General features: G+C 38.6%; 1 protein-coding gene and 3 long non-coding RNA genes across 13 annotated transcripts; 3 read left to right on the top strand and 1 right to left on the bottom strand.

Moving 5' to 3' along the window:
• Window positions 1–1,947: 1,947 nt before the first annotated feature.
• LOC148127414 (uncharacterized) lies at window positions 1,948–150,643 on the top strand. The gene is made up of 3 exons (XR_015742371.1): window positions 1,948–2,132; window positions 146,715–146,798; window positions 149,731–150,643. It is a non-coding gene; the product is annotated as an uncharacterized LOC148127414 (long non-coding RNA).
• Window positions 23,334–33,861, top strand: LOC148127416 (uncharacterized). Its single transcript, XR_015742370.1, has 2 exons — window positions 23,334–23,692; window positions 33,039–33,861. It is a non-coding gene; the product is annotated as an uncharacterized LOC148127416 (long non-coding RNA).
• LOC148127415 (uncharacterized) lies at window positions 30,794–68,073 on the bottom strand. Of its 4 annotated transcripts, XR_015742367.1 has the most exons (5): window positions 67,923–68,073; window positions 32,965–33,174; window positions 32,117–32,195; window positions 31,902–32,014; window positions 30,794–31,045 (listed from the first exon to the last, which is right to left on the bottom strand). It is a non-coding gene; the product is annotated as an uncharacterized LOC148127415 (long non-coding RNA). The 4 variants fall into 4 exon arrangements; XR_015742368.1 differs by having other exon boundaries at window positions 30,794–32,014; window positions 67,911–68,073; XR_015742366.1 differs by having other exon boundaries at window positions 30,794–32,014.
• Window positions 150,644–182,312: 31,669 nt separating the features above from the next.
• FST (follistatin) lies at window positions 182,313–202,311 on the top strand. Of its 7 annotated transcripts, none has more exons than XM_026716484.2 (6): window positions 182,313–182,757; window positions 184,817–185,008; window positions 187,428–187,646; window positions 189,079–189,303; window positions 196,813–197,043; window positions 197,819–198,975. In XM_026716484.2, exons 1-6 carry the CDS (start codon window positions 182,676–182,678, stop codon window positions 197,899–197,901), a joined length of 1,032 nt encoding a protein of 343 aa, XP_026572269.1. In that variant the 5' UTR covers window positions 182,313–182,675; the 3' UTR covers window positions 197,902–198,975. The 7 variants fall into 7 exon arrangements, with proteins under 7 accessions (XP_026572269.1, XP_087783431.1, XP_087783432.1 ...); XM_087927305.1 differs by lacking the exon at window positions 197,819–198,975 and adding an exon at window positions 201,159–202,311 and having other exon boundaries at window positions 182,467–182,757; XM_087927306.1 differs by having other exon boundaries at window positions 182,467–182,757; window positions 197,521–198,975.
• The last annotated feature ends 16,753 nt before the right edge of the window (window positions 202,312–219,064 follow it).

Below are 219,064 nucleotides of genomic sequence, written 5' to 3'. Positions count from 1 at the left end.
GTCTACAAATTAATAAAAATTTATATTGCTTATAGAATTATACTTTGCCTAAGTTCTCAGTGTGAAGAAGAATTCACTGGAACATTTTGTGGTCAGTAATGGTTTAACAAGCCAGGTATGGAGATGTTTTTCCCACACAATATGCCTACTGGCTGTCCTCAGCATTGAAAAGCAATACAAATCTCCATTTCAAGCAAGAACTTTTTCTGGAAAAGAGTTCTTTTTATTGGCTCCAGCTTCTGACTTATTCTCTGGGTTCTAACGTCCAACCCAACCCCAATCCTGCTTGGCACACCTCCTCCTGGTTTCAATGAATGCCTACAATTCAACTCTAATGCTGGTTAATGAAGAATGGAAGGCCATAATTCCCATCTGGTTGCAAGAATGTTCAACATTTGCAAGGCACAGGAAGAGTGGAAATTAATCCTTTCTTTTCACATTGTTCACATTAACAGAAAGCTAGTTGTTGTCTGACTATCTTGTCTATTTTGACATTAGATGGAAAAATGAGAAAACATTGACTGTAGAAATATGTCATTTGGGATCAATTGCTTTCTTTTACATATTGCATTCTAAGTTCTTTTCCCAGTGCCTTTTCTCAGAAAGGTGATACAGAAATCTAATTTATGGATTTATGCCTTTATATCTAAGAAAATATTCTTGCTCTTTTGTTTAAAATCTCCAAAGAAAGAGACTGATCATCCTCAACAGATTATTTTATATGTGAGTCTGTTTCAATTTTGAACTGAGCATATTGAATTGAAGTGTCAATACTCATTGGAGAAAATATAGAAAATACATCCAACATGATTTAACATGTACTAAACTCAAATCATTTCCAAATCCAAAAACCAGAGCAGTGATTGACCCGACTTAGCCATTTGAAGCAGATTCAAATGGCTAAGTCAGATCAATCACTGCTCTGGTTTTGGGATTTGGAAATGATCTGAGTTTAGTACATGATAAATCATGTTGGATGTATTTTCTATATTTTCTCCAATGAGTATTGACTCTGAAATCCTCTTTCATAATCTTGTGGTGTTGTCAGATTACTTGTATGATTTCCCAGATAAATTAACATTCTGTTCACTGTGATAAAAATGTTAAGTAAAACCATAGGAAATACTTTAAACTATTGCCATGTCTTTAAAAAATGGCTGGATGACAGAAGTTATTAAAATGATGTTAATTCTAAAAGAATAATAAAATAAATATTGGGAGTTATAGAAAATTCCTCAAAAGTTATAAAATAAGTTTTTTTTCAATACCCAAGAAAAGATATGTTTTTTAAAAAATATCCAGTGTAGACAGTTTTACTCATGGAAGAAGAAGGAATCGTATTTTGCACTGTTCTCATCAAAAGATTAAGTTGCCACTAACTACAGTGAAAACCTTAGACGAAATAGGATGTTCAGTTCTTTCTTTGAAATTCAGAACTTCACCTTAGCAATTGCCTTGCAGAGTGGAATTAGGTAAGTAGCCCAGATGATCTGCTGTATTCATTACTGGCCTGTGGTAAAAGCAACACTTTGCAGAATGTCTAAAAGGAAGCCTAGTATTAAATATGTACTTTGGCCATATTCTATGATTTTGTCTTTTCTGTGCCCAGTGCCAGCTATTTGCTTGTGCCGTTCAATGTATGTGGTTTCTGCCTGCATCTTATGCCTTGAAGTATGTGTTGGATTGTTTCTGATGTCTCTTTTGCATAGTCTGCACCTTGGGTCCAGTCTAATGTGGTTGAATCCTACTTCTGTGGATCTGGTGTTTAGGGCCTGTTCTTGTGCTCAGTGCCTCATTAATGTGTTTTAGCCCAACCTTTTCTCGCCATTGTTATGATTTCTCCATTGTCTGCCACCTCAGTTGGCAAGGTCTTATCTTGCCACCACATTTCCTTTGCTTCAACTTCCTCCCATGTCTGCTGCTACTTCAGGCATTCTCTCAGCAATTCATCTTTAGCAGCTTCCATGTTCTCCTTTGGCCAGCTCACTCTACTGGTAGGAATTCTGATGAAAGGCAAGGCTTACATGTGGATGTTACGGATGTTATTCTTCCTATTGAGCTGGCTGATACGTGGATGTTGCTGTCTTCTTTACCTTCTCATTGTGGTTCCCATATGACTGAAGGATACCAAGGTACTTGTAACTGATCTGTGTATCTACTGTGTAACCCATTGGTAGATTCACCGCATCAGTCTTAATTACCTTCCCTATCTTGACTACCATCTGGCCACACTTCTCCAGTCTGAATGACTTCCCAATGTCCTCACTGCAGGTCAATATTTCATAGGCTCTTAGCATATAACTTAATGTCATCCACGAAGAGAAGTTGGCCCATGATAGTTCTACTCTTGAATCTGTATCCATATCCAGTCCTTGTGATTATCTGGCTGAGGAGATTAAAGCCTATGCAGAAACTTCTATGCAAGAAGTTGATGCCTAGTGCATCAACTTTGTGCATGATGGTCACTTGTGTGGAATGTCTTGAACTGACTTCTGGTGTCCTGCTGAGTTCTTGAGGAAAGTTTGGTATCCTTTTGACTTTGTATAATTACGTATGTATCCTTACGATTTATATTGACTGTTTCCTAGTATGATTTGATTGTTGATTGTGCCCTATGACTATCATTAGGTGTTGTACATTATGATTCTTGATTCTTAACGAATGTATCTTTTCTTTATGTATACTGAGAGTATTTACACCAAGACAAATTCCTTGTGTGGCCAATCACACTTGGCCAATAAAGTATTCTATTCTATTCTAATGCCAGGCATTTTTAGATCCATATTGAGCATAGCATTGAGTTGTAGGCTTTCCTTTACAATCCAGGGTATGCTCAGATTGGTCTGTCTAGCTCTTGCATCTTGGCTAACTGCTTTCTCTCTCTGAGCAAATGACATTTTGAGCTTCTATTGTTGTTCCCAATGTCTTGCTAAACTGTGCTCATGTACTGGCCATAAGATGTGTGAAGAAACTATGGATGGACGATAAGTAGCTAGTGAGGGAGAGAGAGAGAAAGAGGAAAGAGGAAAGAGGGAGACAGAGACAGAGACATACACACTTTGTATATATTCTTTTTCATTCTGAACAATTTCTTTGGAGGCACACCCTATTTTCATATGTCATCTATCTATCTATCTATCTATCTATCTATCTATCTATCTATCTATCATCTAATTATGTTTTGGAGAACCTATGGCACATATGCCAGAAGTGGCACGCGGAGCCATTTTTGCCGGCACGTGAGCCATTGCCCCAGATCAGGTCCACTGCACATGTGTGCACATCTCCCACCAGCCAGCTGATTGTCGGATATCTGCTGTGCATGCGTGGGGGATGGGGCATGCATGGGAGACACACGCATGCACAGAGACATGGGGCACCTGTGGGGGATAGTGCATGCATGTGCAGGGGGCAGGGTTGCGCACACATTGCATTATAGGTGCAGGCATGTGTGTGCACACTCATGCACTTTCACATGCGATGATGAAAAGGTAAGCCATCACTGATCTAATTAAAATGTCAATCTTTCATTTTCATATTGGGATGTTCATCATTTAATATAAGAACATACAAAATTTGATTTCCATTCTAATTCACTAAGCATCTTTCTTTACTCAAAGGAGTAAAGAAAGTTATTTCTGAAAATATTTAATAGTAATACAATAATAATTTTATCACAGTTTTGGCACTGCTGCCTTCCTGAACTATCATATTGTTCTATATTTGTGTTTGTACATAATGTGTTTTTTAATATTGGCCCATAATTGTCTGCTTCTTATCAAGGGTCATGGCATTTGGTATTATTAGATGCATAAGATTAACAACAACAATACTTATAAGCTGACGCTCAAGTAATTCCAAGCATTCTAGTATTGTGATCTTGCAAGCATTTGCAAGCTACAAACTCAAAAATTTGATGCTACTATTTGGTTGAATTCTTGGTTTCTCTAGTGGAAATTTCTCAAAGAGAAAATTGATTTGAGTGAATGGTGGGTCAATTCAGATTCTGCAATGACATATAACTAAGTTTTCAAATTCTAAGCCTGGATTCTCTTGACAAAAACTTCTTCAAGGAAATCAGCCTCAGATCTTGCAAATCTGAGGCTCTCAAAATCTCCCAGACACATAAATCTGACTTGCCTTTAATTTGGAAATAGAAAATCAGCCTATTACTTGTGAAAATGTGCTAGTGGATATAAATTATACTCCTGTGCAGTATTTACTGTGGCTGTTGTAATGTTGTACTGTGACATTAAGTGAAGGGGCACAGCTCAAATGCAGAACACAGTTTTTTGATGCCGAAAACCCCTGTTTAATTCCTGTAATCTCAAGGGAAGATGAAAGGTTTAGAGAAGTTACTAGTTACTAGAATAGCCAATACTTAGAGAGTTGGATGGATGGCCTTTCCTGGTATAAGTTTCCTATGTTCTCTTTAAAACAAAATTGTTGTGTGAGACAGCAGTAAATTTTGGCTCTCTGGAAAATTTATACCCTTATCAGGAATTGGTTTATTAGGCAGAAGGTTCAAGGAAGGTGCAAGATTTATCTCTTTATTGCAGGCAAGAATGAAGGCAGGTATACATTGTGGTAGACAGAGTCTGGGCTCAAGGGTTAAATTTTAGGAAAATTGATTTCTTTTCTCCTCTTTCTGAATCAAGGGATTTTTGACCATCCTTTTGATGGCTTTGGAAGGGTCCTGGTCTATGTTGACATATTGCTTCTCTCTAGCATGAAAACTGTCCATTCTTGCACTGCTAGACAAATTTTGATCCATGGGTCAAGAAAATTGGTTAGAAATGTACATTCCCTAATCAGATTACAAACATGAATATAAATATGGAAGACAGCCCATATTTATATAAATATGGAAAGCTGTTTCATCTATTAATTATCCAGTGAGAAATACAATTTTCTTGGTGTGCCATTCAGGAGAGTCAATTGACATCATTCAAGCTAGATGAATCAAAAGTACTTTCCTGTGTTTCTATGTGTGTGTGTAACAAGATTATAACAAAAATATCAGGTCTACTACTTCAGCACTGTACAGGATGCCAATATTAATACTATGCTGGACTTAAATTCTCATAATCTTCAGTATACTTTGGTTTCATGAGATGCATTACTGGAATGGATTGTATCTTATTTTAACAGACATGGATTGTTGGGCTTGAAACCCAACAATGGAAGACAGCAGTCCAAGAAGGTTCAGCTGACAAACAGAATAAGTAAGCAAGTGATATTTTCAATAAGAACTTTCTGCAGATATAAATGATGGCTATTGTTGAGACTATTTAGGATCAGTTTTGTAGTCCAACAGCAAACAACACCATCACCAGCTATCACTAGGAAGCTATCCTTGATCGCATTCATAAGGAATTGAGGTCTTGAACCTGAAATCATTTTTACAATCATGTCACTTTGCATGGGTAGAAATCTATTGACAAAAATCATGGTCAAGAGAATAGCTCTATTCAAAGAAACAAAACACAATATCTTATTTGTACAGTTCACATCTAGGCAATGTCTTCCTCTGAACCACTTATAGTTTCTGTTATTTATGGGAAGCCCAAGGAACATTGTTTATTTTTTATGTCAACCATTACCAGCAAGGAAATGGAAATCTTGCCTGCATATGGCCTACTTAAGCTGGGCAATATTAAAGCTTCATTCCCCATAAAAGAGACAGGAAGCTATACTCTCAATTCTTTACGTGATAATTAAAAGAAAATGATAATTAATAATTAATTAAAAGAAAATGATAATTACGTGATAATTAAAAGAAAATGGTTATATGTTTATAGATTTGTTCAGCCAGATTTACAGCTCATTTTGATTGCCTGCTCTTGTGCTAGATGTACAAAAGGCATTCATAACATTGTTTTTGTTTCTGATTAGTAGTAATAATAGTAGTCATAGTAAACAAACAACAGTTATAACAATCAGGCTTCCCAATAGTGTTACAAGGTTGGCATAAGGTACAAGCAAAGGAGCTCCCTACATTTAGAGATAATTCTCCCCAATGCCAGGATCAATTTAAGCTGTCCTTGATAAACGACTCTTTTTTTTTTTCAACCTGCCAGAGATTATTAACTTGGTTGCCTTTATTTTCCAAGACTTTGTTTGTTTTTCAGATGCAATGCTTTTAACCTTGTAATGGAATAACTTGTATCCCAAATGGGGTTGTTGTGAATAAATGTTCCCAGAATTTCAACACAGCTCATGAAAATGACGTCTTTACTGGTGTTTGTTTTCTTCTTCCCACCTCAAATACCTTGTTTAGAAGCACTTTGCAGAACAGTAATCAATTTGTTAGTTTTTCTATTAACAGAACAAGCTGGACAAACAAGCACTATATTTCAGTGTCTCGTTAGATATTTTCTGTTCCTTTCTTTAAAGATACAAATATAGGGAAATAGCTCCTGTTTGGTTTGTTCATTTTCCATTTAGTAATACCTAAAATGATGAAGCCACTACTTAGACATACCTTCTCTCCTTCTATTACCCTCTTCATTGCTTTGGACATCCCGTGGTTGCAATTTTTAACATAAAAACTATATGTTAGATATTGTAATATAATCTGGATCTTAGAATATGTTAGTGTAATGGAAATGGAATGATGTTGCGAGACAGGATGGAAAGCAGCAACTAGGCAAAAGAGATTGATGAGCCTGCAGAAGGAACATAGCAAACATCTGAGAAGGATCCTCCCTAGTTTCTTAAACTATGAAGGTGACAGGGGAGAAATTAGCACTTCGGCAAAATCTTATCTTCAGAATCTTAATGGTCAATATTTTGTCTGGAAAACAACTAGTAACTCATGGGGTTTTTTAAAGGTTGAAGATTATCTACTTTCACAATGGTTATGGAAGGGAAGTTTATTTAGCAGCCAACTTTTATTCAAAGAAATTGTCAGATCCATGTATCTGTTATTTCTTCAGTGGAAGAAGAAAAGGGGGGGGGGGTGCTGATAAAGAAATCCTTTCTTGATGTAAGCTGAATATATTTAATCTTATATTGAATTTGTATAACCCACACATGATACGATGGAAGGAAAAAAGCCAGATGGCCAGAACTATCACCTCTGAGAGGCACAACCAGGAGATGAGAAGGTCATAAAAATTCCACAGTGAGATTGTACTTCGGGAATCTCTTGAATAGTTCGTTCTAACAAGAGGGGCGGGGAGGAATTAACATATTGGCTTTTGTTTCACTAAATACTCATCGAGATAAGGGAAGTGGTTCTAAACTCCCTTATGTATCCCTGTATGCCTGAGAGACCTCAGACAATGCTTTGAACTCCTACAGGAATTGTCTCATCTCAATAAAGAATTCCTTTGTGATACGTTTGGATACATTTTCAGAAGTTCATTCTAGATGAGTGAATGGGAAAAGTTCTGTAGCCTGACAGAAACCTGAAAATGGAGCGCTAGCTTAAATATAGCATAAGAGGCAAATTAAATATATTTAATTCTATATTTTTCAAAAGAAGAAACAGAAGAGCTGGAGTTACAATATGAATCATGTTCATTATTTTTGTTACATGATTTGGATAGTTTTTCTGCAATAAAGTAATAAAACTATTGGATATATCTGACTATTTGATACTGTGGTTACTACCAAAGTCATTCTTTGTTCAAAAAATGAAATGCAAATTTGAGTTGACCAGAGTTTTCTTAAACAGACCTAATTTTATAACAAAACAGACTGTAATACTATCAGAGAACATTTCTCATTTTTGAGAACCGCAGATGGTTGGGAGAAGTCTGATTTCATGCTGTTTGGATTCCTCTAACAACAATTAATATCCATGATAAAATCAAATTGGCCAAAGAGAAAACAACAATGGAATTTTGGTACTGGATATTCACTTGCTTGCATTCCTCAAAGATCTCAAGAAAATATTATGTTTGCATTAATAAACCATATGGTTTCCTTCTGTTAAAAGGGAACATTAAAGAAACATTGAATATGTTTCTCTGATCAAAATTTCTTACCTTTATTCCATTTATATGGAAAGTCCAGATTAGTGTAGTTACTAACGTCTTTGGAAGCATGTCAAGTAAATCCAGCTTCCCCCATTGACTTTGTTTGTTGGAAGCTCTCTGGGAAGGTTGCAAATGGAAGACACATGATCCAGGGATGCGCCAACTACAATAAATTCACACCGGTTGCCAAGTATCTAAATTTTAATCTTGAGATTGTGAGGATGCTATAAGTGTTGTAAGTATGAGGATCAGTTGTAAGTCACTTTTCTCAACGCCATTGTAACTTCAAATGCTCACTAAATGAATGGTTGTAAGTTGAGGATGACTGTACAGATATATTTAAGTACATAGCTTTGTATACCAATATGTAACACTATAATCATTATATGTGCATGAATGCTTGCTTTTCCAGGAGAGAAATGGCTACCAAGGCATTGACTTTATCCATTTTTGCTGCTTTACTAAACTGGTCAAATTGCACAAGCAGAAGGAAAACCAAATTTGGTTCCTCAATTCCAGCCAGTCTGACTTTTTCTTTATATGGGTCTTAGTTTTCTTTCATTCCTAGCAGCAGCTATGCTTAGACTCACTCTCTAGATTACTTTTGTAGTGTGCTTCTACTATCAAAACTGACAGGGATAAAACTACGTCCTTACTCTCAGGTGCAAATTAGAGATGTTCTCTCTGGGTAAGCCCTAAACTGGGATAGATGATTACTCATCTGACCTTGGTGGACAGCTTTTAAGATGCCCTAACCCAATTAAAAATCTTTGTGACAATATATATTTTTATTCATTGTTCCAGCACTATGCTCAAGTGAAAATGTCATAGCAATTGCATCTAAAAGAGGAAAGATTTTAAAATTTTGGGTACATTGATCCTATCACAGAAGGAAGGGATTTTGACTACCATCTAGACCAGGAGTCCCCAAACTTGGCAATTTTAAGTCTTAAAGTTGCCAAATTTGGAGACCTAGACCAACAGAGGCAACTACTACTTCAACATCCCTGCCAAATGGCCATTTAATGTAGGGAAGATGTGTCCATCACTTCCCAGGCAGCCTATTTCATTGTTGAACATCTTTTATTATTCAGTTTTTTCCCCAATGTTCTCTTGAAATCTTAGTTTAAACCAATTTCCTGATATCTATGGTCATTCTCAGTCATCCAAGTCATTGTTGTCCCAAAGGCATTTTTTCAAGAGGCAACTGGATGTCTTCATAGAAAAATCAAAAGTCCAGTTGCCTCTTGAAAAAACACCTTTGGGGCACCTATTTCCTCATGTTCTCTTGAAATCTTAGTTTAAATTCAAACCAAAGATTGCTTGGGAGACAACAAGATCCCCATTGATAGAATATCTGGCTGATGGAGGAATATCAAGATCTCCTCCTATTTCTTTGTAATTTCTGTGCAACCATAAACTTATTCTACCTTTCTTTAAAGCAAAGTTTCTCAATTTTGGAAATTTTAAGATGAGTGACCTAGAATTCCCTAGGCAGTATGCCAGACTGCCAGGGGAGAGAGACATTTTTTGAGACATTTGGGTGAAGGACTACCTGGCTATGGGTAAAAGTAATTCCTGCTTTGTGAAGCATAATCATCTTGTTTATTTAATGTTTTATTTTTTTAAGTAGCTGATTTTATTCTGCTGTGATGCCAGTTTGAAACAAAGTCTTCAAATGGCCCCAAGTTCCCAATTTCCCATCACTGTGTATGTTAAAATAGACAAATATTTGTTTGCACCAACATGGACTTCAAACTTGCACTGAAATTTATTTGCTTTTTTTAAAAATCGATTGTTTTAGGAACATTGTCCTCTGGGATTTTTACCACACAATACAGACTTTTGGCATAGCATTTAGCATGAATCCAAACTGTAGTTTAATAATCACGGCTTGTGGTTTAGTATATTCTCCATTGTGGCTTGTCTGATAAACCATTGATAATACCAACCATATTTTAATATGTTATGGTCTTAAAATATATATATATAAGAGGTTTCGGTATCAGAATACAGAATAATAGAGTTGGAAGGGAACTTGGATGTCTTCTAGTCTGACTCAAGGAGGAAGCCCTATATCATTCTGAACAAATTGCTGTGCAATCTCTTCTTTAAAACGTCCAGTGATAGAGGCCTTACAACTTCTGGAGGCAAGCACTTTTATGGTTAATTGACAGGAAAATTCTCCCTAGTTCCAGGTTGGATTCTCATTGATAAGTTTCCATCTTCTTGTCCTCCACTAAGGTGTTGTGGGGAATGGGTTGATCCCTCTCTCCTCTGTGACAACCCCTCAAATATTGGGAGTCTGCTATCATGTCACCCCTAGTCCTTCCCTTAATTAGACTAGACATAACCAGGTCTTGAAAACATTCATCATTTATCCTCCAGCGCCCTAATTTTCTTTGTTGTTCTTCTCTGCATGCTGTTTCAACATCTTTTTTGTCTCATGGCAACCAAAACTGTCCAAGTGTGATCTTACTAAAGCAGGATAAAGTGATACTAACACTTCACATGACCTTGATACTATCTGTCTGTTGATGCAGCCTAGGACTGCTTTGACTTTTTTTTTTTGCAATTGCAGCACACTTGCTGGTTCATATTTAGGTGGTTATCCACTGGGAATCCTAGATCCCTCTCACAGCTGTTGAGTTCTATATTCTATACCTTTGATTTTACTTGCCTAAGTGTAAAGCTTTACTTTTATCACCACTGAATTACATTTTGTTGGATAGGTCCCAGGGTTCAAGTCCTTCTGGATCTTGAGCCTATCTTCTATCAGTAAAATGTTGGCTATTCCCCCTGTTTGGTGTCATCTGCAAATTTCACAAGTTGCTCTTCTATTCCTCATGACTATTATTAAGTGTTGTACCTTATGATTCTTGACCCTTGACAAATGTATCTTTTCTTTTATGTACACTGAGCATTTGCACCAAGACACATTTGTTGTGTGTCCAATCACACTTGGCCAATAAAAAATTCTAATTCTAATTTAAATCAGGGATGAGTAATTAATTTCCCCAAGGGCCACCTTGGAAGGACAGATGTAAAGGGCCACTGCTGCCCCCCAGGGCCACCAACCCTGCCACCACTGCTGTTGCCATGGGCTGGAGGAAGATAGTCAAAGGGCTGGATGTGGCCTACAGGCTCAAAAATGTCCAGGTCTGATACAAACTGTTTATGAAGATATTGAAGAGTAGTAGGCCTAAAACAGAAAGTTCAGGTACCTCACTGCATGCTTCCCTCCATGTAATTCCATTGAAGACTACACATTGAGTGTGATTAGTCAGCCAGTTACAAATACAGACATGATGCTGTCTGTCCCACCTTTTTCTACCTTAATAAGAAGTGTACTGTGGTCTACTATGTCAAATGCCTTATTGATGTCCAGGTATACTATGTCAACATCATTTCCCTGGTCCAGTAATTTAGTCACTTAATATTAATGTTAATAATTTAGTCAATAAAGTATTTCTGGCATGATCTGTTTTTGACAAAGCCCCATGGGCCTTTAGTAACAGCTTTGCTTGTGTTTAACTGTTACAAAACACCTTGATAATCTTTTCCAGGATCGATGTCAGGTTGATCAATTTGTAGTTTCCTCATGTTCCCCCCCCCCTTTTTTTTTTTTGAAGAAGGGAACCTCTTCACCTCTCTTCCAAGTACTCCAGAAACTGTGGAATATATGGTTCAATGGTTCCAAGATTATGCTGACAGCTCCTTCAGAACTCCAGGATGTAATCCACCTGGTCCTGGGGATTTGGATTCATTTAGTTTGGATAGGTGTTTTCTTTTCTTAGGTGTCTTCTTCTTTTTCTTGCCTATTTTCACTTCTAATCTGTCATTTATGGTACTACTTTTGATAGGTAGGGCTGTATTCTCCTTTTGTGTTTAAGGGATAGACATATTATATTACTGATAAAATACATTCTCACTGTTAAGTTTGGGAAAAGAGAGGCTGAACCAGAGCATGAGTGCAACAATATTTTATTATAACAATAAAGGGCTGACCGTGCTTGCCACGCCTGGAACTGGCTCGCAGCGATCAGCAACTGGTCGGACCCCGCAGCCTGCTTTTATAGCTGGCTGCTGGGGAGAACCAACCAATGGGTAAAGGGGAGAACGCCCCCGCAAAGTGAATGGACCTGAGTGAGAACTCCTAGAGTCCTCAGGACATAACACCCCTTCCCCCAGATGCGAACACGCATAGTCTTTGAGGTAGGCAGGAGGTTTATGTTGGCGCCCGGAACGGCGCAGCTCTGGAACGCTGACTGTCCGCTCAGAGTCTGTCTGGGAAGGCAGAGCCGGGTGAGTGTCACCAACATGCCCCTCGGTTCGGGCTGGCCCGGGACTCATAGGGTTGGTCACTGGGGACGTGCTCCTGTAGACTGGATCAGGCTGGTCCACCGTCTGGGCGCCGCTGTCCGTGCTCGGGTTTTCTGGACTGTGTACTGGTCGCCGGGAAGGATGTGGATGTGGGGTTGATGCTGAGACCTCCCGTCGCTTTGTGATTCTGGGTCCCTGTTAGTGTGGGTGCTGAGGCACCTACGCAGCTGGTCCAGGTGCCTTCTCCAGACCCGGCCGTCCTCCAGTCTGACCCGATACGACCTTGGTCCGGTGATGGCCACGATCTCGCCCGGGATCCACAGGGGGTCACCAGCGAAGTTCCTCGCGAATACTGGCTCCTGTAAGATAAAATGTCTAACCCCTGATGTGGAAGCGAGGGGAGAGTCAGGGCAGTATTGTGGATGAAGTCTGTCCAATACAGTCCTCAGACGCCTGCCCATCAGGAGCTCAGCTGGGGACTTGTTGGTGACTGAACAAGGAGTTGAATGCTGGCTCATCAGGAAACGCGAGAGTTTGTGGTGCCAGTCATCCTTACTGAACCTAGCCAGGGCTTCTTTAGTGGTTCTGACAGCCCTTTCAGCCAATCCGTTACTGGCAGGATGAAATGGGGCTGTGAAAATGTGGCGGATACCCAGGTTGGCAGCGAAACGGCTGAACTCGGTTGATGCGAACTGCGGGCCATTGTCGGAGACAATGGAGTCGGGTAGCCCGTGTGTAACAAACAGGCGTGTTAATACGTTGGTGATTGCTTGTGTGGTGGTCGTGGATAGCTGTGCAACATCAATCCATTTAGAATAGGCGTCCACGACCACTAGGAACATCTTCCCATGCAAGGGGCCGGCCAGGTCGATGTGAATTCTGGACCACGGAGCGCTGGCGCTCTCCCATTTAGTAGGGGTGGCAATAGGAGGAGCAGGACGGGATTCCTGGCAAATGTTGCAGGAACTTACCCATCTGACAACGTCCTCGTCGAGGCCTGGCCACCATACGTAGCTGCGTGCTAATGCCTTCATTCTGACGATGCCAGGGTGTCCCTCGTGCAGCGCCTCTAGGACTTGGGTACGCAGTAAGGTAAGGATGACCACTCGAGTGCCCCACAGTAGACAACCCTGCAAACTGGACAGTTCCTGCATGCGGGTCTTGAAAGGTGAGAATTTGTTTTCAACATTGCCACCCGGCCACCCCTCCTCACCCAGTCGAGCACCTGGGCGAGCGTTTTGTCTGCCTTGGTTTTAGCAGCAATGTCAAGGGCAGTGATGGGGAGGTCCAATTGTGTTACCTCGAAAATAGCGTGGACAGGAGCAGGGTCTTCTGCCGGGCCGGCAAGGGACAGCGGCTGAGAGCGTCAGCGTGGGACAATGTTTTACCTGGCGGTGTATGAGTCTGTAGGAGTAGGCTGCTAGGAAGAGGGTCCATCTCGTCATCCTAGGGGAAAGGACTTGAGGGGTCTGTTTGTCCCCAGCTAGTAGACCCAGGAGGGGCTTGTGGTCAGTGACCAGCTCGAAAAAATGGCCAAAAAGAAATTCGTGAAATTTTTTCACTGCTGCAACAGCTGCTAGAGCTTCCTTATCGATCTGGCTGTAATTACGCTCTGTTGCGGAGAGCGTTCTGGAGAAAAAGGCAATGGGAGCCTCGGCGCCATTGGGAAGCCTGTGGCTTAATACTGCCCCAATTCCAAAAGGGGATGCGTCTGCTGCCAACACTAAAGGAAGGTTGGGGTCGAATTGAATAAGTACCGCCTCTGACGTGAGTAGTGATTTCACAGCGTGAAAAGCATGGTCATCTTTGTGCCCCCAGTGCCAAGGTGACTTTTTATCCAGTAATCTGTGTAGGGGTTCAGCTACTGATGCTTTATGGGGCAAGAAAGATGCGTAAAAGTTTAATAGCCCCAAGAAAGCCTGTAGTTCAGTTTTGGAGGTTGGAGTGGGTGCCTCGTGAATTGCCTTAACCTTGGACTCCAGGGGGTGAATGCCTGAGGCGTCAATTTTATAACCCAGAAAGTCCACCTGTCTAGTGGCAATGGCGCATTTTTCTTTTTTCAATTTGAGGCCATGCTGTCTGAACCTCTCTAACACTGCTCGAACTCTCTGGAAGAGTTGGGGTCTGTCCCTGGCCGAGACCAAGATGTCGTCGAAGTAGGGTACTACTCCAGGGAGGCCCTGTAAAATCCGCTCCATGAGGGATTGAAAGATACCTGGGGCAACACTTACGCCAAATTGGAGACGCTTGCATCTGAAAGCACCCCTGTGAGTGACAATGGTCTGGAGTTCCGCTGTTTGGTTGTCAACAGGGAACTGTTGATACGCTTGAGACATGTCCAATTTGGCAAAAATGCTGCCAGGTTCAAAAGTGTGTAATAAATGCTGAATGACGGGCACTGGGTAAGCGCTAACTTGTAGAAACTTATTGATTGTGGTCTTGTAGTCCGAGCAAATTCTCAGGCTACCGTCTTTTTTGAGGAGTGTGACAATGGGCGTCTCCCATTTGGCGAAATCTGTTGGCTCAATGACCCCTTGTTTTAATAGTTTATCCAATTCAGCATCTAGTTTTGGCCGAATAGCGAATGGGACCCTACGCGGTTTTAGCCTGATTGGGACTGCCTGGGGGTCGACTGAGAACGATATTGGGGTACCGTTATAACACCCCAGCTCATCGCTGAATACATCTGAGTAATCAGCGAATAAGGAGTCAGTGTCTGAGGTTGAGACAGCATGGACTCCTGTTAGCCCTAGGCCGAGATGGGGAAACCAATCGAGCCCCAATAAGGTAGGGAGATTGCCGTTAACTACCACTAGAGGTAGGTGACCTTTAAAAGTTTTAAAACTGACAAGGAACTTGCCTCTGCCAATTACAGGAATGGTCCTCCCCTGGTAGTCCTTCAGGCTAAACTGGCACTTCTGGAGCCGGCTAGTTGATAGGCTGGGCTGGAGCCTCTTGAGGGTGTTCCACGAGATAATTGAGAGCACTGACCCTGTGTCAACCTCCATGCGGCACGGTTTACCTTTTAAGTAAACGGAGAGAGAGATTTTACTAACAGTGTGGCAAGTGTGTTTGGCACGGTGATGTGTGCGACAGTTCAATACTTGCCTCTGCGGCCCCGAGTGTGAGACGGGGGTGCCTTTGTGTTGAGCTTTGAGGGGCTTGGCAGACTCTCGCGATGTGCCCCTTTTATGGCAGTTATTGCAGGTGGCTCCTTTAAACTTGCAGGTGGCCCTCAGATGAGATCCACCACAGGCTAGGCACAGGGTGATGTGCTTGGGTGGACCGATGTTTTCTTGTTTGGCTCCTACCTGCGGCCGTCTGTCGCTGGAGAGGCGGTGGACGCGTTTTCATCACTCAGGGCTTCCTCTGCTACCACCTCCTCGGAGTGGACTGGGATTGATGTCAGCTTGGCAGTCGGGCCATGGATTTCGGTGGCTGAGTGCGCTGCCAATTCTGCTGCTAAGGCCTCCTCGACTGCTTGTGCGAGATTGAGGTCTTTTTCACGAGGAGACGCCTTTGAAGGTGTAGGTCCTTGACCCCACAGACTAGTTGATCGAGGAGCATGTCCTCCAGGTAGGTTCCAAACCCACAATGCAATGCTGCTGTTCTGAGAGCGGCCATATACTGATTAATGGTTTCCTTGTCCGCTTGCTTCCTCATACGGAAGGTGAATCTCCTGGCAATCTGTGAGGGCCTGGGAGAATAGTGGTTAGTGAGGATTTCAAGTAGCTCTGACCAAGGAACGTTTTTCAACTCACGTGGAGCCACGAGGGCTGTGGCAGTATAGAAGACGATGGCTCCACAGTAGATCAGGAAATACGATTTTTTCCGATGTTCTCCAGCATCAGCGAGCCCAATTGCATCGATATAATGGTTAAAACGGTTCTTGTATGATTCCCACTTCTCCTCATCCGGTTTGAACGCTGGGAAGACTGGATTGGAGTTCATGGTGATGGGGCCGGTAGAACAACCTGTGGAAAAAATCTCTCTGGGCAGCAGAAAAATGTTCTAGTGCCTGTGGCAGGCAAGTGATTTCAGCTCTGGAGAGGCTTTTCGCAATCCTCTCTCTCTCTGGGTTAGCCACGCTTGGCCGTCAGCCGTTGGTGGCGTTTAAATTGACGCCTGTGTGGGCGCCAGTGACTTGACTATAGCACCGTGCTGTGCCTTTTAGGTTTGAAATTCAAATGACAGCCGCTTGAATTTCGCGCCTAACAATGAGCTGCCGCGCTCGCAGCGCTTCACTTTCCCTGTAGCTGGGCTAACAAGCGGCTACAGACGCTTCTAACTTTTCGTTCTGACCGCTCTCTCTGGCTGCGGATCAGTGTTCGCTTCTATTGCTTGCTGGCTGCTTTCTCTGTCAGCGGACCAGCGATTGCTCTTTTTGTTTGCTCTTTTTGCTCGCTGACCGCTCTCTCTGGCTGCGGATCAGCGTTGCTCTTTTCGCCGCCAATCGCTCTCTCTGGCTGCGGATCGGCGGCTAGTGACTCAGCGGTTGCATGGTGCTTCTGGTAGCCATCCCACCCTCGTCGCCAGTGTTAAGTTTGGGAAAAGAGAGGCTGAACCAGAGCATGAGTGCAACAATACTTTATTATAACAATAAAGGGCTGACCGTGCTTGCCACGCCTGGAACTGGCTCGCAGCGATCAGCAACTGGTCGGACCCCGCAGCCTGCTTTTATAGCTGGCTGCTGGGGAGAACCAACCAATGGGTAAAGGGGAGAACGCCCCTGCAAAGTGAATGGACCTGAGTGAGAACTCCTAGAGTCCTCAGGACATAACACTCACAATCCAAAATTTTCATCAAAATTTTAAAAATTACCATTACACAATCTTACCATTAACTTCACCCCTTTTACTGTGTTTTGAATATTTGGTCAGTGGAATGATATGCCTGTCTTTATACAGTGTTGAAAAAGGCCAAGAAACTAGATGGATGTTAATAAGATTTGAATCTCTTAACTCAGCTGTTAAAAGAAGGAAAACCTTCCATAAATTAGAGAAATTAACATTTGGTATAATCTGCCTACAAGAAGTACATATTAAAAAAGAATATGTTGATACAGCCAAAATTAGGGGAAATCTTCACTTTGACACAATGCAAGAGGAGTGCTGTTATACATTAAAGCGAAATTGATCTATACTGACGACGATGGAAGATTACTAATGGTGGAAATAATGAACAATAATATGAAAACACTCCTGATTGCAATCTATGCCCTGAATGACAATCAAGAAGAATTTTATAGAAAACTATATATGAAAATAATCGAACTGGACTATGCTAATATAGTTATGATGGGAGATTTTAATGGAATTGTAGACAATAAATTGGACTATACAGCACAGAACACAACAAAGCAAAACAGAAAGAATCTCCCTAAATCTTTTTTCACAATGATAGATGAAATAAATTTAAAAGATACATGGAGAGAAAGAAATGCTAAGACTAAACAATGCACCTTCTATTCAAACAGACATTTATCATGGTCCAGAATAGATACAATTTGGATGTCAACAGAATTGTTAGCTAATATCCAAGAAATAAATATTGAAACAAGTACTTGGGCAGATCACAATCCAATGACAATTAAATGGAAAAGACAAAGAAGAAGATCTAGATGGATGTTAAATAATACTATATTAAAGGAAAAAGACTTCATACAGAGGATGGAGAAAGAACTGGCCTCTTTCTTTAGAGAAAATAAAAAAGAAGACACATCAATGCAGAATGTATGGGATACATGAAGGCATATGCCAGAGGCTTGATAACAGACTATACAAGGAAAAGAAAAACCACAAAAAGACTAGCCTCAAAAAAAATTAGAGGATGAGTATAAAGGATTTGAAAAAGAGCTACAGACAATGCCAGAGAAAAAGGATTTTAAGTTAAAAATGGATATAATTAAACATAAAATGGGACTAATGGAAAAAGAAGAACTAGCACAGAAAATCAGAGGTGCGAAACAGAACTATTTTGAAGATGCAAATAAACCAGGTAGATGGTTAGCATATAAATTGAGAAAGGAGAAAGAATCAAGGAAAATATTGCAATTAACAGATGATCAAGGCCAAGTTTGCTATGGAAGTAAAGAGAAGGAAATTATATGAGACTATTATGGGAAACTATACACACAAGAGAATATTGATGAGGAAAGAGTTAGACAGTACTTACAGAATGCTCATCTACCCCAGATACCCAAAGAGATTGAAACAAAGTTAGAAAGCAATATAATGCTGATGGAGTTAACTGAAGCACTTAAGAAGCAAAACAATGGAAAGGCACCAGGTCCAGATGGACTTCTGGCAGAATTTTACAAAACGCTACAAGAATCGTCGAACCTTCCATTGCTAGAAGTTATGAATGAAGTTATGTTAAGGAAGAAGATACCTAAATCATGGTTAGAAGCTTATATTACACTTATCCCAAAAGAAGAGGCCATTACAAATCAAGAACTATAGACCTATTTCCTTACTAAACGCAGATTATAAAATTTTTGCTTCAGTGTTGGCAGAAAGACTTAAAAAATACCTAAATAATTTTATCCACCCTGATCAAAATGGATTTCTGCCAAGAGACAAATAAAAGACAATATGAGAGTAATCTTGGACACTTTGGAATATTACAAGGCACACCCTGAAAAACAAATGGCTTTGATATTTTTAGATGCACAGAAGGCATTTGATAATGTGAATTGGTGATTCATGTTACTACAGTTGGAACAAATGGGCTTTGGTAAAAAAAAATTATTCAAGCAATAGAAGCTATATATCTTAACCAAATGGCAAAGGTAATGATAGAGGGAGAACTGACAGACTCTATTGATATAAGAAAAGGAACAAGACAAGGGTGCCCACTATCACCTCTGTTGTTTGTGTTAACCTTGGAAGTGTTAAACAGAAATATTAGAGAAGAAAAGGATATAAAAGGGATGAAAATTAAAAAGTAAGAATTTAAGTCGCAAGCATTCGCAGATGATCTGGTTTTCATTTTAGAAGACCCACTAGAAACAGCATCAAAATTGATAGAAAAGATAGAGGTATATGGAAAGGTGGCTGATTTGAAAATAAATAAAGACAAAACAAAGATTTTGACAAAGAATATGCTATCAAGACAAAAGGAAGAACTGGGAGATGTACTGAAAATCCAGGTCATGAATAAGACCAAGTACTTGGGGATACATTTGACAGCAAGATGTAGTACAGTAAAAGAGAATAACTATATTAAACTTAAGCAGCAGATAGTGCTAGATTTGGTGAAATGGGAAAATTTACAACTGTCATTAATAGAGAGAATATCAACAATCAAGATGAATATATTTCCCAGAATTTTATATTTGTTCCAAACAATTCCAGTTAGGTTTGGAAAAGATTATTTTGAAGATTTAAATAAAATTGTGTTGAAATATATATGGCAAGGTAAGAAAGCGAGAATAAAGTTAAAACTTTTGCAAGATGCCAGAATAAGAGGAGGATTTGGCTTGCCTAATTGGGAGTTGTATTACCAAGCTACAAATTTGATGTGGGTTAAGGAATGGGTAACATTAAGAAATACTAGATTGTTGACATTGGAAGGCATGATCTGTTGTTGGGGTGGCATGCTTTTTTATGGTACAAAGGAACTAAAACACAGGGGTATTTTAGAAGACATTATATATGGGAGTCTCTGTGGTTAAACTGGGAGAAGACTAAAAGGCAATGTTACTTGAAAATTCCAGTCTGGTTATTGACTACTGAAGCATTTTCCTATCCCATAATATATAAAAAGGAACAAACAGTTAGATATGGTGAAATATTGAATGAAAAGGGTGAACTTAAATCTATGCAAAAATTAGACGAACAAGGTATAAAGATGAATTGGTTTTCATATGCGCAAATATATTCAAGGTATGATAAAGATTCTAAAACAGAAGGTTTCTATGATAAACTGATTGACTTAGATAAGATTTTGACAGGTACTGATGAAAAATTGTATGGATATTTATTAGAAATTAAACTAGAAGAAGAACAAATTAAAGAAACTATGATTGCTTGGGGGAAGAGTTTTGGATATGGGATTGATCCAGAGAAATGGCAAAAATTGTGGTCTCAAAATTATAAAATGACAATGTCAGCAGCATATAAAGAAAATTTGTATAAGATGTTTTACAGGTGGCATTTTCCCCCAACAAGAATAGCAAGAATGTTCAAGAACAAATCTGAAAAATGGTGGAAATGTCATCAGATACCTTGCTCATATTACCATATGTGGTAGACTTGTGCGGATGCCAAAAAATATTGGACTAAAATCCACACGTGGTTGGAAAAAATGACAAAAAAGCATATAGACTTGAAACCAGAGATAGTTTTATTGGGAATTTTACCTGAAATATATAGTAAAGAATTGAAATATCTGATTGTAAATGTATTTACAGTGGCTAGGATTGTATTTGCCAAAAACTGGAAAAATGAGAAAATACCATCACAGGAGGAAATTATTAAGAAAATATTAGAATGTGCTGAAATGAGTAGATTGACATTTGAAATCAGAGAACAAGATGATAAACAATTTTAGAGATATAAAATATCATTTTGTAGATATAATAAGAAAAAAAAATACAAAAAAGATGTATTTTTTTTCTTATTATATCTACAAAATGATTGTAGGATAGATTTGAGATGATAATATGAACTGCCACAAAACAAATTAAGTAAAATATGGATTATCTCATAAAACATGAATGAATAATAGTATAGTCAAATGATTGATTAACAATGATATTAATGTATTTAATGTTTGATTGACAATATGAGAAACATATATAATGTAATTGTAATTGAAGACTACAAAATGGAAGCACAGAAAAATTTGTAAACCAACTGACATACTGTATGTATATATATGGAAGATGGCTTGATGTTTTTATGTTTTGTTTGTCTACGTTTGTCTTAAAAAACAATAAAATTTAGATAAAAAAAAAAGATTTGAATCTCTGGTTTTGTAAAAAGTTGACTAAATAGTTCTAATTCATTTCTTAAGAATAGAAATATTGTTTCATTTGAAAAGAAACAGACTGGTAAAAAGCTTAACAAACTGTTTCATAATTTGCCAAATAGATTCCATCTGTGTAAGCTAATATAACCCAAATGATGGCTTGTTTTATTCTGTAGAGTTTGACATATTAACATGTGTCATAATGTAACTGTTCTTCAGATCTTCCCATGCAGGGTATTGGTAAGGATATAGGTTTACATACGGTATGGATATTTATTAACATATGCCTGTATTATGCATTAGTGCCTTCCTTGTAGTGCATGCCTTAACTCCAAGATCTGTATGTTAATATTAAATGGAATCTTGAACAAAGCAGCATCTGTTTTCTCGATTAAAGATATTACATTGCTATTAATTTTGGAGCATTCAGTTCCTTATATAAAAGAGAACATGATTATTTGCCATCACACAGTATCATTAATTCTAAGATCAAAACTTAAATTTAAGGGTAGGAAGGGCTTCCAAATCCACATTACCAAACTGTTCCAGTGTGGAAGTATGTCCAAACATCCTGGGGATATATCGTCCCTCCTATCCCCTATTAAATTTCTCCTCTTTCAAATTTCTGGGAGTCTACCTTAGCCAAGATCTCACCTGGAAAAATAATACATTCCAGGTGGTCAGGAAGGCTCAACAGAGACTCCATTTCCTTAGGGCCTTGCAGAAATATCAGATAGAACAATGACTGATGACTTCCCTTTACCTGTGTATTCAGGGGTGGGATTCTACCAGTTTGCGCCTATTTGCTAGAACTGGTTGTTAACATTCTAAGCAGTTCGGAGAACTGGTTGTTAGAAGAAATTACTGGGCTAATCCTGTAAGGAAGGCAGGAAGGAAACATTCTGGTGTTACAGAAACTGCCTCTCTATTAACGCTTATTACATTCTTGGCAGGACTAGACTTCCTGTCTCAGGAACATTTCTGGAGTTTATATCTCTTCCTTTGCTGGTACTTTGCTTGTGTGGCGTGACCATTGAAAAAAGTGACTTATGACCATTTTTCACACTTTCGACTATTGCAGCATCTCCACAGTCATGAGAGGCCAGGTGAGGATGTGCGTGCCTCAATGTGAGTGATGTTGAGTTGGCCACGCCCAGCCAGTAACATGACCACCAAGCAATGTCCACCCAGTCACATGACCACCAAGCCACACCCACTACCTAAGCCACTCCCACAGAACCAGTTGTTAAAAAGTTTGAATCCCACCTCTGTGTGTACTATAGAAAGCGTCCTTATATATTGTGTTACGATATGGTATGCTGGCTTGACAGCCACAGACAAAAAGGCATTGCAGTGGGTGATAAGCACAACACAAAAATATATGGGCTGTCCCCTGATATCACTTGCCAGGACCCGCTGCCTCAGCAGAGTGAGGAAAATCCTCAGAGATGATTCACACCCTGGTCAGCACTTCTTTACTCTCCTACCATTGGGCAGGAGATATAGAAGCATAGCCAGCCAAACGAATAGGCTGAAAAATAGCTTTTATCCATGGGTTGTCAGACTTCTGAATGCAACATAAATGGCACAATTAAGTTTAATATGATAGACTTGCAGGGCCAGCACCAAGGGAGGCCCATTTCAATGTCATTGTGCACATGTTGTGCATTGACAGTAAACGTTTGATTTGATTTGATTTGATTTGGTTATCATACACAGGGGAGAAGCCTGTACAGCCTTCCAAATCCCCAACACTGTTCTATTAAGCAGCACACAACAATCAAACCCTGCAGTTGGTACCAGCAGAATTTTCACTTGCTTGTTTTCTACATCTTTGTGTGTAAAAAGGAACAAAATGACTTAGAAGAGAAGCTTTTAGCCTTACTTTGGGTATCTGGTTTTAATCAGGGCTGACCTCGTGCACAAGACCCAATTTGGTATAGTGGCTGAGACACCAGGTTGAAAATAGGGAGACTCTTCTATTTCAGGCATAAAACTGGGTGACCTTTGGCCAGTCCCTCTCTCTCAGCCATAGGAAGCAGGCAATAGCAAACCATTTCTGAAATCCTCCCAAGAAAATTGCAGGGATTTTCCTGGTACAAAGGCACAAAAACACACACAGACCAGTCATGCACAGTTAATTTTTTTTTTTTTTAAAGGAGACTAGAAAAGCAGCTCGATGACATTGATTTCATCTTTCTGTAGAAGATATTCCATAGAAGATATTGGGTTTCACCTGTCTTGTCCATAGCTGGACAAAAAAAACCCCTGCATTACCTATTGTTTTGATATATTCTTTGGCAGAATAACGAGATGGCACAGTGCAGTACTGCAAGCTTCTTCTGCTGACTGCAGTTTGGCAGTTGAGTCTCACCAGGCTCAAGGTTGACTCAGCTTTCCATCCTTCCAAGGTCGGTAAAATGAGAACCCAGATTGTTGGGGACAATATGCTGACTCTGTAAAGTGCTTAAAGAGGGCTGTGAAGCACTGTGAAGCGGTGTATAAGCCTAAGTGCTATTGCTATTATGTTGACAGTATGGACGAGGCTGGGGAAATGGCCACATAGATAAATTTAAAGGAATAGCTGGTCCTCTGATCAGCTGTTTGGGGCAACAAAGCACAACCAGTGCTAGTGAGATTGGAGGCTTTCAGCAATACGTTTTTCAGGACAGTGGTAGTGGTCACAGAAAATTTAATACTTAAAAAAAAATGCTAGCAAATTACACAAGACTGCTTGGTGCACTTTATGTTGATAACATGTACCTGGTAACATCCATATGAAGAAGGATTAGAGTTTGGTGAAATCAATGCAACAATAAATATAAAGAATATGCTGCGATTGTCTGTAAATAAAAATCTTAAACCTGAAATGGGTCAATATCCTTATTCTGAAAATACAGAGAGTTGTGGACAAGTGTTCTGGTCCTACAGAACATTTAATTGAGCAAATGTTCACTATACAAAAAGAAACAAAAGTGCCACCACACTTATGCGATATTGTTATTAAGGAAATCTGTTGATAGCTGGGTCCTAACAGACAAATATTAAAAAATGAAACATGCATGTTCTGAGTTCAAGAAATATTTTGGCTATAACTTTTAATTTTTCATGTTTACTGTTGCCTGAGTATTGTATATCCTGAAGCTCAAAGTGGCATACAAAGATCAGTTTCATTCTATTTCCTCATCCACACACCCCTGAGAATAGATCTATTACCAATAGATGAGAGAAATAAACTTCTGTAGCTGAACATGGAACAGAATGTAGTCAAATACCTTAACTACTAACTCCATCCTGAATTTAAGCTGACTTGGAAGAATTTTAAATTGATTTGAAGGCCATCTTGGTTCTTTTCACATGACCACCTCTGCTTGGGCTGAAGGCAGAAACATTATATTCAGACGTTATTATGTAAATAATCTTCAACTCTAGATTATGTAGTAATAATAATATGCAGATTATTGTATTTCATTTCCTATCTACCAAACATAACATTCTTCATCATCCTGACAACTTAAAATGACCTTGAGTGCTTCCTGGATCGAAATTATTTGTTGAACAACTTGTAGTCAGTAAAACAATATTGCAACATTCTTGTTTGCTGTCTCATGTGAGTTCATTTACATAGTGTTTCAGAATATTTGTCTACAACCCTGGACCACGAGGTGAACGCATCATGGATATTTCAAGTTCAAGACGCTTGCTGCAGCATTAGCAATAATTACATGTTTTATTATATGAGAAGGGCTAAGTTTATGTATTGCAGCATTAAGATTATGGTAGTGAAGGATGGAATATTACAGCTAATGGATTCAGGGCTTGATTTATTTCTCACATGGTTAGAATGCTGGATTGATGATTTTCAAGCCCACATTAGAAGCCAGCTGACCTAGCAGTTTGAAAGCATGCAAGTATGAGTAGATAAATAGGTACCACTTTAGTGGGCTTATTAACAGGGACATGAAAGGAACCCCCAACTAGGCATCCCCTGGGCAACAGTAATGTCACCAAACATCTATAGAGATTCTCCGTCATCCAGGTGCTTTTTCAGGAGGCAACTGGACTTTCTTGTTTTTTCTTTTGAAGATGTTTTGCTTCTCATCCAAGAAACTTGTTCAGCTCTGACAGGATAGTGGGGAATGGAAGGATTTATATTCCTTTCAGACAGCTGGTCATTTGCATCCTTTTAGAGGGTCGTTGAAGCACTTGGAGGCTTCAACGGGCCCTCAGGGTCACCTGAGTGATGTCACCAGTTAATCCTTTCACCACAAAAGTGCTTTGGTGCATCTCACACGTAAGTATAGTAGAGTATGAGGATGAAAATGTGTTTTTTCACTGGCTTTTGTTGAGAGTTTCTGTTGTAACTTTTGTTGCTGTTGTAGCAGATACCAAGGACTGGCCTCTCCTTGATCTTCTCCACTGCCCCTGAGAATTTATTTATTTATTTGTATGCAGCCTTTATTATTTTTATAAATAACTCAAAGTGGCAAACATTTCCAATATACCTTCTTCATCTTCTTTTCCCCACAACAACAATCTTGTGAGTTGGGTTAGGGCTGACGAAGACTGACTGGCCCCAAATCATCCAGCTGATGGGGCTTGAACTCACAATCTCCTGCTTTGCATCCGGGTGCCTTAATTAATAGACCAATCTGGCTCACTTGGTGGTAACAACTAGTAACATTGAGATCCCTGAAACTAGAAACACAATTTTTTGATGGTCTGTGAAGGTTTGAAAAAAATACATTAATATCCATTGACACACGGGTGGGATCCTACCAGTTCAATCTGGTTCTAGAGAACTGGTAGCTCCAAAGAGCAGTTGACACCAAACCAGTTCACTGGGATGAGGTTTTGGTTTGTTGTTTGGCCCACCCACCTGCCTGGCTCTAGGGTGTCCTTTAGTGGATGCATTTTCCTCCTCAGGTGCTTTGCATAGCACAGCTGAGTCCCACTTGTCAGCTGGAGAAGGTAAATGCTTGCCGGAGCTGGTAGTACACACGCATGCAGCATGCGATTGATGCGCATGTGCACGGTCCCCAAAGCAGTTGTTATGCTGGTCGGATCCCACCCCTGCATTGACATACTGGACCAGATGTTCCAAGATCCAAGTCTGCTGAAGTTGTTGCACTTGTGGAGGCATATTTTTGTCCAGGGTAAACAGTTACCAAACACAAGTTGAATACTTTTAAGAAAGGCCCCAAAGAATCCAGAAGAGATTATTAGGATCAACCCTGGCACTATGCTATATTCTGTGACGTGAGAATGGGCCTGCTTTGTGGTTGTTTTATTTGTGAATTAAAGAAGAAGCAGTCCATCACAGCTTCTTTCTTGAATCAGATCTGATCCTCACTGTAGCATAGGGAAAAGTTTTGGCAACAGAAGCTGTACCACAACATGTGAAAGAAATCTGTCATGCAGATTTTTCCATTGTGCTCATGCTTCAAGATGAGCAGGAATCAGAGGGTTTTTTTCATCCAGCTCACAGAAGCCAAATTATTCGTGGGCCTGTTAGGGTTATGGTGAATAACATAACCACAACAAGTGACCATTCAGGAATGCAGAATGTTACGCTTGCAAAAAAAAAGGGGGGGGGCATATTTGTTGAAGACTTACTATTTCCAGTTTAGCTTGCATCCAGCACACTTCTGGCCAGTCCCAGCAGCCAGATGCAGCAAGCACACAAACCTTTCAGTTCAGCTAGCAAAACTACAGATTGCTAACTTCAACATCTGTTAGCTTTCAGATGTGCATGGTCAAGGAAGCTAGCAGTCTTTCTCATCTCAATGGAAACCCATCCTGTCTGCCATTAGATGCGGGAATGACCAGTATTTTGAATAGATTTCTGGATGAGAAGAAAGGCTACTACCTCCAACCTACCTTTTGCTTCTCAATCTTAACTGCTGGGGTATGCTCAGAAATAGTCTTTTGCCCACCCCTCCAACTCTGGATGAGACTAGAGTGAAACCTCTAGTCATAAACATTTCTGTTCGTGACCAAATTGGGTGACAACCCAAAATTTCAGAAAATTTTAGCATCTGGTTGCAAACAGATACTTGGGTCGCGATCTAACATGGCCGGGGCCATTTTCCCCTTTCTGCACCATTTTGACAGCTCATTTGACAGCCAAATTTCCTGTTTCCACGTTTGCAGTAATTTTGCAATTAAACATGGCCTCTAATCCATTGAAGAATGGTATGACTGTTGGTGAGAAGAAGGTGTTAAGGAAAATAGAAATAGAAGTGAAGAACAAATCATTGACAAGTATGAGCATGCTGTGCATGTTACTGATCTTTCTGCAGAGTACAAGAAGCCAAAGTCTACAATCTCAACTATTTTGAACCAGAAAGAGGCTATTAAAGCAGCTAGTGTTGCAAGGGGAATGACAAAGCTAACCAAGCAGAGGCCTCAAGTACTGGAAGAGGTGGAAAATCTGCTCTTAGTATGGTTGAACAAGAAGTAACTTTCAGGTGACATTGTAAGTGAGGCAATCATATGTGAGAAAGCTAGGAAGATACATGGCAATTTGTGGCAATTTCCAATGTGGAAATGAGTTTCGGGTCACGACCAAATTGGGTTGCGACCAAAGTTAGGGAACGAATTGTGGTTGTGACAATTCCACTGTATTTTCCACAGATTCTGTGTATTTTCAAGGCAGGTGGTGGTATAAAATAAAGCTATCTTAACTTCTATAATTACTACAGTAAACCTTTAATTAATGTTCTGAGGAAAGTGTCCCAGTACTATTTTACAGTACTCTCAATTGGGCAAGTCTATGTGGTGTAACAGGAGAGAAAGAGATATATTAATCTTTCAGTCTTCCAGGAAATCAATATGATACTCCTTGACTTATGACCATTTGTTTAATAACTGTTCAAAGTTACAATGGTTGCTGAAAAAAAGTGATTTATGACTGATCCATGTACTTATAACCATCACAGTCTCCTGGAAGTCACATGATTATTCCTCACTCATAAGCAGTTCCCTCAGCATAATTTCTGTGCAGGCTGAGCTGAATGCTGGTTCCAACAAAGAGGATGAGCTAGTTCAGGACCATCAGAAAGGGGTGACAAGGGGCATCAAGAGGTTTTGGAAACCTCAGTGCTGAAAGGGATGCACTCCAGGGAACTTCGGGAAGTGGGGAGAGTGTTCAACTAAATGAGGATCCACCTGTGCAAGCAGAAGATGGAGGTGACCAGTTGCCGCTGGTCAGTTTGGAACAGTAATCCCTGACAAGACTAGCTGATGAGGCACAGCAGCAATTGGTTGACTCTGTTGAAGAATAGTTCTCACCCCGCACCTCCGATCCATGGACAAGAAGAGCTGAACACCGAGAAGCACAGCAGAGGTCAATGAGGCTACTCGCAAGGAAGCAGCCTCGCTCTCTCCTAATGAGAAACACCAGTTGGGGTGGATTTAGGCAGGCAAGGAAGGCAAGTGGTTGTCACAGACCGTCAACCATCTTTTTTTTTTTTATGTGACACTTTCGGCTTCTTGCCTCGCTCTTGTGCTTCATCTCGGTGCCTTGTTCCTGTGTTGTGGGCTTAATTTGAGGAAGATGTTGTTGCTTTGACCGTATTTCTGGGACTCCTGTTTCAACTTGGACTTTCTTGGAGAGAACTGTTCTTTTCTTCATTGTCCTTCAGAAACATTGAAGCCAAACTACTGGCATCCTTTCAGGTTTGCTTGCTGCTATTTCATGCTTCACTTCTTTGTGGCCAGCCAACAGCCTCCTTGTTGCTGGTGCCTCAGGTGTTGCACTGTCTCTGTTAGCCACACTCCTTTGGTGAACCCCTGTTGCCTTGGTTAGTAGACATCTGGTCACCAGACGTCTGGACTACTTTCCAGCTCCTACCAATTGTGGGAATTGACTTCAGTTTGGGGGAATGCTATATAGGAGTTTGTTGTGAAATAAACACACTGAATCTCTCTTGAGTGCTACTTGTGAGGATTGGGACAGGATAATTATCTGGCATTCTCACCTAAAAAGTTCTCCATTGTATTTCTGAATCTACTGATATATTCTTTGTATGGATGAGCACATACAGTAGAGTCTTGTATTTAAATCTTGTTAACAACAGCCTGCTAAAATGTTGAATTTTATTTCAGTATCTGATGATGACAGGAAAGCTGAGTCATGAATCAATAAGAAACTCTTACAAGAAGAACCATTTCAGGCTAAAAATGACAAATTCGGGAATTTCTGTTTGTTGTCTTCTGTTTCTTTTTAAAATAGAACCAAAACTGTTCTTTTTATGAAAATAGTTTTGAAGTCCTTACTTTTCCAATGGTGCCATTGGGCACTGGAAAATATTTGTTCATTTATTTAATATCTGTTCAACAGTGTAGTTTAAAAAGTAGTCAATCCTTTTCATAGATATCATTGTCATGAAACCAGTCCTGTGTGGCTTATGCTACAATGCAACTCATGGTTATGATAAGGACAAGAAAGTCAATTTAGAGCAAGAATACTAGACAGACAAAATAAATAATCTTCATTATGGCCAAGGACTGTAATAAACAGAACAACATCACTGTAATTAGGTCTATACAGAAGCCAATCAGTGTGTGAACTAAATGATGTAAAAACTTTGACCCACAAAGAAGTATGAGGTCAAGGTGAAATTCAGAGAGGCTTAATGCATTTTTTGCCTTCTGTTAACCTTATTTAACTCATATGGGACCACATGCTTAGATACAATTTATGATTATCTCTTGTCTTTAAAATAGTAATTTTATTTTAATTAATTTAATGTACACTTCCCAGAGTCAAAAAGTTTTTGTGAGGTGTCCATATGCATAAATAAATCAATACATCTTTCTCAAGTCTTAGATTGGGCCTAATATTTTAAGTATCTATTCCACTGGAAATGCCTTGATTGATTTTGACCTGGGCCACTTACAATTTTAATAAAGCCTGTAAACCAGGGGTGTCCAACCTTTCACCTTCCCTGGGCCACATTAGAAGATGAAAATTTGGTTTGGGCCGCACATAAAATAAAATAACAGTAACGATACCTGATCATCCAAAAAAACCGTAGAAAACATAGTTAACATATTAAATTTATTTGGAAATGAAGTTAGTGAGATGTTTTTATTATTTATTATTTATTAAAAATTATTTATTTTTTATCACGGTTTTTTTTATCACGGTTTATTTTCTGGCCAAATTTTGCGGGGGGGGGGGAGAAAGCTTGCCCACCTTGCGCCTACCTCTCCTCTTGCAAATGGCCCGGCTGGATGAGGCAGGACTGGAAGGCAGAAGCAGCACCGGCGGCGGGGGCAGAAGCAGCAGCAGCGCCGGGGGCAGAAGTGGCGGCAGCAACAGCAGGAGGTGGCGCTCTGATGGCGCCCGCCTTTTCTGTTGCTGCTTGGCCTGGCGCTCGCCTCGCCCCACCTCGCGCCTGCCTCTCCTCCTCCTCCTCACTGGCTCTGGCACGAAGGTTGGGGTGGGCACTGGGCCGCATTACGAGGTGACCTGGGCCGCAGGTTGGACAAGCCTGCTGTAAACCAAGAAGTAATGTCTTTTTATATGTATGTCAAGATTGAAATGCTAATATCTTTTGTAATTTTTTTTAAAAAAATTAGTTTTCCTTTATTGAGAAATACGTTTCATCCAAAAATTTTGGGGAAGAAATAGTGAAGTGGAAAAATGGTTCCACTTTTACAAGTGCAGCGTGTACACTGAAATAATTCCTATCTGGACAAAGAGGGAATTTGAGATTGCCTATAAGTTTTCCATCCAGTTGCTTCTCACGAGGAAACTGCAGTGTACAAAGGAAAAAAATCCAGAAATAATTAATATAAAAGCACAAAAATGGCAAGCAGATCTAAAAACTTCTATAAGTCACTCATTAGGTGAGATGAGCAACTTTCTTTCCAGTGGCAGCAACTTAGTGAGTAGAACTAAGAGAAGAATACAAATGTTCAAGGAAAAACAAATGGCTTGAACGTCGTAGGGATCCACAAGGTAGGGTTTGCAAACCCTCTTCCCAAAACTAGGCTAGTTGGAAATAACCATCTTGTCTGGAGTAGACCATACATCTGAAAATTTCTTTTCAAATGAATTGGCTTTTTCTGAAAACTTTTGACCTTCAACTGTAGAAATCACCATTACAGCATTAATGCACCTGAGAACCAGTTTGGTATACTGGTTAAGGCAATGGTGATGACTGGGGAGATCTAAATACTGCCAACTTTGAGAAACATTGTATTAAGAGAACAATAGAAACCAAGAGACTATGAGTTCTAGTCCTTTTTTAAGGTATAGAAGCCAGCTGACTGACTATGGGCCATCATTGTCCTTCAGCCCAATCCACTTATTGCAGGGAAAATAATAGGAGGGTTCATTATGTTCACTGCCTTCAGTGATAAAAAATACAGGTAGCTTGTACATTTCAATAAACATTTTGTGGGCTGCCCAACAAGATTTTGGATCAGGTTAACATATGCATAATCAGGACCAGGGAGCATCTGCTTCATTTCTGAGGTTAAATCCTGCTTGGTACTTCATTTTGCTCTTCCTTTTTAAGACTATTCATACAACAAGCACATAATTGATAATTTAGCAATTATTTTTTAAGCTCAAATTGAATATAAATATCTACTTAAAGCCTCAACCTGTCTGGAAGAACTGAATTGCTTCCTTAATTTCCTTTCTCTTGGATGCGTGACCTTTTCAGTCTGCAACTCATAGAATTGGGCCTGCCTCCTGCTTTTAACTGGTATGAAATCTAAAAGGAAAAACAGGAGAAAAATACAGTGAACAAATAAAATAACTTGTTGATGATTAGGGAACACAAAATTGTGGATCCTTTTCCCCAGTTAGAAAGTACTTTTGTCCTGTTCTCCCGAAGACCATGTGGTGGCAGTCCATGTCAGCCCACAGTGTTCACTGGAGGGATGTTCCTTTTCCTAAAAAAAAAAAAAAACACCAAACTTGGCATTCTTCATGACAAACACATCTGTTTCAAGTGCCAAATCATTGCTAAGCTTCTCAAGATTGTTCTGAGAAGGTCACAGTAGACCTCTTCTAAATCTAATGTAGTATAATAAATGTAATCTAAGGGAACACAAGCTTCAAAATAATAAATTGTTTCTGAATATGCTCACATGTGCTGCTGGTATTTTTTTATTTCCAAAAGGCAGCAGATCATACAGTGTTGATTTCTTCTGATTCTAATCCATTGAGATTAAACATATTCTTCCAAATATCAGAGCTATCCTCCTGGAATATCACTTTTGTTTCTAAATTATCTTATTTGAGGGTCTATTTCACTGTCGATATATCCTAAATCTAAAAAGATTTTTTTCCACTAGGTTAAACAAATTTAAGAATTTTCTTTTAATAAGCAGCAAAATAGTGATTAAAATTATAATTTTAGAAAGTTACAAATGCAGATCAATTTGAAATAAAATTTGGAAAATAAGAATCCTTCCCATGGGAAAATTTAGTTCTGAATTGGACAGTAGAAATTCGTGTAGTCAAGATTAAAAACAAGTTGTAGCAATTGTTAATATAGAAATAATTATTGTCGGATTTCCCTCAGTATCTGATTTAGTAGTTTTCTCTTGTTAATTTTCTTTTTATATTGTCTTTTGTGTCATTTTTTCCTGTTTTATTTTATTTTTTCTTCTTGTCATATTAATGCATGATTATAATAATCCTCCAGGGAGGCACTACCTTGATATGGTTGTGGGTTTTGTATGCTCTGAGGAAGGTGATAACTATATTAGAGGTTCAATCCTACTTTGCAGGTCTCATCAGAGGAACAAGATGAAGAGCGTCTCTCTGATAAACAACATGGTGAGATGTGCTTTGCAGAAACCCATAGTGGATCCATTGTTGCCCAGGTCAACAAGGACCACATTAGGTGTTGGAGTTCCTGGACACCTGGTGACAAATGGAATACAGGAATCAGAATTGTTGATTGAACCCCTAGGATCAACAACTGTAGGACTGCTGGAAGAAAAGGTGTTTACCCATTGCAAATATAAAAAGATTAAAACCAAATAAATAACAGTCCATTATTACAAACCAAGTCCAACAAGAAGAAGATATTTGAAAATAATGCATCAGTTCTGGAAAGAACATCCAGAATAAGAAATAACAGAAAAAAAAGGCTAGCAGAGCAACTTCAATTTATAAGACAAAATGTATTCACAGAAGCAGAACTGGAAGAACTGCAAAGGTCTACTCAAGGCAAATATATATGATCTATCATTTCCTCTCGGCTGACTCCCTCTAGTTTGTCCCTACAGTCTGAGCTATTTTCTGGCAATTCTTTGATTTCTTTGTCTTGAGTAGACCTTTGCAGTTCTTCCAATTCTGCTTCTGTGAATTATTTTGTCTTATAAATTGATGTTGTTCCACTAGCCTCTATTCTCTCTTTCTCTCTGTATGTGTATGAGAGAGAGGGGGGGGGACGGACCAAAAGTTCCAAAAAGCTCTGTTTTCAATTGCTTTTCTCCCAACGTTTACAGTGTAAAGTAGATTAAACTATTAAAACCAAATTTAGAAGGGAGAAAAGGAGTCAGTTGTAAAGTTTTGAGGATCTTCTTTTTAAAATCTTGGTTAATCTTTGTGTTTTGATTCAGCTAATTTTTCATTTGATTGTTTGTTTGCACTGAGCTGCTTTTTGAAATGGTTTACTGACCTATGGTACATTCTGGCTATGGACAAATACCATCTGCATCAAGGTAAACATATATAGGTGTGTTTGTGTATAAGTTTGTGCGTGTGTGTGTGTGTGTATTTGGGTATGCACACGAATTTGTATGTGCATGCTACTACAAAGGAAAAATGGGGAGGGAAAGATAATAAAGTGAAGAAGTAATTCCACAAAGAAAAGAAAGAAAGTTAGGAGACTTTGCTTAAAGACAAAAAGGCTTTTAATAAATTAATGGATTATATTAAATCGAAAGTTTAAACTGAATACTAACAACAACAACCAAAAACCCTGTGGAATGTCCTTATAGAAAGAAGCCAATAAGAAAGGAACCATTCCTTTGGCCTAATCTTAAATTACCACTGGATAGTAAATTCGATTGGCTGTCATGTGAAAATCAGATGAACTCGTCACATTTTATGTTTCCATGTCTGATTGAAATATATGGATTGGAAAAATTCCACAAGAAGAATCATATTTAGAAGAAAGATGCTCTCCAGAGGAATTGCATTGAGTAAAAGATCTGAAACAAGGCAAAGCAACTAACAATCTGTCCTATTTGGGATATTCTCAATTGTGCTCATACAGCATATATGCCACCCAGAGACAATTTTTAGGAACCATATAGATATAGTTTATCCTCGATGATCTGACTCTAATCTGATCTTTCAGATCTTCCAAAAGTACATCCACTATAACAAACTCCATCCATCCTGCTGCTGATTGTCCTCTGTTTATATTGCCTTCCACCTTTCCCAGCATTAAAGAACTTTATCCTTGCATAATGTATCTGAGATAGGATAAATTGAGAGGTCATTTGCGCCTTAAGTGAGAAGTTTGGGTTGATGTGTTTGATGATCCATTGTTTTGTTTCCTTGGCTATCCACAGTATTTTCAGGAGTCTTTTTCAATACCAAACTTCAAAAACACCAATACTACTCCTATCCTACTTCTTCAAAGTCTAACTTTTATTCCCATAGATTATATCAGTGAATACCGTTACTTGCATCATTCTGTTCCTCAATTGCCAGCACTATTTCGATCATGAAAGGTATAGACCAGGGGTGTCAAACTCAATTTCATCGAGGGCTGCATCAGGGTTGTGTTTGACCTCGGGGGGATGGGGTGGGAATGGTCAGCTCGATGTCACTCGTGTCAGGGATGCCTATGGGTACCTGAGCTTGGGAGGTCTGCTTTCACTGGCAGAGGCACCATGGCCCAGTCCTTCACTGTTTCCAGGGCATCCCCATTGGCCAGAATGAAGTACCCCACAGGCCGGATCTGGGCCTTGAGTTTGACATCCCTGGTATAGAAACATCGCAGCATTTTAAATAATATTTTCCCTTGTGAATATAGAAGCTAAATAGTGTAGGAGAAGTGGGATTTCTACTTATGGAAATGTTTAATTATTTAAAACATTTATTTGAGAAACTTTTGAAACAGAATATGCTTAAGTAGTATAGCTACAAGTTCTCCTCCCCAACATTATCATTATTGGGTTAGATCTAAACTTGCTCATTATACAGTAGACTAAACCTACTCAAAATCAGCATCACTTCTATATATAACTGATTGCACAATGATAGAGATAGACATACAGACTAGATTTGGAAACTCATGCACAAATTCAAAGAGTGAAATTCAGCTGAAAAAAGTGACTGTGGAAACACATTCATTCCTGCACGTAATGGTTTATTCTGATACTTCTGTGTGAGTGATCTACTTAAGAAGATTGAATTCTAAACACTGTTTTAGCAAAATCCTCCAATTAATATTTTGAAATGTAAATGTTACATTTTAGTCAACATAGCAAAGAAGGAAATAAAGATATTCTGAGTATATAGAATGACACTATCATACCACAAGCTAATTGTTGGGGTAGATTTGGATTACTGTTTCTCTTAAATGTGTATCAAATACTACAATCCTAAGGCCAAATAAAACCCACAAAAATCCAACAATCGAACTCTCACAAGAAGGCAGTTGCAAACTTCAAATGTATTATTGCCAAGAAAACTATACATGTGGGTCAATAAAGGTCATCTGCATTTGACCTTGTCTTAAAAGAAGATTTATTTTTTATCATACTAGGAACTTTGAAACTGACTAGGGGGAAATTATTTTTCTGTCAGGTCCTTATGTACCTGAGAACTGGAAAGGAAACACTTTTTTACAATATTCATTCATACTGATAAAGAAACTATTTATTCATTCAATGGTCAAATTCCTTGTATGTCCAATCACACTTGGCCAATAAAGAATTCTATATTTTTAGTCCATCAGTCTGAGACAAGGTGTCCCACTTTGGCAACTTTAAGACTTGTGGACTTCAACTCCCAAAAGTCCCCAGCCAGCATGTGTGGCTGGGAAATTCTGGGAATTGAAGTCCATAACTCTTAAAGTTGCCAAGATTAGAAACCTAAGCCTATCTAAGACATCAAATACTGAACCACTTGAAAATTCTAATTATATTTATAAGCAGCTTGAAGCAAGAATAGCATTCCTTCTAAATCTATGGTCTGTATTACATTCAATATTCAGTGAATATTTCTTAAACTAAGCCAGGGGTAGGGAAACTTGGCTCTTTTATCATTTATGGACTTCAACTCCCAGAATTCCTGAGTGAGCCATAAAAGGTTGTCCATCCCTGGCCTACTGGTTTTTCAGTTGTGGGGGAAATCAATTTTGACTTGAATGGGACTGTTTAATATACAAATGTAGGACATATGTCCTACATTTGTATATTAAACAGTCCCATTCAAGTCCTAGGTTTGTATATTAAACAGCCCCATTCAAGTAAAAAACTGATTTCCCCCACAACTGAAAAACCAGTAGGCCAGGGATGGGGAACCTTTTATAGCTCACTCAGGAATTCTGAACAAAGCAATTGCCAGAATGTGATAATATCTGTGTTTGTGGCATCCTCTGAGGACCAATCTATAGCGTAGCTAGTAGCAGTAGGTTGGTTTCCAGCCTTGCTCAAGTTGACTTGAGCTTCATTGAACGGTTTATATATTGGTTTGAAGCTGTGTGCTCTCTTTTTCTTGTTCCCTTTTTATTTCATAGCCTTGAGGTGTTAGCCAGGGGATAATTTTAAACTGCAGGTTTCAAATCTATTTCAAGGTGTTCATGTGCTACAGAGACAAGGAAGACTATCTACAAAAACCATTTATCTTCACAGAAAAGCAGGGGGATCTAAATAGACTCAACTCCTTTCACTTACCTACTTCACATTGTAACACAGGGACAGATCATAATTTTGCAGATAGAAGTTTCATTCTGTATTTTTTCTCCCAACTTTAAAGATTGCAGGGATTGTGGCTGATGATTTAATGATTTCGTTGAAATGGGTGGTGTTGAAATGTTCAGCATGTTTTATGATAGTTAGGGAATTTATAGGACAATTAAATGTAGAATGTTCTCAGAGGCCTAACATATCCATTCTGTCCCTTATTTTTAAGAGAGAAAAAAAAGATAAAAATCAGGTTTTGTTTGTTTTTTGCTATTTCAGTGGTGCAAATCTTTAAGTCAAGTCATAAAAATTGACCAGAGGTTGAATATAGACTGTAGCCCATGGATAGCTGCCTCTTATTGAAGAACATGGATAGAAATGTCCATCACACAGCAAAGCTGTGATGTAACTTTATGATGCTAAAAATAAGGGAATAGTGGTTCTTTTTCTTGGTGTATGTTTATCAGTTGTTTGGAATACAGATTCTATCAGCTCCATTGTCATAGCTGAGAGCAGTTTTAGTCCAAAATTTTTGGTTCACATAACAAGAGAGAAGCCTATTCTGGTTTAATACTTGGTTTCTTATAGGTCACCTGAACTCAATAATTCAGCAGAATACTTATTTGAACTTGCAATACCAAAACAGAATTCCTGTCTATAAGAATCGGTCCCTCCCCACCAATTCAACTTTGGCCTTGAGAGTGGCGAGGCAGTGGGTCGGGGCAAGGAATAAGGCTAGAAAGGAAACAGAAGGGACAGGTCAGGTGCACTGTGGGAAGGAGAGAATGTTGAGAACAGGGGTGGGTTATACATATTTTTACTACTGGTTCTGTGGGTGTGGCTAGGTGGGAGTGGCTAGGTGGATATGGCCATGTGACTGGGTGGGGGTGGCTTCTTTCTTTTGCACACACACCCCCACTCTATTTTTTGCCTCCTGGGCTTCAGGGAAGCCTCCTGGGTGAAGCAGTAAGACAGCAAGGGGGATCACGGCACAGCTGATTGTTGAAATAGCTGATCGTTGGGAGGAGAGAAAAAAAGAAATACTGGTTCGGTTGAACCAGGTGCTGTTTTTTTTACTACCAATTCGGTTGAATGATAGCATTTTTTACCCCCAATTCGTCCGAACCAGGCCGAACTGGTAGAATACCACCACTGGTTGAGAGGAACAGAAAGTGAGAGGTCAGGAAAGACAATATAGAGAAAAGGTTAGGATTTCCATTCCTTGCTCAGTTTCTTTCTCTATGATAAAGTCTCCTTCAAGTTGTTTTACTCCAGGTGATTTCATGGCTATGTCAAAATGGTTTGCCATTTTTGTTCCTAGCTTATATTTTCATTATTATGGTTGGTTGCCCAGTCAACCAGATCTTTAGACTGAATTTGACATTTTTGACCATCCATCGAGACCATCCCAAGCTCTTGGGATAAAGCACATCATAGGATGTAAGCTGTTCCATGTAAAGCTGCTTTTTGCAACTGACAGTCAAGCTATTTTCTAAAGCACCCGAAGGCCAGACAAGGAATAATGGATGAAAATTGAACAAGGAGAGATTTAACCTGGAAATAAGGAGAAACTTTCTGACAGTGAGAACAATCAACCAATGGAAGAGCTTGCCTTTAGAAGTTGTGGGAGCATCATCACTTGAGACTTTCAAGAAGAGATTGGACTGCCATTTGTCAGAAATGGTGTAGGGTCTCCCGCTTGGAAAGGGTTGGATTAAATGACCTACATGGTCTCTTCCAATTCTGATTATCTGTTATCTGTTATTTTATCAATGCCAATGGTGTTCAAGTGCTACTCCAAATGTTTTGGAATTGCACCGAAGATGTACCCTGTTACTATTAATATTACCTTTGATGCTTTCTCTTTTTTGACATAGTTTTTCTACTTCTATTGTCAGGTTGTTTGTGATTTTCTCTAGTTCTTTCTATTAATAAATTAATTATTAGTTAATCTATTTCTCTGTTCACAACAGGGGTGTCAAACTGGTGGCCCACGGGCTGAATGAATCATGCACAGGCCACACCCACCCCAGCTCTGTGAATGGGAAAAATGTCATGAAACATCACGTGACGGTAACGTGATGCCGCGAGTTTGACACCCATGGTTCACAACAATACAAGGTTCCAGCTGCCAGTCCTTTAGCTGGTGTTGGCCTTCATATGTATCAAATTCTTTCCAAGAACCTGAAATGTCATAATATATTGGCATAGTATATGTGTGGTTCCAAGCAGTGCCGCCTTTTGTAATTGACAAATGGAAATTTTGTCAATGTGCAGATTTTCTAAGTATCATCCAAGGCTTTTTGTTTTAGGGTTATCTCGGTTTTGACTTCAATTTTAAGATCTTGAGATCTACAAATATTGATGAAGATGGTGATGATGATGATTTTTCAATTTTTTTCAATTCAGAATAGAGCTTGAAGGAATCCTGGAGGTCTTCCATTCCAACCCCTTGCTCAAGCAGGAGACCCTACCCCATTTCAGACAAGTGGCTGCCCAGTCTCTTCTTAAAAACCTCTAGTGATGAAGCATCCACAACTCCTGAAGGCAAACTGTTCCACTGGTTAATTGTTCTCAGTGTTCAGAAGTTTCTCTTTAATTCCAGGTTGCTTCTCTCCTTGATGAGTTTCCATCCATTGTTTCTTGTCCTGCCCTCTGGTACTTTGAAAAATAAGTCGACCCCCTCTTCTTTGTGGCAGACCCTCAAATACTAGAATACTGCTATCATGCCACCCCTATTCCTTCTTTTCTCTTGACTAGTCATGCCCAATTCCTGTAGCCATTTTTCATAAGTTTTAGTCTCCAGGTCTTTAATCATCTTAGTTGCTCTTCTCTGCACTTTTTGTCTCAACATTCTTTTTGTAATGTGGTAACCAAAACTGGATGCAGAATTCCAGATATGATCCAATGCTGATGGTTTTTTTGGTTAAGCTACAATCCTGACATTTCCTACATTTTTCAAATCCAAGAAGTGGCCATGATGCTTATTTGTTGAACTCAGCCAAGGATATTCCAAAATTGCCACTCAGCTGCGCACCTCCCTCAAAACTCTTCCCTAAGCTTGTTTGCAAGTGGTAGAGCTGGTCAATACTTGTTAAAATGAACACAAGGACATGAACAGGTGCCTTTTTTCCAGTTGCAAAAAGTGGCAGTTCTCATGAAGAAATACATTCACAAGAGGGAATGAGAACCCCCCACCCCAAAATTCTGATTTTGGCTCATACAGCTTGTGATCCAACAAGCCAAACATAACTCACCAGCCATGTATTTATGGTGGCTGCCCGCCAGGGGCTTCACACGTGCACACCCATACATTAGCACATTTGTACTTTCAGGCAGCCAGCAAAATGAAGAAGTTTATTAAGCCTCTGACAAGCCACTCTGCATGACAGATGGCCAGTATTCAATGTGACAGACCTCAACATTGCACATTGCATAGGCAATGCAGTATTTGATTTACCAGTTCTGTTTAGAAAGCAGAGGAAAGGAAAGAAAGAAAGATAGGAAAAGGGTAAATTGCTGGCAAGTTCAACAAGTAGTGTGGGTATTTATCTTTTGGTATCCTGGTTTCACTCTATCATCCTTATGTCACAACTGGAGCTGAGCACAATATTTACTTCAGAACTCCAAACTCTTCTGAACTGAGATTTCATTCCAAGGTTCACTCAGTTTATGAACATCTGCCAGAACTCTTGAAAGTTTGGCAAACAGGAACCGAGGTTATTCATTTAACTTGAAAGGAGGCAAGCCTACTGCCCTAGATAGCCTCACAAAACCTACTTCCATTTCCACCCATTTTAAATCTCAGCTCATCCACCACTCCCCAACACCAGCCAATCAGAACCTAAGGCAAGAGATTCCAGAGGAAGACAACAAAGTATGATAGAATGACACAACTTTAGTGTATAACTTAATTCTAATGGTGAGGAAAGACATCATTGCCTGTAGCTATGAACTATTGGTATATGGCTGCCAGCTTTGAAATTAAGGTTACTGAGGAAGGATGGAAGGAAGGAAAGAGGAAAAATAAGTAGCAGTTTAGATAATGCTGGCTGGGTGACATGGATTTTAGGTAATATTATGAGCAGTTCTGTAGTTGTCTTGGTCCAACATATTGAACAATAACCTGGTTCAACCCATTGAACTATAACTTGGGTAGCCACAAGGACTTTTCTACCATAATGTGAAAATTTATCCAGATGATTGGTTTATGGTTTAGGTAAACCATATGGGGGGAGATTGTCATGCAAACTATATTTTGATGCTTGGGAAAAGTACTTTTTATCTTCCAGAGACTTATATCAACAATAAGTGAATGCTGAGGGGCCAGTGCTTCAGTGGTATAAATTTGAGTTTGAGTTATGTCAACTTGAATCAGAGATAGAAGGCCTGCATGTAATGTGGGAATGACCTTGGGAGACAGGGAGAAGAGATTCAGCCAAGAGTACAGTCTGATAAGAGGCATCTTAGCCCACAGTAGGAAGGGCAAGTGGCTCAGGAGGGACTCTCTCTAACTGCATAAGGAGAAATGTATTTTCAGACTTGCAAGATACTGTTAATGAAATCTCACAATAGACTAGTATTAGCTCATCTACCCTTGTTTCCTATTTGATCTAACTCATAAGACTGACACTGTAGCATTTCAAATATTGCTGAATTAGAAGTCCCAGCAGGCCAGTCAACATGACCAATGTGAGGGATGCTGGAAGCCATACTCACCTCAGAAATTCCTTGCTTTGTGCCTGGTATCTCATGGTCAGCAAGTTCTTTCCAAGACTCTGACAAGATACTTGAATCCACAAAGATTTGGATTGGAGTTTATGTGTTTACATGTGTACCAAATTTACTGTATTTTATTTTACATATGGAACCAGGGGGAAGGAAAAGAACTGGGTAAACCAGTCTTGCAAGTAGTGCCCAGGATGAAGAAATGAAGCTATAGACTTAATCTGAAAACACTCTCAAATCAAGAGTGAGCACTCTTCAGAGCAAGACCCCAAAATGTATAGTCCTCCAGAGAATCTCACCATTTTCTCCAACTTTCAGAATGTTAAATTTCCCTGGGAACTAACTGCCTATGATTACACAACACACTGAATCATAAACCACCTAATTTTAGCCTAATTAGTTATGCAATACTAGACTATATGGTTGATGGAGATTCGATCATCTCTTTAAATCAACGAGCCTTGCAACAATTAGGGCAAATGGCCAGGATTAGATTAGGAGAAGGGTATTCACACACTGCCTCTTGTGTCTGTTTCTCACCTGGCCAAATGTTAGTCACTGTGTGTAGGAGACAAACCAAACAGTTTTTCTCTGCCCTTCACGTTAATTTCCTTTCTTCAAGATGCCGTTTAAAGAAAAATAGGGCTTTTGTATCCTCATGTCTTTTCTAATAAATCTAGCTTTTATTTCAAAAGATGAATGTATGTTAGCATTAATTGTTAGCCCCTACTCTGCATCCAGGACAACAGTATTATGACCATTGTCCTTTTACAAGAGGACAGTGTACTACTTTAGAAATATATTTTCCAGAAGTCCAATTATTCAGCAGTATATTCTCTAGCAAGGGCTGTTCCTTCACTTTTAGTCAGCATGATCTCTAGACATAATACTGTAAAGTGTCCTCAGAAAAAGAGTAGAGCCATAGTAGACAGCAATTCTAATATTTAGAATGACAACTTGTCCAAATGCCTTATTCTGAATTGCAAGGCAATTTGACTAAGGTAACCATAAAAAGGTTGTTTGGCATTAGCACAGGGAATTTTTGTGGCAGTGCCGATCACAAACACTGGAAGGATTTGTTTGCTCCAGGAAAGAGGGTAGAAGTTATAAAGGAAATAGTGAGCCCAAGTGATGAATTTTTCTGAAAGCTTGACTTCTTGAACTATTGCTGGACATCATCCTTGGTATGATACTTGGTGCAATTCTTAATTCCATGTCTGTTTCTTTTATTTTCCTGTGCCTTTTTTTTTCTTCTGTTTTTGGAGAATACAATCTTTTGCCTCATCTTTTATTACTTTTTCCTTGTTGGTTCAATAAGTTCACCTTAGGGGATGCTGGAACTACAACATACCTCTTTGTTTCTTACTGATGAAGAAATTAAACTAATTTGAAAAACATGGCAAGCCATGTTGCACTTCTCTGTTTGCATCTGGTATACTTTTGTATGTAATTGCTTCACAGTTTTCTTCCCCGCCCCTATATTAACAGAAAACAGAATGTTTTTAAAAGATCTCCACTGAAGGAATAAACATCTACCAAAAATTTGAAGTGTGTTTTGTTTTATCTTTGTTTTGTTTTGCATCTTTTGGAACAAGTAAGAGATTTTCTTCACATAAGTTTAGAAATGCATCCAGATTTCACAAAACTATATCAAATGATTGGGCCTCTGAATGGGAAAAACTCAGCTACTGCAACCTTCCCCAAGACTTTAAGTTTTCCAGATGTGTTGCACTGGAGTTCTTGGAAAAGTGAGGAAGGCTGGGAGACTTTGACTTTCAAGAAACACAGAAAAAAGAAAACAAAATTATAATTTAAAAGGAAACCCTGTGTTTTCTTACACAATGTATTGGAATACAACACCACTTCAATTCAGTATTCCAGACCATGCGCAGCAAACTGCTACCCAAGAGTATAACAAATGAAGCAATGTCAGTTGAAAGCTGAACCCAATTTTTTGGAGGGGGGGAAATAATAACAAGACAGAATAGCACTGTAACACTTCCAAGAAAAAGATGGATAACTGTTACTTTAAAACACAGTATATTCCAGCTGTTTAAAGTTTAAAGATAAGTTCCTCCAAGTAAGCAGTGACTACAAGATAAAAAACATTGTATGGTGGCTTTCCCCTGTGCTGTAGGATTTAGGCTTTTAAACCTGGGTTGTAAAAAATCTCTACAACCATTAGATGGCAGCAAAGAAATTGAAGAACCTTTCTTTGCTGATATCTAGTGGCTATCCTGTGATCTGCAACTCAAGTCTAGTAATTCTATTTTAACTGCTTGCTGCTTCCCCTTCAAATGTTCATTAACTTGTTTCGGGGGACATAGGGCTACATGGGCATCATATTCCTGTTACTCAGTTCAGTTATCCATCCAACATTACAGAGATAAATTTTAGGTGTATAGGATACTCATCCACAAAAAAAGTGATCCACAATCACATTTTAATGTTTAATGTGCAGCCTATCTGGGATTCAGTGTTTCATGCATATCCACTGGATTTAATTGAGAAAATGTTAGTAATGTAACCATGGAAAAGCTTCTTGGTTCTGGAATGTGGTCCTTTAACCTTTAATACTGCCAGCTTTAGTGATTCTAATCAGTGGGGAAATTTTTGAGTTACTGAATAAATCCATACAATTTCTTCATTGGAAAATTGAAAAAGCTCCTGGCCCTATGTTACATTCATGGCTAGGGAAGAGGGAACTTTTAACTGTTTCTTCTTTCTCTGACTGATATATTTTTAATATGGGTCATCTGGCTTTTTTCATTAGCTTGTGATTTACATTCCAGGGACTGCTACAATTTATGCCAAGGTACATACAAACTTTGTCCATGTCCCAATTGAAGTGCGTTGGACTGAAGCTGGAAAACAATTCACTTATTCTTTTCTAATTAAAAACATCTTCCTTTTCTATTTTTTTTAAAAAAAGGTGAAGTAGGGAAGGAGAATTAGCCATTTAGCAATCTGGGCAGAATCACTTTCTTAGAAAAAATAAAATGAAAGTATAAAATGCATCTTTCTGTATTAGGGAATTCAGGAATTAGGAACAGGTTGCTGATTATAATAGTATTCCATTACTATTCCATTTATGCACTAAGAAAGAGGCCATTGAATCGTTATCAAAAGGATAGGCTATCTGTTTCCTCCAGGGATATGGATGCCTTTAGTCCCTAGACACTAATCATGCTGCCTTAAGTTGATGGGCATTGAAGGAGAAGGAGAAGCTGGAAGGAGAAGGTCCTCAATTTATCTTAATAATATACTCAGGTAATGAAATACTTAGACATAACTTGCCCATCTCTCTCCGTATATGAACATTCCTCAGTTTTTATGCAGTACTGTCAGATCTGAAAGCATATTGCATAACTTACTCCACCTCTATTTTCTGGCTTATTTATATTGTAATGTCCACAACAAGTCCAGATTTTCATATTTGTCAAAGAAAAATGAAAATAAATAATTCTGTCCAAGAGGCCCTTTTCCCACTTGTACCTAACCATAACACAAACATAATCCAGCAATCTCTTTTCTCTGCCATGACATTGTCTAGCTCATTCTCAACTTGTATTTGAGGCTATTTAAACTTATCTTTACTACAGCTGGTATTAAAATAGCATTTTCCTCTTTAAGAAGTTAGTTTTGCTGTAAGTGGAGTCCAATCATAATCCTAAAACTTAAAGCTCACATACATAGACCCCATCCAATCCCTGGCATTGTCTTCCAAGGACATTCAACTTAGGGCAGTAGAAGCAACAAAGATGATTAGGGGACTGAAAGCTAAAATGTATGATTGCAGGAACTGGGCATCTAGTCTAATGAAAAGAAGGACTACAGGGGACATGACAGTAGTGTTCTAATAACTAAGGGTTACCATAAAGAAGTTGGACTCAAGCTATTTGCCAAATCACCCAAAGGCAAACAAGAAGCAATGGATGAAAACTAATCATGGAAAGAAGCAACCTAGAACTAAGGAGAAATTTTCTGACAATTACAATAATTAATCAGTGAAACGACTTGCCTCCAAAGGTTTTGGGTGGAATTTTTAAGAAGAGATTGGACAACCTTTGATTGAAATGGTATAGAGTTTTCTGATTGAGCAGGAGGTTGGAAGGTCCCTTCCAACTCTGTTATTCTGTTAAGAGTCTGGCTTCGCCATGTGCCACCACTGTCACCAGTCCTGGTTTCCAAGCTAATCCACAGTTCAGAGATCTGGATCAGTCTGAACAGCCACTAGCCAAACTTGGGAAGGACATGAGATAAACTGGGAGAAAGCCAGCTTTTTTTGGGGGGGGGGCACTTCAGGGCACATCTTCCAAGACACCCATCCGCTGTTTTTCAACATGGTTCTACTCTACTTTCAGTAGAGTACCAAACTTCTGTTTAAAAATAGTTACCATATTTTGGCAGAGGTGGGATTCTGCAGGAGCAGCAGGGTGAAATGGGAGGGAGATATCCCATTGAACCAAACAATCCCACCCCTGCCCCGATTGTCCTGCTGTTGTATGAGCTACATTTAAACATGATTTCACCACTCTTCTGAAGGAATGCTTAAATCTATCTTTAAAAACATGGGTAGGGAGTTGAAGATGTGAGGTAGCCTTTGCCCCTCTGCTACCACAGGGGCTTTACTGGAAGATCTCCATCACACTGTGAAGGCTGCCTAGAGAAGAACCAATGGAGTCTCATAAAAAGAATGGTTTAGTTTGGTTTGGTTTGTTGAGTTTTTTAATTAGTCCAGTGCAGGTTCTTCAGAGCCTTCTATGGTCAAGAACTGTTCCATAGGTCCTCCTATGTCTCTTCTGAAGAGAAATTTCTGGAACTGGGATCAGAGCACAGTTCAACCCCAAAGTGAAGCAATTATGTTATTTTGTTTTGCAAAAAGCAAAGGATCAACTTTTCATCATCTCTATTCATGCAACCCAATTTTTGAGATCCACAACACCATACACCAACCACATGAACTGAAGTTGGACAAGGCTACAGTCAATTGTGAACACAGCCAATGAGTATAAACAATGAAGCCTGAAAATTGTAACTATATTTTTAGGGTGCACAACAGAAAACTCCAATATGGATTTTTCCTCTGTTTTTTATTCAGGTTCTGAATTTTTTAAGGAACCCACTTAATTTATAATTAAACTAACCCATTAATAACTGGTTTTAACATTAATAGGGTCTATTATTAGGTTTATCTATCTTTTTTTAGTTATCTGCTTAGTTGTTCTCCCATTTTTTATTAATTTTCACATTTCTGCCTCAACTGAAACTTTATTAAGCAAAAGTTAAGTGTTATTGATTTCAGTGGAAATGTGTCAAATTAAGTACATTTAGTATAACTGTATTTTCTTCTTTCTGGGATAAACCCCTTTTTAAAACTCTGACCTCATGAGATTAAACTTCTTAAACACATCTTCAGTCTTCATAGATTTTTCCAAATTGAGAAACGTTTGTCAACATTGTTCTTGAATTTCTGAATTTAAGACTATAGTACAGCTAAATAAGTCTCATTACATCATGAAGTTAACAAGGAAAGAATCTCAGGGGAAGAACGGAAGAGTTAAACAAAATGACTCTTTTCACTCTAAATTAGAAATGAATTTGAAGGATTAGTCAATTTTTGGAAACTTCTCTTGCCCTCAATGAACAGCCAAAAATAGGATTTATACTTTATCATATGTATAAAACACTTTTCAAATCACTGCTAAACATGCAGCTTAAAGGGTCATGTCCTGTGAATGCTTTGGCAGGCTGATGGTGGCTACAATGAGTACTTATTAAACTCTTGATGAGGTTCATTTAATTTTTAGACACTAGCCATAAATCACAGTAGTTTAGATGATCATGTAGTGGAATTTCTAGTACAGCAGTTTTCCTTTATATGGATTGATACTGCATCCTCCTAATTTATCATAGGGATTTCATGGAAATACCCAGACCAACAATATGAAACCTGTCCCATAAATTGTACTTTTTCACATTCTTGTAATTAAATAAAAGCTGGCATGTTACAAATGAAACCAAATAAATAAAACAAATTACCATTCTTTCTAATCACAAGTTTGCCTCTAGGCCCAAACTGTTTTGTTTGGAAATATACACCTATCCAGAAATACTACCTTTAAATCAGCCTTGGCTGCTGAAAACTGCGTAGAAAAGTCTGTTTTCTTGGCAACATTTTTGGAAGTGGTTTTCCATTGCTTCCTTCATAGGGCTGACATGGAATGACTAGCCCAAGTTATCCAGATGGCTTCAAGCCTAAAACAGGATTAGAACTCAGAGTCTCCAGCTTTCTAGACCAGTATCTTCAACAATCCTGTACTGCAAGAGAGGTTGGCAGATAGCAATTTACTAAGTTTGTCTTCAGGAAAGTTGTGTTTTGCTACTGGCCACCCTCAAGTGACAGGCTTTGTGTGTGCAGACTTCTTTCCCATGGCTGACATTTTGTAAGAAATATAACATGCTCTCAAAATTTCAAATCTGCCCACTGGCCTTTAAACTTGCTTCACTGTGCCTGGTGAGGTGCCTCTTTTTTGCCTATAATTAGGGCTATTAAGACAAATCCCACAATTCCCAGAAGGGAAGATGGATGTTTAAATACATCTGATGGCCATTTATAGTGAGCATAAGAAATGCTTGTTCTAATTATTCACATGGATTTCCTCTTTGAAAGTTAAAAAAAGGTGTTATGGCACACCCTTATAAATTCAGTCTTTACGCTTGTATAAATTCAGTAGTAAAAAGAGCTTAAATCTAGACATATCCTGCAAGCTGTTACTTGTACTGGCAGATTGCATATTTCAGACATGGTTCTATTCTGAAGTATACACTAAGCAGACACTGGCTTATGTCTTTTGGGTGGGATAACATTACATTAGGTTAAAGCTGCAGCATATTTTTGCACTGTTATAGAATCATGATGGAAATACAGAATACATATTAGTATTCCCCGTAGCCATATTTTATAAAGTACTTATTCTTAAGCCTGTTGATGGATGCCATCTGTATTAGCCAGCTTTTTGCAATACCTACTTTCTCACTGTCCAACAAACCACAGACCTGTACCTATTGTTAATGTTGGAATGTGTGGAATCAGAATTCCAGAATAGGAGCAGTTGGCAATCCAACGAATTGGCATTAGGCCCAGTGAGTCTGGGAGGATGTAGCAAGATTTTGGCCTGCCTTGCATCTCTTAAATTAGAGTACTGCATTCAGGATCAATGGAGCGTCTTGTCTCATAGTCTGAGTTGAAGAAGAATTTAATTACAGTCAGTGTCCAGTCTGTTTGGGTACATTGATGGAGAAGGCATTATTTTGTTTACAGCCTAAAACAGCAACATGTCTTTGACCAGATCAGATCCTAAAAGACATTCAAACAATTTGCCTACACATTACGCCAGGCCACCATTTGTCCTGTGATTGACCTACATTTTTCAATTAACACCTGAAGGAGAGGCTGCTTAGACAAGCCAGCTCTTATTTATTTTTGCAAGGTGTGAGATAACAAACTTTTGCTCTAACCCTAATTACACACTTATTTTCCTCTTTTGTGTAGAAGGTATCCAATACCTACCAGACACTTAACCCTCATTAATATGTAACTTTTCCTTGCTGATGCTAAACTAAACAATTTGGAGGTAGAGGGCAAGAGAGAGTTGGGCTATAACATTTGCCTAACAAAATTTGCCTTAATGAAAAATTCCAGAGAACATCTATGCCACTTGGGCTCAGCCCAGCAGATTAGGGAGGATCCTTGGTAAGCAATTGTAAGTAATAATAGGACAATTTTAATAAAGATGATCTTGTTTATTTCACTCCTGGCAGCCCCTTTAACTCCTTCCTGGTTTGGTATCTGTCCTACAATTTCTAAATTAGCCAGCAGCACAAGAATTTCAGAAAATGCCATTATGTTCAGGTACTCACCTGCTAACTGCTGCCTATGTTTAAGATACACACTGTTGTTTCCTCTAAAAGAAAATGGAAAAAAGAGCAAAGAACCTCTTTCATATTGAAATGCTGAAACACAAATCTCATCTTTTGTCTTGTAATACAGGAAGTTTTTGTAAGCATCTACCCTCCAAATATGCTGTGCAAATGGCATGTGACTATTTTTAGTTCTTTCAACAACTTGAAGAATAGAAGTGTCCAGATGGGAAGGAAGGTGGAAAGGATTTTAGCTTCAGAGAGTATTAAGCAATGCCTTTCTCTTTCCCAGGTTAATTTCATATTTGCTCTAAAGAAGTAGGCAAGGTCAGCATAGCTACTAAAATGTAATCGCAAAGTCCTCGACTCACATAGTGCAACCTGGGAGTCATTTTACCAGTGAATAACAGCTATGAAAATCTACCTCTATGACGTAGAGCTTTAAACTTGTGTTACTTTGCAAATGTGATTTTTTTGCACACATGTTTACCAAAGGAATGTGGAATGCCATTCTTGGATAGCTTGATACTATTAAAACTATGTAATAATTCTGGGAAGGACAGGCTGAACAAGAAGAAAAGAATTGGGAGAACAGAGCAGAGAGCATGGACCTGTTTGAAGAGCCAGGTGATACAGCTGAAAATACATTCAAATCTTTTTTTGTGTCTGTGGAATGGATATCATTCCTTACAATATCTAACCCTGCCAAAGCTTATCTAACACAAAGATCTTGATCTTCCCTCAGACAGTCAGACTGATTACATTTTTAGCTCTTTTTTTGGTTAGCATTTAAGCAAATGGATAGTCAGTTAAACAGTGGGATTTCTGTTTCGCTTTTGGTAGAGACATGATCCTGTCAGAGGTTCAGTGAAGAGACTTAAAGAAATGTCTTCTTGAGAAACTCTCACAAAGAAGATTGGGATATGATGAAGTATATTGCATGAGACGCTGCCCTGTGAAAAGAGTGAACCACCAGAGATATCTGGGATTCATCAGCAGGAGGCTGTCATGCTAAGAGGTTTCTGGTACAGACATGTTTTAGTATTCTGGCTGGATTTAGAGCATTGAAATAATCAATCCAAGATGATACAAGAATTAGATAGGGCTGAGGAGATCCAGATATATATTGCCTCTCATCTATGTTTCTGGGTGATCTCAGGACAATCAATATTTCTTGCCTGAATCTGCTTAACAGGTTGAGTAGAGTGAAATGGGCAGGGTGACCTACTCGGAATATCTTGACCTCCTTAAAAAAAAGATTTTCTAAAGGCAATGGAAGATTACAAAATTCAAAGAGGACTCATTATTTTATTTTTAGAATAGAACTAAGATTCATTATTTTATTTTTAGAATAGAATAGAATTCTTTATTAAACTTTGTGCAGTCTCCTGACTGCAGACCTTTAATTCATGAAATGGTTATGTGTGTTACCATTCTTTTGTTGTTGTTTTTGGCAAGTTTTTGTTTTTAAAAAGCAATTGCTCTCTTGGATTCAGATAGCACTAAGATAGCATCTTGACTGTGGAAACTGCTAAGATCTAACTTGGCTATAAGAAAAACTCAGCCCAAAAGAAGAAACATAATTTGCATTAAAGTCTGCATGCTAATTGATAGGCATAATGCCAATTTAGAAATCATGACTATAATTTGCATAGACTACACTGAAGAAAAAAGGATGTGAACTATCAGACATGCTTGTGCCTCTACAACCCACTATTTTTTTTAAAGAGACCTGCCGTGCCAGCAGCTTCCAATTAGCGATGCAGATAACTGGGATTTTGAATGGTCAAGTTCAGGGGAATGACTAGAGATATAAAAAGGGGTAAAACTATAGCAAATTTAAAGCAAAATTTAATTTAAACTACATGAATGATATACATATATCAGACTTTAGAACTAGGAGATAGAAACCAGGAAATCTATCTAACATAAGTACATAAATAGGATAGAAAAGAGGAATGAGAAAAAGGGAACGAAATGAGAAAACAATATTATTCATTTATAACATTATAACATAATCTTTATTGCTATCATATTTTTATAAAATCCGATTTAAAATGAAGTATGTGTTTAATTGAACCTGTAATATTACATTGGTGATAGCAATCAAGAGATTTACCTGCCAATTAAATTTGCTGGTCAAGCATTTACAGTTATATGGACAATCACAAGGATTCTATTTCTAATCTTTTTGTAGTTCTGTAGTTCTGTTTCTTTAACATACTTTGTCTTAAGAAAGGTTTAAAGAAGAATATATGGGTCACTGTCTTGTAATTTTCAAAAAATAAATCTATTGATATTTCACCTCCAAGGAGCTTGGGCAATTTGCAACCCTAGGAATTATCTAAATTTAATTCTACATGCCAAAAATAGAGCTTTCAGAGAAGGAGTGCATTTTTGCATTTTTAAAAGGAAGATTGTTCATTTCTGGACATTTCCGAGGCTGTAATTATTTAATTATAATTATAATATGCTTCAATTTTTTTATTTCCATTTTCTTTCTTTTGATGAAATAAAGGCTGTTTAATTCATACCGGTCTTTTGCTGTGTTAATCAAATATACTAGAATAAAGACAGATATTGTAAAATAAGTTGGACCTGGTTTGAACACACATTCTCCACATTCCAAGGGATTGTCTTCAGGACTGGAGTGTGTGCACAACAAACCAATCTGAAGCAACCTTAGAAACTGGGCATGTCTTTATCCACAATAAATATTAACATTGCATTCTATACTGTACCATTATTCTAGCCAAATATAGGCACACAAATTGTACTGTTACTGATCAGCAAACAATCAGATTTGCTATTCTTATATTACAGTGGATTACTGGCATTGTTTTATGGCTGGAATTCTATCCAACTGCTGCAGGAATGTTGAGCTCTCCACACCCAAATCAGACCTAATAAATTACTTCCTGACACAAAAATACAGCTGTGACAACACCTAATTATAACATGTTGGAAACAAAACATTTGGATTTGATCTGTCTGAGCACCATTATCAATTCATTTCCCTAGAACAGGGGTGTCAAACTCAATTTCATTGAGGGCTGCATCAGAGTTGTGTTTGATCTCAGGGGGCTGGGGGGGCTATGGCCAGGGTGGGTGTGGCCAGCTCAATGTCACTCATGTTGGGGGTGCCTGTGGTGGCCTGAGCACTCTGCTAGTGAAAACAGATCTCCCGACCTCAATTTTTGGCTGCAATGGCATCCTGCAACCCTCTGCCAGCTCCATTTTCACTGGCAGAGCCACCACAGGCTCTGCTGTTTCCAGGGTGGCCCAATGGGCTAGATCTAAGTACCTCATGGGCCAGATCCCCCCACTCCGGCCTTGGTTTGACACCCCTGCCCTAGAAGATAGCATGGAGGCAATTTGCTGCCTGTGGTAAATTAATCTGCTTATGGACTTCATCAAGTGTTCAGTTTTATTCCCTTTTACCTGGAAATGTCTGACCCAAACATTTTCAGTGGGAATGAAAATGTCCTAAAGGTGTGGAGTCACCTGTGTGGAACCTTGAAGGATTTGTAAATGGGATGATCCATGCCTTTTAGAAGTCGTTCAAGGGCATTCCTTTCTAGTATGGGACAGATTGCCCCACAGGAATGCCAGAGGGAATTTGGTCCCAATTTTAAAAATGAACAGTATCCAGTGACTGAAGTCAGACAAGCTATGGCATGAACTGGAAGCAATATCTTTAAAAAAAATTATTTTAAATAAAGCTACTTCTTAAAAGTCAAAATAAAAAAGCAGATTTTTTTTTACCACCACATCTTTAAAGGTAAATTCTATCCCTCACCAAAAGATTCTTTCATTTATGCACAACCCACTTAAAGTTAATATCTCACCCACTCGAACGATTTTTAAGTAGATAGATAGACCCGTCAAAGTGAGTGTGTGTTTGAAAGAGTGATGTGTGCATAGAAATTTCTTTGTGGGAATGCTGAAAGCAAATATTTTAAACCAATAAATATATTTTAAAAAGTAAATGAGAGTATTTAGATTAGAACCAGAGCTTAAACAGGTATAGGTTATAGTACTGATCTTTTAAAAAACATCCCTGCTGTGTATTTGTTCATTCTGATGAAGGACTTATGTCAACAGCCAGTCATGTAAAATTCTCAATTTTCTTTGTGGATGTTAATGCACTTTTCTTAATAAAATTCCCTCTTGATTTTTTTTTTCAAGCTGCTTAACTTGACTTCTTGGTGTCAGATTATATGTAGGGCAGCCCAACTCTCACTTTTCATAAGAATTGTGCAGTAATTACTTTATCAATACTTATTGTATATGTTTATAGCATTCTCTTATTAAAATACTATAGGTTTGATTTTCCTATTAATGGTTTTCAAAGCAGCAAATATTTTTTACATTAAAATAAAGAAAACCTCTGTGCTGAAATTATATCAACAACTTAGCCAAAAGAATCTTAGAAATAATTGGATTTTAGACTTGCTCCTTTTTGCTGAGATAAATGCAAAGCTTTGTCAGGTGTCAAGAGTGACTTGAAGGCACAAATTTATTTTCTTCCATAAGATGAAGCTATGAGGGTCTGAAGTAATTGAAGGCAATCAAATATTTGCTATCTCTTTTCAGACTTCCTGAAAATGTAAAAAAAGTATAAAACATGGATTTGTTTTAATAACTGTGCTATTTATTTAATAAGTTAATAACTTAGTGCAACGATTCATTTAACACCTGTAGCAAGCAAGGTCATAAAATGGGGTAAAACTCACTTAACAACTACCTCAATTAACAATAGAAATTTTAGGCTCAACTGTGGTTATAAGTCAAGGACTATCTGTATAATAGACTTGATGGATGAAATGTGGTTTGTGTGGGTGTTTGTAGCAATCAAATTTGATGTTTCTATTATCTAGAAAACACTGACTTATTTGGATTATTATATTTTATTACATGTCCTGGCTCTTAAAACCAAAAACATACATTTATGACAGCTAAGGACAGTTTCCAAATATTCACTAAAACTAAAACATATAAAGGAGGGATGGTAATAGGAATGGTAGGAGTGAATAAATGAAATGAATTTGTTGATAGGTTCAAATTGGCAAGGCAAGTTTACCCAATGGATAGATACAAATATTTTCATGATCATGCTGACATTTTTCTTTCAGAGAACTTACTTTCCTCATTTTCCAGAATAGATTAGAGAAAATAGAACAGCCATGTTAGCAGAAGTGAGAAGTAAATGATGTGATATACTAACAACTCCACAGACTTCCTTTGGGGCCTGCTTGGCTCCCCGCCTTACCTATCCTTATTTTTATCTACTTTTAAAAAAAAAATAAAAGTATTAAATAGTATACTGACAGGCAAGATAGCAACCTCATTTAGCTATAGCCCAGGCTCTGCAGGGAAGAATCATGTCATATCCAAAGCCTACAACATCTCTTGAGGCTCAAACAAGCTTGACAATGAATAAAAGGACTCTTAGTCAGGCCGAGTCTCTAAACAATGCTTTTTTCCTTGACAAATGGGGGTCTGATGCCTTATCCTAACTCTCCCACCAAGTAATCTACATAGGTCAAGATTGCTGCACGAATGTCATCCATTATTGCTATCAAATTATTTATATGACTATCCAATAAATGATACAGGTTATCTTTGACTTGCAACCCTCCATTTAGTGTCTATTCCAAATTACAGCAACATTGAAAAAAGTGATTTACAACTGGTCCTCACGGTCATATGATCAAGGTTCAGGCACTTGGTAACTGGCATGTATTTTTACAACAGTTGCAGCATCCAGGAGTCATGTAATCTTCATTGCAACCTTCCCAGCCGGCTTCCCACAAGCAAAATCAGTGGGAGAAGTCAGATTCACTTAATAACCATAGGATTTACTTAACAATTGCAGTGATTCACTTAATAACCATGGCAAAAAAGTCATAAAGGTACAATTCATTTCACAACTGCCTTGCTTAGCAATGGAAATTCTGGCCCCAATTGTGGTTGTTAAGTTGAGTACTATTTATAAAACTCATTTTTCAATCCTGATATGTCTAATATCAAGATCATTAACTGCATTGATAGCTCCAAAGCCCAAGGACTATAATTTCAAACTACACCTATTTAAGCTTAAGTGACAGGTGTTTAGTTACCTTGTTGGGATTCAGTACTATTTTTGCTCTGGTTAACTTAACTGCTAACTCTTGTATAAGCAATGTTGTTCAGCATTCACTGAAAGGATTTCAACAATTGCAAGGTTACTTGAGTCAAAGGAGATGCCGTGGAGAACATTTTAAACAAAATGTGCGGAGTGGCAAGAATCTGCCTGTCTGAAAACCTTTACATTTCTGCTTGATGAATAAATTGAAGTTTATATAAACAAAAGCCTGTGATCTAATGTTTGAGTTTTCATGGGCAAATGCAGAACAACCTTTATAGAGGATTTTACGCAGCATTCACAGACACCCACATAGCAAAAATGTATAGAAAAGCTGAAATAATCTAAATGTCATATACATGTTTTTCACCCATATAATCCTGTCTGGCAAAGGATATTTCCATCTTTCCACTAAGTCAGACTATGAAGGCAATTATCTTTCATCATAAGATGAATCAAGCCTGAAAACCTCTGTGTTTCTCAAAAGCTTGACAAAGTTAATTGAAATCTGGGCAGCAAAGTTTGCCCTTCCTGAGATAAGGTGTGTTTACAGAGGAAGTTTATTTCTGAATTGGCCCAAGTTCACAATCCTAAAGTCTCTTGTTAAAGGATTTGTGTTATTCCTGTGGGTGGATCATAGTCTCATCCAATTATGATTGCAGTAAAAGCCAAAAATTGTGTCATATGCTGTACTAGTTCATACTGGTTTGTGCATTCCTATCACTTCACAACACGCATGTAAATGCATGCACAAACACACACACATTTTAAGAGACAAATAGGAGAATCTATTCTAGATTAAAGAACAACTTAGTAAAGATATTTGGAAGTTGGGATAACCATTTTCCCAAATATCAAATATGTACTATATCCAAACCCACTCAAGGTTAAAGCAGATCCTTTGAAGCCAATTCTTTAAGGCTCATTGATTTCATTGGATCTACTGTGAACACAGTTAAGAGGGATGCTAAGCCACCGCCACTTCCAAGTCAGTCTTCTTCCAGGTGATACAGGAATGGCATTTTGAGTGGCAGCATTCTGATGCATGGTTGCTATACAGAAGACAAATTTTACATCAGAGATCAGCCAGAAAGCAGCCAAGCAAACCCATTGCCTACTGTAGTACCATCATGCATATCATGAAAAGGATACCCTTGATTTGTGATTCAGTTCCAAGTAAAGCAGTGCTTAAAGCAGTGGCGTCAAACTCGATTTCATTGAGGGCCATATCAGGGTTGTTTGACCTCAGGCGATCAGGGTGGGCATGGCCAATTTGATATCACTCATGCCAGGGGCGCCTCTGGTGGCCCGAGTGCTCTGCAAGTGAAAATGGGATCCCAAGCTCAATTTTCAGCTGCCTCAGCCTCCTGCAACCCTCTGCCAGTGAAAATGGAGCTCAGGAGGGCCCTCCCAAGCTCTGTTTCTGCTGGCAGAGGGTTGCAGGAGCCTGTGGCAGCCGAAAATGGAGCTCAGGAGTCCATTTTTGCTGGAAGAAGCATCACAGGCTGGTCCTTTGCTGTTTCCAGGGTGGTCCCACAGGCCAGATCTAAGTACCTCATGGGCTGGATCTGGTCCCCGGGCCTTGAGTTTGACACCCCTGTATTAAAAGCAAACCTCCCATGCCAAACAGTCTCTAGCTTCTAAACAGTGATAAGCAGTATCACCATTTTTTCAAGGTGCAAAGACTGGTCCAAAATGTACTTTTTCATCATGATGATAACGGTTATCGGTTGCTGTATCAGACCTTATTTCTCAAATCATGCATGCTATATAGCTAGGAGAAATGCACTTGCAATATTTGTCTGGTCCCTAAGACAGTTTTTTTTAAAAAATGGCAATTTTAAGATGTGTGGACTTCATCTCCCAGAATTCCCCAGCCAGAATGCTGAAGGTCCACACATCTTAAAGTTGCCAAGTCTTAAAATGGCCAAATTTGGAAAACACTGCTCTAAAATACAATGCATTTTGCCTGTCTTTGATTTTGTATCTTAGATGAACCCAACCATGGCAGGCTATAAATCATTGTTTTTGTCCTAACATGCGGTTATTCTAGCCTATTTTACAACCATGTCTAAGCAAGGATAATGTGTGAACTCAGGCCTGCTGTACAATTCTGAGTCACACTACTCATATTGAGCTGTTCAGACATTTGGAGCATTTATCATATAAATATTCAGCTAAGCTCCTGCCTTCCAGCTGACAAAAATTATGCCAGTTCCTGCAGGCACTTGCTCAGCATTCAGAAAGTTTTTCAGGAGCAAAGTTTTTGCAAATATGCCAGTGCACATTTTAGCTCCTGAATAAGAGAGTTCTATTGTTATTAGTATGTTTGTTTACATGGAGGCTAATACAGCTTCTCTCTTGCAAGCACATATGTTGACTATCTGACTTATTACAAGAGCAAGAATTTGATTTGAGCCTGAGGATTGCACTGGGCTTATCTTCAAAGGGTACTGCACAACTGGAGAAATGGAGAGAACAGCAACCAAGTAACCATGACTTGGGTATCTTCCCTATGATGGGGCATTACTGTACAATGCTGGGGTTTTTCTACTTTAAAAGGTATATGAATGATTGAGATATATAGTATAATGGACAGCATGGAGAATGTGGGTAGGGAGAGGTTTTTAAATAAATAAATTCTTATAGTATCAGAACCTTTGATCATCCAGGGAAGATGAATGGGCAAACAAAAGAAAGCATTCGTTCGTACAGCTCATATTTAAACTATGGAATTTGCCAACAGAAAATGTAGTGGCAGCTGCCAACTTGGATGGCTTTAAAAGGGGGATTAGACAAATTCAGAGCGGATAAGGTTATAAATCACTCCTAGTTGAGATGGTTATATATTACCTCCTGTATGGGAAGCAGCTTGTCTCTCGATTCCAGCTTCTAAGGAAAACAAACCAAGGGTACTATTGTACTCCTGTCCTGAGCCCATAATCTTCATTGGCTATTTTAGGTAGTGAATATGAACTTCAGTCTGGAGCAGCAGGATACCTCTTCTTTTTCTTCTTGTAATTGATTCATCACATCACAGAAGGAGACATACACCTATTTTTATTCCTTCTTAACACCACACTTTTAGATTCCTCACAGAAAATCTTGCACCTCCTTCAAGAAGTAAATTATTTTCCAAAACAGTCTCAAACCTCTTCCTTTCCTTCCCATTATCCCTACCTTCAATTTCCCCCCCATTTCTTCTACTAAATATATGATGCTGTATATATTCATCTCTGTCATTTAGCTGATCTTCTCCAATTCATTTTTTAAGAACAAAAGATATAATTTGGCATCTCACTTGTCCTGTCTCAGATGGAGAAAATTGCTAGACTGAAACAACTTTGTTAGATTAACTTTTTTCAAGAAGTGATATTAATGGAAGATTAATGAACAAAATTTGGCAGAATCTTGCTAATTTCCTGCAGGGAACAAAAAATCCTCAACATTAAGCTTGGAAAGAGTCAGAGAAATTAAGTTTGGGAAGAGTGAGAGAAATTAAGTTTGGGAAGGGTGAGAAGAATTAAATGCTATGAAACAAAATACAGGCTTGGGAAAAGTTAAATTGTCAGAATCCAGTTGCTGTAGAATATATCATTGCTTAAATGTGTGTAAGACCATAAACAGCTGATCCTGAATCCTTGATTGATTGATTGATTTGATTTATATGCCACCCAACTCCCAACAACTCTGAGCAGCTAACTTGAGGTGTCATTCGCCTGAAGTATCAGAGCAGGGTGCTACTCCAAAGTAATATCTGGGAATGTAATTCTTCAGAGCATGTCTCTTTCTCCCGTAACACCCCCATACACAATGCTTTACTTCTTTTGGTTTTCAGAACAATATATGTAGATGGAAGAGAGGCTGGTCCCTGGGATGGGGGTAAAAAATATGGCGGGGCACCTTTGTGATTTCTGGTAAATCAGATATGTGTATTCATAGATCTCAAATTCTTATGTGGGCCTGAATATTATGAATGAAACTCTTAAGAGTTCCTCCAAAAACTTCTACTCAAATGCAATTTTTAATCTAGTTCTAAATATCCATCTATGCCCTCCTTGATTTTATACACTCTAATTCTTTCCCCAGGGCAGCCATTTTTCGTGGGAGCCCACATACCCACAAAATATCCAAATGCCACCACCAACCTGAACAAATTCTATACTTCTCCTGGAGTCACTTTAGCTGCCACTGGTCAGAAGATCATAAGGAGTGATTTCAAAGGATTAGGTTATATCTGAAGCAGTGGTGGGACTCATTTTTTTTTACTACCAGTTCTATGGGCATGGCTTGGTGGGCATGACAGGGGAAGGATGCTGTAAAATGTCCATTCCCTCCCCACTCCACCAACCTGATTTCCAGCTCCATTCTCCTGTGCAAAGCAACAAAAGAAGACCCAGCCCAATCAGCTGGGACCTGGGAGGCAGAGAATAGATGGGGGCAGGGCCAGTCAGAGGTGGTATTCAGAAGTAATCAAAATATCTGCTACCGGTTCTCCAAACTACTCAAAATTTCCACTACCGGTTCTCCAGAACTAGTCAGTACCTGCTTAATAGTACCTCTGGTCTGAAGTTGTCTATAAAGAGTGCTGTGTTTGCAAGGTAGCCATAGTATTTCATGTATTGTTGTGGCATTATCTCCTGTTGGGACTATTTCTTTCTGTGAAAATTCAATTTTGCTAAGTGTTTTCAATTTTAGTGGTTCAGTGTCAAAAAGGTTATAATTGATGAAGAATGATGAAACATGGAAGATTTTAACAGGAAGATTTATTATTATGTGGAGCTATTCCCATAGAGAAATTATGGAAACTGATTTAGCAGAATTTTTAAAACCAGACAGGCTCTGGAAAGCAAGTATCCATTGACAAAAGACATGGACTGCATGATCTAATATATTTTTCCATCTCTCATTTCTATTATTCTATAATTGGTGGTGGAATACAGTCAAAAATGCTGGTAGTTCAGTTCCTATTGCAGCTACTGAAGAAGAAGAAACCCTTATCTAAACTTTTCCAAACTTAATCTGGATTTGGGCCAAAATTCTTAAAGAAATCCTGGAATCATTAAATATAAAACATATTTTCTATTTGGGGTTATCTGTCACTTCAGTTTTTGCTCCGTTTCTTATTTTGCTAACTGCAAGCTCTTTTTAGTCTGTTTCTATATTAGTTTATGCATTATGTATAAAACAAAATTTCCATAATGAGATCTGAGCTCATCATGGCTTAAATGTGAAAAATTGTGTGTCTAGTTTTTGAACTGCAAATTGTGATGCACAATTCTTAAAAAGCTGGATTTCAGCATTTGTATGTATTCCATGCTCTTTTACAAGTTTAGAATATAGAAATAGTATAGCTATCTAAAATATGGATGTAATAATTTCTTCTTACTTTCCTAATTTTTAGTATATATTTGTTTGTACACTCAATGGAAAAATACACAGGCCATGGTCAAAAGAATTCCCCAAATTCCACAAAGAAGGCATACCTCTCAGACCCACAGTCAGCTCCGAGGAGCTAGGTTTTGTAGTGACAAAACCTAGCCAAATACCTAGCAAAGCAGCTAAAGCCCCATGCTGAAGCAGCAGCTTCACATGTACAAAACTCACACCAACTCTTGGAAATGATCAAAGATCTACACATGGAACAAAAAGATCTGCTTGTAAGTTTTGATGTGGTTTCACTATTCACTCAAGTCCCAATAAAAGAAACCCTAGAAATCATCACAAATAAATACCAACCAGCTAAACACCCTATGGAACTAGCAGAACACTGCTTAATCAACACATATTTCATATACAAAGAACAAAGATACAAGCAAATTGAAGGAGCCCCTATGGGATCACCACTGTCACCCATCATTGCAAATCTGTTCATGGAAGAATTTGAATCTAGAGCCCTAGCCAATGCCACCCACAAACCCAAACTATGGCTAAGATACATTGATGACACATTTGTTATTTGGCCCCATGGAAAAGAAAACCTAAACAATTTCCTAACACACCTAAACAGCACACACCCCAAAATCAAGTTCACCATGGAAACGGAAACAAACAAACAACTACCATTCCTAGATGTACTAATCTACAAAAAAACAGATGGCACACTAGGACACATCATATACCAGAAGAAAACACACAGCAACCGCTACCTCAACACCCAATCCCACCACCACCCAGCACAGATAAACTCTGTGGCCAAAACACTAATTGCCAGAACCAAACGCCTGGCAGACAAGCACACATAAAGATTGAACTATGCACCCTGACTAAAGTACTGACAGCCAATGGCTTCCACAAAAGTAAAATCACAGTCCTGATCCACAAAAACACACTGAGACATAATGGAGACCTAGAAGATGAACAGCCCTATGGAACAGCTGTCCTGCCCTACATAAGAGGTACTACAGACAAAATCAGTAAGATACTACACAGGCATCACATCAAGACTGCCTTCAAAACAGACAGAAAAATAGCAGCCATCCTTAGAAACCCCAAAAGATAAAATTGACCTGGAAAACCAAGGCATATATGAAGTCCCCTGCGCATCATGCCCTGCCACATACATCGGACAGACCAATAGAAGAATAAGTACCCACATGGATGAACACAAAAATGCAGTAAAAAATCTGGGACACACTTCCTCACTAGTCCAACACATGAAAGCCACAGGTCATAGCATCGACTTCAATGGCACCAAAACCCTAGCCACTATAGAAAACCCCAGCTACAGAATTATCAGAAAAGCCATAGAGATTGAAAATTGACCTGAAAGTATGAATAGAAGACTACACCAGACTTTCAATTATCTGGAAGCCTGCACTTACAAACAAAAGAAATCTCCACACCACAAGCCAAGCAAACACCTGGGCACAAACAGACTCCCCCCTGATACCTCCAGCTCAAACACACCCCAACCAGGCACCCAGATGAAACCTAGCTTCCTAATAAATGATAGCCGTCTGTTTACTCAAAGTCAAGCTGCACTAAAAGCCTCCAATACAAGAAACACAATGTTGCCAGCTAATCGAGACAAAAAAAAATGCTACAAAACAGACAGAAGATATTAGAAACACCAATCAAGCAGAATACAGCAAACTCCAAGACCAATAAACACAGACCAAGACCCCCAGCCAATAAGAATGAAGAAAAAACCATTCTAACACAGCAGTAGGCTAGCACCAAATTTAAAACAGAAATGGCTGTGAAAGTCTGACTCACAGACAAACACAATACAGGAGCCTGATGAAGGCAGATGAGATTCTGCCGAAATGTTGCTACAACTTTAAAAGCACAACTGTAATGATGTAGGAAAATACCTGAACAAAGCTGAATACCATACATGTAAGTACCCATGAAAACTTAAGAAAACAAATACATACATACATAAGAAAACAAATACATACATACATACATACATATATATATATATATATATATAATATAACTATAATATAATATAATATAATATATCGCCAAAACCGAACACTTCAACAGCAGAATAATCAGAGAAGCCATAGAGATAGAAAAACGCCCACACAGCATGAACAAACGAGATGACACCTCCCGCCTTCCAGCCATTTGGAAACCCGCCCTCATGAACAGACGAGTACCTAACATGAAGAAGGACACCAGACCCACACCCATGAGAGCCACACAAGATGCCACCACCACACTTCCATATAGAAAACAGACTCCCACCCATTCAGAAAATGAGACACGACCATGGACCAGAAGCTGCACTGCAGCTGCATCACTACCCACTTCAAACCCCTCTGAGCCATACATGAAGCAAACCGACACCCACTATGAAGATGCAGCAGGACCACGTACTAGAAGCCAAACAGCAAGATCACAACTCACCAGCTCAAATCCCCCAGCAACTAAGACTAACCTGAGCACAACCAAGCCCCACCTGAACAGAACACGCCTCCAACCAATCAGAACACGGCTAACCCCCAACCAATCAGAACACAGCCAAACCCCTACCAATGAGAACACACCCCCACCCAATCAGAACACAGCCAAGCCCCCACCCAATCAAGTCTCACCCCACTGGCAGTTAAAAGGAGGAAGCAGCTGCAATCTCACATTACTCTGAGAAGCACAGAGCCGGAGACAGAAGCCTGAAGATGATGAATGAGACTTCATCGAAACGTTGCTAGATACTTTGAATCTTACGCGGAGAAAACCCGAACAACCAAAGATCCACATACAAATACCCAGAGAACCTCAGAAAACAAATATATATATATATATATATATATATATATATATATATATATATATATATATATATATATATATATATATATATATCTTATATATATAAAGCCAACTTCATTTGCTGGTTTTTCTGATCCATGTTTTTTCCCTATTCATTTGTTGGCTTAAATAGTCTGTTTCATCCAAACTTTCTATTGTTTCTACCAGTTCATGGGCAGTTTGGTCTTTATTCGTTGTTCTTTGCAGAACCTTTTCAATTTTCTGGTCTATATCATCTATTGATATTTTAATACTTTGAAACAACAAAGTCATCTTATTAAAAAGTCCTCTCATTTCCACAGCTGTTCCTTCAAGTCCAGTCATGATAGTGATATAAGTATGTTAAACAGTAAAAGTCTCAATCTATTTCAAGAAGAATTCAAAATTATAAGTTTCCAATCATTATTAATGGCACCTTCCTCTCAGATTTCCATGTTGCCTTTTTTTTCCCAGCAGATGTTTAATTTCAGTCAAAAGCCATTTATTACAAAGCATAATCATTATTTAAACAGGCCAATTCCAAAATTTACGCCATATTCTAATAGTCCAAGCTATTTTCCAAATTCTTTGAGTCTGCTCTGTAATTTTGGTCTTTTATTCTGGTTTTCCAGTGGGTTTTTTTTTTATAAAATGCCTTTCTTATTTCCACCCCCGATAAGTGTAAGAGTTAATAAACAGTTAAAGGTTACAGCCTTCCACCAGATGGCAAATATTCCTTTCCTCTTCTGTAAATTTCCAGGAGTCTAGGAGTCATTTTTCCTTTCCTCAATAGATGGCACTCTCAACTTACTTTTCAACATAGATCTCACAAGTGCTTATTTTCACAGCTTAAACAATTTTTTTTACTCTCTTATCACTGATTTTTTTATTTTCCTTGGGGTTAATTTTTAAGTAGAAGAAGAATCATCTCACCCAGAAACAATCCTTGTTTATTCTCTTTGCTCCTGCACTTTCTTAGGTGCTTCTGTTGTCCCCAGCTTCATGGTAGCCATGTTGACTGCCACTGCTCTTCGTCTTCAGATGTGGGGGATTTTCCAAGTTAGGAAGGAGAGATGCAGCTCTCCTCAACCTTAAAGGCACCCCCATTTACTTCACCACCTCTAGAGCGTGGCTATGGCTTCTTTTAGAGCCCTACAAAGGGGAGAGTTCAGAGCAGGGCCACAGAGCTTGCAGTCCTCACCTCCAATGTCACCGGAAGCACAGTCAGAAGTCCCCTAATCTATTGTTTTAATAAACAAACTTAGACCAAAAAAACCAATATAGATAGAATAAACCAAAAACATTATAAGCTCCCAAAACAAACAAATCAAAAAGGGAAGCAAATAAAACTGGCAATCATACAACTAGCCCTTGAATATCCTGACATTTCATAACATTGTGGTTTTCCCTTTCAGAATATTATTATTCTATTCAGTGTTAAAACATTTAACACCAGCTATGAAGCAAGCACAAGGTTAATTTCCCTTCCATGAACTGAACATATAAAGGTGTGAACTACATTTAAACAACTGCTGTTAAGGGAAGTATGAAGACTAAATACTTGTGCAATTTTATTATCATGGAGTGAGAGAAATAAGTTTGACTTGCACAGGCACACTGATCTTTAATATATCATATGTATGGATAAGCCTTGAACAAAAATGGAGCTCTATAGATATTAGGCTAACTTTATGATATTTAAAGAGGTTTATTTTCCAATTAACATTTAACTGCACACCATAATTAAATATTGAGTCTTCCTATCTAGACTGAAGCCACAAGATCAGACAATGACCTCACTAGACATCTTAAATGATAAAGGGTGAGGCTAATTGACTCCCTGCATGAAAGCTCTCCAAGAAAAACTCCAGAATCAGAAAGAGTATTCGCTAATTCTGTAGGTGGTGCTCTTCTTTTCTAAGTGAATGTTGCTGAACCAATCTTTGATTTAATTGGGATGGGTGGGTGGAATAGAGGGGCAGGAAAAATCCATAGGTCTTCCAATATTTTTTTTTAATTTGTGAGCCAAATTTCAAAATTCAGTTTAATCTATGTTGGTGTAGTGAACATTCGTATACACAAATTTAATTTGAATTCCAAAGTGCAGAATTTGAGGATGCAGTTGTAAGTTTTCCAACTCTCTCAAGAATAGAAAAGCTTTTCTTTTCTTTTCTTTTCTTTTCTTTTCTTTTCTTTTCTTTTCTTTTCTTTTCCTTTCTTTTCCTTTCCTTTCCTCTCCACTCCATTCCATTTGTAGGACTTACAAAACCAAGATCATAAAGAAAAATCCAGGAGCATCTGAAGTTCATTAATTAACTCAATTGCAGGCTTTAGGCAAATTACTTAGGTCTGTATGTCTCTTCAATTATAGTCAACTCTAAGCAGCAAAATGTAAAAACACAGTTAAAGTTAAGGAAAAGTATAAATATTTGATATAGTTAATCTAATTGAGAAAACCTCACAATCATTCATAAAGCTCTGCTTTATGGGATTTTACGCCCATGTGTTGCAATTTTGGAAACAATTAACCTCCTGTTTCACAAGGAAAAGATCATGACAAGACAATGATACGCAGCAATAAATCTTGTTATAATTCAAATAAGGGGAAAATGTCTGAGTCAGGCCTTTATAATAGGAGGGTACAGAAACTACCCAATGCTTCACAACCTATCCAGAGCTTGGTAAAGCAGAGTCCAAAGTAGTCCAGATGTAATCCAGTCTGAGTTTATATTTACACAGACTTATTGTATATATGTGTATATGATGTATAAAGCATCAAAATGCATACACACAACATGCATACACAAACATACACATTAAAGTAATAATAACCCTTTAAATTTTCTTCACTCTACACTGCTGCACTAATTGTGTACAGAATAAAGAAGATTACTTTGATGGAGATGTTGAAGAAACTTGCCTAGGCAAAAGGACCTGAAGATTTTTTTAAACCAAAACAGCAAAACCACAGAGCAGGGACCAAGAAGAAATCTCCTGATTTGCTGGAGAATAAGAAGGAGGAAGAAATACCGCAAAATCAGATGTGAAGCTGATGTCATCTCTAAATCAATTCTGCAGAAAGGTTAAAACTACTTGATTGAGATTGACTATAATAAAGAATTTTGCAAGTATGCTGTATGTTCTCTTCTTTCTTAGTTCAGTAAATTGGGGAGATATTTTCTTGAGTCACTTGAAACAGGCTGAACAGTCATTTGTCAGAAGTGCTCTAAAGCATCTCACAATGAGTAAAGAAATCTTGAACTGGATAATCACTAAGGTTGGTTCCAACTTCATGATTCTGTGAGAAAAAAGGAAACAAGAGAAATAGCTGCACTAGGATGGCAAAAGAATGGAAATCCAAATTAGATTAAGATGAAAAGAGAAGTGTTAACTACAGAAAAGAGGAAAGAGAAGAGAAAGAAAAGCTTTATTTTGTATTGCAAAAACAGATTTAAACAGATTTATCAGGGAAGGAGTTTCTTGCAAGCAACAGCTATTCTTTCAATCTGTTTTTACTTCTCACTAATTATTTTGTTTGAGATTTTTCTTCTATTCATGCCAGTAAATGTTAGATACAACCCAGCCTCAACACAAATACCAATCCACAGGTAATTATTTGGGAGGAAAAAAACTTGCTTTCCAATCAGAACAAGGAATGTTAAAAAGCATTCTATCTTTTGCCTTTCCCCTTTTTCCTGAAGTGAACATACCCAAATTAATACCTGGTTTTTCCTCTTCCGTTCCTCTATCTCTAACTTCAATACTCTTCTCAATCCTTCCTTCTGTTCCCAAGCATGTCATTAATGTTTAAATAACTAACTGTTAAAAACTGAAGCTGAGCTTCTTAACTACATGGTAGAGCTACAGCTCCACAATTATTATTGAATTGAAGAGAAGGTGTGTTTGAGAATCTTCTCCTCCCTTGAATAAATGAGAAACCCCCTACAATGGTGCCCTTGTGTGTCAGTAATTTTGAAACTCATAAGGCAGGGCTTCTCTGGGGGGAATCAGAGGTGGTATTCAGTAGGTTCTGACCAGTTCTGGAGAACCAGTAGCAGAAATTTTGAGTAGTTCGGAGAACTGGCAAATACCACCTCTGACTGGAGATTTTACAGTATCCTTCCCCGGCCACACCCACTAAACCACGTCCACAGAACTGGTAGTAAAAAAAATTGAATGCCACCACTGGGGGGAATGGGACAACTTGCCACAGCCAACTTGCTACAGCCAACTCATTGCAGCCAACTTGCCATGGCCAACTCACCATGACCAACCTGCAGCAGGCCAACTCACCACGGCCAACTCATTGCAAGACAACTGATTTGCAGGACAATTTAATAATTCTATTTAATTATTTAAAATATTTTTTTAAAAAAATTTCCATTCACATTTCATTCTGTTACTCCTTTTGAATCCTTTCTTTAATGATTCTATTCCACCATTTCTTTGATATTAATGCAACACTTGTCCTGCTGCAAGTTGGGTATGGTGAGTTGGCTGTAGCGAATTGTCAAGAGATACTGGGAAGAAATTCAAGAAGGTGGTTAAAGAGAACTCAGCTGCTATCTTGACTTTTGTGACACTCCCTTCTCCACAGGTGAAATGATTTCAGGCATCCCAAACAAAACAAAAAAAACTTCCTAGGACAGTTATCTACTAGACTGACAGAGGAAAGACAATCAAAAGCCATCAGAGGAACACAGCCCCAGACCTCCTGCTGCTTCATTGACTTTCACTTTTTAACAGGCAGAAAGTTCATATATGAAGAAAACAAAATGAAAGACTGGTTCTTGGCCTTTGGAAGTGGTTGAAATATACAAAATAATAATTTGTTAAATGTGTCAAAAGCCAGCTGTCAGGTTTCTACTCTCTATATGCAAACTGATGTTAAATTTGCCCAACCCTTTTGAAACAAAGGAAGCTTTCTTTTTTTTCCATTAATGTTTGCGTTCAATGTGGTTTTTTAGAACAAAATGTACCCCAGAATTGAATTTCAGATTAAGTGAGACAAATTATTCTAAAGTTATGTTATTGTTGAGAGACGACTGCTATAAAATCTTAATTCTATTAGCTAGTACAACCCGGGCGGGGGGTGGGGGGGAATATTTATTCTGAGAAAGGACTATTGGTATGGGAAATGCTTGTCTCATTTGTGTCATCCTTGATTATTATTTACCTTTCCCCCCTTTCCCAGCTGAAGTAGCACCATTAGTTCCCTACAGGGCAAAGAAGAATGTCAGTACCAAAATAGATATGGTGTCTATTTTGCATCATCGCTTATTGCAGGAACCTGAAAATAAGATTATGGGTCAAGGTCCCATGGAAAAATTCACTGTAGCTCAAGGGTGTCAAACTCAAGGCCCACAGGCCGGGTTTATTTAGATCTGGCCCATGGGGCCACCCTCGAAACAACAAAGGACCATGACTCTGCCAGTGAAAAGGGAGCTTGGGAGGGCCCTGTGTAGCCCTCCTGGGCTCTATTTTCAGCCATGACAGTCTCTTGCAGCCTCTGCGAGCAAAAATGGAGCTCGGGAGGCCCCTGACATGAATAACATCAAGGTGCCCCCAACACGAGTGACATTGAGCTGACCACACCTATTCTGGCCACGCCTACCCTGGCCACACTTACCCTGACCATAAAGTGGGTGAGAATTGAACTGCCAAACTGCTGACAGCCAGCAATCAGTAGAAGTAGCCTGCAGCACTGTGGCACCAGGGCTGATATATTCCTTAAGATGATCCAAATTATTGTGCCATTACTGTTGCTTTAGATGCTGGTAGTGAAATACTTCATATGCCCCCATGCAGCAATTGACCATTCCTGGTGCAGATAGATACTACATTCATGTCACAGCACATTCTGAAACATCTTTTGGGAATAAGATCTCAAGTATTACATAGCTCTAGTTTTTAATTTCATTTCACTCTAGATTATGAAGCACATTTTCTGTCATTCAGAAGACCCACTGAGTTGCAAACACACAATATTTACAGAACCTTTCACATTAAGTAGGTTCAGTGTCTTAGATCTGATAGTGAATCTCCAGCCCATCTCTTACTTTATTGTCCCCTTGTCACACACCCCTCTTAACTCGTGCAATTTGATTTTTGTACTTGCTCACTCTTCACCTGATATCTCCAAGAATGTAACAAAGTTTTACTTGATCACAATTTTACCAGGTTTTGGCCTTGTAATATTGGTTGTACGTTGATGTTTTTTTTTGTCGAGAATATTAGTATTAATTTCTTGCCATAAATTGTTTCTTTGCTGTGTGCATAATTTGGGATCCCTTGCCATAAATTAATAAAATGTATTACATTTACAAACCCACTGAGTGAAAAAAGGAAGGTATCAATTGTTGCTGCTGCTACTGTTGATGGTGATATGAGATCAATAAGGATAACCATTGTCAACTCAAAAACACTACCTGGTATAAAAATTTTATTATGAAGGAATTTTTACTGAGAATTGTTTCTTGTAACCAGGAGTTTAATTTGTGAGAACAAAAGGCATTTTAAACCAGGCCTCTTGCCAGACAAGCTTAAGAAACGGCATTTTCTTCCAAATAAACAAAGCATACTTCATGTCAACTATCAAACACAGACTCTGTGCAGCCTTTGATAAACAGAACTTTTCCCCAAGTGAGGCAGATTGCTGTAAAAAGGTGACTTGTAATGCAGGAGCGTTGTGTTTGCTTGTATGCGTTGTCAGGATTAAGCCATACATGACACATTTTAAAATAGGGAAGACTTCAATGCAGAAATTTCAGGTCCTGGATTTTCATTTTTAAGAAAACCATTGAAATGGACCTCTGTTAGAGAACTATTCTATGCATTCCTTGAGCAAAGTCCACTGTAACCCCCTTCCAAAGGGTCACTGAGTCTAAAAAAAAATATTAAAGGCCAAATGTGATTTAGGAAAAGGTCAAAATGTTACAAGGTTGACAAATTTTGCAGCAGTTTGCCATTTTCACCTAAGGCTTTGTGGTGAGCTGCTAATTGTGTATATATGGTGAAGGGGTGTGCCTGGGCCCTCAGACAAAATCTCTTAATGGCTTGAAAAAACTGCCAACTGCAACTGTCTTCTGTGCTGGGCCAAAGCTCTGAATGAAACCATGAATGAAAGACTCTCAGAGTTATCGTGCCATCCATTGCTTTTCTATTGCTAGAAGAAGGGATCGCATAGGGGTCATTGTGTGAAACATTGGCAGGCTCCACATTTAAAAAAAAACTTGTATCTGAAGTAATTTAAGAGCAAGTTTCAAGAATGAATGCTTGGCATGAAATAAATAAACAAGTCACAAAAGAGTTAAATAATCTTACGAGTAACTGGAAAGATTTGAAATCTGCTATATTTACATAATATATACTATTATATTATAATATTATATCAGGGACGTGGTGGGTCAGTGACTAAGCTGCTGAGTTTGTCGATCAGTTCGATGGTTGGAATCCCTAGCACCACGTAACTGAGTGAGCTCCTGTTACTTGTCCCAGCTTCTGCCAACCTACAGTTCGAAAGCACGTAAACATGCAAATAGAAAAATAGGGACCACTTTGGTGGAAAGGCAACAGTGTTCCATGCACTGTTTAGTCATGCTGGCCACATGAGCACAGAAACGTCTTCAGACAGTGCTGGCTCTTCAGCTTTGTAACGGAGATGAGCACTGCCCCCTAGAGCCAGAAACAACTAGCATGTATGTACGAGGGGAATCTTTACCTGAATACCAGAAGTGGTATTCAGCAGGTTCTGACCAGTTCTGGAGAACTGGTAGTGGAAATTTTAAGTAGTTCGGAGAACTGGCAAATACCATCTCTGACTGGAGACTTTACAGTATCCTTCCCCTGCCACGCCCACAGAACCAATAGTAAAAAAAAAATTGAATCCCACCACTGACTTATACTTACATATATGAATGTTATTAGGTGTTCTACTGTACTTCTCAGAGTTAGCATTGAATGAGAAGGATAAGGCAACCCATAATGCTCCTGATATGGTTAGGTTGTCCATCCACATTTATCCAGCCCTATCAAGTGACTTTCAGTTGAGAAGTCATGTACTCAGATTAACATTGTATTAATATGGGTGATTTAAAATATTATGAACATAATACTGCGAATATTTGCACATGAAGGTAAGCATGCTTCATTCATTTCTTTTGTGCTTGCTTGCTTGCTTGTTAAAGTGCTTTTGAAAACCACCCATGAGCAAAGTATTCTCCAAGTAATATTCAGTACCCCTTTTATAGCATTTTTTTTAAAAAAAGGCGAAGCAAAGTATAAAAGCAAGTTATCTCAGTTTCGTCATAAAAAACAAAACAAAGAGTAATATGTGCAGTTGTAATCTTTCAAACCACTGCAATATCTTAAACATGGAAAAGCAGAAAATACAGAAAATCTTTCATGGGGAAGGAGGGGTCAAAAAGTCAAGATCCATTACAATTCCCTCAAAGTCTCATCTTTTTCATATGAGTATTGCAACTTGGCTGTTTTGATATGTCCAGGGTGGGATTCTACCAGTTCACACCTATTCTCTAGAATCAGTTTTTAACATTCTAAGCAGTTCGAAGAACTGGTTGTTAGAAGAAATTACTGGCCTAATCCTGTAAGGAAGGCAGGAAGGAAACATTCGGGTGTTGCTTACAGAAACTGCCTCTCCATTAACCCTTATTACATTCTTGGCAGGACTAGACTTCCTGTCTCAGGAATTTCTCTGGAGTTTTTTTTCTTTCCTTTGCTGGTACTTTGTTTGTGTGGAGTGATCATTCAAAGTTACAATGACACTGAAAAAAGTGTCTTATGACCATTTTTCACACTTACAACTGTTACAGCATCCCCACAGTCATGAGAGGCCAGGCGAGGAGATGTGTGCCTCGATGTAAGTGATATTGAATTGGCCATGCCCAGCCAATAACATGACCACCAAGCCACGCCCACCAACTAAGCCACGCCCACAGAACTGGTTGTTTAAAATTTTGAATCCCACTCCTGGATATGTCCTGCCACACCTTTGAAATTTTCTCAGGTGCCAGCTAGCTTTCTTGGTGAGCAGACTTCATGCCCTTGGCAGGTTCCCCCTTTCATTTATTAACCAAGAGTTTCCAAAAATTATTTTAGCATTCTCCCAAGTACACCTGAGAAAGGTAGCACTTAAGTTAACTTGACCCAAGCAACCAACTACAAGAAAAATGCTAAAACTACTCAGAATTTTGAGAATTGTGTGGATTCGTTTGAGTAATTTTCACACATTTTTGGGGGGGAAAGACCAAGGTTTGACTAAAAGCACAGACTTATAATGAGTAAAATGGAGAAATAATATTGATCTAATTCTGCATCCATGTCTAGGTTTGCTAGAACTGACGTAGATTTAAGCCACCAGCACTGTTGCTAGCCCTTTGAGATAGTCCAGACAAAAAGCATAAGCCAAAGCACTAACTCTATCTTTATTGTGAAGTTACTTTAACAAAATCTTGCAAGGCTGAAAGTTATTTTCCCTTACTTTCTTTTTACTCTCCAGAAAATTTGTCCAATCTGCAGCTCTTCCCTCTATCTCCCAAGATCAATTTAACATACTATTGCAGCATGAATGAACAGGGTAAAGGGGTACAAGATGCTGCTTCCTGTAATAAGTATTCCACTGGAATAGCACTGAATAACCCATTTGAACAAGAGTTGATCTGGATTACTAGAGCCACACCAGAATATAACAGATTAATAGAGTTGGAAATAATTTTGGAGATCTTCTAGTCCAACTCCTGCTCAAGCAGGACAACCTACAACATTCCAGGCAAATGGCTTTCCGGTCTCTTTTTAAAAGCTCAAATGACAGAGCACCCACACCTTCTTAAGGAAAGATGTTCTACTGGTTAATTGTTCTCACTGTTAGGAAATTTCTTCTTAGTTCTAGGTTGATTCTCCTCTCAATTAGTTTCCATCTCTTGCTTCTTGTTCTGCCTTCTGGTGCTTTGGAAAATAGGTTGACTCTGTCTTCTCTGTGGCACCTCCTCAAGTATTAGAACACTGCTATTATATCGTCCCCAGTCCTTCTTTTTAATAGACTAGATATACCCAATCCCTGCAACTGTTCTTCATATGTTATATATGTTCATATATATATTCAGCTATACACCAGGGGTGAATGCAGTATGATAAAAGCTCCATTTTTATGTATGAAGGACTTAAAATAAAGATAGAGCTGTGACAACACTATTATGACTGCCATTTTGACTTTTTCACCATAACTTGTAGATATTCTGATGTGCACCATTTTATTATTTATTTATTTATTTGCCAGAGAAACAAACTGCCACAATAAATATGGTTGCTGCCAGATCCTCCAGTAAGTCGTAACAGGTGTAAATAGGAGAAGCGTGCCACATTTTCAACTCCTACTCTAGGTGGCAGTAGTAAACCTCCTTCACGGTTCAACAAGGTCTGAGATCCTTTCATTTTCCACAACAGAGATCAGGGATCCAGAACAGCCAGTTACTAGAAGAGAAGTTAACCCATTGCAGAACACTTGACATATCCATTGAGCCAATTATAAAGCCTTTCTTCTCCATTTCCCCATCTGTTATTTATATTTCACAATTTTGAACTGCTCATGTCCTCCAAGGGGGAATCTGGGTGATGTATAATAAGACATTATAGCTGAAAGATATAATCCTTAATTATAGACAATATAATTTTCCAATTATCTTAATACAACCATAAATGGCAGTATCTTCCTATTCACATCATCAGACCTCAGCTCTATTATTTTCAGGTTCAGCACAAAGCCTGGAAAGTTGTAGGTTTGACTGTCTCCATTGGGATCCCCAGGCCCTCTAACAAAATCATGCCTTCAGGACCTGTTGAAAAACCAACAAGGCAGGACCTGCTCATACCTCAGGGAGTGGGGAGCAGAGGTAGTAGGTCCTGACCAGTTTTAGAGAACCGGTAGTGGAAATTTTGAGCAGTTTGGAGAACCAGCAAATACCACCTCTGACTGGAGATTTTGCAGTATCCTTCCTCAGCCATACCCACCAAGCCACACCCACAGAACTGATAGTAAAAAAAAATTTGAATCCCACCACTGGCGGGGAGGGGGGGATGACATTATAGAGAATGGTTCTGACCATTCTCCAAAATTGTTCCACAATTGCTGGATCAACTGTCTAAACTGAATTCTTCTAAAATGTAAAGGAAAGAGAGAAAGACAGAGAGCACACTAAGAGACAGAAACTGGTGGACGGGAGTCAGATCCACAAGAGAAAAGTGGGGCAGAATGCATATTGGTGGGATGACAGCTCCAATTAATAGCAATAGCAATAGCACTTAGACTTATTGTATTTTCCCCAAAATAAGTGCTTGTCTGATTTTTAGGCATGCACCTAATATAAGCCCTACACCAAAAATAAGCCCTAGTGAAGGGTATGAGTGTGGCCAGCACTGGAGGCAGTGAGCGTACGTGTGGGCCAAGGGTGTCCTGCAGCAGCTGCAGCCCACATAACACAGATAAGTTGATTATCTGTCCAAGAAGCAGGCAGAGCCAGAGGCAGGGTGATCTGGATGTGCCATGTGGGCTGCAGGAAAGCTGAGAGTCAGTAGGCCGGAGCAGGTAAGTGGTTGCAGGAGGCTTGTCTTGGTTAAGGTTAAACCAGGATTCCTTGAGGACCTTGAGATCAAGGGATACATGTGGTCCCCAAGGATGCTGAGATCATCAGGCCTGCCTGTGGCCTCAAGATCCTCAAAAATTTCAGGGCCACATGATGACCTTAAAGTAGGGGTCCCCAACCCCCAGTCTGTGGACTGGCACCGGGCCATAGCATGTCAGAAACCGGACCGTGCAAACAAGCAAAGCCCCATCCATGGGATGCAGGCAGTATATGAAATCACACCACCTTCAGTCTGTGATAAAAAAACTTCTCTTCATGGAACTGGTCCCTGATGTCGAAATGTTTCGGGGCAACTGCCCTAATGCTATTGCATTTAGCTTTTAAGAGGAACAGGAAATAATTAACTACATAAGAAATAACATGCAGTGCAACTCTCAGAGTTGAGAACAGCCAAATGGCAGAGAAACTCAATTGAATAAATAAAGTTAAATGCAATTAATATATGCTCCAAGCCTGCCAACTCAGATGTAGGAACAGCTTTATGGCAAAAACAAAGATTCTTGAGGGTACACAAGAACAAAATAGAATAAAAAGATAGAGGAAAGAGATCATCGAACAAGGAATGACATTAAAGGAGGATATGGCTGAAGGATCTGGCCTCCTTTATACTACTTAGAGGATCCTGAATAGGTTGAGAGTTGGAGTCCCTAAATGTAAAACCAATATGCTTAAGTGGAGGCTCTTAGCTGATAACAACATGCTATGTGAATGTGCAGAGATACACAGAGCCCAGTCCATCTGCTGATATGCCAGCTACTACCAGACACATGTACCGATAATGACTTATTTTTGGCCAACAACAAAACCAAGAAGCTTTGTTGGCTTCACTCCGTCAGTTTACAATTTGATCTAGACACGGAAGAAGAAGAATGTGATTAATTAAAATGCTATTTTAATTTGATTTATATGTAAATAACATCCAATTCAACTGTTGTTCTGCCCTACCCACTTCTTTTTATTATTATAATTATAATAATAATTATTATTATTTTATTTGCGTACTTTTTAGAATGCCATTTCTGGCATGCCATCAAAAGCAAAGTGCAATCCCCAGCTTGGTAAAAAAAAAAAAACATTATACATGCCTGAAATAATAAATTTTTAATAGGAAGACTCATGGAGGTTCCATTTTTCTTGCCTCCTTTCAGCTTCCATGCCAGGTCTGGTGCCTCATACTGCATTTTGCAGCTATTTAATATACCTGTAGAATGCTTAGTCTGTGCATTTTTGTCCTATTCTTTAAGATTCTGATAGAGGCATGCTTTTATTTGATGATCAGATCTCTATTCTGTCCAGTTTGATGGACAAGGTTTACTTGAGATTGGTGGCAAGAACATAAAAAATGGTCTCCAAAAGCCAAGGAGAAGTGATAACCTTGATGGTGCTATGCATTGTGTATATTCCCTGGCAATGAAATTGATAAACCTAATGTAACATTCCATGGCAGTGAGACACATGCAGTTGTTCTTGGCAGAGAAGATTATGAAGAAGACCTTAACTCAGAGGTCTCCAAACTTGGTAACTTCAAAACTTGTGGACTTCAATTCCCAGAATTCTTCAGCCAGCTGGCTGAGGAAGTCTGGGAGTTGAAGTCCACAAATCTTAAAGTTGCCAAGTTTGGAGATCTCTGCCTTAACTTATAGCCTAGTGGTGCTTGTGATAATTGTAGCTGATCCAGAAGAGTAGCACCAGAATCCCCAAGAGGTCAGCCAATACTTTATTCAACACTTCATCTCTCAGACGTTACCCAAAAGAACAATGCATTTCTTTATGTGGAATAGCAAGGCAAAAAGTGCTAAACAATTCAGAAGCAGCCAGGCTGCCAAGATTGCAGAGGACACAGGAATTACAAAATATTTTGTGGTGTCAAAAGCCATAGGGCAGGATACGTGGGTGGCATTCATTGCACAAACTGAATTTTGGACACTGTTCCACAGTGCACTTTTGATGACTTTCCTCTTCATATGGTTATTGTGAATCATTCTTTCAATTGCTCTAATTCAAATGTATCTACCAAAATGAAGAAGAAATGAGGGGCACCTCATTGAAATCCTCTCAATTATTCCCACTGCTTTGCAGGAGGCATTACATCTGTTCAAGAACTTTGCTTGCAGTGTCTCTCCTTCCTAAAACAAAACCAGCAAAGTATGATTGTGCTCCTCTCATACATGCGACAATATCTGGTTCTCCATCCATGACCTGCTACTGGAATATTTTGCATTTTAAACTAAACTATCTTTGTCTTGCGGGCAACACTGTTGGAATGACAGGAGGATGATGATGCAGGAGTTATTCCAAACATGAGAGGCCTCCATATCAGTGAGCTGAATTAGGGACTGTGTATTACAGGACAAGAAGGTCCTCTCCTTTTTGGATTAGTTTTACCTACTGAATTTGTCTGGTGAAGATCGATGTAAATTGTGTTCTGCACATTATTGAATAAGAAATTTACAATCCTGGCAAATTCATTAATAAAAGTAAAAATCATATGAGATGTTTAGCATTCTAATCAGACGTGGTTTCAGCAGGTTCTGACCAGTTCTGTAGAACCGGTAGCAGAAATTTTGAGTAGTTTGGAGAACTAGTAGGGGAAATTTTGAGTAGTTTGGAGAACTAGTAGGGGAAATTTTGAGTGGTTCAGAATACCACCTCTGACTGGTCCCACCACCATCTATTCTCTGCTTTCCGAGTCCCAGCTGATCGGCTGGTCTTCTTTTGCTGCCCTGCACAAGAGAATGGAGCAGGAAAGCAGGTTAGTGGGATAGGGAGAAAATGGGGATTTTACAATATCCTTCCCCTGCCACACCCACCAAGCCAATCATGCCCACCAAGCCACACCTACAGAACCGGTAGTAAACAATTTTGAATCCCACCACTGATTCTAATGTGTTATATATTCAGAATACCCAGCAATCTATGCAAATTTCAAACTGCATTTCTCATCTTGTAAAATGATTATTTATTAAAACATCTGGAAGTACTTGATAGAAAATTAATGCTATAAAACCAAATGAAGGGTGCCCATTTATTCATGAAGCTGTCTTCTGTTTGACAACTCTCCCTGGTGCTTGTAAAGACAACTTTGCTATGTTTGCTGAATCTTATTTCTTTGCTCATTTCTTTTTTATACTAATGACTCCCAAGGAAGCTATTGAGGGATCTTGTAAGTTTTCTTTTCGGAGGATGAAGAAGCAGATGACAGCCAATGTGAGCAACTGAAATAATGAAAGAGCTCAGGTGGAAATGAAAATAGGATTAAAATATTGAAATAGATTAGAAAAACACATCATTGACCATCTGATCTAAACAGCATGCATGGTCATTTTTTAAAAGTCCATCTAGTATAGTAGAGCAAAAAGGGTTTTATGAAAAGTCAGTAGGATTGGAACTTTGGTATGTGGCCAATAAAATTCTATTTTTATTGCATCATAGATGTTCAAATATATCAGTCTCTGAAATGCAAATAGCAGTATGTGCATACTTCAGATATGAGGTCCAAGCTGTAAAGACAACTGCTATTGTCTGCAAATGAGTAACAAATATTAACAGATTAGTATTGACAAGTTTGCATTTGACCCAAATAACTCTGTATCCCATCATCTCCAGCCAGCATGATTAAAGATTGTGGATGATAGGTTCTATAGTCCAGCAATAACTAAGGAGACACTGATTTATTTCCTTGCTCATGGTCTTTTATTTGACCAATAAAAAAAGATATAAATAAAGGAGAATATTTGTAGCTCATGGTTGAAATGAAGGGACCTTGTGCCCCCTGAGCTTGGTTGTTCCCTTGCAGATGTTTCATTAGTACTACTAGCACTGATTATGTTACGTAGTTTGGGTAATGAAATGTCTACAAGAAAACAATCAAGCTCAGAGAGCATCAAGAACCCCTCAAAAAGGATGTTGGAAGGTAATCAAGCTATTCTCCAAAACTAATAGAGATAGAGCTCAGGAACAAAAGGATTTCCTATCTTGATAGCAAGAAAAGTATTATCAGTGGCAGTTATAGCACTCTCTAGATCAGGGATGTCAAACTCGATTTCATTGAGGGTTGCATCAGAGTAGAGTTTGACTTTGGGGGACCATGATGGACGTGGCCATGGTGAGTATGGCCAGCTCAACGTCAGTCGTGTTGGGGGTGCCTTTGGTGGCCTGAGAACTCTGCCAGTAAAAATAGGCTGCTGAGCTCCATTTTCAGCTGCAACGGCTTCCTGCAACCCTCTTCCAGGAAAAACGGTGCTCAAGAGGACCACCCGCAACCCTCCCAAGCTCCATTTTTGTTTGCAGAGGCACCACTGGCTGGTCCTTTGCTGTTTCCAGGGCAGCTCCATGGAGCAGATCTAAGCACCCTGTGGGCCAGTTTCAGCTCCTGGGTCTTGAGTTTGATACCTCTGCCTTAGATGCAGATGCATGGATTTCAAGTCCCAAAAGTTTTAGCAGTGGACACATCTGGGGAAGCAGCCAGATTAGGCAGAGATAGGTTTTTTTTTAATGAATGTATTCCTTATCCACTGTGAATGTATTTTTTACCATGGGAGTTTAATGTTAAATTATTCATTGGCCCATTTTGCTTGACATGATGAAAAAGGATGGTTGAAATGGCTCCAGACCAATTGTAATATCAATGCAATCCCCTTTGGAAAAAAATAAGTTTCCTTTTCAGTTCAGGACTTTCCAAATTTCTTATCATAGAGGATTAAGAAGCCCCAAAAACTTTAACCTTAGACTGTCTACTATTGACCTCACCCCTTTCCTAAGAGATCTGTAGGGGGCATGCACCAACGTGCCTACCGTCCCTGTCCTATTGTTTCTTTTATTTTTTAGTTTTTTATATGTATCCATGTATTCATAACTACCATATACACTTGAGTATAAGTCGACCCGAATATAAGCCGAAGCACCTAATTTTACCACAAAAAACTGGGAAAACTTACTGACTCGAGTATAAGCCTAGGGTGGGAAATGCAGCAGCTACTGGTAAATTTCAAAAATAAAAATAGATACCAATAAAATTACATTAATTGAGGCATCAGTAAGCTAAATGTTTTTGAATATTTATTTCAAAGAAAAACAGTAAACTAGCTCTGTAAGTAGAAAAGAGAGTCAACAAAACCAATATGGTATCAACAATAACTTTAAAAGTACAAAAACCTTAGCTCAATCCACAACCAAGCTAAAACACAAGAGTTACAATCCTTTAAAACTGGATTCCTCATCATCATCTGTATGACCACGCATCAGCATATTCCCAGCATGGCATGATCTGTTCACTCGAGTATAAGCCGAGAGGGGCTTTTTTAGCACAAAAAGTGTGCTGAAAAACTCGGCTTATACTCGAGTATATACGGTATGTTTTTACTTATAAATTGACAAAAATAAGCAATTGACAAAAATCAATCAATAAAAATAAAATAAAAATAAAAACATGTTAAACAATACAAATTATATAATCCAACAATCTGACATAACTTTTGACTAGTCTCTCTGTGGCCTGCAGAAACCCTGTGAATTCCACTGTCTTTTTCTAACTGCCTGCCAATCCACTATTAGAAGGCTAGAAGAATGGGATTGCGGCTATTACCTGCAAAGAAACAGTGATCTAGACATCATGGAATCTCCTCAATCTTTACCTCAGGCAAAGCAGGTAGGACTTTTGTCTGCTGTTGCTGCAAGGAGAAGCAACTACTAATTTTCAGTGTATAATTAGATGGAAAGGCTACTAAAAAATCTACCTCATCTGGATAGAGTCCTCCTAGAGCATCGTTCTGCTGTTGGGCATAGTATGTTGCATGGTGTTTGTATATATAAGTATATTTTAAAAATCAAGATGGTGGTCAAATTGTGTGGTTAAAGCCCCATCCCATTTTTCTGAGACTTGGTTAGCAGGCCCTTGCAATTTTATTTTATTTATTTTTTTATTTCATTTTTTATTTGTCAATTGCTTACAAGATAATAGGTATAAGTAAAAACATAGTTATGAATACATCGATACATATAAGAAAAATAAAAAATATATAAAAGAAATAATAGGACAGGGATGGTAGGCACTTTGGTGCGCTTATGCACACCGCCTACAAACCTCTTAGGAAAGGGGTGAGGTCAATAGTAAACAGTCTAAGGTTAAAGTTTTTGGGGTTTGGGGAAGAAACCACAGAGTCAGGTAGAGTATTCCAGACATTGACCTCTCTGTTGCTGACATTGTATTTCCTGAAAGCAAGTTTGGTGCGATTAACCTTGAGTTTGTATCTATTGTTTGCTCTTGTGTTGTTATGGTTGAAGCTGAAGTATTCACTGACTGGTAGGACATTGCAATATATGATTTTATATACTATACTTAGATCGGACCGAAGGTGGCGTAGTTCTAGGTTTTCTAGGTCTAGAATTTCAAGTCTGGTGGCATAAGGTATTCTACAATGAGTAGAAGAGTGGAGAACTCTTCTTGTGAAATATTTCTGGACTTCTCAACTGTGTTAATATCAGATATGTAATGTGGATTCCAGACTGATGAGTTGTATTTGAGTATTGGTCTAGCAAATGTGTTGTATGCTCTAGTTATTAGTGTAATAGTACCAGAGAAAAAGCTATGTAAGATTAGGTTAACAACTCTTAATGCCTTTTTGGCTATGTAGTTACAGTGGGCTCTAGCACTTTGGGATGAGTACTCCAAGATTCTTGACAGAGTTTGGATCATTAACAAGGTCTTGACTATTCAGCCTGTATTTTATTTTCTGATTTTTATGGCCAATATGTAGGACAGAGCATTTATTTGTTGAGATTTGAAGTTGCCATTTGATTGACCATTCTGATACATAGTCAAGGTCTTTTTGGAGGGTACTAGTATTGTCTGTGGTGTTGAATAGCTTTACATCATCAGCGAAGAGAATGCAGTTGCTCTTAATATGATCACAGAGATCATTTATGCAGAGTATGAAGAGAGTTGGTCCTAAAACACTGCCTTGGGGGACACCACTGTTGAAAGGTACAGAATTTAATAGGACACTCCTAATTTTGACCATTTGTTGTATGTTTGACAGGAATGCTTCTATCCAGTTATGCAGGTATCCAGAGATACTGTAAGATTTTAGTTTTAGGAGTAGTTTGTTGTGTACCACTGAATCAAAGGCGTTACAGAAGTCTATGTAGATTGCGTCTATTGCTTTGCCCTAATCGAGTTGTGTAGTCCATATGATTTTGCAGTGTAAGAGTTGCAGATTACATGATAGTTTTTTCCTAAAACCAAATTGTTTATTAGAGAGTAGGTTGTTTGTTTCTAAATGGAGGATGATGGATTGGTTAATAATTGATTAATAATGTTAACCATGTCTGCCTCTGTGATAACAATAGAATATGTAAAAATTTAAGCAGCATGCTAAATTCTTTCACCAGAATGTAGCCTTCTATAGCACACTGGAGATGAGTACTGTATTGTGTGCACTTCCCACAACTCTTTTGTGGCTGCTGGAGGTCTTAAGTTCATGCTGTCAATTTTTGGCAGGAAACTACTGAATCACAGCAGTGCAATTTAACACTGATTTTCAAAAGGTGAAGAAATATAAGCATATTAAACATCTGTATTGACACACATATAAAATTATAAAATCCCCTCTGAGTCCCTCAAAATGTACCCTCAAGGCCCACCATAGCCCCAATCTTTTCTACCACTATTATCTAAAATACAGTTTTTACCATCTGAGGAAAAATGCTAGAACACATTCTTCTATGTATGCTGTAGTAATCCCAACAATAGAAAATCAGTAAGATTTACAATGCAGTAAAATTCAAGACTTAGTTGGCAACTACATCTGTTAAATGCATATTGGAGAACAGAAATATTGAATTCTTAAAATTAAAACTTTGTCACGCACAGGGATTGTTAGTATAGAAAGAGGAGGATTGCATCCAGACAGCACAGAAGAGAAACAGAATATTTTTTGTATACCAAGACATACAAAATCCAATGGCTCCCTAGGACACACCGTCTACCAGAAGAAAACACATACAAACCGCTATCTACATGCACTCTCACACCACCACCCAGCACAGATCAATTCCGTAGCCGAGACACTCATCTCCAGGACAAAATGCTTAGCCGACGAACAACACCTAGAGACTGAACTACACACTCTCACCGGCATGCTGACAGCCAATGGATTCCAAAGAAAGAAGATTACCCACCTAATCCAAAAAGAAACCCCAACCAAAATCCAAGACAGAGAACAAGACAATGGCAAAGCCCTCCTCCCATATATAAAAGGCACTACAGACAAAATCAGCAAGATCCTCCAAAAACACAACATTAAGACAGCATTCTGCACAAACAGAAAGATATCCACCATCCTAAGAAACCCTAAGGACAAAATCGAATTAGAAAACCAAGGAGTATATGAAATCCCTTGCACTGCCTGCCCCACCACATACATTGGACAAACTAACAGAAGAATAAGTGCACGCATTGAAGAACATAAGAACTCAATCAAAAAAGAAGAACCGACCTCTTCCCTGGTCCAACACCTCAAAGCCACAGGACATGAGATTGACTTTAAAAATACCAGAACTATCGCCAAAACTGAACACTCCAGCAGCAGAATAATCAGAGAAGCCATAGAGATAGAAAAACGCCCACACAGCATGAATAGACGAGATGACACCTCCCGTCTACCAGCCATTTGGAAACCCACCCTCATGAACAGACGAGTACCTAACACGAAGAATGACACCAGACCCACACCCATGAGAGCCACACAAGATGCCACCACCACACCTCCATGTAGAAAACAGACTCACACCCACACAGAAGATAAGACAGGACCATGGACCAGAAGCCGCACTGCAGCTGCATCACTACCCACTTCAAACCCCACCGAGCCATACATGAAGCAAACCGACACCCACCATGAAGATGCAGCACGACCACGAACTCGAAGCCAAACAGCAGGATCACAGCTCACCAGCTCAAATCCCCCAGCAACTAAGACTAACCTGAGCACAACCAAGCCCCCACCTGAACAGAACACGCCTCCAGCCAATCAGAACACGGCTAGCCCCCCAACCAATCAGAACACAGCCAAACCCCCTACCAATGAGAACACACCCCCACCCAATCAGAACACAGCCAAGCCCCCACCCAATCAAGTCACACCCCCACTAGCAGTTAAAAGGAAGAAGCAGCTGCAAGCTCACATCACTCTGAGAAGCACAGAGCCGAAGACACAAGCCTGAAGATGATGAATGAGACTTCATCGAAACGTTGCCTAGATACTTCGAATTTTACGCGGGAGAAAACCCGAACAACCAAAGATCCATATATATATATATATATACATACATACATACATACATACATACATATTCTTAAGTTTTCGCGGGTACTTACATGTATCGTATTCAGCTTTGTTCGGATATTTTCCCACATCATTGTAGTTGTGGTTTTAAAGTTGTAGCAACGTTTCGGCAGAATCTCATCTGTCATCATCAGGCTTCTGTATTGTACTCCAATACAGTATACTGTACTCCAATACAGAAGCCTGATGATACTGTACTCCAATACAATACTCCAATACTGTACTCCAATACAGAAGCCTGATGATGGCAGATGAGATTCTGCCGAAATGTTGCTACAACTTTAAAAGCACAACTACAATGACGTGGGAAAATACCCGAACAAAGCTGAATAACATATATATATGGCATGAGGCCGAAAGCACCGGCCTGAGGATGGCGAGTAGGACCTCGGCGAAACATCACCAAGATACTCTTAATCTTACATGGGAAAAGACCCAAACACACCTAGACCTACATACCTGTACTCGTGAAAATCTATGAAAATAGATAGATAGATAGATAGATAGATAGATAGATAGATAGATAGATAGATAGATAGATAGATAGATAGATAGATAAATAGATGTAGGGGTTTTACTTTTATCTCAAATGTCTGGGCTTCACAATTTTCCATTCCACTGCTAGTTTTGTAAATATCCAGCCACTTTTTTTTTTGTTCTTTGTCTGTTAACTTTTTGAATACAGGCGAGATCTTTTTAAAAATTTCCAAGCTGAATGGTTTAGCTTGAAATAAAAAAAGGAGTTCTAAACATTACACATGAAACATAATAAATGAACTAGAAACTGGGCTGACAGTGGACTCAAAAACATCTCGGTTGAAGGTATAAATTCATATTTTTTGTTCAGTCCAGTGCAATATCTTTTGGAGAAATGTTGACGTGGACCAAAGTAAGTCTGTGGAGCTACTGATACCATAAAAGTTTACATTTTTTGGAACTAAGCTGTCCCTTGGTGACTACATGGAGGATTTTTATAGATTTCTTGGTAGCAATATAGAAGTGGGTTAACTGTTGCCTTCTGCCAAGATATTTTTTTAAACTTAGTCTAACCTACACACCTGGAATTCTCTAGAAGTGTCTAATCAAGGTATGAATCTGCTTGGACCCTGCTTAGCTTTTATTATCTAAATCATAAAATTATCTGGGGCAGCTACCTGAGCAATAATGAAGAGGGATCTTATTGATATTATTACTGCTCCAACCAGACTCACATCCCATTCACCTGTGCAATACTGGATGCTAAAGTCTTCCAGAGAAATAATTGAAAGAGTTGCCTTTTGGAAAAACCAAAAAAAGAAAAGAAAAAAACACACCAAAAGACAATAGAAAGAGAAAATGAAGGTCAAAGTGAACTGGACAATGAGATAGTCACTCTGAACATTTACAGTAAGATGTAATTTCATGTGCATTTAAAACCATGGCTTCTCATTTAAACTTGATTAGGATACATGCAAATTAGCCTTTTAAGTCCTTTTTCTTAAACACTCACTCACTCACTATCTATTGCCCAACTTGCAATGCTAACAATCCCGTTCTCTTTTATTATCTGGGATTTCTAATACTTTTAAGGGACTCTTTATTCTTTTCTCTTTTTTAAAAACAAATTTTATTCAGTTTTTCACATTAAAAACAAAAATTTCTTTTTAGTGGGCAACATATTTCTGGGTCATCACCTTTACATACAAATATGACAGCAATTATACAATCATATATGCATACTTGATTCTATTATTACCTTTTCCATTCCAAATTTTCAGTAAGGAGAGAAACAAACACATTAATTCTAGCCTCTTTCATTAATCTCAATCGAAACATCTTTTTGTTTCATTTCAATTATTTCAAATATAATCCTTTAATATTTATTTTAAAAATAAACAATATGTGTTTGCATAATAATAATAATAATAATAATAATAATAAGTTACCAATGTCTCTCCTTGCTTTTATTAGTCTATATTAACTTATTAATTTAGTTGGTTCTTTAGTCTGTCATATTCCCTTTCCATTACACATTCTTTTTATAAATTCTAGATTAATACAAATTTTAACACTAAAAAAAAACAAGTATAGGTTTCCCCCCTTTTACTGTTTTGAGTGTGACACCTCAATGATTAAAATATACCTTTATTCCCTCATCTTGATTCCCAATAAACCATTATTTTTAAGAAGTTACAATAATAACCATTACATCTTTTCATTTGGATTCTGCAGCATATTTCCCCCCCTTGATTTTTAGTAAGAGTTATCAGTATCTATATTACCCTATTTTCTAAATATTTTTAATTGCAGAAATATTCTTATTACCCCCTTTCACCCAGCAGAATCCCCTTTTTAATTCATCAACCATTATCTCTGAAAAAACAATTTCTTATCAACATTTTACTATTTCTGTATTGCTTTATTTCATGCACCTGTTTCTTACTGCTTCTCCTCCCCCTCTTTTACCCATATCTTTTCTTATTCCAGTTTATATCCCTCTCTTTCTTAATATCTTCCTTTCCCCTTTTCTGCTGGGTCTTTCTGTCTTTCCCAACTCCACAGGTATTCCCCCTTTTGATTGCCTTCTTAAATCTCAACTTTTTAACCTTCCTTCTATCCCCACTTCTTTGTAGTGTTCTTTGTGTTAATTGTCTATTTAAAATGTCTTCTCCTTGAATCGACTCCTCCTCCTCTGAAGCTCTTTCTTCTTGTTCTTCAATCGCCATTTCCATTGTTCTAACACAGAGCAAAGTGATTTGCCTCTTTCTTGTAGTAATTCTCTCATATTTTTAAGTTCCATTTTTAATTCCCGAAGAGATATCATCATTACAAACTCTTATATTTTATGATCATTAAAGTCCACCAAAAAAAAAAAAAACAACCCTTTTACTTTCCTTCTTTCTTCTTTCAATTTTCTAAAGTTCTCAGTTATTCCAGCCGAGGGTCTATACCAAAAACATCAATCAATCCCACAGTCAGTCTTTCCTTGCTTTTTTCTTTATTCTGGTTCTGCTTTCACTTTCTAAGGTTCTTACTTTGTTTCAATATTTCTTTAATGTCATAACCACACAAGTTCATTCAGAAACAGGATGCTTTCCCTTTTGTTTGAGCTCAAGTTTTTGACAAAAGGTGGTACTCTCCATTGTACAAAGTCTTCACCTTTTCCCCCTATTTTTTTATTTAGGGTTTTTCGAACTTCAATATTCCAGCACAGTCCAGTCTCCAATTTGTAAACTTTATTATTATTATTTTTTGACAATCTTAAGTCCAGCTTTATTTTATGCCTGTTTATTCCCAAAATATTTTAGTCCAATTTAGTTAAATCTTTAGTTCCAGCTTCTTCCTTTCCCGGTTCGAAGGCCTGCTTACCTGTCAATAATATTTTCTCTTTTTTTTCCCTGTCCCTTTGTAATTTCACCGCTCACTTTTCTTTTCTTAAAAATTCCATGTTACCTTAATCCCAGGGTACTTTTGTTTAGTTGTATTGCCCAGTTGTCCCGATTCAGATGTTATCCACCTCTTTCTTCCCTCCTACACAAATCTTAATCCAGCTGAGTCCTCCTCTTCGGGGTGGCTATTTTAAACCACCGCTGCAGTCGTCTTTGGGGGGAAAAGACCAAGCCCAGTGGGGGGAGATGCGGCTCCCCTCAACCTGGCTTGTGGCTTCCCCTTACTCTTCTGCCCCTCCAAGGCAGCTTCAGCCCCTTATTGTAATAATCGGGGCTCTCCAACAAAAGAGCATGGACCATAGCCGCAGAGAGTCACGATCTATGGTCCATCAGCAAGGAGGCTCAGCCTTCTTCCCCTAAGGGGCTCTTTATTCTGTACACATTGATCTTGAAGAGGTTCTTTCCCAGATAATCAGTTCTATAACAGAATTGGCATTACTGATTACTGGAGAGAGGGTTTCACAAGAGTTCTAAGGCTAGAAGATCATTGATTCAAACAATGCTTAGAAATGAGCATTCTTTTCAAATGTTTCCCATCAACCAGAAATGATACTTTGTGATTCCAGAAAGTGAATCTGAAAGAAGTGCAATAAAATGCAATTTAAGAGATTAAAACTCAAGGTTTGAGTTTTTCTTTTACAACACCTTGATAGATGATACAGATATGTCTGTATATCTACTATGTCTGTATATCTATATTATAGACAGTAACCTCTGCCAATATCTTTGATAACAAACTCATATTTTCTGTGACCCAAATTTATACAGTAGAGTTTATTTGCTTGTTTTAAACTGCCTTTCTTACCATATCTGAGCCAAATTGCAAAAAAAAAACAGTTGAGAACTAACTAGATGGCAGCAACGATACCAAAACCCCTCATTCTTTGCTATCCTCCAAGGGTCATCTGGATATCTGCAGCCCAAATATGGCAGGCGTAACTTTCTGGTCTCCACCTGTATCAGATTTTAAGTCACATTTTGCTTTGCCAATGATGGGAATGTAAATCAAATGCTGTCAAATGTTTGGGTAGACTGCTAAGCAACTGCTTCACACTGGATAAATTATCTTCTCTCTTCCTGGATTAATTCCCAAGCTAACAAAATCTGTGTCTACAGAGAACCTGAAGGCACTATGCAAAATCATTGGAAAGCAAACTCAATTTTAAAGACTAAATAAAATAAACAAGCTTTCAGTTTGGGTATTTAGAGGTGATGATTGGTCAGATTCAATGATCTCCTTCCTAGAGTCTTGTAAGACTACAAAATGTCTATGTATTAAATCTTGCATAATGCGCTCTGCATGCATGCCACTAAACAAGGTTCTTGCATCATTGCATGTCAATCCAAGATCATTTATCAGTGTTAAAATATATTCATATAATTATATGAAAAATCAAACACTTCATGTGAAAGAAACTATTTTTCTCTTTCTTTAGACTCCAGACCTCCAGTTCTCCCCTAGATGGCATCAGATGGAATTCAAAATTTATATAGCTCTTTGCTGACATCTAGTGGTTTTCTAAATTTTTGCATGGTGTCATTCAGGACAATTGCATTTCAATATAAAAGCTGCATTATCATATAGAAATATGTCTTCTGCTTAGAAAAAAATCCTCCGTTTTTCTTGTGGTTAGTTTATAGTAGTCCACTTTGTAGACCAAGAGTTGTGTGACTGTCTTACAGCTCAGGAAACTTTTGATTCAAATCACATTACTAAACCCTATTTTTTACATCAATTTAAGGTTGAATTAATAGGATACATATTTCATAACTCAGTTCAGCACCATTAAAATCATGGTAAATTATAACACTTGCTTTGAATTCTCAGAAAATATAGAAGTATAACATGAAGGCTCCCTTAATACATCAGCAATGTTGAACATCCAAATTAGCATGTTACATCTTGGAAAGAATAATCTCATTGCATAAAACTAGCCAAGAGTCTCTCCTTCTTCCAGATTAATTAAGCCATTTCCTCAGGGCACCCTGAATGCCAGGTGCTGAATTTATCAATTCATCAAGATAAAAGGAAAAGGATGCCAGGATCTCATGAATTTAGTATGAATTTAGTTATATAGCACAGCATGAAGCCAAAAGGTCATGTCCTTCAAAATGGTACCTCTCTTTTTAAATATGAGTGACACAAATGTCTAGAATTTATTACATGATGTGGATCATCAGTTCCTGTAGGAAAATATGGGGAAAATTCATAATAATACTATTTTATTGGATGCATTTCCCCCAGAATTTTGGACTGTAGTTCAACACCTATGGAAAGGAGCCAATTGGGAAAATATCCTGTAATTAACTATGGCCTTGTAGTCTTACTCTCCAATCATCTCAGCTTTTCATTAGCATGTTGAGTACATAAACAAATCAGGACTTGTACATGGAAGGCACTGTTGGTATGCTATAATTATGAAAGCTTATTTTACAGTATTACAAAAATACAAAATGTTACTCAACATTGCAATGATTTACAGGGAAAACATCACGTATGTATAGATCTATGAAATGTATATATTTTTTCTATTTAACAATCCTAAAAGATAAAATTCAATCCTAATTTTAAAATAGTTAAAATATACTATAAGAATCAGTAATAAAATAATACATGTACATTCTATTTAGTTATGAAACTCTCTGGAAGGATCTACGTTATCTTGCAATTTGTTTCATTAATTCAAATCCAAAGCTATTTCTGATTGCCCTTCTGGATTCAACTGAGTTTTGATCTGATTTTAGCAAAATCAGATGTTATGATGATGCAGCTGGTTATTGTGGTTGTAAAAATGACCTAAATAGTGGAAATGAGGGTATAATATTAAAATGCTAATCCAGAGATTAGCAACAAAATATTATTGGATTATAAAACACCATTAGCTCCAAATTATGCCCCTAATTTAATTTTTAATTACTAAGAGGCTGAAACATACAAAATTTTAAAATCTCATGCAATTTCAGTGATCTAAAAAAAGATTAGATGAGATGATCAAAATCTTCACAAATGTTGTGATAAATCTTGACAATTTATAAGATTTATAAGATCTCAGGCAAATGCACCCAGAGCCTAAGTTGATTGCCATGATTGTTATGCTATACTGATCAATATTCCTAAAAATATAGAACTGTCATCAGATATTCTTTTCAAATACACTGAAATTCAATTTCTGTAATCCTCAAATATGGCTAAAGATTAGAAGATTATGGCAGGTGAGGTCCAGTGTAACTAGAAGATATCAGCTTGATGAAAACTGTTGTGATCATATTATGATCACAGGAGCCTTATTAAATGGTATGAAACTTTCTCCTAAGTAAAAATGTACAGCAGTCGATAAGATTTAACATCTCTGGGCAATTAATTGATCATACTAATTGATTACTAAGTAACAGGGCTAGTAACATGGTCTAGAGCCAAACTGGTAGTTAAGGCACCAGGCTAGAAAGTGAAGACAGCAAGTTCTAATCCTGCCATAGCCATGAAGGCCAACAACAGGGTTGTTGTGGGGAAAATAGGAGGAGGAAGGTGTGCTGGATTAAGTTTTCTACCTTGAGCTATTTGTAAGAATAATAAAGGCAGGATACAAATAAAAAAACAAATAATTTCTTAAATGATGGTGACCAAGTTATTTCTTTAAGCTTTCAATTAATCTATAGTCTTTGAAAATCAAATCAAAGTTTTAGAGTACTGTATTTAAGTTAACTGGAGAAGGAGAGTGTGGTGAGATTATAAACTATGGACAGAGGTTATTTTGTATTTTAATTTGCACTCAACATACTAGCTACTTCTTCAGTTAACCAAACAATGCAATATTATTTTGCTCTTTTAAAGAGAAGCCAATTTAATAGCACAGTTATGCAATAACTTTGTTTATGGGCTTAGGAGCCTCAATTCCCAGCAGCGTTCCCATCATGACTTTCTTTCAGGTCCTCAAATTCTGCATCATATCTCTAGGCAGCAGGAAATGTGCACACTGACCATTCTGACTTGAATGTCACACAGTTCCCATTAAAAATTGTTTTCCTAAAATTCAGCTTGATTTTGTCTTTTATTCAAGTGAATTTTGCTCAATTTCATCTTGGCAAAAATACCTTCTGTTCTTCCTCCAGCTACAGTTGTCTGGCACAGCTCATCTCAACCTTTCTCCAATGTCAACATATAAAATGTCATGCTAGCGTTGAATTTGTTTCTTGTGTCCAGTCACGCACCCATTTCCCCCCCAAAAATCTTAATAATTCAGAGCTTTTCAGCTTGCGTACCATTTGATCCTATGGCTCGTGCTTTTTTTAAATTGACGGCAATTTAAATTAAATTTAAATCCTATTTTCTCATGTGATATATTCCCATAAAATAATTTTGGATGGACTCTGCAGAAAGTGTTACAGATGGAAATGTCATCTAAGATATTATCTATGTCATCTAATTTTGTCTCATTTGCAAAATTGATCAAAATTTCCCCCACCAGACCATCTAACTGATTAGTAAAAATGTTGAAAACTGTTGGGGTTTAGAAACTTGTGGCTTCTACTCAACACTTGCTTTTAGTTTGACAATAGCCTTTATTCAACAACTGCCTGTAACTCATTAAGGAACCATTGATGAACAGTTGATATATAATTTTCATGCTGGAGATCTATGAAATCATCAAAGTATCCAAACCAGGATTATACTTTCCTCCCCTCTTTTGAATCAGGCTTTGTCTCAGAATCATAACTATTATAAAATTCCCTCTTATGCTTCTAGCCCTCCATATTTATTGTTTTACCTACAAGCACATGGAGAACGTTCTAACTCTTTGCTGCTATCTGGAATTAGATTTTTGCAGCCCAGATACGATAGCTGTATCCTTTGTATTAATTTTCTTTATATATCAGAATTCCAAGTCCACCAGTACTCAGATACTTGCCAAATCGTCATAACATTTCTCACAGGGAAATTTCAATGGCAAATTCTTTGCAAAGCATTGTTAATTTCTGAGTTATCAGATCTTGTTTTGTTCTCCATGCAGTATTGTGAGGATTAAAAGTTTCCCTCTTTTTTCTATTAATGAATACAGTTGAGCAGTGCATGTCCTCTGGTGTAGTAGGCAGGCATTTTATATGTATTCCAGCAAGATCATATTAAAATGTTTACTATTGTGTTGAGGATTGAAGTTCAATGTTACAGTTCACCCCATTGTTGCTTAGATTTCAAAATCTGCTTTAAAGATTATTGACTTTGTTCTTTTCTATAAATTCTCTCTTAAAATATATCACATGCCCAATACTCAATTTTCTCTCCATGGACTTTTAAAAGTTTTTTTTCTCTGTGACAAGGGAAATGGTATATTAAGATAATAAGCTTATCGCGTTTCAGGTATCTCATCATCTATCTTCCTTTTTTTCAATCACAAATTTCCATACCTCTCCCCATATATTTTCTATTTTTCCTTGCTAAATCAGGAATGGACCTCTCTTTTGAGCTTTGGGACATCCTGAAGGCAGCATCAAAAATGGAGGTCTGGCAAGAATGTCCAGGGGAAAAAAGAGAGGAATAGAAATTACTATTGAATCCATTGAAATACCAATTTAAATATATGCTTTACTTTCTGTTACAGATTTCAGGAATTGAAGAATAAGGCTTTAGCAAACAGAACTGCTCATTTTGTTACTACAGCTTAACACAGATAAGTATTGTAACTAGATGTTTTTAATTGATTAAGGTATTGCATCCCATCAAGTTGGCATTCAGTCTTACCAACTATGCAGATAAATATTCTCCAGGATGATCTGCCTGTCTGGTGCTTCAGGACTCCCAATGGTGTATCCAGCATCACTGCAATTAAATCCACCCACCTTGCTATTGGTCATCCTTTCTTTCCTCCCACCTTATCCAGGTTTATAGAATTCTGAAAAGAAGATAGATGTTACAGCTATATGATGTAAAGGCAAAAATCACTAAAGAAGTTCCTGTTACTTAAAAAACTGGCTACAGTTGAAAAACAGGCTGAAGGGTTGAAAGATATTATTATTGACAACAGAAGCATGGATTTATAAAATTTAGAGCAGTGGTTCCCAAAGTGGGTAGTACTGCCCCCTGGGGGCAGTGGGATGTCTCAGGGGGGTGCTAAGAAGCAAGGGGGCTGGCAGGGGGGTGATAACAGGTGGCAGGGGGCGCTGGAGGTGGGCCCCTCGCAGGGCACTATTAAAGGGTGGGTTCTACCAGTTCTCTGTCTCTCTTTCCTTCTCTCAGGCTCACCCTATTGACTTGGTGCACCGCTCTGCTCGGACTTGCTTGGACAGGTCCCTCCGATGCATCAGGCTCAATGGGGTGGACCTGTGGGGCCGGAGCCTCGAACATGGCAGTGGCAGCGTGTTTGAAAAGTAGAGCAAAGCCAGACGTTCGAGGCGTTGGCCTCGCAGGTTCACCCCATTGACTGTTGCACTGGAACAGTGCAAGGGGCTCAATGGGGTGAGCCTGCAGGGCCAGTGCCTCGAACGCGGTGGCAGCACATTGGGAAAGTAAAAAGAAAAAGGGACAGACAAAGAAAGAGGGGGGAGGGAGGGAGAGGGGGAGGGAGGGGGGACCTAATGCATCAGATTGAAATGAGGCCTAGTTTAGAGGTCCTTTTCCACATTGAAACATCTTTGCCAGCACATTGAAACAGCTTTGGCTTCTATTAAAGATTTTGTGGATGAAACATGGCCAAGACTGTCAGGAAGCTCTCACATTTTGTTGAGGCTTTAAACAGGATCCATTGGACCAGATCTCCACCCTAAAAAATTACTTTTCCCCAATGTGTTACAGTGCCAATTCTGAAGAAGGCAAAACCAAAATGTTTTGGTAAATTACAAGGAGAACACACACAAACACATACACTCCCTTCTAACCCTGCTGGAGCAGGTGATTGGACTAGAATAGATATCTCATTATCTTTCTCCTCCCTCCCTCCTTCCTTCTTTATTTCTTTTTCTTTCTGTCCCTTCTTTCCATCCTCCCCCTCTTTCTTTATCTGTCCCTTTTTCTTTCTTTCCCTTTTCTCTTTCTTTTCTTCCTTCTCTCTTTGTCTCTCTCTTTTCTCTCTCTCTCTTTTCCCTCTCTTGGGCTCAGCCCATTGACTTGGTGCACAGCTCCGCTTGGACTTGCTTGGGCAGGTCCCTCCGGTGCAGGGGTTCAATGGGGTGGACCTGCGGGGCTGGGACCTAGAATGCGGCAGTGGCAGCATGTTTGAAAAGTAGAGCAAAGCCAGAGGTCTGTAATTTTTGCTGCAAAGAATCACAAAAGCTTCTGGGCTGTGCACAAGAAGGGGCACACATGTCAATGCAATTCAGCAACATAAAATAAAGAAATACAAATAAAACAAATCAACAAGAATCGGAAAAGCATCTCTGATTAGATTCTATTCACTACTAGAATCTAATCAGAGATGCTTTGCCGATTCTAGTCCAATGAACTGCTCCAGCAGGGTTAGAAGGTTGTGTGTGTATTTGTGTGTGCATGGCTGTCAAAACTCCAAAAACAGGTCACGTAGCTCTGGGGAGGCCAGTCATAAATTAGAACACTTGCTAAGCAACTGGCCATTAAGTGAAGACCACTTGTATTTGGTTTGCCAGTCACCTGGTCACATCCACCCCGTCACATGACCACCAAACCACACCTACCCGGTCATGTGACCACCAAGCCATGTCCAGCCAGCAAGCCACGCCCACCCAGTCACATGACCAGCAAGCCACGCCCAGCTAGTTATGTGACCAGCGAGCCACATCCACCCAGTCACATGACCAGCAAGCTACACCCTCAAATTAGGCCACACCCATAGAAATTTGAATCCCACCCCTGGGTGGGGGGCACCAAGGATGACTTTGTAGCACCAAGGGGGTAGTGTACTGAAAAAGTTTGGGAATCACTGATTTAGAGGAACAATAATGTCAGGTCAAGAAAGGTTGGAAGTGATTAAATGACTGAAGAGATTATCTAATGTTAAATAGTTACAGACATTAAGAAGTAACTTGCAGTGAGAATATTGCCTATTTACATGCAATCAAACAGATATACTTCAATCCCGTCTAAAATCTCATATATTAAGAAAACCAACCACTGATTTTCATCTACAAGTGAAGGCTTTTCCTCTTGTATGGCACATTAACAAGTTATTTCTCCAAGAGATCAATGAGAAAATTTCTGCATCATTAATGAATTTGAAAATCAAACATTTTTTTGTGTGTAAAAATTGTAATGCTTTAATCAGTAGAAATTGTAACAGGAAAGGAAAGCCTTGGCTTGACATAAGGCACATCTTATTGACTTCAAGAATCTTTAATGATTTTTTTAAAAAATCTCTTGCTTAAAACTTCCAGACCCCTTAAGTTTTTCCAAATGTCCTGTTTCAAAAAATAAAATCTGCTTCTTGTTTTACTTAATCTTTTTAATCCCAAAAATGAGTTTGGAGAATAGAATATCAGATTCTTTTTTTTTTTGCCTAATTCGCATTTGTTCTCAAATTTAGACTAAGTTAATAAATTATTTTTCATTAATTGCCACTAAGCATTCTGATTTTACAGTGAAACTGGGTGTTTGTAGATGCATTATATTTTATAATTTGGTTAGGAGTATATTTTGAGAAAAACACATAAGGTGCCATCCATTGCCAAGGAATAAAAAAGAATGCAATAAGTAGCATTAAAAAAAAGTTCTGCCCCTGGAATACTTTGAAATACCAATTTGTTTACTTTCTCATTTTATCAATCACAGATCCCATTTTCTTTTCAGAATAAATTTTGAATCTGAGTAATGTCAGTACATATGCCAAAACATGACTGACAGGATAGATAATGATCACATACAAATATTTCTTTGTTGAGTGTTTCATTTTTTAAACGCATGCATTAGGATATGATTAGGCATCTTTATGAGTCATTTAAAATTGACTTTCACCAGATCCTGAGAAAAAAGCTGGACAGATCTCTCTCTCTCTCTCTCTCTCTCTCTCTCTCTCCCCCTCTCCCTCTCCCTCTCCCTCTCCCTCTCCCTCTCTCTTTCTCTCTCTGACCTGTTAAGGTGATGTTCAAAACAAGGGCAAGTGAAGAGAACCAGCAGTAGTGATCTTATCAGGAGGAATTTTCTCTTGTGGAGAGCGAGTTCTCTATTCTTCATTTCAATTGATGTATAAAGTTAACCCTTTATTTGCAGAGATGGGCCAAGAGCTTATCTAGCTTATACATCAGATAAAAACTGTATAATCTCTGACTTTATCTGCTGAAGATGTTACCTAGCCTGGTAATGAAAAGTTTGGAAACCAACCCACAAGCTTGGAGAACGAACCTTCAATCTCACTCTCAATCTCTGAGTAGTTTACAATGACAGCATATTGCCCATAACAATCTGGGTCCTCATTTTACATTTTACAGTCCTTTCTAAGTGGTTTAAAGAGTCAGCATATTGCACCCAACAATCTGGGTCTTCATTTTACCAACCTCCAAAGAATGGAAAGCTGAATCAGTTTTAGGCCCTGTCAGGATCAAACCCCAGGCTGTGAGCATAGTTTGCCTGTATTCTAGATCACTGCACCACCAGGGTTAAAATGTGTTAGAAATATGTGTCTTTATTAGATCATTGTATTTAATAAACTTTATTATAAAATAATATAGGGTAACTCTGGGCAGCTTAGTTACTTATAGTTACAGTTCTATTCCTTTTGAATGTATATTTCTTGACATACAGACCTATATAGTTTGGTATTGTGTTTCCCTGAAAATAAGACCAGTTCTTATATTAATTTTTCTCCAAAAGATGCATTAGGGCTTATTTTATGGTTAGATTTTATTTTGGGTACTAAGTGCATCCATCTGACTGATGATTTTAACTGAGGATTATTTTGGGGTAGGGCTTATATTGTGGGGCAGGGCTTATATTGTGAGGATCCTGAAAAAATCATGCTAGGGCTTATTTTCTAGTTGGGTCTTATTTTGGGGAAACACAGTAATTCTAATAATGTCCCCAAGTCGGGAATAAAATGTCATATATCAATGACACACTAAAAAAGATAGGCCTGTGTAAAATTTTCTAGTATCAGGAAAAACATTTTAAACTTTCATTACTGTACATTTACAATTGTTCATTAATCCCTGCAACTCAACTTACTACTCAAAACCAACATTCTCATCATTTTTAATAAAGCTGTACCTCTTTTATCTTCTCCGGAAACTAAGATTTCTCCAATTTTTTTGTTCCACTTAAGCAGATGTATTTGCTCCTGACATGTTTTGGCAGTGAGTTTGCCCGACCATTATGTGTGAAAAGATGAATTTCCCCACAATTACACCACTTTTTGCAGTTCTGGTTCGATTCCAGAAATGAAAGGTGATCCCTTAGTTGATCTTGACTGCCAAAAAATTTTCAGTATAAAAGCTAAAAGATACACAATGTTGGAAATCCTTGTTTACCTTCATTAAGTGACCTCTCGGGAATTTACTGGCAATAAATTGAACAAATTATTTTTCTTTCCATTTCATCCTCCAAGAAATGTCAACTTTTCAAACTCGAGTCCAAAACTGTTGTTTCTGTGAAGCCTCACTGCATGGTTTTGAGTAAAATGTTTGTTTGTATACAATTTCAAATGACTGTAAAAAGTAAGACCAGATGAGCAACATGAGCACCACAATATCAGTTATTATTCTGAAGCAAAGATAAATTCTAAGCCTCTCATAAACTTTGGTTTCCATCCATTTGTACCACTGCTATGTTTTGCAGTGTCTTTGCACATACAACACATGTTCACTTTATTTAGAGATAATTTTGCTGAGTCTTATCTTCAGTTTTTCTGATTTCAAAACCCATGTTACAGCCATGAAACCATCTCTTCAGGTTAAACATTAAACCAACAAAAGATCATTTTTCTTAAACCATGACTAAAAGAAAATGCTTCCAGCAGACCAAAGAAGACATGATATTTTGTGAAGTATAATATAATGGTATAATGATATTTGTACCTTTATTAAAAAGACAAAATAAGAAAAAAATGTTGACGGTTCTATGTGAACTAATACCAATACCAAATGAAGTGTTGGAAGTAGTAGAAATTCTGGCATAAGATTAGCTGCAATTCAGAATTTTGACATAGGCTCTTCTAACTGAACGCCTATTATTTTAACTTTATTTGGAAAAATAAAATATTTGACAGACACAATATTGTGGAGACAACAAAACTTTTACTTTGCCTTTGAGGCTGGAGGGCCTAATATTATTCAACAAGTACCCTCTTGGTCAGCCTACTCTTTAACATGTAATTAAAGACATTTGAGCAAACTTGGTGGTAATAACGGTGGTAATAATACTAAATCTCTTAAGGGTATTAAAGGAGTCTACCTTGTTCAATTTGGAACAGGAGGGATGTTACACTATATAATGAAATTTCCTTGCAAAGTTTTAATTACATCTGAAGTAGATTCCAACTTGGATCAAAGTGAGGTTTCTATTCACCTTTATCTCTAGGTTATTTCTTTACCGCAATCCCAATAATTCCTGGTAGGAAATTGTTTTCTTGAGTTTTTGAAGATAAGGAGAAGCCTTGTGCTTCCTTTCTAAATATGTACACCTTTTCTGCCCGCTTACTGTACCAGATGAGACTTGTTTCTGTCTTTTTCTTCTTTGGGTAAAAAAAAAACCCACATGCATCCAGCATGAGTTTCAAGATTTTTTCAAAACATTTGGGGAAAGCAGTAAGGGAACATGATAATTTATCATTACAATAAATAATATAATTATAATATAAAGTATAATTTATCATGATTGATGGCTAAATATGTGAGGTAAAATTGAGGAAGAATAGGAATTCTTCCTTTTTTTATCCCATTCTCAGCATGTCTTTATTATGTATTAAATTTTGTTAAACTATTTCGCAAAAGACAAAAGAAGGGGTACATATAAGAAGACTAACAAAATTAACATAACTTCAAAAATGATAGTCATGATTATCATTGTCAATGGAAAAGTGCCTTGAAAATTATGTTAACCCACAAGACAAGTTCAAAAAATATGGCTGGAACTATATTATTAGAAAACCTTCCTTCCTTCCTTTCTTCCCTAATTCAATTGTTGACAAACACATATATCATTCATTACAGAAAATCAAGTGTGGATTTCTTCTTCCAATGTATGATCATGCTTTTAACTTGTGCCTGAAAAATGAAACAATCTCAGTGTTTTGATAGTTTCTAATACTGGTATAAGGTCAAGAAGAATACATGATTTTTTAGTACATGGTGATCAATTGATCTCAGTTTCTTCTCATTGATGAGTGTTTAAGTTATCTTCCTTGGAATTCTGCTTCAAAGATGAGCTGGGGACCATTTCTTGAACTGGTTGAAAGTGAAGTGATTTGAAACATAAGGTACAATCTCTTAAAGCAGAACTAATAATCCTAGAAGATGATGCTTTGTTTTCCTTAGTATTTTTTAGTTTGGTCAATCTCTATGGCTTAAGTATTCTCAAGTTGAGTCATTTTGTTTCGGAGGAATATCGGAGGATGCTGGAAAAATATTGATGATTGGATTTAGCATTTGTAATAATTTCCTACTAGTTAGGCCAAAGCTGGTATTGAAATACAATTAAGCCTCCTGTGATCTGTAGCTCCCTGGCTTCAGTTAATGATTATCCTACAGACAACAAATTAAATGAACATAAGCAAAAAAGGGGTGTTGTTGAAATGCGCTATACATACTAAAATTTTGCAAATGTCATCCTGGGCTAGTGAGTTTGAACAAGTACCAAAATAAATCAAGGGATGAAACTGCCAACATAAAAAGCATTGCCTTTTGTGGTGGTTGTTTAAAAGCAAGCTCAGCAAACCTTGAACCAAAAAGGTCAAGGCAAGCAGGGTCTATAAATTTTTTAAAAAAACACTGAAAGCTGAGAATGAGTGTCACCGAATAGAACAATTTGTTAGTATGTGTGCTTTTGTAAACTGAGTTCATTCTATCGTATTCTGGCAAGTGTCAGACTAGTAATTCTGGGTCATACTGAGGAACAGTTATTTGTTTACTTCCAGCAGAAACTTTAATGAGATGTATTGTGATCAGGCAAAAACATATTGCAACTGTGCAGCTCTCATTTTTAGGATTTAACCCTATAATACAAATTTCTGAGTACATTTTTATTTCATTTTGTTTTACTTCATTTAACCATGCAACATAACTTATATCATTTGGTTAAATAACTTATCTTCATAATGAAAAATTCTCCCAACTTTTAAAGTTTAAAAAAAATCCAACATTAATGCAGATTCCTGGTTTGATGAGTTGTTTCAGCTGGATATTGGCCTTTTTTTAGCCTAATGTACTCCAGGTTTGGCATCTTAGTAACCAACTGGATCTTCCTTTTCCTCTGATGCTCTCCAAGTGTATCACAAACGAATATACAATAAATATTTTAGATAAACTAGATAAAAGTACAATTGTGAACCAATTCTTAATTTTTTTTCTGAGACTTCTTTAATAATTATTGTTAAACACTGAGATTTTTATTATTCACAGATGTACCAATCCTCTGAACCAGCAGCTATATTTACATGTTTGCTTGTATCACTGACAGCAGTTTAAGGAGACTTAAAAATCTCTTAATGAATTCCTCCATTCCTAAATCTTAAATCAAGTTCTGTACTAAAGAGTTGGCATCTCTACAGTCAGTTCCTCATTGCCAGTGCTACCATAGGATCCAGCCCTTTTGTCAAAAGGCAAAAACATTGCTGTACAGTCATGCTATAGTTTAATTAATATATGACAACATAATTTATGTATAAATGGGGAGAAATTGTGGCACAATGGTTTGATGATTATGCTTTTAACATGTGTCACCCCTTGGCCCCCCTTCAAACTCCTTTGACCACCTAATGCTTATCTTCTTCTTCTTCCTAGTATATTCCCGCAGGGGCAGGGTCCGCTTTTTGGATCATTGAGAGCTACTTTGCATGGTCAGCTGCATCTCCAGGGCATAGGCCCACAGCTTGCATATCTTTGTTAATGGTGTCTTGCCATCTCTGTTTTGGATGTCCGTGAGGTCTCCAGCCATTGACTTCTAGTTGATAGACAGTCTTGGTCATGGTGGAAGGTGCTGCTCTCTAGACATGTCCATACTAGCAAAGTTGGCCTTCTCTCGTCTTCTCTGTAATTGATGCCATACCAAGATGTTATCAAATGGTGTCATGTGTGATGTGCTCAAGAAGGGAGATGCCCGATATCCAATGGAACATATGCATTTCCATGGAATGGAGATAGCTTTTGGTCCCTGTTGTTGCTGCCCAGGATTCAGTGCCATACAGTGCAACAGGGCAGATGGTTGTCTTGTAAATCTTAGACTTAAGATGGGTTGACATTCATCTGTTACATAATGTTTAACAGAAGCCACATAATATACCACATGTAAAAGCTGCTTATCCCCTTTCAGTGAGTGGGAACTATGCTACTAAGACAGGCTGGTAGAATCCAAAGGGGAAAAAAACCTGCTAAAATATTTTTGAACCATGCTAACCTAACCATTTTTTTCTCTTCTTGGCTATACTTTGAGAGGGCTGATGCTGATGCTATGAACCAAAGTAGATATGTATGCTGCCATATATAAATGCTGTGTATGTGTTTATGTCTGTCTGTATGTATACATGTATGTGTGGTACATACTGTAAACTATCCAGAAGAACCAGACCTTGGACAAAAGAGTCTGACAGTTGCTCAAAGACAGCCAAGATGCTACAAAGCATAAAGAGGGGAAATGTCTGTGAAATTTCTCAATCTTAAAGGTGTTGGGTTATTGTTGTTTTGTTTTATTTTAAAGACAACTAGATTATTTTTTGAGGAAGAAGAAAATGTTTCGCTTCCCATCCAGGAAGCTTCATCAGTTATACTCTCACACCATTCAAACAATCTTAATCAAAAAGTGTATGGCAAAATGTCTATGAAAATTCTCGGTCATCCAATCTTCACAGACATTTAGCTATAAGTTTGGGATGAACTGATAAAGCTTCCTGGATGAGAAGCAAAATGTCTTTTTCTTCTTCCTTAAATCAGTCCAGTTGCCTTTTCAAAAAAACAAAATAAAAGAAAATTAAAAAACCACCTTTGAGACATAAAAAAGGAAGCATGGCATTGGGCAACCTGCTATATACCCAGGAGCAACCCTTAAAAGTTCTGTAAGACTGAGTCGACCATAGGACCAAAACAGATCCTGTAACAGATCCTAGATATAGCAGAGCTGGTTTCATTCAAGCAGTTCTGAATTAATAATCAGGCTAATAGGTTTAGTGGAATCAACTACAATTTCAGATTAGTCCCCATGAGTTGGCAGGACTTTCAAAGTGGCAAAATATCCAAAACTTTGCTTCCATTGTCCTGGCTCCTGCAATTGAGATAACCAGGCCTTACCTCTCCTATCTTCCCCTGTATTTTGCAAACTAATGGGGAAAAATTATAAGACAAAAATGCATTATATAGAACAATCTATATAAGCACATATTGATTGGGTAAGGAAACCAGACATAAGAGTAAGATTTTGTTTTGTGAAGAAAAGAAAACTGGCAACTCCAGTAGAAAGTGTAAAGAAAATGAATTGCCTTCAACAGTCATTCTCCAACAATTTGTTTTCATGGGAAGAAATGAATCTCCCTCCCTCCCCCATTTTTTAACAACCTTTGTTACCAGTTGAAAAAAAAACTCAGGGCCTTGTTTTTAGTGTATCCAATGTTCTATGAATTTATAAGGGTGTTCTCCAATAAATTGCTCCTTCAAGATTTAATAAATCTGATGGGGAGGTTATTTAGCTCTTCTATACAGGTTACTAAGAGTCATAAAGAGAAGGTAACTGTAATAAATAAAACTAATAAAACTATTCATTTCCTGGAATACTGGAAAAGATGTCTAACCTCAATGTTACAAGCAAGCAATGTTCGCTGTTGCAAAATTCATGTTCTCTCAAAGGGTACTTTATCTTTTCAAAATAACACTTAGTTTAGGTGGGTTCCTGTCTGCTAAGAAGTTATCTCAAACTATTAACCCATTTCAGATAAATAACTCTTCTGCCCTATAATCAAGCATGCAGCTGAAAGACTTCACCTTCAGGAAACCATCTTGCATTCAGTGCTACCATGTTCCCTTCTTTTTTCAGTGGTGTCATTAGCACTGGTTTGTCTGCTTTATATTCATACCAACAGCAACATGGCAGAAAACATTCAGATTGTAATTAAATATTTATTCATCTTGTTTATTTCTAAACCACCCATCTCCCTTAAAGAGCTGCTCGAGGTTGTATACCAGTGGTGGGATTCAACATTTTTTACTACCGATTCTGTGGTGCGGCTTGGTGGGTGTGGTGTGGCTTGGTGGCCTGGCAGGGGAAGGATACTGTAAAATCTCCATTCCTTCCCAACTCCTGGGGAAAGGTTTCTTCAAAATCCCCATTCCCTCCCCAACCCACTAACCTGCTTTCCAGCTTCGTTTTCCTGTGCAGGGCAACAAAAGAAGACCCAACCAATCAGATGGGACTTGGGAGGCAGAGAATAGATGGGGGACAGGCCAGTCAGAGGTGCTATTTGCCAGTTTTCCGAACTACTCCAAATTTCCACTACTGGTTCTCCAGAACTGGTCAGAACCTGCTGAATACCACCTCTGTTGTATACAATATAATACAACTGATAAAGTATGTCTATGGAGATTCTCAGTCATTCGGGTCATAGTGCTTTTTCAAAAGGCAATTAGACTTTCTTTGGCCAGTTGCCTTTTGAAAAAGATCCTCTGGGATGACCGATAAGTAAAACAATATAGAAAAATTAGCATTAAAATTAAAAATTAAATTTGTGTTAAATATTTTAAAATTATAAAATTATGACAATTAAACATTAAAAGGGGGGGAATGCTATTTAACGTTGGATTATTACAGATAGAGAGGGCTCTCAAGGGACTAGCCAGTCCCATGTAAATATAAATTATACATTTTAGATTGATCAAGTGCAGATAATATCAAGGATGAATGATGGATGTATATGTAGGACAGTCAGTAGCACAACACACCATCACCATAATGAATAGAGACAATATATAGAAGAGAATATTTGTAGTTCGGGTTTGAACTGTGGAGCCCTTGGTGCTTTCTTCAGATCTCTATTAAATTATATTATCTAGTTTGATAATGGAATGTCTTCAAGAAAACACAGGAGCTCAGAAAGCATCAAGAACCCTATAGACACAGGAGATTAACGGCACATTAACATCATGTACAGTCAAAAAGTTGATGTAGGCCAGTTTTTCCAGTTTAACACCATTTACATTTCAGCTCTTCTATGTACTTCCAGTACTGGGGGGAGGGGAAACCAGATGCACCCGGTATTTTGTTTATGAAAAAGGCAGAAAATTAGGGACCAATTAAACAAGATATATGAATAAAAGAATAACTGCATGTCATGTTTGAAGGTTGACTCTTTAGATGAAAGTTCAACTAGATTTCCCTCTTCTTAGAAATCAAAGTTCATTTGCAAGTTAGTGAGTCATGTGCAGAACAAGGGCCTAGCCGGTCAGTTGAGAGACACTTCTCATTTATCAGTTTCTTGACGCTGAGTAGGTGTGGCTTAACAAAAGAAAGCAAGAACAATACCAACAGCTGCATGGAATCTTTCCACAATCCAAAGGTGAATAATTAAATATAACTGAAGCCCCTTAGGAAGCTATGAGTCACCAGCCTTAGAGCAACGGTATCATGTAATGTTCAATAAGAGGGAAATGCTGTAAGCATGCCCAGACACACTCGGGGGGGCGGGGGGAGAGTGAGCTGCACCCGAAAAATATAATGCAAGGAGTCACGAGAAAGGCATTTCCATGTTTGTTGAATTAGGAATCAGATTGTCAAGTTGCTTTACCTTACAAGTGAATCCATATTTCTTGAGAACAAACCAGGGATTTGGTGGGGAGGAGAGGTTGGGGAGGTTGAAAGTCTCTGTATAGTCTATATGTCTTCTATAAAATATATGTTTCTATATGTGTTGTATAAAAGCAGTCTTGAAAACTGAAAAAGTTATATAAATGCCACACCTGTGAGGCAAAATCCCATAGCACCTGGGCTGAGTCAGCAGTAGAAGTAAACAAGAACCTATCACATACATTCCTCAAATCCAAGGGTTTCCTGCATATTCTTCTTATGTCAAAACCTGAGCATTATGGTTGGCACAGACTAAAAACCTAAAGCCTTGAGGGACAATTTTTTTTTCAACATCAATGAAACTAGGAAGACTAGAACATTCATTGAGATCAGTTTGAAAATCCCTTGAAGGTATGATGCTTATTTTAAAAAGGAACTTTTTTTTACTAGACAGATTTGTTTTCATTCCTGTAACCATTTGGTCTCACAAAACCAAAATAGGCTGGAAACACCAAGTTCCCAAGACCACCCATAACTTCCACGGAATTTGGTATGATTACTGCAATCATGGGATATGCTTATTTTAGGAGCTTCACAATTCATGATGTGCCCTTAAAACTAGTAATGAGTTATCATGGCATGAAATGTATAACCATATTTGAAGTGTAAAAGTTATCCAAATCAAGGTTTTTATTTTTAATGCACGGTTAAAAGTCATTTTATGTAAAGTGCCAATGTCCTGGCTGAGCTTCATGTCAAAGGAAGGGAGGGAGGGATGGACGGAGGGAAGGAGAGGAGAGAAGGAGGGAGGGGTTACCAGCCACTATATCAGCATTTGATAAAGTGAGCTGCAGCTCACAAATCTTATTTTTTAATAACATTTATTATTCAGAAAAGGTGCTACCAGATTCTTCCTGATTATAACAAGGACGAATAATTCTCTTTTTCTTCCCTCCTTTCTTTTTGGCCAGAGGGCTACACAATTTTAAAAACTTTTTTTGACTTTAACGGAAACAACAAGAGACAGTTTTTGGCCACACCTGGCATTTTTATAACCCAGCAATTTGCAAATTGGAAATTATACATCAAAGCAATAAGTGGCATGCTTATGTAGGCTTGAGTCTTTTTAGGTTATGATTATCTATTCCATGCTCATGTTTCAAAGAACAATGGGTTTAAGCCTTCACATAGCTAAACCTAAGGTAATGAGGATCTCTGTAACATACCACAGAAAGAGATTGTTCAGAACCAGTCCAAACTGCAGAAGTGAGAAAGACAGCCATCTACACAGGTGACGGCACCTGCTCAACTTCTCCGAGCTGAAGCTAGGTGGAGTTGGACTAGTAATAGCATGGGCAGAAGGGATCAACAAGGACAAAATGACAAAAGCAGCATCCCCTTTGAATCTGCATTGTCAAATCACCTGTCTCTACAAAAGAGACAGTTTGCTGTTCAACACTACAATGCAGATTTTGTCATCTGCCTGCAGATCTCCATGCTGGTTACTGTCTCAACAGAACTCTTCAAGTAATAACTGGGCTATAAGCTCAGAGCCATGTTTTTCAACCTTAGCAACAGGAAGGCATATGAATTTGAACCCCCTGAAGGCTGCATACTGGCTGAGCAAGTTGAAGCCCACACTTCTTATAGTTGCTAGGGTCACGAAACATTGGACTACACTAAGAAGTTGAAAAACCCTCCTGGGAAAAGGGAATGCCAAACCATTTCCAATGTTTGAGGTCTGTAAGGGGCGTACATAAATGCACAATCGTGCCTACCGTCCCAATCATATTGTCCCTATATTTATATGTTTATATGCTCATACTCAAGTTTATTCTTATACTTATTATATTGTAAGTGATTGACAAATCAAATAAATAAATAAAATAAAAATAAATGTGTCCATAAAGTCATCAGAAATCAAACTCTACTTGAAGGGGACGTTACTTTTAGAGGTAGTATCTCAATAATAGTGGCTTTATTTCCCATGTAACCAGATCATTAGCCATTGCTGACTATTAGTGACTATAGTTTTGAAATCTATAGTAACATACAACAAATTTGGTCTAGCTTTAGCCAATTCACAGACAGGTCTTGAACAATTAAGAACTCTTCTCCCTCCCACCTCATACATATATGTGCATATTGATGAATAGCTGTTTCCTTCCACCTATAATAAATATAGGCTCTCTTTTCTCCTTTGTATAGGCTCTCCTCCTTTTGTGGAAAATGTGTTATTCTTGCAAGTTTCTATGCCCTTACAGGATCATAGACATTGCCTTTCTTCTGTGTAATAACTACTGAACGTCAGCATATATCAATGCACACTTAAGTTTATGTGGTTGTACTTAGCCTATTGAATGCTGCTTGAGGGCAACAGTGTAAGCTATGAATATGAGGTTTTAAAAAATGAGATACATCAATGTGTGGAGCTTAGCTAAGCCTAAACATATTCCCACTAGGATTTGTGTACAGTCTGTAATTAAATCTGCAATGCTCTAATTAGATGAATGAAAGGAAGTAGAAAAACATCAATGAAACCGAGATCAGCAAGGACAGGGCAAATTGAAGTTGCAAATCTGGTTTGATCCTAGTTACTAAGTAATCATTTGGATGATTATATAAGTGACTAATTAAAGCCAATAAAAGAAACATCTACCTCACACAAGTATCCATCATTCATCCTGTCACCACTTGTTTTCATATCACTCTGTTGTCATCGGATTGCCAATACTTCTCCTGGATTGTGACACAAAGTTCTGCAGCTGTAGTTCTGGCAACGTATTATTCCAGGGAAAAAAGGCATTGAATACCAAAAACAAAAATCATGTTTGGAATGCCATAGTACCAATGGAGAAGAACCATGTGCCAAAAAGTAGCCTTGCAGGCATGTACTAGTTGCTTATGAAAACAACTGTCTATGTTTTTGTTGCTAGACAACATCTCCTTATTCCACAGCTAAACTTTTCCAAGTTAATCCTAGGAGAAGAGTGGTGAGGTTTCTTTTCTGAGATAGGCAAATACTATTGGTTCTGTTTCCTTACAGATTAATCTGTTTAGTAAACCGTTAATAGTAAGTAGTGATTGGGTCAATATTTATCAAATTCTTGGGAACTTCATTGACTGAATCTTTCCTGAACATGGAGGCCTTGACTTTGTTCATATCCAGAAAAGGTTCAGTCAATGAACATGCTGGTATCTTTATCCTTAGACTTCTGCAGGGTGATTTAACTGGATCAAAGCTGTAGCCCAGCTGTGTCAACTCAAGGCCTGTGGGCCAGATTTGGCCCCTGGGGTATTGAGATCTGGCCCACAGGGCTGCCCTGGAAACAGTACAGGACCAGCCCGCAGTGCCTCTACCAGTGAAAACAGAGCTTGGGAGCTCCGTTTTCACTGGCAGAGAGTTGCAGGAAGCTGTCATAGCCAAAAATGGAGCTTGGGAGCCTGTTTTGACTGGCAGAGCACTTGGGCCACCACAGGTGCCTCCAGCATGAGTGACATTGAGCTGGTCATACCCACCCTGAGCACGTCCATCATAGCCCCCCAAAGCCAGACACAACACTGATGCAGCCCTCAATGAAATAGAGTTTGACACCCCTGTTGTGGCTGATACAAAATGTGCCAATGAGTCTATTTTCAAGAAAATCCTTTATGGACCAGTTTTAAAGAAGCTGCACCAGCTCTTTATAGTCTACAAGTTAGGCTTCAGTCTTTTAGCTGTAATATTTAAGCCGCTAAATAAGGTAGGACCCCAGTACAAGAGCACCTTTCCCAGTGTGTAATGATATTACATTTTGTAACAGATGACCTCCATATCTCCAGGCTGGGAAAGGGATATATCAGAAAGGATCTTCTTGTAATGGTGTCCCAGCTTTACAATATTATTTTTTCTGGAAGTCAGGATGATGCCAGCAGGCTTTTGGCACCAGATGAAGATCTAGCTTTCACATTGACACAAAGGTCTTGTCACCCACATCCAGACCATGCCCTATTGATCCCAATAAAAGGTGTGCCTTTCCATTATTAATAGTATTTATTCTTGTAGCCTTTACTGTTTGATCTCATAGATTTTAGGGGTTATAATCTTCTAATAATAGGAAACGTGGCACTACTACTAAAGAACATCCAGAAGTTTCAACTGGTCCAAACTACAGCAGCACAGGCAGTTATGTATGCACCTAGAAGAGAATGTATCACTCTTCTACTCTGCAAGTTGCATGGCTGCCAGTCTTACAACCTGTCCTCAAAGTTATGACTTCCCTCCTTGCTGTCAGATTTTGTACTTTGAGTGTCTGGTAGCCATCTTGCCTTTACAACTAGTTGCAGCATCCCATAGTCATGTGACTGCCTTTGCAATTTTTTGTCATTTTCCGGCAGAAATGTTGAGCTGCAAGAATAAATACTATTTATGATGGAAAGGTACTACCAAGTCCAATTCAAGGTGCTGATTTTAATCTTTAAAGCTCTTCACAGTGGGGAACCAAGTTATCTGAGGAACTGCCTACCAATGAGCAGTTTTTGCTATTTTCTGCCAGAAAATGACAAAAAAATTGCAAATTGCAGTCACGTGACCATGGGATGCTGCAACCAGTTGTAAATGCAACATGGCTAACAAACGTACAAAATGTGACTGTGAGGAAGGCAGCCATAACTTTGAGGACAGATTGTAAATAGCTATTTTGAAGTCAATCACAATTCAGAACCGTCTTTAAGCCATCAGTTGTCAAGTGAGGACCCTTCATAAAGCTTTTAATAAATCCTTTATGCACTTACGGCCTTAGTTCACTGACTGTACAAGTGCCAAAGCCCTTATTCTCCAATAATGGAATAACTCATATTCAGAAGTGCAGTTCTTCATCTTACTGCAAATCTATTGTGGGTGTCTACTGTTCATTGTCACCTGATTTAATATTTCCTTTCCCCGCTGAATGCATGTTACTTTGTGAGCCTAAATTCAGCATGTCTTCTGCAATAGCCGATAACCAATTTATACAGTAAATTGATATCATAGCTAAACAGTTACTGGAATATTTGCTATAGTATCTGCACTCCTAGACAAGAGCCAAGTAGCCCTGTTTCCTGATTCAATTAAACTATTGTTCCATTAGTAGTTTTAATCATCCTCCAGAAATGCACATGATTTTCCTTTTTTTAAAAAAAATGGCCACCTTCTTTTTATTATTTGAGTAATAAAAGGCCTTCTTGAATTGATATTCTGATTCTTTTCTTCCTGCAGCTCAGACAGTTTTCTTTGCCTTTCATCCCCATCCCCCCTATTTTAGCTTTGACAGAAGGACTAGACTAGGTAATCCATGCAAACAGCTGCTGCCTGCAATGTGATCTCCCCCCACCTCCAAACCAAAATTAACAAAGAGTCCTGAACCTGTTCCTTGGTTTTAGATAATGTTGGGAAACATCTCAAAGCTGAAACCTGACAAAAGATGAATGCTACTGACAGTCCAGCTGTCTGATCCATGAGTTTCAGTTTTTAGAGGTGCTCCGTACTAATATTAAGCCAAGCATATGCATAGATGCACCTTCCTAAAGCTGGTGACTGGAAACTGTGCCTGTCGCACAGGAATCTACATAGTGCAATGTATCAGTTGGATCTATTGGGCAAAATGAATAACGGAGTACTGTTTTCTGACTACCTTCCTTCTGAAACCTGATGTCTGTATTTATAGCAGAAAATCAGAGAACCTTTTTCATCAATTTTCCAAGAGATGGTAATTCCAAAAGTACTGGTTTTTCAAGTGAAAACTAGTATTTGGGGTTTCATGAAATAGAAGGGATGATCCTTGGTTAAATACAGTTGTTAGACGATGGTGACAAGTGGGAGGAAGATAAAGGAGGATATTTAACTTTAACTCAGAAGAGCAGAGGCTGAAAACAGAAATGCCTGCCACTTTGCCTCTGAAACAACACATTGGATGCAATCTATACTGTGGGGTGGCAGACTAAAGTCTGGATCTTCTCTGAAGGCTCCCTATATTCATTCAGACAGTATCAAGGCTCTGACAGAAAATGGACACAAATAATGAAGTCCAAAAGGAAAAAGCACAAAAGGAGCTGAATGAATGTCAAAAGGCTCTAGCCCAGCTTCAATAGCAGACATGGCATCTCTAGTACAACAGTAACAATACAATCATCGTAGGGCTTGTATCTTTTGATTCAGAAGAAAAATACAATGGTTTCAGGAGAGCTAGTGACTCTGTCTTCTACCTGCTTTTGTAGGAAAGAGGTAGGTTGGCTTTTAGAGTCCCAGGGGGTGTCAAACTGGCAGCCTGCAGGCCAGATGCATCACAGGCAGGCCACGGCCATCTCAGCACCGTGAATGGGGAAAATGTTGTGAAACGTCACGTGACGGCAAGATGACACGGAGAATTTTACACCCATGTTTTAGAATTTAGACCATTGTACTGGTTCAGTTGCAAGAACCAGTACTTTGACTTCTCCTTCCAGGTGCCCATTAAGAATGAATCCTGAGTGCTTTTAGTTACGTTTTCATTCTTCTTTCTGTATCGTGTGTGTGTGTGTGTGTGTGTGTGTGTGTGTGTGTGTGTGACAGACATCTTTTGGAGCTGAAAGTCTCTTATTACTGCTTATACTTTGACAGCTTTATCAATTTAAAAAAATCCTCCACATGAACTCATTTAAACTGTATTTAGGAGTGCAACTTGTTATGGTCAGCAACAGCATGAATTTCAAACATGAATAATACAGTTCTACAGGAAAATGGGATGAATTCTGATAAACTGTAATATGAGATTTCTTCACTGTTAAGATGGGAAAGGCAATTCATTATTCATATCAGTTTCTTGAAAGATAGCTATGTTTTGGAAATGGGATGCAAAATACAGAAAACAACAACAGAATTTATCTGACATTTCAATCTGGGTATCTTTACCATAGTCACTGCATGCCACATGATTTCCAATTTATGGCAGAGAGTTTCTCTTAATATCTTATTAAAGGACTTTCAGACAGCATGATTTTAAGTGGTTTCAGAATAAATAAAGCATTTTCTTTGGTCATCTGTAAACTCAGACTGATAATTAGACATTCACATATCTAGATATAATATTTTTTTCTCCAAAAGAGCAACCTAAAGGTTACTTGGTGTTGATTTGACCATCAAGATAATAAAGAGTTAAGAATAAATACTGAATTCTTTGCCAGATTTTATTGAAATTGTCTCTTAAGACACTATCTTTTGGTCTTAGTCTAATTAGCCATGCATTATGTTTTCCAGCCTTAAAAGATGATTCAGATGTGTGTACATTGCTCATGTAAAACATCAGGTTGATGTCTCAACAGTAAAGAGAAATCAGTTCCTAAGAAGATCACTCTAATTTCTTGCAAAATAGGTGATTCAGTTCTCTATGCTATCCTCAGCAACCTGAACTTGTACTATACAATCTCTTACTGATTTTTCTTTCTGGATGTGAACTGAATCCCAGTTCCCTTTATGCTACCTGATGTACTTTGTTACTGTAATTTCCAGACCAGTGATAAGCTTGTTTTCTCAGCTCCTGCTCACAGTTGATTTGGGCTGCTCCCATTCCTTTGCCCCATGTTCCACCAAATATTTCCTGAAACAATTTCTGCAACAGATTAACTTTATGTCATTATTACTGCCTGGCTTTCTGAGAGATTCTATTGTGAATGGAAAAAATCAATACCTATAGAACCATCCACACTCCATTTAACATCTTCTAGAACATTCTTTTACAGATTTAGAACCCAAGACACTATTTTCTATATGAACATTAGAACCCCGGCAGTAAGTAAACTATTACCTTGGAATAATCTGTATGAAAATAGAAGTATTTATTATTGTTCCTTATTAGCCATCTGATATTTTGATTTCACAATCAAATATTGCATTAATAGCCAAGTTATCTGTACTCAGAAAATCCGTAGCAACATCTAATTTTCATTATCCCTACTTAGCTGTAGTAGATCACTATTTCCCCTCCTCCTCTGCCCTTGGAAATAACAGAAAATGGGCTGAATGTTTCTCTTACATTCCGGGAAAACTCTTAATAATAATTCTAGCTCACAAAAATACATTTGATGAAGTTGTTTACAGCTGTGTATTAGGGAACATTCAATTATTATGAAGACTCAATTTCTATCAGAACATTTAAATTATCAGTCCATCTAATTTGCAGGTCTCTTGAAAACATGGATAAGGCCTAATGGCACCATGACCAAAACAAGCCTTTCTAATGGAGCTTTCACTTAGGTACAGGCCTAGACCATCTGGGTAAGAAGGAGGCCTCATTGTTGATCATGTTTTCATCTTTACTGGCTTCTTCTTAACCAAAACACTTGACTCTCTGGACAGAGAAATGAAATTTCAACTAACACGCATTAACTGCATTATTTATCCCCTACCTGGCATTAATCAGTTTATTCCGGAACTGACTTTATGGTTTTGATTTTTTTGCTTTTTGCATTACCACAATCAGTCTATTGGTTCCCTATGATCAAGATGGGAAAAGCCAATCCATATCCTAATTGTCTCATTTTTGAATTATTATAATAGCCTGTTGTCTGGATTACTTGAATGCTTCTGACATCTAATATAGAAAATGGAGAAAAAAATTGGAACTTAGTTACTATCTATGTTGAGAGCAGCAAAACTATTGTATGCACAAAAATGGACACTTGGATTCCTACCATGGAAGAATGGTTGCAGAAGTTGATGGAGTTGGCTGAAGTGGCAAAACTGACTAGTGGAACACTTCTGTTCGTGACCAAATCTGGTGATGACCAGAATTTTTGCTTCTGTTTTGCTTCTGGTCACGAACAGATCTTTCGGTGGCTACCAAGCAAACCCGAAAATTGCTGCAGTGATTTTCCCTACTGTGGTGATTTCCCCTTTGGTGCCATTTTTTTGTTTTTTTGGTCCTCGCATGTGTAGATGGTTGTGCTTCCGATCATGACCAAGTTGGGTTGCGATTGTAGTCCTGGAACAGATTACGGTCATGACTCAAGGTTCCACTGTACTTTGGTTAAAGAAAAGTATATAAGTACTTTCGTTTCCACATGGAAACCGCTTCTGAACTTCATACTCGATGTGAAAAAGAATGACTTTGGGTTGTACAGATAAGACTGATAGATCTTTATAGAAATGACTTGTTCATTCTATTATGGAAAAACAAAAAGCTGTGATTTGATGTTAATGCCTTATTTTACTGTAACAGAGAGAATCAGAAGTCAATGCTTCTTTTTCTTTCTTTCCCCCACATCTTTCCTCCCTTTCTTCCTCCTTTCCCCTCCCCCCTCATTGCTCTTCTATTTACTTTTGTATTTTGTATTTTACAATACTCTATAACTTGTACCTCCTTGTACCATAACAATATCACAGCTGTCACACTTTTTCCATGTACCACCCATTCTCAAAATCAATTTGCAACTGAACTATAATTGGAGACAGAATTGTCCAAATTTTAAATAACACTAAAATAGTTTTCCTTGTATGGATTTTTGTGAATACCAATGCTTCATGTATAATATTATTGGTATGTAATTTTACATGCTTCAGGCCATTGGGTTGTATATGATTGTACCGTTTAAGTTGTGCTTTTAAAGAAGAATGCAATGTATTATTTACCAAATCATTGATTTTTTATTTTATCATGTAGGTGCAGGTATAGGTGCATGAAAAATATTATTATTACTATTAGTACCGTGTTTCTCACAAAATAAGGCCGGGCCTTATTTTTTTTTTGACTCCTGAAAAAGCGGCTAGGCTGTCTTTTTTGGGGTGACATAATTCCCCCCCCCCCTTGCATCCTCAGGTGGGCAGGCGGCAGCAGCTTGGATGTTGACCTCGGCGTTGGTGGGGCACTTCGCATTGGGACACCTTCCGTCACCGTTGCTTTCCCTTCTCCCTTGCTGCCGTGGCATTTAGAGCAATGCCGTGGTGTTTGGTGCAGCCACGTGTGGCCAGCCAGAGCTCCTCTCTGCAACCGGAGCCTGGTGGAGACACTCGGCTTCAGGCGCTCCTGTTGCCACGTTCCCTTTGCCTTTGAAGGTAAAGCCAATTATTTTAAAAATGACGCCCTACTACAACAAAGCCTCCCCTGCCCAAGAGACATCCCAATGCCATGTGGGGAGGTGAATCTCCTGGGGCCGCAGCACAGGATCGGCCCACCTCGGGAGAAGCACCCAGCCACCATCCCTGCCTGGCGCCAGGAAGAGCCTGGGGTGCCCAGCGCAGCTGACAGGCAGGCCCTCCTTCCCAGCAGCAGAGCTCTCACCAAGGCAGCAAGAGCCTCCCTGCCAGACCCTCCACTCATCCCGCCAGGGCCACTCCAGAGCCGTGCAGGCTGGGCAGAGCCAGGAAAGGGAGCCGTGGGTACGTGCCCACCTGCCAAGCAAAAGAGCTGGGCTGACCTGAGCTTGGCTTCCTTCCCAAGTCCCTCCAGCGCAAACCCGAAGGTGCCACCAGGAGAGGCTGCCCGAGGCAGTGATAGCACCCACCCGTCCACAGACAGGGAGGTGAGGTGATGACAGTGCTGCTTCCCTGGCCGTCAGAGAGAGCCCAAAGCCACCCATCCTTTCCACCCCTCGCCCAGCCCATTCCCATCCCCACACATCTCCAAATGCACCAGCAGCTCCAAACGCTGCAGCAGAATGGGCATCAGGCAGACGCGCTGACTCAGCAGGGCTCAGCTTGGAGGAGGACACAGCACAGGCCATCGCCTTGCCTTCCTGTCCACGGATGGGTGGGCACTATCACTGCCTCGGGCAGCCTCTCCTGGTGGCCCCTTCAGGTTCAGGCTGGAGGGACTTGGGAAGGAAGCCAAGCTTGGGTCAGCCCAGCTCTTTCGCTTGGCAGGTGGGCGCGCACTCGTGGCTCTCTTTCCCAGCTCTGCCCAGCCCGCATAGCTCCAGCGCGGTCCTGGTGGGATGAGCGGAGGGCCCGGCGGGGAGGCGCTTTCTACCTTGGCGAGAGCTCTGCTGCCGGGTTGAAGGGCCCGCCTGTCAGCTGTGCTGGGTGCCCCAGGCAAAGCTCTTCATGCTCTACCCAGCGCCAGGCAGGGATGGCGGCTGGGTGCTTCTCACAGGATGGGCCGATCCTGCACTGCAGCCCCGGGAGATTTGCCTCCCCGCATGGAGTTGAGCTGCCCTCTCGGGCAGGGGAGGCTTTGTTGTAGTAGGGTGTCATTTTTAAAAGAATTGGCTTTACCTTCGAAGGCAAAGTGAAGGTGGCGACAGGAGTGCCTGAAGCCAAGTGTCTCTGCAGGGCTTCGGTTGCAGGGAGGAGCCCTGGCTGGCCGCACATGGCTGCGCCAAATGCCACGGCATTGCTCTAAACGCTGCGGCAGCAAGGGAGAAGGGAAAGCAATGATGGCGGAAGGTCTCTCGATACGAAGTGCCCCACCAACGCAGGCAGCACCCTATCCGGGCATGCAACAAAAGTACTTCCTAACGGCAAGCCTCCCCGCCATTCCCCCCCATTTCACATGTTTAATATAGGCCTTAATTTGGGGGGGAGGGGCTTAATTTGATTTTATGCCAATAAAAGATGCTGGGCCTTCCTATTGGTGGAGGCCTTATTGTTGGAGAAACACGGTATTACGTGGAGAAAACTTATATAAGTTATTGAAGGGCCTGAAAGGGTTTTGGAGAAGAAGAGAATGTGTATCAGGATCCTAATTTAAATTTTCCAGCAAGATGTAACAGTTAAATGTTGGATAGGGTTATCTACAGGATCTGATGTTAGATGGCAAAATAAGCATTGTACTGTCACAAAGAAAACTCCACCCCTTTCATATGGATATGCATTATGATGTTGTTTCATAATGTCCTCCCCTCATACAACCTACCTCGCAAAAAATAAGGAGGAGATCCTACCCTGGGTTCATGGAGAAAAAAGCAGGATATAAATCCAGAAAAAAGAAAAAGAAAATTAATTAAATTTCATTCAATTCTACCCCTGCCTCCACTTAAAGGCATTTTAAATTATGCTTACAGCTTGATTGGAAACTTTTTGTACTTGTAAAATGCTGAATCTGGCAATGATATATAGTTAGCACTGTTGCCTCACTATCCATCAACTTTGTTTTGAAAAGTATCCACTGAAATCATGTTTCAGCTTTTAAAAAATATTCTTCCAAAGAACAACTTGTGCCCGAGCCAAAAAAACATCCCAATCTCTCTTTTTCTTTTATAAAATACTGAAGTACAATGACTTTATCCTTGCTTTTCTTTCTTCTTCTAAAGCAAAATCCAAATAAAAGTCTAGCTCTATATGCTTCCAAATTTGGACTAAGCAAGTTGCCATAGTCCTTGAAGATTCCATAATTTTCAAGTAGTGTTTGTATGTTCAAAACAAGCAGATGTTTTGTAAAATTTATTTGAACAGGATGGTTTCCAACACTATTGGCCCCTTCAGCTCTACATCTATATTACTGTATCACTTCTTGGCAATTATGACCTCTTCTTTTCAGTTTGTATTCCTGATATGTTCATTCTAATTTAGGCCTATCTGATTTACACTGAAAATATCTGGATGACCAGTAGATGGCAGAAAACAAATTTAGAAGACTAATATCTTGCTACCATCTAGAACAGGGGTCGCCCATCTTTTGGACCTCAGGGACCACCAAAGTCATAATTTTAAATCCCGTGGACCACTAATATGAATTTCCTACCAATGTCAGCAAGCCACCATCAGCAATGAATTTTGCTGATGGTGGCTTGCTGACATTGGTGGGAAAGTTGGACCCATATTCCAGAGCTTCAATAGTCACAGGACTGGCCATCTGGTCATCCCGGAGCAGCTGCTCCTCCACCTGGGTGCACTGGCCTGCCATGGAGTGGAAGAGCTGTTCTGGGATAACCAAAGACCCAGTCTTCTGACTACTGCAGCTCTGGAATATGGGACTGAATTTCCCACCAACATCAGCAAACCACCCCTGGGCGGATTTCCCTTCCCCGCCATTGGTCTTACCTTCCAGTTCCAGCTCACATGGTAAGGTTTGCGCTCAGCTGAAGGGTGAGGGCCAGCAAGTGGACAGGCCACGTGGTTAGCTCAGCCTTGTTTTCCCATGCAGCCTGGATTAATTGCTTTGGGGAGGTGCTTTGGGGGGACATTTCTCTGTGGACCACCAAAATTTTCTCATGGACCACCAGTGGTCCCCAGCCCACCAGTTGGTGACCACTGATCTAGAAGACCTCTACTTTCTGTAGCCTAGATCTATCCTATTCATTACCTTAATCCTTCTACATGGTTTCACATATGCCATGCCTTCATAGGTCATGTTCATACTTAGTTAACTGCATCTTGATTTATCTAGGTACATGAAACACAATGGGCCATAAGCTAAGCACATGCAATGCATTCATACAACAAACCAAATATCTCATTGGCTGATATACATACATTCTATGATCATAGACATAGGCATAACCTTTACATAGGTTAAGTGAATGAGAAGTTGTAATATAAGAGAGTTAGATATATTTAGTTAGTAAATTAAAATCTAAGCTATGATAGCATCCGCTTGAATTAAAAACTAGGCTAGGATAGCATCAAAAGTTGAATTGGAGACATTACAAATGTCTAAAGTTCATAACTCGACTGATTAGATTGTAAACTTTCTCAACATCAGTAAATTACATTAATTCCCAATTTATACAGAAAAGTTAGTAAAACAGATATTTGCAGCACTGTCATTATCCACAGTAAAATCATTTGGAACGTTTTGCATTGAGTCTATGTCTCATTACTATTCGCAATCACTGGAGGAGCAGTACAAACTGTGTTCTTTTCGCTTGATGTTTCATTTGGTCATAGTAGATCAGCAAAATCAAAAAAAAAATTTTTTTCAAGACATATTGTTAAAGGCACGGAGAAGATCCAAATTGTGTGTATGACAAAATAAAGTCTGAAAGAATCCAGAATATTTACCTTAGCTAACAACCTAACTTTGTTTAAATAAATTTTTTAAAATGGACAAATTTTACACAGCCTCCATTAGAGAACAGTTGGCTATCACTAAGATGTTCATAAGCATAGCATAATGGGGATTTCTTGTTTCCTTTCCTCCAGTTTCAAGAAACCAACAGGATAAGAGTTCTAAATAAGATTTCATTCCAAGATATTTTGTCTTTTACAGCCTTGTGCTCTGTTTCTCAGAATTTATTATGATTTTATAATTTGATGATTATAAGGAATTCCTCTTGCATTTGGCACTCTAAAGCCGGGATATAGCAATTGGACTGGATGTAGCCATTTCAAGACATTCAATACAATTTATAGCACTGGATATACCAATTCCAAGACACAAGAAAGTCAATCAATAGCTACAATTGAATCAAATTCTACTAAGGGAGACTGTATGTGTTCTTTCAAAGAATAATAGCAAATGAAGATGACAAAAGTAACATGGATATGTGAAGATTGAAATAACACTGACAGGGAATTTCCCACTGCTCCAGGAAACAGCCAAATAAAGCACCAGATCTTCTTGGCAAGAGGCTCTAGCAGACATAATATGGATTAGCAGGCATAATTGGTATCGTTTCTACCTCCTGAAGGCATGTATGAGTCATCTTTTTAGTCACGTCTTCATCTTTTCATATTTCTGCTGTGAACCATTGTTAAGGACTACTGAACAACATTATTCACCTATTCAGTGGTCAATAAAAGTGAGTGGAAGATTTCTTTGAACTTCTATAAGGAAATAGTTTCTGAATTCTTTCCTCAGTGGAGACTAAAATATAGCACTACAACTGAAGGTCATCAAGAGGAAAGTGTTCTCTCAAGTTTCAGTTGAAGCCTGGCCACTTTGTAAGTGAAGTAACATCACAGTTTCTTCAAAACTTTCTTTTCCTTGGACAGGTCTTTCAAAGCAAATGCTCTTTCATCATTTTTTTACAGATATTGCACCCAAATATGTTAAGAATACAGTTCCCAAAGTCTCAACCAGCATGATTATGACACACCACAAAATAGCTATGATGGCCAACCACAAAGATGTGGTCACGTTAGCTTGGTTTTGGCTTGAAATGGTATACAGATCTATCCCAAGAAAGAAACTATGGTTTATAAATCACTTTGGATCACATAGAAAATAAAAAGAAAGAATCCAGATAACATTTCAATCTTGTAATCTATTAACCTGATTAAAATGAGTCACCCAAGTCAGATTACCAAATAGTCAATGCATCCATAGGAGATACAAGATGTAAGATATCAGTCTGATATCAGGATCTTTGTACCATTGCAACACAAGTCCTGACTTTTATCTACATGCATTGAGATGCCCCCACACACACACACACACATGCCCCAAAGAGGTGAAGCTTGCAGCATGACAGTACAGACTGCTTTTTATCCGTGCAATGATAACTGCAATGATAACTGTAGATGTTGCTACTAGAACTGCTGCAGGAGCCAAACACAAAAGAGATGTCAGCAGGGAGATCAAATGTTGGGGTACAATTTGCTTTAGGATATCATCTTTAATGTGAGAAATATTAATTAAAATGATCTGAAATGGTGCATAAAAAGTGTGAAATAGATTATCCAAATTTGAAATCTGACTGCACTGCTCTAAACCCTACTGAATTTCACATGAACAAAAGTCACCTTTAGCTAGAAGGAGTGATCTGGGTCCCAATGGCCACATTTATTTATGTATTTTCAGGTAGTCCTCAACTTACAACTAGTTGCTTAACAACCATTTGTAGTTATTCAACCATTTGAAGACCTTTCTAGAGCTATTAATGACCTCATTTTGAAGTTCTGAGAGCTGCCTTCCCCCCTGTAGTTATAGAAATGCATTTTATGTTTGGCAACCAGCCCACATATAAAGTAAATTTGCAAAGTCCTGTGGTCACATGACTGTGATTTTAAGCATTTTTTAATTGGAAACCAGCATTTCCCGCAAAAAACACCATTTTGTATAGCAGGTCCACTTAATACCATCTTTTTTTTGCTTACTGATCATCACATTTCTTTAACAACCACAGTGTTCATTTAATAACAGCCACAAAAAAGGTTGTAAAATGTGGCATGGTCACATGATGACTGATTTCATGTCTGCCACAACTAAAAACCATAATTCCAGGTTCAATTACAGTCATAAGGATTACTTGTACATTCTTATTGTAGTTGTCTGTGCCTGTCTGTTGTGTCACAGAGACTCTGTAACATGCAACTCTTCCTGGAGTAATTAAGATTAATTTTTTTATTTATTTATTTAGCATATGGCATCTACATAGGTCATGCAATCACTGATATATTAGGGTAAAATCATGATAAAATCGCCACACTATAGCAATAGCGGTTAGACTTATAGACCACTTCACAGTGCTTTATAGCCCTCTCTAAGTGGTTTACAGAGTCAGCATATTGCCCCCAACTATCTGGGTCCTCATTTTACCCACCTCAGAAGGATGGTAGGCTGAGCCAACCTTGAGCCTGGTGGGATTTGATCTGTCAAATTGCACTCAGCTGGCAGTCAGCAGAAGTAGCCTTCTAACCACTGCACCACCGTGGCTCATTGTGGCGCCATAAAGTTGCAATAGGATACATGTTATGGTTCAATATCTAAGAAAGCTAACCAGTTAACTGCTTCTGGTGTGGCTGTGATGAGATCATCCCAGGTGTCTTGAAATCTCCTGAGGGGACATTCTTGGATTATGTGTATTATTATTTGTTCCGGTACACCAAAGTCACATTATGGGCTCTCAGCCATTCCCTACTTAAAGAGCTTTGCCCTAGTTCTAGTGTGGCATGTCTTGATTCTGTTCAAGTGGCTCCATATGAAGTATGAAGTATAGACCATGATGGTATGCTCTAGGCAATGTTATGTTTTAAAAGAGCAGCTAAAAGTCTACACACATGCAACTGAACTGGATATTGTATCTCTCACAGTCAAAAACTACAGAAGCAGCAAATAAATCACAACATTTCTTTTAAGAAGTCATTGACAAAGATATAGGACCTCACATAAATACTCTATTTTTTTCTTGCCTATATTGTTTATTCATAAACATTTTGAATACAGTGTATAGTCAGGACATATCATTCACAGAAAAGCAGAGAGAACAAAAGGAAATATTAACATATATACTAATAACAATAATAACAGAATAGTTTTAACTAGATTTCTCTTTATATTAGCTTAGTTGTAATTCTGTTGGTTATATTGGCATATTTATAATTATAAACCATTTCTCACATAAATAGTCTAGAAGGCTTAAGTAGAAATAAGTGTGAGCACTTAAGCAGGCTGGCCATAGAAAATAGATTAGATCTTATTAAGATTAAATGAAATCAAGTAACAAACATTCATGATCTCAGTACATCAAACATCTTTTTCACTTTTACTACTTGGGAGCAATAACAGTTCTTCCATTGTGTCCCTCAAATACTCCAGAAAACCAAGTTCTTTATGTTCTTCAAAACACTAATAGGGATGGACCACTCCAGGGGGGAAGCTGTTCCAGATGAGGAACCATAACAAAGAAGATTCATTTCTTGGACCTTCTAATGACAATATTCCCTCTGATATAGGATCTATAGTATGATGTCCCCTAGATCTCATTGGACAAACAGATTCCATGCAGAACAGGCAATCTCAAAGTTACCCACACTCTAAATTGTAAAAGATTTTAAAGGTAATGATCAATATAGATGGAGGTCTAATCAACACAGAGAGAGGGGTGTAAGAAACCAAGCCAAATGAAGCCATAACTATCTATGACACTGCATTCTGAAGCAGGTGTCATTTTCAAATAGTTTTCAAGGGCTGCCCTTTATAAATTTGAGTTGCAACAAACTAAACATGAGATGAAAATGATAGGAGTGAGCATCATTAAAACCACCCATTCCAGGAAAAGTCATCTGATAAATTATATGAAGTTGTGCAAAGGCCCTCTTTGACCAATCATTTAATATCTCCTCCACCAATTCCAAGCCATCATCCATCCACACCTTCAGTTACGCAATCCTCAAATTTGCTTTTCCATAGTCCAGTTGCAATCTATCCCACTTTCCTCCTCCAGTCCATTTGCCCTCTGAAGTGATGCACAAAAAGTGTAATGTAAACATCTTTCTGCTATTGCTCTCTCACTGATTGGCAGTGGAACCCCAGGTAGATACAGGCAGTTCCCACCTCTACTTCTCAGTCTCGCATGTGCTTCCGATGCTGATCTTAGGCAAGAAAAACCAAATACATAAATATAGTATAGTATGATATTTGGCTCAATAGTAATAACTGCAAGAAGGATATTGGAGTCCTAATGGACAATCACTTAAATATGAGCCAGTAGTGTGCTGCAGCTGCTAAAAAAACCAACAGTTTTAAGCTGCATTAATAGAGGGAGAGGATCAAGATCATGTGAAGTGTTAATGCCACTTTATAATGCCTTGATAAGGCCAAGGAATACTCCATCCAGTTTTGGTTGCCATGAGATAAAAAATATGTTGAGACCAGTGGTGGGTTTCAAAAAATTTTCCTACCAGTTTGGTCACATGCACGCACCAAACATGCACTTTGCACATGTGCAGTGTTTGCAACTCACCTTCTGCTGCAAGCCTTGTGTGTAAAACAGCTGATGCGTGAAGCAGCTGAAGTTGAAAAGCAGGAAATAATGGTCAGTATAGAGCCGGGTGGGTAGGAGGGCCCAGCAGCTCATTATCAGAGTGAACCAGTTTGCTCACAAATTATCCTCGGAGTTACTGGTTTGGGCGAACTGAGCCGAACCAGTAGAATACCACCACTGTTTGAGACTCTAGTGCAGTGGTGGTATTCAAATAAAGTTGCCACCGGTTTGCATGCAGACACTTTGCGTGCACACACGCGCCAAACACGCACTTTGCGCAGGCCAGAGGCGTTCTAACTTGCCCCCTGCAAGCCTGCACGATGGTGGTCACTGCAGCAGCTGCCACGCAGCGCTATTCTGTGCTGCGCAGAGCAGCTGTGCTTTGAATTCTGCCCATAAAAATGAGTATGGGAGCCGGGCGGGCAGGTGGGCCAAACACAGAGCAGCAAAGAGAACCGGTTCGGTCTCTACTGCTCATCACTGCTACTGGCTCTCCAGAACCGGTCCAGAACCGGTCGAATACCACCACTGCTCTAGTGCAGAGAAGAGCAACAAGATGATTAGGGGACTGGAGGCTAAAACAACATAAAGAACGGTTGCTACACCTAGTTAGGTACACCTAGTTTAAAGAAAAGAAGGACATGATAGCAGTGTTCCATATCAAAGGAGCTGCCACAAAGAAGGGGGGCTCAACCTATTCTCCAAAGGCAGGACAAGAAGCAATGATACCAACATTCTAATATCTCAGGGGTTGCCATAAAGAAGAGGGAGTCAAGCTATTATCCAAAGGCAGGACAAGAAGCAATGGGTGGGGACTATTTAAGGAGAGAAACAATCTAGAAATAAGGAGAAATTTCCTAATAGTTAGAATAATTGTAATCAGTGGAACAACTTGCCTCCAGACATTATGGGTGCTCCGACACTGGAAGTTTTTAAGAAGAGATTGGATATCCATTTGTCTGAAATGGTATAGGGTTTCCTGCCTAAGCAGGGGGTTGGACTAGAAGTCCTCCAAGGTCCCTCCCAACTCTATTATTCTATTGTTTGGTTAACTCTGCAGGTCTAACTTATCTCTCTTTTCACTACTTCAATTTTCTTTTTCATCACTCCAGGCTCTGGCAGACACAACAACAGCCCACAACTTGCCCACAGCCTCTGGCTCACTTGGCCAATCTCCAACATGTTCCACTTCTCCAGCATTCCTTCCTCCTCCTCCTCCTCCTCCTCCTCCTCCATTCTATTTAAAATCCCTTTCTCTTCTGACATTATCATCCCTCATTCACTCACTTGGAGTCTCTATAGAGCACAAGCCCAAACCTCTGTTCTATTTTCCTCTCAGCCCCCTCCACACATTTGTAACCCTGGACTACTTGTTATCTACCTCCTGTTTGTAATTAATAAAAATCCACAGCATGGCTTTTTTTCTTATTTTGAACAGGACATGCATAAAGGCTGTAGAATAGTGTGAGTTTGAAAACAGGCTTAAGATTGTTGTCAAACAAAAAGAAAAACCTCCAGATTTCCACCCTTCAAACAAAAATAGACAGCTCTGCCACTGTCCCTGACTACATGCATAGAATAGAATAGAATGAGCTGGAAGGGACCTTGGAGGTCTTCTAGTCCAGCCTACTGCTCAAGCAGGAGAACCTATAGTACCATTTCAGGTAAGTGACTGTCTAGATGAGGGGTGTCAAGCTCAATTTCATTGAGGGCTGCATCAGGTTTGTGTTTCACTTTGAGGGACTGGGGTGGGCATGGCCAGCTCAAAATCACTCATGTCACGGGCACCTGTGATGGCCCAAGCATTCTCCCAAGCTCTGTTTTTGGCTGTGGCAGTCTCCTGCAACCCTCTGCCAGCAAAAACAGAGCTCAGGAAGGCTGCATGCAGCCCTCCTGAGCGCCATTTTCACTGTCAGAGGCACTGCAGGCCTGTTTCACCATTTTCGCTGTCAGAGGCACTTTACTGTTGCTAGGGCAGCCCTGTGGGCCAAATCTAAGTATTCTGTGGGCTGGATGCAGCCCATGGGCCTTGAGTTTGACACCCCTGGTCTAGACTCTTCTTAAAATCCTCCAGTGATGGAGCGCCCGCAATTTCTGAAGGCAACTTCTGTTCCACTGGTTAATTGTCCTCACTGTTAGGAAGTGTCTCTTTAATTCCAGGTTGCTTCTCCCTTTGATTAGTTTCCAACCATTGTTTCTTGTCTTGTCTTCTGGTGCTTCAGAGAATAATTTGACCCCACCCTCTTCTTTGTGGCAGCCCCTCAAATCATAGTGTTATGTCCTGAGAACTCTAGGAGTTCTCACTCAGGTCCACTCACTTTGAGTGGGCGTTCTTTCCCCTTTCCTCATTGGTTGGTTCTCCCCAGCAGCCAGCTATAAAAGCAGGCTGCGGGGTCCAACCAGTTGCTGATTGCTGCGAGCCAGTTCCAGGCGTGGCAAGCACGGTCAGCCCTTTATTGTTATAATAAAGTATTGTTGCACTCATGCTCTGGTTCAGCCTCTCATTGCTCAAACTTAACACTGGCGACGAGGATGGGATGGCTACCAGAAGCACCATGCAACCGCTGAGTCACTAGCCGCCGATCCGCAGCCCAGAGAGAGCAATCGGCCGGCGATAAGAGAAACGCTGATCCGCAGCCAGAGAGAGCGGTCAGCCAACAAAAAGAGCAAACAAAAAGAGCAAACGCTGATCCGCTGACAGAGAAAGCGGCCAGCAAGCGATAAGAAGCAAACGCTGATCCGCAGCCAGAGAGAGCGGTCAGAATCGAAAGTTAGAAGCGTCTGTAGCCGCTTGTTAGCCCAGCTACAGGGAAAGTGAAGCGCTGCGAGCCGCAGCCGCTCAGTATCAGGCGCGAAATTCAAACGGTTGTCATTTGAATTTCAAACCTAAAAGGTACAGCACAGCGCTGTAGCCAGTCACTGACGCCCACTCAGGCGCGAATCCAAATGCCATCAACGGCTAACAGCCAAACGTGGTTAACCCAGAGAGAAAGAGAGGATTGCAAACAGCCTCTCCTGAGCTGAAATCACTTGCCCACCACGGGCACTAAAACATTGTCTGCTGCCCCAGAGAGATTTTTTCCTCAGGTGGTTCAACCGGTCCCAGCACCATGAGTTCCAATCCAGTCTTCCCGGCATTCAAACCAGACGAGGAGAAGTGGGAATCGTATAAGAACCGCTTTAATCATTATATCGATGCAGTTGGCCTGGCGGATGCGGGAGAGCATCGGAAAAATCGTATTTCCTAATCTACTGTGGAGCCACCGTCACGATACTGCCGCAGCGCTCGTGGCTCCTCGTGAGTTGAAAAACGCTTCCGTGGTCTGAGTTACTTGAAATTCTCACTAACCACTATTCCCCAGGCCCTCACAGATTGCCAGGAGATTCACCTTCCGTATGAGGAAGCAATCGAGCAAGGAGACCATCAATCAATATATGGCCGCTCTCAGAACAGCAGCACTGCATTGTGGGTTTGGAACCTACCTGGAGGACATGCTCCTCGATCAATTAGTCTGCGGGGTCAAGGACCTCCACCTGCAAAGGCGCCTTCTCGCAAAAAAAGACCTCAACCTCGCACAAGCAGTCGAGGAGGCCTTGGCAGCTGAGCTGGCAACAAACTCAGCCACCGAAATCCAGGGGCCAAGTGCCAAGCTGACATCACTCCCAGTCCACTCTGAGGAGGTGGTAGCAGAGGAAACCATCAGTGATGAAAACGAAGTCCACCGCCTATCCAACGACAGACGGCCGCAGGTAGGAGCCAAACAAGAAAACATCGGTCCACCCAAGCACATCACCCTGTGCCTAGCCTGTGGGGGATCTCATCAGAGGGCCACCTGCAAGTTTAAAGGAGCCACCTGCAATAACTGCCATAAAAGGGGACACATCGCGAGAGTCTGCCAAGCCCCCAAAGCGCAGCACAAAGGCACCCTCCTCGCACTGGGGACCACAGAGGCAAGTACTGAACTGTCGCACGCACCACCTTGCCAAGCACACTTGCCACACTGTTAGTAAAATTTCTCTCTCCGCTTCCCTAGAAGGTAAACTGCGTCCGCATGGAGGTTGACACAGGGTCAGCGCTCTCAATTATCTCGTGGAACACCCTTAAGAGGCTCCAACCAAGCCTATCCACTAGCCGGCTCCAGAGATGCCAGTTTGGCCTGAAGGACTACCAGGGGAAGACCATTCCTGTAATCGGCAGAGGCAAGTTTCTTGTCAGTTTTAAAGCTTTTAAAGGTCACCTACCTCTAGTGGTAGTTAACGGCAATCTACCCACCTTATTGGGGCTCGATTGGTTTCCCCATCTCGGCCTAGGGCTAACAGGAGTCCATGCTGTCTCAACCTCAGACACTGACTCCTTATTCGCTGATTACTCAGATGTATTCAGCGAAGAGCTGGGGTGTTATAACGGTACCCCATCTCATTCTCAGTTGACCCCCAAGCAGTCCCAATCAGGCTAAAACCGCGTAGGGTCCCATTTGCTATTCGGCCAAAACTAGATGCGGAATTGGATAAACTATTAAAACAAGGGGTCATTGAGCCAACAGATTTCGCCAAGTGGGAGACGCCCATTGTCACACCCTCAAAAAGACGGTAGCCTGAGAATTTGCTCGGACTACAAGACGACAATCAATAAATTTCTACAAGTTAGCGCTTATCCTGTGCCCGTCATCCAGCACTTATTACACACATTCGAACCAGGCAGCATTTTTGCTAAATTGGACATGTCTCAAGCATATCAACAGTTCCCTGTAGATAACCAAACAGCGGAACTCCAGACAATTGTCACTCACAGGGGTGCCTTCCGATGCAAGCGTCTCCAAGTTGGGCGTAAGTGTTGCCCCTGGTATTTTTCAATCCCTCATGGAGCGGATTTTGCAGGGCCTCCCTGGTGTAGTACCCTACTTCGACGACATCTTAGTCTCGGCCAGGGACAGACCCCAACTCTTCCAAAGAGTTCGAGCTGTGTTAGAGAGGTTCAGACAGCATGGCCTCAAGTTGAAAAAGAAAAATGTGCCATTGCCACTAGACAGGTGGACTTTCTGGGTTATAAAATTGACGCCTCTGGCATTCACCCCTGGAGTCCAAGGTTAAGGCAATCCACGAGGCACCCACTCCAACCTCCAAAACTGAACTACAGGCGTTCTTGGGGCTATTGAACTTTTACGCATCCTTTTTGCCCCATAAAGCATCAGTAGCTGAACCCCTACACAGATTACTGGATAAAAAGTCACCCTGGCACTGGGGGCACAAAGAAGACCATGCCTTTCACGCCGTCAAATCACTACTCACGTCGGAGGCGGTACTTATTCAATTTGACCCTAACCTCCCTTTAGTACTGGCAGCAGACGCCTCCCTTTTGGAATTGGGGCGGTACTAAGTCACAGGCTTCCCAATGGCGCCGAGGCTCCCATCGCTTTTTTCTCAAGGACGCTCTCTGCTACGGAGCGCAATTACAGCCAGATCGATAAGGAAGCCCTAGCAGTTGTTGCAGCCGTGAAAAATTTCACGAATTCCTTTTGGCCATTTTTTCGAGCTGGTCACGGACCACAAACCCCTCCTGGGCCTACTAGCCGGGGACAAGCAGACCCCTCAAGTCCTCTCCCCTAGGATGACTAGGTGGACTCTCTTCCTAGCAGCTTACTCCTACAGACTTATACACCGCCCGGGTAAAACACTGTCCCACGCTGACGCACTCAGTCGCTGCCCCTTGCCTGCCCCGGCTGAAGACCCTGCTCCTGTCCACGCTATTTTCGAGATCACCCAGTTGGACCTACCCATCACTGCCCTGGACATTGCTGCTAAAACCAAGGCAGACCAAACACTCACCCAGGTGCTCGACTGGGTGAGGAGGGGGTGGCCGGGTGGCAATGTTGATAACAAATTCACACCTTTTAAGACTCGCATGCAGGAATTGTCAAGTCTGCAGGGCTGTCTACTATGGGGCACTCGAGTGGTCATCCCGGCCTCACTGAGTACCCGAGTTCTGGAAGCATTGCATGTGGGACATCCTGGCATCGTGAGAATGAAGGCGTTAGCACGCAGCTACGTGTGGTGGCCGGGTCTAGACGAGGACATTGTCAATTGGGTAAGTTCCTGCAGCATTTGCCAGGAATCCCGTCCTGCTCCCCCCATTGCCACCCCTACTAGATGGGAAAGCGCCAGCGCTCCTTGGTCCAGAATTCACATTGACCTGGCCGGCCCTCTGCATGGGAAGATGTTCCTAGTGGTCGTGGACGCCTATTCCAAATGGATTGACGTAGCACAGCTATCCACGACCACCACACTAGCAATGACCAACGTATTAACACACCTGTTCGTAACGCACGGGCTACCCGACTCCATTGTCTCCGATAATGGCCCACAGTTCGCATCGACTGAGTTCAGCCGTTTCGCGGCCAACCTGGGTATCCGCCACATTTTCACAGCCCCATTTCATCCTGCCAGTAACGGATTGGCTGAAAGGGCCGTCAGGACCACTAAAGAAGCCCTGGCAAGGTTCAACAAGGATGACTGGCACCACAAACTCTCGCGGTTCCTGATGAGCCAGCACTCAACTCCTTGTTCAGTCACCAATAAGTCCCCAGCTGAGCTCCTGATGGGCAGGCGCCTGAGGACTGTATTGGACAGACTACACCCACAGTACTGCCCTGACTCTCCCCTCGCTTCCACATCGGGGGTTAGACATTTTATCTTACAGGAGCCAGTTTTCGCGAGGAACTTTGCTGGAGACCCCCTGTGGATCCCGGGCGATATCGTAGCCATCACCGGGCCGCGGTCGTATCGGGTCAGACTGGAGGATGGCCGCGTCTGGAGAAGGCACATAGACCAACTGCGTAGACGCCTCAGCACCATCGACAGCAGGGACCCAGAGGCACAAGACGAGGGGAGGCTTCATCCTCAGCCTCACATCCACATCACGCCCGGCGATCAGTTCACACCGACAGCCATTTCCGGAAGCCCGAACACAGACAGCGGCGCCCAGACAGTTGACCAGCCCGATCCAGTCTACAGGAGCACACCCCCAGTGATCAACCCTACGAGCCCTGGGCAGGCCCAAACCGAGGGGCACACTGGGGACACTTTGCCGACTCTGCCTTCCCAGGCAGACCCCGGACGAACAGACGATGTTCCAGAACTACGCCGTTCCGGGCGCCAACATAAACCTCCTGCCTACCTCAAAGACTATGCATGTTCGCATCTGGGGGGAAGGGGTGTTATGTCCTGAGAACTCTAGGAGTTCTCACTCAGGTCCACTCACTTTGTGTGGGCGTTCTTCCCCCTTTCCTCATTGGTTGGTTCTCCCCAGCAGCCAGCTATAAAAGCAGGCTGCGGAGTCCAACCAGTTGCTGATTGCTGCGAGCCAGTTCCAGGCGTGGCAAGCACGGTCAGCCCTTTATTGTTATAATAAAGTATTGTTGCACTCATGCTCTGGTTCAGCCTCTCATTGCTCAAACTTAACACATAGTTTGTCTGTTTTATATACGTAATTCTCAACATATAACCATTTTTTAATGACCACTGAAAATTACTACAGCACTGAAAAATTACTACAGCACTTATGACCATTTTTCACAGTTATGGCCATTGCAGCATGCCCATGGTCATGTAATCAAAATTCAGATGCTGGGCAACTGGCAGTTGAAGTGTCCCAGGGCCATGTTTTCACCTTTTGCAACCTTCTGACAAGCAAAGTCAGTGGGGAAGCCAGATTCATGTAATGATTTTGTTACTCATTTAACAACTGCAGTGATTCACTTAACAACTGCGGCAAGAATGGTCGCAAAAGGGGTGGGTGGGAAATTCACTTAACTGTCTTGCTTACCAATGGAAATTTTGGGATCAGTTCAGAGGTTGTATTCAGCAGGTTCTGACCAGTTCTGGAAAACCGGTAGTGGAAATTTTGAGTAGTTCAGAGAACCAGCAAATACCACCTCTGACTGGCCCTGCCCCATCTAGTCTCTGCCTCCCAAGTCCAAGCTGATCGGCTGGGTCTTCTTTGGTTGCCCTCCACAAGAGAACGGAGCTGGAAAGCAGGTTAGTGGGGTGGGGAGGGAATGGAGATTTTGCAGTATCCTTCCCCTGCCACATCCACTAAGACATGCCCACAGAACCATTAGTAAAAAAATTTGAATCCCACCACTGGATCAGTTGTGGTCACAAATCGACTATCTGTATCATTTCTCTACTTACTATTCATGTTGAGGGTACCATAGTGGGTTTTAAGCATATAGAAAAATAGAGTTAGTAGGGGAAGATTTTTGTCATATTTCATCTTATTGAATATATGTTCCTGAAGCATCTAGGACTATTTCTTCTGTGCCAGAGTGAATGAATGTCCCTGGGTTGATTCTGTATCTGTGTGTATGCTTGTATGTATGCGTGTGTATGTGTTCAAAAGACATCTTCCTATTAAGGAAGGAAAGTCTGAGTATTACGATTCTGAAGACCCACAGGGAGATAAAATCTGAACACTGTCCTTAAGTATTCTTTTTTATTTTGCATCGTATGCTGTAGAACATTCAGAATATTTGTTAGAGTAAATACTGGAATTTCCTTCTTACAATAATCCAAATATGAAGAATTATTCTGAATAAATCAGTTGTTTTAGAAGTTATGAAATAAAGATTCCTCCAAGAAGTATAAGGCAAAATATCACTTCCTGGGAACTTAGTGAAAGCAGGCATAATTTGGGTAGCAGCAAAAGTGGTTTGCTATCACCATCCTCCAGGATGTTTTTGTCCCCATTTACTAGTCTAATCTATAGTCCACAGAATTTTGGGGGGTGGTATCTTATCTGAGTACTAAGTCTGATCCTACTTAGCTTTTAAAAATCAGCCAAGGTCAATTAGATGCTGCCACCTAGCTGGGCATTAAAAGTATAAGAAAAACAAAGTAATTTGTATGGAAATTTAGAATGTGAATTGTCATTTGATTTGATTTACAGAATTATAAAATCTATATTACAGACTATCTGATCAGACTATCTATATTACAAATCTGTATTACAGACTATCTAATCAGAGACATGCAGTCCCTATCAACTCAAAAGACACACCAACATGTCAAAGGCTGCAGTAAAAATATGGATCTATATTTAATTTTGGGGGTGGGGATGTTTTGAGGGAGGAAATTGGAGTCTTAAATCTCCCCATCCACTTTGCTTTGCTATCCACCCAAACCATCCCAAATAAAAAAAAAGAACCAAATGTTTGGTTTATACACACTGGGGGAGGAGCTCATGTGTGTAAAAGGGATAAAAGGAAGCTGCCCTGATTAACATTTTTTTTAAAAAAATAGAATTCAAATGCAGAAAACAAAATTCATATTCAGATACTATATAATAAAGACTCAGACTTGAACATGTATTTTTGCAAATATTTTTATAGTTTACTTTCAAAAAATATGCCTAATTAATAAATTAGTTCTATGCAACAGCCGTTGGCAAGATCCAAATTTTCTGCTTCCGCTTCACTAAACCATCAAATTCTTTTTATATCTATATACAGTATATATAATTTTACTCGGTACAATTTGCATTAGAATTGTTCTTCAAATTAATTTCAGCTATGAAGTTTAAGTCATGATAATATTCCAACTCTCAGTCAGAGAAACAATAGTGATGGCTGTATTACATGAGAAAAAAAAAACAGTATTGCCGTCAGGAGTATATAATAAACTTACTAGCTTGCAGATGTTTGGAACTCATTGAGTTTGGACGTTTGGCAATAGATCCTTAGTTAATGTTTATAAGCATCCTGGTCTTGGTAGTTTCAGTGGAAAACTGCCAGATCACACAAATAGAGTGTGTGGTTTACGCATTCTTAATCTTACGCAAGGGAAACATTTATGTGACTTCATCATGTAGTTGGGATTCATTTTAATTGTGGCTTATTCAACATTGTTTTTCAGCAAAACTGAAATCTTAAACATAATTTGGAATATAGAGCATCTGGATAATCAACTCCATTCCTGCAAAACCTTTTGATGCAGTATGCATCAATGTGATGCCCTCTAAATTAGTTGCAACTCAAAGGCTCCAGGGAATTGAGATTGGATGGTGGCCCTTTGTACAAATACACTATAAAAAAGAGAAGTGAACAATTTGGTTTCAGTATGATCCAACAGGAATTAGATAAGATATGGCATGGAGAAGAAAGAAAAATGATCAGTAAAATTTATAAATACTTATTAGACTATAAATTGAAAAAGGAAACAGTTAAAGACAGTATGATAATTTGGACTAAGAATGTGGGCCTTTATATCAACTTAGACCAGTGGGATCATATCTGGCAGACCAATTATAGATTAATTATGTCAGTTTCCTATAAAGAAAATCTATATAAAATGATACATTGTTGGCATTTACCTCCAGAGAGATTAGCTAAGATGTTCCCCAATTTGCCACCGAACTGCTGGAAGTATAATTACATCCAAGGAACATATTTCCACATGTGGTGGACTTGCCCATGTGCACAGAAGTTTTGGCAAAAAAATAGAATTTGGAAATTAGATATAATAAAACAAGAACTAAAATTTGAACCTGAAATTTTTTACTAGGCAGGATAGACCCCAAAATGGGGGGAAAAAAACAATATCTGATTCTGCACATCATAACTGCTGCTAGAATAAGCTTTGCCCCAAATTGGAAATCGACCACCATCCCCTCAGAAGACATGATAATTAAAAAAATACATGAGTGTGCTGAGATGGACAGTCTAACCAAACTATTAAAAAATAACCAAGATAGTGACTATTACAAAATATGGGATATCTGGTATGATTGGCTGAAGAAAAGGTAACATCTGATAATCAGACAATAATATTTTCTGATAATCAGAAAATAAGGGAGACATGTAAATAATTGCAAAGTTTATAGAGAATTAAAGACATTAAAAGGACAAGGAAGTTATTGTAACAAGGTAGAATACGTCAATGATAGAAAAACACAAGTGTAACCAGTGCTTAAAGCTAGCTGTAAAATGTATATATGTGTATGTATGTATATATATATGTGTGTGTGTGTGTGTGTGTGTGTTCATTTGTTTCTTTTTAATTGCATAAATGTTAAATAAAAAAAAGAGTAGAGGGGTAGTTGGAAGACTCAATGACTTGGAAAGAAAGGCTGGAACTATAGACTTAATTATGAATAGAATACGGAAGAGCCAGGTCTTCATGCACTGATGGACAATAACTCACCTCAGGGGGCAAGATGTTTCAAAGGCTTGGTAGAGAAAGCTATTCTCCTGGGCCCCAGCAGCCAAAATTCCTTGACCAATGGGATCCTCAGCATGCCTTTTCTGCTGGCACAGGTGGGGCAGGCTTGTCCCATAGGGTGAGGTGGTTCCTCAAGTAACCAAGTCACATGCCATGCAAGGCTTTAAAGGTAATAACCAACCAATTCCTTGAATTGCACCTGGAAGCAAAACAGCACCCAGTGCAGCTCCTGGAACAGAGGTATAACATGGGCCAGTCTATGGCCCCACTGACTGTCTATGATGCTGCACTCTGCACCAGTTGAAGCATCTGAATGCTTTTCAAGGATAGACCCATGTAGAGCTCACAGCAGTAGTCAAGGCATGAGATGACCCAGACTTGAATGACTGATGGAGGAAAATCTATTACAGATTAGCTTTTGCCTGAGAAGGTATTAGACAGAATCATAATTGAAAGATCAGAAGAAGTAGTAATGTGCAAAATTCTGGAAATATAGGATATGAAGATTGTTATTGTTCAGAAATTATTTTTACATAGATAGATAGATAGATAGATAGATAGATAGATAGATAGATAGATAGATAGATAGATAGATAGAGATAGAGATAGAGATAGAGATAGAGATAGAGATAGAGATAGAGATAGAGATAGAGATAGATATTTTGTTGTAAGAAAGGTTACCATGTATTTATTGGCTTAGAAAAATTCACCTAATATTAAGTGAGTAATAGTATGACTTATGAAATGTTTTGGCTGAATATAAACAGAAGGTTGGAAAATTGTTATATTCATGACAGCGCTTTTTTCCACTTGTTTCATGTAAATGTGAGTTGGGTATATCAGAAGTATCACTGAAGTAGACTGAATGCAAGTAGGAAAGTAGGACTTAAGAAGAGATAGGGTCATGAATGAATAGAAGTCAAATGAATACAGTCAATAACTAGTGCTGAAGTAACATACACAAAGCATCCAAATCATTTGGTTGCTGGTATCTTGTGTCTTAATATGAAGGTTTCATTTAAATATACTTCCTGTATATGAATTCAATAAAGTATGTAATGTATCTAGCTTGAAAAAACTAGCAGAGCATGTTATCCCTACTCATCAGGGATACAATTTCAAGGGGGATATAACCCATAAAATGTAATAATATGTAATACTATGCTACCTAGGTGCAGTAGTAAATGGAATATTACATTCCAAATGCTATGGAATATATTGCATAAATGAAAAAAATTAGTACATTTTTAATGAAGCCAAAGGCTACATATATGCTTAATTAATTAATTTTAATTAAAGCAACAAAACTTCTGTTTTTTTCAGAAGCACTTTAAAAATCTACATGGCTAATCAGACACACATTGGTGCTTTACCTGTTTGATGCCTGTGGGTGATGATCAAGAGCCCTGGACTGTCCAAATGCCTTTGCCTATTCAGCTTCTGACAACTAGGTCTCCTTCTATTGAAATTAATTCTTATTAATTCCATGTATTATATTGGAATGTGGGCAGTGATAGGATGGATCCTATCTAATTATAAGGTAAAGGTTCCCCTCGCACATCCGTGCTAGTTGTTTCTGGCTTTAGAGGGCAATGCTTATCTCTGTTACAAAGCTGAAGAGCCAGTGCTTTACGAAAACGTCTCCATGGTCATGTGGCTGGCATGACTAAATGCTGAAGGCGCACAGAATGCTGTTACCTTCTCACCAAAGTGGTCCCTATTTTTCTACTTGCCTTTTTACAGGCTTTCGAACTCCTAGGTTGGCAGAACCTGGGACAAGTAACAGGAGCTCACCCCCATTATGTGGTGCTAGGGATTTGAACCACCAAACTGCCGACCTTTCTGATTGACAAGCTCAGCGTCTTAGCCACTGAGCCACCGCATCCCTTATACCTGAATGCAATTAGAATTTGGCATACAAAGGTTTGTTGAAAAAGTTGGTAGTCTTTTGCTTTCTTGACTGAATGAGGACAACATATTTCTCTCAGGAAACAAAAGTTAGAAATAGGCCATCCTAATCATCTTGCTTCTCTTGGATAAAGATCTGATTAAAAGAGGGATATGGATTTTACATTAGAAATTATGTGTCAGTCAAGACATTTCTCTTAAACCTTCCTTCCTGTCTGCATCCAACCTGTGCTGACTTGCATCACAAGTTAATACTGCACTGAGTCTATGGGAGGTTCAGCACAACCAGAGTAGTGATAGCCAAATTTCCTAACATTTAACACAATGGGTTTTGCCTCCAGCATTGGAAGAACCTGACACTAGTTCTATTTCATCTCCATCTGATTTCATGTAGGAATCAGGAATATATTCCCCATGTGTTCACTTTGACAGTGTTTTTGAACTACTTCCCAATTTGCATGAGAAATTTTAAGATGAGCTTTGTTTAATCATGTTCCGAGAAACTTGGGAAACAGCTTGGATTAGTTCCAATGTTGATATTTTTTTTTAAGTAGTGTTTATGCTCTAGAATGTAGAGCATTTCATATATCAAAATATACCAGTGATTTCATTATTAAAGACAAATAGGTGGAAGAGAGCAAAAAGAGCAAGCATATAAAGATTAGAGTTTCCAAATTTTCTAAAGAAGGTAAAGAAAATTATTTGGAGTGCATTATCAGATTATGGAATCATGTTGGAAAAGCTGGGAGTTTTAAGAATGACACAATCGTTTGATTGTATAATGTTCACACAGTGATGTAACACTACACAACACCTGGAGAATGAATGGCGGGGGCAAGATGATAATCTAAACCAGAAGCACAACTGGAATTCAATACTAAAGGCAAAGAACAAGCAAACCAATTACAGCTGAATTCGTATAACTTTCAAAATATTGACTTTAAAGAAAAAGATCTGCAAACCATGCAAATTTGAAGGTATTTTCGGTCACAAGTTCCTTATCAATAATGAAGCAAAAGGCATCCACTGTTGGAGGAAGTCTGGATCTTGCACCAGAACACAGGGCAGAGAAGGGTCTTTGAAAAAAAATTCAATGGCCTTGTTTAACCTCTAAGTTGTATACAGGAGCCATTTTCCAAAACAGGGACAGAGACAGGACAAGAAATCTATTCAGTTTAGATTGAGTTACATTTAATTTCAAACCTCAAAATTTTTATTAAACAGCATAACATAAAACTGTAGGACTGTCAATCATTTCCATAAAACCTATGGAATTACTAGTATTCAGCGGTGGGATTCAAAAAGTTTACTACCGATTCTGTGGGTGTAGCTTGGTGGCCATGGCAGGGAAAGGATACTGTAAAATTCCCATTCCCATTCCACGGCTGAGGGAAGCTTACTGAAAAATCAAATTCCCTCCCGACCCTACTGCCCTGCTTTTCAACTCCATTCTCCTATGCAGAGCAACAAAAGAAGACCCAGCTGGGACTCAGGGTTAGGGTTAGGGTTGGGAGTGGGGCCAGCCAGAGGTGGTATTTACCAGTTCTCCGAACTACTCAAAAGTTCTGCTACCGGTTCTCCAGAACTGGTCAGAACCTGCTGAATACCATCTCTGCTAGTATTGTACAAAACTGTGAATTCATTGCAACAGTAAATCTGGTAGGTTCTGCTTGTCCTGTAGAATCCACAGAAATGGCCCCACCACCTAAACAAAAACAGTTTCTCTGTACAACACCTTGCATGTGCTTCTATCCTGCCCCTGTCCAGAATTTATCCTGCCCTTGTCCAGAAATTCATTAAAAGGATTTTCTCAAAACATAGATTATAATTGATATTTATATTAAGACTACGTTCAACATAACAATTAAATATTTTTATATTAATCTAAGTAATCTATTGTTAAAATCAGTGGATTAAAAACTGAGCCGTGGAGCAGTGGTTAGAGTGCAGGCAAACTCTGCCCACAGGCAAGAGTTTGATCCTGACCAGTTCAAGGTTGACTCAGCCTTCCAAAATGAGGGTCCAGATTGTTGGAGGCAATATGCTGATATTTGTAAACCACTCAGAGAGTGCTATAAAGCATTATGGATTGGTATATAAGTCTTAGTGCTATTGCTATTGTGAAGATTATTTTAAAAGTTATTGCTATTAATAAAGTCATAAAGCAATTTTAGAATAATAAAATATAGCACAATTTTATCCTACTGTATTTCCCTGAAAATAAGACCTGGTCTTATATTTGGTGGGGCTCCAAAATAACCACTAGGGCTTATTTTCAGGTAAACATGATTTCAGGGTGATCAGCCAGCTGGGCACCCTACTCCCCAGTGCACACACAAGAGGTGGCAAGAGTGCGGGGACCTATTGTATCTGGCAGTAGCTGCAGCCCACTGGTCTCTTAGTCAGTGCACTCCGGGGCTGTGCAGCCTGTGCAGCACAGGTGGGTTGATTTCCTGTCTAAGCAGCATGCAGAAGTAGTGAGGGGGGAGGCAAGTGATCTGGATGGGCTGTAGGAAAGCTGAGTGTTGGTGGGCCAGAGCAGGCAGGTGACCACAGGAGGCTCATCTTCATGTGGCAGCACCAGCAGCAGATGGAAGCAGAGGTGCAAGGCGGAAGGCAGGCAATACTGCTATGCCACGCAGGCCTCAGGCAAACCAAGAGATGTGAAGATGAGCCTCCTGTGGGTGCCCACCCGCTCCAACCCACTGACTCTCAGCTTTCTGGAAGCACGTCCGGATCACCTGCCTTCCCCCCGCACCTCTGCCTCCATCTGCTGCCAATACCGCCATGCAAAGATGAGCCTCCTGCAGCTGGCCACCACTCCAGCCCACCAACTCTTGGCTTTCCACAGCCCACATAACACATCCAGATCACATGCCTTCCCCCTGCCTCTGCCTCCACCTGCTGCTTGGACAGGGAATCAATTCACTTGTACTGAGTGGGCTGCAGCTGCTGCCAGACACCGTCAGCCCGTAGGCACTCGCTGCCACCTGTGCTGGTCATGCTCACCCTCCTTCACTGGGGCTTATTTTGGGGGTAGGGCTTATATTAGGCACATGCTTAAAAATCAGTCTCGGGCTTATTTTTGGGAAAACACAGTATATTACACTGTGATAACCTATAATACAAAATAAATATCAGAGGGTAATAATATAAATATATAGCATGATCTTTGTGTGACTAATTAGCTTTGTCTAGCAGTCAGTTCCCAACACTGTCTTGCCCCTTCTACACAAAACATGACAGCATTACATATTACTGAGTGATTGTGATGACAGGAAGAGAAACATACACTGGCTGCACAGCTTTATAGGAAATGGGAGATAAAAGTCCTTCAACTCTGTAGAATTGAGCTATGAATAATATGTTCAGTTTGCCCACAACTGCAGGTTCAACCAAATAAAAAGTCTTCCTATATCAGGAACAGTTAAAAAAAAAAACCTTCTATACTTAAATTAATTGCACCTAAATAGTGTTTAAGTCATTTCATTCTTCTGCTGTATTCAAAATTGCAATGCTGTTGGCAATATTTGGATCAGTTTTGGATGGGATCAAAGCCGTGCTTTAACAAGATTCAAAATCTTTAATTCCAGCCTTTTTCAAACTAGTGTCCTTGAGTTATGAGGACTACAATTCTTAGATTTCCCTGCCTTCCCCATGAAATGGGGAAATAGATAGCACTACCCTGCATTTGAAACCTTATCTTCCCAGCGGCTCTTGATTTTGTTCAGAGAAAATTGGTTAAAACAGAAAAGATGAAGCTAAGGGATTTAGCTTTTTGTTCTAATTATGATGGAAGCCACCTTATTTTAACCAATGTGGCCAATTATTATTTTTTTTTATTCTATAGAAACAAAAATTCTTAAGGCTAAGTATTCTATAGCTACAGTCTTGCTGTTTAGGGTTGGAAAGGAATCAGAGAGCTGGGGAGGACAACAGAGGTTAGCAAAAGAGGCACTGTTATTACTGGCACTTACTAATATTGCAGCAAGACAAGGAAAATAGCATAATATGCCACCATGAGTTCATCCTTCATTGGTAAGAGTTTTTATGGCAATGTGTTACCTATTATGCTCTTCATAATTGCATCCGGCTAGAGTGCCAAGTACTTCAGCTGATGTTTGAGCTCTTACACTAGCTATGTTAGTTCCTCTTCCCTTTTGGGTTTTCATCAAGGAAATTGAATGCAGAAGGCAACCTTAATCATGCATTGTTAGAGCCGAACTTGTGGTGTCCCCATAAACTTAGACACAAAGTAGAGAATGTTGACATAAATGAATCAACTTATATCAATTCTCTACAAAGGTGCATTACTTTCAGAGAGAAACATGTGCATTTGGAAGCCAAACAGTGACAAAAGACTCATGTGAAAGTGCCCTTCGAAATTAAGTACAAATATTTTCATGTCTCCTTATTTGTAGACTACTAAGTTGCTAACCTGCAGATATGAATAACATGAAAGCATATGGAGATATGGAGCAATCCAGGAACAGGATGTAGCTCTAGTTAGGCCACCAGCTCTTCAAATATTAACCAACTCCTATGTAATCACAGAAATGATCATCAAAGTGAGCAGTAGTTTGTGTGAGTGAGAAAAGGTTATCATTCTGATCTATTTTCCTGAACTAAAATGTCTGTGAGACAAAATAATCAGAAAGCCTTTGTACAGATACACGCAGACTGTGAAACTGAAATTCTTTACTGAATACCAAGTTTACAAAATTGCCAGCATTATGTCTGGCCCAAAATATTCCTATATAGGGTTTTATCCCATTGTTGCTATGTACTTTAATATGTGCATCCTAATGTATCTACAATAATCTGAAACAATAGAGTCCTAAATCTAAGCAGCAGGTTTAAATCCCCACTTACAATTAGTAATATGACCTCTGGACTATCACTAGACCAGGGATGTCAAACTCATGGCCCACAGACCAGATGCATCATGTGATTTAGCGAAGGGGGGAAAGTCACGATACATCATGTGACAACCGTGTGATGTTGCAAGTTGTGACACCTGTGCACTAGACTGTTCAGAGGTCATATAATTACATGTAACATATAACAGAAGTTAGACTGTCATGCAGTGGTCAGGTATGCCAGGATGTGGACAATAAGCTTGCCTATATTCCCACATCATACTAGTTTTTAGTATAGACATATAATTTCTCCATCTAATTTGAATATCAGTACTTGAGAGTATTGTGAGCAGAAAAGAAGACTATTTCATTACCTCTGATTGGGAGAAGTGAACACATAGTGAACAACAATATCTTAAAAGCTTTGACTGGAACAACACAAAACTTAAAAAGTTTTTGGTGGAATCAAGGGAACTAAAAGGTCTACAGGATTATTTAATAGCAATTGCAGCTCAAACATTTATGTTCCAAAATAAAAATTCAAAAGAATTTATTTTTAATAGTTTTACAAAGTAAAATTAGAGAAACTAAACATCTTATTGATGTCTTTTGCAATGTTATTGGCATAAATTTTGTGCCTATAATATTCTTTTTGCATAAACTTTCCGTCAGATGCCAGTGCTTATCCTTGACCCATTTCTAAATGAAAGGTTTTATTTAAAAAGAAGGAGAAAGTGAAGACCTTGTGTCTGACCTCATTAAACTATAGAATACCAATGAAACTGTCAATCAAATATATTTTATTGAAGTATTGATGCAGCTGGCAAATCAATCTATGAAGAGGGTTTTATTCCTATTTATTAGATTTTTGTCATACAAAATTTCAGATTTTTTTCTGGATTTTTTTTGTTTCATGCATGTATGTTTCTAGAATCTGCAATCTATAGCAGAGTTCCCCAATCTTTCCAACTTTGCAAACCGGTGACGGGGGAGACGGGATGATTCTGCGTGAGTGGCAGGCACACGAAGCTCCATTTGCATGAGCGATGTACATTTATGCTGGCCAGTTGCTCAAATGGAGAGCGTGAACATGTGCTTGGCTGCTGCCTGGACAAGTGGGAATGTGCACGCATGAACTTCTGTGGTCTGGTTCCTAATGGCTCACAGCCTGGTAATGGGCCATGGCCTGGGGGTTGGGGACCCCAATCTACAGTATCTAGCCAACCTTATCTATCTTGCAAGCTAAGCAAGTTGGGATAGGACTCCATTAGGAAAACTCAGATATCTAGCTTAGGTTAGGAAATTAGTCTCAGAATAAGGGAGTACAAGAGCATTTCTGTACTGTTGCCAAGTAAATTATATGAACACACCCATAAAGTGACATGGGGTCAGATTTCCTCCTACAAGATCCCCCCCCCCAATTTTTTATTAAAGTTTAAAGTACTGTATAGTATGTTTGTAAATATTGCTTAGAACCTTCGAGCTCTGATTTGCTTAGCTTCCCGTCCTTTATGATGGGACAAGTGGATGTAAGGCTTAAAGTATAGATGTGTTCTCTATTGCAGAAGGTCACTGTCTGTCTGAAATACTGCCAGTCATATCCTCTTTACCTTTCTGATATCAAAATAAAGACTGTAAGAACTCAAAAAGGAAATATATAGTTTCAAGTTTAATTTAAGAATAGAGTGAGGAATAATTAATTTAAATGCCACTATTATTGTGCTGATGTAAAATTCTATGCAAAATTGGTCAGTTAAAACTTGGGGGGAGGGTTAGATTTTTTTAATCCCACCTTTATTATTTTTATAAATAACTCAAAGTGACAAACATACCTGATAGTCCTTCCTTCTTCTATTTTCCCCACAAGAACAACCCTGTGAGAGTTGTCGGGCTGAGAGAGAGTGACAACGCTAAAGTCATCCAGCTAGTTTTCATGCCCAAGACATGACTAGAATTCACATTCTCCTAAGTTTCTAGTCTGGTCCCTTAATAACTAGCTCAAAGTGGCTCTCTTGTTGCTTAACTAGTTCCTATGTTTCCTCTAACTTGAGTACTTGGAAAGTCAGTCTAAGGTTAAATGATACCTGAATCAGTCAGCTCTGGCAATTCAATAAGGCATACACCTGCTAAGTTCAATAGCCAAAGGAAATATAGCAGATGGAAAAGAGAATGGAAAGATAACTGGGCATTAGCTTCATTTCTTTTAGCGTGCTACTATCAGCCATAACTGTTGAAATTATTAGACAGCTGGGTCATTAAAGTGGAGATGGAAAGTTCCCAGAAAAGATGGATTTACTCATAAAATAACATCTAGTGTCCCTTTCAAAGTTTGATGGTGACATTTTGGGGTTTGCTGCAAAGAATTTGATGTTCAAGAAGATTTGAGGAACCTACAATGTCAGCAACTGAGACTTGGATATAATCTATATAGGCATAATGAGTGTCATACACTAAAAATAGGCCAAGCTATCATCTTCCCAGACCCATCAAAGGAAAAAAAGGTGTCCATCAGTCTGAAAGCTTCACTTTCCAGACAGAGGAGAAAGGAATCATGATATTTGAACAGTGCCATGGGTACCTTTAATCATACCAACTCATGAAATGACATTGTTATATTTCCAAAGAAGTTGTTTTTCTGCCTTCAAAATGCAAAGTTCAAACAATAAACATGCAGTAAATAATGTATAATGTAATATGTTTTAAAAGATCACATCGAGTTTTTGGCACTAAGCCTTATGCTCTACAGTACCTTGGGCAAAATGAAAACAAGAGATTTTGGAGAAGATAGAATATCCAGCTAAAATGCTGTATGTGTTTTCAATATGGTAAAGCTTTAATTGTTAGTATATTTATTACTTGTATTTACAGCTGTATCATAAACTTGTAATTTGAGATCAGGCCCAGCATCATTAAGAGCTATAAAAATAAAATATTCTTGACCCCAGCATGACCAAATATTTCCCCCTCAAGTAATCATAAAATGTCTCAATTCATCTCAAGCTTCGATTTACTAATTTAAAGATATGCATAGAAATTAATCCACTGAGACCTGTTCCAAAACCTGACTGAAACAAACACGGGTCTATAGAAGTTTTATTCATGAATAAGTTCCTCAGTATCAGTTCCTGTAATCAATTCACTACATTAATTGTTGGCCATAATACTACTATGTTGATCGTGAGAGAAAAAATTAAATTCCATGTTCTGAATTTTCAACCCTGTAGTTAGAATCAGCTTACTTTATATAACATCCCCCAAAGTGGTTAACATCCCCCAAAGTCTCATCTAAAAAATGCAATGTAAGAATATTGCTTGAGTTATGTTGCACAACCAAATTGTTTCTCTGTATTATTCCTGGAGTGTGTGCATTTGTTGCCACTTTAAATTTGGAAATAGAAATTGTACCAAATTCTGCAGCAACCCAGAAGAGACAGGAACCTTACTGAAAGCTTTAGGGGGGAAAGATGTGACCTCAGCATTTATCAAAGACCAAAAAGAATCAATTCTCACAGTTTTATCTATTCTTTACCACATGAATTAGACAGAAGTGATTTTGATAGATTCAACCTTTTTCAGGCATGTAGCTAAATGCATGTAGGGCTTTCATAAAGATGTTTTTAAAAACGGGGGAACCCCGCCCCCTTTCTTTCTTTCAGCTAGATGTTGAAGAAAAGCTGTACTTTATACTGAATCAAGAAGACACACCCATGAGAAATGCCACCCTTCAGACTTCCCTATGTGTAAGTGGGGGTTGGGGAAAATAGAGGAAGGAGTGTGAATGAAATCCTGCTCTCCAGCTAGTTTGCAAGTCTTCTAAATGGCCCATTGAATGGATGGAGAAAGCTCTTATAATAATCCAAATGTATGGTTCATGTTGTTGGCTAATGCTTCTGACAGAATGCTGCTATATGGTGTGTCCCTAAAATTGGATGATCTACTGCAGAGCTGTCAAACTCCCAGCCCATAGGCTGGATGCATCACGTCCTGGCTATGCCTACGCCCAGTTTAAGAAGGAAAAAGTCCCGATACATCACGTGACACCACCATGATGCCATGAGTTTGACACCCCTGATCTACTGTATAGGAATGAAAATACAAAGGGCAAGAAATACAGTTAAAGAATAAACAAGTTAAAAAGGTCAGTAATGTTTTTAAACTTCTGTCTTAATGGTCAGACAACAACTATGAAGTGTGTTTGTGTGTGTATTAGTTTAGCATACTTAGTTTTCTTCTGCCACCTTAAGACAGAATGGATAGGGTTACCTTCATTTAGTTACCATAACCAAAAACCATGAGGTGACTGGGCTAAATGACAAGGATACTCCCAATGTACTGTATATTTAAAGGTGGGGACTGGAATATTGATTTCCTTTATCCTGGTCCAATTTCTTGGTGGCAAAATTAGACTTGATCAAACTGTACAGTTTATCCTATCTAACTATTGCAAAATCTCATATTGCATTCAGAGGGCTATCCTTACATAAGAGTTAAAAGTTCTTGCTGGCCAACAAGTCTTTCTCCCGGCCTTGTTGTTTTAGATCCAATACCAGAAAGCTGATGGTAACAATGAAAAAGCACAATTACTAAAGTCACTTGTTTGTGACTTTAAGTTCTTTAGCTTTGTTTTCATCCTTTTCAAAGGCTGTCTTTTGAATGGTATAGGGAACAGTTTTAATATACCTGAATCCTTTGACTGTATGAATATTTTTCTATCCCTTCATAAATTCAAGGCTGTATCATGTTTGGGAGAACAAGAGATAAAGTTGTAACAACAAATATGTTTTTGAATAGCTTTTTTACTTTATTAGAGGATGATTGTTTAAAAACCTGAATGAAATTGAGTTGGTTTCAATGGAAAGAGAATCCCAGAATTAAAATAAACAAACCCAGCTGAAAAGCATGGTGTAGTCTGTTATCTCAGCTTAAAGGGATCAAGCCATTATCAGTCACATTCCATCAGCAGGTATAATTTGACACAGCCCTGCAAGTTTGAGATTCCAGGCAGGAATTTCCAGCAACCACCTCATGTAAACTCCAGGGGGCTTTGGCAAGTGAATGTAAAAAAAAAAAAAAAAGACCAAAATTCTTTAATTTAGTCAGTCGCCTGACTGCAAATGCTTTCTCCAAGCAGTGAAAAATGGACTTTGTAGAAGAAATACTGCATTTCTCCTTTTTTAGATGAGCAGTCGAAAAAAGAGCACCAAGCAATCCTGCCTTAGTGCTCACATAGTTGATTATCATTGGTGGGTTTCAAAAATTTTTTATCACTGGTTCTGTGGGCGTGGCTTGGTGAGCGCACTTTGTGCATGCTTTGTGCATGCATGCAGAGGGTTTGCTACTAACCTTCTCCTGCAATCCTGCACTGTCCCTGTGTCTTCAACAGCTGATGCTAGGCAATAAGCTATGCCATTCAAAGCAGCTGAACTTCAAAACCAGGAAATAAAGGTCTGTATAGAGCCGAGGTGGGCAGGAGGGCCCAGCAGCTGATTGTCGGAGCAAACCAGTTTGCTCACAGATTATTCTCAGACCTACCATTTTGACCGAACTGGCTTGAACCGGTAGAATACTACCACTGTTGATTATGATATAAAATTCCTATTTCAAAAGATATTAATTTGCATTCATTTTTCTTCTGGCACCCTCTGTATCAGTTATACTATACTCAGAACACTTCTGGTACTGTGACTAGTAAGACATACTGGCATTGGGAAGATCTGGATTGTGGGTGCAACTCCACATCCTCCTCTTTTTAACTTGAGTTTAGGATGGAAAATGTATTTGTAAGATTTTTAATTAAATGTCTCTGTGTACTATACATTCATGCATCTTTGCAGTTGATGTGGCATGATCTTTTGTACACAAGTGGACAACATGAAAATAGGAAATCTGACCTGTAGAAAATTAAGTACTCTGCCACATTAAATTGAACATTTTTTCAAATAGAGGGATACAAAACATGCAATTTATGGCACAGCCCTTCAAATTTCTACAGACAGAAATAGAAAGTCATCAATGTTTAAAGCTGTAGTTGTTTAAAGGAATGTTTAAAGCTGTAGTTATTTTAGCTGAGATTAAATTAAATTTTATTTTTAAGTTTTTCCCTGGCTTTGCACATTTAACTAGATTAATTAAGTCAAAATGACCAGAAGAAAACATCTGATTCAGAATTAAGTTGCAGTGATCAGTTGCTTAATTGCTAAAATACAGAGATGGAAAAAAGAAATTGCTTAAAACACTGAAAGGAAAACCAGAAATGTCTTGATGCAAATATATCAGAGGAAAAATGAATTACTCATAAAACTGGTTTTCAAACACACAAACATATCAGTCATGGTAGAAACAAGAGAATGGAAAAATGGCTAAGAGAAACTGAAAGAAGTTACAGATGATCTACTCATGAAATTGATTTAAATCCTAAAGGAAAAAAGGAAGCATGTAAATTGAGGAAAAAAGTATATTGGAATATAAAATGTCTTGCTTTTCATATTTCTGTGTATTGTTGGTTTTTAGTTCATTTTTCCTATTTCATAGCTTGATCTTTTTGATCTGTTGATTTGAAGGTACACTAAAACACAGTAGGCTATAATATTTTATTTCATAAGTAAACTAAATAAAGAGAAACATTCATTAGTGAACCTAGCACTTTTTTAATGCAAACATTTGCTCTTTCAGATGCCTGTGAGTCTTCTCTCCGTTTATGTTCAATGGTGAAAAAAAAAAGTCAGAGGAACTGGATGACCTCATATTTTTTGCCGTCTTTAACGTCTGTATGTTCAGAGAAACAGTACATTTTCAGTGATATGTTCTCTGCAAGCCTAGATGCACTGCACCAGATGAAAAAAATTAAAGACATTGAGAAGCAAAATTACCTCCATCACAAAATCAGAGACTACATTCTCTAATTTTTCAAGAAAAAAGAAATGCTGAGCTCTTCTGGAAGACAAATCCTATCCCACACACCAACTTGTCAAATAGGAGCAAGATGTTCATTAAACCAAAGTCTCTGCATTAGCGAAGGACAAGGATTCATGTAAAACATGAATCATAAGTGGTTTGGCAGATACTAAATGCTGAAGAGGACATGCAGATGGACGCCCAAATTGTTTCAAGTTGTTTTAAGCCAAGACTCTGAGCATCAACCATTGTTTACTTTAAATCTACCCAAAGCACATCTGGGCTTCTCTTTGCACAATAGCCAAGGTCATTCGTAGTAATTAATTTATGTTATCTATATGATGAATTATAATTAGAGTTTCAATAATAACCTAACCAGAAATAATAGCCACTTTGAGGGAATGGTTTAGGGATGCTTCTAGTAGAGTGAACTACTCAAAACAGTTACTTAATTTTTACAGCAGTCCTTGTGAAAATGTCTCTTGTGCCTGTACATACATGCTCAGATGATACCAGAAAGATGTCAGAATGACTGAGCTAAACCTCTGTGAGTATTATAGCGCCCCAAGGCTTTGAGCAGTAAATGTAGAGCTTTATTTTATTGTTTCCTAGTGTGTCCCCCTAAATAATCCAATGATTGTATGGAAACCAATGTATGTGCATTTATATGGAAATCACATAAATATTCTATATCAACAGACCTGTCATCACTTTATAAAATTCTTATTTTTCTTGTATTTTTTTCCATCTTCAATTATCCTATCAACATAATATGTCAAAGTGGAAAGGAAAGAGATTTCTGTGAGACATCTGTTATTACTTTGTGCTGGGAAATATACATCCACAAAATAATTTTACCTTGTAGTATAGCAACAAGGGCCAAGCTTCCAAATCAGCTGAATTGCATCAGTGAAGGTATCCATCCTGCTTTAGTCAAGCAGAGATTCAACATGGAAATGCCTCCATTCATAGAAGAGTTTTCATCAATTTCATCAATTTTCAGTGAATGGAAGCATTTTCTATATCTTTACTCCATGCAGAAATTTAAATTATTTCTAATATGTGTCTATCTAATCTCTGCTTGCGCATATTCAGTGAAATCTGTATACAACAAGCTGTGCACAGAGTGTACAGGACAAGGAATTCTGTCACTTACTTTGTGGACAAACACATAATACAATTCTACTTTCAAGTCACTATTTAGTAGGTATAATGAATATCTTGCTTTTTATTGGGATACATACCTATCCCTTTCATATATATATATGAAAGCGAAATACCACTCACACATCATCACAAAATTTCCAGAATTGTAAAGCCTATAAACTTGAAATTTGGCACGTATGTTCCTCTTGGCTTCTAGGTGCTCACTAAGAAAGGATTTTTCAAAATGACCATCAAAGCATGAGTACTTGGTATATTATTATTAACACACTCTGATGCTAAGGAGTTCTATTCCCCCTCAGCACCTGAAAAGAAATCTGTTCCAAATGCAAAACACAAGCAGAGGAGAGGAGTTTCAGTTTCAACTTTACTTTCACAGTGGCAAACAGCTTTAGTACAGAACAGTTGAGCTAAGCCACGCCCAGGCTCCTTGCTGTCTCCTTGCTCACACAGCAAATACTGTTTCAGCTTCCAAACAGCCCTCAACTCTCTCTCACACACTGACAGGACGCTAGCCAGATGAATACCGATGATGCTGGTAGGCAGAGGCAGAATATTTTCTTCCTTGTTTTTCTCCCCAAAAACTAAGCCCGATCACACAGTTTTGAAGCATGGATATCCAACTAGTATAAAATAAAGCAATATCTGTTACATTGTCATGATGCATTGGACAAACAGAATCATGCCATGCAAGTGCTTTATTTAATATTACTATCAAAAATCAAATCAGTAACATAGAAAAACAAAACATAGGGTATAACTATCAAAATATGTAAACAAAAACAAAAGAAAAACAAAAGTTACTATGATTTGGGCCCACTATTCAAGCCTATCTAGATCTTCTGGAATCTTGTCTTTTCATTTTAGAATGATAACCACTTCTCCAGGTTCTATGATCATCCCATCAGGCCCTTCATGTAGGTCATTAATAAAAATGGTGAACAGCACTGGGCCAAGGACAGAGCTTTGACATTATTTTCAAGCCAATATAGAACCATGTACGAGTGTGTTATGAGTTGGATCATTTAGCCAATTATGAATCTATATCCAGCTCATTCTTATTGTTGTATATAGACATTTGCATACTCGTAATACTACGTTCTGATTGGACTATCACTGCCACCTATTGATTGGTTGTTAACAACTGCTGCGACTGGTCCGCCTGATGGCAGGACATTTAAAAAGATGCCATTGGCTGCGAGCCACGAGCAGCCACTATAAAAGAGGCTGCCGTGGGCTCCAGTTTAGTTGAAGTTACTGACAGTTAATAAAGAGCTGAATTCAACTCCGGTCTTGAGTCTGTTCTTATTCCCACGACAGAACACTGGCGACGAGGATGGGATTCTAAGAAAAAGAGACCGTAAGCACGTGGCAACGAGAACCGAGCAACCCACGAGATGGCTGGTAACAACTCACCACCCGCACTGTTCAACCCAGCCGAAATGAGTCATATATCAACAGGTTCCTCATGTTCCTAGAGAGTAACGAACTGCAAGGAATCACCGACCAAAAGAAGAGAGCCGTATTCCTAATGCATTGCAGCCTATCACACAAGGGGTGCTGAGCCAATTGACCATGCAAGATGGGAAACCCCAATTGTGACCCCCATGAAACCAGATGGGTCCGTGCGCATCTGTGGAGACTATAAGGCCACCCTCAACCACACACTGCAACAAAGTGCATACCCCGTTCCAGTAGTCCAACACCTTTTGCACTCGTTGGGGGGAGGAAAAGTTTTTGCAAAGCTCGATCTCATGCAAGCATATCAACAATTGCCAGTTGATCCCGAGACAGCAGAGACACAGACTATTGTAACGCATAGGGGGGCATTCAAATGCAACAGACTGCAGTTTGGTGTCAGCGTAGCCCCAGGCATTTTCCAAAGCCTGATGGAGTGCCTTCTGCAAGGACTAAAAGGGGTGGTCTCTTATTTTGATGATGTCGGAAACAAAAAGCAATTAAAAGACCGGCTGAGGGAAGTCTTGAGAAGATTTAGAGAAGCAGGACTCAAAGTCAAAAAAGAAAAATGCCAACTTGCCACAAATCAGGTTGAGTTCCTGGGATACCTCATTGATGAAGCAGGGATGCACCCCACTGGAAAAAAAAAGAGCTATCAAAGAAGCACCCAGACCCAAAAATAAAACAGGCTTACAAGCATTTTTAGGATTCATTAACTTTTACAATGTCTTTTTGCTGCAGAAGGCACCAATAGTGGACCACTGCACAGATTACTTGATAAGAAAGCTGCCTGGGCCTGGGGCCAACGAGAAGAAGCTGCATTCCAGGGGGTTAAAGACTTATTGACGTCGGAATCTGTATTAATCCAATACAGTGACACTTTGCCACTGATGGTCACCTGCGACGCATCACCATTTGGTGTGGGCGCCATACTTAGCCACACACTATCCGATGGCAGAGAGGCACTGGTCGCCTTTTACTCCAAAACGCTGTCAAAAGCTGAAAGAAACTACAGCCAACTGGATAAAGAAGCCCTGGCCTCTATAACAGGGGTCAAACGCTTCCACAAATACCTTTACAGTAGGACATTTTCCTTAATTACTGACCACAAGCCACTGTTGGGAATCCTGGTGGGGAACAAAGCCACCCCCAACATCCTGTCACCAAGGATGACACGGTGGTCAGAATTCCTCGCAGCTTACAACTACAAGCTCGTCCACCGACCAGGGAAAGCCATATCCCATGCTGACGCACTGAGCCGCTCACCCCTACCAGACCTGGATGACAACCCGGCTCCTACCACGTCCACTCTACAAATTGAAACATTACCGAACCTTCCTATCACTGCATCAGACATCGCAAAAGAAACTGCAAAAGACGCACTGATGGCCCAGATCCTCAACTGGGTAGGGAGGGGTTGGCCAGAAAATGATAAGAACGAGACTTTCAAACCTTTCTGAACCCAGCAAACTGAACTGTCAATTGCAAAGGGATCTATACTGTGTCAGGATATAGTTGTTATTCCTGAAAAACTACAGGAAGAAGTGCTGTGCATGTTACATGAAGGACACCCGGATATCGTAAAAATGAAATCCCTGGCCAGAAGCTACGTCTGGTGGCCAGGGATGGACAAAGACATTGAAACATGGGTGACAACATGCAATAAATGCCAGAAGTCCAGACCTACCCCCCCTCCAGCACCGATCCTCGACTGGGAGACACCCAGAGGCCCCTGGTCGAGGATCCATATAGATTTCACCAGACCCACAAAAGGATATACATTTTTAATTATTGTCGATGCCTACTCAAACTGGCTGGAGGTCAGCGTCATGAACTCCATGACGACTGAAGTCATCACCAAACAACTAAGAAAACTTTTCACAACGCATGGGTTATCAGACTTGTTAGTTTTGGACAATGGCCCGCAGTTCACAGCCTTATCTTTTGAACAATTCCTTGCAGAACAGGGCATACGACATTCCCTAACAGCACCAGCTCACCCGGCTTCAAACGGATGCGTGGAACGCATGGTTCGATAAACGAAAGAGGCATTAGAAAAACTAGACACAGGTGACATCCAAGACAAAATCAATAAAATGCTCACCATCCATCATATAACATCGAGCACATCAACTAACAAGAGTCCAGTTAAACTCCTAATGGGCAGAAAATTGCGGACACATTTGGATAGATTGCACCCCACCTACAACCCTGAAAAGCCACCAGACTCCTCCAGTAAGTACCGCACATTTATACCAGGCGACCTTGTCTACGCCAAAAATCTTACTGGGGACCCATTGTGGCTACCAGCCACAATAACACAAATAATGGGACCCCGGTCATACCGACTAGAAACGGAGGACAGCAGAACCTGGAAGAGACACATAGACCAACTACGGTCTCGAACTCTAGAATAAAACACCAATCGCCCTCGATGCATAGAACATGCACAAACACCAAATCAAATAGATAATAATAAAACCAGAGGGGGAGAACCCTTTAACAATAAAAAGGGGAGGGAAGACCCTCCACTAACACGACAAAAACCGAATCACCAACCAGTACCAGAAAGAACCACCAAAAAATAAAAACTACTTACCTGCAGGTGAGTTCGGAAGAAAGGAGCTGACAGCGGAAAAACAACACAAAGCCACCCCTGGAAGAAGCAGCCGAGCTGACTTAACCAACCCGGATAAACCAGGAGGGAGCGGCAAAGCCGACTCAACCAGCCTGAAGAGACCAGGCGGGAGCGGCATGGCTGACTCACCTTCCAGGAGGTTCCAGGGAGAAGGACAGGAGAGACAGCGATCCCATCCGAACCGACCGAAGACAATGCTGAGACTGAACTGTGCAGGTCAAGTAGGAACCATAAAAGTCCCACCTACTTATGTGACTACGTAACATAGAATTGGACCGAACCAAGAGGGGAGGGGTGTTGTATATAGACATTTGCATACTCATAATACTACGTTCTGATTGGACGATCACTGCTGCCTATCAATTGGTTGTTAACAACTGCTTCGATTGGTCCGCCTGACGGTGGGACGTTTAAAAAGATGCCATTGGCTGCGAGCCACGAGCAGCCACTATAAAAGAGCCTGCCGTGGCTCCGGTTTAGTTGAAGTTACTGACAGTTAATATAGAGCTGAATTCAACTCCGGTCTTGAGTCTGTTCTTATTCCCATGACAGAACACTTATCATTTTATTAATGATGTCATGAAAGTCATGAAAGACTTTGTCAAAAGCTTTGTTGAGGTTGAAGTAAATAATATGCATAGGATTTTTCTGATCTACTAAGAAAAGGAGATAACATTTGTTTGATATGACTTCCTTGTGACAAATGCATGCTGGTTTTTGTCCTATGCAAATTCTCACAAACTTAGAGAAATAATAACATCTATTGGAAGATCTTGCTCAGTAGAGCCATTCAGCAGATAGGTCTGTAATGTCCCAGGTCTTCCTCTTTGATCATTTCTACTTTAGTCCCTTAGTAAGGGACTATTTCCTGATTGTGGAAATTTGAAATCCTTAAATTGGCTAAGTATTCCTTTACTATCTTCTATCCTGAGCTGTCTTTCCATTAATGATGCAGTTAGGTCCTTGTTCCCCTTCTGAGAAAAGAAAAATGTACTGAGCATTAGCTTTTCTGTCATACTCACTACAGTTTCTGTTGATTGCCTCTTTTATTATGTGCCTCTCCTTTAATATTTATATGTTCCTCTTTTCTTTAGTATTTTGGAAAGCTCTATAACCTGCATAGAGATTTCTTTAGAGATCTCTCACCTTTCCTGCTAGAAAAAAATAGTTTGTGATTGTGCCTTCAGTATCTAGTTAACAGGATTTTGCATATTTCCTGCACTTTTTTCCCATTTAGGATCTATCTTACTTCCCTCTAAGGTCATCAAGATTCCTTATTCTGAAATACCAATTTGCAACTCAAATTCTTCCTCCCCTTGATATAATAAATACATGATGTTTGTATCATGGGCCACGTCATGAATTCAGAGACTGTGATTTGCAAAACATGGTTTAACTCAATGACTGAGACTAGTCAACAAACTGTGATTGAGTTATTTTGGCTTAAAATGATATATGAAACAGGTCGGTGAGAGGGAACAAAATTAGAGACATACCCAGTGAGTTTAATCACATCAGAAAAGTTTCTGAAGAAAAACAGAAATATGGCATTATAAGCCTCTTTAAACAAAATTACAGCATTATAGACCTCTTAAGGATACTTAAGCATATCAATATTGCTCAACTAATAGCCAGTGAAGTGTAATCCATGCAGTTACCATAGTTTGTGTTATCAACAGCACTGGAAAGAAATCCACATGGTCAATTGCGAGCATAGAGAATGATAAGAACTTTTGTCTTTCTATTCTGAACATTTCCGTAATGTAAGCTTCCAGGCAAGCCAACTGCTGTCTGAAGACTCAAATATGTAGCGTGTCTCAAACAGAGACAAACTGTTCCAGAGGGGTGAGGAAGGGCTAAAGAACATGCTGGCTTAATTGTTTGCAGGTATATGCTGGGATCAGAAGGGCATTCTTAGGAAATGAGAATGTTTATTTTAAGAATAACTGCATGTTCTAAAGAGGACTAATGAAACCATAGAATTATTATGCCTCACCAGTGAAGTCATAGTTTAATATTATATTAGAACTAAATAATCCAGGCCCCATTGGGTTAGCATAGAGAGAGAGAGAGAGAGAGAGAGAGAGAGAGAGAGAGAGAGAGAGAGAGAGAGAGAGAGAGATAATAATATAGATATAGATATTCTTTTTTTCTAATATAATGATGGCCTGATTAGAATAGAGGTGGAAATAAGAATATATACCTCTATATGAAGCAATAGTTAGATAGAAAGATTGGAGGTTGAAAAAGGGTATTATAAGGTATGTTTAAATAATAGGAAGACTGGTACTTGAATGACGTATTGTGACATTCAACAACTAAATAATGAAGGCTTTTGCCTTATATAAGCATGAGTATTAATATTAGGATTGGCAATGGTGACCTGATTAGAAGTTAATTAGATAGATAGATAGATAGATAGATAGATAGATAGATAGATAGATAGATAGATAGATAGATATAATATAAGTAATAATTTTATGGATTAGAGGGTAAAAGATGGTATTACCATGTATAACATCATTGGCACTAAAATGGAATGTTGAAATATTGAATAACTATTATTTTTAAAAACCATAAATATTAATACTAGGATTATATAAGTTTGATTAATATAACAACTATTATGATGAGAGAGAGAGAGAGAGAGAGATTTCATTTAAACAGAAGTAGATTGACTATGGGTGGACAAAAAAGCAGTGGGAGCAGGAGTGACTTTTGACTTCCTGTCGACTTCCCCACTGAGTTTCCATTTGGGAAGCTGGCAAGGAGTATCCGAGATCTATCTACCTTCCTTCTTCCTTTCTTCTTCAAGTATCCGAGATCTATCTACCTTCCTTCTTCCTTTCTTCTTCCCTCCCTCCCTCAAATTCTTGCTGGGTTCCTTATTCACTTTGCTTTTGAGAAGCTTGTAGAGATAAAGTCAGCAGGAAGTTGCAAGGATAAGGCAAGGTGGAAGGCAAGTGGCTGCTTCCAGATAAGGGTGGGAACAAGAGGGCATGCAGAGATATGGGTCAGGAATGGTATGTGGAGTTGTATGAGAGGTGCCAGATGGAAGGTTGTGTGGGCCACAGATACTGTGCCGTTTGGAGAAGGTACATGGATGGATAGTGTAGTTCGTGAAAGGTGCCTTGGGGTGCACAAGAGGTGCTTTGCAGATCAGGTCAGGTGCAGTGGGGTGGCACAGATCAAGATGTGTGGGGGTCACAGATATGTGTAAGAGGTGCTGCAAAGGTTAAGTGGGGTGCAGGAAGGTGGTGAGGTCAGGAAGAGTGCATGGAGATTGCAGGGATGTATATATTTTAAAACATGCCTCATTAGGCAGAAAAAAAAATATTTCCAGGATAAAAGAAAAGTCTAGATAAATTGAATTAATAAGTGTTTGGCATTGAGGGAAATTACAATTCAAAACATTTGTTTCTGACAAATTCCAAGTAATAGAAAGAAAGGCCTGTAATGATGAGTATATTCATATAAAATGTTCGTGGTCTTTTTTCTTACTGTTGCACTGCCAATTACTTATTGGTATCATTGTGACATCCTGCGGATATACGCGAGTGGATTATTTACAAAAGCTAACAAGTGATTAACAAAGCCATCAGTGTTGAAAGCATGCTTTGTTATACTACAAGGGCATAAATCCTCTTGGTAATCAAACATTGTGGGGGGGAAAGAAAGCAAATATCACAACATTGTATGACTCATGTTCATGTCAGTGTCCTGACAAAGTTCAGCTATAAGCAAAAAGAAGATGAAATGGTTTGGATGGAAAACTTTCAAATGGGGTTAAGGAACTCCATTCAAGTTTGGGAATAGACATTCTAGTTCAACACTAATATAATGCTGGATTTAAAAGATTTTGAAAAGACAAAAGCACCAAAGGATTTCCTTATAGAAATAAAATTTATGAACGTGGATTTGAAAGTGGATCATAATCTATGTAAGACACACAATTTTGCTGTTCATGGAATGCCTTCAAATTTTTAAGAACGCATATACCCTCCAAATCTACCACACCCCATTAAAAACTCTCAGAGACCACAAGGACTTTATCTCAAGTTAAAATAACAGTGCCTCAATTCTGGCCACTATTCCTTTATTCTTTGCCTGTCCATATCTAGAAAGTGGGCTGTGAGGTTGTCAGAAAAGGCCAAAGGGTGACTTCAATTGTACAATCAAAACCCTGCCCCTTTTAAACATATAACACCAATAATAAGGACAGTCATGGTGGGTCTAGGACAACTTGCCATAGCTAACTCACAATGGGACAACTTGCCACTGGATAATCCATGTAGGATTACTCAACATAACAAATTGTTTCTTCTACATTATTTCCATTTTTGTCAATGGAAATATTGTTGAAGAAACCGTGATGGATAATGTTTCTTGTGTTGAGTTATCCACATGGAATTGTCCCATGGTGAATTGTCCTGCAGCAAGTTGGCTATGGCAAGATTACCATGGCAAGATGACTGTGATGAGTTAGCCATGGTGAGATGGTCACGGCGAGTTGGTCATGGTGAATTGTCCCGTTCCGAACTGGATTTGCTGAACTACCGTAATTCACTTAATTACATAATTAATAATGAATCACATCAGTGATTCATTTAACAATTGTGGCAAAAAGATTATAAAACAAGGTGAAACTCACTTAACAACCACATTGGTCAGCAGTGGAAATTCATATGTCACTTGTGGTCATAAGTTGAGGATTTCCTACAGTTGTAATGCCCATTGATGAAAATTTCAAAACATGTGAATTTTCAAAATATTTTTAAATGCTGAAGCCAACAGGAAAGGTACCAGAAACAACAGAGATGTATCTGTTAAATTGTGAAGGTGGTATGACAGAACCAATATGATCTTTCCCACTAGGATGTTCTAAGAAACAACCTTAGGGTCATATTCTGGTACCAGTTGAACATTATGTTATTTTCCATTATATCCATTTAAAGTGCATTTTAACTGTTTGCTTTGAATGTAACTAGCATGAATAAGTCTAGATCTGCCTCTCTTTTTTTTCTTTTGACCAAAACCACAGCTTGCATGTAAGCCCAAACTTATCAAAAGCTTTCCTGCTATTTCCAATGCTAATTTCAGTCTTCCATCCTTCCAAGGTGGGTAAAATGAGGATCCAGATTGTTGGGGGAAATGTGCTGACTCTGTAAACTGCTTAGAGAGGGCTGTAAAGTACTATGAAGAGTATATAAGTTTAAGTGCTATCCCTATTGCTACTAACAAATGTATCAGGAAAGGATTTTGTACTTTTATAAACAGTCCCAAAGTTCTGGGATCCTTCAAGAAGAACCAGAAGTCACTGTGTCCTCCTACTTAGTTCCAAATGGGTTTCTTCCAGTGTGACTAGGCTCTGAGAAATTAGTACACGTCAATGCTTGGCTCAGAAAAGAAAGATTCACTGAATCAGAGAATTATCTACTGACACTTTAAGAACATCAGGAATTATGCCATCTCTCATATATTCAATCCATATAGTCATTTTAACACCCAGGTTGGGAAAGAATCGCTCATGCATTCGGTCCTCTTCCTCCAAGCAGCTTGTAACTGAAAATTCCAAATTTGCAAGCATCGTAATGATTCTGAGAAGTCATTCTTCTAATAAGAATACTAGAAAAAAAATTACCAGAGGAATAAGATCATTTTTAAAGTATTGATAGCTAGATTCAAAGTTCAATGTTTAGTGTTACTGAATCTACATGGTTTCATGAGAAATTCTCCAAAAGAAATATACACAGTATCTGCTTCAACATTTATAGATGAACATTTATAGATGCTCTCATTTTATTTGAAGGAATATGCTGAAAGCTTTTTCGTACTGAATTGATTCGTACTACCTAACAAGAATTCATCTGTACACTCCAATTACCATCCTATTTCTCTAATTAATATATTTTAACAGCTATCTTGGCCCAAATTATAATTTTCAATAGTTATGTTTGTAGTTCTGGCTGGATTTATTGACAACCAGGTTCTGATAATATATACTTAACAGGTTATCTCAGCATAAATAGAATATTGTAGACATTATTAAGTTAAAAGCTGAGACAGTTTTGTTATATTTTCCTATGGATTTCTGAAGGAAGTCTTGATCCACATCCACATATTTCAAAGTTTTATATTCTGGTGTAATCTATTTTATTTTATCCCTCTATATAATGAAAATAAAGGAAAAATCATTATTAAATATGTTAAATAGAATGTGACAAGGGTGCTTTTTCCCATTGTTTTCATTTTGACTATGTAAACTTTTGCTTGTACTGTTAATAATTCTGAAAATATTGCAGAAGGGGAAATTGAACATAAGATTGTACTATATGTTGATACATTAATATATATAAATAGAACAGAAACTTCCTTTCCTGGTACATTTCTCAGTAGCAATAGGGATAGCACTTAGACTTATATACTCCTTCAGGGTGCTTTACAGCCCACTCTAAGCAGTTTACAGAGTCAACACATTTCCCCCAACAATCTGGGTCCTCATTTTACCCACCTTGGAAGAATGGAAGACTGAAATCAGCATTAAGCCAGCGAGAATCGAACTGCCGGCAGCCAGCAGGATTAGCCTGCAATACTGCATTCTAACCACAGCACCACCACGGCTCTTCTAATAAATGAGTATGGTTATTCAATATATTGGAATGAGTCAAAACTAAGCCCATTTGATCACCCTTATATGTGTAGGAATTAGCAAGTTTAATCATCTAATTTAATATAGTAAAACAAGATCTAAAGAGATAATCTAGAATTCGTTTGAGAATTTGGAGTAAGTTCATTCCAATTCTGATTCATATTTCAAGAAGAGTTTATTTTATTATTCTTTCACATTCTTCGAAGCAAATTTCTATATTATTTAATAACTTTCTTCAACAGGGGCATCTTTCAAGATTTTCACTGCATATAAACTATCATTAATTGCCTTATGAGAACAATGCATTAGATTACCATTGAGCATTTACTTTAACTTTGAACATTTGTTAGGGTTTCAGCTCCTTTCTTGGTTTAACTTGAAACATGCTATTTGATAAAACTAACATCCTGCTATTGGAAATACTGTGATCAAAAGAAAGTACACTGGTGATCAGGCTGTTGTTCCAAATTGGCCTCATAACCTCATGTGTCCCATATCTCCAAGTGACCCATCTGATTCTATTATAGATGAACAATTCAGCTAAGGTTTTTTTTTTTAAAAAGGAACATTATAGAACACACAAAAACCAAGAAGTACGTGCATCAGATACTTTAAAAGACTACGAATATTTATTCTGTATAATTTGAAAAAGGAATTTTCTGCTGATAGAATAGAAGCTATTGGAGGCTCATAAAAGAAAAAGAAATAAAGCTTGGAAGATTGGATTATTTCCCATTCTGAACACATTAGTTTATTTAATTCAAAATGTCTGGTTTATATTAATATAGTTAAATACTAAATGAGATTTTAGGTCACTGGTTGATAGTAATTCTATCAAAATAAACCTTTTTCATTTCTACAAAATCTAATTTACAATGTGAAAACAAATGTTTTGTGTAAATTTGTTTTGTGTTATTGTTTTTCAGCTGGAAAATAATGCATTAGGATTTAGGTAATCCGCTGCTGCTTATTCTCAGGGTTCCTATTACAGATGTCTGGTGTTTCTCATTACATTTTTCTTTGTTTTGCTTTTTGTACTGATTCCAATTTAAAATTTCCTCTTATTTATAAATTATAGGAATTGACAATTAGGCAACCAAGAAGAAACCTGCAAGTAAAATGAAGCCAAAATATGACTTTGTAATGTGCTTTGAAATTAAGTAGCCATCTTCAGTCTGATGCTCCCAGATATATTAGACCATTTCCGACAATTCCCCAACTAGGGCAGAACTACAAAGTAAGAAATAACAACTAGGCCTTCAGAGGTTTTCACTGAGAAAGAATGAGTAGAAAGGCCTATGTTGAATGAAGAGATGCTACACGCTACAACAGTCCTCTTAGCAAATAGCTCTGAGAACGTGTTCTCTTAAAGTACGATGTAATCTGCTGCCCTTCTTATAAACAACTAAATAACAACATTTTGTGTTTTCCATTTCATTTTCTTGCAACACATTTCTAATGCTTTGTGGATTTGTGGGTCCTTGATGCTCTCTGAGCTTAGTTGTTTTCTTGCAGACGTTTCACTACCAAACTATGTAACATTATCAGTGCTAAAAGGGAATGGGATTTGCTCTTGTTTGATATACTAGTGGCTTGCCCTATCACAGTGTTTGGTAGTGAAATGTCTACAAGAACATAATCAAGCTCAGAGGGCAGCAGGGACCCCACAGTTCAACTCTCAGCTACAAATATTCTCTTCCTTTATGGGTTTTTTAAAAAGCCTATTATTTTGAATTGTGCATTGAAAACAGTGAAGAAGTTACAGGACCTAAAATGTTTATGCTGTTCACTGGCGTCTACAGCAAACAGGGACAGTTTGACAACGCAGACACGATGGAAGTTGGGGCACTAATGCTGCCATTATGGGTTTGTATCCTAACATCTGATACAAGTTAAGACATGGCATTTGGATGATGATGTTATCACATATATGTCACCATTCGCCCACTCTCCACCCATCTCTCTGGATGGTCCTTTATACATACTACGGGTTGGTTTACACATGGGTTTAAGCTACACTAGTTTGTTTATAGCTTTGTGTTTTATGTAGCCTCTGCCACTGTACTTTGTAAACCATGCTATCTGACTTAGATAATTTGCAAAGCACATTAATTAAGAATTACTCAGTAAATTCTAGTTCAAAAAAATACGGCTGAGCACAGCTGTAAGTCCAGCTAATAAAATGCAGCTTTTCATTCCAAATATATTCTGTCTGATGTTAGACAACAGCTCCTCCTGAGCTCCCCACTTTGACATCTTTGCATTTCTTTGTTTCTTTCCTCCACATTCAGACTCTTTTCTTAGCCTGTCAGTTCTGTCTAGATAACAACATTCCTAAAAATATGCCCTTTCCACTCACCCTTGTCTGCCACTCTCATCAGCAAGAACTGTCACCTCTGATTGTCTTCTTTAGGCTTTTTGAGTTTATACTAAAAAGACACATAGTGTTCTGCTTTGACTGCAGCCTTAGAACCATTTACAAATCCCATACTCTTTTTCTCTTCTCCATATAAAGCTGGCTGCAAGCTTTCAATCAGTAAAGGTTATAATATATACTACAGTACTTTCGGATTGGTACAACTTCTCTAATATTTTCCATGTTTGAGGTTTTCTTTTCAATTTTATATCTAAATCTTCTTTCTTGATACATGTAAGAGTTTTCCTAACCCTGGTGTCCTCAAGGCATGATGTCATTCAGCACATGTAAAGAGGAGTAGACAGAGGAAGGCTGATGTCATATTCAGTCTTTCTTCCAGCATAACAATCTTTATTTGAAGAATACGCTTGTAAGTCAAGAGAAGAATAGACAGTTTAAATGAGTGTTATCATTTACTGTCCGCTCTGTTCATTTGCATCTATATATCTTGGCATAATTCAGTTCAGCATTTACTTCAGAATTCAAGTAATAAGCTTGAATGTTTTTCTCTGTCAAAAATGCTTGTAGGAAACTAGCATATCATTAAAAAAAGGGACTAATTTAAGTGGAAGAAAATTTTGAGATCAAGATATTCCAACTTGCCTTTGAATTATAGTATGATGCAATCTTAGACAAATACTATGCTTTTTAATATAGGCTTTTTAATGGTCCATTAATAGATATTATATATAATGATTGATAATAATTCTACTTTGGTATTATTTTATTTACTTGTATTTCATATTCCTAAATATATTCCATATTATGAACTTGTATCGTACTTCTTGTGAAACCATAATGGGGTTTGCTTGATTTTGCTTTACTGTATTATATAAAAGCAAACGATTTTGGTTTATTTACCTGACAAAGTTATCATGCTTTAGCCCTTAGGCTTAATATCAGCTGCATAATCATTCCTGTCCAGAGTCAGTCACATACAAACTTCATGTAATCGATTTTAACTCATTCAACAGTTTATGAAACTGTTGGGTTGAATGTAGCATTATGACATATTGACAGCATTGTCTGCCAACCTATTTGCTCAGTATACAAACTGCGAAGGATCTATCAGATGATCAATGTTGACTTTCAGGTGGACCAGAACTAATCTCTCAAAGGTCTCCATGATGGATGTCAGAGCAACCAATCTGTAGTCATTCACCTCCCTGATGAAAAATTTCTTAGGAACTGGGATGATGGACTGTTTAAAGTAAGAAGGGACATAACACATCTCCAGTGATTTATTAAAAATCTGAGTGAAGATGGGGCTCAGGCTTTCAAGCAAGAAAGAATCACTCCATCTGGGCCTGAAGATTTTCCCACCTTATGCCTATGAAATAGAACAGAGTAGAGTAGAGTAGAGTAGAGTAGAGTAGAGTAGAGTAGAGTAGAATAAAATAGAATAACAGAGATGGAAAGGACCTTGGAGGTCATCTAGTCTAGGGACCACTGGTGGTCCACGAGAAAATTTGGTGGTCCTCAGAGAAATGTCACCTCCAAAACATCCCCCAAAGCAATTAATCCAGGATGCACAGGAACACAAGGCTGCACCGCCCACATGGCCCGTGAGAACACAAGGCTTGCATCACTTGATTGCGAACAACACAAGGTAGTGAGGGGAGAGGGAAAATGGCAGATGGGGGGGAATTTGCCCCATGCGCCCCACGCACCTTGCCTAGCCACCAGGCTGCTTCTTTCTGTTTCTTTCTTCTTCTGCTTTTGGCTGCATGCAAGGAAACAGCAAAAGTGTTTCTTTCTCTCCTCCAAACTCCACCAGTCTTTGGGACCCTGCAAGGCATCCTGCTCCAAGAGGCTGTGCCATTCTGGCAGAGTTTGTGGGAGAGAAAGATGACTTCTGCTGTTTCTGCCACTTTCTTTGCATGAAGCCAAAAGTCTCTCTCTCTCTCTCTCTCTCTCCCCCTGAGAACAGAGCTGGAGACGGTATCATGCAATCCCAATTAAAGAATGATCGATCAGTAGGAAAACGAGGTGGGGAATTTTCCTGCAGACTTTTGGGGGGATTTTCTCAGGGTCTCTGGTCCGCAGGATTTAAAATTATGAGTCGGTCCCTGAGGTCCAAAAGGTTGGCAACCCCTGATCTAGTGCAACCCCCTACCAGAAATCTTACACCACTTCAGACAAATGATTATCCAACATCTTTTAAAAAACTTCCAGCATTGGAGCATTCACAACTTCTGGAGGCAAGTTGTTTCAATAGACCTCACAGATCTTTTTCTAGGATTACCAGAGATGGTGAGCCTGGTGGGATTGAGATAAGTATAGGAGAATTGCCTACTGTTGGTGAGTCTGAGGTGGGAAGGGTTAGATGATGGTGATCACTCAAACCTGCATTCAGGTGTCTGCCAGTTGACAATTCTCTATAATAAGGGAGGGAGATCTGCTGTGACTAATGAGGTTCACCTGATTTCATAGGAGAAATCAGGTGAATGTTATTCAAACCACCTGATTTCATAGGAGAAAATATTCGCCATTTTTGCATAGGTGAACTATTGACAAATGTAACACTCAGCAGACAATAATCTGTCCATAATAGTAGACCTTCTCATCTCACCCCAAAATAATTTTCTGCTAGTCTAGGACAAAAGCACTGGTGGGATTCAATTTTTTTTACTATCAGTTCTGTGGGCATGGCTTGGTGGATGTGCCAGGGGAAGGATACTGTAAAATCTCCAGTCAGAGGTGGTATTTGCTGGTTCTCCAAACTACTCAGAATTTCCACTACCGGTTCTCCAGAACTGGTCAGAACCTGCTGAATACCACCTCTGGACAAAAGATTCAGATGACAATACATCTGAAGTCTATATGGGACAGATACAAATTGAAATAAGCTCACAATGGTCATGAATACAGAGCTGATTTTTACAAGTGAGTCTATGTAAGGACTTGAGGTCTTTTTCCATCAGTTTGTAAATCAGGCTATTATTCAATAAAGTAGATAGTGTACCAACAGAATCAGTATCATGGGCTTTGGAAATAAAAATATAGGGATTTAAATATAGTTGGTTATCAGGTAGAGCATCTAGAAGAAGTGATGGTACCTTAACATATAAGCCTTCCTGTATTTGCTGCTTATATCCTAATATTTTAAAAAATGTTTCTTAGACTTAAACCAACAGCCCAATGTTTTCTTAAGATGTTCCGTATCACACAGGGTTTTATATACATATATACATTTCCTAAGAAGTCCAGGACAGAGTATCAACATCATTATTCTGTTTGAATGAATACATATTCAAAGATGTACCATCAAGAAATCAGAGTTCATATTCATTACTTTTAATTTTTTTTACTTTTATTTATTTTATTAGTGTTATTTGTTTAACTAAAGGTTAGACTTACACAAGGTCTTTTGAGCCACAAATATGAATGAAATAAGAAAGCATTGCACATACTATAGGATTATATGAATTTAGAGTTAAATAGGCCACCCATCCCCCAAATTATGCAGAAATCTGAATAAAAATATATGGCTGTTTTGCTTCTTTTTAAATATAGTCAATGAATGCAAGTTCATATCTTCTTTTGGTTATGGCATTTATTTTAATATTCAATTGAAATCTATTTTCCTATACCTTAAATTTTCTCTCCGTGTTCTCTGTTCTGGAATGATTCTTACCAAATTATTTAGCAATTCCCTAAGAATTACAGGGATCTTGAAAATTTGCACTTCTTTTTGTACCATGTGCTTTGTTCTAATACAGATATTACTAGATACAGAGTTTGAATTTTCTTCCCCTTAGCATATCACTGGAAGTTACATTAATCATAACATACATGAATTATTATTTCTAGTTTTAGTTTGCAAAACAAATGTCAGGATCTTTAAATTTTATAGGAATCAATTACTTTAAATGCTTTATTAGCAGTAGGTTTAATATTCTGAAAAGATAGAGATGTTCATAAAAACAATTTTACACACTTTTAATGACACAAACTCTTTTATAGTTACAGTGCTTATGGTTCCCATTACAGTCATTTCCTAATCTTGTATTTCCATTTGCTGTCTGCATAAAGTGGCACATGTTTTTCTGTAATAATATGAAAATTCATTGTAAATACATGTTGGCACTGGTTACCTCTCAGCTACTGAAACATCTGACAACAAGCTGCTTTATGAGTCAATTGCTTTTTTTTAAGAGTAGTTTTAAGCCATAGTTAGGAAAACAAAAAAAATTGCAGAGCAAGGATGTGAATTCCTGCAATACCATGGGAATGCAAAAAGATTAGAAGCCTATAGCAGATTCAACAGAATCCCAAATTCTGTTTTGAAACAGACCAATTTCAAGAGGAATAGGTGTGGAGGGAAATGCTTTATTGCTCCAGGCTAACAGATAACAGATAATCAGAGTTGGGACGAACCTTAGAGGTCATCTAGTCCAACCCCTTCCCCCACCCAAGTGGGAAACCCTACACCATTTCTGAAAATGGCAGTCCAATCTCTTCTTGAAAGTCTCAAGAAAGACTCAAGCATTCAGAGATAAATATGACTAACAGATCAAGTTTCCAATCACAATGTATGATTTTATTAGGGGCTTCCAAACAATGTTGTGGAAAATATTAAAATAACACATTGCAGGAATTTCCAATATCTGTGACTTTGTTACCAACAGGCAGGAATGTCTAAATGTCTTTGATGGAATCAGTGAGAAAAAGGAGAATGTAATTTTGGGTGTTTGAGGTCCTCCTAATTCTGCCACTACAGGTGAAACTCAAAAAATTAGAATATCGTGCAAAAGTTTATTTATTTCAGTAATGCAACTTAAAAGGTGAAACTAATATATGAGATAGACTCATTACATGCAAAGCAAGATAGTTCAAGCCATGATTTGTCATAATTGTGATGATTATGCCTTACAGCTCATGAAAACCCCAAATCCACAATCTCAGAAAATTAGAATATTACATGCAATCAATAAAACAAGGATTGTACATAGAACAATATCGGACCTCTGAAAAGTATAAGCATGCATATGTGCTCAGTACTTAGTTTGGGCCCCTTTTGCAGCAATTACTGCCTCAATGCGGCATGGCATGGAAGCTATCAGCCTGTGGCACTGCTGAGGTGTTATGGAAGACCAGGATGCTTTAATAGCGGCCTTCAGCTCTTCTACATTGTTAGGTCTCATGTCTCTCATCTTTCTCTTGGCAATGCCCCATAGATTCTCTATGGGTTTCAGATCAGGCGAGTTTGCTGGCCAATCAAGCACAGTAATCCCACGGTTATTGAACCAGGTTTTGGTGCTTTTGGCAGTGTGGGCCTGCTGGAAAATGAAGTCAGCATCCCCATAAAGGTCGTCCACAGAAGGAAGCATGAAGTGCTCCAAAATCTCCTGGTAGATGGCTGTGTTGACCCTGGACTTAATGAAGCACAGTGGACCAACACCAGCAGATGACATGGCTCCCCAAATCAACACAGACTGTGGAAACTTCACACTGGACTTCAAGCATCTTGCAGTGTGTGCCTCTCCATTCTTCCTCCAGACTCTGGGTCCTTGGTTTCCAAATGAGATGCAAAAGTTGGTCTCATCAGAAAAGACGACTTTGGGTCACTGAGGAACAGACCAGTTCTGTTTTTCTTTAGCCCAGGTAAGACGCTTCTGACGTTGGTTGTTGTTCAGGAGCAGCTTGACAAGAGGAATACATTTGAATCCCATGTCCAGGATCCATGTGTGTGTGGTGGCTCTTGATGCACTGACTCCAGCCTCAGTCCACTCCTTGTGAAAGTTCCCAACACTTTTGAATGGCCTTTTCCTGACAATCCTCTCCAGGCTGCGGTCATCCCTGCTGCTTGTGCACTTTTTTCTTCCACACTTTTCCCTTCCACATAACTTTCTATTAATGTGCTTTGATACAGCACTTTTGGAACATCCAACTTCATGTGCAATTATCTTTTGAGGCTTTCCCTCCTTATGGAGGGTGTCAATGATGGTTTTCTGCACAACTGTCAGGTCAGCAGTCTTTCCCATGATTGTGATTCCTACTGAACCAGACTGAGGGACCATTTAAAGGCTCGGGAACCCTTTGCAGGTGTTATGGCTTAATTAGCTGATTAGAGTGGGACACTTTGAGCCTAGAATATTGAACCTTTTCACAATATTCTAATTTTCTGAGATTGTGGATTTGGGGTTTTCATGAGCTGTAAGTCATAATCATCTCAATTATGACACATCATGGCTTGAACTATCTTGCTTTGCATATAATGAGTCTATCTCATATATTAGGTTCACCTTTTAAGTTGCATTACTGAAATAAATGAACTTTTGCACGATATTCTAATTTTTTTAGTTTCAACTGTATGCAAGTCAGCAAAGAAAGCTATAATTTCCCCAATTTATCTGAATATTACTAAAACTCTCATTGTGTTTATATATTTGTTGTTTGAACCCCCAAGCAAGCACAATCAGTTACTTAAACTGCAACAATTTTTTGAGTTAAGATACCTAAAATCTGCTAACTTAAAGAATGCATAAAGAGCCAGGACCCACTCTCCTATGGAATTAAAATTTCCACAGTACAAAGATAATTTTATTCAGAAAGTTATCACCTTTGTAGCATCCCCATAGTCACAATTGTGATTTCCAACGCTCCCTGCCAGCTTCCTACAAGCACAATCAACTGGGAAGCCAGCAAGAAATTATAAGTCACTCTTGCTCTCATTGCCTTTTTGCCCATCCTGTTTACCTATTTAGGTAAGCAAATTTTGACTTATTGTTGAAATTCATTTCCATTACAATTAGTTTTATGTTTATGATATACTTCTCTTAGATGATCATGGCACTTTCTAGTGTTGGGTTAAAAAAATGATCAATTTAAAATTTAATGTACATTCTGGACCCATCAAACTGCACTACCTTTCTTTCAAAGGATGACCTAACAGATCACAAAGTTGTCCACTCACTGTTGTATCCCATCTTTGTCCTGATGAGCTGAAGATAGCACCCAGTTCTTCTCTCCATCAAGCTCGATATGACCTCACCAACTATCTCATGAAGTAGATCAGACTGAGAGACAACCTCTTGCCCCAAGTAATCCACTGAGCTTTGTGACTGACTGGAAATTTAGAACTGAATTCCCTTTGCTTAATTCCAACAGCTGTATTTATACCCTGTAATTGCTCTTTGGCGATTTGCAGAGGTTGTATATATTTTCTGATATAAGTTTTTTTCCCCATGTTTGCCATATTCACAACATACATTTTAGACATTCTATATGAATGTAATCATGGTTCTAATATTTGAAAAGCAAGTATGGCCTTTAAGAGTGAGCCACCTGCCTGAGTCATATCTGATTTGTAAGTAAAAGGTGAGATTCTATTTTGCAATGGAGCTTTTCTTTTCTGTGCCTCTGCGCTCTTTAGAAATCTGATCCAGCAAATTCCCCTTGCAATAGGCTGCTTGAGAGGGGATCACTCACCTTTCCATTGCATTGGCAAAAGTCATTCCATTGGAGGGGCCACTTGGATTTCACTATAAATATACTTTGGTTTTCTTTACTGGGTTTATTTATTCATTGTATTCAACTTATATGCCACCCATCTTGCCTGGAGGTGATTCTAGGTTCATTTTAAAAAAATTATTAAAAATAATAAGCAGTAACATTAAATTAATTTAAAATTAACAAATTATGTTTTATTCCACACATTAATAAAGTTACTCTAGATACATTACCTAAATCTAAAAAAAGAAGCAATACATTACAAAGTCAACAAATGTAAATATCACCACAATAACATAAAATGGGCATTACTGGGAAAAGAAGCATTTTTGTCAGAAAGATATGGGTATTAGGTGATCCTAAAGGAGGAAGGTTTTCCATAATTTGCATAACACCATCCAGACAACCTCCTTCCTTAGTACTTACCTTAATTGGCAGAGCTACCCCCAAAAACAACTTTGTGAACCACCTGGTATCACTTAGGTGAGATATACAGATAAGCAAATCAGAACAGAGCAGAACAAGAAAATGTAGATTATTCTTGCTACAAGAATGTAGATTATTCTTGCTACAATATGTAGAACTGTTAATATCTACAATAGGTGTTTCAAAGCAATCTCAGAATGGAAAGTAGAATCACTGACGACATATTGAAATCATACAGTCATATCAGTCAGCCCCAGTTAGCAACCTAGAAGGTTTGTTTTGATCTGATTTAAATTGTTTTGATCTGATTTAAATTATTCTCTGGTAGTCCATCTCCACATGCATGGGTTACTCAGTGTGTTGTAGATAGAATTATTAAACTTTTCCAAATAGAAATACAGCACTTATTTTAGCTAATAAAATGTGCTACCAACCATCAAGGCTACACTTCCTATGATAATGATGAATTCTTAGCACCTCAAGAACTGCACCCAAAAATCAAGGAAAATGAAAACTTCCCCCAAAGCGTTTGAATGTCATTCATCCCAATAATAAGCATAAGCATCCTCAGCAAGAATGGGAAGAGATGGTGAAAGATCATCACAATGCAAACTCAAGATTTTGGTGACTGTGCCTGGTATTAAGGAATGAAGTAAAAAGGGTGGGGTTTGCTTCAAGATCCCATTGTTTGCATAAATTCACTTTCTTATTGTGGTTAGCAGTGAACACCTATGGCACAAATGGTAGCTCTTATCTTTTCTAAACTGAGCTACAATTTATACAGGCTGATCTCCAGTCAGGAACTAATTTGGCTGTCGATTACAATTGTACACTGCCTCACCTGGATTGGATGGAAGAAAAGAGATAAATTTGGATGTCATGTTTGATTCATGATACTTCTTTGATCTAGAGAGCCTTCCCTTTGATCTAGACAGCTTCTTCACAGAAATACTAAATTATATGGGAAATATACTAAAATCTCAGGGTTTGACTGCTGAATGACAGAGCAATAATCCCTCAGCACCACCTTCTGGAAATGGCTATACAAGTAGATAGACAGGAAAAGGTAGATCCCTACTCCAGATCCTTACTCAAAATAGGCACATCATAGTGGTTGCTGTAAAATGTCAAACAGCAATAGTTCATCAACAAAACCAAGAAATTGGTTAAAACATTTAATTCTTGGATTTCAAAATATTTTATTCTGCTCCCTCATCGCTTCTTTCTTATTTTGTGATAGGATTTGGTATTTCTTGGGGCAAAAGGCTTCACGAGCCTCTTGCAAGATTCCAGTATGTTCATATTTTCTTCCACTGTCTCAGTGTTAACAATGTGTGTCCAAATCTATGACCTCAAGTAGGGACACAAGAGTCTGTTATTACTATTTGAGCTTCCAATAAACCTCAAGCATGGGCAAGTTTGACCTTATACAACATGTGCAGATTTATTTAGAAGCATTTGGGAATGTCACCTGCTCTCAAGCCCTTTTAACTATATCCACATAAAGCATTTGTCTAACCACACACAGTCACCATAGTCCTCAAAGCTTCACAGGGCTGCACAAGAGGCTGCTTCTGCTTAAGGTCACAGACATGGCACCCTCTCTCAACGCTTCCTTTGGCTCAGGATGAACCAAATACAGAAAAGAGACAGCTGGTCTAATAAAGCCACTACAAAGCGATAGAGAGTTTTGGAGCCAGCACAGTAAAGTTTGTCATAGCCTTTTGGTTACAGAACTCCTAAGAAAGAGAAGAGAGGGAGACATTCTCTGGAATTTCTAAATCAATGCATCAACATTTCTCTTAAAAAAATTTTTTTTTAAAATAAGATAATTCATTTTCCTCAACAGCATAACAGATTACAATTCTCCATTGAGACCAAAGTATGACCAAATAAGTCCAGAAAAGCTTTGGAAAATTCAGTGCAAGAATGAAAATGAGATTAAACTTTGCCGTGGTTCTTTTTACAAAATATGATCTAATCATCTATTTGCTAAACAGATCATTAATAGCATCAGTGATACTTTAAGATAGAATGTCTAATCTATGACTTTATCCATATTTGGTTCCTACTAATCTCTACACAACTCTGCATAAGGAGAACATGTATAGGTAGTCTTAGACTTAGACGAAGAGTGACAACAATAGAGCCCAACATTTATGTTGCTAAGTGAGCGATTTGTTAAGTGAGTTTTGCCCCGTTTTACATCTTTTCTTACCACATTTGTTCATTGAATCACTGCAATTGTTAAGTTAGTAACACTGTTGTTAAGTGAATCTGGCTTCCCATTGACTTTCCTTGTCAGAAGGATGCAAAAGGGGATAACATAATCCCAGGACACTGCAACCATCATAAATACGAACTAGTTGTTGGGCATTCAAATGTAAATCACATGACCATGGGGATGCTACATTGGTCATAAGTGTGAAAAATGGTCATAACTCACTCTTTTCAGTGTTGTTGTAACTTTGAATGGTCACTAAATGTTGTAAGTCGAGAATTCTATCTATATTTTATCATGAGTTATGTTCTATTCCTGCCAATGGGGAAGCCATAATGAGGAACTTGGGGTCAAGATTCACCCTCATCTTATGGAACATTGCTATGGGAGGAGTATACATTCCTGGTACAGATGATATTCCTTGGAATCTCCTTATATGATAAGGATGTCAGAATGTGCTTGAAATGCATCCATGAATCATTTCTTTCACCTCCACCACCCTTTAAAAGTATAATGAAAAGGTATTTTTCATACTTTTTGACCACTGGGAGAGACTCTAATAGAATACACCATTTATAGAACTTTCCTGAATAGCAGCTCTCAAATGATGATTCTAGTCAGTGGGTTTCTCTTCTTACTACAGTTCAAATAGTCATATGTCATCTGGCAACCAGGTCTCCAATATTCCAGCAGTACTCATCAGTACTAATACCTGGACTGCTATTTCCCATAGCACCTGGTATACAGCATCATTCAGAGTATTAGAGGAAATGTTAAATGGAAATGGAGCCCATCTTTAAACACATTTCAAATAGGAAAGTGTCTGTTATTCCCAAATAATTTGGTTTCGATATAAACTGCGTGTATGTGTGTGTGTGCATGTGTAGTAAAGGAAGGAGTGGATTTTACTCTGCTAGTCGTTGCCGACAATAGCGGGCAGTGCTCATCTCCATTCCAAGGCCATTAAGCCAGCTCTGTCCAAAGACATTTCTGTAGTCATGTGACCAGCATGACATCATGGAGCATTGTTACCTTCCCACCATAGTGGTACCTATTTATCTACTCACATTTGCATGCTTTTGAACTGTTAGGTTGACAGGAGCTGGGGTGAGGATGGGCTTGGGTCTCAAATCTTAGCTGCTGGCTTTCCAGACAACAAGCCCAGTGTCTTTACCACTGAGCTACTGCAACAACGTGTATGCGTTTGTTTGTTTGTTTGTTTGTTTATGTACCCTTGAGTTTTAACTTTGTTATTGCGGGACAATCTGAAAGCAATTTCTTATGGTTAAGAAGCCACATGTAAATTCATACACAATGCTAAATCATAATTATGGCTTAGAAGCCATAATTGCTTGAAACTAGTCAATGAACTGAGCCAGAACAAAATATGACAGCTTATAATGTAAGATATGTGACTCATATCCGTCATATTTGGACACCCTGCAATTTTAAGTATAGGTAACCCTTGACTCACAACCAGAGCTGGAACCAGAATTTCTGTTGCTAAGCAAGGCAGTTTGTAAATGAGTTGTGTCCAGTTGTATTACTATTTTTGCTGTGGTTGTTAAGAAAATTGCAGTTGTTAAATGGATCGTGTAATCTTTAAGCAAATTCAGCTTTCCTCCGTTGACTTTGCTTGTCAAAAGCCCCTACGGAAGGTTGCAAATGGTGATAACATGATCCCAGGATGCTGCAGCCATTATTAAAACATGTTGATTTCCAAACTTCCACATTTTGATCACATAATTTAGGGATGTTGTGATGATTCTAAGTGTAAGAATCACTTTTTACATTTTTTTCAATGCCGTTGTAATTTTGAATAGTCTCTAAACAAATGGTTGTAAGTAAAGGACTACCTGTATCTGAGGACTCTGTCACCTCACCCCATCATGCTGCCAAACAATCAATAGTTTGGTTTTCAGTATATGAAGAAGGAAACAAAAATCTGTAAGATATACTCCAAAATAGTTTTCATATTATTTGAAAGGCAAAAATGGGGGAAGCCAAATTTTAATCTCATTGCAAGTGACAAACCCTCACCTATATTTTATCACTGCCTCTATCCAACATAATTGCCTCTGCACTCTTCCCACTGCCCACAATTAAATAATCCACAGATTACCTACCTGGTTTTTGGATTTAATTATTGTGGATGAAAAAGGGGAGGAATAAAATTTGTTGGCGAATGTTATTAAGTAAGTTCAGATAAATTATCCTAAGAAGAAAATATCTTCTTAGGTGCCTCTGGAATTTCTACAAGTGAGCAGGAATATTTGCCTTACCTTCTGCTCTCAAAAAAAAAACACCTCGTGTTTACAAACTGTTCTTAGTAAAACAAGATATAACCAATCTTAAGCAAAGTGCCAGGGAAACAGAATTTTTCAAAAACAATTGTCACGCTGTTGTAAGTCATGACACAGCTGGGCAGAAAATTCTTATTGTTTCTTAAAGCCAATGCTAATTAACTTCAACAATAAGATTCCTTATAAAGAAATATTGGCTATGATTCCACTTTATTTTTTCCCACAAAACATTGCCTTTCTTGTATTTTTCTCACAATCCAGCCAGACATATTAAAATGTATAAATTTCCCAAACAAGCTTGCTTTTTAGGAAGAAAAGTAGTCTTGAGCATAGTGACATTCTTGTATCCTGTTGGACAATTGCATCTAGAGTGGGTTTTACTGCAATTTGCATTTTGTGGTTGACAAACCAAAGAATAATAAAATACTACAAAAAGACATAATACAATGTGTCCCTAACATTGAGGTACAGGCAAACCTGAATATTTAACTTAATTTTCTTCAACCTGGTGATGTATTAGGATCATGGCTCCCAGAAAGCCTACCAGATGGAGGCAGAAAGTTCCATAGGCACCATATCAGTTGGGCTTCAGGCTGTGGAAAGTTATTCCAGAAGCCAAAACAATAAAAGACAAGGGAATGGTTTTCATTCTAGGGTGATTGGATTTAAGGTAGATATTAGTATGTTAACAATAAAATCAGTTTGGTGTAGAGGTTAAAGTACCAGGCTAGAAACTGGAATGTGCAAAGAGGTCTTATTTTCTGTGGGCCATGATGACTCTTTATTGTTTTTCCGTTTGTCCAAATGAACATAAGAAGGTAAAGAGACCTTGTAGAACTAGATCAACAGCTGACCAACAGTGGTATAATGGATAAGGAATGTAGGAAAGGGCAGATTTAGGACCATTTTCAGTGCACAAACTCCGATTTCACCTGCTGGAATTTACAAATTTGCCTTGCCCAAGTTAATGAATGAAATGTTTAAACAGGCTTTCAAGTTTGATTATTGTTTGTAACAGACTGGCATAGCGTAATTAAAAAATAACAGATAACAGATAATCAGATTTGGAAGGGATCCTGTAGGTCATCTAGTCCAACCCCACGCCCAAGTGGAGACCCTACACCATTTCTGACATTTGGTGGTCCAATCTCTTCTTGAAAGTCTCAAGTGATCCCACAACTTCCCAGGGCAATTGATTGATTGTTCTCACTGTCAGAAAGTTACTCCTTATTTCCAAGTTAAATCTCTCCTTGTTCAGTTTCCATCCATTATTCCTTGTCTGGCCTACAGACACTTTAGAAAATAGCTTGAACCCTTCCTCTCTGTGGCAACACCTCAAATATTGGAAGACTGCTATCATGTCTCCCCTGGTCCTTCTCTTTACTAGACTAGCCAAGCCCAGTTCCTGCAACCGTTCATTGTATGTTTTAGTCTCCAGTCCCCTAATCATCCTGGTTGCTCTTCTCTGTACTTTTTCTAGAGCCTCAACATCTTTTTTATAATGTGGTGACCAAAACTGGATGCAGTACTCTAGAGGTGGTCTTACTAAGGCTTTATAGACTGGTATTAGTACCTCACTTGATCTCGATTGTATCCGTTAATGCAATTTAGGATTGCATTAGCTTTTTTGGATGCTGCTTCACACTGCTGCTATTGAGCCTGGTTTCACCCAGTCTATATGTGTACTTTTGGTTTGTCTTGCCTAAGTGTAGGACTTTACTTTTCTCTACATTGAATTTCATTTTGTTAGATACATCCAGGTGTTCTAGTCTGTCAAGATCCATCTGGATCTTGAGCCTAACTTCTCGGGTGTTAGCTATTCCTGCCAGCTTAGTATAATCTGCAAATTTGGTAAGTTCCCCTTCTATTCCCTCATCTAAATCATTAATGAAGATATGAAATCATATAATGAAGAGTACTGGGCCTAAGTCAGAGCCTTGTGGCACCCCACTGCTTACTTCCCTCCATGTAGACTTAGACCCATTAAGGACTACTTCTTGAGTATGGTTTGTCAGCCAGTTGCGAGTCCATCTAGTGATGATGCTGTCTATTCCACTTTTTTCTAGCTTACCAAGAAGTAGGTTGTAGTCTACTTTATCGAATGCCTTGCTGAAATCTAAATGTATTATGTCCACAGTATTTTGCTGGTCTACTAATGTAATCACTATGTTGAAGAATGAACCAAAAAAATCAAGTAAAGCCATGAAGCAGCTCCTATTTATTATTCCTATTCTAATTCTAATTCCTACATGATAACTCTACTTTGCAGGATTATTGACATTACTATTTTAAAAGTTGCATTCCAGTAGACAGAAACTCATTTGTTAAAATTCTGTATCGAGGATGGGAAACAATGGCACTCCAGAAATGCTGAACCACAACTCCCAGCAGCTCCATTCAGCACGATCACAGCGAATAATTCTGGTTGCATAAAGCATGCAAAATGTGGTTTGAATTATTGATTCAATAAATCAACTGAAAAATGGACATTTTAATCAAATGAATCAAGTTGCCTAACTGAATCAATCTGATTTCCCAATCAACTCATAAAAAAAGTTTCTGCAAATGCCCAGAAGTTTCCAAAATTGTCCATATCAACCCAGAGCCATCCTGTTTGATGCAATAATTGGAATCAATTTTCTGCTTCATTCAGAAATTTGAAGAGTTCAATTGAATTGTCTTGCAAACTGAATTTCCATATCAAATATTCACACAGCCCTTCTAAATTAGTTAATTGCTTTCAGATGCATGGAAGATGCAAGTATTTAAATCAAACTCAGCTACCAATCCACCTATAGCATACTTGAAAGGAAGTAGAGGCATCTGTTTCAGGCAATAAAACATCTTAGATCATTTTATCTATCTATAATTCAAAACACCCTGACTATGTCTCTTCAAATGGTAATGAAATGTTTGCAACCAAATTGTCAACCTCAGAGCTCAATCAAACAGCCCGTCTGTCTGACTATCTCTTCTGCATTCTTCATTGAATATCAACCTTAATGAATTCAATTAATTACTTCCAAATAAGTAGGTAAAGAATGAAGATGTCTGTAAAGCAAAAACAGCCATAGTGAAGATAATACGTATTATTATAAAACAGTATTTTTATTAGCATGCAATCTTTCAAGAATTCTTCATTAGGCAAGATAATTGAAAATTTGGAGGTGGTGATAGAACAGGAAAGAGATATAGGTGTTTAAGCCATGCCTCTATTGTCTGTGACGGAGAGCGGGAATAACTTGCAGACTTTCCATCTCATGTTGCTCTCTTGATAGCAAACGTCTAGGTAGGTACATAAACTGCTTCTTGTGCCTTTATCAAGAGAACCTGGAGAAAGAACAGAATGTCCACACATAGCATTTGCCATTGAGCCCTAGCAACTTAGGAATGGGGTTCATAAAGCTAAATCAGAAAATTAAGGCATTATTGCTACAGAATGAAATACATTTACAAGTAATCAGCCAGGGCTTGCAGATTAAAAAAAAAAATGTCTTTACATCCTGCTGAGGAAAGTCAGGAGTTGGACTTCAAACCATACTAGGATGTCAAAATCTCAAACCCCACCACTGCTTTTTATTCTTTTGGGGGCAGGAATGGGATAACTTCAGCAGAAGGGTGGTGGGTTTTATTTTCCCCTTATTAGTTGATAATGCCATCTACCATAAGAGGGCGCCCAAGAACCCCACATTAAGGCTAATATTCTATGGAAGAGAGTAGTGGTACTAAATGGGGGGGAGAGAAAGACCGATGTGGTGGGGGAGGAGAGAGAGAGAGACAGATGAAAAAAGGATGTAAACTCCTAAGAAGCTTCTGAAGTAACCAAAATGCTCCGGAGCTTGATAGGAAAGGTCACAATATCTGTCTCCCCCAAACACAAAATATACCCCCTACCCCATCCCATTCCCCCACCCCCAAAAATGCAAGAACAGATCAGTCATTTACCGGTCTGGTTGTGAATGGTTTTGACTGTGGGTGCTGGGCGTTGTATTGTGATTCTTGCCCGTTTTCAAAGCTAGGACTACAGCGCAAGTCTGAAGCACCCAAACAACTGTCTTCTAATATTAGCACGGCTGTATTTCTAGATCTATTATAGTCTGTCCAGACAGATCCTATTGTAATGGGATCTTTTATTAAAAGATTAGCACTATCTCCTGCAGTTGGTGGAAAAAAATCTGTTATCGCTGAGTTATTTGCAGTTGCAAGGCGGGGCGTTTGAGGGGGGGGGTTAGGAGAGAGACTGGGGAGACCGGAGTAAGGAAGGGGGGGTGCAGACCGGGTTGAATGGGAAGGGGAAGGAGGCGGGGGGGGGGTCACCCGGACTTCAGGAGAAAGAAAGCACCGTGACCTGGCAATAAGCAAGAATTTCTGTCTGCATAATTTGCAGTCTGTTGCCTGTTGGTAGCGGCTGGGAGCAGAGGGGCTCTGGAGCAGGCGGCCACGCAGTAGTCTCCTTCTTTTTCCTCGCCTTCTTCCTCTCCTCCTCCTCATTCCCCTCCCCTTCTACTTTATTGTTTTTTATTTTAAAAGGCGGCTTTTTGAATCCACACGCCCCAATTCCCCCCCTCCCCCCCTCCCGTTAAGTAATCATTTGGTATAAAAAGGAAATATCTCCTATTCGGTTTCATTCAGCAGTGCCAAAAAATTTGTTAGGAGAAGCGGGCCCGCCAACTCTCTTGAAAGAAGGGAAGAGTTGCCAGACGGCGCTTAATAGAGCAACGCCGCAAAAGTTCATTAGGCCCGCTCCAGGCGCGTCCTTCCTAATGGCCGAGAATCCTTATTATTTCATTCTGAGGCGAAAAGGACCGCCTACGTCGCCTCCCGGCTCCAGCTCCAGACGCCCTCGAGTCAAGAGGCTAACACGCGGGACATTAAACTGGGCATTAAACTCTGATTTGTTTTTGACGAGTCCCAGAGAGGGAGATGCGGGCGCGCCAGACACTTAACTACTGTTTGGAGGTGTGAGGCTTGGAGATTTACGAGGAGTAGCCACAACATTTGGGCGGGGAGCGGGGGTGCAAAGGCTAACTAAGGGGAGGGAGCCCGTTCGCAAGGGCGCCCGGGGGGTGGGGGGGCAAAAGGGGCGCAGGGGATGGCTCCGTGCCGGATTAGAAGCGTGGGTCGTTGGACACCCCAGCCCCTACAGACTATAGGTGCTGTCGCGGAACCTTCTCCGCAATGGTATCACGCGGCACCTCCGACCCCCGACGGCGAGATTTGGGAGAGAGCGAGGGAGAAACACGGCGGGATAGTCTGGGTCGCGCCTCTGTCCTCCCACGGGAGCGAAGTGAAGCTGGCAGTTGCCAAATGAAAACAGCCCCGGGAATCCTTGCAGGGAAAGGGTCTCGCCTGCGTCTCCGCGCGCCCAGCAAGGCGCTTGCAGCGGAGGAAGCCTTTCCTTCCTTCCTTCCTTCCTCTTTAAGCGGACAGCCTGGGCTTTGGGTTCCCACACTCAGTTCCCCTAAAAAAAACCCACCACTTGGCAGGGAGCGCAAACCCACTTCTCCCTTCCCGACCCGCTGGGTGCCAGAGTCCCAGCGATTCTCCGGTCGATTTGAGCAAAGCAGCGGGAAAGGGTGTTGGGAGGGGCGTGGGGTGTGTGTGGAAGCCGGGGATGGACCCACGCGCGTGCGCGCACACCTTGGGAGACAAATAATCGAAAAGGGATTCAAGCCGAAGTTTTTTAAATCTCCCCCCACCACCCAAGCACGCGCGCGCGCATACACCCTTCTCCCTCCCTCTTTCTCCCATACTGCCCCCCCACACACACACACATACACGCACACACACACATTAGGAGACCGCCCACCGCAGAACTAAGACCCCATTCGATTTAAAGCGAGACAGCATTCAGAGGCTGACATTCATTCAATAGATAGAGCGATCAGAAGCAGGCTGTGTGACGGGCGTGCTCGCTCTTTCTTTCCCTCGCCTGACTCTTGCCACTCCGAGGTTGCGTTCGTCTCTTTCACTGGAGGGAAAGTAATTTAAGGATGTTAAACCAGAGAATCTTTCCAGGCATGGTTTTATTCCTGATGTTTTTCTGCCACTTCATAGAAGATCAAACCGCACAAGGTAAGATAAATAATTCACACATTTCCTTGCTGGTGTGACTCTGTCTATCTCTGTATGTCCCTCTATCTCTGCCTTTTTAGCTCACCCGGCGCCTTTACCTTCTTCAACCCACCCGAGGCGTTTAAAGCTCCAGTCCTAAACTCAGACAGAGCTTCCCACTTGAAGTCTCGGGGGTTTCCAACTCGCGCTTAGTTGGGATCGCTTTGCATCGGGGGCTTTCTGGGAATGCGGAGACTGGGGAGAAGGAAAACCCACGATTCGCTGGACAGAGAATCCCTCTTCTCGTCAGCCTGATCATCTTCATCACTTTATCCATCATTAGCTCTAAAAGGGCTTTCTAAAAAACTGGCGTCGCTGTTGCCTGGCTTAAACTTCCAGCACCAGCTAAGAACTTTTCCGAGTTTGGTCACCACGGAGGTTCCTCCATCCTGCCTGTGATTTATCCGCGTATTTTCATTTCTAAAAATCACTGAACCCGCTTCCTTCTACGGGTGCAAAATAATCTTCGCATTGGGTCTCACAAATCCGGTCGCGCGGATTCGGGGCGAGGTGGGGAGGTGGAGTGGATAAAAGGGAGAAGAAAAGAGATTTTAAAGTTTGAAGGGTTTTCTTTGTGCCTCCTCGTTTCATGTCACTTCGGGAATGAACTTCGGAGGGCTGGATTTCACAACTGCAAGCATGACTTGCAACCCCAATCAAGACGAGCCTTTCCAGAATAAATCCCTCCCCCCCTCCTCCCCACTTCAGTTTAGTGGAACTTGCTTCCAGGTAAGCGAGTGAAGAAGGTTTGCAACTTGGGGCTTCGTTTAAAGCACGATAAACGAAACCAACATTTTGGAAACTGAAAATAGTCTCCTCCGCCCCAGTTGGCTTGCGTTGTCTAGGAGGGAGGTTAATGACATTAGGTCCACAATTTATTGTTACATCCCATCCATACATTTATCTAACATGTTACATTATTGTAACTTTAAGCAAGTAGTAATGAAAATAACTTCCTAACTGATGGATCCCTTGGTACCGCTGACATTATTGCCGCCACTATCTTAAAATGGGTGGATTTGGCGCGCGAGAGCAGTGTTGGTTCTGCCTGGCATCCTGTGATGTAAAGAAACAAATTCGATTCGATTTGATCTGCATTTGTTGGAGGTCAGGCTGATGATTCACGACGAACTGGTTCCAACGAAATTCTCTAGATTATCTCAAGGAATAGGACAACAGGTCAGTTCAGTGTTTTTGGCTCGGTTCCCACAGTAACAGACAGACTCAAGGTTGTTGGTGTCAGTGTGTGCGTTTAAGTGCGCGTGTGTTGCTGCTTTCTCCATAAAGTCCATGCCAACTTGTCTATTCCACGTCCTTCTATGTTAGCCCATTGGTAGAGCTGCAAATCGCTGCTGGAATGCGTGTGCTCATTTCCCCCCTACCTTTTCTCTTCTCTTCTCTTCTCTTCTCTTCCCTTCTCTTCCTTTCCTCTTTTCTTTTCTCTTTTTTTTTTCTTCTGAAATGGATATTCAAATATTTCGAAGTCCCTTATACTTGCGCTCCTACACCTTGGGGGGTGGAGTTGTAGTGAGATTTCCCCGTAAGTTTATTGTGCAAACTTCTTTTTAAGTGTTAAAAAGATGTTTATCGTTGTAGGTTGTTTAAAAATAGAGGAGCTGGGTTGACGAGGTCAGCTAATGGGTAGGAAGACAGGTTCGTCAATCACACTAACTCTTTCTCGCGCGCACAGACACACACCGAGAGATACACGCACTTTGATGCTCCAGGTCTTATTTCAAGACCCTGCGGTGCGCGATTAAGCCCTCCCCCGCTCTGAAATTGCTTACAGTTGTCTCCCTTCCCCGGGTGGAATAACAAGGCGTCGAACGGGTTTGATCAAGTTGTTGAAACGGTGCTTCCGTTTGATTCAGAGGAGTAGCTTCAGGTTATGAAACGGGACAAATAAAAAGTAAACAGTCTAGTAAAAGTCAATTAAACCCGCACGTGTTGTGTCTGGGTCACTGGTAACTGACACTGAGCTGCCTGCGTCTCCCTCTCCCTCTTTCTCTTCCTGTACTAGCTGGGAATTGCTGGCTCCGGCAAGCCAGGAACGGTCGCTGCCAGGTCCTCTACAAAAACGGCCTCACCAAGGAAGAGTGCTGCAAAACAGGGAGGCTCACCACTGCCTGGACCGAGGAGGATGTCAGCGACCACGTGCTTTTAAAATGGATGATTTTTAGCGGAGGGGCCCCCAACTGCATCCCCTGCAAAGGTGGGTGCTGCTAACAACGGTCTGGTTCAGGGAAGCACTTGTAAGTTAAGAGAGGAAGAGAGGAAGCTGCTTCAGACGGATTCAAGCACCTTGGTTTGTTCAATCTAGTAATGCCTTTACACCGGTAACATTAGATACAGAAGTTCCCTAGCTCTACAATGAGGGGTATCAGTCTCTGTCCCTGAAGATGTCAAACTACTCTTGTTGAATTGCTGTCTCCTCCCACAAGGAAAGGATAAGCAAGATTATTTTCAATGCTAAGGACTGTACATTAAGCATACAAAAGCAAGTGGAACGGATGGAAATTGTGCTTGAGGATTTCTTCTCTTCATTGGAAAACCCAAAAGTGTAGTCAGATTTTTAAAAAAGCATTTATTAGAACGGTGGATTCTGTGTTATATCACATTTAATTATTAGGTTTCTGACTAATCTATCTGTCTACAATGAATGGCACTGGATTTTAGAATTTCCAAGAGCCTGTCTAGTAACACTAGTTGACTAGTTCAGGGGTCTCCAACCTTGGCAACTTTTAAGACTTGTAGACTTTAACTCCCAGAATTCTGGGAATTGAAGTCCACAAGTCTTAAAGTTGCCAAGGTTGGAGACCCCTGGACTAGCTGATCTAAAACAAAAACAAAACCCTAGGATGATCAGAAACAGGATCAGAAGGGATTACTACTTGGATGAGGGGCTACAGAGAATGCCAGAGCTGTAGACAAGACTGGAAGTAAAACAGAACAGAGGCTATCCAAGGAGGCAATGTATTGTTGTCAAGAAACCTATTCAAAATGTTTGGATTGTATTCTATCTGCCCAACTGACCTGGCATCCATTTAGATACCAGTAATCAAACTGGAAGTAGACCTTCCTCTCACCTAAACTCACAAATTCTGCATGCAAAGAATGTATTCAAATACTGAGCCCAAATTAGAACGTAATTTGAGTGGAATGTTTTCTCCTCCTTATCATAACTAAGGCTATTTCAAAGTACATATTGTCCCTCCATGGCTCAACTGATTGAATGGCTCAACTGACTTGACTTGCTCCCTCATTCTGGTCCTTGGTATACTCACCTAGAAAGGTATTTTGTCTTCACTCAAGTTATTCTCCAGGTATCCTATTTCTCAGGCAGGTTTATTTGTGACTTTCTTAATCACAGTGCCTGGGCTTTTTAAGTTTTGTAAAACAAGGTTTCTAACAGGATAGGCTTCCAGCTGCATCAGAGAGCGTGTTGTAAGGAGAGTGCCTCTGCCCTCCAGAGGATGACGTAAAGAAGAACCTTCTACCTGTGTCTAGCATTTAAAACAGATTTCAGACCTAGCTGAAATACAGAATGGTGTGTATATGAGAACATTATGATTGGTGTGTCCTTGGTGCCAAAGAAAGCTAAGACATGATACAATGGAAATGCAATTCCGAAGTCACTTAACTTGGTGTGGCACACGTATCTTGAACAGGATGCTTTGCTAAAAGTAAAAACTATGTATTGCAACCAAAGCTTTTCACCCTGCAACGTTGAGAAATCTCTGCTCCAGTAACCTTCAGCATGAAGGATGTTACAGAACAAACTCTGCTTATGTCAAGGGCACCATATGAGCAGAGATGTTATTGCACTGAATGATGGGGTAGATAGGGGAGGCGGCTGAAACAAAAACAAGACAGCTTTGGTATCCTATCTCCTGATTGGAATACAGCGTGTTTCCTTGATGGAAATTAGTCACCTTGACATATACAGTACTTACCAGCGCAATGAGAGATTAATCTATTCTATCTTTTCAAAGTCTGAATCACTTATTCTGCTAAGCCATAGGTTATTGAACAAACCAAAGTTGAGTTCCCACAATATGATAACCTCTAAACCAGTATTTCTCAGCCCTGACTTTTAAGATCTGTGGACTTTAACTCTCATATTTCCCCATGCTGTCTCAAAGTTGTCAAGAGTAAGAAACACTGGTCTAAACCATAATTTGCACTTTGTAACAGCTGGATTTGTACAACACTCTAAATCAAAGTCAAACAAACCACATTATGCTAATTCAAAGTGACCTGAGCCAAAGTGTATTTAAAGAGGTTTTAAAGTTTAACTGCTACTACAGTTTTTGTAGGTAAAATTGCATATCATTTCTTTGCAAGTTAACAGACTAATTTTCTAGGAAGTTCACTGTCATTATTTTGTGACTTCAGCATCATTGCAGACATTATTAGTGCAGTTTTCCTAGCCTCTTGCAAGTGTCCTGCTCAGAAAATGGAAGGCCTGTGTGTTTGATTTTTTTTTAATAGATAGCTTTCCTGGAAAAAATAGTATTTTGTGAGTCAACAATATGCGTTGCCTATTAAATTATGATGGGAGTTTTAGACAATGTTTTTGGGTTTTATGTCACCTGCCCAACTCTTTTCTCTCCATTCCATTTCCTCTTTAGAAACCTGTGAGAATGTGGACTGTGGACCTGGGAAGAAATGTAAAATGAACAAGAAGAACAAACCTCGTTGTGTCTGTGCTCCAGATTGCTCAAATATCACCTGGAAGGGGCCTGTGTGTGGCTTGGATGGGAAAACCTACAAGAATGAGTGTGCCCTTCTGAAAGCCAAATGTAAAGAACAACCAGATCTTGAAATCCAGTATCAGGGCAAATGCAAAAGTATGTTTACAGTAACTCTCTTTTCTCAATCCTAGAGTCAGGGATAGAAAGCATGTATAGAAAAGCTCATACCACTTATTCTGCAGAAAGATGGTAGCAAACAGGTTGTGAATTGTGTTCACTTTCACAAAATAATAACACAAAGGGCTGTTTTAAACACAGAGGATGGAATGGGCAATTTTACCAGTCTGGTCAAACTTGGTGCCCTTAGAAGTGTGCTTTTCAATTCCCAGAATCTTCAGTAATTCCACACTGGCTGAGGTATTCCTGGGAGCTGAAATCTGCACATCCAGAGAATGCCCTGATTAGAAAAGGCTTTACTGAGTAACCAAAAGCCATTCCTAGTATAGAACGTATTTATAGTTCTGCAGCAGAACAAAACAGAAAATCCTGAGATGGCTAAATTGTATCATAAATGTTCTGCAAGTTTTTTGTTTTGTTTTTTAAATGAGGGAAAATGTTAGATAGTTGCTCCTTGGTAAATTAGCTGCCTTTTTACTTGCAAGTAAATTGTGTCAGATCCAGGGGCTGTCTAAGCCAGCATTCAGTTTCCACAAATGTCTCATAGAGGCACAGTAGCAAACATACAAAAGCAATAATAGCATCCTGGCCACATTTCCAAGTAACTGCCTACAACATTTGCTATAATTCATAGCCGTGAAGATGGTATTTTCTGATAACCTTGGCTGCCCTGTATCTAATACCTCCTTGAAGTCATCCAAGTTGCACTGCATCTTCTGGCAGTGGATTCCATCCTTAGACTATGCAGGAGGGTGGGGGAACCCCACATGCCAAGAATACAAATCTGCAGTTCTTATACCGGTTCTCAAAAAGTACACAACCTATTTCCCCTCCTATTAAAATTGGAAATTAATCTGTGGACTGGGCGATACAAACGGTGGTCTACAAGTCCTTCCCATCTATTTGCAGTCTTGAAAATTTGCTCACGTGCCAGTTTTAGACTTGGAGGAGGCAGAAAAAGCCACTTATTAGCACGAGAACCTCTTCCTTGGAGGTCTTCCTGGTTGCTACCGGATATTGTGGAATAGTTTGGAGCAGTTGAAATGACAGATTCCCATTCTTGTCAGCTAGGGAGTAGGTGACAAGGAAGTGGAAACAGCAAACTGGACAATGGCAAAGCCATTGTGACATTGACAGTGGGCTTCTTCAAGGTTATGCATTTTGACAGATGCCAAGTCCTAATGTTTTTTCTAGGATGATCATAAGAGTTATTAGATTGTAGATCACTGATCCCAAGTCCAGAACCTTACAATTAGTAGGTCATCCTTATTGTAGCCAGAGTATAAACTAACTGGAAATTCAAAAGATTGCTAGTTTAATCAAAGCTTTTCAGTTTTTGCTATTTGCGTCTATACTGATGGCACGGATGCTCTTATTGTTCACATAATGTTTTCCCTACCATTTATTTCAGAGACATGTAGGGATGTTTTATGCCCAGGCAGTTCCACATGCGTGGTTGATCAAAATAATAATGCCAACTGTGTGACATGCAATCGGATTTGCCCTGAGCCAACTCTACCTGAACAGTATCTCTGCGGAAATGATGGAATAACATACGCAAGTGCCTGCCATCTAAGAAAAGCTACTTGCCTGCTTGGAAGATCCATTGGTCTAGCCTATGAAGGAAAATGTGTCAGTAAGTACCATGGAACAAGGGATTACAGCTCTATTTTTAAAATGAGAGGAAATACACAAAGGGAAAAGCTTTTTCAACTGATCCGGAATTCTTATTTCATAGCACAAACCTAGTTCAGTCTTTTCCTGGCTGTTCTTCTCAATAGTTACCTTAGCAGAAATTCCAGGATCCTTGACTTAACACAGCCACTAGAATCTCTCAGGCACATGATGTGGCATGGCTAGATACAAATCTTTTTTGCATTACCAGAATAAAGCAGCAGTTGATTGGCCTCCAACAGAATTAAGGGGCAAATTATCTTTTAACTCCTACTTTAGTGATTCAAATCCATGTCTCTTCTTCCTTGAAGCTGAATTATTATTGGTTATTTATATAGCTGACTTCTTTGCCACAGGAACCCCTGGCTCTTACCTTGCTTCTGAGAATTGTTGCTTGGATTGTTCCACATCTGGAGGGTCTCACAAAAAGAGAGATGGAAGGTTATGAGAGAAATGGCTCTTGTTACATGGGAGCAGTTGAAGGTAGGGTTGGCCAAGTAGCAAATGGGAATCCTTTCACTACACACATAGATAGTCCTTGCTTAATGACCTTAACTAGGACCAGAATTTCCATCACTAAGCAAATCAGTCATTAGGCAAAGCATCACATAATTCTACCACTTAGTGACAATATTTCTAATAGTTCCAGTTGTTAGGCAAGGACCACACACACCCCAATGCTCTGCCATGGGGATTCCACTTCAGTTCCCCCCATCTGTCTATCTCTGCCCCTATCACTACCCTTTTGGCCACTCTGCACTCTGCCACCACCATCTACCCATGCTTTCTCCCAGCAGTCCCAGCTTCACCATCTTCTTCTGATGAAGCATACCCAGCCAAGGCAGCTGCTGGCCTTTTGAAGATCTCTGCAATGCCACAAAAGAGTTCCTTAGTCTCTGGAGAGGGTTTGCGAAGCATCAAGCTGACCTCGCAATGCCTTTGGGTGGCCAAAAGGCAGAGGTGAGGAGAAGATAACCCAGTGTGGGGAATTGCTATTGTTGATGAAGGTGGTCTGTTAAGGACCTAATTTTGATCACCTGAATTTGGGGTAATTGAACAGCCAAAACCTGGAGCATCATCCTACCATTTTTTCAGCACTTTCATAATTTTGAATGTTTGCTGAACAAATAAATGCCTGTTAAAAAAGAACTACCTATACAGAACCTGAACTGCATCTCAGTACTGGCAATGGGATAGCTTCCTCATTGCACCAGAAGGCAACTTAAGGCTATAGAGGAAGCTCCATGGTATAGCCAAATGATCTACATTATCTGACAATTTTATCAGAATGGTGAAGTTGCAATATTGTGACACAAGATCCACCTCTTACATGCATCCATGAGATGTCACAATATATGTATGAAACAGGCAGAGCTTATATTGTGGCATTACAATGCTTGTTTGCTCTCTGTGCTTCCTGTATAGGTAACCACGAGTACAACTTTCTCCTCTTACAACTTCTAGAGCTGATTAACACACTGCTTAAGAATAGTTTTAAAAAGTTAAAAAGTCAAGACAATTTATGTAAAGGTCTTGATGGAGAGTGAAGCTGGAAGAAGCCATGTTACTAGATAGGCGACAGTTTTAGTTCTACTCTGTGCTAGTAATGAGAACAATGCAGAATAACTGAAACTCTTAAGAGAAATTCCCTTCCCCCAAAATAATCTTATTAATTAATGCTGCTAAAAACACAAGAGACATTATTAAAATGATATACTTATATATAACTTCCTGGTATTGAAAATGCAGCAGTGGTAATAAAAGGTAGTTTATCCAAGAGTTATGCATGAGGACTAGGCATGAGTTGTCCCGCCAGATGGTGATGTGCTCAATTTCCAGTTTTCTCAGTATTGACTCTGTTGGTTTGGGCTGCTGAAAGTGATGATTCAGCCACATATGAAGGTCTATCCTGTGCCATAAATTCCATTGGTGTTATTATCTTACCAGATTAGAGAGGGTGATTTACTAAAAGGCCCTTAAAGTGAGTAACAGTCAGAAGCAAGTTTGAAATCAGAAGCTTTCTGATTCTAGCTCAATCTCTTATTTGCACCAGCTCAGGAAAAAACATACTGCTTATATAGGGGTTCTTTGGTTTGGTTTGGTTTGGTGTTGGTGCTCATGTTCTCCTCTGAACTATTACTTCCAGTTTAAAAATGACAAATTAAAACAGAAAGATAGTTTGGTCAGTAAGTTAACAGAGATCTGATTTCAACCCACTTCTATGTGTGGAAAACCACTTACATATTGTTGCCAAGAGAACTCCCTGTTGTTGTTTAAATTACCAAAAATTGCAATCTCTTTATGCCCCTATCTCAGATTATAGACAGTAAATTACAAATACATCATTATTATGTTTATTTACCAAATGTAGATTGATTCAGTAGCACGTCTCTTTAATTAACAGTCTCAAGTAGAATGCAGTCTTCTCAAAACAAAAGAGAAGATGGTAGGTGGTGCTTTAAGCAATATTTAGGATAATATAGATAACTACAATTCTCAGAATACTTTAGCATTAATTATGCTGACTAGAATTGCTGGGAAACATTGTTTAGTAACTTTTAGAAGGCCACAAGATTCTTCGTCCTGAAGTGATAGCAAAATCCATACTTCCAACTTTAAGCAATATGAAATTTGAAGATTCATAATGTTTCCCTCAAATGTGTTTTCCCTAGTTTTGTACATCTCTCAGAATCCGCTGAAGTTGGGCAGCCAATAAATATAAATAATTAAAAATAACAAGAAGCTAATATTAAAGGCCTATACAAGGCTTTGACAGAAATACACAAAAAGTATTACTTAGCCAAAGAGAGCTGAACCCTTCTTTAAATCACAGAGATTGAGATAATATTCTGAAGTTACTGAGGGAAATGCCTCTCAAATTTAATGGAGTGTAAGGAGAAGAACTAAAGTACAATAAGGCTTGCAAGATTGATGTCAGCCCTACTAGATAAATTAGACCAGGAATATTTATATTTTACCGACAAAGAAATAAAGGAAGACTAGTATAGATCTATTTCAAGCTCTCGTTAGCTAGCAGAATCTTGCAAGTCTGATGATGTTTTTCCCCTCTTCCTTACTCTCTCTATATCTTAATAGATCCTGATCCACATATTTTCAGCCACTCTTTAACTCTCATCAGTCACAGTCACTGGTTTCAGTTGCATTTCTGTTGTTTGACTGAGCAATATAACTTCTAGTCCACTGAAATACAGCCAGAACAATATGCCAGGAATGATAAACCAGGAATGACAAACACTCTCTCTCCCTTCTTTTGTTCTCTTAAGGCTGCTGATGGAGCAGCAATAAACTCAAATGATTCAGAAGAAGTTGATTCGGTGAATACATAGGTTCTGGATGTTTACCCAAAAGATTGGAAATGAGTCACTCCCTGTCATGATCTCAATAATGTATCAGGACTGGGTTTGGAAATATTTAGCTATTTTCTGGAAATGAATGAAGTATCCTGATTTTTAAATAATCCAGTGCTAGTTAATTGGGGTGAGGGATTTTTTGCATAATTTTTATTGACACTGGTAGATAGAAATATTCCACCATAACCAGTTATACTCAATCAGATTATTCATTTCATATTTATAAATCTGCATATGTTCTTCCATATTTAATAATGTCCATTTTTAATTTATTATATTTACCAGTACCTAAAATGTTTAAAATTATTTGTATAGATATTTATTTTATTGCTGTTATTTATCCTGAATTTATCTAACTTGTCTTCATTGATGGAATTACACAGTCAAAGCGTACAAGCCAGATAAAACTATTATACCATCTCTGACTGGCTAACTAATTTAGGAATAAGGAAAGAAATAGATGAATTAAAACCATTCCTAATAAATAGTAGGAGGCAAACATGATAAGAAAAAGTAGATATTTTCAAAAATTGCTAGTTCTGACTTTAAATTATTAAAATAGAAGGGAAAAAAAGCTGGCACAGCTCTTGCATAAAACATTCCACTCCACATCTGCCACATCACAGCTACTTCCTTGCTATGGAAAAATGCTATTATATACAAATTTATATTTCAAAAACTCATAGGAATGTAATCCTCAGATCCAGAAGGATAGAATTTGGTCAAAAAACTTTCCACCAAATCCAGTTGACAATTATTGAAGACTAGTCTTTGGCCTTCATTCCACTGGAATGTGTGATAGTTGTGAATACCAAGTCTTTGAAGAAGTTTTCTGACCACATGGCTTAGGATTCAGTTCAACTAGATTCCAATGGAAACATTTTGCTAGGCAAGAAAGCTTAGGAAACACACATTGGATTGATCCAAAACCACTTTTCTCCCCTACAAATAACAAATCGTGCGTGTAATGGACATCTGCAAATACTAAAATCATGATCAAACATAATCTTCAAAACTGTATCAGCATATTGAAGTGGCTTATAAATTGATAAAATAGAAAATAAATAAAGTAATGTTTTCAGTAAAAGATCAAAAACATTGCAATTACATTTGGATTAAGACTTGATTCCTCTAAAACAAGTCTGTAGAATAGTTTACTTCTTCTTTGAATGCTCTGCCGAGCCAGGAAAGACATTTCACAATGTAAGCAGTACCATCAGAAGAGTAAATGCTGTGTAATTTAATATCATAACATTAATATAAGTATTCCCCAGGTGAGCAATCACCTATCACATTAAATATTAAAGTTCAGCGACAACTGTTGCATGAGTTCTAGAGATTATACCCACAGCTTTTAGGGACCCTTTGAAACCCAGAGGGTTCAGATTGAATATTTCTGTGCCGTCTAATTGTAATGTGAGCAAGCATTTGCACATGTGCACAATAACACAAAAATACACACACAACCTATTTCCTGTGCCCCAATGAAGATATTATTGTTCTCCTCACTATTAGAAGCAAGAAGGCAGTAAACCCCAACTGATTTGGGAAGAAACTAAGCAAATATAGCAAACAGGACTCTAGCTATAAGTATTGCTATCTATGTTCTAACATGCTTCTATGCTCCTTTGGTTTCAGGGGAACAGATTTAAATATATGCCTAACTTCCCCATTTAATTAACCTACTTTTAAAATGCTGCACATTGATGAATCATATCCAGTTTTCCAAAACAGTTGTGCTTTTACAACTCCTACTCTTAATTCTAGGTTAGTAGTGATAAACTTAATAGGATGATTTTATAGACTGGTTTTTCAAAAGGCTGATCTATCCATTTATTGCAACTTTTCAATCTTCTTTTGAATTCAAAATCAAACAAAGTATGATGTTTGTAATATTCTTGCATTTATGTGTGTGTTTGTTGTATCAAATGGTATTCTCAGAAACAGGAAAAAATAAAAAAATTAACTGAGAGCCTTGATATGTAAGGTTCAGCTTGTGAGATTTCAATGCAAGGAGATAAGCCCAGAAGTCATTCACCAGATTATTCATATCACAATCTTTCTTAACTTAATACTTCAGTGGGATATAAAAGCCTGATCTCTGTTATCTGACCATCATTATATGACAAATAGAGAAATTTCTCCAGATGTTATAAATGGCTTTTTATATAATGTCAGGTTATATCCACTTCTTTGGATCCAACCCTGGAAGGCCTTGGAAAGGCCGTTTCCAGAAATCCCAATCTCAATGACCTCCAGGATTTTGGAGAGTTCTTGCCTTGACACAACTGAAAGGCACCAGTTTGGAAAAGCAGATCTAGATTGTGTAGCCAGCACACTAGGACATCTGATCTTTGATAAGAAAAAGAGGTCATTTTTCCCAAAAAACAAAACATTTCTTCCTGCTGCCTTTCACTTAAAAATTCTGTGTGTTTTTTTAAATTGTGAGCACTAACATCCAAGACTGAGTGAGCTCTAGCACTATGCAATGTAGGAAATTTGTTGACTAGCAGCTTGGAAATCCAATATTAAATAAGGAATCATGTAGGCTAAATTCTAAATGTCTATTCAAACATAACTGTTACTGTGTTCAGTGACATTGGCTTAGGTGACAATAAATAAATAGGAAAATAAATAGATTGGCTCTCAATATCCTAAGCCCTTTCCTAGGTCAAAGAGCTACACTTAAGTCATGTCATGTATATGCCACTTTTTAAAGTATAACTATGTATGAGTGCTGTCCTATTATAGCTAAAAGTCAGCTCTTCACATAAAGTAGTTTTGAATTAATCAATCTACAAGCTTTCTGTAGCCTGATCTCTCTCTCTGTCTCTCTCTGTCTCTCTGTCTCTCTCTCTCTCTCTCTCTCTCACACACACACACACACACACACACACAAACCAACAAAAGCAAAGAAAGCGTCACCAGAGAGTAGATAAGCTATTTAAACTTTTAGGAACATTCCTGCCATTAAATTAATTATATCTGGTTTCTCTGAGTAGCTTTTTTTTTTTTTACTGTATGTGCACATGTCAGAAAAAAGAAATACACAATGCTCTCAGAATTAGCTTGAACCACAAGATGGGCAGCAAATAAAATTGATAAATAGTTTGCTACCAGTTTATGATTATTGATAATAAAGTGCACCCCCTCCATCCATCCACCTGAAGAACTCTAATGTCAACAAGTCTGAGAAATATATATTGCATTATTACTGCCACAAGGGCAGAAAAATTAAGCAGATTTTTAAAGTTCTCTTCTGTCCTTTCCAACCATTTTAAAAAGAATTCTCTCCAACTGAAATTAAGAGAAAGGAATAATTAATTAATTTCAAGCCAACATAGGTTATATGTCTACTTGGGCTTATGTTTTAGGCTAAAAGGACTTTGCTGTAATGAATGTTCTTTCCTATCTGGCAAAGAAACACAGTTAACAGTCCTTTTGTTCCTATATAAAGCTGGATTTTCCGAGGTTTTACTTTTTAATGTCAAAAAGAATCAGCTTTTGAAGCTAATGGGCAGTACGAGATGATTCTCAACATTTTATTTCCCATCAGAGGTCTCTCCCCAACTTAAGGCTGGGAAATATGTTGAATTGCATGGTTTTGGGATAACCCTCCAAATGTTGTTGGATAATAGTTTTAGTCATACTCAAGTCCCACTAATTCTGCTGGTTGTACATCAAGCATGGCTGGAATTAAATCCAGATAATACTATTTATACCAGCAGGGAATAGGAAGAAGTGTTATATTTCATGCTATACCAAGTATGGAACTAGTCTTGGGTACTATGCATCTTGTCTTGAAGTTTGGGCGTCATTTCTGCAACATTTCAGGTGTTGTCCATAGAGTTTGCAGTCACAGTGATTTTGCTTTTCAGCTGAAGAATTTAACCACCTTCACAAGCTGCCTTTCCTAGTACCACCCTTGACCTTATCCTCTACCCCAACACTTGGTGATAATTCAAATTTTCCACCTTTGCCTTCACTCTATTGGGGGGGTGGATTCACTACCCATCCCAACATTTTTAGAGCATTGTTTTCCTTTTGCTCTTTTAACCCTTATCTCTTCCCATTTTTCCTTTAATGAAAACCCTTTATAGAAGCCAAATCTTGTGAAGACATTCAGTGCAGCACTGGGAAGAAATGCTTGTGGGATTCCAGAGTGGGCAGAGGACGGTGTGCCCTTTGTGATGAGCTATGTCCAGAAAGCAAATCAGACGAAGCTGTCTGTGCCAGTGATAACACCACTTATCCAAGTGAGTGTGCCATGAAGGAAGCAGCCTGTTCCCTGGGTGTGCTATTGGAAGTAAAACACCCAGGATCTTGCAACTGTAAGTGAGATTTTTAACCTTGCAGGAAATTTAATCTTCTGAAGGCAAACAAACAAAATCCTTAGAATAGGTGAGGATGGAAGCCTTTATTAAACAGGAAAGAAAACTATGCAGTAGTGAGATCTTATGTAGAAAGATTTATGTATTATGCAGAAATCTTGCGCTTGATGAGAAGAAAAATCAAATGTTTGAGGGTCCTTTCTCTTTTTAGGGAAGTGTCTAACAACAGAAAGTTGCCTTAAATGCATCTTCCTAGCTGTTTCTTGCCTTCCGTTAATATTGTTTGCTTGAGTGTGCTTTGCTGCCTGCTTTATTAACACTTGGCTATAATCTAATTGTTCCCTCACCTCAACCCTTCCCAAACTAGCTTAACCCTTAACCATGTGGGCTGCTGTCCGCTCACAATGGCCTCTGAATGAAGGACTCAACAGCAGTTTAAAAACCTAGAACACAAGAGCACTTTTTATCTAATTTCAGGAATCTGCCAAATAAACCTGAGCCATTGAGTCTCCAGAACTTGCTGCAGTTATGACTTCATAGATTATGTAACACACACTTTACACTTACATGCAGAAACAAACAAACAAACCAAAACCCACAATCAACTTTATTGAATAACCACAGGTGCCAAAGTGCACCTAACTGCAATCTACGCTTTAAAAAACATGCCACATCCTATTTTGGCTATGCAGGGGGCTTTGAAAACATGCACAGACAGCTTCTGCGCTTTGTCATCCATATTTAAACAAGAGCTCCCCTGTATTCTCCTATCTAGCCATCAATGAAGAGCCTGAGGAAGAGGATGAAGAGGATGACCAGGACTACAGCTTTCCTATATCTTCCATTCTAGAGTGGTAAAATTTCCATCACTTTTGAAACAGCCATTGGGCAAGAATTACAATGTCCATACTGTACATAAGTGTATGCTTATTTATTTGGGGAAGAAAGAAGTATACATATAGTTGAATCTTGTAGACATTTATTTATACTGTGTCATGTTTTATAATTTATACATTAAAGAAGTCTGATTGACTGTACACCTTTTTTTTGAAGAAGAAATGTAATCGTTATGGGATGAGCTGTGTTATTTATTGTGAGGTCTCTTGCTTGTAAAGTAAAGCTTTTTTTCTTGTAAACTATAAATCCATTCCTTAGAGCCTAACCCTCCTCCCCAATTACAATTTTCAGCTCCTTATTTCTGCCAATGTTAACTCTTTTCCATTTTAACAAAACTTTGCATGACAGTTTCAGTTACATTTTCTATTTATTGTGTTTCCTTCTTGCCAATTCTGTATATAAATACATGATCCCTAGGATATTTGTTTACAAGGAATCTTGACTGACCAAAAGGCGCTGTAAACTGAGTTAAGTATATATTTGAGGTGGAAAGAGGGAGAGCTTTAACAGAACCTCTTTCCCTGGCTATGTTCTCTGATTGTATCATGTAGTAATGGGATCTCAAAATCCTGAACATTTATATTGTACTATGAGAATTCAAACCCAAAGATCGGATTATGAAGGGTTTTTTTAGTTGCTATGTGGCTAAATGTAAAGAAAGCATTATTTTCTTTTTTTTTTAAGAAAAAGAAGAAACATGAAAATACATTGTCATGAACATCAATGTTTTATTAGGTCTGTCCTCACAGATAGTCCGTTCCATTTTTTAAACATTCTTTTTGTTTCACATTCAAAATGTTAACAGAATATTATATCAAAGCTTTATCAGTTCAAGTTTCTTGCTTTTCATAATACTTTCTTTTTCTGAGGCAATTTTATATTTTCAAACATGACAAGTTATATATAAATTCATTTAAATATATAGTTTTGTACTTTTCTACCATGTAAATGTGCAATGTATATAAAAGTTATAATGTGTATTTGTAAATAATTATGAGTGAAAAAAAATAAAAAATGGATATCCTTTCCCCCAAACCTGTGTATATTGATTTCAATTATTGGTTGAGTTAAGCTGGTGGCCAAGAATATTCAGATTCAAGATGATCTATGGTGACTAAATTGGAATTATTGTAGGATACCTAAGTAATACACAGAAGGAAACGAAGATTTTGTATGCTGAAAAATTGAGTTTGTAGTTAGTAGTTGTCTGGGAATGTGCTAAAAAAATGTAGGTTCAATCATTTTTAATCTATCCTCACTACTCAATCTTGATGAGAGGAAAATTCTGCCCCATGGCATTTGTAAATATTACATTTAATGTAAAGGTATTTTTTATACTCTAAAGGACTCTAGCCCAACTTATTATGTTTTCACTATCTCATATTGAAACTAATAAGAATGAATATAGTATACAGATTGGTTGTTGACTAAGGACTAGAGAAATCAAGGTTCTAAATCCAAATCACACAGGAATGTTGTGAAGATACAATCAAAGAGGACAGAATTATATATATTTCCCTGTTTCTTAGAGGAAGAAAAATACTGTATATAAATCAAATAAAACAATATTATTTGTGTTGCATTATACCTTTAAAATTTCACTGCAATTTTAAACTTCCTTCAGAGTCATAGAACTTATCTCTGTTTCATATAATCATGAGATTCTATAGAGTGGTATTTTTCCAAAATGATAATTAAGTTTCTCTCTGACAGACACTAGAATCTTGAAATTGTAATTATACATTTAAGCCTTTTTATTGAGCAATTGCTCTTACATATTTCTTACACATAACAATTTTATGAAAACCTAAAATAATAAATTAATTTCATTGTTCTTCATGGCCTACAGCTGAATGTATTCACTAATATTACTGAAAAGTATCTGCTTGAGATGGTATTATTTTTATATTTTATATTTAATCTATGATAGCTCACTCAAATGCACAAGCCATCATTATATCTTCATCATCACCATAATCATTTTAGCCATTGTCTATCCACCGCAGAATGAAGGCCTCTTCTGCTTGTTTCCAAAAATACAGACTTCAACTTTCTTTTGCCAATTGGGCCCGCAATACTTGCTGATGTCAGTACATTTTACAATAATTAAATACATCTAACTATATAAATTACTCCATTCAATTTTCACCTCATATCATATTATCCTAGTGTGGACTAATTATTTTAGATATAATTGTAAATATATTCCTCTAAAAAACATACTGTGGCCATGAATAAGAAACATAGGAAAGATCCTGCTGATTCATAGTAACATGTAATCCAGCATTCTATCTCCCAGCTACAACCAACTGAATATCTCTGGAAAGCAAATAAAGAAAAATAAAAGTTATTAATTTTTTTCCACTATTGTTCTCCAGGAGCTGATATTCATAGGCAAACGGTCTCTGAAATCTGAAGTCTGCATATACTGTAGTCAGTTCCATTTGGCTTTTTCAAAGCAATTTAGCTTATGATAATCATGACATTCATTACAGAATTCCTCAAATTTTGCAGGTTCTTTCTATCAGATTAATTCAGAGATGAGTTACTCATGGTTTGCCCATCATTTTGCAGTTCCAAGTGTTCCTTAAGACTTTCTGATACCATTTTTATTGGATTACCATTCTGCCACTACTCCTTTACTATCAGGGAGCTTGAAAGCAGATGATATTTTTGAGTACATTTTCTTTTTTTAGAAATAGTGAAGGGTGCTATTGGTGGTATTTTTTTGAAGATCAGTCCGCACCCATCATTGGCTACTGACACTTCTGAAATAGCCTTATGGGAAGAACTCCCTTGTGATGTCCTCCTGGGAGAATTTTAAAACTGGACGTTTTTAAAAAGAGATTGGACAATGATTTGTCTGAAAAGGTATAAGGTTTCCAGCTGGAGCAGGTGGTTGGACTAGAAGAATTTCAAGATCCCTTCCAACAATTCTGTTATTCCTTTGGTATTTAGCTGAAGACAGGATGGGTCCAAAGAAACTGAAGATATACACATGCATCTCTTAGTCACCTGATAACTAAAAACAATGCAAGAACTTCACACTGTAGGAAACTCTTTCAAGGTACATGAGGATGGGTAGGAAAAAAAATGCAGGGTAATGATCTAAGTTGAATGAATACTAGTGTGGATTCGATAAGCTATATACACTTCCTCTCGGTGAATGATTTCTCCCCCTTACTCACTCAGTCATTCTCTCTTTCTCTTTCTCTTAGCCTTGCCTAGATCACTGGATTGTGGTGTGATTAAAAGGAAAAGAATCCATTCTGCATTCTGCTCTGGCTTCCTCAGATGAAGAAGGAAAATAAATGGCTCCAGAGATCTTTTCCCGTACCAAGAGATGCTATGTTGCAGGCTTCTCCAAGCTTATGCCCATTAATATGATGAATTACAGCTCCCCAAATCCCAAATGTATTTGACTACATATGACCATGTTGAGTGGCCATTTGGGGAGTTGTAATCCAACACATCTGGAGAATATCAAGCAGGGAAAACTGATTCCTTTCCCAGAAAGGATGTGAGGAAAAGATGAGGCTGCAACATTTGTTAAGGTTCTTTGCAGACAAAATAATTTGTATTTACTCTGGTTAGATGCCACTTGGACCAAGTCTAACTCCAACCAGGGCACTATCTTATAATGTGTATCTGGATTTCATTTAACCTAGTGAAGAAATAGACAGGGTTCTCTTCAGGGTATGAACCCAGTCACTCATGCCTCATGTGGGTCCTCTAGACAGCAAGCATATATGTGGCTGGTCTCAGGAGATGATCAATGCTTCTTTGAGAAAAAGAAATGTGAACTGCCTTAAAAGAACGCAAAGTCATGTCTTCTCCTGTCACTGCCACAAGGGCACAGTCTCTCAGTCCAGCTCCTTTATATAACTTCTGCCTCGTCTCCAATCTTCAACGTTAGGGAAATATTTTGGAGGCTATTGAAGGACATCAGAGGATCTTAGATAAAGTGAATTATCTAGATCCTGTCCATTCAAGATGCAGGTCTGGGACCAAAGCTACACTGGTTGCTCTAGTGGGTTAATTTTGTTAAGACCTGAAAGGAAGGACTATATCACTTTTGGTCTTGTTCATTGCTATTGACCATAATATTTCTCTGGACTCCCTGTAAGGTTTGGGGAATGAAAGACTTTTTTTACAATGGGTCTGCTCCTTCCTGACTGCAGTTCCAGGCATTGTCATGGACGAGAGAAATTGATCCTGTGATGGTGTTGTAATATTTAACATGATACTTCTGAGAGAGGTCAAATACATCTCTATTATATCACCTTTCCAAGATCAATTTGAGATGTAATGGAGATAGTTTCGTGCAAGCTGTGATGTTCCAAATAAAATGATTTAACCAGGTCAAATCCCAAACAAGTTTATATTGTTCTTATGAAAACATTTGGCATTCCTGTTTGGTGTCAATGATGGTTCTAGATAGGGTTATGCTTCCTCTGAAATAGCAACTCTTGAATTGAATGTTTCACAGATCCACAGATTTCTCTAAGATTCCATAAGGAATGGCCTAATGCCTCACTTAAGAGATAAAGCTAAAGTGTTATCCAGTCCTTATCTGCTATGATTTGAAAACCTTCTTTCCTCCCTTAAAATGCCAAGTTGAATAATTTGATAGATTTTAGAGTTTGTTTTATAATTGCCTGTATATGGACTAAGCAATATGCAAGCATACATAGCAAATTTCATAAACATGCAGTCACATTCACACACCAGTATGTTTATATTCTAAAGCTCTGTAGAGTAGAAAAAACTAATACTTAACATTAATGGCAATTAATGTATTAATTTTTATTTCATTTATTCACTCTCCCATCAATAATCTGCCATCAATAGGGGAACATCTCAGTTTCTGCTGCTTAGCAGATGGAACACAAGGGATACAAGCTCTGCCCTTTTCAGGGTGCAAGCAATGTTGTCACACGAACATCAGAAGTGGGGCTGCATCATGACATTACATCTGCCTTCTTGCAGGTTTTGGTCCCACCTTCATGGACCTGCATTAGATAAAACACTATCTAATAATGCTTCTGCAATCTGCACTTCTCTCGGCCCCAAAGTATCTGACAGTCAGCTGAAGAAAAAATTGTTGAGGTTGTATATTGACCACTGATCTGAGACTGAATAGCATATACTGATTACTCTTGTAATCAAACAGGTGTGAATTTGAGGAGGGGGTGCTCTTTATCACTAATATGGATTAAGTTTATTATACAATTTTTCACATGGTGTGCCTCATATTTCTTTGAAAAAAGATTGAATACAGATGCAAAGTGAGCAGAGTCATTTCAATATACAAATGGGACATGGTTCTTTAATTTCCTTCAAGATTCAGAGCTTGTTTGCTTTTTAATTCCATTTTAGTACTTTACCCAGGTTCACATTTTTTTTGTCTTAATATAGTGGGAATTCTGCTACTTGTTTGCAGCAATCATCCCATGGAAATTTAGCAATCAGACAGGATCTGGGAAGAAGCAAAAACCTTTGCAAATAACTAATATTTGAAGGCAGCTATCTAATTCAATTACAATTTGAATTCACAGTTAACAGATTCATTCCTTCAAACCCAATGGACTGGCTAGTGAAATTGAGGACCCTTGAAAAATCTGATTAACACTTAACTCTCTGATCAATAAAACTTCAATTGGTATACACCTTTTCTGGGAAATGAGAAAGTAAAACAGGATCCATTAGTAATATCTTCCTCCACAATGGCATGTAATTATATTTCATAGAACTGCAACCAAAACCAAAGCATTTCATAATCATTATGGCAGCTAAATTATATAGCAATTGGTAGGTGAAGCTGTGGAGTTTGGAATGGTTGAGTCCCATTATGAAATCAAGTCTGCCACATGTTTAAAGAGATACCACTCTGTTTCAGAAATGCAAGGAATGTGTGAGACACTTATTCCTACGGGAGACTAGCTGAATGCATAAACAAGGCAGATTAAAGGAGGTAACAAAGCTGCAGATGAATTTAATATGAGGTGTCCATGCTAAAATGTATAAACGTGTTAACCTGCCAACTGTTCCATGTTGCATCTATATTCATACGGTAATTGCATGAATTTTGTTGGGGAAAACTAAAGTGTATTATACTTTTAGATGCATTTTTAATATGTTGTTATACAATTGTCTGTAATGTCACAGCATGATATTTAAAGATATTTATATGAATATTGAAATAGGCAACATCAAATATACCAACATGAAAGTGCCTAGCATTCCAAAACAATATTGTGCAGCTATTTCATCTGGACTTTTTTCTGGTAATAACAACAAAGACAGAGGAAAATAGGATTAAAAAATGAAAACTAAATACCTTGATGACAAAATTCTATGAAACTATAGCTTTTGCATCATGTATTAATGTTTGCTGAGGTGAACAGAAAATACAATTCTCTTCAAAGTGGTTTGAGTTATTGAGTTACACTAACTGGAGGCTGGTGGAGAGAAAGAGTGCCTGGCTAAAGTCACCCAGTCGACTTCCATGCCTGAACCTGAATTCCAATATAAAATTTTCTTTTCTCTAGTCCTAGTCTAACATCATAATCATAAACTCCTACATTTATTACCAGTATCTATGGTATCATTTTTATTCAATGTTTTGTGTGTCACATGTTTTATAATATTTCATTAGGGAGATGTGCATAATGATTGTTAAAGAAATCTATTTTATTTCATGCATATGACAAATTATAATTTTACTATATTTTGTGCACAGTATTTTAATAAGAAGAAAAAATAAGACTCATCTACAACATACAATGTAAAAACTGTAACAACCACTAAGTAGGACAAAGAGGCAGAAGACTGACAGAATGCATCCATGAACACCAACTGGCAGTCGGATGACATGATGAACCTTCTTTAATTTCACAACATATAGACAGATTTAATCAGAGTTTTAGTTGGGAAAATGTGACAATCCTAGATCAGGCCAAGTCCAAAAATGTAAGAGAATTTCTAGAGCCTGGCACTCTGACAAATCAGCCAACAATAGGCACAGACACTAACAACATTTATAGACTATGCAAAGGAGATAATCAACCAGCCCCAAAGAGAATAAGACTCCAGCACCTCTTCATCAGTAATCAGTACTCAGATCAGCATAGATTAAGTTCAAGGTCAACTTGAGACCAGTGGTGGGATTCAATTTTTTTTTTACTACCGGTTCTGTGGGTGTGGCTTGATGGGCATGGCAGGGGAAGGATACTGTAAAATCTCCAGTCAGAGGTGATATTTGCCGATTCTCTGAACTATTCAAAATTTCCACTACCAGTTCTCCAGAACTGGCCAGAACCTGCTGAATACCACCTCTGCTCCAGACCAACAATCAATTAAACAATACCCCAATCAAGAAATTGCCAAAGAGCCATCAATAAACAGCCCAACCAAAGAATCTCTAAGACTGCCCCCACCCACACAGACAAGATACCAGAATATAAACTGACAGCAAACAGAATACCTTACTAACACTGATGATGTTACCTACTTAGGATAATGAAATGTCTGCACAAAAACAAGCAAGCTCAAAGAGCACCAAGGACCCCTCATTTCAATCCTGAGCTACAAATATTCTCCTTTATTGGTACAGTATTTTTTGTCATAGCTTTGAGTATTGCGTTCATATATAATTTAAAGTACCAGTAAATAGAATCTATTCCCTTGGATGTAGATATCATAAAAAATCATGAATTAGCAGAAGTCATTGTGTTATTCTCCATCATAGAATTTCTAGCTTTAAAGTCCCTGTTACAAAGCAACGTTGCCTCTACACACTTCATGATGCCATAAACTAGCAAAAACTTTTCTTCTCCAATTTGGTGGCCTTGAGGTGTTTTGCGATATAACTCCCAACCATTATAAGGATGCATCTGGAAGGCCCCAGATTGAGGAAGCATCTGAAAAACCCCAGGTTGACCTATATAATTTGTATAGAATAAATGGGAAATGGAGAAATATTTTGCTTTGAAATGGCCAATTCAATATTGCCTATGTATGTGCAACATTGTTCATACAGAGTTATATATCAATAAGCAGACTTTGGTGCATGATCCTTCACAATGCTCAATATCAATCTCAAAGGGTCAGGGGATTAGCTGTTACTGTTGTTATTATTAGCAGTAATACAAATTAATTAAAAGTGTATTTATTAAAATAGTTGTACATAATAAATGTTTGGGGTAGATAAACAATCTAAAACATCACCAATATGGTCATGAGCTGAAGAGTTTGGAGGGTCATACTTTAAAAGGATTATTTAAGTGACTGTCAATATCTTGTCATTATAATAAAAATATCTACCTTAAGCATTAACAATACTTTTTTTATTATTAGCTATAGCTAAATAAAATACTTTGGGCAACATTTGGCCCAATCTAAGCTGGGCCTTTCTTGTTTGAGCCAGATTTATAACTGAGAGGATTTGGGTAGTTTGTTTTGCTTTCCTTAAATTAACAGAAAAATTACCGATGTTCTGATATTACACATTAATTCAGGACCTGAAAGTCCTGAATTAATGTGATGTGAGTCTGGGATTGCTTACTCATCTCTGAAGCCGTGAAACAAGTTATATACAAAACCTAGCCTTAAAAAGAATTGTTTATGTTTAAAACTAGGTTTTGTGGTCCTATTTTTTGATCATTACTTCTGCTTGATCCTTGATGCTATAGATATGCCAAGTGTTTTGAGGTCGGGGAACAAGAAGTAAAAAAGGCAAGTGTTGTTTAAGTGTTGTTTTTACTTATTTTATAGGACTAATGTTCACACTGGCAGTCCTGGGAAATCTATACCTCTTATTTTGGAAAGCTCTGTCTGAAAAGGTTTTAGCTCCCAAGAGACTGATATGTAGATGAGACATTAAGGAAGATTATAATACCCTGTTATTACCTCCCCACATGCTACTACCCAGCACAATAGCCTGAGAATAGTCTTCATTCACCAATTTGGGTTGCTATTGAATTCATCCTCTTGTTCCAGGTCTTCACACTGAAAAACCATGACTGGAGAACCTTGTGAGCATTCAAGGAGAAGGAAATCTGGTGCTAATTGTGATGGGAGATTTTGAATCCAGTGAACTGACAGACAGATCACAATGAAGTTAGGATACAAATCAGGGACTTTATTCTCTCCTGCCTCTTTTTAGAAACTTTAACAAGAAGAGATTATGTCCAAGCCAAAGGATGCTAGACAGGATAAAATAAAAGCTGCCAATTTTAATGCTAGTATTTCTAAATGTATAGTAACAAATCATTCAACAGACTAGCAAAGATGAATATGTAATTTGCTTCCTTTTGATGTTAAATATAATATACCATTAATTATTAGTAAACAGTATGGCTTTTATTGCTGAAATTTTGAAGTTAATTAACCTTGTCTGTTTTATATGTCATATTTTTAGTAGTAGGAAATCCAATTTAGAATTTAACTCCACCTAGAGTTACCCTGAGGTAAGATAGTCGGCAAATAAATGCTATAAATATTTTATAACTATAAATAACTAAGTCTAAAGGAAGATTTTAGATGCTAAAGGAAGATTTGCATGCAATTTCTCCTGTATTTTATTAATATTGCACTTGAAGTTGGGGAAATTTTTTTTTTAAAAATATCAGTATCCTATACATACATAAAAAGTTTTGTTTTACTGAGAACATTGTTTCCTATTAAATGATCTTCATTAAAAACATATGTAAGACCCAATAAAGTCAAGTTTTTAGCAAGGTGTCAATAAGTTGACAATAATGAAGATCAGAATTACTAATATAGGAAGAAAATAATAGTGTGGTTGCAAGTCCTTAGAAAGAGAGTTAGTCCTGCCTTAGGCACAAAGCAGCTGGCTGACCTTGGGTCAGTCATGTTCTCTCAGCCCCAGCAAGGAGACAATGGCAAACCACTTCTGAAAAACCTTGCCAAAAAAACCTGCAGGGACTTGTCCAGGCAATGTCTGAGAATCAGACATGAATGAATGTAAAAAAAACATAATGCTAGTCTGGATTATGGCAAAATATTAATGGCAGACTTATCCTGATGGGGTTTACATATCCGGATGTATGGTGTGTTTAATAATAACTACTACTGAGAAGAGAGCTAATTTGGTGAGTGGTTAAGGCACCAGGTTAAAAACTGGGAGACCATGAGCGCTAGTCTTCCTTTAGGCACAAATGCAACTGGGTGACCTTGGGCTAGTCACACCCTCTCAGTCCCAGGAAGAAGGCAATGGCAAACCACATCTGAAAAATCTTGCCTAAAGAACTGCAGAGACTTGTCCAGGCCATTGCCAGCAGTCAACATTTACTTAAAAGCACAATCATAAATAAGGCCCTTAGAATAGTCCACTCACACAAGGCCATGATAGCTGAGATTTTTTTATTTTCCAGTCCTGGCTTATTTGGAGAACAACAGTTGAAAAAAAATGCATATAAAGTTCTTTGGTTTTTTTCAATATTTATTACATTTTACTTATTGTTATTATTTTTATGGTCTTTTAATATTCTGATCCACAATTGGCTTGCTAAATAGAGACAATGAATAGTTTGCCAGAATCTGATTCACTCTCATAAGATTTTTGCATGGTCACCAAACCTGTACATTTTCCCACAAATCTTTTTTTTTTCAAAAATGAAAGAAAAGGACGTTGAAAGCAGACAGACAGGTGCTGCCAGATTTACAAATAAAGATAAATTGCATATACCATTTGTTTCAGCTGTTGAATTGATGGTTGCATGCACATTCCACAACAGGTGTTTTCCAAGTCCAGTGCCCTCTCAGGCTGGCAAAGCTACACTGGAGTCAGATGCCGGCCTAAATCTAGCCCTGTTCATCTGCAAAAAGGAACCCTGTTTGTACAAGGGCAAACCTTCCAAGAAAGTCAGTAATTCTTTTTCTATTGCACTTAGAATGTCACTTTCCCTTCTAAATTCCCTCATTTTTCTTGGTCTTCCAGCTATAATAGTCTTTCTCCACAAGCCAGGAAAAATATGAAACTTGGAGTTAATCTTAAACTTTAGCAATATACAGTATATGGTTTAAAGAAATTTACTTTTAATCTTGAAAACAAATTCAGCCCATATCCTGTTTTAAATTGAGCCCTGTGTGTAATGAACCCAAAGTATATCTGGCAAGATATACGCATTAGAAAGTTTGTTTTGTTTTGTTATACAATATTATTTTTCTATCTTGTAAATCCAAAAGCTTTCCAGCATTCATTTTGAAGAGTCAACCTGCAGAATAAGTCAAATCTATGCATGTTTAATCAGAAATGTAGAATTTATGGCCTGATATCCATAATTATTGTTTATTTCTGCAAAAACTATTAATCTTAAGTGTAGTCCTAGCCACTGTTATTTTCCAGATCAGAAAAGCAGGCTAATGTGGCATTGCCACCTAAATTTATTACTCTTCAAAAGAAAATAATTGAAGCTTAGACTTCTAACAAACTTCATTGTTAATGTGGTCCCCCTCAATTTTTCCTTCACAGTATTCTCAGCAATGCTAGACAAGTAGACATACCCATTATTTTAATTTCATGTAGTGCCACCAATCAAACGTTGTTCTTCACTACTAGGAAAAATTGAAAGGATGATTGGAACCACTGCCTAATGCTTCCATTCCAGCACGTATACAAGGGAATCTACCACAGGTGGTCCAGATTCTCCTAAGCCATCTCAGACCAAGGTACATAAGAGCTATAAGTAAAAACAATAGATCTGACAGAAACATAAACTACTTTCATTATGGCAAAGTGAAGATGACCACTTTCATGTAACATAGTCATTTTTTTATATAAGTACATTTAACATTTGTTCTTAAGAGACTAAATTAACTTCTATTACATAAGTAGCTTTTGAAATTTAACGTTTCACTCTACAAATCCATGAATAACAGATTATACATCAAGATCTACCTAAGTAAAAAAATTGTTTTGAATGTAAATGGAAGCATTTCATGTTAGGAACTAGTTTAATATCCTTTGTTAGGGAGTTTTCCAGGCTGAATATCATATCTAAGAAGACTCCCATGTGCTCATGCAATGAACATTTGACAGCAGAGCATCTTTACACATATCTGAAAGATCAGGAAGAAATGGTGTTAGAATATGCAGTTTTCCAGACTCCATGATCCTAAGCGGTATCTGGCATTAGAAATTATAACTAGCGTTTTCAATTATGCATGGGAAAATGGCTGATTGTCACTCATATATTTGGATGTATTTTCATCTAGATTGGCGAAGAAATTTTAATGTCATTAAAGTTGAAAATATAAAGGATGTGTACAGTAATGTTTAATTCAGCTGCATATTAATGAATGTAATTTCATGGGTAATTTAAATTACTGTATTAACTAAATGACATTTATGCAAAACTAAAGTTATAAATTCAATAAAAAGAGCAACATAATTATTTTTTTATAAATTTCATAAACTAATGAGAATTACAATAATCTTTGATGCATTCAGTCTTATTTAAGTCTGATTTTCTGATTTTTTACAGAAGTGGTGATCAGTATTAAATGTTTGTTTGACTTCTTTTGAAATATTAATGGAAAGGGAAAAATAATTTGCAATGTAAATAATATAGGACAGCTATGATAGGAACAGGTCTGTAACAATAATGCATACATGAAAGACACTTTTAAATAAAATTGATACTTCATAACTTCCCCAGAGTTCCATTGATAAAATTTGGAATAGTAGTATTAAAAAATAACATTGCCTCATGCAATTAACACTCTTTTAACAAGAACGCCTAAATTACAACTTGTTTTGACCAGAAGGATCAGTTTAGGCAAATTATTGATGAGCAGACAGAGGAAACCTTGATAAATGAATAATGAAAAATGTGCATTTGTAATTGTAAAAGGTGACATGTTGTGATGTGAACTGTATTGTAATAGGAATTCTCATGTTGCAGATTAAAATGACAGAAATAAATAAGGTAAACCTAAAATAAGGTAAAGAAATACTGTCTAGGATATATAGATTTTGCAAAATATAATTTGCAGAAGGTGTTTTCAAAGATGGTGCCTCTCAAAAACAAGAACTTGATTGCATGGGCTAGAGAATTAATGTCACTTTTGCTTTGCCAATGCTTCCTGTTGGGTTAAGAAGTCTTTTCTTCTCTATGACAGAATTCTGCAGCTGAATGCTTGATAATGTTGAAGGGCTATTAATATGCTAAGCCTTTTAATAGCATGGGCTACCACCATCCTGTTCTCTCCCTGGTTTATAATTTGACTTAAAGAAATGTAAGCTTGTATAATTTAAGTTGATATAATTTAAAATCTAATATATATTAACAAAAATGGAATCACTTTTTGATAAGCTTATCAGATTACTTTTCTGTAGTGAAGTATAAATTTCACTTCACTGTGAAAAAAAGAAGAATCACATGATTATTACTTACTCTTGAAGTTTGGATCTCTACTTAGGTACTGTAAAATACAAAAAAAATCTCATTTATATATTGTTGTTTTGGTAATGTATTTATAGTATTTCGGTATAGTAGTATAATAATAATTATACTTCTCCCACATTTCATTTTATTGCATGGTTAGAATGATAATGAATGTTTGGACAATTGGAATTCCTTATTAATTAAGAAGAACACAGGTGGATCTAGTTAATTTCTAGGGTTGTAAACCAACAATGTATTTCGCTAGACAATGCCAAAACAGAAGATCCAATGGATTTTCTGGAGCTTATTGTGTAGGACATGACAGCAGCAAAGAGTTGCAATCATAGACTTGTGTCCAAAAATCAATCCTCCTAAAGTGGCTTCTCGGGAAACTAAAGATTATCTAAGAACCTTAAGATGCTATTCAGTTATGGCTAGCAAAAATGACTGCCCGCCCACCCAACTTGTTTCAGGTTTAGGAGATCACAAGAAAAGATAGCTCCATTGGTGAATAAACTTCAATGAATTCAATATGTCTCACTTTTCAGTAGAAGTATACATTGTTAAGGGTGTTAAAGGCTGGAATGTGAGAGGTGAGATATGACATATTTTCCATTTTAATTTATATCCTGCACTTCATGATTAACATATGTTACCTAATTGCCTGATAAGAAGAAACAAATACAAAAGTCAAGAACACCATATTTATTCAAAAATAGATAGAAAGAAAAAATTACCAATACAATATTATCAAGAATTTACAAAATATACTTACATTTTTTAAAAAAATAAATCATTGGAAAATAAACTGTCTTCCTTTTAGGTAACTACAGTAAGGCATATAACAAAATGCAATGTACTCGAAGGGCAAGCAGATTGAAACTGCTTCTGAAACATTAAAAACAATCGTATAAATATATACCTGCACCATACAACTGTTCTTATCATTTGCAAACAAAAGCAGTCCTTTAAATCAGGAGTTCCTAAACTTTTGCCATCACACCTCTCTTTTATGTAATTTTAACATACACATCTCTCCTAAAAATCCCAACACTAAAATGAACACAAATGAACAATGGAAAATTCAAGAAAGATGGATTTTATTATAACAATGTAATTAAAAGATTCTTCACATCTCCCCTGGATGGTGTCTGCACGTCCCTAAGGGTGGTATTTGGAAAAACCTGCTTGAAGTGGCTATTCCATCTGATGGAGAAATGTATAGTATAGCAATGCTGCATTGCTAGCCACACCTGACAAGTATAGATTTCATTTTGCAGGGAGAAAAGTAGCTACAGAAGTGAAATTGAAAGAATCAATTTCTTCCCATACTAGCTTACACTTTCAAGTTTTTACAATTGTTTTGCGATGATGATGATGATGATGATGATGATGATGATACAATAATAAGTGGAACTGTCCATAAACAGGAGAAGGGAAAGCAGAAGGGACTTGAAAGAAATATGTAAGAAAAGTATCAGCAATAATGTATTTTCTCTCAAGATTTATCAGGATTTTTTGAGGTTTATTAATATGCAAAACAGATTAAAGAAACAATAAAAGAAACTGAATTCATGAAAACATCACAGCAATATGGACTATCTTTCTATAATACTTGTCACCTAGTTACAAAATTCAGTTGTTTTCTGTGTTTGCATAATAGACAACTATTTTCTGGGTAAAGCGACAAAACATTTAACACAATTAACACCAATCAAGTGTGGCATGTTGTCTGAGCACAACCTACTTGACCATCAAATTCATTGGGCAACTTAGGATAAGTCACTGCCTCCCAATCCAATCTATAAAACTGGGCTATAGTGAAGATAAAATGTACATTACCTTGAGTTTTCAAAAATAAAACATTGCATTAATTAATTATTGTCAAAGTTCACCGAAGAATCCAGTAACAGCCAGATTACACAGATTGCTATTAAGGTCTACTGTGCCTTGAGTGAGGTGAGAATGTTATTTGAACATCTAACAACAACATGCTGAACTATGGATTGTGTGGGAAGATCACTGATGAGTTATTTCATGGAGCTAAGAAACAATTTCATGTAATTTAGAAATCAGACTGATTATTTTAGAATGTTAGGGTGCTTTATGCTACATGATTTAATCCTAAACCAAAGGATAGGAACTGGATTTTTGTACTCATTTATTAAAATATATCCTAACACAGCTGAAGATTTACTTACAATTAAAATTAACCTCTCTCAGCGCATTTTTCAAGACTCTCAAGGCATTTAGACTTCGTAAAATATCAGATCAACAGTGGTTCAGCAGGTATTTGCTTTTTCTCACATACTTCTTGTTTGCTATTGCTTCTTTTTTAAAACTATGCATCCATTTGAAACTTCTAGACAATTATTCAATAAAAACAATTTACAGATGGCTCACAATAAATAGACTATTAAATAGCAACAAACATTTATCTATTCTGTCTACTTGTCTATGTCCTTGTCCATTTTTTTTAAGCTGGATTGTTTTGAAAAACAAGATTAGAAGGGGATTTGGGGACATCACATGTACTAGCCAATCGGCACTATCCACAGCTGGCTTTTATTGCAAATTTGTTAAGGCTTCTTTTCAGAGCTCAAGCCAGGAAGTGAAAGGTAATGCGAGTTTCCAGCTCAAGCCTAGTGCTCTGAAAATGTTTACATAAGCCTTCACCTTTAGTGCGAATAGGAAATAGAGCCAAACTTAGAGACACCACATTCAAACATGGGCATCTCAGGTAACACAGCAAAGAAAGATCTTTGGCTCAACAGCTGTGCTGATGGCCTGTTGACAGCCCTTGAGGAAAAGGGAGGGGGAAGGAACAGACTGTTGAAAATATCAGACATTCTAAAGATGGATCAGCGAAAAGAGAGTCTATTTAGCATTGAGCTGGGAGCTCTAGTAGACAAGGCATCCGTCAAATGTACAATATGCTGGGGCTTTGCTAAACCAGTTTGAAAAGTCTCTGTTTCTTCCTACCACTAGACTTCAAAAAGAACAACAAAGAGAGATTTTCTTCTCAGCAAAGAACGATTAGCATTTAACATTATTATCTACCAAGTTGTGTCTGATTTACGCTGCTTGAGGCACAAGAGCCATTATGAGTAGCTTCTCTCTTATTGTTCACAGGGCTCAAGTCTGACTTAGGCACGCCCAAGATATTAAAAAACAAGATCTCAAAAAAGAACTTAGAGCATATGGTTCTAAAAATTCAAAGACAAAAATCTGTTCTACCTCATTTTCCTCAGGGAAAACATAACCAAATATACCCCCATGGAAGAAGCTATTAGAAAGAGGGGGCTTGTTTGTGTAGTGAATGGAAGAAAAGAGAAAAAAGAAAAGAAAAAAGAAAAGAGTAAATCCCTGCCTTACATCAAACAATGTGAACAGTCTCTAAATACTGTCAACCACTAACCAAGCCTGAAACAAATTTAACTTTGGAAACTGTAGTGGCCCACCATTCACTCATCCTGCTGGTTTGAAGTGGAAAAAAGTGCCTGATAGGTCAGCAATATTAGTATATAAAAGAATTTTAGCTGCCTTCCTAAACTTTATAAAAAGTGACAGACATAAACATAGAAACATAACTGGGGTGGGGAGGTCTTTAGAATTGTTTTATAAAATAGTAAATGTCAACAAACCTTTTTTTTTTTAACAGTACATAAGTGCCAGGAACAAAGAAATGCAATTTTAAAATGTCTTTAAACACCGAAAATTTCTTTTCTTTCTTTCACTTTTTATTTTTAAGTGATAAACTGCAGCGTATGAATATTGTACCAAGAAGAAAACTAGAGAACAGCCTCTGCTTTGCATTTCCCAATTGCTTATAGCAAAAAAAGTCACATAAATGATTGGCATTATAAGCAGAACCAAATACAGGTAGTTACTGCTAAAAGCACTCATGCCATAACAACAGCGGCTCCAATCCATAATGTGTCATAATTTTGTTTTCTGATGTTTAACATTGTATATTACTGGCTGCTGCTGAAAAACCTGAACACTTCAGGTTATGTGCAATGTTGTTAACTTATTGTGGAGAAGGAGAGGTAAGAACTTAGAACTGGCATTTGTGATTATCAATTGACCCAATACAGGTAGTCCTCATCTTACAACCATTCATTTAGTGACTATTCAAAGTTTATAATGGCCCTCAAAAAAATGACTAATAACCAGTCATCACATTTACAATTGTTGCAGCATCCTCACCATCACGTGATCCAAATTTGGATCTTTTGCAGCTGTCATGCATTTATAATGGTTGTAGTGTCCCAGGGTCATGTGATCACCACTTGCAACTTTCCCAACTGTCTTGCTTAATGATCACATGATTCATTTAACAACTATAGTGATTTCCTGAACAACTGTGGCAAAAAAGTTAGATGTGACTAACAACCGCCTGACTTGAAATGAAATGAAAATTCTGGTATCAGTTGTGTTGTAAGTTAAGTTCTTCCTGTATTGGCCCTATCAAAAAAAATGGCCTAAAATTATTTGATTATATATTGGTATAAAAATACACAGTGGAAGAAATATGTATTTTGGAAAAACAGTCAATTGAAACATTTAAACCCATTATAAAAATATGCAACTTATTTCATATGAAGTTCAGCAATTGTAAAAACCTACATATTGATGATCTGCTGTTTGTTCATCATTCAGTAGGGAGATTAGAACTATAACTAAGGAGTAGGACCATAACACAGAATATTCATGTAGCTCCATGATAGTATTGAGGGATGGGATCATGACTGAAGAAAAAAAAGGCCATGTTTTTGATACAAACTTGCTCAGTCTCCAGAACTTTTAAGAATTTCTATATCTATATTCAATCTTGGAGAACTATTCTTGGTCAGAGTAAAAGAAGCTGGGTTAGAAGGACCTCCAACCATCATCAGAAAACAGTTTCCTGAAAGAGTGCAAAATATATCTCCTAAATGCTATTCCACTGTTGTTTAATAAAATGTGGTGGGTTTATTGCTGATATACAAATCACAGTTATTTGGTTTTTGTTGTCAGCAATACTCAAATGATTTAATATTGTTGGATAGTTGCTATGATTCATTGAAGATGTTGCATAGTTGTTATATTCAGAAGAATCTCCATTCCCCCATTTCATTTATACCCTTTTCCACATTACTGCCTGTTAAGGTGGACTTTTACAAAACATTGGAAATAAGCTGCTATTTAAAACAATATTTTCTGACTTATTTGGGGAGAAAGGTTATGATTGAAAGGCTTATATGTATGTGGCTTCAAAATGATGCACGTTAAAATGAATTGTATTTTATATTTTACTTTATTTGGCAGACTCAGGGGAAAGGAGGAATTTTCTCACAAGACTATGCCATATGCTTGGTTGCATATGAAATGGACAATGTAGCAGAAGTTGCCTGTTTTTAATTTTTCCTTTCCTCCATGGACTGTGATATTTTATGGAAGAATCATACAAAAGGGACTCTCTCTCTCCCCCCCCTCTGTCTGTGTGTGTGTGTGTGTGTGTGTGTGTGTGTAGTAAAATTAGAACCAGATAATTCTGACTTCATGGTAAATTTAATGTGCAATCCAGCAAGCTTAACAGATCTCCCATTCCCTTCCATTCCCATACACTCTTTGACAATTGGAGAGTACATAAAATCATAAATAAAATATCAGATGCTTACCCCCATTTATTTTGAATTATGCAAATTGTATGAGTGTAAAAATAAGATGTTGTTACCTAACACAATTGCAAGGTAAGTTCAGTTGGGCTTTAAAAAATCCAAAGGAGCAAGGGAAAGAGTTATTATTTTCTTTTATTGAAATTCTTAGGAAAAATAGCTTTGCATGTGGAAGTAACTAAGCGGTTAAAAAAAAAAGGACTGCTTCTTTCTTATTATTTGGATCAACCAAGTGTTGGTTTACAACAGAATTGACCAACTGGCTTGTTGCCTGATCCTGACATCATGTGCTAAAAGAGCTAACTGGCTTTCATGCCCAAGGCAAAACTAGAAGTCACAGGCTCCTGGTTTCTAGCTCTTGCTTTGTTTGTGTCTATGTGTACAATTTATATCTATGTCTGTATGTGTATGCATCGGTCTGTCTATCTAACTATCTATCTATCATCTGCCTTTCATCCATCCATCCTTCCTAAAGGTGCTTAGTGGGGAACAGCTCCAGTTAATCATATTGAGGCTTACTCTAAAAAATAAATGCAGCAGGTACATATGCACATACTGTTTAGAAGATACTGGGAAAAATGTTTACAGAATTCAGTTGAACTTTCATTAAATATGCAGCAAACTAGTTCAGTGCTATTTAAATAAAGTTCACACCAAATCTTTCAAGACTAAACATTTCATTATTGCATAACTTTCATCAATCAGTTCATGAAATATCATAGTGAATTACTGTCAACATGCCAGGGACAGTGGCCAATTTTTTCTCTCAAATCTTGTGCAACAGTTTGATCTGTAGCAACGTATACTCCAAAAAGCTTCCTAAGAGTAGAGCAATTTGACAGCAGAAACAATTACCCAGAGAGGTAGTTAGGGCCCCTTCACTGGATGTATTCAGCAGTGAACTCCCTTTCGCTGGCTAAGGACATACAAATAACTCTGCTGAATCAGCCCAAGAGTCATCTTAATTCAATAGCTTGTTTGTCACAATGTTTAAACCAGAGGTCTCTGGCTTCTCACAAGCTGGAGAGATGTCTTATCCTGTTGCCTTAATTTGAGGAATTAAATGGTGTTTTCTCTATTTCTATGAATTATAGGCCTGCTAGAACTGTTATGAACTGGGAGCACACTGCGAGTTCAGAAGTGGTCCTAAGAATAGTATTTGACTACCTGCATTGTCTCTTCAAGCAGCATTTAGCATGGACATCTGGAGTAGGAAAGAAAAAGGGGTAAATGATACAGTATATGGCGTCTTAGGTGATCCTTGAGCTTGGTTGTTTTCTTGCAGACATTTCACTACCCAACCTGGTAACATCTTCAGGATAAATATTATCTTCTTTTGATAAAGCATGTGTTGTAGTACAAAGGCATATTGCAGGAGTGTCCAAGCTTTGCTGGCTGAGGAATTCTGGGAGTTGAAGTCCACAAGTCTTAAAGTTGCCAAGGTTGGACACCCCTGGCATATAGGAAGGATTGGCAGCCCAATTCTGCCAGTACTTGCAGAGAACAGGACTGTATTCACATAACACAGTAAATCAGAATTTCCCAGTCTGAGGGCCTGTCAAGAGAGACAGCCTCCAAAAATATGAATTTTAAAAATGCAATATGATAGGAAAATTATTAAATTTGGATACTAATTATACAGTACTAACTGGTTTAGTTTCAATCAACACTAAATGTAATGAAACAAAACCAATTTTAGATTCTATCCTTGCTTTATTCCTCTTTTTGGAGTGTAATCCAAACCACATCTGGATATGCTACTAGAGTATGTGTTACAAACCAAAATGGCTACATTCACATGTGGTGTGGTGTGTAATCTAACCTAAAAGTAAGAAATATAGCATTATATGCTGTCGAGAGGCAGGGAAACAAACTGAATGATTTGCTAATTTAATCTTTCAACCAAAGCTACTTATTTACTAACTAGCCAGGGTGATCGTGTTCATGCATCAAACCAACAAGCAGACCACAGTGTTTAATTATTTCTACAGCATCCTTTCTTATAATTTTAATAACACAGGAGTAGCTGGGTAGGGATGCAGAGTGCATGGT

This window comes from Pseudonaja textilis, chromosome 2 (genome assembly GCF_049901715.1).
Source record: "Pseudonaja textilis isolate UNSWEBS1 chromosome 2, rPseTex1.2, whole genome shotgun sequence".
Taxonomy (NCBI): domain Eukaryota; kingdom Metazoa; phylum Chordata; class Lepidosauria; order Squamata; family Elapidae; genus Pseudonaja; species Pseudonaja textilis.
Note: the sequence above shows the minus strand (reverse complement) of the source record. Positions and strands in the feature narration are given on the sequence as shown.

Coding starts and splice junctions, on each gene's coding strand:
- FST (XM_026716484.2), top strand. CDS start 182,676: ATGTTAAACCAGAGAATCTTTCCAGGCATGGTTTTATTCCTGATGTTT. Junction 182,758..184,816: donor AGAAGATCAAACCGCACAAG/GTAAGATAAATA, acceptor TTCCTGTACTAG/CTGGGAATTGCTGGCTCCGG. Junction 197,044..197,818: donor ACACCCAGGATCTTGCAACT/GTAAGTGAGATT, acceptor TCTCCTATCTAG/CCATCAATGAAGAGCCTGAG.